Raw genomic sequence first — 275144 nt, 5'->3', positions numbered from 1 at the left:
CTGTATTAGAGTTCCTTGGTATTTTCTTAGCAGAAAAAAAGCATCCACTTTCAGGATGTCACTGACCATTTAGATGTGCTGCATATGACTTAAATATGACATCAAAATCTATCACATCTCCATTACTAATTCATTTAACCTGACGAGAACACAGTACACCAAAGATGCAGTATATTGCAAGCCAAAGACATTTATAACTTGCCATTTATTTTCATCATCATCATAGTACTGTGATTACTTTAGAAATCAGAAAGCCTTGCAAACTCCAAAGTATAACTCTATCATTTTAGTTTGCTGTACAATTGAGCAGAAAGTGGCTGCTGACAACATTAGCGAAGTTGTGAGTGGAGTAGCAGAGCTAACAGGGCCATATTAGCTACAGTTACAGTAGTCTTTAAATAGCATAAACAATCCTTCTCACTGAAATTGTTATGGTCACTTGATGTGCATATTTACCAGTGAATGGCCCCTTTTGAAACACCAATTGAGTGTTCAAAAGCAAGCCAGACGCTGTAACGATTCTTTAAAGACACTTGAGACTTTTTTATATACTACTTAATCGAAACCAAAGAAACTTTTTCTGCACCTACTTCTTCTGCAACAAACTGTTCCATTTTAATAAAATAAAATTAAAAAAACCAAGGAAGCACGTCAGGAAACAAAAACAACACAACACACTGTGTTTTGACAGACATTGTGGACATTTTAGGAAGCAGATTTCAAAGAAAGGGTGGACAAGAATGAAAACAAAGTAAAGCTAATGTGAGTGCTGCTTCATCTGACAATTCAGTAGTCTTAAAGTTGAAGATTGTCTTTAATTTGTGCCTATGCAGTTTTTTCAAAAGAACAAGGAACAGAGCAACCGAAACCTCAACAGCTACAATACCAAAGATGAGGATTTCTCACAACTTTTGTTTTAATTCATTATCTCCTCTTGCACGGCTAAAATGCTTATAGCACCATTGATCTGTGTAAAGGTAATCAATTCTGTTTCTTTGAGCAACAAAAAGGGTGGGTTTTTATTTTTCTGTTTCTCCCCCCACATGGAATCTTTCAAGGATTCCATGGACTCCAAGTATAAGGTGTTGGGATACTAAATTAATCTGTCTTCTCTGTCCATGAGAATATGTGGGAAAATGTGTCAGTTGAATATTATTTGTTTTTAACAGGTAGAATTGTTCTCTTGTATGTTCAGAGCTTTAAACAACCATCCCATATGGGAAAAAATGCTTAACTGACCAGATCCTCTTCCTCTTCCCCTTAAATGCATCTCGCAAGACAGGGACTGAAATACTTCATTGTAAATATTGACTATCACTAGAGATGAGCCTGAGTCACAAAGATCAGATCTAGAATTCAAACTGGATCAGAGCTTCCAGTAGTTTGGGTGGTTTGCATTCATTGTTCTGGTTTGAACCGTTATACTTCCAAATAATGAAATTCGGATTCAGGACCAAAGCTGAATTTCCTTAAATTTTTGGGGAGAGGGAATCTGAGGAGGGTTGCAACCAGTGTCTCAATTCAACTCCATCTCTGTACATGACTTAGGGCTTCTTTTCAAATAACGTTGCATATAAAAGTAATATAATCAGTTTCTACATTTTACTTTCTTTTTTTTTTAAAGAAAAGAAAGAAAATTAGAAAATGTTTCTGTACTGGAAGGATAGTTAAGGACCTTTCCTTAGAAATAAATTCAAGATGGCTACCTGGGAATTGGCATCAGCAACTAACCTGATAAATGCTAGGTTTGGGGGGAGGGGGGAATTATTCTTTCCACATAACTCTTTCCCAGAGAAGGTTGGTCATACATGAGTCTCCAAAGAACAAGTGAAGCCTCATTATCAGAGATGGAGCTGAGTTGCAAAAGCCAGATCTGAACTCACACTTTTCCAAAGAATCAAAGTGTTGGGGTTTAAGGTTTTGATTTGGCCCATAATAGAAAGAGAGTCCAGTTTATGAAGCTTTGATCCAAATCTAAACTTCACGTGCAAAGTTTGGTATGAAGCTAGTGTTCAAATCAGGGTTGGTTTGAGAATGCCTATCTCCACGCATCTTGCATATGATCATTGACCATACTAGCAATTTTCCATCCTAATACTGTTGTTCTTCATTTTGTAGCAGTATTATACAATGCTGCTTTTCTTATTGTTTTTCTCATTTCCCATTCCATAATGTTATGTGCCCTTCGCTGTTCTATAAAGGGGATGGATATAGTACTTTAGTTAAATCACAGAATGTCATTTCTTAACCTTTTTTAGATTACTGTCAATTTTCCTTATGATTTCAATTAATTGATGTGTATATCTTACAAAAATAATAGCCCAGCCATCATTTAAGGAATGTGGTCAAAATGAGCTCCCCATGCCAAAGTAAGTTTTCCATACAGATGGCCTTCTAACATTAAGCACATCCACCTGCTGGTTTAACGTCTCCTTTATAATCCAGAGGAAAGTGCCATGTTTCCAATATGAGAGTTTTATGCTGGAAAATTAGTGATTTGTAAACTTTTAACGAGTAAAAGGAGAAAAGTGAGTAAATTCTCACAACTTCAAAGACCATTTTACATCATATGCACTGAAGCCCAAGGAATTTTCTAGAACTTCCTGCCACATCTCTTTCTCATTGTTTGAGGCCAGATTGTAGTACCCCGACCTTTGCTGAGTAGTATTGCATCCTGTGAGCAGCCTTATGAATTTCAATGGGACACCTTGTGGCATATGTTGCTGCACAACATGAGAGAATCAGAATCAGGTCCTTGATTGTTTCAGACCAAAATAGCATAATTTATTGTCTAAAATCTAAACACCTTTTAGGCTTTATTTGTCTCATCTCACCAATAAAAAATACAGCAGATGCCCAACTATCTCTGGAAAGAGCATGGCCAGGAAAATTTGTGTCTAAGCTTCATATCTCATGGGAGTATGCAAAAGCTGTTAACCATGCAATGAAAAAAAAAAGCTATTTTTATTCAAGCATGAGTGTAAGCCTTTTTTATTTGACTCTAGGCCAGCAGCTGCAGCCAGAACAATCCAGGTTAAATACTGAATTATTAACAAACAAAAATCATCCTTAAGATAAAATGTGAAATTTTTGATTCCCCTCAAATGTTTGGATGTGCTTGGTAGACAATATAATAGCTCAAATTCCAATCGTTAAATTTAAACTACTAGAAAACAATCACACACTGGAAACAACATATTGATTTTGCTGTTATGATTAGGGTTCCAACCCTGCAGCCTTTGCTCAAGCAAAATTGCAGCGTAAGATTTTGCCTGAGAGAGGATTGCATTTTGAGGCCATGGCCATGTCAATGTTCCTATTATATGCCTATTTGTCAAAAATGATTTTGATATGGACATATGAAAATACTGCTGCATTTTTGACTCCCGTATATTTTATCAACCCATATTAAGTCTTCCATTTCATTGTCAACTGTATCAGGCTTTTTATGTAGCATATAACTCAGAAAATGCGTGTTAGCAGTATAAACTGAATGTAGATATATATGTGGGTATGCGTACACATATGTATGATATACAGTATATTCTGTTTATACTAAAAAAAAATCCAAAATGTGCGTGTTACATTTATATGCCATCTGTTTATAACTTTCTATAGCTATATGCTATAACTTGTAACTTTTTTGTTTATTTGTTCGGATGCAAAAAAACTAATGTAAAAATAGTATCCCAGCATCTTCTTTACTATATACTTGGAGTCACTATCATGGGCACATCCAAGATGAATTCAACTTTCAAGAACCCTTGGATATTGTTTAATCATCTCTGAAGGAACAAAAAATGTGCTTGATTACTTCGGTTGAATAGCTTTATTCTGGATCTCTCTTAACTAAAGCTAAATCCAAAGACCTGAGAAGGACTAAACCAGCAAAGCAAAGCTCAAACCTACTTAAGGGAACAGGAATCTCCTCTTCCAAAAGGAGACATGGTAATGACGTCGCTTTGGAAAGGTTGTGCTAGCTATGGGGTGGGAGGGAGAAATCTGATGTTTTTCTTGCTTGTCACAACACCTGAGTATTTTTAAAAGTGCGAAAACTTTATAGATTATACTGGGCCTAATTTGTATTTATTAAGGGGAATTTTTATTGTTTAAATTTCTTTTTAAATGGTAATCTTTGAATGATTTTATTTTTTTTTCCTGACTCTTTTGGATTGTGACCCAATATATTAACTTTATATACTTAATATAATGTACTTTATTTAAATTAGTCTCAGACCAATCCTGACGTCTTTATTCAGGCTAAATCCCCATGTGGTTTCATTTTATTTTAATATTCAGTGGGAGTTTTGCCTGCTTACAGACTGCAGGAACAGGCTCAAGTGATAATTGTTTGTAACTATTTAATTTAAATCATTCCTGATAACTTTGTCATTTGAGTTAATTTTACGTATTTATCAGTTCTAGAATTGTAGTGCATCATAGATGCAATGCTTATATTAGTATATATACTTTAAAGTTAGTATTGCTTCATAAAGCAGCCAAGTTCTGTTACAGACAGGGAAAAATAACAGGTTAAAAAGGGATTTTTAAGTTTTATTTCTTCTTTTAATCAATTTAAATTGTTTAAATATCAATAATTAAATTATTTAAGTTAATCCCCCTTCCCATCTCATTAGAAAGTGGGACGTACCTTTAATTATTATGACACATGAAGCCTTCCCAATATACCTTATTTATTTAACTTATTCAGCATCTGCGAAAGATGCCCTTGTATAGTTTTATATTTTTTATTTAAAACAATTTAAAGCACTACAGTTTATTTTCTGTCAGAACAACAGAGCGAATTTTGTGGACAAGCAATGAATATTCAACCTATAACTGTGCATTCAGAAACAATAGAAAAGAGACACTGAGATACTTTGCCTGAACTTTGTGGCTTCTGAAAACTTAAGCTGGGGGGAAAAAAATATAACGACAAGCAAAAACAGAGAAACCCTTAAACTAGCTGCTTCCAAGAATGAACTCTGCGTGTGGGGGGGGGGGAGAGGAAAAACAAAGAAAAAAATAAAGAAAAAAACCTTTCTATTTCTAGTGAGAACCAAAGAGGCTACCTCACTGACTTTTTCCATTTGTAATTTTAATCGTGTTGATGATACCAAAGATACCAAAGATTTCTTTCTCTGTGCGGTCTGCATTTTGCTTGTGCTCTTTTATAGTTTTCACCTTTCTCTCTGACATACAGTAATGTACAGCTGCAACTCAGATACCCCAAATAAATTCATGTAGTGGGGGCTGCTAATTCTGATGGGGGCATTTTCTGTGTTTATCTTATTCCTTGCTGCCAGCTAAAAATGTCCAAGGCCAAGTCAGGGAAGTTCAGAGCCTGATAGAACCACTTTACTTCTCCCACCTGCCAAATTCAATCAGTTAGAGCAGCAGTGTTGACTCTTGGTTGGTATCTGATTTTTGTTCTTTGACTGTTACCTTGGTCAAATAAATCTATATCCGGTTATCTTGCCAAATGCAGAACTCCATCTGAAATATTCGGGGAGGGTTGCATTTGAATCAATGGCAGAAATTGGACTAGGGTCTCTCTCTCTAACAATGTTATGGGTCTGATCCTGTAGTCCTTATTCAAGCGAAACTCCCATTGATGGTCCTTAGAGATTTAAGTGCATTATCAGGAATCATCAGGAGAAAGCCACACAATTAAGAAGGTACTTCTCTCTGCTCATTGCATGATTTAGTAGATGCTCCACACATAGGGCTTCCATTGACTTCAGTGGGAATGATGTACATGGGGCTCAATCCTGCAGACTCATGCAAGTATCTCTAATTCACATAAAGCCAGATTCTGCTGAAGTACAGCACTATTTTTAGTGGATGGTGGAGAGGTCAGGAAGTAATTGCTGCCCTATGCGAAGCGTTGCATATGTGACTGTGTGCATTATGGGATTTTTTTTTTACTTCCTCTAAAACATCAGGCATTGGGTGCTGCAAGAAGCAAAATACCAGATTAGAGTATGTTTACACTGCAATTGGGAGGTGTGATTACAGCAGGTGTAGACATACCTGAGCTAGCTTTGCTCAAGCTAGCTTGAGTAAAAAAACAATAGCAACGAAGCCAGGGCAGCCCAGTTGACTGCATGGGCTAGTGCCATCTGCCCAGGGTCCTGGGTATATAACTGAGCAGAGCTGTCCAGCGTGCTACAGATTCACTGCTTTTGTTATGTCTACATGTGCTGCAATCACATGTCCCGACTGCAGCGTAGACATATGTCAATGAATCAAAGATCAAACCTAGTACAGTAAATCTTCTGGACCACAGTCTTATCTTAAGAGCTCCAGTGTAAATCTGGATATCTCCCAGGAAGTCATGAAATTACTGTGATTTTACACCATTGAAACAAAGATCAGAAACAAGCCCAGAGTTTCTAACCAACATTTTAGATTCAAGAGAAACAAAGGCTGCTTTCGCATTATTTTTACAATTACAGTTTTTTCACATTCTCATCCATTGAGTTAATTATTTTTTCTCAAGTTAGCAGAGAAATGAAGACACATTATGCTCCCTTAATAAGATGTGCTTAAGTGATTACTTAAAATTTGGTTGCCTCTTTTTGTCATCAGGGAATAAATAGTGCCCTTTTGTGCTTGTTTCTTTTAGCCTATTATATGATTGACTTAAAATCCACTCATCAGCATGGTTTGCTTTTTGTATACAGTATTTAACATTTCAGAGGTTTATATCAAATAGGTTTAGACATAGAGGACCCAATTCTGCATTCATTTGGACGCTGCACAATCCCATCGACTTCAGTGGGAGTTTTGCCTGAGTAAAGAGAGAAAGGTTGTGCCAGCATACGCAGAAGATTTGTAGAGAAGTAAATCCAGGCAGAGAGTTCAGTTACACATGAGTAACTGAGTTAGCTATCTGGCCCGTAGAATCTATGGGCCTGCTCCTGCTCCCACTGACATAAAAAACTTGAACAGAAGGAGAATGCAGCCCTGCAAAGTTACAAAGGCCCTGGTTCTGTAACAAGGATTGTACCTATGCAGAATCTCATTGGGGTCAGTGGGACTCCACTGAGGCAGGTAGGTCTGCTAGGATCAGGGACATAAAACAGTGTAATAGTCTAATGCACTTGCATATATTATAGTGATATTTGAGTTTTACAATAAGGTGTTTGCATCAGCAGTGTATTGTTGATTCAAACTATTTTCATCATCAGCTCAACCCAAAAGCTCCATTTTTGTACTAAACTTGCTGCTGCTTTTTTTCAAAATAACAAGTCTTTTCTTTCTTGGAAAAGACAGTGGCTTGATACGTGTGCTTTTGATATTTGCTTGTATCTAGCTATTTATCTATCTATCCACCTTCAACATGGAGCTATAATAATTCTCAGGATGCTTTCTAGGTATGGAGGAGACGATATATTCCTTGTGTTAGGTGAAACCTTCCATACTATACCACCCCCTCTCACCTCCCAGGGTTCATCTAAGAACACTGACAGTTTGAACACAGAAAATAGTCAGAATTGGCAGGATTCCCTACAGCAATTGCATTCCTTGCCAGACTCATGCTTCACTTGCAAAGTGTGACATTACCACGGGACGAGTGCCTTCCTTGAACCAAAGCAACGATTTTGCCAGTCGAAACCTCTCTGTGCTTTTTTTAATTTTTCCTCTGAATACCTCAGCTTCAACTGGGCCGCCATACTGTACCTGGTGGGCTTATTGTACTGTGGTGCTTTGCAATGCAACCCCACAAAGAACAATATTTGTAATAATACCAAAGGTTCTTCTTCTGCTGCTTCTTCTTCTTCCTTCTCCTCCTCCTTTTCTATTTTTTCACGGTTCCAAAGCTTTAATATAAAACTGGGCATGTTGGCAACGCAGACCGCGCAATTCCTTACCGAATTTTCTCAGATATACCTCATAGATGATAGTGTTTAGAGTAATGTTATTATAGCGTATGTAATAAATTATTCACTGTTTCTTTTTGGTAACTGTGATTTAAAGAAAAAAAAAGCTTTATACGTTTTAGGTTGTGCTTTTGTAATAGATAAAAAAGGTGCGCTAAAATAATGTCTGTCCGTCTTTTTTCCCTTTGGATTTTTATTTATTCTGGATTGGGGAAAGTTGCAGAATGAGCCCAAAGTTTACAGTTTCATATTTTGCTGAAGAAACAATCTGTGTTAATTTGCTCTGTTGAAAAAAAATATGATTATTTTCTACATTTGTGCTGCTTGGTCTGAACAACTAATTGTTCTGTGTTACAGTGTAGTATTATAATTAGCAACTACCAATCAGTGCTATAATTTGTATGCATGAGGCAAAAAAAGTTTAGCAGTGTGATGCATTGTGGTTCTTAATGGCAACTTTTTTTTCTTTCAGAAATAGACCTTAACCTTTGGTTTAATGGAATTTATGCATGGGAGCCTGTTATCTGTTAGCAGTTGTGGAACAATTGTGTATACATTTAAACTATGAAAACATGCACAGTTCTGCCTCATGCAGTTGAAATACTAGTTTATATGAGCATTTACATCACTATTAAGCTCTATCTTGATCAGTCCATGTTTAAAAAAACAACAAAATCAAATTGGATTCCAGTTATAAAACAGGAAATTTTATTCAAAGCAAAGTTTGACCAATTGGCAGGTCCACATGGCCAATAAATTTAATTTATGAGTGGATCATTTCAAAATATGTCTTATTCAAAGTTGAGTCAACTGTGCATTTTTTCCAAAAATAAAAGGAGTTATTTTGGCTTTATGGCAGAAACCTTAGACATAACATGTAATACCCTTGAATGTAAATGTAGATATTATGGAGCTTCATAAAAATTCCAGACCTCATCCACTGATCTTGCTGGGAATAACCATTCTGATTCTTTTTGTGCTTGGTTTCTTCTTGTATTTTGTAATAAGGCCAGCACTCAGCATGAACCAAAAACTTCAGTATTAGCAGATCTAATGTACAACAACAATTCAGACTGCCTCTGTGATTCAGTCAAAAAAACATAGTTAGAATTCCCTCCCGTTTGTCTTGCCTATGCAACTGTATTTCACACCTCTCTCTAATCTGAAGTGCATACTTTGGTTTTATTTGAATCTTACTGAAAGAATACTGAAGCCCGTTTTTGTTCAGTCCCTTGAGGACACACCCAACCCTCATTTTCCTCAGTTTAGGATTAGTATTTAATAAAATATTTTGTACCCAATTTAAAATCATCTGTATATCCTAAACTAATCTATCCATCAAGAACCCACAAAAACTAATTTTATAGTAGCACTATTTGGTATTGGTGAATTTAGTGTTTTTTTATATTTGGGTTCACTCACCCACTTGCAACCTTTTACATAAACCTAACTCATTGACCATGCTAAACATAAAGCCAAATCAACTACTAAATAATTTTACTTTGCACAGGAGAGTGCAATTTAGGAAACAGAAGGTGTAAAAGCGGCAGTCTACTATACACAACATCTAAATTTAACATCAGTGCAGTGTTTATATTGTCTGGCATTAAGAATATATTGGAAATGTGCTTTCATAAGTGCAAAGAAACATATTTTTATTTGGCCTTATGAAGTAGATTGTGATAATGGAAGCTTTGTAATATAATCTGTTTATTTTTTCCTCTTATTTATCTGCCAAAGATGGTAATGGATACAAGAATTTTAAATAGGTTTTTTGTAAGACAGTTAATGATTGTACTAGTGTTTAATCTTCCAGAAAGCTTTATATGTTCTTCCGCAATAAACAGAATCAATATTTGTTTCAGTAAATTCAACTCATGCTAACAGATCCACAAACTATTCCTGCTTAATGCAGTTATTATAATATCTCTACATTAAGTTCAAATTAATTTTTCAATCCAAAGGAAACAAGGGGTATGTGAGACAATGACAATGTCCATTACTGTTTATAACAAACAGTAGATGGTCCAGCTTACTAAGATTTGCCAAGGTACTTGTATTACGAAATTTAAGGTATATTTTATTATGCCATTTTATGTCTTTTTTTTAACTTTGTGGAGGTGATATGTTGAATTGAGTGTAAGCTGAGTTTTCCAGACAAATAAAGTAGCTACAGAGTGAATGTTATTTTATTATTAAAGGTTTTTACTCAATGATTTGTGCCAATAGACGTCCTTTATCTTAATAACAAAAACTGTATAATTTTCAAATTTTTATTTATAGCTATTGATGTAAAAACCACACACATATGATTTGCCAAAGTTCAATAAAGGAGGAAAACTTGACATTTTTGCTTCCTTGTGCAATGAAAAGGTCCTTTATTTTCAGGTGCCTTTTATAGTGATTAGAAACCCACCTAAAGTCGTATCCTGCACCTCTGAAGTAAATTGGAGCTTTGCTATTGATCTTAGTGAGCACAGGATCAGACCCTAAAATACCACATTTTGTAGCAGACTATAAAGCAGAGCTGGGCACATTTGGAATACTGCAGAGCCTGAGCCTGAGAAATGCTACATTGCATGCAGGATCAGGCCCCATGTGAGCAGATGTACTTGTAAAAATGTCATAGATGTTAACCTAGGCCTGTGACACCCTTTCCAGAGGTGAATTATAAAGATATGGGGAAGATCAGGGCATAAAGGAAAAAAATCTTAATTATGCAGCAGACTGTCACTAATGGCCCCAATCCTGCAATGATTTACATATGTCCTTAACTGTATGCACCTAGATTCAATCCATTGATCTCAATGGGACTACTCAGAGTCCTTAAACTTAAGCGTGTTCACAAGTCGTTGCAGCCTCAGGACCTACTGTTAAGCTTGAGAATTAGACAGGTTTGGAGGGCTTGCTGCAAGTTTTATGCATTCCTGTTGGCAATGCAACAGGTCTTGGCCTTTCACTAGTCCATTAAATGGCAGAGGCAAGGATGATGGGCAGTTGATGAAATCATTGGCACAGCTGCTGGGGGAGATGAGCAGGACATACACCTTAACTTCTACTCTCCTGTGGACGTTCCTCACGGTAATCGCAGGCTGCAGATCCCTCCATCTTTTCTGTACCTCTGCATCTCTACTGTTGAATATGATTCACACACAGAGGCCCAAATACATCCCTCTTGTAGTCATTGGAATCCAACCCAGGGATGAATTTTACCCCAAAGTTGTCTTTATAGGGCTTTTACCATTGCTCAGGGCAAATCATCACACAGAAGAAGTCAGCCAAGGTAGAAGTCATAATAGTCCCTTTATTTTTTTCAACAGTCTCTCTGGTCTTCTGAAACTGACTTTCAAACTCTAATTCCCTGGGGTGCCTCAGTTAGTGTAAATTTGCAATCTAGGCAAACAATGACTAAGGACATACTTCAGTGACAGGCATAAAAAGCAAATCACCACGTCACCATATCTGGAAGTTGCACAGTATTGTGTAGCTCACTTTATCACAAGAAACTGAAGTAAACCACACACAGCCTAACACCCTGAGTCAGTCTTTCTTGTGTGAATCCACCACTGTAGCAGCAAGAAGCAGCAGAGGTGCTGCTCTAGCTGAGGTCCCATGTCTTGTTTCCATAAAGTGACTTGCCTTTGTTAATGTTGTGCAAGTCTCTGATCATGGATCTTTATCCCAGACTCAGAAGAACCATGTATCATTATTCTTTATCTTCCTGCATGGCTCCTGGTAAATTCTAAACGAAAATAAATAATTTAAGGATTGGTATTGAGAAGGTACAACAAATTCAGTTAACCTTCATTTTACTATTGCTATGAGAACGTCTTTTATTCTCCTTGAGTGCCCTCATTCAGAGTAGATCAGATGCAAAATAAGTGAACAAGGAAATGCATTTAAAGGTGAAGTTTTCCTTTGTTTATCTCACCGAGTAAAAAAGGCACTTAAAATAACCCTTTCCTTCCTTGGTCTCTGGGAGGAATTGGAAGATACCCCCAGTCATCATTTTTCATTGCTTTTTCTCTGAAGTAAGTTGACCTGTTGTTGACCACAGTTGTTAGTAACCAGTCCTGCTGAACCTGTGCCCAACAGTTCTACCACTAGCACATGGTGCTGAAAGTAGTTTTGTTCCATCCAAACTAGCAGTTACACTGGTTACAGAACAGGTCAACTGTAATGTATTGTTGACAACCATTGTCAGCAAAAGGTCAATTTGGGCTTTCGTGTCTAGAACATTTTGGGCGGGGAAATAAAGCATTTTAACTGTGCACTTTGGTGCTAATTCTCTTTATATTCCTCTTTATATTCCTCCTTGAATCAGATGTTGCTTTCATTTAATTTCATTTGGTGTTACTAGTCTGGCCCAAAGCAGAATATGGCCTTTTGTGTTTGCTTTTAAAGAGCTCAGGACATTATTTTGAGATTCTCCTCTCTCTTTTCCTCATTTAGTCACTTGGATGCTTTCAGGTTGATGGGGAAAGTAGAAGAATCAAATTCTCTTTTAGGCATCAAATTTCATGTCCACAAATCTGCTGTCCCTTAGGTGCCATAATTCAGGGTAGGTCTGCACTTAAAACGTTGCAGCAGCATAGCTGCACCAGTGAAGATGCTTCTACTCTGAGAGGAGATGGTAGCTATGTCTTCCTGTTGACATGGCACTGTCCACACTGGCGGTTAGGTCAGAATAACTGCGTCGCTGTGGGGTGTGGATTTTTCCCAACCCTGAGTGATGTAATTATACTGATGGCAGTTTATGGGGAAGACATGGCCTCAGAGCAGTCTTCTAGATGTTCCGTCTGTGCTTGCCTTCACTGCACCACATTTTCCTGGCACAGCTGTCCCCTAAACTGGCCTTCTACATGTAATGAAATAAAACAATTTAAAAACAAAGCCAATACCATTGTCAACTTGTTTCAACCATTTCCTTTGGCAGCTTAGCTGGTGTCCAGGCTTTGCAAACCAGCTCCACTGGTCTGAAGTAGCAGTTTGTAACGTCTCTTGTCAATGCAAGACAAGACAAGACTTCAGTGCAAACCCACTGTCCACATGCAGCTGTGTGACTAAAAGTCACCCCACTCTGTGAGCGACAAGCAGGGTGGGCCTGGAATGAGAGAACAGAGGGGAAGAAGAGGGACTCTGCAGCTCTGCTTTAAAGCTCTGCATTAATTTCTTATTTTAAGAATGAAAAAAATGGCCATTTATGCAATAGAAATGGAAAAAAAATCTAAACATTCATCACTATGGGCCTAACTCATAACCCATTTAAAGCAACAGTACATGTCAATGAAAACACAGCCAAATTCTATATTGTATAGACCCACGCTCTATAGACCCATTAAAGTTAAGTGGAGAGTATAGACCACTATATCTTTTTAAGCACTTTTGAAAATGACAGCACCTAAATTTCCTAACACTCTGTTTTCCTTGAAAAACACAAAATGTTACTTTTCAGGCCAGAGTTGGCAAATTGCCATCGGTCACCGGTTTCTGTGTTGTTTGGTGGTGACAACTTGGCTACATGAAAACTGCAGGAGAAAGCTCCATAAAAAGGGGTTAGGCACATCTCAACTGAAACTGGTATGACCATCAATGGAAGCTAACCTACAGGTGCATGTGGAAAGGAGTATTCCTCCCAAAGATTAATGTGCTGTTAATTAGCTGGCACACCTGCAACTATAAGAACAATGCATTTTCTCACATACATCCTTTTCTTCAGTGTAGGGATACAACAATTCTTGTGAGCTTTGTTGCAACAGGGATGTTCCATATTCCGCAATTGTAAGTCATCAAATGAAAAAAAAAAGAGTTTTTGCGAAAAGCTGTTACTGGTGTTATATGTTTCAACTGCTGCGTTGACTAAAGCATGAACATCGTGGTAGTCGTTGACACACAGGGGCACTTTAAACCCTTTGCTAAATTCTCAGTCCTTTTGACAATTCGGTTGAGTTTTGAGAAGCTATTATCTATTTGCTGTGTTTTCATCATGATGCCATTATTCTCCCAGCCTGATGTTTTTGTCTACAACATTGCTTACACTGGATTCTTTATATTTTTATTCCTATCATTAAATGGTAGTGCTGTAAATTCTGCAATTAATGTCAAATAAACGGCTTTAATTCACCTACAATGGATCACGATGCCTTCTTTTCCTTTATACTGAGGTAAATGTAGCCAACACTTTCTCAGAGGACATTTAAGTCACATTTGTGCTACCTAGCCAATAAATAATACTGCAAGGTTCAGGGTCTTTGACAAGGAAACAAGACGCACAGATCTCCCAAATGGTAACATGTCTTAGTGAAACCAATGTTTGTGTCATGCTTCATATGGAAGAACTCATCTAAATGCACACAGCCAAAAGAGTACATAGCCAAGTAACAAGCATTGACCAGCCATCAGTGCCAACAATGAAGAACACCACATAAAGTGTGTCTGCTCCTGGTTGCACCAAGTGAAGGTAAGGCATGTGGATGTGTGGTTTGCATGCATAAAAAACCTTTTAAATAGCTCTGACCTGATATTCCTAGGAAGCTATAGTGGAAATTTTATATGTTGAGTTTAGAAAGGCTTTTGACACAATCCCATATGACATTTTTATAAGCAAGCTAAGGAAAAGTGATCTAGATGAATTTCCTATAAGGTGGGTGCACAACTGGTTGAAAAACCGTGCTCAAAAAATAGTTATCAATGGTTCACTGTCAAACTGGGGTTTCACAGGGGTCAGTCTTGGGTCTGGTACTAGTCAATATTTTCATTAATGATTTGGATAATGGAATGAAGAACGTGTTTATAAAATCTGCGGATGACAACAAGCTGGGAGGGGTTGCAAGCACTTTGGAGGACAGAATTAGAATTTAAAATTAACAGATTAGAAAATTGGACAGAAATCCACAAGAAATTCAATAAAGCCATGTGCAAAGTCCTATACTTAGGAAGGAAATATCAACTGCACAACTACAAAATGGGGAATAACTGGGTAGGCCACTGTACTGCTGAAAAGGATCACAAACTGAGTATAAGTCAACAGTGTGATTCATTTGAAAAAAAAGGCTAATATCATTCAGGAGTATATTTAACAGGAGTGCCACAAGTAAGACACAATAGGTAATTGTCCCACTGTACTAAGTACTGGTGAGGCCTCAGTTGGAGAACTGTGTCCAGTTCTGGGCACAGGGCCATCCCTAGCAGGATGTGGGGCCCGGGACATATAGGTGCAGAGTTTCTAGCTGCCGGGGTGTGCTGCCACTGCCTCTCTCCAGGCCCCGCCACCACTCCACCCCTTCCACCAAGGCCCCACCCCTGCCCTGCCTCTTCCCCAGCTAGTGCCGCCCCCTCCCCTGAGTGCATTGCACCCCAGCTCCTCTCTTCTCCCCCCCAGTACCTCCTGATGCCGCAGAATAGTTGATCGGTGGTAGGTGCCGGGCGGGAGGAGGAGGCGCTGATTGATGGGGCCCACCGGCGGACAGGAGGTGCGGGGGGAAGGGGGAGGTTGGTCACCTTCCCCGCTGACTGCCTCACAAAGCATGGGAACCACCAAAGCGTGGGGCCTGAGGTGGTCACCCCAATTTGCCATACCCTTGGGACAGCTCTGTCTGGGCAACGCATTTTAGGAAAGCAATGAATACATTGGAGAAGAGCAACAAAAATGATAAAAGATTTATAAAACCTGACCTACAAGTAAAGGTTAAAAAAAAATGGGCATATTTAGTCTTGAGAAAAGGAGACAGCGGAGGAGGGGAACCTGATAACAGTCTTTAAATATGTTAAGGCAGCAGTCCCCAACCTTCTCGTCTGGAGGACGCCAGATGTAGGACTCTGGCGGCGGTCTAGCATCCGCCAAATTTCTGTGACATTTTTGCTGCGACGCCTCTCAATGACACCGCTTGTCGGCAGCAAGTGGCATCATCGAGAGGCGCCGCTGCTGAAATGCCACAGAAATTCAGCGGCGTTTTGGTGGATGCTCGACCACCAGCCAGGGGCTCTTATAAAGAGTGATTAATTGTTCTCCATGGCCATTGAAGGTAGGACAAGAAGAAATGGGTTTATACAGAGATTTAGGTTGGATGTTAGGACAAACTTTATAACTAAAAAGGTGGTAGGTAAGCTCTGGAACAGGTTTCCAAGGGAGGCTGTGGAGTCCCCATAATTGGAGATTTTTTAAGAACCAGTTGGACAAATGCCTGTCAGGGTTGATCTAGGTTTGCTTGGTCCTGCCTCAGCGCAGGGGGCTGGATTTGATGACCTGTCGAGGTCCCTGCCAGCCCTACATTTTTGTGATTCTATGAAAATGCATCTGTATGTCAATTAAACAAAGGCTCTGTATTCTAACCATAGGGGAATTTTGTTTATGTATGTGTGCATGCATATGCGGGAGGTGGGAGGGGTGTTTGTTTTTCAACAGCTTGCAGAACCAACAACTGACAATAACAAGGGAATTTTATGTTTAAAAGGAAAATGTAATGAAATTTGCTGCGAGTATGAGCTAAAGCTACTCATCTTCTTGTGCTTTGTTTGAAACAAGCACATATTTTTTTAATAGATGGAACAGGTAAAAGCAGCTTTTGTCAAAATTTTCACCATCACCTGGGTCATTTCTGCAGCGTGGGGCATGGGTCACTTGCTAGAAGATTCTCTGCACCTTGAAGTCTTTAAACCATGATCTGTGGACTTTGATGGCTCAGACACAGGTTTGATACAGGAGTGGGTGAGATTCTGTAGCCTGTGGCCTGCAGACTAGATGATCATAATGGTCCCTTCTGACTTTAAAGTCTATGATTCTATGATTTCCTTATAGTGGGATCTAACGGCATTTGGGAGTGCAAGAGATTAGTACAGGCTTCAGAGTTCAGGGTATGCAGGTCTTGGTTCATCCATTATAAAGATACAGTCACTCAGATATTATGGTGAGGGGCAACATAAGATAAGATGAGATATTGCTCTCTGGGTTTGGATTCTGGAAACCATCCCCACCACAACGCATAAGAGTTTTGATTCTGTTCCATGTCTAGTGACAAGGTGTTAGCAAAGCCTTACAACTGAAGAACCTCTATCAGTAAAATATATTGTATAGGAGAAAAAAGTGGGTTCCCACAGCAATAATAATCAGAACAACTGGAAGGAGAGTTGACAAGTTGCGATGGTAAAAAGTGCTTTGCCAGCAAAAAATAGAACAAAATAGATTACACTGAGACAAATGCAGTGTATGGTGGGTCATTTCCATTTCTCTTGCAAGTTCATTCCCCTGGGAAAGCATTTTGCAGGCACTTAACAGTGGCCACATCTGGAATAAGGTGACCGCACCATTTCATTAAGCTGACAAAGAGCGGAGAGATGACCTGAGTGCCTGGCATGTTTTAAGTCAGCACTGCAATTGCATGTCACATGTGGCAATCAGGTTGACTTCAGTCAGTGAGGTATTTATATGCACAGATGCTTTGGTGGAAAGGATTCATTGAGTCAAATTCTGCTCTGAGATATAGCAGTGTATGTCTGGAGTAACTCTATTAACTTTCATCACTGGCTTCAATGGGAATTGGGCTGCGGCCTATAATTGTGTGGGGTTTTAACCACTTAAAACATTGGGAATCACAGTTAAATACCTGCATCCTACTTTGAAAATTCTGCCCTCTATTTGCCCATTGATTTGTCAATGTGCTTGTTGATTTTTGAGCACCTACCAGCGGAGTTGCATGCTCTGCCTGGGAAAATGTAGAGCAGGGATTGGCAACCTTTGGCACTCGGCCTACCAGGGTAAGTACCCTTGCGGGCTGGGATGGTTTGTTTACCTGCTGCATCTGCAGGTTCAGCTGATCGCGGCTCCCACTGTCCGTGGTTTGCCGTTCCAGACTAATGTGAGCTGTGAGAAGTGGTGGCCAGCATATCCCTCAGCCCACACAGCTTCCCACAGTCCCCATTGGCCTGGAACGGCGAACCGCGGCCAGTGGGAGCTGCGAGTGGCTGAACCCACACACGTAGCAGGTAAACAAACCAGCCCGGCCCACCAGGGCCACATGCAAAAGATTGCCGATCCCTGAGTAGAGCTATCACTTCTGACAATTGATTTAAATAGGAATCACACATGTGCTACTGGGGTAGAATGTAGCTCTGAGTGATCAATCTTATTGTGTCTTGTCTCTTGTAGCAGTGTACTAAGATACATTCTTTCCTGTAATAACACTTTGCACTTATATAAGGCCTTTCATCCATAGACCTCCAAAATGTTCACAAAGATGGATAAACACCATCATCCCCCTTTTACAGATGGGGAACTGAGCCATGGGACATTTTAGTGATTGGCCTCAGGGTGTCCGGGCTATCTTGAGACTATGATGTCCTTATTTCTGCAGTGCCTTCCCAACATTACAAATGTGAGAAAACAACTGTTATTCTTTGCACCTAGTCCTTCACTAAGTATATGGTATTTGGCAGCATGGAGGGATTGGCTAGGAACTCTTTCTGGAACATTTATAGGTGTTGTTGTATCTGTTATTATGATGAACCATTTGGTGGAAAGATTTGGGGATCTAGTTACTCTCCCTTCAATACTTATAATTCTCCATTCAATACTTATAACTCTCACCTTAGGCCAGCAGGGTCCTCTGGGTTCTGGCATTATGGTTTGTCTGCTTCACATTAGCTGAAAAAGTCAAAATATTGAGTACAAACAAACTCCAGAGGAGGATTTTGATCCCTCAAACACCTCCTGCCCTTCCCTTTTGTCTTAGGCCCTAGGCCTTTGAGCAAAAATAATTTAGAGCCTTAGCTTAGCTTGTTTTTCTGTACAAAGGGCATGCTGAGGCAGAAAGATGTGGTCAGGGCCCCAAAAAAAGGAACTGGAATTGGATAAAGGGGAACCAGGAGATCTGTTATGTTACAACAGCTGAGCCTGCTGTCGGGACTACGGAAAAGGTGTTAGAACGGACAAACTGCAGACTTGACTGGCAAAGACAATAACAGGAAAAGCCATAGATGGAAAATTGGGGCTTTGCCTAGATGGAAAATTAATTAGTCAGCTTGCTTGTTATCAACATTATATTCCAAATAAGGCAAATAACATGTGTAACCAGCATGTTACTTTTTGCGGTTTTAACCTTTATAAGCATGGTAAAATTTGTAGAAAACAGAGCAGCTTACCTCTTGCATGGGGTCATGCTGTCTCTCCCTGCATATATGCTTGTATAAAATAAAGGAGCCTCAGGCTTTCTGATCTAAAATCAACCATGTGGTCAGTTTTCCACAACACCACCCACCCAAACACACACCTTACATGCCTCAGAGTTCCCCCAGAAAGCTTGGAACAAGGATCAGAATTTGGCCCTAAAAATGTTTAATGTGTATATTGTATTCTTACTCTATGTCATGAGGCCAGTCCTGCCCCATTGAAGACATTGGGATTTTTGCCATCAACTTCAATGAGAGCATGATCATCTTATAAATGTAAGAAGGGAGATGATACTCACCATAGCTACTTCACAGAGGTGCTGGAAGATGCAATGAACATGTGAACTGCTTTGAGATCCTTTGCCCAAAGGCACTACACAAGCACTAAACTTTAGTTAATAACGTAATAACAGCCGTACTGGGTCAGACCAAAGGTCCATCTAGCCCAGTATCTGTCTACCGACAGTAGCCAATGCCAGGTGCCTCAGAGGGAGTGAACCTAACAGGCAATGATCAAGTGATCTCTCTCCTGCCATCCATCTCCACCCTCTGACAAACAGAGGCTAGGGACACCATTCCTTAGCCATTGTGGCTAATAGCCATCTATGGACTTAACCACCATGAATTTATCTAGTTCTCTTTTAAACGCTGTTATAGTCCCAGCCTTCACAACCTCCTCAGGTAAGGAGTTCCACAAGTTGACTGTGCGCTGCGTGAAGAACTTCCTTTTATTTGTTTTAAACCTGCTGCCTACATGTTATTCTATGTTGCTTTCTACAGACATTCGATTACAAGATTTTCAGTCTTGATGTAATCCCATTGTCTTCAGTGCAGTCACACCAACATACGCCTGGCGCTATGACATAACCTCCCCTCCACCACCACACCCACACACACAGATAGCAGCAAAGCAGTTTAAACTCCAGTACTGGCTATCATACCTTTCAGACACTAAATCTTTAAAATCTAGGTGTACATTGTCAGCAGAGGGATCTAGAGGTACAACTTTAATTAGTGGCGTTGGGAGTCACATGGTGAAAATCCACTCACTCATGACATTGAAAATACTTCTCCTTCCCCTCCTGTACTGGCAAAATGTCAGTGAAAACCTCCTAAGACAAAAATCACTTTTCTGTCACGTTGTTTCTATCAGTTTAAGGTCATGCCATTTATACTCAATTTGCATTCGGTGCTAGCAGGATTAACTTCCCCCATGTGTCAAAGGTTTATTCCTACAGCCTGGCCCTCATCTCTCTACTTCTTGCCCCTACTAGGTCTCACATGATTATTTTAAGTTTAACTATGTTACAAATCCCAGTTTTGTCCCTGGAGTCAAAAAATACTCATAGAGAAAGATTTGGCATCTCCTGGTTATCTGCAATTCTGAAGCTCTAGGGAAAGCGGCTCTCTTGCTTTATGATATGTTCACAGCTGATAAAACATATTATTGGTTGATATTACAGCAGGGCCAGAATTGCCAACGAAGCTCAGAGTCCCATTGTGCTACATACTTGTGTGTATAAATAAAGACAGTCCCTGCCCTGAAAAATTATTTTCCCAAAATTGATAACATTTCACACCGAGACTATGGTAGTTTGCAATCTTCTGTAGCACTCATCTTGAAGGGAATTAAATCAATGGGAAGAAATGTAAAATAGTGCAGGTGGATGGATAATGCAGGAGTGGTGTGTAACACAAACTGCAGCACCGTTTTTTAATGTAGGTTACAGAACTTTGCACACCTACAATTTTGTGACTGATACTAACTCTCCTTTTATTGCCTTTGTGCTTTGGGTTTATATACACCTGCCTTCCAGATAAACCAGACACCTATATGGTCTGATTTCTAGAAGTGCTGGGCACCCACAACCTCCACTGAGGTCAATGGGAACTGCAAATGCTCAGCACCTTTGAAAATCAGGCCAATGGTGGCATTACCTTCCGTGCATCTATCCTCTGGATTACAAGTTGGACGGATAAAACACAAGATGTAGGAGAGAAGGAGGTCATGTTGAGGTGCACATAGATAGGTAATATAGGAGGGGACATGATTTTAAATTAGTGTAACATCTGAAGTGGTGTGTTATTAGAGAAAACCTGGTTCAAGTAGCTTCTTGATATACTTAATCCTGCCTCAGTGTGGGAAGGGAATAGACCAAATGACCTCTTGAGGTCCCTTCCAGCCATCCTTTCTATTAGGATTCTTAGTAAACCCATTAAGGAACACCAGAGATTTTAAATTATTTTTAAACAGCTGCAACTGCTGTAATGTTCTGATGATATTCATTGTACAGACACTTGTCCCTCTTGGTTTGTTTTATATTTACCAGCTATTCAGCAATAGTTAGATTTCTAGGAAAATCACAAATCACACACATGCATGCACCCACATACACACACATACGCATTCACACACAATGCTTTTCACCAACAAGCATTTCAGTTCAGAAATGACCATGTCCCACTCCACACCAATTTGGCATCATCAGTGAGTTATGTAACGGAACTGACGGTTTAAAAGGGAGAGCAGAGCTTGCTTCCCTTGGAAAGGATTGAGCCCTTGTTGTGTCATATGATTCCACTGTTGCCAGCTCTCATGATTTTACTGTTTTCCTTCAGTTGTTTGGTGTTTTCCTTAAATCACTACCTTCTGGAGTCACGGGGTTACATGAGAATCTCAGCTTTCATTTTAAAAAAATGTAAGTTCCATGGTTGTGGAGAAAATGTGACCCAAGTGTACTTAAAGCTTAAAAAACAGAAAGTAAATTAAAAGAAAAAAATGTAGGATTGGGGGGAGGGTGTTAGGTATTTGTTTTGTTTTGAAATCTCGTGATTTTTAAGTAAATCTCATGATCCGGGGAAGCCTGACTCATGATTTATGAATGCTTGCAGTTGTCAGTACTGTGCTACACATACCTTACTTCTGATTGGCTCTACAAAAGCATGTGGTGTGAGATCCTCACCTCTGCTCCAGCCTCTTTACACTGAACAAAAGAACCAGAGCAGCATAAAGCAGCCCTGAAAATCTCATATCCAGCTAAGGAAGGATTCCTTGGGGCAGACAGCGGGGAAGGCAGACATAAAGCTGCCTCCCAAGGACCCCCTCCCAAGCTGTCGCCTGGGGTGGGGACAAAGCACGTAGCACTGAGGAGATTCTAGGAAGTCCATAGAGTAACCTAGGGAGACTGCTACAATTTAGACAGCTCGTCATAACCTACACAATCTCACCCTTGGGCCTTTAATTGTTTAGTCAGTGGAAGAGGAAAGAAGTCCTTGGTGCTTTTCTTTAGCCTTATTGTTGGCTGTCTCAGGTTGGTGATCACAGGCATACCGCAGCAGACAATACTTTGCATTTCCATAGCACACGTCACATAAGGATTTTAAAGTGCTTCACAAATGTGGGTAAAGTAGTCTCTTCCCTATTTATACATGGGGAAACTGAGGCACAGACTGGCTAAGGATTGATGTTCAGTGAGCCATAAGGGGGTCTGCAACTCTGCAATTTGATTTCAATGGGATCTAGAGGCCTAAATACTTTTGAGGATCTGGGCCTAAATGAGTTGCTTAAAGTTATACAGCCTCCTTCCAGACCCTCGCTCTAGACAGCTACTGTTTCCTGAATGTCTAGATATGAAAAGATGTGCTCCAGGTTTGCTGCTACTCATGTCCAGTTTTGCAAATAGCCTTAGACAACAATGTCGTATTTCAAGACAACACCACAGATGACAACATTTTGAGAATTTTGCCACTATCCCTGATAACTAGTCTGTCTCATGGACCATCAGCATTACCACTTACTTTTTTATTTAAAACAAAACAAAGAATGCTTCCTCAGCTTTGGAAGCCTGAACAATACAACCAACATTCCTCTAAAATCACCAAAGTTAACTCCCTAGGCCTTAGATTTAGCCCCTGAAATATGCTTTGTAGATTCCGCACTGAGATAGCCATCACAATTGCTTTTGAGCATTTCCCTTGAAATGCTGTTCTTTTAAAAGTTTTAGCCTTTGACCGTATCCTTTCCTAACAGGCCTCAGATCAGGCTTGCTCTTCTGTGTGTTACACGGCTGCATGTTATTTAGTTCTTTTTACATTTAAAGTGCCACTTTTCCTTCTTCCAGAAGTTCATTGTGTGGTAGAGAATAGAAATAAGAGCCAGCTGACTTAGTTTTGTTTAATGCGTCAGTGCTGGTTTACTCGAGCTGACAGCTGCCTGCTGGATAACAAGCATCTAAATACTTTGATATTTTCTAGACTCTGCAGAGAATAGATCTGAAGCACCAGACTTGCCACAGTTCTCTTTGATTGGAAATGCTGCCTATTGTTGTAGTGTAAAATGGTTGATTGGTTGCTTGGGTGGGTGGGTTTGTGCTGTATTTTCCGTGCTGTGTTTCAGGAAGTGATTTTTGCTGGACAGTTCACCAGTGATAATGGCTATATTCGGTAGCAGCAAAATGCAGGTTTGAACCTTAGATTTATAGAATAGGTATGCCTAATTCTTAAGGTGACCTTTCAGAATCATTACCCTCCAAAATGTCTCTCTTTGATCTTTTCTTATTTCCTTATGGCACAATTCACATCAGATCCCAGTGTTTCCGCTTAAAAATCCAGTGTTTTTTCTTAGGAGTCCAAGACCAGGTAGTTTTCTTGTGTGAATCAGCTAGGATTGTTCCTGCTAAGAAAAATACCAGTGGGCTTTTTTTTCCCCAATGTAGTGAGATATCTGAGCTTGGGCAAAGCCAGTTTTATAGATATTTATTGGTCAGAAATGTTATTAGATCCGAGCTAAGTTTCTATTTCTCTGGTGTCTCCTAAAGCCCCTTGGTGAATTATTAAGGATACCGCTACCATAAATAAGATGGTTAGTAGGGCACAGCACTTGCCATTATTCTTTCAGTTAGTTGCAAAACTGATGTTTGGGCAAAAATCTTCGTGCGAACAGGATTCGTGACCTGCGATCTCCTTAGCAGGCTGCAGAGATCTCCTTAGTTAACAGAAACTATCCTCATTTCATCTAAACATAATTTGGCCCAATTTAAGCATATATAGGGGTTGTATTATTATCCTCTTCTAGCACAGGTTCTCAAGCAATAGGATGGGGCTGGAGAGACCTCAAGACATTTCAAAAGAAAGGGGGAAACCTGGATACTCATGAACTGTGGGCTTATGAAAATCCCTTGGCTGGGCTACCATGCATGCCAGATATCTTGTGCAGCCAGACAGTTGACCTGATTATCAGACATGCATGGAAAGCTTTGAAAATTCCCCTGCTTTCAGAGGATGCAAAAATTAGCCACACAAAGTAGGTTCACCCAGATGAGACCCTTTGAATATGTGACTATGTTCCAACACACTCGATGGGGTATATGTTGTCAAAATCTCCTCCTCGTTCACCAAGGCCTGAAATAGCAGACTATTTTGTTTGCACTCAGGGTAATCAATGGAATTTAATAAACTGAAATGGTCCATCTGGCACATTAAATAAATCCCTAAATACATACTTATTTACTTCTGCTTCTATCTGTTCTCAAACACTGTAGCTCTGTAAGGTACCCTGTGATTCTATTATGAGGGACTTTATAAAAATGTACAGGCGAGTCTTATCTTACTCCAGGGTTACAGTCCGCTGTCAGTGCGTAAAGCGAAAATCGCGTATAGTCAAAATTACATTGAGTGTAATGGCGGGCGGAATCACCCACACTACAGGCGCAGTATTTAAATTGTTATTGTTCTTTTTTTTGTTTTTGTTTTGTTTTTGCCGACCGCACAAAGCTGAATTCATGCATGTTAAATATGTGTAAGATAAGGCTCGCCTGTATTGCTGTTTAAGACATGGAAATACTTTATTACTATGACATGGATCATTTTTGGTTGCAGATCAAATTATTTGGAAAGGATCACCTCACAGAGGTTATCAATAGGCAGACTTTCTTCAATACAGTAAGCCTCTCAGAGGACTTAGTGTGCCCAAATCAGTGGAAGAGAAGGAAAATTGGAAAAATCGGATACTTTCTTGCCTTCTGTCAGCAGGACGTGAGGTGAGATGTACATGTATAAAAGAGAATCAGGAATGTATAGTCAGTCAGTTCCAGGCAGAAACACAAAGAATGAAAATTCTTAAACATCAGACTTGAGTCTCTTTCTGTGAGATTTGTCCCTATAGAGAGTTTCACAGAACCAGGATTTGACCTGGAGCGAGAACCTGTCCCTGATACCACCGGCGCTTCTATGACAGATGACTCATACAGATGCTTCGTCATCATAGCCAACAGGGACAATGCTTACATAAGGAAGGGTTTTACCATCTCATGCACAAACTTGCTTCCCTTAATTCACCTATTTGTTTAACAAATACAGTGGCTGAGATGAGGAACGTGGCACTCTCTGAGTTTGAACCCCAGTCTGTTTACATTGTACTATCCCTGGGTATGAACACTCAAGAGGATTATGTGCCCCTCCTATGTTTTCTTGGTGAAAATTCCTTTCAACCACCCAATGCAGAGTTGCAAAGCCTACAGGATGTATTTCTTTGGGCACTGATATTGATTCCCCCTATCCTCATATATGAAGACCCCAAGGATCACATTTTGAGGTAGTCATGTGCAGTTTGAACACCCAACACTCATCCCGCCTACCTGTGGGTACACATCCCCCATTGTACTTTTGTGAATCACCGGCTATTTGTTCCTATACGTTGGGCATACATAAATGTTCCAGTTGTGTATTGTAACTTGGAAAATCTGGCCTTTGTGTGTCCTTGGTTTCATTGCCTAAGGATGGATAAGAACACCAATGGCAAAGGATGATGAGACACCAGAGATGGCAGCGTCTGGCTATTGTTATAGCTTTGTTTCAAGCCACTAGCACATGCTCACACCCACACACCCTGCCATACATAAAAGCCACAGGAAAATAAGATTAGCACTGCCTATGATAGAGCAGGCACATCTGAAAAGTGCCCTTCAGATTCTGTACATATAAAATCTCAGCGAATGACTCTAGGGTCCATCTCAGAAAAGCTTAATGGCAGGAAGCCATAATATATTAAAACAGTAGATTAAAACAAACAAGAGCATTTTGGATCAGATTACACATCACTTTCCTCATGTCTGACAACAGAAGAAATCAAAGGCAGTAAAAGACAATCGTAGACCATAATGGTCTAATAACTCTGTGATAAAAGTACTTGTGGGAGTAGGCTGCAACTAGCTCAGCACAGTCTTCAGGATACAAAACAATCCTTAAAATCCACAGCGGTGTACTCAGGAGCATTACAGCTTAAGTGCTCGTTTAAGACTTCCTCGAAAATGCAACATGCTCACTTGAGAAACGTAATTAGGCCTCACTTGTGGGTGATGTTCACACATTGTGGATCATCCTTAAAAATGACAGGGAGGGCAGGGGAGAATGTCCCAGCACACTGAAGTGTGCATTATGCCTCTCTCTCCATCATCCCACATGGAAAAAAATCCACTAATAATGCATTGCCTGAGTGTGTCACTCAGGGTGTTGCTGTAGCATATGGCAATGGCTGAAGGTAAGAAAATGGTGCATCTTAGTCTAATCTGAAAATGATTAAATTGTAGTAATTTAAGACATTGGAGCAACTCAAACACAAAATTAATTTAGAACTGAAATGGTGACAGACCTTTTAAACTATCACATCACCGCTGGTTATGTTCTAAATGTAGATTTCCAGGGAAAATACACAAAAGACTCCTGACACAGAATTTGATGAATGCAACTGTGTCTTTGGAACTGTACAGGGGTTGGAATTTACCCAAATCTCAGGCAAGGTGCTGTTTATAAGAGCTCTTTTACAGATTCTCCCCCAACCTATAGATCAGAATCCCCCCTTCATTGATTTTGGATCACCAGATCCACTAGTTGTAGGTTCAGTAGTCCCAGCCCCAGTCCTGCCGCTCCTAAAAAGAAAGGATTCAGTACAACAGGCAATATACTCAGACCCAACTGTGAACTGCATGAATAGCATTATGTTTTGATTAAGTGCATTGTTAGGTTGCATTGTTTGTTAATGCCATTTAATTGCACAGTATTTGTCACATGACTCCTCAAAGTTGCTCTACTTTCAGCTGACTGCAAAAATAGTACAGTCTTTCCTCCACTGCTGAGACTAAAATCTGGTTTCCATCATATCCGTCATAGTATTTTGCTTACAGTGTTGCAGAACTGGAATGATTAAGGTTTTATCCCTGCCTTGGTTTAATTCTGAAGCTGAATTAAGTATTTAAATTAATATTTTAAAACGAGATGATCATTCTGGCGTTTGAAATTTGTGTAACCTTGCTCCTCAGTAAGAGTGAACCCCAATTTTTACAGTTTTGTCACATGGCTGGCTTCTTGGTACTGGTGATGCTCAACTCTGTTAGAACTTATGGGAGTAGATTAATGTTCACTTCCATCCATCCATCCATCCATCCCCAAAGATCTCAGTGCCATTAACTGTGCTCAAGTCAAGATTTCCCTCAGTTGCCCATAATTCATTGACAAGTCTAATGCACCTTGGACAACTTCATTAGTTTCCATGGGTTACTAGATATGGATGCATCAGGAATGGGAGCACTGTAAAAAAAACCTAACCTAAAATATAGTGTTTTGACAATATATGCATTCTTTTGAGGAAACACTACATGTTGGATGCCTGTTTCATGCATTGACGGTTCAAGCATTTCTGTGTGCGACAAGGTGTCTCTTGACCTGACAGTGCTGCCCTCACTCAAGCAAAACTCATGAGGAAGTCAATGAGAGCTTTGCTAGAGAAAGTAGTGCAGGGCTGGAATGGTTCCCTCTGGTTTCAGATAGTACTTTAAATCTCCTTTGAGTTGTGTTATTACTCTTTCAAATGAGTGTTTACCCAGCGGTTCTTCTTGCCTGCTTTAGAATGTAATGTGAAGATATCATCAAAATATAATCTGACGCTAAATAATTCATATAAATACTGGCCAAAGCCCTAGTTAAACACTTGGAAATAACATGGTTGCCATTTCAGTACATAGACAATGTGCACATGCACACACACCACACACACGCTACCTTGTGGCAATAAAATGAGAAATATTAATTCAAGTCAGAGCTGATGTGTTATCAAAAAAATCTTATATTTACAGCTGGTCAAAAAATATTTTTCTGCAAATCATTTCAAACAAAATTAAACATTTTTGATTTGATTCAAGTTTTAAGATTTTTTAAAACTTTTATTGCAAAACAAATTACATCTTTTTTTTTAAATTTAAATTAAAAAATGTTCATTTTAGTTTTGTTCCCTTCTCCCCAGACCTCTTTTCTCTCCCTTTTCCCCTCAAAGATAAAAGCAGGTAGGGGAAGGAGAACTGCCCCAAAAATACAAAAATTTCAGTTCAACAGGAAATAAAATGTTTTGAGAAGTTTTGTTGAAAAGTCATTTCCTTTGAAAATCCTTTTTAATTAAACAAAAAATCAATCAGCTCTACTTATGATGACGTTGAATGGAGAAAAATGGTATTGTGCGAGGATTCTCAACTGGTATAAATTGATTTAGCCTATTTACATCAGTTGAGGATCTGGTACTGGATTGTTGCATACACAGGTATCATCCTGGGAGACTCCTACTCTGTAGAATATAGAATATACAATGATGTAAGGTAAAGGATGGATTCTGAATTTCTCTCATTCTGATATACCAAATCTGATTCTACCCCTGACTTGGGGCACTGATCCATGTGCATGGGGATGGTTCGACATGTCGCTCAGATATTTTTGTGTATGTTTTAATAATTTTTAAGAAAGGTTTAAAATTACCATTTGGATGTATCATTCATAGTTTGAGTATATGCATGGGGATCTCTGACTTTTGCAGGCCTGCTATTAAGGGAGTTATTAGAAGGGCAAAAAGTTTGCAGGAAAATAGGAAGAAAAGTTCTTTCCATTTTTTCCTCCCAAATATACCAATGAAGAATCCAAAATTAATGTGCCTGAATATGTGACTTAATGTTCATGCTCTTGTGTCTCCACAAGCCCTTTTACCACCATAACCTGAAAAGCATCAGAGAACAAAAATGACTTAAATTTGTCTCCTGGACTATTGTTTTAACCTTGTTCTTAATCACCTAAGATCTGATCAGAGCCCATTGGCATTAACAGAAATATTCCCATTGGGTCAATGGGCACTGGATTTTTTTAATCTTCTTAATTAAATTCCTGGGAGTTGAAGTTATTGTAAATATGTGTGGGGAAACTCAGGGCATTATTTATTGAATACTTGATTCTCTCTCACTTGTAGTAAGAACTAAATTCTGAACCCACTTAAGACAATGTCAAGGAATTTCTTGACATCAATAGAGATGAGTATTTTGCCATATTGTTTCTATACATATGTTCTGAGTTTCAATTTGTATTGCTTTGTGCCCTGCCTACTGGTTAGTTCCTCACTGGCTGTGGTTATGGGAGCAGTAATCCTAATTTGTATGCCATCATTTAGACAAATGTCATAATATTTTAAAGAGCCTGTCTCCTACAATGATAGTCATTGCAGGAGTCAGTATATCAGGTTTGAACATAATATTCACACTTTACCATTGGAAACTATGGCCTGGTCCACACTATGCTGTTAAACCGATTTTAACAGCGTTAAATCGATTTAACGCTGCACCCGTCCACACTACACTGCTCTTTATATCGATTTAAAGGGCTCTTTAAATTGATTTCTGTACTCCTACAAAACGAGAGGAGTAACGCTAAAATCAATATTACTATATCAATTTAGAGTTAGTGTGGACGCAAATCGACGTTATTGGCCTCATTATTTTACAGTAGCTACCCACAGTGCACCACTCCAGAAATCGATGCTAGCCTTGGACCACAGATGCACACCACCGAATTAATGTGCCTAGTGTGGACGTGCACAATCAACTTTATAATATCTGTTTTATAAAATCGGTTTAAGCTAATTCGAATTTATCCTGTAGTGTAGACGTACCCTATATGATGGATAACATAGCAAGTTCTATAAATTCCTGAGTGACAACGGGAATTTTGTCATTGATTCCAGTGGGGCCAGGATTTCACCCCTAATCTTCACCACAATAAATGATCTCTATGTACTTTGACATCTCCGTTCGACATTTTTATAATCCCTGAGATTTCTAATTCAAAATAATCTCCAGATCATCCTTTTCTTAGCCTGCCCGTTGTTCAGATCACCACAATTCAATTTCCCCTTTAAATTGTATTCACCTACACTGCGGTTTTATATTGTTCAAAGCCTGTCTTCTGCAACTGCATTAGATGCACTGCCGTGTCTGTCTGGGAATTTTGTTTGGGGAGAGATTTCTATTTATAATGGCTCTTTTCAGATGCTGCAGTATGTTTGTAGTTGTTATGCTTTCAGCTCTGCTAGAGTATTTCTCCTTTCTGCTGCTGTGTAAGGTTTTCCCTGCCACTAGGGAGTGTAAATGTGTCTTCACATGCATTTCTGAAAGACCCTTGAAACCTTTCCATAAATCAGTACAAGTTAGTTTTGGATTTTAGATTATTGTGGATAATGTATTTTTATGTCAAGATAATGAGGCTGAGCCTTGACTTTTAGTTCTAAGTCCTTCATAGTGAGTCTTATCTCTGAGAGGTGCTGAGCACCCACAGCTATAATTAAAGTTAATGGGATGTTCAGTGGTCAGCACCATTAAGCATCAAGTCCATTATATTTATTTTGAACTCAGCAGCTCTTACCTTTCATATTAATTTTGCTTTATATTGAAATGCGAACTAGCCACAAATATAGCTTTACCCTTATTCCAAATAGACTTTCTCCTTCTAATGACATATTGTTCTGAGGTTTGAATCACTGCCCATGAGCCTGTATTTTAAAAACAGTAATAGCACTAATATAGCACTTTTCTTTTTAAAGCTACTTACCCCAGTACTCAAGCTGCAATATTTTTGCCTTTGTTCCCCACTGTGAGAGACAATGAAATATATCCTAGGGGAGTTTTCAGATTTGTTGTATCTGGACAGGTAACACTTTGCATATGCACACACACAATCATGCAGCATCTCCACACAGAGGTATATGCTTTTAACTCATTATGGGGACCACACAAATAACCACCCACACACATGCAAAAAAGAGAGCGGAAGATTACTATTCCTACAGAGATTACATCAACAGTGTACCAGTAATGATCAAAAAATATCCCACAAAAACGAATCTGTAATACAGTTTGGACATCAATTAGTTCTTAATTGCAATGTCCACTCACTATTTTTCCTGATCTTCCTTTACATTATCTCACCCTTCTCTACCCCATGAATCATGTGATCTGGTCTTAAACTCTTGTCCTTTGAGAACAATAGGAATGACACCTTTAGTGCTTTCGCCTTACTTTATGGCCTCATGATCTCTTGCCCTTTGGAGTTCAAATGTCACATCAGGCAGCAGGCAGGCAATTTTTGATGTAACCTCTGAACTCCAAATGATAAAAGACTGTGCAGCTCAAAGAGACAATCCATCTCAGTACAGTCACACAAAGAATGCCACTCGATCAGACAGTAGATGCAAATTAAATAACATTTTCCTGGCAGTTACTGCAGAATCCAGATTCAGAGGGGAAACAGAAACAGATTTGAAAAGCTTTCCAAATTTAGAACTCAACGTGTTCAAAGTGAGAGAGGAAGGTTTGTGAATGTGGTAACGGAAAGGCTTCAAAGTCATGAATTATAAATAAGTCACTTACACATTGTCCGATAGATTTATAAATCAGTCTTTTGTTTGTTTGTTTATGGTTTAGTGAAGTTCATAAACCGCTGGCTGCTGTATCACGTGACTTTTTGGCCATTAGAACTCCCTACAAACCCTGTGTCAATGGTAGATAAGTGTTAACAGGTGTTATGCAAAATAAGCATTAATGTCACCGCATTGGCATAAACGGGGTAAGGGATGTCCTGAAAAACAGATGGTATCTCCAGGACTATGCAGATTCTCTCTAGATACAGCATTCATTGTATGGCACACATGCTACACAGCAAAGGTCCAGTTAGAATAGCAAAGGTCGGACTAAATCATGAATGCTCATAGCATCATCTTAAAAATTTGGCATAAAGATAGGCAGCCAAAAAGGATAGTGGGCAGGTTCCAGGGACCTGTCTTCCCCTCCACTCTTTGCAGGAGCATTTTTCTGGGAGATGGGTAGTGGTTGGGAAGGGGGAATGCTACAGGGTTTGTCTGATGTCAGCAAGGGCATTCTTGAAGACTGAAGGGAAAGGTTACTGCATTCTTTGTTCCTCATTGCAGTATGAGGCTCTGGTACCAAGGCTGTTGCAGATCCATAGTGCAGTCTTGCAACCCAGCTGTCTGTCTTTCTCAGTGCTTGCCAGCATTGACTTTCCCCTGTTGAGCAAATTGAACTTCTGGGATCCCATCCCATGTGGTATATTTTCTTCTCAACATGGCCTACTTCGTGCTTATGTAGACAATGGTGCCTGTCTATCTGGGCCCACCCACCCACACAACAGTAAGGTTAACTTGCAAAAGTTATGATTCACCCAAAAGAGGAGATGTCACCATCTTTAAAAGCACCACCTGGCTCCTGGCTCTTGCAATACCAAGTCACATAGGGTACTTTTAAAGATACTCTTGTAACAAAGTTGTGAAGTGTCCAACTAAAATCACATAGGTACACTTTTTAAGCTAGCACTCAGAGGAATTAAAAAGCCAATGGCAAGCTCCTCTGGCTGGCTCTGTAATAAGAGGTAACAAGAAGCACTAAGCCCATTCTTTCTTGTGGTCTGCCCGTGTGCTGCTCCAGTGGCATATTAGGGGTAGAACGCTGGTAGAAAGAACATCCAGAGAAACCTTCCGCACAAGAAGCTTCCGCAACCAGTTCAGAGCCAAAGTAAGGAGTCTGTGCTGGCCCCACCTACTAACCTTCAGCCAATGGGGCTTGGGCAGGGTGGGGCATGAACATGGCCTGAACAATCTATGCTCTGGCTATTCTCCGTCTCCCCTGTGGTGTCACGGGAAGCACAGCGTAAGTGAGAACAGCCTGTTGAGGTCTAATTTACACTGGAACCCAGGTAGATTCCTGGCTGACCCAGATTACTGGAGGCTTAAAAGTAGCGTAAAGCAGTGGGTTCTCAATCAGGGGTACTCAGACATCTTCCAGGGGGTACATCAAGTCATCTAGATATTTGCCTAGTTTTACAACAGGCTACATAAAAAGGCCTAGCAAAGTCAATACAAACCAAAATTTCATACAATTACTTGTTTATACTGCTCTATATACTATACTCTGCAATGTAAGTACAATATTTATATTCCAAAGGATTTATTTTATAATTATATGGTAATAATGAGAAAGTCAGAAATTTTCCAATAACAGTGTGCTGTGACACTCTTGTATTTTTATGTCTGATTTTGTAAGCGAGTAGTTTTTAAGTGAGGTGAAACTTGGGGGTACTGAAGACAAATCAAAACTCCTGAAAGGGGTACAGAGGTCTGGAAAGGTTGAGAACCACTGGCTTAACTCCACCTGTGCTGAGGCATAAAAACAAAGGAATTTTTTCAAGAACTGTACTGCCAATGCCACAGAGATCTCAAAACAAGAAAGTAGACATACATGTTACCTTGTGCTTCATGACACATTTATGGAGAAAATAACTTAAATGTTCCCTTTCTACTTTGAGAAAACAATAATTAGAGATACAAAGTCTATTTTCAGATTCCTAAGGGGTTCTTACCACCCAGAGAAAAATGAATTTTCTGAACCTGTCATTAACAGATTTATAGTTATCTTCATGCCACTGTATCTATTTTTCAAAACAAAAAATACAAATCCTGCCATGCTTACTCCGCCAACGCTCCATTCTAAAGGATAGGGATCACAACTGGCACAGCTCCTAAGCATGTGTTTAACTTTAGGCACGAGTAGTTTGCTCATGTGCTTGAAATTAAGCACACACTTAAGTGTTTGGTTGAATTAGGGTTTATAGAAAACAGCTGGGGGGATTCTGTTCCCTTTCCCCATGCAGAAATCCCTTGTGCAGTCTATTACCCAAGCATTCCACGGGAGTCCAGAATTATGTTCACAGCAATTGAAGACATGAAAGGTCCATTTCACTCATCCCCCCGCTGGTGCAGGATTGTTCCCTACATTATGTTCTCCAGCACTTGTTCAGTCTAGTTTTAAGAAGTGTCAAGCGATGGGGCTTCCCTTCAGATGGCTGGATGTTATTTAGATCTATTGAAGTAGTCAGTGTCTTTTAAAGATGGAAAATTCCTTTGGAAATGCCCTTGAAACAGAGCTGCTAGAGAAACAGCCCACCCCCACCTTCTTGAACTCTGCCTCCCTTCCCCCATCCAACCATGTCGCCCCCTCCCCCACACACACACACAGAAAAGAGATCAGTAATGAGAGCTCACTAATGGATTGGCTTAAGTATAGAACAACATCCCATCACTGTTCTAGAAAATAATCAATCAAGCACTTAATTTTAAACATAAAAAGTAAACTGCCTAGAGACTGTTAATAGATAACCAAATAAATTAACAGTTGTAGGTGGGATTTGAAACTAGGTCAAATCTGTCTCTCACCATCTTTTTGAGCCTACTGTTACAAATGGTGTCCTTGGATTTGTGCTAAATTTCACACTTTCTCATAATGGGGAATCCTCTGTGATCCGATACTGCTTCACAGCTGGGCTATGGCTACATGGGATTGTGCATAAATTTTATATCTACTTTCATATATTGATCTGTAACTTGGCTTTGTATCAAACACTCAGCGGGGTCATGGCAAATGTTGGGGGCAGAAACGGAGCAGAGGATACAAGAAGGAAAGAGAAAACATTTATCCATAAGAAAATAGACTGCACATAAGCAGCCCACATGCACACTGGACCTTACCCCTTATATAGAGAACGACACAATAAGAAAGTGCTGCAAGTGAACTTCTGCGGCTTTGTTTCTCCTTACCTGAAAGTCTTGTTGTTCAATTATTTTAGCCACCATGTTATGTGATGAGTTAAGATACTAAGGTCTAATTTTCAAGAGCTGCCAATAACCCAATGGATGTAAGTGAAAGTTATGGGAGCTCACACCTCTGAAAAAGTCAGACCTAGATTGTATCGATTAAGGAAAGTGGTTGGGATTGTTGATTTACCAAAACATGTAGAGATACTTGCATGTGTAGAGTATCCACTACTCACCATGGGCGGGAGGGGAGAGAAGCACATCTAAAGTGATTAGTGAACTGCAACCTTGATGTACCCAGAACGTGTGGCTGCAGGACACCAGGCTACCGCACAGGAATAAAACACCATTATTTCCACTGAAAAGTAAGGGCACCTAGAATAGATGAGTTAAACATTGCTGCCCGTAAACTTTCTCTCTATCACACAAAGAAAAAGAAGTTAGCACAGAGAATGCTGGATATTGGTCTGAAAAAATATCATCCTTCACATATTCAGAGACACACCTCAATTATTTATTTCAAAAAAAATTTAATGTCAATATCCATCTTAATGACAATTGGTACATCAGATTATACAAATAATTCATTGTACACTAAATGGAAGTTCCTGTTCTATCTAATATCCATGTCTTGCATTTAAAGCAAATATTGGAACATGTAAGGCAGAGGTCGGCAACCTCTGGCATGCGGCTCGCCAGGGTAAGCACCCTGGCTGGCCAGGCCAGTTTGTTTACCTGCCACATCTGCAGGTTCGGCCGATCACAGCTCCCACTGGCCGCGGTTCGCCGTCCCAGTCCAATGGGGATGGCAGGAAGCGCCGCGGGCCGAGGGATCTGCTGATCATGGCTTCCCGCCGCTCCCGTTGGACTGGGACAGTGAACTGCAGCCAGTGGGAGCCGCGATTGGCTGAACCTGCTGATGCGGCAGATAAACAAACTGGCCCATCCCGTCAGGATGCTTACCCTGGCGAGCCACATGCCAAAGGCTGCCCACCCCGATGTAAGGTATTAAGAAATAAAAGGAACTATTATCTCTTTCACATCTTTCAGTTCATGCTAAGTTCCAACATTTTGAGTGGGATAGAGGGGGAAGTTAAAAGGAGCCTCTGAATACCTTGGGTGAAATCCTGACCCCACTGAACTCAATAGCAAAATGCTCATTGACTTTACTGGTGCCAGGGTTTCTTCCCTTATGTATTAGAGAAAAAGCCCACACTCCACTGTGCAAGTAGGGCACCACTTTCGGAAGCTATCACTTATTTAAATAAGTAATTAAGGAGATTGTTTTTCTTACTTGTGGTTGAATACCATTTCAGCATCCAGATACACAGCAAAATTACCCTGCTGACAACCTAGTCACAAGCCAATTCTTCCAAAACATATTGTTTGCAAATGTTTGTAATTCCGGTTTCTTCCCTCAGGACACCATTGCTTTTATTTCCCGTCTCCCTCTGGTTTCTGAAGTGACATGTTGGAATTTAATTGCTGAGCTCTTCTTAATGAAATAGGGGTTACACAGCCAAACCCAGGCACCCCACCTGCAAATATTTAGATGTGCCCTCTCCTCCATAGGCCTTTTGAGCAATGCCTTGAAAACGAATTGTGGAGTACCATTTATAACCACTATGAAGCTAGATTATTGTCCAAGGACCTGAGCCTGCTAGGAAACACCTTCAACTCCCATCCAATTCATCCAGAGCAGAGAAGCTCAGAATCTGGTAAGACTGGCATTAGAAGCCCCAAACACTTAAAACTTGCCTCAGCTGCAGCTGTACCAACAGGTAAGAGATTTTAACCTTCCAACTACAACAGTTACAAAAGATGGTGACTATTAGAATGCTAAACAATGACGAGGCACACAAATAGAAAGTTCCCAGAAAACTCTTGGTTATTGTACCCATATATACTTCCAATTATGTACTTCTAGAGTCAAATGACTTTGGTTGCAATGGAATTCGCATTATCATTGGTGTCTCTGCTTTCACAATTGTTATTTTAAAATGCAAGAAAAAAATGTAGTTTCTAAAAACACAATCATTAATAGTGCTGGTTAACTGTAATCGTATTTTATTATAATTTTGATGTTGTGATGAAATCTGTCAGACAAAACAATGCGTGAAATAGCGAGATACTATAATCTAAAAAAAGAAAAAAACACCAACTCACTGAGAAAGGATCAGCCTGCTAAAAGCTAGAAAATTAAATGATTTCCACACTATGGGCTAATAGCAACAATAGCCTGAACAGGTTTGTTAATTATCCCACTTGTGGTTAGCACACATAAAAACTGAATATCTTCTATTACTGGGGATAAATGTAATGCCTCATAATTAATGCCAACTAATATTCCCTCTACATTCTTCAGTATGAAAATAAAAAGCCAAATCAATTTGTATAATATTACAATGTTCACATAAAGTTAGCCTTCCGTTTCCAACTTTGGATAGATTCCTAATCGTGCTGGTAACAGTGCATATCAGAAGACCTATATATTCAAGGCTTGTAAGAGGCATTCGTGGGAAAATTTTATAAATATACTATATTTTGTTACCCTACAACAGTCAAAGCACAGAAGTAGGATTGGAGACAAGCAGTTTTCTGTACAATGGGAAGTGTAAGGTTAAAAATATACTCCAAGGTATGCTTCAAGAATTGTTATTCTGGTGTTCTGATTCTTCAAATCATGGTCAGAGGCTTTCCCATGTTAGGGCTCAATTTCGCCCAGCAATGCAGGTGGGTAACTGTCCCCGATTCCATCCGAGGGAAGCAGTTGGCTCTTGGTGGCCTATTCTCCCATCCATGCGGTGGGTGGATGCAGGGAAGGGGATAAAAGGAGAGGATGGAAATGTATGTGACAAATTCCCATTAGTGCTAAGAGGGGTTATGAGCATACCAATGCTCCCTGTGGCCCCTAAGAAGGCAAGAGAATAGACTCTGACTGGGACTGAAGGAATTTAAAGGCAATTGGAGTTCCTGGAGAAAGACAAATTTAGCATACAGTGCCTGGCCGTCACTCTTTCAGTCTCTCCAACACAGACTCTACTAAGCAGGGCGAAGACCATCGTCATAATGTACACAGAGAAGGAAAAATGTTATATGAAATTTGTCGCAGTCTAGAGACTATACAAGCCCACGGGCCAGACTGTGTGGATCGTGAAGCAAGATGCAGTGTAAGTGTTGAAAATCAGAATGCTAGACAGAGTACTCTCAATTCATTCAGCTTCCACGGGCATTAATCCCAGCACACCTCAGCGGCAGGGAGTCCAGCATGAAAATAGGGCGCAGCACAGGGGTGGGCAAACTACGGCCCCGACTGTCCTGCCCCCAAGTTCCTGGCCTGGAAGGCTAGCCCCTGGCCCCTCCCCTGCAGCCTCAGCTCGCATGCTCCACCACCGGTGCAATGCTCTGGGTGGCGGGGCTATGAGTTCCTGGGGAAAAGCCCAGCCTGACCTGGTCTCTGTGCTGCGTGGTGGTAGCAGCAGCGTAAGGGATGGCCCTATGTTTTTTGCCGCCCCAAGCACGGCAGGCAGGCGGATTCGGCAGCGTTTCTGCGGGTGAAGCTGCCTGAGTGCTGCCCTCATGGCAACTGGCAGGCTGCCCCCCCGCAGCCTGCCATCCCAGCACGCACTTGCTGCGCTGGTGCCTGGAGCCACCCCTGGGCAGCGTGGCCCGGCTCCAGCCGGGCGGTGCGGCTGTAGTGCCACCAGCCACCAGTGCTCCAGGCAGCGCGGTAAGAGGGCAGGGAGGGGGGGGTTGGATAGAGGGCAGGGGAGTTCAGCGGTGTGGATGGTGGTCAGGGGAGAAACGGGGTTGAATGGGGCAGAGATCCCGGGGGGGGAGTCATGAAAGAGGAGGGGTTGGATGGGGTTGCAGGGGGCAGAGTCAGGGGGCAGGGATTCTGGGGGCAATCAGGGGACAGGGAGAAGGGGTGGTTGGATGGGGCAGGGGGCCCAGGGAGGCCGTCAGGAATGAGAGGACGGGTTGGATGGGGTGGCGGAGGTCTGGGGGCAGTCAAGGGACAGGGAGCGAGGGTGTGTGGATGGGGCAGGGGTCCCAGAGGGGTTGTCGTCAGGGAACGGGGGGGTTGGATGGGGCAGGAGTCCCGGGGGCGGGGCAGACAGGAGGTGGGGGCTGGGCCACGACCCCCTCCCCTAATCGGCCCTCCATACAATTTATGAAACCCAATGCAGCCCTCAGGCCAAAAAGGTTGCCCGCCCCAGTGCAGCAGCAGCAGCAGCAGCCTTTCTGCTGAAGAGCTGGGGAACTGTAAAAACCTGTTCAAAAAAGTGAAGGGTGCAGGCCCTGTATACGATGTACTGATTCAGCATCCCTGCAGCAACCTCCTATGAAGCCCCTGGAGTAGTTAAAATGTAGCCTTTCCCTTTACACACACATTGGGAAGCTGAAATAGGGGTGGCAGTGGAAAAACCTCGTTCCTCCCTCCGGGAGAGTATTAGGCAGAGAGAGGGCGGGGGGGAGGAGGGGGGCGCTGAGGCAGGAAGTATAATTTCCATCTCCCTATACCAGTGTATCTAGCCCACTGGCTGATAATTATGTTAATTTATGTCTCCAGCATCCTAAACGTCAACTCTTTCAACATAAAATGGAGCAAAACAAGGTTTTATGGCAACAGGGGCCTATGTTATCCTTAAACAACCCTATCCCTGCAGGATCAGGAGCACAAACTATGTGCATCGTACAATTATCTGAGCAAATAAAACTGTCTAATAATCACAGCCCCTGCCCTTCACATCTTATGATTAGTTGATTCATCAATTTAAGCAACCATTGCACGTTAGAACAACTTGCAAACAGCCTCCAGTATTCGGTGCTAATTATATAGGATAAACATTTGTATTCATGAAGCTGATAGCTAGACCAGTGCCTATAAATGAGCTCTCCCACAGAATACTTATAATGGATTCTTCTAGTCCTCGAGGGAATGTCCCCTATAGGATGGGCCTGCTAATCCAGACTCTAGGATAATTCCATTCTGAATGTATTTCAAGCCAAAACTGAGAAATGCTGGGTAGTGGCCAGCAGCTGAGACTGTGCTGAATGGCCACTGCTTTATTTTATAAGACCTCCATAATTTAAATAGTTAGGACTAGACTGCATTCCTGGTGTATTCAAATGCCGGACTGATATCAATGGAGATTTAGATGGGTCAGGATCAGGCCCTAAAAATAGCTCAGGGACTGTAATAGGGCAGAACTCTGTTTCTGGGTTAGGGAATTTATACCCACAGCAGCTGTTAGGATAAGAGGCATTCTGCACCCCTCATCTGGCACACCCACCACAACGTAAATGACTCCTAATATATCACTGGGGTTTTAATTGACAACATGAATTAAACTGGATCGATTGTGCCCATGTAACTCCATAGATATCCCACAAATACCACAATGTCCAGATGCAGTGGAAAGCACAGAGCAGATCTATAAACCCTCAGAAGAGCCAGTTCAACTTTCTGAATTTGCTTAATCAGAGAAAGTCCTTTGGAGAAGAGAAAAGCATTTGGCGTGAAGGATAAGCCAACCCTTACAACCAGCTACAGTGTTTGCTGTTGACAGTAACGAGGTTTGAAATATATCTAGAACTCCATTTAAGTGGAGTGTGCTCCAAAAATATAACTCAGTCCTGGGTCATTTCTTTCACTTTATGCTCTCCACAGACAGAGATTTTCCTTCAGACAATGAGAAAGTTTCAAGAAAATGTAAACAAATCTTCTACAATGCCACTGTTCAAATGGGGCAAAGCCTGTCTGGGCTTTTGCAGAATCTCTTTTCTCCCAGGAAAACCAAAATAATCTTCTATGTTTTAAAAAATATACATATTTTTTAAAAATCAGAATTCAAAACATATCTGAAAATATATCTGTAAGAGAAGATGACTGGTAACTGTGTTAGCAATACTGCACCAGTAGCAAAAAAAAAAAATGAAAAAAAATAGTACACTCTACCTGGAAGGCTGAAATGAATATATTCATGACATTAGTGCATATAAAGAATTCCCTGCAAAGAGCTTTAGATGCCAGTTTGTATCAAAGGTTTTTCAGTGCTTACTTTTGGGCCTTATGCTATGAAGTGCTCATTAGTCCCAGGGGAATTGAGACCTCTCAACACCTCACTGCATCAAGCCCTTCCTTCCTTCTCTTCCACCCACATCTCTCAAATAAAAAAAGAAAAACTTCAAATTCTCATCTCTGTTACAAAACTGCAACCCCACTGAAGTCACTGGGATAGAAGAGTGTACCAGAAAGCAAGAGTTTGGTTATCTGTGTGCAATTTCTGATGTCTGCATTGTTGCACCATAAGTGATTTCCCTGCACAAATCAAGTCTGTTCTTCTACGCTGCATGTCACAGCTGTTGATTAGTGAAGAAGGATTTTGCCTCCCTGCAGACAGGATTCACACAAAGCGGACAGCGGAGGGTTAACTGCTTGGAGCAGATTTCATTCGACTGGATATGTGAATACACCAAGTCTGCCAGTGCCTGAAAGACAGAGTATTAAAAAGCAGAAGTGAGTGAGCCACTTGCAAAAAACATACAAGTTACCAAATTAACAAGTTAGCCAGACCAACAATCAGTCAGACCAAGTGATGTGTCGTGACACCAATTTTTTAAATATAACTTCCCCTTGATTTCAATGGGGACCTTGATTTTAAAAATTCATTGGCATAATATTGGCCCTAAAAAGGAACATTTCTGCTTTTCTGGAAATCTCAATAAATAGGTGACTGAAAATGATAAGAGAAAAATGGCTTTTCTTTGTTAAAACAATGTTCAAAATAAGTATCAATTAAAAAAATAACACAGTGACAAAGGAAAAAAGCTTGTGGTCTATGAACTACAAAATATAGGAAATTCTATGTTAATAGTCAAACTCAGAATGTTTTAATAATATGGGAGGAAACCAACAATCTGCTAGCGCTTTCCAGAGGACTGGTACGCTGTATTTTTTACTAAAGCTATAGTAACAATACGGATACCTTGGAGAACAATGGATTTCCATTAAGAGACTCTGCTCTTCTGATGTTTTCAACTCCACACTGAATCCAAAACAAGAAAGCAGAGAAAAATAAAGAGCTGTTATGGAAAAAAATAATACCCCAGTATCTTTTTTGAAGAACATCATTTTCTATATCATTTAGAGGCTGCCCTAAAATGAATGAATTAAATGTAGTAATGTTTTTTCAGCACAGCTAAAATGAGAAGACAATATTTTACTTTGAAAAAAGGTTCCCCAAACACCTTGACTGATCACATAAACCATTTATCTCAGTTAAAATAAAATGGGTCAAAATCAGCTCTCAGCTACACTGATAAAAATTCAAAGCAACACCGCTGAAGCCAATTCAGTTTAACTCAGATTTACACCAGTGTAACAGCAAATCCCATACCAACATTTAACCATAAGATCGGAGCTAAAAACAGGGGGAAAGAAATTTGGGACCAGAATTGCCCAAGCAATTATGAGACCTGAAGTGATGTTTACCTCATTTGCTAAAACTTGTGCATATTCAATATCCAGCTCATAGAGAGTTTCAATGTGGTCACTGGTAAATGCTATTGGAACCAATAAAATGTTCTTCTTTCCCCTTTTACAGAGTCCTTCAATAGTTTCATCTGTCTGAGGACCCAGCCAGGGCATTGGGCCAACCTAGAAGAAAGTGGGAGGAAAAAAATCTTTCTTCAAGCCTTGATAAATTCATTTCTACAAGAATTATCTTCTGTTGTCCTTTAATTAACCTACACATATTCTTATCTATTCAATGAAGAATCAAATTTGTCTGTTTATCTTATGATGTTTAGCAGTATCTTTGTCCACCTCTCCATCTATTACTTTTTGATGAAGAGACACTGCCTCTCTGTTTAGGCCTCCAGACAATCCATCCTGACAACAAGCAGAATCCTATGACACTGCATTTACTTAAAATGTGTGTTGTTTAATATAAATATGAGTGGATGATTGGCTTTTAGAGGGGAACTTCAAAAAATTACTACAAATAAAATAAGCATCCTTTGTTTTTCATTCCAACCCTCTCCCGCCACAGCTACTGAGCAGGATTTACCTGCCTTTAAAGAATTTTTCCATTTTTAAGACTAAATAAGCCGATGGTGTTCCTTTAACATCCAAAAAGTACAGATGCGGAGTTAACACAATATTTTACTTGCAGCTTCCTAGCTTTAGAACAAAACAACTCTGCCTTCGTAACTGTAACACATTTGATAAATGTAAATTACTGACACTATATAATTCTGATGAGGCTAACATTTCTTAAAGTTCCTTCATTTCAGTTGGAGTTTACAAACATCATGTGCAAAGAGAGATATAAATCAACCCATTCTGCGTTACCTGCTTTAAAAAAAATGACATCTATTTGGATTGGGCTCATGTCCTTAACAATGGACGTAATCATATAAGCAATCTTTTGGAAGGTCTCTAAGCGATATTTCAGCAGACTTCATCATAGTTCATTTGCTTCCCACTTTCAGCTGCTAGTCAGAGAAAAATCCCCACCACTGGATGAGCATAGGAGGAGTACTGGAGAATCTCTGGGCTATCAGAAGTTTACTTGGGAATGATGCATCAAGAACTTCTGTAAAGTGGCAAAAACTTAAAGCGGCTGTTAAATATATACAGAAGATAACACCCAGGTACAAAAAGCACCATTCCGTTGGAACACAGATACTTCCAGAAAGTAGGAGAGAGAGGAAGAGGCTGTAATAAAGCTGGGAGAGAAGAGATCATCCTAAACTTTGATGACTAAGGGGCTGCAGATGGCTTTTAACAACTTCCTTCTGACCACATACCTTGGACTGCCACACGAGCCTATAGGGGTTGGAAAAGTTGAGCTTCTCCATGACTCTTTGGACAGTAGCTCCCACCTCTTGAGGGTATGGATCGCCACGGTTCACCACCTGCAGCACAGAAACACTGACCTTTCATTCTTCGTGAATGTTATGTTTTCTCATGCGCAAAGAGCATCTAAAAACATTCAGTCTCAATCACTCATTCTAAATGAAGGGAAGCAAGCAAGCAAAGTCTTTCATGTGTGAGCACAGTGCATGTATCCCCTGCAACAGGCTGCAGCAGCTGTGCCTCGCACAATGGCAGATGTTTGTGCAGGCAACAGAAATTGTTAACCGTTACCTATACCACAATGAACGTAACTACTATTATTTTACTGGATAATTTAGAATTTAAGAGACTTATAAACTCTCAGTCTGACATGTAATCGGCCTATCTTAGCCATTGCAAAGACTATGCTCCTCCCTGAAAGACTTCATGCTTGTGTTTTCAGTCACTAGCTGGAGTCACAAATGGTTTCTTTTCAATCACTTTAGCATCAAACTCCCATTTCACAGACTTCCTTTATTGCATAAATGTAATTGCCTTCCAACAGAGGATCTCAAAGCATTTTAAAAATATTTAATCCTCATAATACCTCTGTGGATATGACATTTTACAGATACTTTAATATTTTATGGATGAGGAAACTGAGGCACAGAGAACATAAGTGACTTGGCCAAGTCACAGAGTGAGCCAGCAGCAGAACTAGAAATAAAGCCGAGGAGTACTGAGTCCTATCCCCGGCCTCAGACTGGAGAAAGCTCATGTTTACTATTTATATTCTCTTCAATTCAAGTGAAACAGCAGTACAAACATGTTGGGGAAAAGTTCCTCGTTGTGCCCAGTGCCCTAGTGGTATTACTCTGCACTACAGGACAGGCCACTCACAGTGCATTCAGTGTCAATTTCTTCCCTTGCCAGCAAAGTCTGGGACAGCAGTGGAGGCAGCAACGCATTGGGGAATGAAACAGGGGAAGAAGAGGAACGTTCCATGCCATTCAGCATGACTCCTGTTGGCTGATTCAAGGAGCAGTGCTGACGGGCATTCAAGTGAAACAGTAAAACAAAGGATGGGTAACCGGGAAGTCAATGCAGGAAAAGGGGAGCAACTAATGCAGAAAACAAGATTTGTATCCTTACAGCTCTGAAAAGAGCAAGTAGGAACTTTGCAGACCCGTAGGGGAAAAACAAAAGCAAGAAAAATGCACATTAACATTTGGAAGTCAGGAGTCATAGTTCTGCCCCTGGTTCAGCTGCTCACCTGATGCGTGGCCTCAACTTCTCCATGACTCTCTTTGCCTTCCCACCTTTTGTCTGTCTTATCTATTTAGATTCTCAGCTCTTCAGAGGAGGAACTGTCCCTCACCATGTGCTTCTACAGTGCTTGGCACAATGGGGCCCAGATCTCTGCTGGGACTCTAAGTGCTACTTTCGTACAAATAAATAAATAATACTGCGGATGTCCACTGTTCCCTCTGCCGTTAGTCACTAGATGGCAGCATATTCCAAGAATACAAGTCTCCCAGGGCTAGGCAGTAGCAAAAGGAAAGGACCAAAGATTACTTTTAATACAGTACTTCTGAAACAGCAGTAGCCTGCATCTCACCCTAACTGGCACGGGAATGACTTCCAGAACAGAGAACCCCGTTTTGAATTACATCAGTTGACTGTGACACATTCCACGAGTTTTTTTTTAAACTTAATAATAAAAAGACCCCAGTGGACATTATTAGAAGGTGAACCATGATGCACACAATTTGTCTGAACTGGGACACTGAAATATTAGTATTGAAAGCATTTTAAATGTGTGTTTATGGAACAAGGCAGTTTTACAGAAGAATTCATTATGAAATTGTCCTTTACCACATCGCCTGATTGTTCCTCTTCACACAAATGAAGATAGATTCTGCAGCCTCAATTTATGTGGTACAATGCCACTGTTCCATTCTCCGCCCCTTCCCCCCCCCCCAAAAAAAAAAATGATTAGAGGCCACTGTATTGAAGTTGCTAGTTACTGCCAGCCCACTGTGTTAAAATCTCCCACTCTAGCTGGTGTATTCCAAAGGTGCAAAGATTCTACTCTCACTGCTTCAGGGAGAGTAATTTCTTTTTGAAAGGTGAGAAAACAACTATTCCCCCCCCCCCCAACCCCATTATCCTCATGTGGAAGCAATGGGCAAAGAAGTAGGTTTTGTTCCTTGTCTGGTCTAACCCTGATGGCCTACAAGCTGCAGGCTACTTAAAACTTTGCTTTGCCTGAGATGCAACCCATCAGACCAATAATGTGACTCTCCCATGCGATGGAGCTTTAACAACTTCAGAGGTGACTTCATGTTACTTACAGACATTGGGAGTGAGTGAGCCGAGAAAAGAATGACAACATCTTTCCTTTTCTCAGGTGGAAACAGATCCAGTTCCTTTTGTATGTGGTCTGCAAAGCACTGTAAGAGGAAGGCAAAAGAGTAAAGATCGGTAACAGGAGATGCACCCATCTGCTGAAAATAATGTGCACAAATTGGCTAGGCACCCCTCTGCTTTTCGTTAGCTCACCATAAGAACTTCTGACGAGACAGCAGAGATTCTTTTTTCAGTAGCATGCCAGTGGGAGTTTGATCAATAGTGTGTACAATAAAATGTTCAGTAAATAATGAATTACAGTGCCTAAATCAAAAACCGGTGCAGTCCATTGATAGGCTCCAATGAGCTTTGGGTCAGCTACCTGGACTTCAGGTACAGGACACAAGTTAAGATATTACGGCAAATTGAACCAGTGTCCGGCCACATACCCTCAGTCAAGCTGCTTTCACTAACAGAAGCCCGCTGTGTAAAATGCATGACCTAAAGGAGGACAAACTTGGGCTTTGATGGGCCTATAGGGAGATCAGGTTCCCCTCTTTCAGAATGCTCTGCCCCCAACCTGACATTTAAATCTGTGGGCTGAAAGAACGAGTTCCTTATATGAGGTCAACTGATAGGACAGAACATGGGGAGACAGATGGTTTCAGTTAACCAAGACCTGAAAACCAAAGTCTCGTTTCCCCACGTGGCAGACTAGGGAATGATTCTGACCTTACAGTCACAGCAGTGACTGAGATCAGAACTTAGCCAGGTGGCAAGGAAACATACAGAAAGGAAAAGAAGCTGACTTAACAACTTGCACACGGTGCTGCCAGAAGGAAAAAAAATGGTTTGCCGTGACTGTCTGCAGCTCCCTACTAGACACGTTGCAACACCACCACCACAGATAGGATAAAAACATTACAAAAAATTAAACTTTAATTTCTGTTAAATGATACAATCAGAGGCTGAGCCAGCCCTTCACTTACAGGCTCCCTTGGGCGTGGAGAAATGCATGCTGGTTAGCTTACAAAACGCAGCTGTATTTGTGTGCAATCCATCTAATGGAGAGCAGCATTTGGTAGATTATTTGATCATGCAGCGGATTCCTGAGCTCTGCTGAGACATCTCAGTGAAAGAAGTGAACGGCACGCGCAAGTACCAAGAACTACTGTTCTCCCTTGGTCTCCCCTCAGTCACTTGCACTAGTCAGTCAGAGACCAGCGTGAAAATGCAAAAGTCAAAGGTAGAAGAAGAAGAAAAGCTCCCACCTCTGCTTTTCACGCTTCCCTGGCATCTCCTTCTGTCTCTCCCCAGAAAAAGCAGCCACTAACATCTTCCCAGGAAAGGAAGGAGCAGAATATGGTTGCTGTTAAGTGTTTCTGCCACAGCTACGGCTATGGCCAGCATAACCCACCTCTCTGATGCCAGACAAGGGCTTTAGAATAATACAAAACCACATTAGCGCTATTATTAAAAGCCCAGCCCATGCACTCCACCTCTTTAAACTTTAAAAAAAAAAAAGGGCTCCTCTCTCAGTCAAGTACATTACTTTTTCCCTCCTCTTCCTCACTACTTTTCGAAGGGAGTCCTGGTTCTGTTCCCACTGAAGTCAATGAGAAGTCTACTGTGAACTTCAATGAGAGGATAATCGAACCCCTTAGGCTGTGGACTCAGGGTGACATTACTAGCACTGATTACATGGAGGTCTATGGAAGCAATGCAAGCTTCCCTACATTAATCCTGAACTAACACTGCCCCCAATAATTTCAGACCGAGCACATAGGATATATATTTTATATTATGAAATACAACATAAAATTGAAATATTCCTTTTGTTCTGAGGTTTTTAAAATTTTGAAACAATCTAAATCAGGGAACAAGTTTGTGTCCCTTTAAGACAAGTGGTCTCGTGGGGTACATCCACACAGCAAAAAAATAACCCCATGCCGTGAGTCTCAGAGCCTGGGTCAGCTAACTTGGGCTCATGGGGCTTGTGCCGCAAAGCTCAAAATAGCAGTGTAGATGTCCAGGCTTGGGCTGGAACCCAGACTCTGAGATGCTCTTGCCAGGTTTCAGAGCTTGGGCTTCAGGCCCAGCCTGAATGTCTCCACAGCTATTTTTAGCCCTGCTGCAGGAGCTCAAGTCAGCTGACCTGGTCTCTGAGACTCACTGCTATGGAGACGTACCCTCAATAACTCCATGTCGAATCTGCTCAATTGACAAGCAACGAGATAGTTTTCCTGACAGCCACAATGGTTTGCATACAAACTCCATACCTGAATGAGAAGGGGATGTGTGGGCCACCTGTCAATAATGCTCCATTTCATCTTTGGCTTCTCCCCCTTTTTATTATAGTAGCGATAAATGGCATTTAGGCTGCTTCCTGAAATGCACAAAATTAGGAGATTAGCAGGAGCTTTAGCTATACATTCATCAGAACTGTGGCTGCTGCCAGACAAAAAGAGTTTCACAACCAGCCATTTCACTATTTTAAGGACTTGGTATCAAATACATTACACTGCAAATCAGAATGGAGAGCACAAGTGTAGAAAAAAACATTTACCTCATGAAGTCTATATAACTAATAGACCTTTTCTACCTGCCAAGTTAATCCTCAACTAAAGCAAAGTTATTTTCAGGAGCTATTAAGGGAGCATTATACTAGGCATCACTGTGTGCTACAGAAAACCCAAAAGTGTGTTATCTTGTATGGGGAGGGTGGGTCCCTGCTTTACACTGAAATGTACACAAAGAATTATCACCTGTCCTAGGGCCAGGGGAAGGGGTGGAAATATATACCTCTAGAACATGCACATACTCCTGTTTTATAGGTTTCTGATTTCGTTGGCACTGACAGTGGGTCTAACGGTTAGAGCAGGTGACTGTGAGTCAGGACTCCTGGGTTCCATTTCTGGCTATGCAACTCACTTATGTAACTTCAGGAAAGTGCCCTTTTATGTTGCTGTGCTTCAGTTTACCTATCTGTAAAATTGGTATAACCCCTCATAGGGATGTTGTGAGGCATGGAGGTCTAACAAGGCCTATACATTTAAAATTCCTTATTGTTAGAGAACAGGCTTCTACTTATAATTGGGAAACTTAAAGCAGGCCAACCAGAAAGCTGGTTTTGAGGAGGGCAGGCTGGGTTTTCATTCACATCCCAAAAGTTCCCACATGCTTTCATAAGCCTCTTGCGCTTGGACTCTCAGCTGTTCGGATACATTTGTCTATATGCTGTTTATCTTCCTCTTTTACTGCACTTTCGCAGACACACTCACCCGTGGTAGAACAGCTGTACTGCGGATACTGTGTGAATGCAATAGCCCTTTCAACGCCATCTTTCTCCATCTCTTCAATTGCTTCTTCTGTCAGAGGATGGACATACCGAAATCCAATATAGTATTTGTGAGGAGCTGCCAGCAGAAAGAGACAAAGAAATAGCAATTGATCACTTTATCTGTAAACGCTCTGATTTTAAAATCCCCTTCTGACCAGCTACAGCCCAGCTTCCTCAGGAATACACTCTCCCTGACTTAACAACAGCCAAAATGACAATCACAATGTTTACAAGATGCTGAAAGTCTCTTCCTGGTTTGTGATAAATTAGGCTGTGGAGAAATAATAATTGTATGCTAGACTCTATATGCTAGAGGCTTACCATGAGCTGTGAATCAGATTTTTGGAAATGTATATATTTTAGTTGCTGAAGATTCTAGCCCTGACAGTAGCAGCATTAATCTGTAAAATTCTCCCTCCCCTCCAAACACAGAGATCATTTAAATGTATTCTACAGGCCAGCACGAGACAGAGTACAATGACATGTTACATTTTTGACATTGGTGCAGTATCAAGAAAGCATGTTCAAGTTAAAAGGAAATGATCAACCTGGCTCATGCCAGATGGGAACCATGTCACTTTAAAATACAAGAATTGTAACACAGTTGACTTCCTAAGAGCAGTTAGCTGAATGGAAATAGAATTCTTGTATTCCAAACGATTGGGTTAAGGAATGTGAGCATGTCTGGAGAAACATACCAAACAGCTTAATGCAGATCACACAAGCACATCAATAGAGGATCAATTTCATAAGAATCAATTTCCTGGGTCAGACCAATGGTCCATCCAGTCCAGTATCCTGTCTTCCAGCAGTGGCCAGTGCCAGGTACTTCAGAGAGAACGAATGGAACAATTTATCAAGTGATCTATCCCCCTGTCATCCAGTCCCAGCTTCTGGCAATCACTTCCAGTGCTCTGGTGTAAGATTCACTATCAACGGACCTCCTGGTATTGAAGTATATTGTAAAAATGCACATTTCTAATTAAAAATAAAAAAGCTGGCAATTCTTTACGTCTTACAAGTTGTGATTTTCTTAAGGTTCCCTGCTTGCTGTGGGAAGAACAAAAAGCTTAAAGGATCAGGGAATGTGTTATTTACTTAGATGGTAAACTCTTTGGGGCTGGGTCCATTCTTTTAGTCTGTGTATGTACAGTACCTATCACACTAGGATCCTGAGACTCTTAGGGGCTATCACAATACAAATAGTAAATAAGAATATATACACATCCTCTCCCCCACTGCCTATGATCAAAAGATAAAACATAGTACAGTCAAAATAATATAAGCAGTTCCCATGATCCCCACTGTGCTTTTCCCTACATTAAAGCAATACTGTCTTCCCCATGGTTAGTCAAGTCCTTTCTTTATGCATTTAAAGAGTTAGTGAGATCTGCTACTGCTGCTCCTAGCTGAACTCTGAGGAGCACTGGGATCAACCAAGGCTGCTCATCAAAATCTGGATACATTTTAAGACCAGGGATCTATCCCAATACAGCTGCTTCCTCAAAAAAAAACCTATTAATTATAATTTTAGAACTAGAACCCCTGAAGCAGAGACTACATGGTGCTTTCCTATAATCCACGTTTCTGCTCCTGGAAAAGACTATATGCTGATACTTTAAAGATAAAAGCTGGAGAACAGAAAAATGCAAAATGTCCTTTGAACTATCAGATCATAACTTTCTGCTACCAGTCTGGTAATCAAACCCAAAATGACTGTAATCAAAACAACAATGCAAAGGATGCTGCCAAATCCAACTCTAAAGGAAGGACTCAAACAACCTCTGTTAAGACACACTGAGCTATGTCTTCAAACAGCAACAGTTTAAAGGGAACAGAAACAAAAAGATTTGGGAAAAGTTATTGCTGAACTGGGAAAACAGTACAGGCAAACAGGAGATAAAGAAATATACATTTTGTAGCAGCTATACAGACCAGTTATTGTCTCTACTAACAATTCATATATGTTAAACAAAGATATTTCAGCACTGATAAAAAGCCAGCATTATTCTGACCAATCAAGGCCCTGGTCTTGCAAACATGTATATAAGTATTTTTATACGAGGGGTGAAAGTAAAATTGAAAACTTACCAGTACGGTAAGGGGTAGGGGCCAGTACAGGCAGCCACTTTTTACCTGTACACCGTACCGGCCCATACCGCCTTACTTTCACCTCTGCTTTACACACATAAGTAGTCTCATTATATTCCTGCATATGTAAAATTACTCCTGTTCTTATGTGTTTGACGTCAAGTCTTAAGGAAGCAACAGGAATCCAGAATGCTCAAGGCCTAAATTTTCCAAGTGTCTGGTAGTTTCGGGTTGCCTTGATTTTTCTGGGTCCCAAATCTGAAATGCCTTAAAAGGGCCTGATTTTAAGAAAGTGCTGAGCATCCACCCTCTGAAAATCAGGCCCCTGTAAGGTATCATCCAAAGATTTTAAGGTGTTTCAATTTTGGCACCCAAAATTGCTACTTACATTTGAAAGTTTAGTTTGTGAAAACACCCCAAAATACGTGTACTGCTTTAAAAAACTGCCTTTTTTGTTTTTGTTTTTTTACCATAACTTACATTCACAACATCAGGAAGACTCAGATTAGGGTAAAGTTTTGTCTACACTTAAAAATGTTGCCACTTTAACTACGCTGGAATAGTTGAAGTATCATCACCCCATACCCCCTGTCCCAGAGGTGGGCAAAGTACCCTGAGCTCCCGGATGAGGAAGCTAGCCCCTGACCCCTCCCTTGCTGTTCCACTCCCCTGCAGCCTCAGCTCACTGCGCCACTGGGCAGCTCAGCACCCGCGAACTCCCCTGGGGGGTGGGGGGGAGAGGCAGGGGAAAGCAGGAAGGGAGGCTCACCTGCAGCCTCAGGGGAGCAGGTGGGAGGGGCGAGCGGCAGAAGCACGGTAAGGCAGAAGCGCGGTGAGCGCAGGCCGGAAGACTCAGGAGCAGCACCGGGTGGCTGCACAGCCACCCAGAGAGAAGCGGTGCTTTAAAGGGGAAACCGCTGTTTCTCTCCAGCTACACCGCTGCCCCTGTTCCTCCTTAGTCCTCCATCCATGTTCGCAGGGCCACAGTCTGAAAGGGGCTGGGGGGAGGGGCGGTTGGATAGGGGGTAGGGTCCCAGGGGGCGGTTAGGGGCGGGGGTCCCAGGAGGGAGCTGTCAGGGGACAGGGAGGAGGGGTTGGAGAGCAGGTGGGAGTCCCAGGGGGACTGTCTGACGCAGGGATGTGCACAGGGGTCAGGGAGGTGGTGGTCAGGGGACAAGGAGTGGGGGGGGGTTGGATGGGTCGGGAGTTCTGAGGGGGGCAGTCAGGTAGCGGGAAGTGGGAGGGGGCGGGGGCCAGGCTGTTTGGAGAGGCATAGACTTCCCTACCCGGCCCTCCATACCATTTCACAACCCCAATATGGCCCTCAGGTCAAAAAGTTTGCCCACCCCAGCCCTACCCCCTCCTCCCCATACCAGCAGAGAGACAGTTATACCAGTATAAGAGTGCTTGTTTTGGCATATCTTATCCTTGTTTGGCAAAGTAAAATAAGACAAATTAGTATAAAGTGCACTATACTAGTACAGCTGTACCTACACTTGGGCTTTTACCAGCATAACCATATCAGTAAATATCACACCTCTCAGCAACACAGTTATGTTAGTAAAACTTTTTAAATGCAGACCAAGCATAATGAAATTTCAGAACTCTGAAAAGCACTCCAGAAACATTACAGCTCTTGGTGAAGGTGCACTTTTGGCTTTTCTAGCTATTTTGAAGCAATGCAGTGATGTATTTGGCCTCACTAAATTCTCCAAGGTCACCTTTAACAACAATTGTTAGCCCGCCCTACTTCTAAAATTGCAGCTACTGTCTAGGCAGTAAAGTACATCTCTAAATAATGGATACCAAGTCAGATGTAAAGGCTGCACAAATAGATAAAGACAGGGTGGCTTTCTTTTGGTGACCACATTGTAAAGTAAGAGGGAGTGATACACTCTGAGAAGAATAGATAAAGCTCCCTAAAACTATCAGCTTCAGGATCTGTTGCAAACCTGACCTATTTAGAAACTACTTTTATACAAAAAATAAACTACTGCATTTGCTGCTATAGCAGGGTGTAATTTCTGAGCCCAAGCTCTGGACAAAGTTTATTCTTTGGCTACACTTGCAAGGATTTTAGTTTCAATGGAGTCACACTACAGTGTCTGAAAGAAAGGGTTGAATACAATCCACACAAAACAAACTTGAGAGTCAGCGATGGTGTAAGAAAGTAGAGGCCATTTTGGCTTCAGCATGATTACCTTTTAAGATTGCAACTTTTTGCTTCCTAGTTTCAAATTCTTTACAACTTTCATATCTAAGCCTCAACTACCCAAGTTTTAGTGGGCCCTAAAATACAAAGAATCGTGAATAACGTAGAGTCAAAAGCATATGTAATCTTTCCAGACACAGATATGGGTTCCATGACATGCCAACTGACTCAGCAGCTGATTCCAATGCCAAGGAAATGGGCAGAAAACAAGTGTTCGTGGACTCAAACCACAGTTAAGTTATGGGGCTGAAGAGAAGCTCTCCTCGTGGGCCAAAAACACAGACTGATTTTGTCTTGCTTTTGTAGTTCTCCCGATAACTTTTAATGCTTGTAATATCAGGTTAACAGGACTGGGAAAGGACTTCTGGCATTAATCCACAGCAAAGGTACTCTATGGAAGCCAGAACAATCTTCCTCACTCTGCCCCATCAAGTTAGTCTTTAGCCTCTCTGCCGACTATCCAAAGGGAGCAAAACATGCTGCAGAGACTGGCTTACTTAGAACGAAGGTGAGCCCTGTGGCTCATTTCAAATAGAGCAGCCATCAGATGTTCATTGCTTTTTGGTAACTACCAAATGGGTATGACTAGAGATGACAAGGAACTAAAAAGGAACCAATCCTGAAGACAACTGTGGCCAAGCATACTGTACTTAATCCCCAGTGACAATGGACACAGGGCAGAACTATTGTGCCTTTTCAGGGCATTCCCTTAAGAGGCAAGGGATACAGGAAAAGCCTGGCACTGCTGAACCTATTCTATTGACACAGAGAGAAACTGGCTTCCCCATGCTGCCAAACAAGCATATTCCAATCATAGCATAAAGTTCATGCAGAAAAATTCTTGGCTTACAGCACCGTATGTGCCATAGCTCTACTATCCTCACAAAAATCCAGGAGAGGTACAAATGTTTCAAATTTCCAGCAGCTGCTCACTGTGACCAGCGTGAGATGAACACACAGAAGTCCAGACTTAATCTACACACACACAAACTTGCACCAGTTTAACTCAAATCTGATTTTAAATCGATTCAGTTAAACTGGTTGTGATGGAGTAGACTCCCCACACTAGCCCTGCAAGAGCTGAGTTAGGCCAGCTGGGCCCAATCAGCTAAACAGTTTGCAAGCAGGGGAGATTTAAGCTGGAGATGGCTAAATAAGGACAGACTCACCTGTGCAGGAAGCCTATATAAAGCCAGATGGCGTGCTGCAGAGGCTATGAAAGGCTTCAGTCACTCCCTGCATGGAGGGAGTTGGAGGTTGGCAAATGGTGGGGGAGCCTGATATGTAGGAAGAAGTCCAGAGAAACAGCAGCAAGGAGCAGGAATGCATAAGGACTGTGGCTGCTTGTTATAGGGCCCCTTCTGGAACCCAGTTTGGTGGGTGGGCCTGGGTTCCCCTTCCAGCCACTGGAGCGTGGCAAAAGGAATTGGAGACACCAGGTCTGGAAAGATTGAAATACCTGGAAGAGAAGGACTTTAGTTACCTGGCTGGAGAGCCAAGGCATGAAGAGAAAGCTGATGATCCAGGAGTGAGCAGAGCAGTAGAGCAAGACAAAATGGGGCAAGAGACCACGGGAGGAAGAGCACATGACTGACAATGCTAATTCCTAAGACAGCCAGCAGGAGGCGCCGCTTGCAGTGATTGGACACTGTGACTCAGCTGGTGGAGAATGTGAGCAATGATGGTCGCCCCCCGATACAAGGAGATGTGAGACACTGAGAAGCTGTTTAGACAGCTGCCTGTGATACAGGGGGAGCAGGAAAGGCTAGATGAGAGACACTTGAGGCAAAGGGACAATGGAGCCACCATATATGGAGGCTGTCTTTGCAGAAGGCAGGTGTACCTTCCCAGGCTGGACCACAGAGCTGCTGCTCCCTATGAAGGGGGCTGACAAGCAACAAAGCGGGGTACAGGCCCTGATGAGGCAGATTCTAGAGAACCAGCAGCAAGAGCGGGAGGCACTATATGAGGCAATTAGCTGAAGAACAGTACTACGTGCTCAAGAGCCTCCAAGGGGTGAGCAAGGGCCAGAGAGGCTAGGGCAAGAAGAGAGGCCCCAGGGTAGGGAGGCCAGAAGCCCAAGCAGGGCAGTGTTATGCCTGTGGCGGAAGGGACACTTTAGGCACTGATGGGGCTGTGAACTGGAAGATTGCCTGGGTCACTGTGGGAGTGGCAGAGGGTTTGAAAGACTGTACCTCCCAGAAGGGGGGGAAACACGGAGTGACCCAGCTGGAAGGCCAAGTCACGAGAAGGAGGAGCAAGAGAGGGGCTGCAGACCAGAGAGAGACCAGTGATGGTGTGTTGATCTCATGAGCTAATCCCCAGAGCATCCAGGAGGATGAGCCCAACTAGTGGTGAGTGGAGCACGCAGGGACACTGGTGCAGACTCCTGCAAGAACACTCTAAAAATGGTTTAAACATGACTTGTATGAATTTAGCTGAAGTCAGTGAGGATTTAAGAGTGCTCAACAGTGAAGGTTTGGACAGGATGAAAAACCACTATTGGTAAAACTTATGTTAGTTTGTGTGGGAGTTAATCGCAACAAGAGTCACCTCTCCTTGATATGGATTTCTCTTGATAAAGCTGAGTGGCTAAGCTGACAGAAGCCCTAGGATTTGGGGGGAGACAGACATTTACATGGAATAACCATTTTCTCCCATTTTCAAACATTACCCTAGCTGAAGGAGAACGTACAAAGACTGTATATACTGTATCTTGTGGATGCCGTCCAAACCAAACCGTTAGGCCTTATCTATCGCTCTAGCTTCAAGGGAGGGTCCCTCATGTCCTGGGGTGGTGCTGACAGCAGTAATCTTGCTTAGTACTGCAGAAATAAACTGTGAAACAGCATCTTTCTGTGCCAGCCCCTTTCTCTAATGATTGTAATAAGATCAAGCCGAGTTTGCATTAAGCCTTTTAGCCACGACTGACAATTAGATTCAAGAACTGTTTAAAGGATCCAGACTGAAGATAATCGAAGCTGTGAGACTTTTACTAGGAAGTTATAGCTACTCAAAGAAGCCACTAGATGGAGTCATGATCTCTCTCACACATAACAAATGCTCCATCCACTGCATATGTCTAACTTAGTAAGTGTTTTGTGTCAGGAGTCGTATCTTTGTGTATTAAACACACACACTCTGTCAGGGATCAGGGCCTGCAGCAGAGTCTGTCTCCTGGCAACTCAACAAGCACAAGAGGCCTGCAGCTGGTTATCTGATTGCACCACCTGATTGGTCAGGAAGGGCAAATGACTGGCTTTTAAACCCAGCAGCAACTCTCTGGCTGCTCAATGCGTTCATGCCCATAGGTGTGACCCTCCTGCTGTCTGCTGCTCCTCATCTTACTCTTGCCCGGCTCCTAAACCCATTCCTGCCTTGTTTCCCTGCCTTGCTCCTGCTCAGTCCGTGCTACCTCACCTAGTTCCAGCTTCCTCACCCTGACCCTAGCTCCCGATCCCAGCTCTGACCCCTGGCTTGGCTCTTAGTTCCTGGTTCTGGCTCTGACTCCTGGTGTGGCTGCTGGTTTCAGCCTCTGGCCCTGACCCTTGGATTAGCTCTGCCCACTAGGCCTGACTCCTGCTCTTCCCAATAGGCATGACCACCATGGCCCAGTCTTCTCCCCTTGCACACACCCACTACCACAAACAGAACAATCGCCTAAACAACTGTAAGGAAGGGTATAAGTACCAGTGTGAGGAGACATTTCATCCAGCAGTTTCACCATGCCTTCTCCTTGTGTTACAGTCCACTTTTTAATTGGCGACCCTCCTCCGATCTTGCTATATTGTTCTTGGATTTTCGGTGTGCGACGTTTGGCAATAAATGGTGCCAGCTTACTGAAACGTTCAAAAGCAGGGTGAGTTAGTAACATATCCCCCATCACCTCCCCTCCCACATCTTAAAAACAACAAAAGAATCATCCAGCCCACCACCAGCCTCCAAAACGCAGCAAACTAATAATGTTCAGTCTCATTCTATGCATGGCTTGTTTTGTATTGTTTTATAATACCATTTAATCTAATTCATGTGAATAAATTTGCCAGTTGGCAGTAAACAAAGAGTTGTGATCACAGGTTAAAGGTCTCATCCTGTAGCCCCCAGTTTCTGGAGGACTGCAATATCATTTCTCATTACCAAGTTCACATGAGACAGTCAGTACAGAATTCTTGGCCTAAAGTACTGCAGCCAGCTGGAAGGATTTTTTGATGTCCAAGTATATAGCCTACAACAACACTCACATACTAACACGCTACGTGAACCAAGTGTTTCTTACTTTTGTACTGGAAGCGTCATCAGGTCCTTATCTAGGAAAAGCCTAAGTAGGAAATCATGGACATCTCTCAGTGTTTCTGGGCCACCCATGTTTAACATCAAGATTCCTGTTTTAGTTTTCCTATTAAAAGAAAAAAAATTGTCAGAAATCTATTTCTATTTAGCCCTGTAATCAGCTGCCACCTTTTACAACTGCAGGCTAATCAGCCTGACCCCCTGATCTTTGTGCAAACTGAGGATCATGTTAAAAAACTAATCATCAGGAGTTAAATGCTGATATCCTTATTCACATTTAGCAGTCCCTTACTCCATCCCATTGAGATCAACGGGGCTATTCAAGATGTATGTTTCTACTCAACAAGAATAAGGTTATAAGAATCTGGCCCTGAGACACCTGACAAAACACTATGTGCCGAATCAGCAAGTGCTTTCTATTTATGCTCAACACGCATCAGAGCCAGCAAACTCACACCTACATGTGGCCTTTTTAAATCAAGTATTTTGCATCCCATAGCTGAAGTAACTTTCCAGTATACATCCTTTAATAATAAACACCACAAGTTTCTGTACCTCAGCTAAATGCCAACTGCACATTTTAGGTTCACCAGAAAACATATTACACTCTTGGGAACAACCCTGTCCAGACAGGGGGTGAGCTAGATAAGATGTCCTAGCCCTGTATATCTTCTCCATCTCTAACTACTTTCTGAAATGAAGAGCCAGTCCACACGCCGAGGCATTAATCCCTGTTTATGAAAATCCTGGGTTCTTGACTCCGCTCCGGCCCTGTTGTGCACCTCAGAGGGCACAGATAGACCAAAAACTGGGAGCAAATGGCCAGCAAAGAATTCCCCTATCAGAGGGAAACTCCCTGCTGGAGCAAGTGTTCTAGCTCTGTTGCACCCTACCCTCCCACTTGGAACAGCGGAGTACCAGAGCTTCACCCTGCTAGTCCTACCTACCACTGGAATAGGGTCCATCAACGATCCTGCATCAGACGAAGGACAGTTATGGTAACTAACAAGTTTAGAATGGGAAATCTGAGCATTTGGACTTTGTACAGGGTCTGAGATCCATAGGATTTGGATCTTTTATACAGTCTGAGACGAGGAACCTCTCTTCCCCTTTCTGCCGTTTCCATATCTGCAAACACCTCACAGGTGCATTTGTTTGCAAAGTCCTTTGAGATCCTTGGATGAAAGGCACTAATTATTACTAACAAGAGTGTACTAAATGGTGTCTCAAATTATGCAATAACTGCATTATTAAGCTGCTATCTCACCCTACTATATATTATCTTCTTAAAATACAAATAGTTAAGCTTCAGGATGGCTGGTTGAGATTTTCAAAACAGTCTCAGGGATTTAGACACTAACTTTCAAATGAAAGATACTGGCCTAAATCCCATTGACTACTTCAAAAAATCTTAACCACTGTTTATTTCCCTGCTCCTTTCTCCCCTCCACCCTACTAAACACTCCACAAGATGTAACAGGGCATAAGGGTAAATATTTTTGTTATCTATATTCAAATAGCGCCTTGAAGCCCTGGTCATGAAGACGCCCTTGTCCTAGATGCCGTACAAAACACAACAAAAAGATGACCTCAGCCCCAAAGAGCTTAATATCTAAATATCTGACAGGGACAACAGATGGATACAGACGTACAAATGGGGGAAGCACAAGGAAACAGTGAGACGATTGTAATGCTTTAAAACCAGAGCACTGTAAAGTAAAGCAATACCATTTTGGAGAGAGACAGAGAGCAATTACATGTAGGACACACACATACTTCATTTGCTGTCAGTACAGATAAGGCCCGGGAATAAGTCCTTACCTCTTTTCAGGCTGAATTTGAGGCTCTGTGCTTTTTGTTTGTGTGGCTGCTGCTGCTGTTGACTGACCTCTCCATTGTATTTGGACTCTCACTTGACTGCAGCTGCTGTTTTTTGTGACTGGAGAGAAGGTTAAAATGTATTATTAGTTTATTACTGGGCAGAGGATTCTGTTTACGAGACGTATGCTGCCTTCCCCCAATATTTCTTTAAATGTGCTTGGTGGTCTCCTGATAGTTGGCATTTCTTTTCAAGCCCCATCTCCTGAGCCAAGCGATTTAAGGAAAAATCATGGATTTCATACCATTTTTTAAAAGGGTGAGTGTCTAGCCCTCGTGGTTGCAGAGAAAAGCTTGAAAACATGACCTGAGTGTGCCTAAAAGGCTCAAAAACCAGGAAGCAAAGAACCAAAACTTATTTTTGTTGAAACATCTTATCATTTTAAAGTCAATCTCGTGATTTTTAGGGCCTGACGCGTGAGTTTTGAACACTTGGGGCTGGTAATGCTGCAAGAGACACCACTTCAGCATGAAAGGAAGTGAAGTACCTTCAGCTCAGAGTGGAGGCACAGTGAAAACTGCAATATTGTAACTATTCTATGGACAAATGACTTCAGTTACCAAGACTGTCAAGCTGCTGCCAGAACCTTTCACAAGCACTAAATTTACAAAACATTAAAATACACTCATCCATATATAAATATTATATGGATTAAAAAACATTTAAAAATGAGCCCCTGAATTTCAGGGCTTTTAAACATTTGCTGCAATGTAGCTTAATGTTTTTGAGCCCTGGGTTGGTCCGAGCTTGACCCTGTGCTGCAACAGACTGAACCAGCAATTCCATAGGATCAGTTCAGGGCCAGTTCAACCAGGGTTCTTTAACTTCACTCTAGGCAGCCACCTCTCTCACTGCTTTCACTCGATTCTTCCCATCACTCCATGGCTCTAGTCTCAGCCAGACTTTGCCCAACCCAAAGGCAGAGATGGATAAGAAGACTACACTTGTTAATGGGGGTTATTAGTGGTTTAAGCACTTAGACACTCTAAATATTAATAGTGGGTTAAAAGGTTGTGATCTAAGGGACTGAGGTGATTTAAGCACTTTCCCTGCCAGGATTGTTTATTCTCCTTCTCTGAAAATCTTAATTTACTAGATTTATAAAGTTTTTATAGTGCAGTCAACATTATACTATACAGTGCAAAAGTGAAGCTTTCAGCTGCATTGTAAATATGTATAACTCATTGTTACACTGGTTAAATGTGTGGTTTTTATATTTATTTCTCTGTTTCATAAGGGATTTCCACAGAATACACTGGATGCACAACACTGCTAGTGGAACTCCATTTCACATATCTTTTGTGATTTAAGCCATTCAAGCTTAATGTTATGTTAACACAGGTTTTCTTATTTAATTTTCAAAATACCATAAACATTTTATCCTTCAGAGCTAGGGCACAATAAAATTTTAAGAGGCCACTTCTGCCCTTGAATATGCACACACAATTACTTTCACAGCATACACAAATGCAGAAATGCCTCCATAACATGTTGCCATATTAACATATCACAACTGTATCACACATTCCATGTTTACCATTGCTTACACTGCAATGGAGAATAGAAAAGGGTCCCCCACTTACAAGACTATATAAAAAGATTTCACATTCTAAGCCACCGTCTACAGTACATCTGCTTTACAAACTGTAAAAACTATTCACAACTTTTCAGCATCTGAAGTTTTTTTCTAAAGCACAATCTTGTTAATTTTTCAATGAGTAATAATTTACAACAAAATGTTTTTAAGAGAAGGAAAAAAAGTATATTATTGAACCAGGTTCCAGAGATGGGAAAAAAACCACATTTTGAAATGTCAAGCTAGATACCTGCAAATTCCTTTTTTTGTAGTTAAAAATGAATGCTAAGGCTTCACATTCCTCTTCAATTAGATAAAAACTTTGTAAGTCAAACAGAATACAACAATAGTTGTGTATGTCAATCACCTCTCACATGACCAAATAATCCAGCTAGACATTTTTATCTCTAAAGAATTTTGTTTGCTGTATTTCTTATTCCCAGTATTCTAAGTAGCTCTTTTAGATCTACTTATACATACTACCACTTCCTCACTCACGTGCACCTAATAAAATAAACCCATACATCTGCACACTCGTTATCTTAAATCATATTCCTCATCAATTATATTGCATTCTTCCTTTTAAAAAACTGTTAGACTGTCTGGGCATACATTGTTATACTGACTCAGTAACATTTCAGAAAAAAAACCCTATAGATGTACTTTTAAAACAAAAAGAAAAAGTGCTCTGCTAATTATATTTAAACCACTGTTAGCATTTACTTAAAATGTTAGTCACTGTTCTGTATGTTATTTTTCACAGAGCCCTAGTGAGAAATAAGGGGCAAAAACTCAGAGACCACATAATCTTAATAAAACATTTCCCACAATATGCAAATAACCATGTTAAGGATAAAGACAGACCACAAAAGCCAAGGAATCTTGAGGAAAAGGCATTTCAGCAGTCCCATGTTTTGCCCAGGGTTTACAATAGTTTTTTTCTCAGCAGAGAATAATCTTGCTTTTTTTTGTTTGTACGTCTCAGTTACTTTAATTCAGGGATTTTTATTTAAACTTTTTTCTTTAATAGTACCACTTGAATCAATTTCCTACCATAATCTCCATTCACGTACATGGACACTGGAAAAAAGATACACACAAAGTATGTGTAGTGAGGGACTTGTTCTGTTTCACAACCAACAGGCCTAGTGCTCAATAATTACTAACATTTTCTATATTAAACCCTTTTCAATCAAAGCTGAGAGGGAAAAGGGGATTCAAATTCCATCCTTGTAACAAAAAAGAGGCAGATTTAGGGTTAAATACTAAAATCAATGACCCAATTGAACTTTAGTCAAACCTAACCTATTGGGCTCATTGTAGGAGTAACTGGATGAAAGTCTTCAGCCTGCATTATACAAGAGATCCAACTAAATTATCTAATGGAGCCTTCTGGATTTAATAGCTATGAAGTTTTACATGCCCAGCTCAGCCCTTTTTTATTCATCTCCACAACTGAACTGCTGCATTCTGTGTCTCATCTTATTTGTATGAGTTAAATTCTAAAATGTTTGGGGGACCAACTCCATAGAAGTGACTTTCACATATCTCAGTCTACATGGCATGTTTCCTGACAACCCGAGAGACCACTTCTTTCCTTTCCCATAAGCAAAGACTACCAGGAAAGCTGGGGAGTGCCATTCGTCCCCAAATTTATATGGCAGGTGGTTGGTAACAGAATGTTTTCAAGGGCGGTCCCTTCCCCACTGGCTTGACAGAGCCAAGTTTGTTGATCGTAAAGGCATGGCACAAGTCTCATCTCTTTTCACAGGCTGTAGTCTGTTGGGAGGGGCATGTTTCCTTTTAAATTGATTTAATATCATAAATGTAACAAATGACCTTTTAAATTAAATTCTGTAGATGTCCAAAGTGGCTACATTTTATAAGTGAAAATAATGGAATAAATAATAATAATTGCTATTGTACAGCAACAAATCCTGGTGGTTCTACTGCTGAAGGCAGCTGATCAAGGACTAGCATACTGCATAGTTTTAGAGGACAACAACGTCAATCTACTGACCCAGGAATTTTCTGGGGGTATGGCGAGTGGCGGGGAAAGTTAAGCGGGGAGGGTCTGGTTTTTTGGGAGTTAGAAAGGTCTCATCATTCACGTTCGGTCTATGTGAATTTTTGTATCCTTTCCAAAATAATACACTGTCCATGCACTTTGAGAACTGATCTATTTTATAAAATAATTTTTTTAGTTCTTCAACTGTTTGAGTTTCTGGCTTTTTAAAACCAAAAATCTATTTTTGATGCAAAAATCAGAGACACCTATACCCAAGTGTTAAGGCAGCTAAACAAACTCTCCCGACCACCATGGCTTGCAATAGGAACAGAAAGGATTGTCAGTGCACCAAAGGGCTCTCTACTTTGTGACTAGGGTGACCAGACAGCAAATGTGAAAAATCGGGACTGGGGTGGGGGGTAACAGGAGCCTATATAAGAAAAAGACCTAAAAATCGGGACTGTCTCTATAAAATCGGGACATCTGGTCACCTTATTTGTGACAGAATGAATAAAGACAAGATATTAGAGAGTCAAGGTAGGTAAAGTAATATATTTTATTGAACCAACTTCTGCCGGTGAGAGAGACAAGCTTTCAAGCCACACAGAGCTCTTCAGGTCACCAATAAAAGTTGGTACAATAAAATATATTAGTTCTCTGATAGCCTGGGCCCAACGTGGCTACTACACTACTGCATAAAGGCAAGATACTCATCTAAGTGCTCTCTGATAAAAAACCTGTGTCTGCAAGGCCCAGTTATGATAGACTTGATTCCCAATCTCCCATGAAGTGGGTTTGCTTTTATACTGGTGTCACCAAAGCTGTAATTGCATCTGCCTGCAGAAGTTCCGATTTCCCTGCAAACAGATGTAAGGCCAGACTTGACTTAATGGTAGAAGCCCACTGATTGACGTTGATGGCTGTAACTGATGGCAGAATTTGACTCCCTCCCTGGCTTCCAGAGACACTTACTGCACCAAGATAGAGCACACAACACTGGTTACCCGCCTGCAACAGCTTGTACAGAGCGCTGCTGATCCCGGGCACCAGAGACGGGTTCTGGTGCAAGGGCAGCATGCTTGACCAGAATGGATTAAGCACCCCCAAGGTGCCTGGCACTATGTAAAGAGACAGAAGACGCCTACAATCTACAAAGACAAACAACACGAAAAATGGGAGAGACAAAGGAAAGCAGAAGCTTGAAAGATCTGCACTGAACTGGGGCCCTGGCTCTGGGTGCCACAGCACTGGCCAGGCCACTTACTGCAGGGTGAAGCCCTCAGTAGGAGGCACTTGCTGGATCGAGGCACGATGGCCCAGTGCTGCCTCCAAAGAAACCGGCCCTGCCCCACCAGGGCGCACTGTCCCTGGGCTCCAGCTGCCACCAGCACCCAGCATCACCTACTGCACGACAGGGGCTCCCGCTGCCAGCCACTAACTACCTCGCTGCAGCAGGACGCACCAGCACCCCCGCGCTCCTGCTGCTGCTGCTAATCACGTAGCGTTATGCAAACGCTTTTCATTGAAAGGGCGCGTTGCGCAACACAGTCCCGGCTGCAGAGCCCCCCGGGGGGGGAGGAGGTTCTTCTCGTGCCCTCTGCTTGCACTCAGCACAAGGAAGTGTTACATGGCCCTGGAGAGGGGCCGCTAGTGCCAGCACCGCCCGGGCTACCCGGGACACAGGTCTAAAGTGGGCAGCATGTGGGAGAAGTTAAATCTTCTCTTGTCCTCTCTGCGCTCAGACCATCCTCTGCCCGGGGCTCAAGGGGGGAGACTTTGCTCCAGAAATGCTCCTCCGTCCTGCCCCCCCCGGGGGGTTTCCCACCCGGGGGGAGCGGGCACATGCTCCGCACTGCCCGGCCGCGCTCCGTGCGAAAGCTCTTTGTTTATGTAACGCAGCCAGGCGTTAATCTGCCTCCTGCACAAAGCCCCCTCGGAATTGCTGCTCCCTTAGCAGTGCAGCGGCGGGGGGTCACTTCCCGCCCCCCAGGAATGGAGGGTTTGGGGGGTCAGGGGCGTGCAAGAAAACATCCCGGCTCTCCCAAGCCCGACCCCTCCCGGGGAGCCAGCAAGTGCAGCGAGCGGCAGGAGAGCCCCCGGCCCGCCCGCTAGCGGAGCCCTGGGGCAGCCTGCAATGTCCACAGCCCGCTTCATTCAGCCCAGGGCATCCCGGCAACCCTTCCAATGCAGCTGGCAACTTACATGGACACAACACCCGGTTTGCAGCTCGAAAGGCAGCAGCCATGTTTGTGTGAACTAAATACATTCCCTTAGTCTGCAGATGCTCGGGGAAAAGGGTTCCCTTCCCCTGCTGAAAGTGCCTGAGCACTAGCTGGAGTGGGCTCGCCTCTCTCTGCCTCCTCTTTCCTCCCTGTCAAGATCCTTCTGTGTCAGCCCGCCCGCCGCCTTCTTGCATTAGGAAGACATGCGTTTGCTTTGCCTGGAAGGGGTGGGGACAGGGAGAGAGGCAGGTCCCAGAGCTAGAGATCCTCCGCCTTCTTTTGATTGTGAAAGACCCAATTCCCAGCCACCAACAAACCTGCTGCCAGCGCAGTGAGAGGGAGTGTGATCGGGATCCCAGAGCAAAGACCAGAATCTGCTGGTTGCAGATGGCTGAAGAGCTGGGACAAACAGCCGGCAGTTAACGTTGGACTGATTTGTAAACAGGTTTTCTTTTCTTTTGAGGGATTTGAGTCCCAAATTAATTTAAACCAAAGATCAGAGGGGTAGCCGTGTTAGTCTGGATCTGTAAAAGCAGCAAAGAATCCTGTGGCACCTTATAGACTAACATATTTTGGAGCATGTATCTGACGAAGTGGGTATTGACCCAGGAAAGCTCATGCTCCAAAACATCTGTTAGTCTATAAGGTGCCACAGGATTCTTTGCTGCTTAAACCAAAGAGATATCAAGTATTCTAAAAAGTGTGGCCAACATTTTCTATCGTGGATGTCCAAAGTTACGCACTGACATTCATATTTAGGCAGCTAAATAGGTTGTCTGACTTTCAGAGGTACTGAGCCTGGACCGCTCAGTTACTGGTGCTCAGCATCTCTGGAACACATGCTGTTTATTTAGGCCCCAATCTTGCAAACACTTAAGAGGAAGTCCATAAATAAGTGTTTACCGATTTGGGGCTTTAGGTACCAAATTTTAGGCCAGGGGAAGGCAACCTATGGCATGCACGCCAAAGGCTGCACACAAGCTGATTTTCAATGTCACTCAAACTTGAGGCCAGACAGCAGACAGCTAACAAAACTACCATTTATTTACAGACACAGAGCTCGCCCAGCCAACCAAAGCTGGCTGGGCTATCCCCTAATAATCTAACTCAGTTGCCATAGGAACAAAAACCATGACAACCAAATACACAACGTATTCCTCCCCCCCAATAAGAACATCCCCTAAATAAAACACACACTAGACTAGAGAAGGAGGGGAGACTGCCTCTATTCCCAGCTAAACCCTGGGGATTATTTTGCCCCATAATCGTGGGTTCACCCTAGCTAAATATCCAGCCGATGAGGAGGCCTTCTGTCTCTAGGTGGATTACGGCGAACTTCTGGTGTTGTTGCACCCGAAAGTACCATGGGCTCACGGTCCACAGCACGAACAGGTGAGGCGGTGGTATCAGCTCGTGCTGGGCAAAGGGGTATCTCAGCCACTGGCAGTAATGGAGGAGAACAGTCAGGAACAGGTGATTCGTGATTCGGTGTCTCACCAGAAGATGTGAAGTCAGACCACTCAGCTGCAGATGTGTCCTGAGGACTGGCATGACCTGGCAACAGCTGATCTACATGTTGCCGCCAGGTAAGATTCTCTGCAGTCTGGACTGTGTAGGAAACAGGTCATGTTTGAGTGATGATAGTGGCAGGGACTCATTTAGCTCTGGAAGTATAATTCCAAACCAAAACTGGCTGTCCCGGGCTAAAGGTTCGGTCTTTTGCTCTGGGTGCCCGTCTGATTACTTGATATTGCTGCTAATGTTGCACAATTTGTCGGGGTTCAGAAGGTTTCAGCAGATCAAAGCAAGTGCGCAGCTATCGTCCCATCATTAGAAAGGCCGAGGATGCCTGGGTCGTAGCATGAGGTGTGTGTCTGTAGGAAAGTAAGACGGTATCCAGATGCTTTTGAATGGAGCATTGTCCCCTTGCTGATTTCAAAGCGTGTTCCATTGTCTGCACAAATCTTTCAGCTAATCCATTGGTGGATGGATGATATGGTGCTGACGTGATGTGGTGTATCCCATTTGCCTTCATAAAATTTTGAAACTCCTGAGAGACGAACTGCGGTCTGTTGTCGCTCACAAGTTGTTCTAGCAGACCGAAATGACTAAAGAGTCCCCGAAGTTTTTGGATAGTACTCTCTGCAGTAGTGGAATGCATTATAGAGATTTCTGGCCATTTAGAATGGGCATCTACTGCCACCAAGAACATGCTTCCTTCAAGGGGGCCAGCAAAGTCACTGTGAATACGTTGCCACGGGTTTTCAGGCCAGTCCCATGGGTGTAGGGGTGCCCACTGGGGTGCATTCCTCACACCCTGACATGACATACAAGCTTCTGCCTTCTCTTCAATAGCACTGTCCAATCCAGGCCACCAAAAATAGCTTCGTGCAATTTCCTTCATGCACACTATTCCACAGTGACCGAAATGTAGCTGTTCTAACATCTGTGATCTCAGTGGTGGTAGAATAATGACACGTCTCCCCCACAACAAACAACCAGATTGGACCAATAACTCCATCCTCCTGGACATGTAGGTAAAAAGGATGGGTGAGACTGGAGAGGTTTGTCGAGATTTTCCATGCATCACCAGGTCCGTAACTTGGGACAATACTAAGTCAACGCAAGTTGCCTTCTTTATCTAAGTAGCAGTGATGGGTGCATTCTCTACCTGTTCAAAGTAGAAGATTTCCTTTTAGGCACTATCTTGATGTTTGACCGGCAAAGGCAACCTTGAGAGGCCATCTGCATTGCCGTGCAGAGTGGATTTTCGATATTTGATTTCATATGTGTGTGCTGAAAGTAACAATGCCCAACGTTGCATACAGCTAGCAGCTAATGGTGGAATGCCTGTGTAGGGTCCAAAAATTGACGTCAGAGGTCGATGGTCTGTGAGAAGAGTAAACTTTTGCCCAAACAGGTACTGATGAAACTTCTGAATTCCAAAAACAATTCCTAATGCCTCACATTTGATTTGGGCGTAGTTAGTTTCTGCTTTGCTTAGAGTGCGTGAAGCAAAAGCAATAGGTCTCTCTTCTTCTGAAGGTATAATGTGTGACACGACTGCTCCCACTCCATAAGGGGAGGCATCGCAGGCCAATTGTAGGGGTAAGGATGGATCAAAGTGTGTTAGAACTTCAGAATTTAGCAATGCATCCTTACGCTTTGTTAAATGCAACATCACAGGCTTCAGTCCACTTCCAGGCCTTGTTCTGCCCCAGGAGCTCATGAAGTGGTTTTAGCAGTGTGGCTAGCTGTGAGATGAACTTTCCATAATAGTTCAGTAGTCCTAGAAACGAGCGCAACTGGCTTACATTTCGAGGTGGGGGAGCCTCCACAGTAGCTTTAACTTTTACAGGGGCCTTATGAAGACCTGCAGAATCAATGATGTGTCCCAAATATTCCACAGAGGGCTTGAAGAATTTACACTTGTCTTTGCGAACTCATAGGCCATACTCTTCCAGTCTTTGTAGGGTAGCCTCTAAATTCTTTAAGTGATCCTCTTCATTCCTTCCAGTGACCAGGATATCATCCAGATAGCACTGAACTCCTGACAAGCCACACAAGATCTGGTCCATAGCCCTCTGGAACAGGGCGGGAGCAGACGTTATTCCGAAGGGTAGGCGAAAGTATCGATAAAGCTCCTTATAGTCAACAGCTCTTGGGACTTTTCATCGATGTGCATCTGTAAATATGCTTGACTCAGATCAATTTTACTGAACTTTTGTTCCCCAGCCAGGCCTGCGAAGAGGTCATCGATGTGGGGAAGCGGGTATTGCTCTGCACACAACACTGGGTTGACAGTGACTTTAAAATCACCGCAAATCCGGAGAGAGCCATCTTTCTTCACTATTGGAACAACAGGAGTGGCCCAGGAGCTATGGGTAACTGGTATTAGGACTGCATTGGTGACCAGGCGCTCCAGGTCTGCTTCAACTTTTGGCCTGATGGCATATGGCATAGTTCGGGCTTTCAGATATTTTGATGGACTGTCAGGTTTAATGTTCAATGTCACAGTGATTCCCTTCATACTTCCCAAATCATTTCCAAAAACAGCAGCATGTTTCCTTAGTGTAGGGGTTAGACTGGTTTCTTCTTTAGTCATCCGGTGCACTTCTGCCCAGTTCACCTGAATCTTCCCAAGCCAAGACCTACCCATTAAGGCTGGGTAGTTACCTCTCACCACAAACAGTGGCAATTTAGCAGCCTGTCCATTGAGCTCCACCTTAACATCAATAGTGCCCAACATGGACACAGCTTCTCCCATATACATCTTCAGAACGTTTTTTGTTGCCTTAAGCGGAAGATGCTGTAGCTTTTCTTTATACACAGTCTCGGAGACCAGCGAGATGGCTGCACCGGTGTCCAATTCCATGTGTATAGGTTTGCCATCCAACAACGGGGTCACCAGTATTCATGTGAGCCCACCGCCAAAGACAAAACATGCAGTGGCACATCCTCTTGCGATGAGGTGTTACCTTGATCATCCTGGGTCTGCTCTAGGGTATGCAGGGTTCCTCTTTTTGTCAGCCAGACCACAGGCCTCTTTTTCTTTTGTTTACAGGCACACTCAATGTGTCCCTTTTTGCCACAGTGTCGACACACCAGCATTCTGATGCCGGGTGACCTGGCTTACCACAGCGGTAACATTCTTGACTCTGCACAGTTTTGTGGGTAGGTTCTTGTGACACTTTTTGCACCCTAGGGGATGCACCGATGTATTGCGCCTCCCTTGTAGCCAGTTCCATAGAGACAGCAATATCAACAGCCTTCTGTAATGTAAGCTGAGCCTCTGTCAGTAAGCGCTTCCGTATAGCTTCACTGTAGAGGCCACACACTAACCTGTCACGCAGGGCATCATTTAACATCTCTTTAAATTCACAGTGTTCTGCTAGCTTTTTTAAAATTGCTACAAATTGTACAACCGTTTCATCTTCTTTTTGGTCTCTTCTGTGGAACCAATATCTTTCAGCAATTACTAGTGGTTTTGGGGAAAAATGGGACCCCAGGATTTCCACGATGTCACTGTAAGATTTAGTCTCAGGCTTAATATGGTGTAGTAAGCTGCGTAGCAGGGAGTAGGTTTTAGCCCCTACAACCCTTAAGAATATTGGCACCTTCTTCGCTTCTGTAATATCATTTGCAATAACAAAAAGCTCAAAACGCTCAGTATACACATGCCACTGCACTATATTCTCATCAAAAGGTTCCAGTGGCCCGGTCAGAGTAGCCGTGATTTTTAGTTTCACTTTCACAGTCAGTGCAAACAAGCAGTTTTTTTGTTTGTTTGTTCTTTACTTTGACTTCTACTTCCTTCTGTTACTGGAGCAGCACTGGAATCCCATTCATTGTCGCCACTTGTTATATCTTTGGGGGCAGCTGGTTTAGGAAGAAATCACTTGAGGCCAGGCAGCAGACAGCTAACAAAATTACCATTTATTTACAGACACAGAGCTCGCCCAACCGGCCGAAGCTGGCTGGGCTATCCCCTAATAATCTAACTCAGTTGCCATTGGAACAAAAACCATGACAACCAAATACACAACACCCAGGTCCTGGCCACCGGTCTGGGAGGCTCTGCATTTTAATTTAATTTTAAATGAAGTTTCTTAAACATTTTAAAAACCTTATTTACTTTACATACAACAATAGTTTAGTTATATATTATAGACTTATGGAAAGAGATCTTCTAAAAACATTAAAATGTATTACTGGCACGTGAAACCTTACATTAGAGTGAATAAATGAAGACTCAGCACACCACTTCTGAAAGGTTGCCAACCCCTGGCGTAGTTGATTTGGTCTGACCAGGAGAGAAGGGAGAGTGTCATTCTGAGAGTGGTAGCTGAGACTTCCCTGGAACAGCATGTGGTGCATTTGCTGTTTATATGGGAGGTGACTAGTCAGAATCCCACATCAGGTGAAGATGTCATGAACTACTGAATTATAGAGTTCCGGCACATGGTCGATCACAAAATGTCTGCTGAGCAGAACATCGGCTGTGGACAAGAAGATCCAGTAAGTGATGCACCAATTCCAGTGACTGACTGCTTCTGCACATAAAGCGGTTGATCTCGTCCCGTTTGTTGATGTAGAAGACAGTGGTGGTGTTGTCCAACATAGTGGGAACAGATGAAGGAGAGAAAGAATTGACATATTTTCCCTACAGCTCGAAGTTCCAGGATGTTGATATTCATCCTGGATTCTCAAGGAGAGCACGTTCCCTGTGTCACATAATTGTGCATGTGCGCTCCCCAGCCAACGAGGGATGCATTGGTGATGATCCTCTTGTTCAGAGAGGAGAGGAGGAAGGGAACCCCTCCACATACGTGACATGGGTCTATCCACCACTGCAGGGTAGAACTGGGGGGACCTATAGCATTGTGAGGGTGGTGGGCAGTGGAACTTACACTTTGGGCCATAGACAACTTGTGCCTTTCCGTCCTGGGTGGGGACACAATCTAAAACGAAGCATATATGACTGTCCCACGTGTCTCTCCTGCCCTGTGACCTCCCATCTGTGCCCAGCCAGGGGCTGCAGCACTATCCCCACCCCCCGTTACCTGCACGGGGCGGGGGGCTCTGTCCTTATCCCAGCACGTCACACCACGCTACATTCAGCCACTCTTCCTGGCAGTTGGGCAGGGAGCAGGAGGGAGCTGCTTCTCACATAGCTCCAGCTCTCCCCCTCCCAAGGCACTACTTGAACTACCTGCAGCAGCTGCCTGAGAGAGCCTGGCTGGGGAGTGGTGGTGGCGCATGCATAAGCCCTCAGTGGAATACAACAGAGACTATCACTGGAAGAAGTAGAAGTAACCTCAATCAATGTGGTCCTCTGTCCCCCTCTACTGGTAACTGGGCCACATCTAGAAGTTGATGAGCCTCCTACAGGCTTGGCTAACAGAGATGAATCTCTTAGCTCAGATTAGCACAGGCTCATGCTTTAAAACCCAGAAGGTCCAGGTTTGATGACTGGTAACCCAGCCAGGGGAGCAATATTACATTCATAGTGCAGAACTCCCCAGGATTATTCAGGGGAAAAAGGACTACTTTTGTGATGAAGGGACAGGATCGGACTCCTCGTCTGTTGGTAGGTACAATACAAGGCATGCATTAAAATGTATCCCATACAAAATGTACTGGTAATGGAGTATCTTAAAGAATATTAAAACAGTCAAAATAGAGTTTCCTACATTCTGATCTGTTTGTAATAACCAGAACAATTCAAAATTCAAAGCAGTAGGCAGTGGATTTTACTTATGACAATAATAGTTCAGAATTCTTACACTCCATCAGATCACTCAGGCCATGGCTACACTAGAGAGTCGCAGCGCTGGTGAGGGGGTTACAGCGCTGCAACTTAGGATGTGGCCACACTTGCAAAGCATGGCCAGCGCTGCAACTCCCTGGTTGCAGCGCTGGCTGTACACCCGGTCGAGCCTCGGGTGTAGCGATTCCAGCGCTGGTCAACAAGTGCGGACCCCACCAGTGCTTTTATTGGCCTCCGGGGTATAAGGAGGTATCCCAGAATTCCTGTCCACAACAAACTGGAAGAAAGGGAGAGCTCGGAGTTCAGCCAAATTGCTTATTTAAAAAACAAACATAGCTCCTGTTTGCTGAGCGAGCGGAGGCAGGCAGGGGAATTACTTTGGAATGTTCACAGCTGTTTGCTTGAAGAGAGAAACAGCACGCTCACACGGCAGAGGGGGAGGGGGAAGTCCATGTTGAGCAGATGCTTATCTGACGGCTATTTAGGAGCACATAATTTGCATTTAGTGAATGAGAGAGGAGTGGGGGAAGGGGGTCAGAACTTTTAAAATGATTGAAGGTAGGCACTGTGTATCTTCCAGTCCTTAGAACTTGCAAGGCAGGGAGCTGAGAACAGTGTCAACTCCAAAAATCCATTCTGTCTGTCTCCTCCACGCTCCCTGTCACATTCCACCCCACCCTCCTCTTTTGAAAAGCACGTTGCAGCCACTTGAATGCTGGGATAACTGCCCACAATGCACCACTCCCAACAGCGCTGCAAATGCTGCAAATGTGGCCACACTGCAGCGCTGGTAGCTGTCAGTGTGGCCACACTGCAGCGCTGGCCCTACACAGCTGTACGAACACAGCTGTAACTACCAGCGCTGCAGAACTGTAAGTGTAGCCATGGCCTCAGTTCTTCTGTCTGTTTTATAATTAAGCAATCCAATACTCCATGGTGTATTTTCTGGGGCCATTAATGCACATTTCACACACTGTCTGAGGTTTAGGCCACAGGCTAAGTTCATTTAAAGGCCAGAGGTGTGTATTAATTGACTCTGTCATGTCTTGGTGGGGGATGTATTGTATTTGGGGAAACTGGCATAAACATGCTCCTATTTAAGGATATTAAACAAGGGTAAGTGTGGTGATTATATCAGGTCAGTAAACATGCCACCCCCCCAGAGAGTCCTATTGTGTCCAACAGGCCAGAAACATTAACTATTATCATACAGTTGATGTGTCTTGACTGCCCAGACATCAAAGGGCAATAAAATAATCTTAAATTCAGACAGCCAAATACACAGTGGAGACACATCAGTCAGTGTTACCACCACCTAACTTGTCTAGGATGCACTTTTCAAATAACCAGTAAGGATCGAGCCAGGAGATCAATTAAACTTTATCTTTTTGCTATAAAGGGGATGAATCAGAGAGCAGCCAGATGTTTTAAATTGTTAAAGAGATTTATGATTAAAAAGTTTCCATCAGAGGTGAGTGAGAGAAAAAAAAGGGCAGAGCAGAGGGGCCTTCTAAACATGAAGGATAAGTTGAGATGAATTATCGGTGCTTTTCTTATTGCCTCAGACCGGCTCTTTATTTCACATTTCAAAATATATAACAAACTAATGATGCCATATATCTTTCCACTATGTAACACAGTTGTTTATGGAAGTCCAGGAGAGAAAGATAGAACACTTATGTTCAGGATAAGTGTGGCAATTTGTGTGCTGTGGATGAGGGAACCAAAGTAGTGGAGGCAGAGAAAGGGAACTAAATAATAAGGTTTAGATCGGAGATTATTCAATTTCTTTTTAGGATTTGTGTTGGTGGGCTGTACAGTCTAGCAACCTTAACTCACGGTTAAGATAATTTACTGCTTCTTGAAGTTCTCTGTCTATCCTCAGAACAGCTTTAGCAAAAGGCAGGAGTGCAAGCTCCCCTGCTACCTCATCTTAAACCTGGTCTAGTAGAATCACTGATAGGGATGAGAGATCAGGTTAATCTCTGCTTATTCAAACCTTGGCCTCTCTCCCGCCAGTGTCAGTTCTAATAGTGATTTTTGTGATGTTGAAGGCTATTCACTAGGAACTGAACTGAGACCATCGGTTCATTTAATCTAAACTGCTAATGAGTCAATAAATGGTAATGACTTTCAATCCCTACCTCAGTTAGATATGCCCTACAGACAAAGACTGTCAATACAGTACTATTACCAATCCCTGCAATTATCCAGTTCCATGGTTTTTTGGCTAGCATACACCTGTCCAAGTATTCTGTTTTCTTTTCTTAATCAATAATTATACAGTAGACTCTCGTTCATACTCCCATGTTTGAAGCTACCCACATCTTCCCTTATTCCCTTTTTAAACAGGAGTGTCAAAGATAACTTCTCTGAAGTCCCGAGATATACCTCTTCACCCTGCTCTCTAATGAGACCTGAAAACTATCTGCTTCTACGCCTCCTTTTGGTTTTGCTGTTTCTTTCAGAATTCTGGCATTTCTCACCCTCCTGTCCTGCAGCATCTATTTTTCAATTGCTCTGTTGGTTTTTTAACATGGTGAGATCCAGAGCTGTCAGAAACTCAGAATGTCCCTTCCACAGGAAATTCTGATGTTTTGACATTTGTTTTCATATCAAATTGGAAGAAAATCAACAAATTTAAAAATGTTCCATAAAATGAAATTTTCAGAAATGTTGTGTTTGGGGTCAATATAAATGTTCTGTTTTAATACAATCAAAATGTTTCATTCTTATTTTGATTTTTTTGATTTTATATTATTTATAAATATATTATATTGCATCATACCATAGCAAATAAAATACATTTCAAAATGAAAAGTTGTTTTGAAATGAAAAATTGAAATGTTCCATTCTGATAAGTCAAAACAGGAACATTTCAACCTCATCAAAGTGATTCTCTTCCTTTTTTTATTCCAAAATGAAATTTCGTCAAAATTGACATGTTCCTGCAGAAAGTCTCAATTTGAATGGAATGGCATTTTCCAATGGAAAAATGGCCTGCTGGAAAATTTTTGACCAGCTTTAGTGAAATTCTTTGTTGCAGCAAGGCTTGATCTATACCAAGATTTTGTATGGTGGAACTATGTCAGGTAGGATGGTGATTTGTACCAGAATAGTTATACTGGTACAACCCCTAGCGTAGGATGCAGTTATACCAATAGAAATATGCTTATACTGGAGAAGCTTTTTTCCCTTTTGTGAATAGATGTATATAAGCACTTTCATATGGACATAACTGTCCACACCAGGGGAGTTGTAGTTCTTTAACTATACTGGTATAGTTAAACCACAATTCCTTTTGTGCGCAGTTGAAGCCAAAGCTTTACTTCCCCCAGAAACCTTTCAGTCGTGTGTTCCCCCCACTGCCTCAAATAAGTCCTTCGGGTTTCTGTACTAACTACTTGTTCTGTCACTGTTTGCTTCACCATCCCCTCAGGGAGCCATACCCTCCCTGTTGCTTCTTGCTCTATATATTTGTAATTGCTTGTCATCCCTTCTTAAGCGATCTGCCTTTTATTGTAAATTAGAGATGGTCACAAATTGTCCATCTAAATGTTTTGATTTTTTCCCAAAGAAAAACAGGTTTTTGACAAAAATTAAAGAACAAGTAATTGTGTTTGTTAAAAAATGTCACGGGGAAAAAAATTAATTTCCTGCCCATCTGTATTGTAAATACTGGATTTCTTGATCGAAGTGCTCTCTCTCCCATCGCTATATAGAGCATCTTCACCAGACGCACTGCAGTGGTACAGCTGTATTGTGCTGCTGCAGTGCTATACCTATATAGACTTGGCCTAAGCCTCACTCATGATCTCATGATACAATTCTCAGCTGTCAGGATTTTTTTCCCCAGCCAGAGCACAGTTTAATGTGTTTCCTGTCAAACAGGAGTTACCCCACCTTAACCAAAGGAATGTGGCTTCTCCACAAGGCAGTTAGTTCCAAAGTACACTTGGAATCTGCCATTTGAGCATTCTAAAAGTGAGGCTTAATTTTACTTAGGGCTTGTCTACATCAGAAAGTTGCAGCGCTGGTGAGGGAGTTACAGCGCTGCAACTTTGAAGGTGTACACATCTGCAGGGCATCACCAGCGCTGCAACTCCCTGTTTGCAGCGCTGGCCGTACTCCCGTTTTGTCTCGGGTGTAGAGGATCCAGCGCTGGTGATCCAGCGCTGGTAATCCAATGTAGACACTTACCAGCGCTTTTCTTGACCTCCGTGGAAGGAGGAAGCCTCTGGTAATCAAGCTGGTCTCCTTCCCCGGCTTGCTCTCGCGTTCCCGGAACCCCGAGCAAGCAGGTCTCCTTCCCTGCGGTTTGCAGGGTGGTTCGGGGAACGCGAGAGCAAACCGTGGCGAAGCTGGTCTCCTTTCCCGGTTTGCTCTCTCGTTCCCCGAACCCCCGAGCAAGCAGGTCTCGTTCCCTGCGGTTTGCAGGGTGGTTCGGGGAACGCGAGAGCAAACCGGGAAAGGAGACCAGCTTCGCCGCGGTTTGCTCTCGCGTTCCCCGAACCCCCGAGCAAGCAGGTCTCCTTCCCTGCGGTTTGCAGGGGGGTTCGGGGAACGCGAGAGCAAACCGCGGCGAAGCTGGTCTCCTTTCCCGGTTTGCTCTCTCGTTCCCCGAACCCCCCTTGAAGCCGCCCAACAGCGCTGCAGTGTGGCCACATCTAACACCACTTGCAGCGCTGGTTGCTGTAAGTGTGGCCACTCTGCAGCGCTGGCCCTATACAGCTGTACTAATACAGCTGTAACAACCAGCGCTGCAAAATTTTAGATGTAGACATGGCCTTAGAAATCCTGTCAGCCGCCCCCGACAGCTGCTCCCCTGCCAGCCTGGGAAGTGGAAGAGAGGACTCCACTGCAGCTTCCCCCCGCTCCCAGGCCAGGGAAGGGTGATGAACCCTAGGAAGCAGAGGTGAAGCTGGAGGCTGCCCAGAGGCTGAAGTGAGGAGAGTGGGGGCTCATGGGGTGGGAGGGCTGTATTGATGGTGGGTCCTGAGCAGATGGGGTAAGTGCTGGGAGGGTGAACTGAGGGTGGTTGGGGTCAATGGGCAGGGGGGCTGAACTGTTGGGTGGTGATGATGGGGGACAGGATTAATTGCAGGAGTCAGGCAGATGTGGGGGTGAGAGAGCTCCTGCAGCAGGGGCCAAAAAAAAAATAAATCACCTTATCTAGTATCTGTGAGAAAGTGGGCGACACTAATTGTCACATGCACACGCCCTGGGGATGGGCAAGGGGAGGTCAAAGATCAAGAGACTGACCTAAAAAACACAATATAATATTGTATTAAAATGTCATGATTTGGGGGGCAGGGTCTGACTCAGGATTTTTGATCCTCTTGAAGTTGGCAATACTATGTAAGTAAACACGGGCTCTTATGTAGCTAAATTGTCCTCCTCATGACATTAGATATATTTTTTCTCTGATTAAACTGCTTTCTTTAAGAGATTTAGCTTTTAAGATGTTTGGGGCTAGTTCATGAAGACGAGCTAGAATATTCCCCCAAGTCATTAACCCCAAGAGATATTGCTGAACGGCTACAATTGGTACGGTGCATGGGAGAAAGCCTGGGGTCTCAGGAGTGAGGGGTGAATGAGACAGGAAGAGGGGATTGCCTGTATGAGTGTCAGAGCTAGGGCTAGAATTCAGAATTAGAAGTGGGAATTCTTGGCTCACACTCAACTCAGACTACACATCTCTCTCTCTCTGACTCATTCTTGTCTTCCCATGGCCTCTTTCCCATTCCTTTTTTCCCAGTTGATTTTGCTCAGTAATGCCCCATATTTTGTGGGATATTTGTTTATTTTCAGATCATAGGATCCTTGGGACAGGGATCTATAGAATTAACGAAATGCTAATGGAGGGAGGAAGAGGGGGACACTTTCCCTGATCCTACATTGTAAACCCAGTCAGGTCATGGTCACTATTTCACAGCTGTTCCCAAGTTGTTATGTTTACAAGCAGGACTCTGTTTCACTAATTGCCAGATTGCAAACTGCCTCTCATCCTGGCTCCGTCAAATGCAAAGTAAGTAGCCCTACTCCTTGTCCACAAAACACCTACCTAATTGTTCCTTGTCTTTGGCATTACACAGTTTATAAAAGAACAGTTGGAAATCATATTCCTCTTATCATGACCGCCACCTTTTGTTCATCCTCCTGCTCTTTCGTTTCTGGAACTCTGCACCTGAATCCACTTTCACTGGCAACAATATCACTTTAGTTGTAGTTCTCTCATAACAACACAGAACTTTTTAATAGCCCAAGTACCTGATGGAATGAAGGGCACGTCAAATAGACTTCTACCCTGCCCTATTTTGCGATAGCACGGATATTCTCATGCCTCAATGTCATATTGTTCAAAAGAAGTTCACTCCGTTATTAGAACAGTCAAAGCAGCCTATAAAACTCTAGCAAGTAAATGCTAGGAAATGTGATAGTTCCGTTCTGTTCCTGTTGCAGATACTCAAAAAGCTAATTCCCATTATTTACTAATGACATAACTCAGATTTCATTAACAAAGGAAAAAATTGGCAGGATGAGTTCATAAAGCTTCTTCCAAACAATGGACTATAATCTCTACAGCTGTAAATCATCCCTGCCAAAGATTATAGTATTATGTGACTGCTTAGATGCATTATGGGTTAGAGCAGAGAGTTGTCTTTCATTGAAGTATCCAGTAGAATCTTAATGCCACTGCTACAGGCAAAATATGAGAATAGATGGCCTAGTGGGCTGTCCTGGTATGAATATTGCTATATTCCTATATAACAGTTATTGTCAATTCCAACTGTTCAAAATGCATGGAGTGGCTTAAAAACCAAAAGATTTTTCTTTTAAACTCAGTTCTTTTTAGCCGCCTTGTGGTTTTGAGGCTTTAGCTTACATTGGTCACATTTTTAAATTTTTCTTTGCAGCCTAAAAATCTAAACATGTACTTAAAAAAAATAATAAAGCTGAGATGCTCTTGTATTTGCATGGCTTCAGCTGGGGCCTTAAGGAGGGGAGGTTTGCCGCATCAGGCCTTGGTTCTAGAGAAGACGCTCACTGAATCTCTTAGTTCCTGTTTATTTTTGAATGTCTACTTTATAATTACTACCTTCATTGGAACAGCTGTTCCTTTGTAATGTTTAACAAAAGCCTACCGGATATTCTTTAGATGGTTTTAAAATGTCCAGCAGTCACCCTCCTGTTTTACATGCGAGAGAGATGCAGTACCACAGCTATGCAGACAGACAACTGGGAGAAAAAAATGTGGTGCATGTTAGTCTGCTGTCACATTTCACATTGCTAACTACTTAGCATACGTCAGAGATATAAATATGAATCAAGAATGCAGATTATAGGCCACACTGTATATAGGTTGTTTTAATAATTTCACTGGGAAATAATTCATGTTTTGATAGGATAACTAAGGTCCAAATAGGTTTCTCTTTTACTTAGCTTTCTTATGTATACAAAAATGAATTCCTCTAGTGTGATTGGTAAATTCATAGATGTAATAAGCCGAATTCTTCTTGATTGCCACAGGGTAAATGCGGCTTGTCTCCAGGCAGAGGGAAGCTAAGTGACTCGCCCTATGTCACACTGCAACTAAACAGCAAAGCTGCTAACAGAACCCTGGTTACCTCTCTCCAGGTACAATTCCCTATCAAATAGACTATGCTGCCTCATTCTGGACACATAAAGGATACTCTAAAGGGACATGGTCAACTTAAAATAACAACTAAGGCCTGGTCTACACTAACCTGTTATTTCGGAATTAGCCGAATTATTTCGAAAAAAAAAATGATACTAGACCTGCCTGTGAGTCCCTTCGCCAATTTTTATGGGTTTTCAACTACGTTTTCCTCTCCCTGCTGCTATGTGAAAAATCCACACAAACAGAATCAAGTGACTGACTAGACAAGGGAAACAGTGAAATGAACTATATACATAGTAAACAACATGAAAAAAACAGGAAAATATCATATTCTGCTGTCAGTCAAAGTAATCTTAGGTGATACTTGTAACAACAGTTAAAATGAAGTCTGATTTTTAAGTTGACTGTGCCCTTTAATTCCCCAAGAGGCATTGGAGGTTCTACTCTCCTTTACGTAAAGGGGAAAGTTGGAAGGCTGAGTTGTAAAAGTAGGTTCTACCATGGCAGCTCTTCTTTAGAAATGTTATCTGAGTACATGTCCTTATGTGCACTAATAAGGAGGAACAAGGGTAATTTGGGTACAAAAGCAATACCTGTGCATTTTCCATTTATTTATATGACAGAGTATTTCTCTGAATTTTGCCCTTTCTATTCTATGTAGGTTCTTTTACTGTCTTCACAGGGTAGCAGCTGAGCACCTTTCTGTAGTGCACTAAGCAACACTTTGCACCATGATCGCTTCCATTAAGCTATTCTTTAAATTGCCATGACGAAATCACAGTTCAGTACTTTGTATTTACTTAAGGAAAGCGGGGTTTGTGGGGGGAAGAGATATTTGAGAATGCAAATGAGGAACAAAAATCAGAGATCATCGAAAAGCAATAATCTGTGTGCATTCACATAACCAGGAAATTCAGGGCAGGGAGTGGCAAGGGAGACTTTACCTGAGGTTGGGAGGCTTAATTAGTAGATAATGTTTTAGCTTGGCACAAATGGGACCCCAGATCTGCTATCAGCCTGTAGTCCTAAATAAAATTAATCTTGATTTCAGCTCAGTGCTTCAGGAACAAAATCTGAATCGTTATTTGCCATGATTGGCACTTCTGTGCTCTGCAGACTGAAATCTTCTCTAGTGCATAGAAAGAATACTCTTTTCAAAGCATAAAATTTGCCATTGACAGGGCACTGTAGGGAAGCTGTGCATTGAGGCTGCACGCTGCACAGCTGGATACACACTGTTTATTGGATACATTATTTATGATGAGATTCCCTTCACACACAGAGAGGAACAAAGTCCCTCTGCTGGGTAGCAGAAACCCATGTCTAGATTTATGACCTCTAGCACCTCTGCATGCCATTACAGGCCTGGGTGTATTTTTACATTGTATTCATATCATAATATTGTTTGTACATGCCGTATATTAAGCAGAGGTTGCATGGTTTAGTGGATAGGACACTGAACTGGATGTCAGGATACATTGATTCTATTTCTACCACTGATTTGCAAGGTAACCTTTCTGTGCCTGTTTCCCCTCCACTCTTTCCCTGTCTTGTCTAGTTAGAGTGTAAACTTTTTTGGGCAATGACTAGCTCTCACTATGTGTATGTACAGCATTTAGCACAAGGAAGCTGTGATCTCATCTGGGTCCACTAGACATTGCCATAGTGTATATATAATAATAAGGCCATGCACCCAGCTAGACCTAAATTTTGCAACAAGGTCTCTGAATTCTATACCACACTAGTGCCACTGAGTGAAAATTCCCTGACAGCTTCATTTCTTTGTGTTTTAAATTAATTTAAAAAGAAAATGAATATGATCAGTCCAGAAAACTCTGTTCAGTTAATCTAATCTCAAGCCAAAACAAATTACTTATTTATCTAATAGATGCTCTGAAAACAATTCACTTATTTGTCTCTCCTTATTTGAGGGAACTATAGAGATCACATATCTTAGCACTAATCAGGGAACTTTATCAACTTTTCTTTTAGAGATGCTGAACATGCATTTCTTGCCTTCATTTTTGTTTTTAGATTTACTTGACTTTTAGCACCATGGTTCTCAATCCTGGGATATATGCAGAGGTCTTCTGGGGGGGTACATCAACTCCTCTACATATTTGCCTAGTTTTACAGCAGGCTACATAAAACACTATTGAAGTCGCTACAAATTAAAATTTATAGAGACAATGACTTGTTTATACTGCTCTATATACCATACACTGAAATGTAAGTACAATATTTATATTCCAATTGATTTATTTTATAACGATATGGTATAAATGAGAAAGTCAGCAATTTTTCAGTAATGGTGTGCTGTGACACTTGTATTTTTACATCTGATTTTGTAAGCAAGTAGTTTTTAAGTGAGATGTAATTTGGGGATACTGAAAGGGGTTCAGTAGTGTGGAAAGGTTGAGAGCTACTGGACTAGTGGGTAAAGGAGTGTTCGTACATCAGAGGGGGCTACCACACAAAGGCCTGCCATGCAGATGTAAAGAGCATTTGTGGAATCCCTAGAGGCCAGTACAATGAGAATCCTTTGAAGTAGATGTAATGAGAGACCCATGTGGTCAAACCTCATGGAGAACGCTGTGTACTCTCATGGTCTGACTGTGTGGAGTAAAGGTGGGAGGGTGGGGGTGGGAAGGGGAGCAAGGTGGGGGCAAGGAGCAGGGCCTCAGGAAGAAGAGGAGGTTCTGGCACTCCTGCTAGTGTGTCCATTTTTTAAATATTACCAACTTGGCAACCCTCTCTCTGGCTGCACTCTGCCATGGGACTTCTCACAGGGAAGGAAAACTGGGATGTGCTGAGCAGTGACCCCCCCGGAGCACGCAGGAAGCAACACGCAGCTCTGTGGGCCCAGTACCCATTCCCCATGAAAAGTCCCAGTATCTGCTGCCCTCTATGCAGACCGGTTTGCAGGGCTGCAGCCAGGGAAGGCATGTCTCAGTGCTTCTGTCCCTGGTTGCTGTCTCTACAAACGTGCCTTTGGCTTATTAGTACAGCTGTTGATTAATCGCAGTTAACTCATGCAATTAATGCAAAAAAAATTGTGTTTAAAAAAATTAATCACAATTAATCACAGTTTTAATCACACTGTTAAGTAATAGAATGCCGATTGAAATTTATTAAAGATTTTTGGATGTTTTTCTACATTTTCAAATATATTAATTTCAATTACAATACAGAATAGTGTACAGTGCTCACTTTATATTACTACAAATATTTGCACTATAAAAATGATAAACAAAAGAAATAGTATTTTGCAATTCACCTCATCCAAGTACTGTCGTGCAATCTCTTTATCCTGAAAGTGCAGCCTAGAAATGTAGATTTTTGTTACATAACTGCACTCAAAACCAAAACAATGTAAAATTTTAGAGCCTACAAGTCCACTCAGTCCTACTTCTTGATCAGCCAATCACTCAGACAAACAAGTTTGTTTACATTTGCAGAAGATAATGCTACCCGCTTCTTGTTTATGTCATCTGAAAGTGAGAACAGGCATTCGCATGGCACTGTTGTAGCCGGCGTTGCAAGATATTTACATGCCAGATGCACTAAAGATTTATATGTCCCTTCATGCTTCAACCACCATTCCAGAGGACATGCGTCCATGCTGATGACGGTTCTACTCAATAATGATCCAAAGCAGTACAGACTCATGCATGTTCATTTTCATCGTCTGAGTCAGATGCCGCCAGCAGAAGGTTGATTTTATTTTTTGGTGGTTCATGTTCTATAGTTTCTCTTTTAAGATTTCTGAAAGCATACTCCACACCTTGTCCCTCTCAGATTTTGGAAGGCCTTCAGATTCTTTAACCTTGGGTTGAGTGCTATAGCTATTTTTAGAAATCTCACATTGGTACCTTCTTTGTGTTCTGTCAAATCTGCAGTGAAAGTGTTCTTAAAATGAACAACATGTGCTGGGTCATCATCTGAGACTGCTATAACATAAAATATACAGTAGAATGCAGGTAAAACAGAGTATGGGACATACAATTCTCCTCCAAGGAGTTTAGTCAGAAATTTAATTAATGCATTATTTTTTTAAACGAGTGTCATCAGCATAGAAGCATGTCATCTGGATTGGTGGCCGAAGCATGAAAGGGTATATGAACGTTTAGCATATCTGGCACATAAATACCTTGCAATGCTGGCTACAAAAATGCTATGTGAATGCCTAGTCTCACTTTTAAATGACATTGTAAACAAGAAGTGAGCAGCATTATCTCCTGCAAATGTAAGCATACTTGGGGAGGTATAGCTCATTGGTTTGAGCATTGGCCTACTAAACCTAGCATTGTGAGTTCAATCCTGGAGGAGGGCCATTTAAGGAACTAGGATAAAAATCTGTCTGGGGATTGGTCCTGCTTTGAGCAGGGGGTTGGACTAGATAGATGACCTCCTGAGGTCCCTTCTAACCCTAGTATTCTATGGTTAATTGGCTGAACAAGAACTGAGTGGACTTAACTGCATTAAAAAATAAAACACAATGTAAAACTTATCTTTTGTACATAATTCTACATTGTAAGTTGCACTTTCAGAATAAAGAGATTTCACTACAGTACTTGTATTAGGTAATTTTAAAAATACTATTTCTCTTGGTTTTTTACAGTGCAAATATTTTTAATAAAAATCAAGTGAGCACTCTACACTTTGTATTCTGTGTTGTAATTGAAATAGATACATTTGAAAATGTAGAAAACTTCCAAAATATTTAAATAAATAATAATATATTATTAACAGGACAATTAACCACACCATTTTTTTTAAATCATGTGATTAATAGTGATTAATTTTTTCAATCACTTGACTTCTTCTTATTAGTAACTGCAGGATAATAGCAACTTTTTGCTGGCAACTGAGAAGTTGCTAATAAACACAGTCTGCTGTATTTAAACCAAGTCAAATAGCTTGAACAGTAGAAATTGAGAGATACCCACATCAGAATGTCCCATAGTCCAAGGGCTAAGGCAACTCCCACCCCTCAGGGGTGGGAAACACCTGTTCAAATCCCTTCTCATTAGGCAGAAGGGGGAGGGTGGAACTGAATATCCGGGGTGAGTGCTCTAACCTCTGGGTAAAGGCTATAAGGGAGTCCACTTGTGCCGAGTTGGCATGTGTCAAAGTTAGAATCAGGACTCACAATTTGTCACACCACTCTGTTTTATTAGCACAGCGCTCCGCCAATAACACCCAGATAATGTGAGCACCATGCAAGGCACAAACTATCTTATACAGATAAAAGGGTGAGCACTTAACAAGATAACAAAGGAACCAGAATCTGATAAGTTTACCTGGGCTAGGAATGCATATCTTATTTCTTTACTAACTATTACCGATCCTCTGTTAATGTTTCACCATTAGCACCCTTGTTTATGCCTACTGTTTCTTTTCCTGGCACCTATATTTCAACATTTCTTATTTCTGCTTAAAGGTACATACAACATTTCTTTAATCCATTCTTATTTTTACAATTTAATTCATTCTACTTTCACACATGCACCACAGCTGTTCTTGGAAGAAAAGCTTAGGTGCCTGATACAGGGAGAGGGTTCCTGGCTATTAATCGCAAGCAGAGATAGGCACTTGCTATCTCTGGGCTTCAAGGAGATGCCTAACTCCATGAGAGGGAGGGGACTTAGGACACACCCCTTTCACTGGCATCTGCTGTTAGCTAGCTTAGGTGGCTCCCCCCTCAGAGTGCTGGCATTTGTGGATCCTGTTTTCAGGTGTCTCTCTCCCCATTCATTCTACAGGGAGCCTAGGTGCCTACCAAGGTTTGCAGATTCCAGTGGGTGGCTCGCTGCCTAAAAGTTAGTTGCAATGCCGATGTGGAGCTGGGCCACGGTCTCTTGTAAAAGAGCCATGTCATCATAAATTTTGTCTCAGTGCTGAGCGTGTTACATTCTTGAGCGCATTTATATCGAGTTTAGTCTTGGACTGCAGATTCCAAAATAGGTGTGTTCAGACCTCCCTCCCCCCACATAAATTATAAATCAGATTCTTAGCTCATGTTTCATGATACATTTGGATGCTTGGCCCAGTAGTTTAGCTCATCAGTGTTTGCATCACTGAGTTTATCTGACAGTAAGGACTACAGTGATTAAAAGGAGAAGCAATTGTCTTCAAGGCATGGTAACAAATTTCTACCAAGCTTACATCCCAGCACTTGTGGCCATGTTTGCTCTTAATGACTGAACTATAATCTTAAAGATCTGTTCCATCACTTGACATAAAGAGCATTTAATGTGATTGTGCTAGAACAGGGGCTCTCAACTATTCCAGATTACTGTACTCCTTTCAGGAGTCTGATTTGCCTTGTGTACCCCCAAGTTACACCTCACTTAAAAACTACTTGCTTACAAAATCAGACGTAAAAATACAAAATGTCACAGCACACTATTACTAACAAATTGCTTGTTTTCTCATTTTTAGCTTTGTCATTAAAAAATAAACCAATTGGAAAAGACGATTACTCACCTTTGTAACTGTTGTTCTTCGAGATGTGTTGCTCTTATCCATTCCAGTTATGTGTGCGTGCGCCGCGTGCACGTTCGTCAGAAGATTTTTACCCTAGCAACACTCGGTGGGTCGGCAGGGCGCCTCCTGGAGTGGCGCCGCTATGGTGCCGGATATATACCCCTGCCGACCCATCCGCCCCTCAGTTCCTTCTTGCTGGCTACTCCAACAGAGGGGAAGGAGGGCGAGTTTGGAATGGATATGAGCAACACATCTCGAAGAACAACAGTTACAAAGGTGAGTAACCATCTTTTCTTCTTCGAGTGCTTGCTCATATCCATTCCAGTTAGGTAATTCCGAAGCCTTACCTAGGCGGTGGGGTCGGAGTGAGACGTTGTGGAATGTAAGACCGCGGAGCCAAAGGCGGCATCGTCTCTGGACTGCTGGACCAGTGCGTAATGTGATGCAAAGGTGTGGATGGAAGACCAGGTAGCCACGCGACATATTTCCTGGATGGGAACATGGGCCAGGAAAGCGGCAGATGAGGCTTGAGCCCAAGCAGAATGGGCGGTGAGATGGCCAGTCGGAATGTGAACCAAGTCACAGCACGTCCGGATACAAGATGTCACCCAAGACGAAATTCGTTGGGAAGAGACTGGCATGCCCTTCATGCGCTCTGCGACAGCTACAAAGAGCTAAGGCGAGCGTCGGAAGGGTTTGGTCCTCTCGATATAAAAGGCGAGAGCCCTGCAGACATCCAAGGTATGCAGTTCTTGTTCCCCATGCGATGAGTGTGGTTTCAGGAAAAAGACTGGTAGAAATATATGTCTTGATTAATGTGGAAGGCAGAGACTACCTTAGGGAGGAATGCCGGGTGTGGTCGCAGCTGTATCTTGTCCTTGTGGAATACCGTATACAGAGGATCCTGGATTAAAGCTCGAAGTTCGAAGACTCGTCTAGCCGAGGTGATAGCGACGAGGAAGGCTGTCTTCCAGGAAAGGTACAGCAGCGAGCATGTGGCTAAAGGCTCAAGGGGGGACCCATAAGCCTAGCCAACACCAGGTTCAGATCCCAGGTACGGGTCGGGCGCTTGACCTGAGGGTACAGCCGGCCAAGCCTTTGAGGAATCTGGAAACTATGGGGAGAGAAAAGATTGAACTGCCAGTTTCCCCAGGGTGGAAAGCGGAAATAGCTGCATGATGCACCCTTATAGAAGAGATCGCCAGGCCCTGCTCCTTGAGGGACCATAAATAGTCCAACATAATGGGGACCGATACACCTTCGGGGATAAAGTTACACTGAGCGCACCAGTGGGAGAAGCGCTTCCACTTGGCAAGATACGTCGACCGCGTGGAAGGCTTTCTGCTGCCCAGTAGCATCTGTTGAACTGAGGTGGAACAACGCATCTCCGATTGGCTCAACCAGACAGTAGCCATGCTGTCAGATGAAGGGACTGCAGGTCCGAGTGGTGAAGTCTGCCAAAGTCCTGTGTTATGAGGTCCGGGCATAACAGCAGGGGGATTGGGTCTGCCAGAGAGAGGTCGAGCAACAGGGTGTACCAATGCTGTCCTGGCCATGCCGGAGTGATCAGGATTAGTTGGGCTCTGTCCCTGCAGAGCTTGAGTAGGACTCTGTGGACGAGAGGAAAGGGTGGGAAGGCATAAAATAGGTGCCCCTTCCACGGGATTAGGAATGCATCCGAAAGGGAGCCCAGGGAGCGACCTTGCAGGGAGCAGAACATGTGGCATTTCCTGTTCTCTCGGGAGGCAAAGAGGTCTATGTGGGGAAACCCCCACTTCCGGAAGACTGAATGGAGAATGTCCGGATGGATGGACCACTCGTGAGACAGGAAAGATCTGCTCAGTTGATCTGCCAGAGTGTTCCGGACTCCTGGGAGAAAGGATGCTACCAAGTCTATTGAGTGGGCTATGCAAAAGTCCCATAGTTGTATCTCCTCTTGACAAAGGGGGGAGGATAGTGTCCCTCCCTGCTTGTTTATGTAATACATGGCTGTTGTGTTGTCTGTGAACACTGCAACACATCGACCCTGTAGATGGCGCTGGAACGCTTGGCACGCTAGTCGGACTGCTCTCAGTCCTCGGTCATTTATGTGCAACGCCAACTCCCGAGACGACCAAAGGCCTTGAGTGCAAAGGTTCCCTAGGTGAGCACCCCAGCCGAGAGATGATGCGTCCGTTGTTAGGGACGCGGAAGGCTGCGGCGGATGGAAGGGCAGACCTGCACACACCAAGGATGGCGTTAGCCACCAGTCGAGGGAGCCGAGGATGCTCGGTGGAATTGTGAGTACCATATCTAGGGTGTCTCTGCCTGGACGGTAGGCTGAGGCGAGCCAAGACTGAAGGGGACGCATGTGCAGTCTGGCATGCTTTGTCACGAATGTGCATGCAGCCATGTGACCGAGGAGGCCAAGGCAAGTACGATCTGAGGTCGTCGGGGAGGTTTGAAGTCTTTGTATAAGTGAGACTATTGCATGAAACCGAGGTAGAGGCAAACTGGCCGTTGCAAGATTGGAGTCCAGAGCAGCCCCGATGAACTCTATCCTTTGCGTCGGCACTAGAGTGGATTTTTCCAATTGATTATCAGGCCTAGACGCGTGAATAGGTCCTTGATGATGTTCACATGACTGGTGACTTGTGCCTCGGAGGTCCCTCAAATAAGCCAGTCATCGAGGTATGGGAAGACATGTATTTGACGATGACGGAGGGAGGTGGCGACTACAGCCATACACTTCGTGAATACCCGAGGGGCTGTGGAGAGGCCAAAGGGAAAGACCGTAAACTGATAGTGTTGACAGTTCACCACAAAGCGTAGATACCACCTGAGCGGAGGGTAAATTGCAATGTGGAAATACGCGTCCTTCATATCGAGAGCGGCGTACCAATCTCTGGGATCCAGGGAAGGGATGATGGTCCCCAAGGATATCATGCGGAACTTGAACTTTTTCATGAATTTGTTCAGTCGTTGCAGGTCTAGGATAGGCCAGAGGCCTCCTTTCGCCTTGGGGATTAGGAAATATTGGGAATAAAACCCCTTGCCCCTTAATTCCTTCAGTACCTCCTCTATAGCTCCCATTGTAAGCAGCCTCCGAACCTGTTGCAGGAGGAGTTGCTCGTGAGAGGGGTCCCTGAAGAGGGTTCGAGGAGGGGGATTGGGAGGGAGGGGGTGAAGTAAACTGAAGATTGTATCCAAGCTCCACCATGCATAAGGCCCAGAGATCAGAGGTTAATTGGGACCATGCAGGGAGGAACGGGGAAAGGCAGTTGTAAAACTGAAAAGGATCCTGGGGAGACAATTAGTACACTGCTCTCGGGCGCACACTCAAAAGTTTGATTTGGGTCCTGCTGTTGGCTTGGTGGGACCGTAATTGTTACCCCCTTGAGGTCCAGACTGACGTCTGCGGTTGGTACGACCTCGCCTTCTGGTAAAGTCTTGTCTTGGCCTAGGTGGGGGGTAAGAGCGCTGAGGTTGGGAGCGGAAGGATCTTCTTTTGAGTCTGTGGCATATGCATTCCGAGCGAACGCATAATTACACGATTGTCTTTCAGACTCTGTAGCCTAGGGTCCGTCTTCTGTGAGAATAGACCTTGGCCATCAAATGTTAAGTCTTGTATAGTGTGCTGAAGTTCAGGTGGCAGGCCTGACACTTGCAGCCATGATATACGTCACATGGCGATTCCAGAGGCGACCATTCTAGCTGCCGAATCGGTGGTGTCTAGCGAGGCCTGTAGGGAGGTCCACACTACTTTCTTTCCTTCCTCCAGTAATGCTGTAAATTCCTGGAGGGAGTCTTGTGGGACCAACTCTGTGAAATTCCCTACCGCCTCCCAGATGTTGTAATTGTATCTGCTCAGCAGGGCTTGTTGGTTCGCTACTCTGAGTTGGAGGCCTCCCGCGGAATAGATTTTCCGTCCCAACAGATCCATTCGCCTAGCCTCCCTTGATTTAGGTGCAGGGGCTTGTTGGCCGTGGCGCTCCTGTTCATTGATAGACTGTACAACCAATGAACAGGGAGGGCGGTGCACATAAGTATTCATACCCCTTGGAGGGCACCATATATTTCCGTTCGAGCCCTCTGGCTGTGGGCGGGATAGATGCCGGGGATTGCCAGATGGTGTCTGTCTTAGCCTGAATTGAACGAATGAACGGCAGGGCCACTCTGGTTGGAGCCTCTGCCGACAATATACTTATCACCAGGTCCTCCCCCTCTGGAACTTCCTCTGCTGGCAAGTTGATATTCTGGGCGACATGCAGCAGGAGGTCCTGGTGTGACCTGAGGTCCATTGGAGGCGGGCCCAACGATGATGTCCCTGCTACCACTTCATCCGGAGAGGAGGAGGATGAAAGTCCCGGAACGAGTGGGTCCTGTACTGACTCCTGATCTTGGGGGACATCTGGAGCCGGAAGGGGGGGGTCCGGTGTGGGGACAGGAGCTTCCTCTGTACCAGCAGGGGGAGGTCGGCTGACGGTGGCCTCTGGCATGTGGTGTTCTGAAGGAACGGAGCGTGATGGCACAGGGGGTTCACCTTGGGCTTGGTGATAAGCCCAAGGCGTCCAAAAGGACCACTGATGAGGTGCCTGGTCCGGGCCATGGGTTCCTTGGGCGAACTTGCTCTGAGTATCCAAATCCCCATAGGAAGCACTGTCTGCATGGGATGATATGGATGGATGATGAGAAGGCCACGGAGGAGCTGAGACCGTTTGGGGAGGGTCTCTGTGTCTATTCGATCTATCTCCACGTGGCACCAGAGAATGGTACCGGGAGTCATACCGGTACCGAGAGTGAGACCGGGACCTGCGACCATCGCGGTGCCGGGAGGTTGACCGGTGCCTTGAATCCCCGCGTCAAGATCAGCTGCAAGAGGTACAGTGCCGCGAGCGGTGCCGGGACCTGGATCAGTGCCGAGATTATCTAGTCGGCAACCGGGATCTCGAATGGTGCCGCGAGTACGACTGGTACCTAGATGGAGAGTGGTACAGGGACTGCGAGCGGCGTCAGCACCGGGATCGATGATGGGACTGAGAGGGTCTGCGGGACCTGGATCGTGACCGGCGACGTTCAGTGGTGCCGGGCGAGGATGGTCTCAGCAGGGCAGGCTTGCCTAATGATTGAACAACCCGCACCTGCAGTGCCGGGGGTTGAGGCAGCTCGGGCTCCGTCAAGGCAATCAACTCCTTTGCTGTAGAGAACGTCTCCAGCGTGGAGGGCACGATAAGCTCAACCACAGCATGTGCCGGGGAGCTGGTAGGCACCGGACTCAACGGCTCTTGCGAGACCGGAATCAATGGTGCAGAAGACGTCGGTGCTGTGGCAGTTGTCGGTGCCGGGCGGTCTGACTTAGTTAGGCGCTCTGACTGCAGTGTAGGCATGGGAGCCGCAGGAGTCTTATGCTTCTTGATCCTTGGGGAGAGAGAGCGGTGCCAGGCAGGAGCCTGAGCCGGTGATGGCTGGTACTGAGGAGCCTTCACAGTGCTCGTGCGCTCCGGTGCGGCAGTCAGTGCCGAAGATGGAGGAGTTAGAGCTGCCTCCATCAGGAGCTGTTTGAGACGAATGTCCCACTTCTTTTTCATCCGGGGCTTGAAAGCCTTGCAGATGCGGCACTTGTCTGCGAGGTGGGATTCGCCCAAGCACTTGAGACAGGACTCGTGCGGGTCTCCTGTGGGCATTGGCCTACGACAGGCCAAGCATGGTTTGAAGCCCGGTAAACCGGGCATGGGCCCCGATACCGGGTGAGGGGAAGGGGCTAATCCCCGATCCCTCTTAACTATATACAATAACTACTACAAAGAACTAATAAAACTAACTAGCAATATAGAATATTGAACTATATACACAATAACGATTAGAAACGAGCGAAAAGCTAGGGAAGTGGACGATAGCTAAGCCACGCCTCACTGTTCCAACGACCAACACGGACGGTAAGAAGAAACTGAGGGGTGGATGGGTCGGCAGAGGTATATATCCGGCACCATAGCGGCGCCACTCCAGGGGGCGCCCTGCCAACCCACCAAGCGTTGCTAGGGTAAAAATTTTCCGACGAACGTGCACGCAGTGCGTGCACACCTAACTAGAATGGATATGAGCAAGCACTCGAAGAAGAATATAAATATTGTACTTACATTTCAGTTTATGGTATACAGAGCAGTATAAAGCCCATCGTCTCTATGAAATTTTAGTTTGTACTGGACTTCACTAGTGCGTTTTATGTAGCCTGTTGTAAAAGTAGGCAAATATGTAGAGGAGTTGATATACCTCCCAGAAGACCTCTGCGTACCCCTGGTTGAGAACCACAGTGCTAGTCCATCAGTCCTGATTTCAAACATTACAAAGCTGGACAAAGAAAGATGTATAAAACAGAAAATATCACAATGCCACTACATATATCTAGGCTCCACCCACACCTTGAATACTGTGCGCTGTTCTAATCAGCCCATCTCAAACGCAATATATTAGAATTGGAAAAAGTACAGAAAAGGGCAATAAAAATGATTAAGGGTATAGAACAGCTTCCAGATGAGGCGAGAACAAGACGACTGGGGCTTTTCAGCTTGGAAAAGAGATAACTAAGGGGGGTTAGGATAGAGGTTTATAAAAATCACAAACGGTGTGAAGAAAGGGAATAAGGATGTGTTATTTACTCCTTCACATAATACAAGAACCAGGAAGCAGGTTTAAAACAAACAAAAGCATTCCTTTACACAACTCACAGTCATGTGGAACTCATTGCCATGAATGTTGTGAAGTCCAAAACTATAACAAGGTTCAAAAAAGAACTAGATAAATTCATGGAGGATAGATCCATCAATGACTATTAGTCAAGATGATGAGGGATGCAACTGTATGCTCTAGGTGTACCTAGCCCGGAGTGGGCAAACTTTTTGGCCTGAGGGCGACATCTAGGTGGGGAAATTGTATGGAGGGCCATGAATGTAGGGCTGGGGGAGGGGATTGGAGTGCAGGAGGGAGTGCGGGGTGTGGGAAGGGCTACAGTATGCAGGAAGGGGCTCAGGGCAAGGGGTTGGGGTGCAGAATGGGATGCAGGGTGAAGGAGGGGGCTCAAGGCAGGGCGTTAGGGGGCTCAGGACAGGGGGTGAGGAGTAGAGGGGTTTGGGACATGGGCTCTGGCCCAGCACTGCTTACCTTACCGCTGACCTGACTGCTCTGGCCCCACACTCCAGGAGTGGTTCATGGGGGTGGGGTGGGGCAGGTGGCTCCGCCACATGCTGCCCTTGCCTGTGGGTACCACCCCCAAAGCTTCCATTGGCTATGGTTCCTCTTCCCGGCCAATGGGAGCTTGGTGGGCGGTGCAGCTCATGGAGCCCTCTGCACACACCCCCTCCCTGCCAGGGGCCGCACAGAGGTGGTAATCCTCTGGGTCAGACTGAAAGTCCTGATGGGTTGGATCTGGCCCGTGGGCCTAGTTTGCCTTCCAGGGAATGGGATTATATTTTTCCAGTTTTTAGTTAATATAAAGATAGTCTGAATGTTATATAATTTAGAATGTCAAGCGCAGATTTTGAAAGGAGGTTGCTACTGATAATATATTAAAACGAGACAATATTGATTTTTTTCTTTTATGGCCCCTGCATCAGATTATATATAAATTCAGTATAAAGCACCTCAAAACCCTGGGAAGTCTATTATTATTATTAAATATTTTTAAATATTATTATTAAATATTTATATAGCACTACAACTTTGCCTGGACTTTTACACAGATTAAAATACCAACTACCTCGTTCTGAAGAGTTTTGTAACCTCAAGTAGACAAACATGGAGACAAAAAAATGCAGGAAGAACCAGGAAAAAGAATAGCTGAAGGAAACTAAACTAATGGTAGTTATTTTTATAGTGAGCGAGTCTTGTAAGGTCTGGTATTTTTCCATACAGGATGCGATAGATCCAGAAGAAAGAAAGAAATAGGCCACAAAGGAGTGGAAGTTAATAGTGGTTAATAAGGAGGAAGAAGTGAGGTCAAGGATTTGGAGAAGAAAAAAAACTTCATCCTAATCAGCTACCTGAGCGATCCTAATTTCTTGGAGAAACATTAACTCATCAGTAGCTTTTAAACCCCCTCCTCAAAAGGGGCACTACTCAAACGATGCAGTGGGCCTTCAATGGCAGCATGGATCCTGAACAGGAACAGTGGGAATTTCAAGAGATGTCTGCAATTCCTGGAGCACCTAAGACTCTTCTCTCCCTCCTGCCAATACAAACCCAGCACAGATGATGCCTTGGCCACTTGACATTATCCACCATGTGGAATTGTCCCACATAAAAATATGAGGCAGTACCCCACTTCTCTTTGGGCACGTCTACACAGAGACTCTTAGGAAAGTTAAGGCAAATAACTAAAAGGTATGAATTTAAAGTATGGTAGTGAAAGCACTCTAAATGCCTGTATGGACACACTCATTCGGAAGTAACCTTAGTTCATTTTAGCCTTAAGTGCCTTCAAAGGGTCCATCTGCATAGGGATAAAGGCCCTGCAGCACAGCTGCAGCTGTCCCAGGTTAGCTCACTCAGACTCGCGAGGCTCAGTTTTTGACAGGAACCCAAGCTCTGGGACCCTGTGAGGGTTGAGGATCCCAAAGCTCAGACTCCAACCCAAGCTCAAACATCTACAGTCATTTTTCAGCCGCAGAGCCTGTGGGCCGTAAGCCTGAGTCAGCTGACCTGGGCCAGCTGCAGATTTTTTATCCCCATGTAACCATACCCAAAGGAGATTAAACTAAAGCAATAATGCCATTTTACTTCTGAGTGAGAGCAGGAAGTTTAATGTACTTTATTTAATTAATGTGCTTTAAGTTCACACCTTTAGTTAAATCAGTTAAACTTTCCTGAATCTTCTGTGTAGACATGTCCTTTGACAGGGTGGAGTATGTTAAGGAAGTAACATACCAGTGGAAAACAAATGGACAAATACAAAAAGGGGACAGTCCAAAAATTATTACACTGAACACATTTTTGTATGTTATGCTAAATTTATTGACTGGCAGATTGGACTGGTGTGTGTGTGCAACATGCAAAATTCTAAAAGAAAAAATGAAGTTTTGCTACAGAAATGTGACATTTAACAGTTTACGTATACAGTGTAGATGAAAAGTCCAGACTAGGTCCCAAGGCAAGTATCCAAGTAGGTCTCAAATAACCCACCTACTATTTGTTCCAGTAAGATTTATCTAATTTATGACTAAAATGCATTCTGACAGCTCAAAACACTTAATAATTAAGTAACAGTTCATTACAATCATTGAGGGAACCCACAGAGGAGAAGCAGAAACAGTACACTGAACCCATTACCCAAACTTTAGTCAGTATAGAGCCATCTGGGAGACAAGACATTATTGACCTATGAAAATATGCTCCTTAGATTAAAATACTCTTAAAGAGGACACGAATCCAAATAATCATATAATGCTGAAATTAAACTATTTCAGTTTCAAAGTTACCAAATTGCATCAGTGTCTTTAAAATTCAGTTTTCTTCCTATGTGTCAAGCAACAGTAACCAACTGATGAAGGGAACTCAAACATGCAGGTGTACAGGAGAAGCCAGACACAACATTCTAAGAACATATCCACCTCGCTCTATTTCAGCATGTAGGCTGTACAATGGCTGGTCCTGTTAAAGGGCCCAGTTCTGCAAGGTGTAGATTTCTGATCTCTGGCAGGCATCAAAAGCAGCGGAGGGTGCTCTGTACCTTGCAAAACTGAAGCCATCATTTCCAAATTAATGAACTCTCACAAAAGAAAGCAGATCTTTTTGTATTAGGAGGATGTACTCAATTCTACACTCCTGACTGCAGTGAGAGTTTTGCCTGGGTAAGTGAAGGATTTGGCCCAAATGTTCTAACATTGTATTTTTAACAGTTTAGATGATTCCATCTTTATTAACTTCTGCGGCACACTCTCATATTAATACAAAAAAGTAATTTTAACTTTAAAAGGCAGATCATTTAATTTAATTAGAACAACCCCCAAATCACAGATAGAACATAAACCAAATTACTTTTAAAAGAAAATCAAGTGCCCCAATGTTTTAAGATACATATAGATTGAATGTTAAAGTCACAGGAGAAATAAATGTTGCATGTTAAGTATCGTACACACTGCATGTTTCACATGTCAATCTAATATGAAAACTTTGCTATGAGCTAAAAGCTGCATTGCCCCAACCAGATGCTGTTTTAAAATGACAAAAGAGCAATTTTTCTGTCGATTTTTTTAAAGTGATTTTACCTTCCAAATAAGCAAAATTTCACCTTTTCAGCTGCTATATTAGATAGTTGTTTTAGTAAAACTGTACTACTTTATGGCTCAAGCAACAAGGAGCAATAGCTCTTGCCTTTAGACGGACTGTCGGATGACATAGTGCACTGTTTCTCCCCCCGCCAACATGTAGGATTTTAGAAGTTGCTTTGATTTTCTGTTGAATTTCTCCTGAGGAAGTGGTTAAGGTTTGCAGCGTTGAATGAAGCGTGGGTACAGACATACGTCACGGATGTGATGCCTGTTCAGAATCCACGTTAAGAAGCGTTCTAAGCCCAAGCCGTACCCACCATGAGGGCATGTGCCATATTTACGCTATGGAACAAAATGCAAAGATGAAATATTTTTAAAACTCATCAGCCTGTTACTCATCTACACTGGGATAAATATCACATTCAGGGGCTCATATCCTGAATTATACATAGGGAAACTAAAATGGGCTCATCCCACTGAATGAGTGTGTGTCTGTCTGATTCCCACTCCTCTCTTTTCTGGATAATAAATAATCAGGAAAGAGGGAGCAGGAAGGAAAGAGGAAGGTGAAAGACAACTTTACACTACACTCCTTTCTTTCCCCCTTTTGTCCTTCTCCACCCCATTCCCCTCCCCCTGCAACCACTGCTGATGGACTGTTAATTTTCCAACAGATTAAGTTACTCTTTTGTCCACCGACAGCAAAAATATTTTATACTTGGAAGCTGCCAAGAGGAACTACTGCCTTTCAAACAGGCAGAGTAGGGGCAGAAGAGTTTCCAAGGGAACTGCACTCACATGCCCAGCCATTTCCAGGCTGCACTGGAGCCTCCAAGCAGGGAGCTCTAACAGAAGCTGTATGCACCGCAGCAAGCAAAAGCAATTTCAATAGCCTAAAAACTACCTTGCCACAGGTAGCAACCAATTGCAAGATGCAGTGGGTCAAGTTGCCAAAAGATAGAGAAATCCCAATCTCTCTCAAATGAACTGCCCAGATTAGTTTTTACTATCATTTTAGCATGATCTGAAAAAGCCACACTCTTTGTATTTGACATACAGGGAATAAAGTCTATTCACGTACCTGATCCGTATACCAGTAGTAAGGTGTGGAGTCAATACCTTCCCGCTTATAACCCTCTAATAGCTCATCACTGTCCCAGATACGCATTGAGCCTCCAACAATCTCACCAACGTTGGGCATCAATACATCAACCTAAAACAGACAAGACAGGAGGTCATAAACTGTTACATATAAACTACTTGCAACAGGAAAAAAAAAAGCCAACCCAAAACCAATCATAGGCTGAAAAGGTTAGCCCGGTAGCACTTCAAAGGCACACTCCAAGGAGGATGGCATGTCCCATTAGCCCCATGTTACAGAAGGGGAATTTGAGCAGAGAGGCTGATTGACTTATCCAAGAACATAAGAATGTCCCTACTGGGTCAGATTAACTGTCCACCTAGCGCACTATCATGTCTCAGATGCTTAAGAGGGAATGAACAAAACGGCAATTTTGAGTGACCATCCCCTGTCATCCTGTCCCAGCTTCTGACAGTTGAAGGTTTAGGGACACCCAAAACATGGGGTTGCGTCACTGACCATCTTGGCAAATAGCTTCATGGAGGATAGGTCCAACAATGGCTGATTCTTTTCTTAACCCAGTTATACTTCTGGCCTCCACATCATCTCATTGCAACACGTTGCAGTGGATGACTGTGTATTGGGTAAAGCAGCACCTCCTTTTCTTTATTTTAAACTTGCTGCCTATTATTTTCATCAGGTGACCCCTAGTTCCCGTGTTACGTGAAGGGATAAATAACACTCCCCTATTCACTTTCTCCACACCATTCATGATTTTATAGACCTCTATCATATCCCCGCTTAGTCTTCCCTTTTCCAAGCTGAGCAGTCCCTGTCTTTTTAATCTTTCCTCATACACATAAAACGTAACACAGCTACGAATAGCACCCAGCTCTCCTGACTTCTGGTCCTGTGCTTTAACGGTAAGACTGTTCTTTTTCTCTATTAGACTGAATATTATCTTTATATAGCATTTGTGTGTGATCAGACTAAACGAAAGCCCTAGTAAAGTGCTGACATTTATTTTTTTTCAAGGCAGGTATACAGTTACTTCAATATTTCTTTTTTTAAAGCAAACAGGCCATGCACAAATATAATTTCAGTGAAAGCTATCCCACTTGACTCTCCCACTCAGTCACTTATATTTTCCTGTGCATTCACACACACAAGCACCCATCCTCCTCTCAGAAAGAAACCACCAATACTCCGAGACACAAACTGACAGATTCAGTAAGCCGGGAATCCTCAGGACAACGCTGCATGTAGAATGACTTTATCTCTGCAGGAAATCGACACAGCAAGATTGGTTCATTAATGGTGTCTGTCATCAGTCTCTCAGGAGCTTCTGGGATATCCTAAGGTTAAACAAGATTTTAACAACATTTATGGCCAGACACACTGCTTGAGTTCAGCACTAGGCTTTTCTCCTATAGATGTCAGGCAAAAAGAACATACAGTATAACAGAAATTTGAGGAAGGCTTTTGGCAGGAGTGGGGAGAAGCAATTTTAATCAAACTCCGAGAAGTTATATCAGGAAAAAATTATTTTGCATCAGAATATTCACTACATATCAGAGTGTAACAGCTAGGAATAACTAAGACACTAGAAAAAACTAAGCCAGTCACAGATTGGAAGCTGAGAAGAGAGTGGAGTTCTTTCAGATGATCAGTTACTGTTACACAGAAGCTAGTTTTATCTGGCCCTAAAAACTCAGGTATGCTATACATTCCATGGGCATCAGATCTCACTGCTGAGAACTGTTTAAGCACTTCCTTTAATCTATATATTGCATATATGAATATCTTGAATGACCAGTTAAAGACCAATTATATGTACCATTGCATCAAAACCCTCCTAACTTTGAAGTTACTATGGAATGTTGAAGGACACCTAGCAATACACACTCCAGAAGTTTTTGGTTTTCTTAAAAACCAATTCAGCAGTTTTACTATTAATAAAAAACCAGGCACAGTTTAATATCTTTATTAGATTGCTGGTATTTTCTGCCTATGCTATAAGTAACTTTATTTAATAATCATTAAGTATCATACAGTCAAATCTATGGTAACATATGCTTCACATGATCTAACATAAAATGCAACTACAATGAAATATCCTTTTTTTGTAGTATTTCATCTATTTTATACAAAAATGTAACACCACCAGCATGGGGTCTCAACTCCATCAAAATCAAAGCACAGCTTCAACTCATCCAGGCTGGAATTCCACCTTTTATGACCATTCTCTAAATGGCTCCCTTCGATTGCAATAGGTGGTGCAGGATGCAAAGAAACTAAGAGCACATCTACACTACAAACTTAAGTCCACCTATGTTAGGTTGACTTACAGCTGCAGTATTTCACGTCCACAATGCCCTCCTTCAGCGGTGCATATCCTCAACAGCAGTGCTTCCACCAGCTTAAGAGGGGTAGCCTGGCTGGGAGCCAGGAGCCCCCTAGTTGTCCTGAGGTGACAGCCCAAGCTGTGTGCCAGGCACAGGGTTCACAGCAGGAAGCCTAAGAGCCTTTCTTGTCAATTTCAGCACTGCATCACCCTAATTAACTGACATAAGCCCTATGTCTCTCATGGAGGCAGAGTTATGTTGGTGTAGTAGGGCTCTTACATTAGTGGGAGCAAAGCCATAGTGTAGACTGACATAATTAGGTCAGCGTAAGCTACCTTATGTTCACCTAACTCTGTAGCGTAGACCAGGCCTAAGTCTAATTCTAACAGATACAAGCAATGAGTCTTCAATTAATGACAAATGTAACAACCATTTCAGTTGGCCAATGTTCACTTTCACTGTTGCCTGTGATTTAAATACATATAGAAATATTAGAAATCTAAAATAGAACATGATTTCTCTCTCAATCCTGGGTTAAGGCAGGCATTGACAGCACCAAAAACATGTCAATTCAAACTAAAGGCAGCTTCAGTCTTATTTGCGATGAATAAAGAATCCCACATTGTGTGGCAAAACTTAAAAGATAAACCAGACACTAGAAACTCAGGGCTAGGTGCTGAAAAGGGACGGAGCACCTTAGGCTTTCATTGATTGCACCAGGATCTGCAGAGGCACAGCCCCTCTGAGGATTTGGACTATATCAAGGTCACAAAAGTGCAATTTTCTGTGCACAGTAAAGGAGACAAAAGGCTAAAAAGGGCCCTAAATCCAGGGAGGAACTGGGCAGAGGGGAGGAAAAAAAACCCACAACTAAAAGCACAGGCACTGTACAGTTTGGAGGTTAAAAGAGAAATAGAAGAAGGACGTTGGACCTTTTCATCGAAAGTTTTGACCCAAATTTCTCTACTTTTCGATCAAAAGCTTTTTGGGCCAAAATAATAAAATTTTAAAATGTTCCTGATCCAAATTTCTTGGGTTTTTGACTGAAATAATACAACGTTGGCCACTTTTTTTTTTAAAAAGGCAAAATATAATTTATCCAATTTTTTTAACCTACATTTTAAGTTTTTTTCTCAGTATACCCTACATACAATTTTTTGACCAAAACATTTTATTCAAATTTCTCAATTTTCTGAAACATTTTTGACCAAACGTTTTAATTCAAATTTTGATCTTAAACTATGTGGTTTTGCCATTTTTATTTTAATTGTTTGCCCACAAGGGAGGCTCCCTTCCAAACCCAGTGACATCACTTCCTTCCACTTATCCTGTGCTACCTCAAGTGCAGTACACAGCAATGGGAGGAAAATGTTAGCACAACACACGAGGGAATGCCATGCAGAGGGGATGTGTCTCTGCATTAGGTTTCCTCTTCCACCCAAGACTCATGTGGATTTCTCTATGGATCCTCAGGCTCAGAGCATCTTAAAAGCCATATTCCCTCCACATGTCTGCAAGCTAGAGAATAGATTCTGAAACCCAGTATTCAGGAGGACAAAGACATTGATTTAAAGAAATCCTGGCGTCACTGATCAACATTACCCTTTAGACAGCTAGAAGACCAGGCCATACCCCAAAAATAGTCAGTAGGTACTTTATAAAACCACTGTTTGCATTTATTGCATTATGATCCAGTCACAAAATTAGGAAAGAAACCAAAGTATGGTACACTTCCAGAATTGAGCTCCAACCTCTTTTAAGATATCAAAAAAATAGAGAGCAAAAGGGTCTTACTTCTCCGAATTCATAGTAGGTGCCATCTTCCTTCTTCACACCGTGTTCCCTTAGCCATGTAATGGCATCTGTATAGTTCATTCGTTTGAAAGGTCGTTTGGGGGGCTGGAAGTTCTGCAATGTAAGATTAGACACACATGAAAACATTAGTGTTGTTTGAAAGGTCATTTCCTTTTAGCAGTGCAGTTAAAAGTTATGAAAGTAGCCAGGCTAAAAAAATTTTTTAAAAAAAGCACATTCCTACTTAGGAGATCTATTCTGTCTGTTTTCAGAGTCCTCTCTGTTCACTTTGGTGAACACCACAAGCTTTTCTCTTAGCAGTGCACAGCCAGTAGGGCTTAGAAAGAGCATGCCAGATGCTTTTCTAGCTCATGCTTTAACAAATTAGTTATAAAGATTCTTCCCCTGAAACAAACTAGAAAAGATGCTGTAGCCAGAATGAATACAGCTTGGCTTTCAGATCCCAGGAAGAGTCTGTGATGCTTAGGAAGAACTTACGGACGGGGCAAATTTGACAAAGAATCCTTTGTTAATAGAACCATGCTTTAAATTGTCTGAATGAGAGAGGCAACAAACCAATTCTGGGCTAATATATAGCAAATTTATGATTTCTCTGTTAATTGTTTGTAACAACAAACCATAGAGGAATTGCTTTTTCTAACTTACTTTTGGTGTTGTGGATTGTTTCAAATTGTGTATTTTTTTTAAATAATTGATTCACGCCTCCACGGTCTCCCTTACACCTCCCAGCCAGAAGAGCTGTGCCAATAAGGCTCCCTCTACAGCTCTTGGACCTTACCTGCATGGTGTGTGCACTAATGCAATGCAGTTGCCTCTATGGGAGCCTTAGGTAAATACCTGGTCACGTCTGGGGTGCTGAATGACTGTGTGCACACAAAGCATCTATCCCTGTCCACATGCAGCGTTCTGAACCCACAGAATGCTCTCTGCAGGAACCGGGATACAATACCACTCAGGCCATTGAGCCCCTCTGTACATGGATGCATTGGTACATCAGCACCAGTTCCAGGGCGTACTGCAGATAGCACTACAGGACACTATGCCAAGAGAAAGTTTCCATCTGCTGGGACACGGGGCTGGGTACTTGCAGCAAGTTCAGACTCGCTATATCCATCTCTTTAAGGAAAGATCTCACCTACTCCGTTTCCAGGTTCTGAGCAGAGACTAAACAAGTAGGAGGAAGGCAGTGTTTATCAGAACAAGCCAGAACTATGCAACATGAAGGAGTTGGCTAGTGACTGAGAGGAGACTGGCTAGCTGTAGGAGGCTGTTGGCTGGCTTTGGGGGGAAATTAAGGAGACAGTGAAGTAAGGTGGGTCACTGCAGACAGGATGAGGAGGAGGAACCAGCTTTATTGAGCACTGTGTCTCAGCTTAGAAACCACACAAGTAACTGGCTAATATTGTCCGTTCCCTCAGGCTCCCTGTCTGTCTCTCACTTTTGTCTCTTGTCAGATACCTAGACTGGGGCAGAGACAAGCTTTTTGTTCTGTTTGTACAGTACCTAGCACAGTGGTCCATGTTAACATGAACTAATTGGTTCGTGATATCATCCATTTGTCACTGTATGATGGAATGTTATGGTCACTTTATATGCCATTTCATATATAATCAATTTATGCTAAATAGATTTAAATTGTAGGATTACAGAAGTATAGGACTGATAAATATTAAGGAGTGATGAGTGTGTATTAGGTATATAAGAAAAGCATGGCTAGAACGTAGGGTCTACAGGCGGAGACCTATAAGATTTTAGCTTAGCCATACTAGGCCATAGCCTTAAGAAGACTTGACATGAGGGGTGACATAGGAATAACCCTTTGCCAGCAAGGTCACTTCATACGATATGCCAATAGGTGATATTACGAAAAAATGGATTGCAATAGACCACAATGTATTGTCCAAGACTGCAAAACACTTGACTGGAACATCTTTCAATGACTGTCTTGACCACAGAGTACATGGCATGCATAGATGCTAATGAGAATAAAGGGAACTAAAAACAACTTATGAAAAACAGGACATATTTATGGGGTGTGGAAGTACAGATAAGGAAGAGAGAGAGTTTGACACCTTCATGCATGTGTGTAAGGTGTTAGGTGTGGTAAGAATTACTCTACAAAAGAGGGTTCCATTGTTGGGTAAAAGTGGGAAATCCCAAGGGATGGGCCCACAGGAAGCCCCAGCAAGAACCATCCCTCTAGCGATGATCATCTATTAAGAGGTCCATTCGACCCTAGAATATCTTTGAGGATGTGAGTGTGACTAGTTATAATTACTGCATAGGTTTTTATCAGATTTCTTTATGCATGAGTAATTCTAACTTATTGCTTAATAAAACTCGCAGTACAGATAAGACTTTGTACTTGTGATCGTGTCTGTGGTCATTATCCTTCAGCTTTGTGTGTTCATAGAGTCTCCAAATTTGAGAAAAGCATCAGATGCAATTTCACTCTGGTGAGTTTGAAACTGTAGCAACCAAAGCTGAATGCATGGTGGTGTAATACATCATCAAATTCACTCTAAGCAAAATAAAAGGCCACATGATCCATGAATAGGGCTCCTAAGCACTTCTGGAATTCAAACAGCAACAGCTTGTCCTGAGACTTTAAGATATAAACCACCACCCCAATCCGTGCATGATGTAGGTATCAGCCTTGGAGAGGCTGGACTCCTTTTGACATCATTCAGTGTCTTACAAATGATCGTAGCTCACTGCTGTGCTCTGTTCACCCCCCGTGAGAATATGCTGCCAAAAGGAAGCTAGGCTGAGGTTCTGAGGGTCATTAAGTCACATTTCTCACCAAACAGAGATGAATATTCAGGACTGCTTGCCACACCACCACATACCGGGTTTAGGTCATATAGGAAGGTTGATACAGACGATTTCAAGACTCTATCCACTACATCACACACTAAATTCTCCAGACGGGTCAACAAGTCTTCAAAGGTCATGAAAGGACATTCAGCTTCAATGTGAGTATATCTGAAGAACAAGGTCACATCACCATTAGTCATCAGAATGGAGACACTTCCCCTCCTTTCATCAGCCATGCACAAGCAATTGGACTTGAGTAATGAAGACAATCTCCCTATGAGAGGGGAGGATTTCATCCCAATTGCCATTTTGCCCCCTCTCTCCCTACACTTAGCCTATCACTAGAGCTGTCGATTAATTGCAGTTAACTCACACGATTAACTCAAATCAAGTTTTAATCATGATTACTTTTTTTAATCGCGATTCATTTTTTTTTAAATCGCACTGATAAGCAATAGAATACCAATTGAAATTTATTAAATATTTTGGGTGTTTTTCTACATTTTCAAATATATTGATTTCAGTTTCAATGCAGAATACAAAAACTGTACAGTGCTCAGTTTATATTTATTTTTATTACAAATATTTGCACTCTAAAAAGGGTAAAAGAAATAGCATTTTTCAGTTCACCTCATACAAAGTACTGTAATCTCTCTATTGTGAAAGTGCACTTACAAATGTAGGGGTTTTTTGTTATGTAACTGCTCTCAAAAACAAAACAATGTAAAACTTTAGAGCCTACAAATCCACTCAGTCCTACTTCTTGCTCAGCCAATTGCAAAGAAGCAAAATTACGAAACGTAACGCTACCTGCTTCTTATTTATATCACCAGAAAGTGAGAACAGGCATTCGCATGGCACTTTTGTAGCTGGCATCGCAAGGTATTTACATGCCAACAGTGTTCCCTGTAGTCAAAGTCTCCTCTAATGCTTTGCCTCCCACCCACTGACCTTGGGAACAGGATATTTCCCAAGTAGTTTAGGTCAGCCCCTTGCATATTAGCATAATGCTTCACCTTCCTTTTTGTAGAGTCCTTTGTTTCTGACTGACTGCTGCTCCCTTGCCCTCTAAACACATGCATACTTATACTAAAATGATTCCCATACTCTGCCAGGTGTCTGCGTGTCCTGGACTGCTCAGCTCTGTATGACTGGGCGATACAAAACGTGTCTCCTAATGCAGGGATGCAGGTCTCCAGGTACAGCTGGGATGACTGTGTCAAGTATGCCTCTTCGCCAAAATAATCCAGTTTGAATAGCGTGGAGCCTCCTTCAACCTGCGTTTGGACTAGTGTTGGTGGAGTGATCTGTTGAACAAAACCTCATTATTAAGATAAGAATTGCGTCTATAAAACCAGTCAGAAGGTGGTCTCCCAATTGACAAGTAATTTTTGCATAATCCACTTCAATATCAAAGTCTATACAGTATATCTAGAAATGTCACTGAGGGTCTGAAGAAGGAAAGCAAGCTATACTTACTTCATAATATCCATTGTCAAAAAAGTGATCCCTGAAGCACTGTATGACCATGGAGCGCACTTTGAGGATTTTGGACATGTTCTCGCCTCGGATCATCATATATCTGTTGTTAAGCTGCACATCAACATCCGATTCCTCATTGATCAGGTTATCAGCCCCTCCAGCTGGAGCCAGACCAATTAGCTCCCAATAGTCACAACTCAACTCATGGCCCCCTGGAGCCTATGGGTTTTAGAAGAAACAACACACACATTAGAAGTTTGGTACTGTCACCTAAAAATAGTTAGAAGTTAGAGTTTAATATCCTCAGGTATTACTAACAAAGGATATTACTATGCTTTTAAAATAAGTTATTTCTGACCTTATAATATCATTTTAACTTGATACTAGCAGCTATAAGCTCCAATACAACTGGGGCTGGATTCTTTAGACAAGTTCTCTTATGGATGCAGTCAGTCTCCTTAGAGTGACCGGGAGGATTACAACCTGTTTTAAACATATGGTTCCAGCTAACAGGTTTCTAGCTCTCTTTTGCCCACGAGTGTGGCTACTGCCAGACAGCATGTTGTAGCCCAGGTTTTTAAAAACATAACTCTAACACTGTTAGGCTCTGTTCACACACTGGCTGGCAAGTGCATTTTGGAAACAGATTTGCTGAACTGTATTCAAACATGGCTCCTAAACTCTGTGAAAGAGTAGATAGGGCCAAACAAGTCACAATCTGGACACTCTTTTTCCCCCCTTTTTCAAACTTTCTAGACTCAGTAAAACATACACAAGTGTTTGTGTACAAGTAAATAGATTTTCACTGTATGATGAAATTTCTGAATAAATTAACCTTTCTAACAAAGCTCATACTTAACTATTGTCCAGGAAGGATATACAACATAAAGTCTCACGGGAGATTTCCCATTAACTATGGCACACTCAGTGAATCAGAGGGCAGAACCCAGTATACTGAATATCAATGAGGGTACTGGGAGTGTAAATTAGGCAGAATTTGTCCCACTCTGTCCTAACATCAGTGGCTAATTCAACAGCCTAATCTTCAAAATTGGCTCTTGAGTAGCTATTTAGAGCACTATCAGAATAGCTTCTTTTGTTGTTCATTCTCTGAATTCTTTCTCACAGAAAAATCCAACAAACATCAAGAAACTACATCAAGCATTGGTTTTACAATATGGATTTATATTTATTCTGCAGAAGAGATTTTATAATTGAATTAATTAGACAAAGAGCAACTGAGAAGATATTAGAAAACAAATGTCCTACTATTAGTTAGTTTTTTGGGAGTTATAGTTACTATACATTACTATATTTTAAAGGATATCCTGAAGCTTTGGATCATCCTTATCCAGTTTCTCTCCGCATATGAATTCCTGGAAAATTCTGCAGCCCTACCTTCAGTTTGAACTCTTTTTATGGGCATCCTTTATGAAGCTACTTATTGTAGAACTGACCCTAGCTCCAGATGTGAAAGACTTTGTAAATGTTAACAATCTCAAATTTACATGATCAATTATAAGGCACCAAAGTAAAACACTATTTGGTTTTTGGTCTACAACCTTATTGTATTTGTATACATTTCCAGCAGTTATAAATGATGCTGAAATTATCATTAAACAGTGTTAAAGTTCAGTTTTCAGGCTATGTGGTTGTGTTCTCTCCTCAAATAAAAATTTAAAAAAAGGCTAAATTAAGGTCTCTATGCTCCCACAGGTTATCCTGCATAGAGGGGAGCCTATAAGCACAAATCTCAGCTAGAAAGGAGAGTTGAGAATCGCCATATTACCACTAAAACAATTCTTTAAAAAAAATATTCATCTAACTTTTTAGGAAAATTAAAGCTGTGTCTATATTTAAAAGACAATACTCTTCCATACTAAGGAAATGCAACTTCAGCTAAAAGATAAACTAGAAATATTACCCAGTTAGAACGGACACAAGCCCAAACCCATGCACACACACACGCTCTCTCTTTTTTTTCTCTCTTAACCATATGCCATCAATTTTTGAGCAGTAATCCTCATTGAAATCAATTATGGAGTTCTTTCCCCCATTCCCTCCACCTTCCCTGCCCCTCCCAAAAAGGGCCATATTGTGCCATCTGACTGAGTGATAGGTCTGTGGGGGGAAAACCCCAGACTCACAGCTGCAACTAACTCCCTCACCTGCTTGCCTTCAGGAACAAGGTTTAGCATACCATACACCGCCACACTGCTCTCCGTAGAGAGGATCACTCCATTGTAACACTGACACTACAGAAAAAGAGACAGACAAAACTATTTTAATTTACAGCTAGAATACTAAGGTCCAGAGACAAAGAAAGAAGGTTCATAATCACATCGTTAACTCACTCTGTGAACAAGAAAAACTCTGGTGGTATGAGTGAGAAAAAGAGACCCCTTAAACTTTTCATAAAAGTTTAATGAATTAAACCTTAATATAGTTAAGTCAAGCTTTCAAGTGGGGCATAAAAAAGCACTAGGTATTAAGAGTTTCTTTTTTGCATTGCAGAACAAAATAAAACCCCGCAACTCACCAGTTCATCTGACAGGACACACTGCAGAAATCCTGTGCCATCCCTTAACACAAGGAACATCAAATTTTTTCCTAGTTAACAAAAACAAAAACCCAGACTTGTCAGACAAAACTATTACTTTATTCGGTTCAGTAGGCCCACACTCAGCATATGTTGCCACGGCAGTTTGTTTTCAGGGTTTGTCTGTTTAGGGTTGCTCATGATCACTAATAAATACCAGAACTACACATTAAAACATTTGCTGGATGATAAAATCCTTTCCACACAACTGTGTTTTTTACGCCAAAAGATAAAGAAAGATGAAGTCATATGTAGAGCCTAATCCTAGGAGGTGTTCGGCATCGAAATCCTCCAGGGCAAAATCCTGGCTCCACTGAAATTAATGGCAAAACTCCAATTGATCTCAACGGGGTCAGGATTTTACCGCCAATAATTTGACAAGGAGTGTTGGATGTTCTCAGGGCCAGGCCCTTTGGACTGGCCGTACATAGGTGCTATATAAAGGTGCTGAATATATAGGCCTAAGTTACAGCTATTGTGCGAGAAACGATGTAGCCCCTCCCATCCACAACTAAAGAAAGCCCTCTTGTTCAAGTTTTTCCTTCTGGGAAGAAAGATTGCACAGCATGCATGCAATAGAAATTGCTGTTAAGGCAGGACAGCCAGAATCACACCCTGATAACACCAAATTCAATCCTCCTAGGATACCTGGGAGAGGACATCTATGAAGCATCAGTGGATCCAGGATCAGGATGGACAGCTTTACCAGGTGCTACAGAAGCTGTTCATTTTCCACACACCTCCCAGCTTTTCTAGCATGAGCAAGGTGAGCCAGAATATGACCTGTTATACTCTACCCCTTGGATTACTAGTACTTGCTCCTCCTCTCTGCATTGACTCAATTACTTTTAAGGGCTAACTATTTACCTTGTCTACGTAACCGGTGGACCCAGCCAAAAACCTTCACTCGTTGGCCTCTGTGCGCCTCTAGAGCACGAATCTTCACCTGTAAAGCATGAATTAAAATCAATGAACCACAGAGATAAATCATAACAAACCAACATCTAGACAGTGCTTTTCATTTCCACAGCTTCGTGGGACATGGGCATATAGGATATGCACCCAGAAACAGCTTCTTCTAACCATTGAAAGGCACAGACATCTGGGATAGAACACAACAGGGACTGAATAGCACCTATCAATACTGCATGACAGTTTAGGGCACCGAGGGAAGAATATCCTATCAAGTTAGAAATAGAAAAACTTAACAGTCCTACTTTGCCAGATAGCATCATGGGAACTTTAATGGCCACAAGTGATCAGGAATTTGGTTTTACATCTGATCTGAAAACAACAAGAGAGTCAGCACATGTAAAAGTTCACTTGAGAACCATGCCTCTCAAATATTACTTATACTTCAATATATACCAAATTGCCACACCATTATGGGCAAGAGATCTTGAACACACAGTTTTCCCTCACCTGGAGGTCTGAACAGCTTTTTCTGCACTAATTTTTAAAACTACTCAGTAAGATAGGAGTTCGGTTAGAAGCCCAAATGAGAGAGAGGATAATGAATTAGAATTGTAGGTAGCTGGCACTTTCTGATGCATTTTATTTTGGAACTGATTGAATCTCATCACAAAGTCACTGTTGAGGCATTGATGTGGTCAGACTTACTCTCCAACTGGCAGGCTCATGTTGCTCTTCACACTTATCAAGTTATTGGTTAATAGATTTTAAAGCCCCAGCCATCTGCAAGTTGGAATTACTACAGTGCATTGGCCAGGAAAGACTGAGATTGACTTCAGTGCAACTGAGTACACTGTCCCTTTGCTTATGTTGGAGTGAAAATCTCAAATCAAAATTCTTTCACACATGCTGTAAGAAGCGTCTTCAAGATTGTGATCTGGCAGAATGTTTATTTTTTGCTTCCCAATTCCTCTCTGATTTAGACTTGCCAAACCTCACTGACTTCTGTGCGGCTGCACGAATGTAATTCAGTAGAACCTGGGGCTCATATATATACACTGGATATTAATTAAGTATGTATGTTTTTCAAATCAGCAATATTTCCTCCATCCCCCACCATGGCAAAAGCCCTTCTGTTGAGGGCAGATTTTAAACAATTTTTAGCAATTAAAAAAACCAACAGAAACTCATCAGGCTGTTTCAAACAGAAATACAGTTGGCTCTTTTCTTCTGGTGCATGGGTACTGGGATAATCCAAAATTAAAGTCAAGAAGGCTCAGTGAACTGTGAGGTGAATGAGGGAGATAAAACATATGAGGATATGCTAATGACCAGAGAGAATAAAATCTCAAGGAAGGAGAAGCATAGTAGACTTCAACAGCTGGTGATGATGCAGAGCACACCTCAAAATCATGCTGTTTATAAATATAAGAAAGAGATTGGATAAGAAGCCCCTGTAACAGTGTATTAGATTTCACTCACGCATTTAGGCTCTGGAAGACTGGGATCATTCTTGATGGTTATTTTCTTAGCTTCTTCCAGGTTCTTCTCTCGTCGCAAACTGTCTTCTGCCTAATTTTAAGACATTTTCCCATAAATTATGTATTAGTCATGTAGTGGTGTTAATGATACCTACAACTAGGTTATTTGTACCAGTATCACTCCGCACAGACAGCCATACGAAACCATTACATACATCTCTAAAGATGAATGTTTACATAGAATCTCAGCCCTGCTACAATATGTCAAAAATCTGCCTTAAGATACATGGGTGCAATTCCCAGGACATGAAACACTTCCTAGAAGTGCTCTTAATCTGGTTTAGAGAAGGTTGGAGGAGTTTAGAGACATTCACATCCAAAATTTGTAGAAAATTATCCCATCCCTGATGCAGACCAAGACACTTGTCTTAGTGAAGTGAAAACAACTAGCATACATATACACTGAAGTCAATGGGAGTCAAACCATATATCCAAGGATAGAATAGGATCTGTTACATTTAACTTTCTGTCCTTCTCTGGCAAAATTAAACTATCTGGGCACACAAGCAGTGGGTTTAAAAGTTGTAATGCTGACTAGTGCTCTATAGATCACTTTGCCTGCTATGGCCTTCATCCACCACTATAACAGCACAGGATTAGCATATGCCATTTTCAGGGGAACAAAGATGGATTTTTTTTTATTTTTAATTTCTAAATGAGCTGACTTGGCAGTATTCATAACCCACCTCTTTCTTCTCTCTAGCTTCATGCTTCATTTGTTCTCTGTGCCATGTTTTTTTGACACTCTTCATTTGTGACTTAGAAATAACATCCCATCTCTAGATGGATCCGGTGAGATATGGGGGAAGACGGAAAGAGAAAAGTTATTTGTGTCTTGAAAAATAGGAACCTTAATACCTCATTTAATTAAAAATATCCATTTAAATTACATCACCTCGTTTTCTTTTTGCGAGTCCACATAAATAGTAGGGAATGGTTCTTTTCCTGCTGTCATCAAAGCCTTAAATGGAAAAAAAAGTGCAAAAGTCAGTTTCATCATAAGAGTACTGAAGCCAGACTGTCAATGAGATAATATGGTGGACATTCTATGTTTAAAAAACACATCAATGAGGACCACATGTTAAGATATATAAGATTTACATTTAAAGACAACAGCAGCTTAAAAAGCTATTTTCAGATCAAATCTGGCCCACCACTAGTTTACAGTATTTCCCAAAATAATTGGCTGTTTGTCCTGAAGGGAAACAACATGACTTGAAATAGACTTCATGTGTTTTCTGCAGATACCTTCAGAGCTGTTTTGAAAGGCTTCTTCTCTGTTCCATCACCAGTACAATCGCAGCCCTCACGTTCAGAAACATACATCTCTCCTGTAATGTAGAACAAGCATATACAGGTACTTTAAAGCAAGCACAAAACTTTGCAAGATTTTAAAAGGGACTGGATATGTATATGGCTATCAAGAATATTCAGCATCCTCATAATTAACAAAGACATGTTTTTGAAGAGACATTAAGCCTCATGCTTCAGGTCTCAAGAGAATCTTTAACTGTTAGGGCATGTCTACACAGAACTCAAGTTCCCAGACCCTGGGTTTGTTATCCTAGAGCTTGAGCGTCAACATGCATTTGTGACCCCAGATTAGGAACTTGTGAAGCCTGGTTCCTACCTGGGGCTCCGGAGTCTTCACTGCATTAGGCAGGTCTGAGTCCAACTACCCACATCTTCAGACTTCCTAGCACCCTCCCAAAATGTGGTAGCAATGGCCCTTTGTTTGTGATGCAGTGTAGGAAAACTTGACTGTCCACTAAACCACTGACAGAGGACAAAGAAAGTCAGCCCATAGAATACGTTTGGAACTGCATCTACACTGCAAAGCAACAGGGCTTGAATCAACTCAACACCTGTGGGGTCCTGGGACTAAGCCACGGGCCAGTGCAATTTGTGTGTAGATGGAAGTGGGGGTTAAAGCTTGAGTTCAAACCCCACGCTTACTCTGCTCTGTAGACATAAACTAGTATCCCACATCCACCTATTGAGGTTTCTTACACCTTTCTCTGAAGCTTCTGGTGCAGACTACTGTCAGAGACAGGATACTAGGCCAGACAGATCTTAGATCTGATCCAGCATGGCAATTCCTATGTTCTTATTAACTCAATAGTGCTGTCTTTGCACAGTAACTACCACATACCTAGTTAAGACAACTAAGACAACACAAGCTGGCAAATAACTACTAGACACGCTGCGTATAACTGTAAAAAGTGCCTAAGGGAGATAAGTGACTCCAGATTATCAACACAAGCTGGGCACCCACTTCTTTTGGCACTTTTAAGAATACCACCCCTAAGAGTTCATCCTGAAAGTCTGTTCCTCTTCTCCTCAAAGTGATATGTACCTTCTTTGATACCAACCAATCGTGACTGCACACTAGTTATTTGTGCTTTTCAAGGTGATGGGTGTGTATGCTGCAACTCCCAATTGTTGCAAAATTTTGGTGTAACTTCTCAGTGCACATTTTCCCCACAATAGGAAAATAAGGATATTTTGTTTAATATAACTTTTTGAAATGCAGGTTGTCTGAGAGCATAATGCTTTTTTAGCTTTATGCACTTTTCTTTTTGTTGATTCCTTTAGGATATATTCTCACCTCATTAGCTGTGCTCAATGTCTCTTGTGCCACTTCCTCTTTTACTGTGTTTTTTCTCCTATATCATCCTCCCTGGTGTTGCCCCTTTTGTTCTACTCATCCATGTCTCTTCTCTCTAACTAGCAAGACATGTACAATAACTCAGTTATATAGAATTTGCCATATTGAAACTCATTGAATCTGATATCCAGAATTGCATACTTCAGAGGAAAGCAACAAAAACAAACCCACAATGCACATCGCTAATTGTACAATTGGTGGAAGAGGAGAGCTTTTGGGGTGAAAAGAAGAGGAAGGAAAGGAACCAAGAAACATGCATTAATACATAACTGTTGACTACCTTTATAATTGCAAAAGCAATGAACAACCATTATCAGCCCTTAAAAATATCTTGCTATAATCCCTTGATTTAGTGGCTACCTGCACCACAAAATTCCACTGGCCCATTATGTGAAGTATCTCCTTTATTTGTTCCAATTTTACCACTTATTAATTGTATCAGGTGGCCCCTTTTTCTTGTTGCCTGGAATACAAGAAAGGACTGATCCATTTTCACTATTCTGGTCCAAGACAAAAGCTGGCAAATAGGTAACATGACAGATGAAATTCAGTGCAGACAAGCACAAGGAGAAGCATGTTGGAAGAAAGTTTTAGACATTCTTACACGCTGATGGGGTCCAAATTAACTCACTCAAGAGAGAAAGCTGGTCATCACAGAGGATGGTTCAATAAAAGTACTTGCCCAACATGCAGTGGTGGTCAATTAACCAAACACTGTGCATGGCAGGTTGCATTCAAAAAGGAATAGGGAGTAACACTAAGACATTCTATAAATTGATGGCACACCCTCACCTCGAATACCATCATCAGTTCTGTTCACTCCAGAAAAAAGGGCAATGAAAAATATTGGAAGCATGGAAAAGCTTCCATACAACAAGAGACTGAAAAAAAGATTAGGACTGTTTAGTTTAGGGAGAAGACAGAGACGTGAGATAAGGGTATATAAAACAAGGAGCCACACAGAGAAGATATGCCAGACACTTATAACAATAACAGTTAGAGAAATTACACACAGGCAAATTAACAAGCAACACAATCGAAGTAAGGAACAAGAAAAGGTATTTTGTTGGGTTTTTTTTAGTAGCTATATTTCATAGTTAAGATGTGGACCTAGTTATCACATACTATTACTTTAGGACACAGATTAGTAAGAATAAAAAAGGGCATATTAATACCAGTGTTAAGAATATCTAGTTAAACTACCTAGGATAATGTACAAGGGATATTGACCCTCATGCTTCAGGAGATAAGCCAGACACTACATGGAGTCAGACATCTCTCCCTCACTCCCCTGGGCATGTAATTGCAGAATTGTCCATTATAGGGCTTTCACACCTTCCTCTGAAACATCCAGTTCTGGCTAATGCCAGAGAGGGAGGGAGGGAGGGAGGGAGAGAGAGAATACCAACCTCAGTGGATCACCTGCAACAGCAATTCTTAGCTTCCTAAATTCAAGCGTGTGTGTATACATCTGTGTCTGTCTCTAGATATAGACACAGAATCACAGAAATGTAGGGCTGGAAGGAACCTCGAGAAGTCAAGAAGTCCAGCATCCCGCACTCAGGCAGGACCAAGTAAACCTAGACCATCCCTGACAGATGTTTGTCCAGCCTGTTCCTCCCTTGGAAGCCTATTCCAAAGCTTAATTACCTTTAACATTAGAAAGCTTTTTCTAACATTTTACCTAAATGGCCTTGCTGCAGTTTAAGCATATTACTTCTTGTCCTACCTTCAGACTTATCAGGTCCTCTCTCAGTCTTCTTTTCTCAAGACTAAACGTACCCAGTTTTTTTAAGCTTTCCTCATATGTCATGTTTTCTAAACCTTTTATCAATTTTGTTGCACTCCTCTGGACTCTCTCTTTGGCCACATTTTACATGAAGTAAGGCACCTAGAACTAGACAAAGTTCTCCAGACAATGCCTCATGAGTACAGAGCAGAGCAGAATAATTACCTCCCAAGTCTTGCATACAAAACCCCAGAATGATATTAATCTGTTTCACAACTGCATCACATTTTTGGCTCAGATTTGTAATGCACTGTAAACCCCAGATTCTTTCACCTAGCCAGTTATTTTCCCCATTTTATAGTTTTGTATTTGATTTCTCCTTCCGAAGCGAAGCACTCTTTTGGACAAGGAGGATAAACAGTGAGATGGCAAAATTTGCAGATGATACAAAACTTCTCAAGATGGTTAAGTTCAAAGCAGACTGCAAAGAGTTACAAAGGGATCTCACAAAACTGGGTGACTGGGCAACAAAATGCCAGATAAAATTCAATGTTGATAAATGCAAAGTAATGCACATTGGTAAACATAATCCCAGCTATACATATAAAATGATGGGGGTCTAAATTAGCTGTTATCACTTGGTGTCATTGTGGACAGTTCTTTGAAAACATCCACTCAATATGCAGGAGCAGTCAAAAAAGCTAACAAAATATTGGGAATCATTAGGAAAGGGATAGATAAGACATAAAATATCATATTGCCTCTATATAAACCCATGTACGGCCACATCTTGAATAGTGCATGCAGATATGGTTGATCCATTTCAAAAAAAAGATACACTGGAATTGGAAAAGGTTCATAAAAGGACAAGAAAAATAATTAGGGGTATGGGACAGCTTCCATATAAGGAGAGATTAATAAGATTGAGACTTTTCAGCTCAGAAAAAAGATGACTAAGGGGGGATATGATAGAGGTTTATAAAATCATTACTGGTGTGGAGAAAGTAAATAAGGAAGAGTTATTTACTTCTTCTCATAATATAAGGACTAGGGGTCAAATGAAATTAATAGGCAGCAGGTTTAAAACAAACAAAAGGAAATACTTCTGCACACAATGCACAGTCAACCTGTGGAACTCTTTGCCAGAGGATGTTTTGAAGGCCAAGATTATAACAGGGTTCAAAAAAGAATTAGATAAATTAATGGAGGATAGGTCCGTCAATGGCTATTAGCCAGACGGGCAGAGACAGTGTCCCTAGCCTCTGTCTGCTAGAAGCTAAGAAGGGGCAACGGGATGGATCATTTAATAATTACCTGTTCTGTTCATTCCCTCTGGGGCACCTGACATTGGCCACTACTGAAAGACATAATACTGGGCTAGATGGCCTTTGGTCTGACCCAGTATGGCCATTCTTATGTCCAAATAAAAAAACAAATATTTATTTAACACTTCTGTCATTTCTGTGTTGTTACTGATAATTCTGGCTACCAATGGACCAATACCATTGTCAGGATTCTTTTTGTTCACTCATATTTCACACCTGAACACAGCCACTTTATGAACTTCATACCCTCATATTTCAATGTCTGTACTTTGACCCATCAACCTTTTACTACCAATCGGGGATATTACAGATTATGTATTCCTTATGCCACCCGATATTAAACCAAACTTTGCATCCTCGATAATCTGCGTTATTCCCTGATAACCATAAACTTCTATGATTAAACTCTGTACTGTCCACGTTTTTTTTTTAGCATCATCTTAATAAAATATTTTTTAAAACTCCTTCTTGCCATAATTTTCTCCTTGTGTCCCTTGGCTTCTCTTATCAATTTTCTACAATCCCTAACTGCTGATTTATAGCCATTACTATTAACTTCCCCTTTATTCCATTTTATCTATCTTATTTATTTTACAGCTGCCTTCCCTTCCACTCTAAACCAGGTTGTTTTTTTAATCAACACAGCCTTCTTCCTCAGCTATGGAATTGTGGCGTTTTAGGGCATCTACAAAGGTGTTCTGAAATGAATCCCAATTATCATTCTCATTTTTCAATTAAATTATTCCTCCCAGCTGATTTGGCTCATAAATGCTTTCGGCTTTGTGAAATTGGCCCTATGAAAGCACCAAGTATACTATATATATTACTGGTCCGGACTTTATTCTGCTTGTACATTATAAATGTGATCAAGTCATGATCACTTGTACCTAAGCTACCATTAACTTTTAGTTTTGTGATCAGTTCCTCTTTATCTATTAGAACAAGGTCTAATATAGAATCTGCCCGAGTTGGCTTTGAGTTAGAAAACTGTCATATATAACATTGAGAAATTCCAGGGATGCTTTAGTAGAAGATAACCAGCACATCACTCAAATCGAAATCCCCTTTTTGTTTGTTTTAAAAGGGATGAATGTTTAGTTTTTATTACAATAAAGCATTTGGGATTCAGTGTGTCTAAAAATGTTGTAAAAAATTAACTGAGCACATTTGGAGGACAAACGTTTTAGCTGCAATGATACAACAGTGACTCATACTTCCATGGTGTAGTAATTGATCAGATTAAAAAACAGACAGCACTGAACTGCCTCATGGCATCCATGGAAAAAGGTTGTCTATGCAGCCTATTGAAATGGATTTAATCCCAACACATCACACACAGCCTTTCTGATGGTGGCTAGTACAGCTTCTTTCCTGCATCAGAATGCTGATAGAGCTTGTGGCCAGACACACCAGGAAATGGGTGCAGCTCTCCCAACCCAGCACTGGTCAGCACCCACCTCTTTAGCATACACACACCGCCAGTAGCAGTGCCTCTTGCCCAGCAGCAGCCTATGACAGGACCTTTCAGCCACACTAGGTCAGTCCAATGGCCCGTCTAACCCATTATCCTGTCTTCTAACAGTTGGCAGTGTCAGATGCTACCAAATGAATCAACATTTGAGTAATCCATCCCCTCATCCAAGCCTAGTTTCTGGCAATCAGAGGTTTAAGGACACCAAGAGAACAGGGTTACATCCATGACCATTTTGGCTAACAGCCATTGATGGAACCATCCTCCACGAACTTATCTCATTTTTTTTTAAACTGATTTATACTTCTGGCCTTCACAACATTCCCTGACAATGAGTTCCTCGTGTGGACTGTGCATTAAGTGAAGAAACAAACCCTTCCTTGCCATTGACTGCGGGCTTAACTATCCTGAATAATTTTATAGCATCTACAAACTTCGCCATCTCACCAGTTGTTCATTATTTATCTGGAAAAAGGGGGCATGTTGAATAGGTCGCACAGGCCCCTCGCTACTTACCTCTCTCTGCGATGAAAACTGACCGCTGACTCCTACTTTCGGTTTCCCGTGTTTTAACCGCTTACTGACGCACGAGGGGACCTGCCCTTTTCGGCGAGGGGCCTTGGCAGGCCAAGCACCCCCCCCCACTCCCGCCACGCGAGGGATCGGAGAGCAACGTGTCCTTCCCGCTGGGCCGGGCCAGGGGCCGCCCCAGGCCGGGGTCTCCCCGCGCTGCCCCGCTCGGGGGGCGATGTGGGGCCCGAACGGCACCTGCTCCTTCACAGGGCCCGCGCCCCGCCCCCTCAGCCGCCGCCCCGGCCGCAGGGACTCACCTAGGCCCAGCTCGCCCGCCTCCTGGATGAGCAGCGCAGACATGGCGGCAGCGGAGACTCCTCGTGCGCCCGGCCCGGCAGCGGGTTCTGCAGCAAGCGGCCCCGGCAGCGGGATTGCATCAGTCTGCGAGCGAGCCCCGGCGCGGGGAGCTCATTGGCCCGGCGGCGGGGCTGGCCCCGGCAGGGTCAGGCTGCGCCGCGGCGGGATTGGTCAGGCTGCGCCCCGCAGTTCCGCCCGCAAGCGGCCGGCAGGGAGCGGGGAAGCCCCACCCCCGATCCGCGGGGCCGGCAGAGCGTCCTCCTTGCTGCCGAGCGGGGTGCGGCCTCAGCGGGGGAGGGAGCCGCTGGGTTCCGCGAGGCGCGTTGCTGAAGCGGCTGTTAAGCTGGCTACGTGCAGGAGCGGACACGGCTGAGAGCGTGGGGCAGCCCAGGCGGCGCGCTGAATGGGAACCCTAGGAGCGCCCCGACACCGGCCTGGTGCAGGCTCAGCTCCTGTGGGGAGCAGGCCCCGGCCCTGTTCGCAGCAGCCGTGCGTGTCGGGGGGAGAGTGCACCTTGGCACGGGGAGGCACGGCCACCGCCCGTGAAAGTGGTGAGGAAAGGAGATGAATGACCCTTAAAGTAATCCAGACCCGTCTCCTCCCCTAAGGGTTGTGGATATAGCTCTGATTGCTGCTGTTTCACAAATACAGATGCTGTATAGGGTTGGCATCCTACCTGTAATAAATTGCACATGACAAAATAGCTTAATGAGGAAATAATAGAAATCATCTCGTTTCCAGAGAGGTTGATAGACGTTTAAATAGCCATAGACACCCTTTCACTTCTGCTGTTACTTTCCTGTTTCTTATTATATTTTCATTGTTTTATTCTTTTAATAATGCAATCCTACTTGAAGTTTTTAATTTTATTCTGAGCTGTAACTTCTCATTTTTGTCATTAAATGTTTATTACAGTCGCAGAGCAACTGAAGGAGTGCACTGTCGACCACTTCTATAGTATTGAAAAGTTATTACAAACTGAAGTACATGCAGCAGAGAAAGCAGAAGTCATTTTAGGGTAGAGTATATTAATACTGTTCTTATTACATTTGCCATTGCAAAATGATAAAGTGGTACAACACAAAACATTTCCCACCCCTGATTAGAGTTTACACACTTAGTCAAAGATGCACACTGCATATGCCGACTTCCAACCTCTTTATTCAGATAGTGAGTAGTACTGATGGATTCAAATAGTCAGGGCACATGGAAGAAGTGAGGCAGTAAGGAGGGATTTAAATAGTGTTCACAGGATCAAACAGATGAATTTCCATAACTATGGAACTTAGAATATATTTAAAAAACAAACTGGTGCACATCATGGAGCCATTTTGAGTTGTGCTCACAACTATACATTCTATTTAATAAAGCAAGATCCTGCATTTTTCCCTCATTTCAGTTTCTGAATGGATATAGAGTAACTTCAATAAGATCAGGATCAGGCACTGACCTTACATCATCCCATGCACCAATACATACTAAGATACAAGAAGTCAGATGAACAGGTTGCGGATAATCAGAGTACTACTCTGTAATAGACATTATCATAGAATATCAGGGTTGAAAGTGACCTCAGGAGGTCATCTAGTCCAACCACCTGCTCAAAGCAGGACCAATCCCCAACTAAATCATCCCAGCCAGGGCTTTGTCAAGCCTGACCTTAAAAACCTCTAAGGAAGGAGATTCTACCACCTCCCTAGATAACCCATTTGAGTACTTCACCACCTTCATAGTGAAAAATGTTTTCCTAATAGCCAACCTAAATCTACCCCACTGCAACTTGAGACCATTACTCCTTGTTCTGTCATCTGCTGCCACCGAGAACAGTCTAACTCCATCCTCTTTGAAACCCCCTTTCAGGTAGTTGAAAGCAGCTATCAAATCCCTCCTCATTCTTCTCTTCTGCAGACTAAACAATCCCAGTTCCCTCAGTCTTTCCTCTTATGTCATATGCTCCAGCCCCCTAATCATTGTTGTTGCCCTCCGCTGGACTCAATTTTTCCACATCCTTCTTGTAGTGTGGGGCCCAAAACTGGACACTATTCCAGATGAGGCCTCACCAATGCTGAATAGAGGGGAATGATCATGTTCCCTGTTGTTATAAAATTGGATGAGTGGGGTTCTGTGGCCTGCCTTGTGCAGGAGGTCAGACTAGATGATCAGATTGGTCCCTTCTGACCTATGAGTCTATGTGCTGGCAATGCCCCTACTTATACAGCCCAAAATGCTGTTAGCTTTCTTGGCAAAAAGGGCACACTGTTGACACATATCCAGCTTCTCATCCACTGTAATCTCTAGGTCCATTTCTGCAGAACTGCAGCCTAGCCACTCGGATCCTGGTCTATAGCAGTGCATGGGATTCTTCTGTCCTAAGTGCAGGACTCTGCACTTGTCCTTGTTGAACCTCATCAGATTTCTTTTAGCCCAGTCCTCTAATTTGTCTAGGTCCCTCTGTATCCTATTCCTACCTGCCAGTGTATCTACGACTCCTCTCAGTTTAGTGTCATCTGCAGACTTGCTGAGGGTGCAGTCAACGCCATTCTCCAGAACATTAATGAAGATATTGAACAAAACCAGCCCCTGGACCGACCCTTGGGGATTCCGCTTGATACCAGCTGCCAACTAGACATGGAGCCGTTGATCATTACCCATTGAGCCTGATGATCTAGCCAGCTTTCTATCCACCTTATAGTCCATCCAGCCCATACTACTTTAACTTGCTGGCAAGAATACTGTATCAAAAGCTTTTCTAAAGTCAAGGAATAACACGTCCACTGCTTTCCTCTCATCCACAGAGCCAGTTATCTCCTCATAGAAGGCAATTAGGTTAGTCAGACATGATTTGCCTGGTGAATCCATGCTGACTGTTCCTGATCACTTTCCTCTCCTCTAAGTGCATCAGAATTGATTCCTCGAGGACCTGCTTCATGATTTTCCTAAGGACTGAGGTGAGGCTGACTGGCCTGTAATTGTCCGGATCCTCCTTCCCTTTTTTAAAGATGGGCACTACATTAGCCTTTTTCCAGTCATCCAGGACCTCCCCTATCGCCATGAGTATTCAAAGATAATGGCCAATGGCTCTGCAATCACATCCGCTAACTCTTTTAGCACCCTCAGATGCAGCATATCCGACCCCACGGACTTGTGCTTGTCCAGCTTTTCTAAATAGTCCATGCTAGGAACAGAATTTGAATCTTTGTTTCTTATTAAGTTGTCACATCCATTCTATAGTACCACTGAAATATACAAGGGTCCTTTCGTAGGGTACTGTTACCCTTCTGTGTTGCTGCTGGCAGGGCACTGCCTTCAGAACTGGGCCTCCAGCCAACTGCCTCAGCTCTCCCACTGCTCATCTCTGAAGGCAGAGCAGAAGTAAGCCTGGCAATACTGTGACCCCCCTAAAATAACTTTGCTTCCCCCCCCCCCCGCAACTCCCTTTTGGGTCAGGATCCCCAATTAGAGAAATATTGCTCTTCCCCATGAAATCTGTATAGTATAGGGGAAAAGCACACAAAAGACCTGATTTTGTGGTCCGTGACGTGTTTTTCATGGTCATGAATTTGGTAAGGCCCTATGTATAAAACAGAAGGATCAATAGTTCCAGCAATTGGGATACAAAAGATAATACAACATTAGACACTACTGACAACAAACTAATAAGTTGAAGATGAGACTCAGAAAGGCGATAACATTTTTCAGCCCCCAGTATATTGGAGACTGTGGTCTTAGAGGCACTGGCCTGGGCCCATCGTTTTCAGAAGCAACAACTTATCCCTCAGTAATATCACCATGTCAGTGTATTAGCTATTGAGGCCTTGTGATGGGATAGTCTTTCATAATACAACCCATTTTGTGAGGAGATGGACACTTAAGTAATGATTATAGCCTTTGAAGCCCCCTTTTTGGACCCTTCATTTTCTCCAAGCATTGGTGAGTACACAACTCCCTCTGAAATTGTCTTGTACACCTTTTAGTTTCTCCCAGGAGAGCTGAGGTCCTGCAGTGCTGCTGTATATCCAAAAGGCACACAAATAGTACCTTCACACTGGCTGCTGATTAGCTGACAATCCACTCAGAGGACACTCTCCAGATGTTTGTTGAGTTTAGTTCTAGATCTGTTATCGATGGATCAGCTATTTATAGGTCTAGAATGGATGAACCAGGAATAGTTCACTGATCACATGCCCAGAGGAGTTGGTCACCAGGAAAGCAGTTCACAGCAGACCTGTCTGTGCTTCCAGCCACTATGAGCCATGGGTAGTGAACTCCATGCCCATGGGTAGTAACACAAAAAGCTGACACAATTCAGTCCGAGTCAAGGTTAGCATTAAAATCAGCCAAAAAGGTACCTAGCACAACCCAAGACATAATTGAGGAACATATCTTTAGGCATATGTGTATTGAGAGTCATTCTAGAGAAAATAATCAGCTAAACACAAGTTAATTCTCTAGCAAAGAAAACCTCAACATGTCATTTGTGCAAGGGGGCTTGTGAGCTAAAGTAAAATTGAAATCTAACCACCCCTGTTTGAGTATCCACCTGTCTTATGCTTATTCTTCAGGAATGAGAATCTGAAAAGAATGATTTCCTAATAGGCATAATTTCTACAAGGAAATTATTACTGGGAACTCAATCTGTAATTTAATATGATAGAAAATAATTTATGAGCATAAGGTCTTTGGGGCAGGAACAAGGGGAATAAATAGTGAGACTGTCTCTTTGTTCTGTTTGTACAACACCTAATGTAATAATATAATGTAAAAAGTAAAAATTAAACTATATAAAAGTATGCATTCCTATAAAACATGGAGCTTATACAGTAAAAGGGGTTTAAAAAATGTGAACTAAAATCCTATAAGGGCTCAAAAAGGAGCCACTGTAGGTTTGGTTTTCTTTTTTAAATAGCTGAGTGCTTTAAGAGCAAAAAAAAATCATACAAAAAAAAAACAGTAAATATAAGTGAACCCCAGTCACTGAAACGCTATTCAAATGTGCCATCCAAATTCTCTTTTAACTAATTATTTACAGTTAATAATTTAACTACTTTAAATAATTCAAAATCAGAACAAAACCTCCAACCATTAAAATCCCATCAAAAATTCTATTTCACTTTAATATAAAATAAATGTTACTAAAAATATTAGAACTATATAATAAAATTGCTCTTCATTTTTCTAATTGTATCATGGTTACATTTTTAATGTAATACCATATAGAAATCCCCATGTATTTTTTTTTGAGATTTTGATTAAATTATTTATAGTTTAATAATTTAAACCAGATTGATTGTCATGCTGCCTGCAGCTGTTAGCACAATTTATTATTTACAGACACATTTTCTGGGAAGAGCTCATTTCCTTCTGAATGGCTGTAAAGGCTTTTCAGGGGAGGGAAAAAAAAAGCATATAGTGGTGGTAATTGTCACCATCTGAGCTTCCTTTTGCATAATTTGCTTTATTACTAAGGGTTTCACTGGGCATGAGTTCACTGAGTTATACTGCCATAACTATGTTTCATTATTAAACCAAGCATTCTCCTCTTTAACATTCATTTGTTTAAACATTTTTATTTTTTAACATTTTTACACTCCCTCCCAACTGTTCAATTTTCTTCATATTTTGCAGTGTTAATTTGTGCAAAAGATTTTTCAACTCCTTAACTTTTAAAAATTAAATTAAAAATTAACTGATACTTTTAACCAAATTTTTGTGGCAGTTCTAAACTTGTTTTTTGCTTTTATTTTTTAAACTTTTGTACACTTAGCTTGCAAAACTGTACTTACGAAATACAGGCCTTGCAGGAAGGCTGCTTTCTACTTTAGATTTATGCAGAAATTTAACATTGTTTTTCCCCTGACCTTTCAGTATTTTTTTGCGTTTAGTTTGGGATCTTTCGGAAGGGGCTGGGGATTGTTTGTGTTTTTCAACTTTTAGTTGTTCTGTATACTTATTACATTCATTTTTTAAAGGTGGTACATTTTATTTGTAAAGTTTTAGCCACCAGAAATAATCATTTTGAAACTGCTTCCTTGATCTGGACTCTTTTTGACAGACCTAGATACTATTTGTTGGAATGTTTAATATTTTAAAATTGATATGGGAAATTACCAAACACTAATTTAACCATTTTTTTTTAAATCCACCAGCCAAATGATACTGTATGCAGTTGCTGTTCAACAGTGTTCCTATTGCGCCTGGACTCACAGAGGCTTTAACGTCAGTGTGTGGGCTAGAGAAGGGCCGTGTTGGCTTTTAAGACGGATTCTCTTCATTTGCAGTCACCCCATTGGTCAGAGGCTCTTTTTAGAAACTTCCCATTATTTTGTTATTCTTTGAATCCGACATTCTTCCTGTTTTATTCTCTCTGTCCTTATCACTTATTATTTTCAAGGCCTTCCTTCTACTTGCTCATCAGGCCTTTCTTTACAACACATATTTCCTTAACTAAACTTAAGCTAACTTTAATTCTTTAATTTTATACTTATCCTACATTCTCCACCTTAAAACCTGACTATGTGGAATTTACTACATTAAGCATTTTAAAAATACATCTACAATTTTGCAATATTTTGTACCACTGATAAACTTGACAGTGCAGAATTAAAATGACCATTACCACGATTACATTGTCATTAAAAGCTTTAGTAATTATCAGTCTTCAGCATGGATGTAATTCCACATTGTACACTTATTTCCACCAGCAGGGGCTAGTTAGCTTCCAAATTTCCTGTTCCTGGCTGTTAAAATGCAGGTTTAAAGGGCATCCTCCCATAATCTGAATTCAGCCACATTACAAAAATGGGTATAGGATGTGAAATCTTTCCATTTATCACCGCACGAATTTTGATGTGAAACAAAACATTGGTCAATCAGAATAACAGTCTTTGTATTTATACCGAAAGTTATTTCCAGCAACTACACAATATTTACCATTCCCAGCCTAAGCAGTTTTTACTAAAACTAGTAAAAATCATGGCCTTAATAAAGACAATGGATTTATGGCTTACTACAAAAACTCCTCCCCTCTCCACTTTTTGTCCAAGGGTGTTAATGGGCTACTTCACCTTGAGGGGTCCCTTAGAATCTATTCTGGAATAGATTGCCTAGGGAAGTTGTGGAATCTCCATCTCTGGAGATATTTAAGAGTAGGTTAGATAAATGTCTATTAGGGATGGTCTAGACAGTATTTGGTCCTGCCATGAGGGCAGGGGACTGGACTCGATGCCCTCTCGACGTCCCTTCCAGTCCTAGAGTCTATGAGTCTATGAAAACAAAATTTCCCCCTTTATACACATCAGAAGGCAACAAAAGAGGGAGCACAAGTTTACTTTTTCGCTCTGCAAGTAATCTAATAACTGTGTATTCAAATTGCATTTTACAGTGCTCCCCTATTGAATTACTGGAGCAATTTAATCTCAGCTACAGTAGTGTCAGGAAGAGATAACCACTCCAATGGGTTAAGGCAGGCTGTTCAAAACTGCCTTTTGGGATTCAAGACTCCCTTGTCCCCGTTCAAACTGTAAAACTGTTCCCTCCCCCCTCTGCATCGCCATTTATTGCTCCCCCCTAGCGGGAGTCACTGCTGCTGACACTAGGTCCAGGGGCAGGCGGAGAAGGGGTGCAGTTTAATAGAAGGGAGAGAGAAGTGCAGGACAAGAAAGGGGTAAACCAGAACAAATAAAGTAAAAGCCAACTAGAGACGATACTGAAGCAGAAAAATAGCATTAGATGAAAGAGAGGAATTTTGATTCCATCTTCTGCTCATACCCTATCCCTAATGCTCCACTTTCTATCAGATACCAGCCTTTTCTGTGGCAGTATCTCCCAAACGCACCAGATAACCGCAATATTTAACGTGACGTTTATGCTTTGCTGTGCTGCGACAGTGAGAGTGCAATGATTGCTTACGTATTTCCAAAAAAGCGGCAATGAGTCCTGTGGCACCTTATAGACTAACAAACGTATGGGAGCATGAGCTTTCCTGGGTGAATACCCACTTCGTTGGACGCATGGATGTATTCACCCAGGAAAGCTCATGCTCCCATACGTTTGTTAGTCTATAAGGTACCACAGAACTCTGCCACTTTTACAGATCAAACTAACATGGCTACCCCTCTGATACATATCTCCAGATACTACTGGGCTTACTAGTTAGCCGTGAATCACTAGCTGGATTCTGAGATCCCACAGCTGTAACATACTTTCTCTGTAACCACTGTTTAATATGGCATGACTGAGCTGCCTGCATTGGTGAATGATTTGAGTTGTCCTGTATAAAGTGCATTGATGGAGTGTAACCTTCATGGATAGGCATGAAGAATCATAGTGAAATCCATGTCTGAAAGATATGGACACGAACCCCTAGCTGACCATGGTACCTACCTGTTGTCTTGCAAATAAATTGTGAGCTCTTTCGTGCAGGGGCTGTTTTTTGTTGTGAATTTGTACGATGCTAAGTCCTCTGGGGTTCCTGGCCCATGACTGGTTCTACTGCAATATCATACATAAATATAAAATCTAAAACTTGCCAAGAACGGAAGAATAAAAGCACTCCTGTCATTAGCTGCACCTTGGATCTCTGTTTCTTCTGGATAATCAGACCATAAGAACAAACTGTGAGCAAACCTCATTATGTGGCAGTGGAATATCTGCCATTTTTATCAGTTCTTTCCACCATCTTAGTTCAGCCTTTCCTGGCTTGCGGCTCATCTTGCTTGCATAAGATCCATATCCCAATCTTCTGTGTTAGTGAACTAGCAGTGTCTGAAGAGGGCTTAGCATACCAAGGGCAACCCCTCCTACTGACAAAGACACTCACACACACACCCCTACCTTAATTAACCCATTAAACACAACACACACCCTTTAACTCACTCAATACAGCAATTGTTTTGTTAGTGTTGTGGAACTACATAGAGAATTTGTGGCTTAAAAAAAGCACTTTGACAAGCCAACACTGTACAGTTTCTCAGTAAGGAAGAGAGAAAGACACTCAAAACAATTCCATCTATTGATACTAATAAAAGACCATAAGTGCATGAAACATCACCATGGTCAACAGCATGAGTCAAAATGGAGTGTACTTCCTTGACCAGAGGATCTGTAACAATCCAGATGGTTCCAGCCTAAAATCTGATAGGGCTGAAGGAGGCCAGAGGAAGGCAAATATTTCTGGAATTGCTTGGCTGTGGTCCTATCAGTCATTCCCAGAAGTGAGGGATTTCAGACAGGGCAATAACTAAGGATGTTTCTTGAACAGAGAACTAATAATTGCTTTTCTAAGGCCTGTTTACACTAGACAATAATTCTCACTATTGCAGACCGTTTCAGCTCCATCCATATCAGCAATTTTGAGAGGCCTTGCTGGATGACACTGGTATTTTATCCTCTATGCCAATTCAACTTGTTTGAGAGCAGCAAGATGACAGAGGAAACAGACAGTCCCATGAGGGCTTCTAAAGTTGCTAATGTGGCTAGAGATTAACCAGTGCTAAAAATGGGAAGTTAAAAAAAAAAAAGCCTTAGTACAGGCACTTAGAGTCTGACATCTAGCCTCTCTTCACAGGAGCACTGATGAGCCTCCTTGAAGTGGCCTCCGTAACTCTCTTCTAGTTTTCAGTGAATAAATTGTAGTGCACATGCTGCCCAGCCACACAGCAAACATTGCTAGCTTTAAAAAAAAGTTCCCCGCAGCTACAAACAGTTCAGATCTGAACAGTCTTTTCTGCAAAAATGTTGAGAGTATTTTATAGCGAGCAATCGTTAAGCAAACAGTTCTAATTTACCAAGCTGTTAACCATTTTTAACAGTTCAGCTAAGCAAGGTGGTGGTGAAGAAAGTCTTCAGCACAGCCATGAGATTTTAAGGATTCTTTGTATCACTGTTAATCTGATTCAGCACAAGACTGTCATAAGCACTCTGCCAATCTGCCTGCCCATGTCATCTGTCACAGACAATTTACATACTATGATGACGACCTGTGAGAATAATATCAGGTTCAAGAGGGCACTGAATAACCAGCAGAGAATAGCAGTTTATGGAGTCCCATCAGGCAACTGAATATATCAGGCTGTCATCAAGACAGTATTGAGTTCTTCTCCACAATCCCAGAGACTTGTGCAACTGTATGACACCGGAATCGATAAACCCACCACTGCATTGCAGCTCTCAAGTGGTTTACAAGAGGCATCACAACACATGGCAACTGTACACAACCACTCATGGCATGCTGTGAATACTGTACCCAACTGAAGCTTCCAAGAGAATTCAGGTAGGCAGAGTGTACTTGACCAAATTGTTACTTGTCAATACCATGATTTTTTTAAATGAACAGGGACTAAGTCTCATCTGAAAGACAGTAATTCCAGCAGAAGTGGTCTCTTAGTACCATATTGAGTCATGTGTTCAATGACTTGAAAGAAGAATGTCATCTGATGAAGTTAGCACCACTTCCTGCAACAGCTTGCGTTTCCATGGAGGTCTCTGCCAAGTGTGTGAGATCAGACAAAATCACTGCCCAAGCCAGTATGGCTTAAAGCAGGGGTTCTAAACCTTTTTCTTTCTGAGCCCTGCTTCAACATGCTAGAACAACTCCAGGCCAGAGCCCAGCAGGGTAGGGGGAGGACTCAGGGCTCCAGGCCAAGGATGGAAACCCTGAGGCTTAGGTATAGTTTGACTTCTATTTGGGGGTGGGGAGGGGAGGGGCAAGAGACAGCAGGTCTGTAGTCATCTATGAACAGCGGGGTCCTAGAAAGGAACACTACCTCGACCCTGTGACTCACCTCAGCAGGTCAACTACCAGTCTGGAGCTCCATGCCAGTGGCTGCTCCCTGAGGGCTCTGCTGCGCCCAGCTCTGACCAATTGCCAAGCCCAAAACATAACATCTTCCTCTCTTTAGATCAGTGCTATCTTTTCTTAAGAGGCATTTTGAACCTCTAGGTGGCTAGCTGTTTGACTTTCAACCTTTGATAGGCCAAGAAATATCTCAGATGTTTTCTCCCAACAGCTAACAAATATTTTGTTTGTATATTATTACACAGGCAACTCCTCAATTCAATAATTCACACTGATTTACAAGTAGCATCACCCTCATTTATGCAGAAGTGTTTAATAATCTTTCAAATAAAACATAAAAATGGTAAAAACCACTTTGTTTTCCACATTGGTCAAAAGATTAAAAAGTTAAGATATTTTATGAAAGCATTTATTATCTATAAACAAAATATGTTACATATTAAGCCTCACTTACATGTAAATAGAATATATCCATATCAATTTGCATATTAAAATTAATATTGCACCCAATTTAGAAGACTGACACTTGTGTTGTCAACGATTCCCACATCTCTCAATGAGAGAAATTGATATTATACACTTCCTTTTCTTTAAAATTAACAATACTGCTCCCATCCATTTACTTATTAAAAGAAAAACTGTAAACTTTCTTGCATTTGCTCCATTAAAATTATGAAATGTACACTTCTTTGCCTATATCTAAAAGATTAACTGTACACATTGGAACAGTTATTAATGCCGGTGTAAGTCAGTGTTATATAAAAAAAATGTGAAACATTCATACATCCTCAAGTTGAGGAAACTAGGTGAGAGAGAGAGAGAGAGAGTGTGAGTGTGTAAAAGTGTGTAAAATATGTACAAAAAAAGACGGAGAAACTTTCTCTCTCTTTACACACACACCCCCAGCTCCCAATTAGAGGACACTATTGAACAATTACCAAATAAAGTATGTTCAGCTTAAAAGTGGACTATTCCTTCTTTTCTGTTCTTACAAATTGTTGCATTATGAAACTCAACTGAAATGAACAATCACATCTGTCAATTCAAAAGGCAGTTTTCCAATAACCAAATAGCTTCATAAAATTCTGTACAAGCAGGTAGACAAAAATATTTCAGGGAAGTGTTTCAAAAAATCCTATGAGGTCTTCACTGTTTTCCCGATCACTCTCCTCCTGAGACACACAGAAGTTATTTAAAGAATAAACCAAGCCAGTGATGGAACCGTTAAGAGTGAAAAAAGTGCAATAGACTTAACCATTTAGTAAACAGGAATGGACTGTAACCACACCTACAACTGTGATTGTATTTTCACTAAAATGTGTTAATCTGTTCCAAGTATGTGAGTGACTACAACATACCACCATGGAGCCTAATTTAACTGTATGAAAAGGTCAGATGGCATGGCTCCCCCAAAGGAAGAAAAATATTAGTTATCTAATTCACCTTTACCATTGTATACATAAAATTGTTTAACAAAGTGGCACATACAGTTTGATTGCTTCCCAGCTGTTCATCTTTAAAGTAAGGTCTGAAATGTGTGCTGCAACTTTATTTCATGATTCAAATTTTTTTTAAAAGGGATAAAATTTAGCAGTTCCAAGCATCATTTAAAAAATTAAAAAACTGGGTTTTTAGACCCTAGAATTTTATATATCCTTCAGTTTCACATTATATTTGCACAAGGATTAGGATTTATTTAAAAACAAACCAACAAAAAAAAATCACCTCTTGGTTTTTCTATTTTTTCAATAGTCCCAAACCAAGCAGTTTTGTAAGAAAATTGTAAAATCTTCATAGCCTCACGTCATCTGGTTTTTAAAAAAATCCTGAGTCTTCCATAAAAAATAAACATTCTTTGTGCAATCATTTTGCTAAAAAGTCTATCTTCTAGAACTTAAATCTTAGACAATCATCAGCTGGTTTCACCAACTTGTCTACCTTCGGCCACCTTGTGGTGGAGCACAGCATCTAAAGGTGCTCGTTTTTTACGTATGTTACGTCCAGAAGCAATAAGATCAGCATATCCCCGTTGATGTGAGAAAGCATAAGCAGAACGACGGCTTGATATCCCTCGACGAAAAGTGCTCTGCCTTCGCTTCCACTGTTCTTCAGCCTTGTATTTCTTACGGTTCTTCTGAATCTTTATGAAAGAAAAATTTGTAATAGGTTAATTTAGAGTGCAAATAGGTACTCATTTGTACTTAACATTTTGGGAACAATGTGATGATAACTTTAAAGTGTTACAAGTTTTATAAAAGTTTTTTTCTTGTTAAAAATCACTTGAGTTAAAACCAGAGGCATACGTTAAAAAAAAAAAAGAAGTGTTTTTTAATTATTTTATTTTGCATTTTTATTAACTTCTTAAGGCATTCCAAGCTACAGTGGCCATGTTGTGTGGTAAACAAAATGAAAATTTTGATATTTGTATCTCAATTTATTTTCTTGTTTACAGATGGCAATTGCTTTTAAAATAAAATCTAAAAGACAATAATCACAACCATTATCCCACGTGGGGCTTTCTTGCCAGTTCTAGGTAAGAACAAACAAACACACAAACCCAAAAAGAAATCACTGCTGCCTCTTGTCACAAACAAAGTGGTAAATACTAATAAAACTATAATATAGTCTGAAGCCAAAAATGGTAGTTTTTTTTTTAATCCAAAGTGAGCCTGGAAGGGATTTTGTATTCAGTTTGCAATCTGAACACATAGCAGTGGCTAAGTATAGGGAAGACAAATATATGAAAGCCTGTTTTAACAGTTGTGGCCAGACATGTGTGTTGCCATGGCAGAATGTCAGGATACTGCTATTCAGATAAGGATTATTTAGAAAGTTTCATACCTATGGATGGGCTCAGCACTCAAATACTTAAGATCATGATTAAATAAAAATATATATAAAATTCTGCAGACAATCCAATGTTAACAATGAAGATTCTCAAACCTCCCCCCTCCCCCACACCGCTCCCACCTAGCCCAATTACCAGAAAGTATTTAGTTTGCCTGGAAACTGCCCACACATTCTGCTGGCTCCGGATGTGATGGGGATGCTAGAATAGGCTTCCTTAGATTAGATATGGGTATCATCACTTTAATATGAGGACAGATACAAAAAGTCATTCTTTAAGCAGCAACTAGATAACTCCCTGACCAAGAAGTTCCCATATTTATTAAGCTCTCCACTGCAACACATCCTGGTCCTCTCTGGTAACTGTTGAGGACCAGGAACTCTATGGCTACTTCACATCCTCTTTTCTAATAAAAGATTAAAAAACTTAAATTATCAACCAACATGTATACACCGGGGTGGCCAAACTTACTGACCCTCTGAGCCGCTTAAGAGAACCTTCAGAAGTCCAAGAGCTGTGGCGTGCCAGTCAGAGTGGGGCTTCTGCCTTGAAGCAGGGTGGTGGGGCCAGAGGCTTCTGCACTGTGGGGAGGAAGGTCTGAGGGCTTCAGCCCCATGGGGCATGCCCGCTGGGGATTCAGCCCCTCTCCTGCTGAAGCCTTGATCTCTGGCAGGTGCACCCCACAGGACTAAAGCCCCAAGACCCCCATCTCTGCTGGGCAGAAGCCCCAAGCTCCCCCCCAGTCTGGTAGGTGGAGAATGGAGGGGGAGCTGTGGCGGGGGGGGGGGCTCCATAAGCCACACTCTAATTGTAAAAGAACCGCAAGCTGCTCATAAGCCGCGGTTTGGCTACCTCTGGTATATATACACACACAATTAAACTTCAAATTCCTTAAAACTATTTACGCTAGTATGTCCCCTTACGAATTGCATTCACATAGTCCTGAGCAGTATTTTAAAGATCAAGTCTTTGATGGGGTCTGACCAGTCTTCAGACAGTGTTCTCAGTTCTGTTGAGTTTCCCTGTGGAGGGGGCTCAGTTCCTGACAGGGTACCTGCAGGTCCCAGATCCTCCTCGGTGTTGTGTTGGGAAATACTGAAAATGAACCTTAAAACCCCTGAGAAGTCCTTTTGGAGTTGCCATTTGGTAACATCTGGGAGTTTCTACCAAGTTCAGAATCAGAGGGGTAGCTGTGTTAGTCTGGATCTGTACAAAGCAACAAAGAGTTCTATGACACCTTAAAGACTATAAGCTTTCGTGGGTGAATACCCACTTTGTCAGACGCATGTAATGGAAATTCGTGGGTATTCACCCAAGAAAGCTTATGCTCCAATACATCCGTGAGTCTTTAAGGTACCACAGGACTCTCTGTTGCTTTTTACCAAGTTCACAGTAATTCTGAAACTCTGACAGATTTTGAGCCACACTGTGTTTCCTGGTCTCAGTTCAGAGAGTGCTTTTGTTCTGTGCTGAACACTGAAGTATTGTTGCTGCCAAATTTTTATTTCAGCATCCCATCTTCTAAATTCCTTCAGGTATGTCCAATTCAGTTTAAGCTGTATCGGAGCCACAGGTAGATATCTTCCCATTAGAAGTTCTACTGGAAATAGTCAGGGCCAGCTCCAGGGTTTTTGCTGCCCCAAGCAGCAAAAAAAAAAGCCACGCTCGGCGGCTGCTCCACTGCAACACTTTCTTCTTCGGCTGCAGGTCCTTCCCTACGAGAGGGCTGAGGGACCCGCCGCCAAATTGCCATCGAAGAGCCTGACATGCCACCCCTTCCCCTTGGCCGCCCCAAGCACCTGCTTGCTGAGCTGATGCATGGAGCCAGCCCTGGAAATAGTCCAGACACAAGCAGTGCTGACTGATATGCCTGTGGTGCTTTATATGGGTCCACTGATTTTTGCAGAAGTCTTTTAAAATCTGAAATACTCTCTCCACCTCCCCACTGCTCAGGGTATAATGTGGACTACTATTACAATGTTCAAAATCCAAATCCTATGCAAATACTAGGAATGTTTTAGAATGTTGTCTTGCAAATATTGACTTCAGTTTCTGTATGACCTGTGCTGAGGAAGTCTGTGTAAGTATAATCAAGTCAATATATCTGGAGAAGTAATAGACTACAATAATGTACGTATGACCTTTCCACGAAAAAAACAAAAACAAAAACAAAAAACAAACAAACCACCTGCTGCAAATGTCTGCCAGGTAACATCGTAGACAGTAATGGTTCTACTGATTGTTCTTCCTTGTTATATACTTTGCAACCCTCTGCTGAGGTCTGAATTTGCCTACTCAGACTGGGCCACCATATGGATTGCTGTGCTCATCCCCTGCACTTGCATTTTTGCCATTGGTGCATTCCAGTTTCTCTGTTAGGTGTAGTCCTTGTATTGCTGGCAACCCAGTTGAGGGAGCTGTCAGTCTTTGTATTACATATATATTTGTGGAAGACTGTTCTCTCCGTTCTCCAGGTTTCCAAGGAACTGGCCACAAACATCCAATGTATTGTTACTAGCTCCATGTAGAATCTTATTTGATCTTTGCAGATCTCTTTTCTGGGATTGCTTATGATTTTTATTCATGTACTGAATTGCAATGACTGCTGCCCCAGTATTGGTTTTAAATTAAAGGTTTAATCTATTTTGATGCATGCTTGTGTTCTCTATTCTACTGAGAATATAGCCTCTAAAAGTATGGGCTTGTTTGATAACCCTCCATCTTGGATTGTGTCTGCGACTCCCAGTGACCTGCATGTTAATGCAGGAAGTCCCATTTTCTAGCATCTCCTCTTTGGCTGGACATTGTTGAGAGCTGTGGTATGTGTCCTGCTGCATCTTCTACAGCTTTTCCAAATTTTCCCCCATTAAGGTTCTTTAGTCTCCCACTCTCTAGTTGTGCCCTGTTCTTATTTTTCTAATTTAATGTCTTTCCTCTTTTCTGCATCAATATTGTCTGATGCAGTCTCCCATATGCCGTTAGTGTATAAATTATATTGCTCTTTCTTTATGGTTTCTTGCATTCTCAGTTTTGCTTGTGTGACATTTGGGTCTACTGAGGCTGTGCTGATAAACTGAATTATTTTATGCCAACAACTATTCTGTCTCCTATTTGTTATTCTTTTAATGTTTTGTATTTGCAATGTTCAGCATGCCTATGAAATACAGTAATGAAAATCACAACTGTTTCTCCTTGTTCCTGGAACCTCCTATTAAAATTTGACCCTTTCATATGTAATAGTCTGATTGTCTACGAAATGGCCAACAAAGCCTCTTTCACTTTTGTGTAGTCTCTCTTTTCCTCATCCGCGAAGGGGTGAGGTTCATGGATGTCTTCAGCAGCATCACCTATCTCAAATGGTACCAGGTATTTTTGTGCTTTATCTGTTAAACCTGAAACAATCTGGAATTGCTCAACAATCTGGCTTGAGCAGAGCCAGATGAGATACCAAAATCAAGCCCCTCAAAAATTGGTATTTGCACTATGGACTCCATTGCTGTGATAGGGCTTTATCTCCTTCTTGGCGTAGCTTTCTTGATGCAGGTCTGTTGTCTGATCTTCCACTCTCACTACTGACTCACCTACTGTCAGTCAGGGGCGAAGGCGGTGTCTCTTTTCTTTCAGTCACTCCCCACCATTGAGAGATATGGAGAAAGGGGCATACTGTTTGGGAGGCAAGAAGATCTTCACTCTTCTATCCCACAGAACAAAGAGAAGAGGAAGGAGAGAATAAGAAGTTAAAGAAAGGAAAAGAGAGAAATGTCAGCAGGTGAGGTAGAAGTGGCAAAATGAGATACATGTTGGCCAGTACTTACTCAGGAAAACAGCAGATCAGACAAAGAGGCAGAAGCAGACTTGGAGAAGGCTTAGCAGGAAAGTATTGAGAAGACCATCTCAAGGCACTGACACTCCCTGCTCCACGGCAGTGGCAAAGCAACAGAGCACCCGTCTCTAGCAAGGTTCCCAAACTGCTAGTGCTGTTAGGCTTTCAGAGAACCCCTAATTTGTCATTTTAGGGTGTATTCAGGCTCGTGAGGAAGCCAGATGCACAATGCTAATGAAATTCTCCTTATAGAAGATAAGAATGGCCATACCGTGTCACATCAAAGGTCCATCTAGCCCAGTATCCTGTCTTCCGACAGTGGCCAATGCCAGGTGCCCCAGAGGGAATGAACAGAACAGATAATCATCAAGTGATCCATCCCCTGTCGCCCATTCACAGCTTTTGGCAAAAGGTCACTACCAATTCAATAAGATTCTTAACGTTCAGAAAATAAGTTACTTATATAACTAAATACATTTCAAATTACCAATTTTTCTACTTACTTTATCACTTTCTGAAGGCCAAATTGTCATTGACAAAAATCTTAGTGCAACAACAGGAAGCAAACAAACTGCAACTGACAAAAGTATTGTCAACCAGAGATATGGCTGTCTTAGAGCATTTGGAGCAGTCCCTGGGAGAAGTAAGAGGTGAAAGTTAGTATGTATCAGTTTTCAATTAAATTTATAGAGTATAACAAATCACATTCAGGTTTTCTGCCCTGAAATGTATAATTGAAGTATTCCGAGTGTGTTTGAATACCACTGTATCAAAATCTAAAATAAGCCACTACCAAGAAAAACTTTGAGGTAAGGAGAGAGCCAGCAAGTGTGCCACAAATTTATAACAACATCTGTATTTCCTTTTCAATGTATTAACTTATAAAACTCTTTAAGGGATAAGTTAGGGTGAGAACAAGTATGTGGCTGGAACATGTGGTTTTTTTATTAGTTTTAATGGGCAAAAACTGTGATTAAGAGAAACCTCTAGGATCACTGTAATATACATACAGCGTAGAATGTAAATGCTAATTTAATGTGAAAGCACTGTAGCAGTTAAAGCTTAATGTTTAATTTAAGCAACCAGACAGAACAAATTCTAAAATCTGAAGTACTTTTAAAAAGCAGGAGGATGAAGAGCATGAATATGTTGCACAGGAAGCAGCTCAGGATTTTTCTCAGACTGATTTTGATATTAAACTGAAAGTAATTTGCACAAGGATGTCGTCACATCTGAAAACAATATGCAGCAGGAAATTTGTTATGCACAAATGAGAGATGGTTTCAAGTAAGTTTAGGCACCTGACAGTCTTTGGAAAGATCAGTCTAAAGCCCACTGCACATCCACTCACTTACCCAGATCACAAATTAAAAATGTGGGGAGGGTGAAAGACAACGGGCAAAAAAAGGTAATCTCAAGCATGTTCAGTAGGCACATAAGACACTTAAAGTATTACCAACCCAAACGATTTACAAATTTGGAGTCAGGCCCCCCAGAATCATGACATCTTTTTAGAAATAAAAAGTTTGGAGTTCTTTTTATTTCCCTTCTCGTTTTTGATCCTTTAGGGTCCAGTTGGGTTACATTTTCAAGCCTTTTCACAGCTAAAAAGCCTAGAAAAATTTGCTTGAGAATCACACTTTCTTTTTAAAATTATAGCTAAAGTTATAAGAAATATCAAATGTCATGAGATGTAATACAATTGCATGTGTAGGCAACTTAGCATTCACCTTTGAACCTTACTCCCACTGATGTGCAGGAGTAACTTGGCAGCCACAGAGCAGCCTTCAATATAGGATCACAGGTTTCCCTTTACTCTGTGCTGCAGATCACTTTTTACTTTGCTCCTTTGTACGCAACACCCTACACTGCGTAACACGGGTAGCTACTTCAACAAAACAATTTTGAGTAAGACACACGTTGACCTCATATAAACCAAGCAATGTTTTTCTAAAGTGAGTTAACATTTACCTCTACTTACTCGGCATAAAATCACATCTGATAAGCTGATATTTTCATACTGTGTTAACTCTAGTTACATAACCATTTGAGGTAGAACACAAGAAGACAAAACAAATAACAAAACACTGACCTGTAAACTGAAAGCTAGATGGGAAGAGAACATGTATTCCGGCACTGTGAAGGTCAAACATGATACCAAAGTAAAGTGCAATACTCCCAAATATTGAGAAAGCATTAACGAAAGTCCAATAAGAGGTATCCAAACCCATCTGAAAGTAAATCACATAACTCACAATGAATTTATGATGTAGAAGTCAGAAGCATGTAATTGAATATTCTGCAAACTATCTGTTATGCAGATACTTGGGTCACACTATTTATTATATAGTTCTAATACAATATAGAATATTTTGTGAATATACCAGAGGGGAAGGTAGTAAACAGGCAAAAGTATGTCAATATGCAAAAAGATTTAAACTGAATGATAATTAAGCATTTATTCTCACAAAGATGCACTTTCAGAGCAGCAGGGGCGATTATGAAGATAAATGTACTTGCCTGAAAATTGACTGCAACTATGAGAGAAGAGGCTGCAGTGACAGCAAATGATTGGTAGTCTGAAGGTGCCTCTCCATCTTGCCCCATGGTTTGAAGATAAGCACCATACGGTATGAAGAAAATAATCAGTGATGTTATAATTCCATGTATTAAGCTTACAAAGAATTTCTTGTAGTTAAAAAGCAAGTCTTTCTGTCCAGATATATACAAACCGGGAAACCGAAGACTAAGTTTGTCACTCACATCCTTAATAAAAGAAAAGTTACAGCAGTTAGAAATAAATCAGTACCATAGAGCCTGAAGCACTGTATAAATCTTCCCCCATAAACATTTAGCTTTAGGGTGGGAGGATAGAGGAGTTAAGCAAGCTTAAAAAAAATACATAACTTGAATTCATATATGCATATATGAATGCAAGCTATATTTTTAAATAGAAAATGGACAGTGAGAGTCTAGAACAGTGTGTTGGTATAGAAATGAAAGAAATAACGTGCCACCATGACCTTATATTTATTCAATATGAAGATCTAAGAATATGGTACATTTTGCCTTTCATCACTCAAATGATGTACCATTTCTATACCTTCCATTCATAACTATTTGTAAATATTTCCATAATAGTGTGCAACAATGCCCAACATAATGGAAAGAGTCTATTGTAATATAAACATGCAAAAAGGTAGTGCTAGCATTTTTGTGGGAAATGCAACTCAATTTCCTTGCCTTTTTCTTTTTTAAATCTCTGATGCATACATACTGCATGAATTTATTGAAATTTCTTTTCTTTTAAACCTCCCACTGACCATAAAAATGCATTGCATTTCTATGCATGCAAAATCTATAGGCAAGCCCAATTTGGAAAATCAAGCAAATCCAAAATAAAATCTAAGACCCATTCAGATTAAAAATAAAATATTGAAGTTTTCAACAATTTTTTTTTTGTTAAATTTATTTCCTTTTTGAAAATGGTTTTAAAAATAGGAATACCTTCTGACACTATAATCGAAGATAAATAATGCAAGTATACTTCATAATCAACCCCATCAATGCCGTTCTACAGTATTGTACATACATATTGACCCTGAATAGCAAAGCACTTACATATATGGCTAACTTGAACCATGTACTTCAGTTCTGTTGAAGTTAGTTGGAATTATGTGCTGAATTGCTTTGCTGAATCAGACCATTGTGAAGAAAGCTATCACAATCCAATTCTAAACTACACTTACGGAGATATAGGCCTTTCAATTAAGTTATGCGTTAATCCTACCAATGGGATTAATGGGAACTGCCCTCTAGCAAGTGACTAACAAAAAGTCACAGCAATTGTTATACTCCGGTATTTCTAGTTATTAATGAAAAGAAGCCTACGACATTTTCTATTAGCTTCATGGAAAAAAGCTGTCTGCTAAGACCTACAAAGATTTGAGCAGATCAATTCAACATTGAACGTATTTGAAGTTGATTAGCTTTGTCTGTTCTAGCAGGTCACACCTTATTGTCCTCTAATAAACAGGATATCTAGCAACCTAAAAATGTCACAGATTAGAAGTGAAAGTTACTTCAATTATGTTTACTCTGATGTTTTTCTTTAATAATTGCTTCTAACATTCATTTGGATATTTTTTTTCTTAATAGCATACTAGTATACCTGGTCAAGCAAGCCAACCAGAAGAACTGGAAGACTGGAATATAACACGTTGTAAAGTGTGATAAACCAATCTTCATAAGCGGTCTGCAATAGAAAATAAATTTCAATTTGTTAATTAGATATTAATGATGCAACTAAATATAAAGTTTCATTTAAAAAGTTAATTCAGAAGCAATATAATCTAAACAAGAATATTAAGAAAACTGATTGAATTGCCAGGTTTTGTTTGTTTAAAGTTAACGTGCATTAACCCACCAGGCCTCTAGGGTCTTTAAATAGTTCTTTGAGCATGTGTGTTAAAATACGCACCCTTTTTACTAAAGCAGCATAATATACAGGTGACCATTAAAAGGACAGAATTTGTTCCCTAGCTACATACATTTAACTTCCACTGAAGTCAGCAACAATTGCACAAGATGATCTGAGAACAGATTTTGACCATAAGTGTACTATACCAGCAGTGATCAAATTAAGAATTGATACCTTACAGATGTAATTAAACTGGTGGAAACTCCATAGGAAATTCTGACATCTGTACATTGTTGTAAAGAGTCCAACTTTAGAAATTCCCCACGAAAAGAAGTCTCTGAACAAGTTTCATTTGCGGCCAAAACATTTAGTTTCAAGTTCAGCCTTAAATTTAATATAAAATTGGGGTAGGGGGAAATTAAAACAAAGCGTTTGGATTGGGTCAAAATGTTTTGCCCTGTGTTTTGATTTAAAAAAACAACCTCTTTTGTCAACATAGACAAGTTCCCACTAATATTTTCTGTGGGAAAACGTTAGTGAGAAAATTTTTGACCAGCTCCAGAAAAAACCTCAAAAATATCCTATTTTATTACAGGTTTTTTTACAGTGTTTATTTTTATTCCTCAGAACATCTGCATGAAAACTGAGAGGTTACTTACCTGTACAATAACTTGAGTTCTTCAAGATGTTTTGTCCCTATGGGTGCCCTACCATACAATGCGTGCACACCCTACACTCTTGATAGGAGATTTTAGTCAGCGGTTTCCACAGGTCCATGCCAACACACTGTACTTCCTCGGTCTCTGGTGCAAGGGCACATAGGGAGAGAACCATCCTGCCACTGCTCCAGTTCCTTCTCAGCTATGAAGCCCAGAGGACTGCAGCAGAGCACCCACAGGGACAAAACATCTCAGAGAACTCAAATTACTGTACAGATAAGCAAACTGTCCTTTGAGTTATTGTCCCTATAGGTGCTCCATTGTTGGAGACTCCCAAGCAGTAACTCCGTGTGGAGGCAGGTGCTGAGAAGGCGGATCCAACACAGTTCTGAGGACAGTGTCACTAAAGACTGTATCTGCTCTGAAAGCAAGTAGGATAGCAAGTGCCTGGTGAACCTGTGAATGGAGGACCAGACTGCTGCCTGGCAAATGTCCACAATGGGTAAATCCTTAAAAAGGGTATCCAGTGGATTGGGCAGTCACTCTAAGTCAGAGATGCACTCCAGCATTAGCTTCATAACAAGCTAGAATGAATCCAGAAACCCATTTTGTTAGTCTCTGATTAGAAATTGACTGCCCTTTATTCGCTTGGCAAAGGAAGTAAAGCGCATGGGGTGGGAGGGTGGGGGCGGAAGCCATGAGAGATCTTATTCTGACAAATTATGTCAAGGGCCTCTCTTACTTCCAGGGTATGGAGGCTTGTCTCCTTCTTTGAAGAATGAGACTCAGGTGAAATACTAGTAGAACATAAGGACAGTCATACTGGGTCAGACAAACAGTTCAGCTAGGCCAGTATCCTGTCTTCGCACAGTGGCTGGTGCCAGCTGCTTCAGAGAGAATGAACAGAACATGGCAATTTATCAAGTGATCCATCCCTTGTCATCCAGTCCTAGCTTCTGGCAGTCAGGGGTTCAGGGAGGGCAGGTACAACCATTTAGGCGACCTAGGCGGTTGCCTAGGGCACTAGGATTTGGGGTGGCAGCATTTTCTTTGGCAGCGACCACAGCGGCCGGATCTTCGGCAGCCCAGTTGCCGCCGGCATTTAGGATGGAGGGAGCTGGGGCAGGGGAGCATGGGGAGGGCCACCTGCAGCAAGTAAGGGTGCAGGGGAGGACAGCACGCAGGGGAACTCCTCGCCCCAGCTCAACCCTACCCTGCCCTGCCTACTCCCCAAGCACGCTGTAGCTGCTTCACTTCTCCCGCCTCCCAGGCTTGTGACACCTAAGCTGATTGCTTGGTGACAATAACTCCAAGAAAAACAGATATTTGGTTTGGGGGAATTCTGTTGCTGTTCCCTATTTCTTCTCCTATTTCTTCCCCACATTAAGTTAATCTTCTGTGCCTACAGTCATTTTCTCTCCATCTTATTTCCCACAGAAGACATTATCTCCATTTTGTTAGCTTGCAAGTGGCTTCTATGAATATGGACTTCATAGAAGACTGACTTCCTGTAAGGAAACACTAGCAGTTGCGGATGAGCTCCCTAAACTAAATTCCCAACAGTAAAAAGAATGCATATGTATACACATGCAGAAATAAGAATGAGAGATACTGTTGTTGCTAAGTTTTCCTCCCATATACATGAGCTTACTGTTGTGAGAGTTTACCACAGCTCGATATAGATACTTAGCATAAAGTGTTTGGGAACGTTAACACAACTGAAAAATAAATGAGCTAATAAGACGACTGGTTTACTCAGTGACTGTTGTATTCCATTCCCTCCTACCTCAGTATGATGCCTATTAAGGGGCAGATCCTGCAGACCCTCACTCATGCAAAATAGCAGTACTGACCTCATGAAACTACTTTCCTGACTAAATCCTTGATTCTACAAGTTGGTCCACTTAGTAAGAGGAGCTTGCAGATTGTGGTCTTCCTTTGTAAGCTTTTTAGGGTTGAGACCTTGTCTTAATATATACAGATTAGTGAAACACAAATTAGTGCAAATAATACACAAAATAGTCTTGTATTTGTGCTTTCAACTGTATGATTTATGCTAAACTCAAAAGAAATTTTACTTATTTCAGGTGACAACTCAGGACAGAAAATTACTTTAATTTTACCTCACTGCCCCCAGGCATATACATGTTTAAGTAGCAATGCTGATAAATGAAGAGATAATTGTATCAAAATGGAAGGCAATGGAATGTTCCACAGTAATAGCTTTTTCAACAGTTCTGGCAAATAACATGCACTCCCAAGCTATTTATTGTTTAGAAAAATAGAACCAAAGTTCTCTAAAGCCTGGGACAAAAACAACGGAGCATCTTATTAGATAAGACTTGCAAAACCCAAGTTGTGCTGCAGCTAGTTTATCCTTCCAGGCCTTTTGAAGAGGGTAGAGGGGATGGGGTATTTCACAAATAGCTGAAGTGAGAGACCGAGATTACCAGATGAGGTGGTGTGAAGAAACAATGTTCATAGTTCAGTCATGCTACAGATTTCAAGATTTATGTTGTAACAGCCAACGTACATGGAATTCTTATTATTTACTATATCCTTATTTTCTTCTGCAAACATGATAAACTACATTGACCAGAAAAAAGTTAAATTAGCGAAGATTAAGATACCACCAATAGCACTATAGCTGGAGATTAACATCTTTCCAAGGCATGAGTAATAGAGTAAGTATGAAATCCACCACAATGATATGAAAGGCTCTGACATGAACCTGCAAAGGCTGCTTCCTTTAATGCTGTTCGCTTAAATTACAGCATCACTTAATAAGTTGGTCTCCTGTATTTTGTTTTGGCAAAAAATAAGTTTTTCTAGTTCATATTAGAAAAGTACTTCTCCTACCTGGGCAGAATAGCCATTGAAGAACGAGTACCAGAAGTGTACTAGCGTAAATGCAAAGTTTTTGTAGAAGAAATATCGTAGGAACTTGCACATCCTTATATAGGACCATCGGCCATGAACTAATAGTAATCTTTGCAGGTATCTGAATTGTCCAAAAGAATAGTCACTTGACATGACTGCTTGCATGCCTTCTTGTCCACTAATCCCAACACCAATATGAGCAGCTACATTAAATAAAAACAAACAAACAACTAAATAGAGTCCCACACAGAATAAGCAAGGTTTATTAAAACAAGATATATTATTCAACAAACGAAGATGCACAATAACACATCAGCTTATACAGTCATTTAAAATTCCCATTCTCTACTGTAAATTTCTCCAGACCCAATTTATTCTTTATGTATCTAAATAGCTACTTAATTTGTTAAAAAAGATTGTCTGAACTCGGGGAAAATAGCACTTTCTAATAAAGTGATGTAAGACCTTCAAAAGCAAAACCAAAACCCAAATAGCCAGTAAAGTTTTATAGATGACTTACTTTTGATCATGTTTACATCGTTGGCACCATCCCCTATAGCCAAAGTTATAGCTTTCTTATATTTCTTCACCAGCTCTACCACCATAGCCTTCTGTTTGGGAGTTACGCGGCAGCAGATCACTGCACTGCACTCGCATGCTAAGTCTACAAAGTTTCTTTGCTGTTGTTCTTTATTAGCATCAGCTCTCCTTTTACTCTGAATTTGCTTTTCTTTCTCTTCTGCTGTTCTGGGAAATTTCAGTTTTGGAAGTTTCTTCTTCTTCTTTTTCTTCTCTAAAAGGATTTCATTCTGGATAACCAAAGAGAAAGTAATTATTGTCCCTTCTTTGCTATTTAAAGATAGAGTGTTCTAAGGACTGCTCTTATTACATTTTTAAAGTCTGGAATACCTTGACTCTCATCTACATTATGTGCACTTCTGTAATACCACCCCCAATGAAACTTCCCTGAAGAAAAGGGGACAGTGAATGCAGTAAGTTTTTGTACAATTTATTCTATTGTAATACTTCTTGCAGAAATTAATGGAAAAAATCCTCTATCTTCAGCTAATACATTTTGAAGAATAATTTTAGTTTCTGTGATATAAGGTTTTTGGAGAAGAAAAAAAAAAAAAAGGACAGTGTGATCACCTGGAACACCAAGCTGTTGTTGTCAAATGCATTGATTTGGGAAGTTATTAAAAATTCTGAGCTCCCTCTAAAGCCTAATATTAGCAAGACAAATGAAGCTCATCATTTCAGGTATGATCTTTGGGTTTTAATTTATGGGTTATCCAGTTGAGACACAGACTTATACAGGGATTAATGACCACTTCTAAGCTGATTAGTTGTAGATTTGTTATTTGCTGATTGTAGTAAGATGAGGCCCTGAAACATAAACCCTTATCAGAGGCCCGGCATGAGGCCTGAACTAAAGTAATGGTCAAGACTTTGCTAACATAAAGCAAAGTTAAGCTGTGAGCCAGAGGCAGGCCCTGCTCACAGAAGATGGCAAGGAAAGGGCTGATACTGCAAAAAGAGACATACCTAAAAGGTACTGGACACCAGATATCAGAACATTCACATATTTGTACACTCCACACAGATAACAAGGAACAGGCTGACCCATCCCAATGTACAAGGTGAGAGGCGGCACCTTACTACATAGACGGGTTGTACCTTGCTACGTAAAGGGGTTGCACCTCAATAGGTCAGGAGTGATGAGTAACTTGTTTGTACCTCTGTATAAGAATGCATCTCTGAGTGGATGTCTTTGTCCAGCCTAGGGGGCAGTGGAAAGTCCTATCACTGACTGAGCTAAGTCCATTGCCAGGGGGCACATATTCGTAGTATGTCCTGTAGAGTAAAGTCTAGAGGGAACTATCATTGTGCTTCATTTGACAATAAACCCGGCCGAAGTGCCTTTGTACCTTACTAGAGTGTGTGGTCATTGGGGGGTTCTCTTGGGGTTTGCTGTGTCAGCTATCTGCGCAGAGCTGGGACAGCACACAGAGGGAGCACACGCATGCAGCCAATTGAACAGAGCAGAGCACCATACTGGGAGCGTCTGACAACACTGATCTATCTCCTCTGTCTCTGGTTTGTATAGAATTCTGCCAATAGGATTCTCACCAATACTTGGATTGCCAACCCGGTCACTTCTTTACTGAAAGTCCTTCAATGTTTTCTGAACTCTTAAAATATCATACTACAGTACAAGGTACCATATGAGCCTGCTTCCTTTTATTTCTGACACTTTGTTCACATTTTGGTCTCAGACATACCCTTTACAGTGGGTCCCCAGTATACATCGGGGTTGTGTTCTTGAAAAAGGCCACAAATACCAAAACAACACATACTGGGGACCTGCTGGTACAGCAGTGGCATAGACAGGAGAGGACACTTGGGTGGGTGCCAGAGTGGGCAGCTAATGACAGGGGGCACAGGGGTAGGAGTGATCTGGCGGCCTCTCTCCCCCTCCAGACAGCCTTTTGACTGGGGGCGGGGGGAGGGAAGGAACACAAATTATAAACGCTCTGGTTGGGGCTCCAAGAAAAATGGGGGGCCCTGTAAAAATGTGTGCCCCCTGCACTTCCACATGGTCCACCCCGCCACCCCTCAAACTCCGGTTAGGGAGTGGGATCGGGGCACAGAGGCTTATCCAGCTATGTCTGGCAGGGGAGCAGGAGCGGAGACTTGTCCTGCTCCACCCAGCAGAGGAGCCTGGGGCTTCTGCCAGGGATCAGTGTCAGGGGCTTGTCCTGCTCCACCCAGTGCTCCTGCCAAGAAGCAAGGTTGGGGCGAATGGACTTGCCCCGCTCCAGAGTTCCAGCTGGGGAGCTGCGTTGGGACACAGGGGCTTGCCCCGCTCCAGCGCTCCAGCCAGGGAGCAGGGGTTGGGGGCTTGGAAGGCTGAGTGAGTGGAGTGGGGCAAGTCCCCAACCCTGCTCCATGGCTGGAGCTCCAGGAAAGCGGAGCAGGGCAAGGCCCGCACCCTGACCCCACTCCCCAGATGGAGCACCGGGTGGATGGTGTGGAGCAAGCACTGGGGCGGGTGCAGAGCCGATACTGTGGGGGTGGGCCACAGCCCACCTGTGGCTACGCATATCTATCGCTCATCAATAGGGGAACATGTTCGGATTCATGTCGGTCCGCATATCCCTCGTTTGCAAGTACTGCAAATGACGGCTATGTGGATCGGGCCCGATGTGAATCGGAACATGTTCCCCTATTGCCAAGCGACGAATATGCGAAACAGATAAGGGGGAGACGTATAGGAGGGACCTCCTGTATTTCAACCATGAAGTAATGACTGCTGTCTGTTCAGAGCTCGCTGGGGCTTGAAAGAGCTAACTTTGCATCTTTCTGGTTCTTTAGCACTTGACTTTCAGAGTCCCCTGATTACAAATAATTCTAACATTAGATTTTTCTTTTTACAGGTGATTCTTTTTTGCTTTGATAGTTAACACTGACAAAATTATCAGAGATATTTTATTGCTTTATCTGTGATATTTTCAAAGACTAGTTTTATAGTTTGGCATTTTATAGATAGAGGAAACTGAGGCAGAGAGGTTAAATAGCTTTGATTGGGTGCCTCAGGGCAGCAATCAACTGAATGAAGGAGTAGTTAACAATAAGAAATATAGGATTCCAATTTACAGCACTATTAGCCTTTGACCTATTATGTATCCCAGAAAACTCCCCAAACGGAAGTAATGGAACAGTCTGCTTTATACATACCAGCCAGGAACCAGTGATTATTAAAGCACGATTTCTACCAGATTGAAAGAATGGCTCATTCGTTCTTTGAGAGGAGTTTATATTTGATCCAGCTTTGTTATTCTGGTTTTCCAACCTTGTTTGAAGAAGAGCACTGGAAAATGAATTCAGAGTTTTAATGTAGGTCATCTAAAAACTACAAATACTGACTTATAACAAGGAACAGGCTGACCCATCCCAATGTACAAGGTGAGAGGCGGCACCTTACTACATAGACGGGTTGTACCTTGCTACGTAAAGGGGTTGCACCTCAATAGGTCAGGAGTGATGAGTAACTTGTTTGTACCTCTGTACCTATTGTACTAGGCCTTATGTATGGAAAACCTAAAGGTAGACTTCAAACCAAGCTAAGTGTGAACTGGTCAGCACTTGGATGGGCGATCTGCAAGAAAGGCATATAGCATAGGATGTAAGTAGTAGTTAACAACTCAGTGGGTAGCGTTCTGAATCAATATTGCTCCAAAGCCCTAACACAAAGGGTAAATTGCTTTCCCCGGATACTGATAATGTCTTTCAAATTAAATGAAAAGGGAAAATCCTGGCCTCTTACACTGGTCTACAATTTTTGAGAAGTCGTCTGCTTCAGAGATAAAGTGCGATATTTATTATGTATTTTGATGTGCTGAATTCAAATATGACAATTAAAACAACTGATTGGCTATTGTTTCTAAGATATTTCAGTTTTTACATTTTATGTCTATGTATATTGTGTAGATAGTAGAGTTTTAATCATAAATTGTAAACTTAGGTCTTTTCATGTGTTTATGGTTGCTTTACATGATAATATTTCACCTGTCCTGTTTATGTAACACTTTAAAAATCAGCAAAAGGGTTATATAAATAAAATTTATTATGAAACAAAAGGCAAAAAACTATTATGCACATAGTTTAGTCCTATTCAGTGTCTACTCGGAGCTTCTTGGCTTGTCTCTTGTATTCATTAAATGGAGCATCTCTTGTCACTGTCCAGCAATAGTCTGCAAGCATTGATGGGCTCCATTTGCCCTGATAGCCTGCCAGGAGATTCCACTGCTGTAGTCTGGAGCCCAACAGCTCTGCCTTACTCTTGGGTAGTTCCAAATCCCTGACAAGGTCATCCCGTTCACCTTGTGTTATGAGGTGTGGTTCAGAGGAGGAGGATGGGAGAAAATGTGGGTCCTGTGACATTGACAGTTCAGGACCAGAAGTTTCATCCTCTTCCTCGTCTGACTCAAGTGAGAATGATTCTGGTGCATCAGGAACCGACAGTCCTTCTCCGTGGGGTACTGGGCGTATAGCTGATGGAATGTTTGGATAATGCACAGTCCACTTTTTCTTCTTTGACATACCTTTCCCAACTGGAGGCACCATGCAGAAGTAACAATTGCTAGTATGATCTGTTGGCTCTCTCCAAATCATTGGCACTGCAAAAGGCATAGATTTCCTTTTCCTGTTCAACCACTGGCGAAGATCTGTTGCACAAGTGTTGCAGCATATGTGTGGGGCCCACCTCTTGTCCTGATCTCCAATTTTGCAGCCAAAATAAAGGTGATAGGCTTTCTTAACCATAGTGGTTATACTGCGCTTTTGTGATGCAAAAGTCACGTCACCACAAACATAGCAGAAATTATCTGCACTGTTCACACAAGTACGAGGCATCTCTGCTCACTTTGGCTAAACAGAAATGTGTCCCTTTGCAAAATCAAACACTGACAAATAAGAGAGCACGACACTGTATGATTTCTAGAGCTGATATAGGGCAATTTGTTCTGCGGAGTGATGTAAGCTTCGTTATGATTGCATCATCCATGACTTCTAGGAATAACATGATGCAATTCATATCATGTATGATGCAATACCAGCTTCAGATTGCATCATTCATTGTTTTGCCTAAAAAGCAAGTACTGTCCAAACCCAGTCATAGATTTATTCGTAGATCCAGTCAAAGATGTATTTTAGTCATTTCTGGTTTAAATTGAGATCCCTTCCCTCTGACCCAATAGCATATCTTGAAAACTAGAGCCAATCAACAATTTTAAGCATCATTTTCGTTCTCAGTGACCCAGAATTAGTAAAGTTGGACTACATTTATTTCAGAAGCATTTTGGCTGTAGAGCAGTGTTATGATTATTGAAAATTGCATGGCACTTTTTATAAAAGCAAGAGCATTAGTTGCGGTATTCTGGACAAATTCCAACTAGGTGATTATAAGTTGGTATCTTAAGTTTCCCCATTCTTGTAAATTTGTTTAGGGGAAAAAAATCTTCAATTTCTACTGTAAAATGTTGTGTTGTGTTGCTATTTCTGTGAAACAGCTGCTATATTTTCATCCTAGAGATTACTGTATTACAGTGGTGGATAAAGTTGATATTGCATGTCTTAACTATAGATAACTTCGACAATCTGTAAAGTATGTTAGGATCTTTCTGGGGGAAAGGTGCTACATAAGCATCAGTTGTCTTACCTTAGTGAAGTACTTATGCAAGGTGCTAAACTGAGTTATTTAGTTATTGTGGTAGCATCAAGTCAACAATTGTTGTTTTATTACTTCCACTGTTTTTAAAAGGCATGTTTCTGCCTGATCCACAATGAGTAGGGCCTTACCTAATTCACAGTCCATTTTGGTCAATTTCACGGTCATAGGATTTTAAAAATCGTAAATTTTATGATGTCAGCTATTTAAATGTGAAATTTCATGCTGTTGTAATTATAGAGGTCCTGACCCAAAATGGAGTTGTGTGTGTGTGTGGGGGGGGGGGGTCGCAAGGTTATTGTAGGGGGGTTGGGATACTGCTACCCTTACTTCTGTGCTGCTGCTGGAGGCAGCACTGTCTTCAGAGCTGGGTGGCCAGAGAGCAGCAGCTGGTGGCTAGGAGCCCAGCTCTGAAGACAGAGCCGCTGCCAGCAGCAGTGCAGAAGTAATGATGGCATGGTATGATATTGCCACCCCTATTTCTGCACTGCTGCTCGCAGGTGCTGCTTTCAGAGCTGGGTGCCTGGCCAACAACCGAAGCCCTCTGGCTGCACAGCTGTGAAGGCAGCCCAGAGGTAAGGGTGGCAATACCGTGACCCCCCTAAAATAACTTTGTGACCTCCCCCACAACCCTCTTTTGGGTCAGGATCCCCAGTTTGAGAAACACTGGTCTCCTCTGTGAAATCTGTATAGTATAGGGTAAAACCATCCTAAAGACCAGATTTCATAATCTGTGACACATTTTTCATGGCCGCGAATTCTGTAGGGCCCTAACAATGAGTAGGTTGCCTTGGTAAACTGCAATGCAAAATAGTAAAAAAATCCACAAACCACAGCATAACTGAATATTGGCCACTGCTAGGGCTACATCTGTGCTACAAAACAGGGGTGTGATTCCCCTTGCTGATGTACACATACTTGAGCTAGCTTGATAGGGTATGTATTCTGCATGGCTCAGCTATGCCCCCACTGCCTCTACCCACGCTACTATGGCTATATTGTTATTTGCACTCACACTGGCTCTGTAGGGGCTAGCACAAGTATGCATACATGAGCAGGGGAATCACACCTCGTAGAGTAGACAGAGCCTGCGTTTCAGTTACACTGTTAAGGCATTGTAAGCACCATATAGGAAGAATCAAAGGAGATAGCTAGATAAAGAAAGCAAGCCACAGGAACAGTGTGGCTACTTCGAATATTTTGAAATTTGAGATTTTAAATTCCTACACAAAGAATTGTGTATGCTTGTAACTTACCTGATATCCTCTCCATAGCAGATCGTAGTTTCATCTGTTAAAAGTTCACAAGAAAATCCAATATTTTCAGCAGTTTCTGTAACAAACAAAGTCACATGTTACTAAGACTCTTTAATTAATTATTATTAAGGCTACAAGTGTGTCACAGAGGTCATCCGTGACTTTCTATGACTTCTGCAGCAGCCAGTGCCCCTGGCTCAGGGGTAGCTCAGGCAGCCCCTGCACCTGCAAGCACCACCCCTGCAGCTCCCATTGGCTGCGGTTCCCAGCCTAGCAGCTCAGTGAGAGGGGTGTCACCTTCCAGGGAGCAGTGATCTCCAACCTTTTTATACCCAAGATCACTTTTTGAATCCAAGGGCAAACCAGAATCTACCCCGCTTATACCCCGAGGCCTTGACTCTTCCCCAAAGCCCTGCCTTGCTCACTCCATTCCCCGCTTTTTCTGTCGTTTGCTCTCCCCCACCCTCACTCACTTTCACTGGCCTGCGGTAGGGGTCTGGGATGGGGTACGGGCTGTGGGCTGAGGGGTTCACAGTGTCGGAAGAGGCTCTGGGCTGAGCCTGGGGCAGGGGGTTGAGGTGTAGGAGGGGGTGCCAGGTGCAGGCTCTGGGAGGGAGTTTGGGTGCAGGAAGGGGCTCCTGGCTGGGGCAGAGTGTAGGGATGCAGGCAGGTGTACAGGGTGCTGGCTCTGGGAGTGGGTCAGGGAGTTGGGATGCAGGACGGTGTACAGGGTGCTGGCTTTGGAAGGGGGCTCAGAGTGGGGCTTGGTGTGCAGGAGGGGGCAGGAGGTGCTGGCGGCGGGGGGAATGTGGCTCCGGGTGCTGTCCCTCTGCAAGCATTGCCCACACAGCTCTCCCAGCCAAGAGGAGCTGCAGGGAAGGTGATTTCAGGCAGGAGCAGCATGTGGAGGGAGACCCCTGCCCCCTGGGGCTGCACTGGCCACTTCCACTTCCAGGAGTGGCATGGGGCCAGGATAGGCAGGGAGCCTGCCTTAGCAGCAGCCACGCTGCACCACCAGAGACTGTGATTGACTGGGAGATCCTCTAAGATCGACCAGTCAATCACAATCGACTGGTTGGTGATCACTGCTTCAGTGGCTGCTCTGAGCTGGGGTGGCGCCATGCACTAGGACTGAGAGCAGGGAGCCTGTGTCTCCCGTGCTCTCAGTGGTGCCCCCTGCTGGCACCAAGGCACCATAGAGTAGGAAGCAGTCTGGGTTGAATGCAGAGGGGACAAAAGGTGGACGGGGGGAGGGAAAGGCATAGATTGGAACTAGGAGTCTGATGAGACTGGGATTGGCTCTGGAGAGGGGGAGACACTAGGACTCTGACAGTGAGTCCAGAGACAAAGACTGGGACTGGCTAGGCAAGAATGGAAGCGGGACAAGGAGCCAGGAGTGGGAGAAAAGAAAGGATAGAGACAGGTGAGAGGGGATGGGGCAGAAGCATCTCATATTCCCCTCTAATGCTGTACCACAAACAGGATAACTAGTTTGGGCAGAATTTGATTTTTCCCCAATAGATAACCTTGATTTTTATTGTTAAGCTTTTTTTATTATCTATTTAATTTTTCAATTGTGCAAAATTATGGGTTTTAAGCATTTTGAATTAGTTTTATAACCATTAAAACATAAATTATCAACATCAATATGCATTATGAGTCTCATTACATGATCACATACTATTGTGTCCACAGAACCTCTCTACAGGACGGAATTGCTCTGGAGTTGACTTATGGTAGTCTAGTTAAGTAAACTCATCTGAAGAGCCCCTGCCTCATTTTTGCAGAACTTGAAAGGTGTGTATTAAATGAGGCAGAGACTGCAGGAAGAGTAAGAATGGTTCACGGTTAAGGTAGATGAACATTACCCTGGAGAATTGGATTCTATCCCTGCCTCTACCACCAAGTTCCTGTGTGATAGTGGGCAAGTCACTTAAAGGTTTATTCTCTTTTCAAACCCTCCTTTAAGAAGAAAGTTTCCTTTCTGTTCCAGCAACTTAAGACAAAATTCACTTGCATGAATCAGCCAGGTTTTATAACCATGGAAACAGGGGCTAATAATGGAAATAGCAACTCATTCTTCTGTTAAAGTCATGTCTGTCATGAACATTATTTTCCAATCAGTTACCCTTGTGATTGGACAAGTTAATTAGTTGACAGCCAACTGTCAGACATTAGTTTCTCATTTGGAAATATAGCAAAGATTTTTCTCTGAAAATAATTCATAGGTTAAGGCCATAATGGTCATCTAGTCTGACCTCCTGCAAAACACAGGCCATACAATCTCACCCAGAAAACTCATGTTTCTGCTATCACTATAGTAATGTAAATATACCTTTTTTGTCACCAGTAAGCACCCAGATTTTAATGTCCGCCTTTGCAAGTTTGGAAATTGTTTCTGGAACACCATCCTGTAGTTTGTCTTCAATAGCTGTAGCACCCAAGAGCTGGAAGTCATTGGAAACACAAGCATACAATAAGACAAAAATCCAGAGAGAAAACATGTTTAGTTTGTAGTAGAAAATGAAGCTACTTAGATACGGAATAAGATACTGTTGTCTCTTGTCTTACACTTAGATTGTAGGTTCATTGGGGCAAGAAAAGACGGTTACTCACCTTTCTAACTGTTGTTCTTCAAGATGCGTTGCTCATATCCATTACAATTAGGTGTGCGCGCGCTGCGTGCATGCTCGTCGGAAGATTTTTACCCTAGCAACACTCGGTGGGTCGGCTGGGCACCCCCTGGAGTGGTGCCGCTATGGTGCTGGATATATACCCCTACCAACCCAACGGCCCTTCAGTTCCTTCTTGCTGGCTACTCTGACAGAGGGGAAGGAGGGCGGGTTTGGAATGGATATGAGCAACACATCTCAAAGAACAACACTTACAAAGGTGAGTAACCATCTTTTCTTCTTCGAGTGCTTGCTCATATCGATTCCAATTAGGTGATTCCCAAGCCTTACCTAGGCGGTGGGGTCGGAGTGAGATGTTGCAGAATGCAAAACTGCTGAGCCAAAGGCTGCATCATCTCTGGACTGTTGAACCAGAGAGTAATGAGAGGCAAAGGTGTGGACTGAGGACCAGGTAGCTGCATGACATATCTCCTGGATGGGTACATGAGCCAGAAAGGCAGCAGATGAAGCCTGAGCTCTAGTAGAATGAGCGGTGAGGTGGCTCGAGGGAACATGAGCCAAGTCATAACAAGTACGGATGCACGCCGTCACCCAAGATGAGATCCTCTGGGAGGAGACAGGTAGGCCCTTCATTTGATCTGCCACCGCGACGAAGAGTTGGGGCGTTTTATGAAATGGTTTTGTGCGCTCGATATAAAATGCGAGCGCTCTACGGACGTCTAGGGAGTGCAATTGTTGCTCCTGTTGTGATGAATGTGGCTTCGGGAAGAAGACCGGAAGGAAGATATCCTGGTTTACATGAAAGGCCGAAAACACTTTACGAAGGAACGCCGGGTGCGGTCGCAACTGCACCTTGTCCTTGTGGAACACAGTATACGGTGGGTCCACCGTGAGAGCCCGAAGCTCGGAGACTCATCTGGCCGATGTAATGGCTACGAGGAAAGCTGTCTTCCAGGATAGGTATAGTAGCGAGCAGGTTGCTAATGGCTCGAATGGAGCAGACATGAGTCTGGTTAGAACCAGGCTGAGGTCCCAGGTTGGGGCGGGGTGTCGTACTTGGGGGTACAGGCGTTCCAAGTCCTTGAGGAACCTAGAAACCATAGGGTGCGAGAACACGGAGCGGCCACTCTCCCCTAGGTGGAAGGTAGAGATGGTTGACAAGTGCACCCTCAGTGATATCATCGCTAGGCCCTGCTGTTTAAGATACCAGAGGTAGTCCAAGATGGTGGGGATCAAGGCCTCGGTGGGAGTGACACTCTGCGTTTCGCACCAGCGGGAGAAACGCTTCCACTTGGCCAGATACATTGACCAAGTGGAAGGTTTCCTGCTACCCAGGAGTACTTGTTGTACTGAGGCAGAGCAACGTAACTCGGACTGGCTTAACCACGCAGCAGCCATGCTGTGAGGTGAAGGGACTGCAGGTCTGGGTGGCGAAGTCTGCTGTGGTCCTGAGTTATGAGGTCTGGGCGAAGAGGCAGGGTAATTGGGTTGGCTATTGATAGGTCGAGCAGCATGGTGTACCAGTGCTGCCTGGGCCACGCTGGAGCCCTCATGATCAAGTGAGCTCTGTCAAGTGAGCGGAGCTTTATCAGGACCCTGTGAACCAGCGGGAACGGTGGAAAGGCGTAAAGCAGTGGTCTCGTCCACGGCATCCGGAAAGCGTCCGAGATCGAGCCCGGGGAGAGGCCTTGGAAGGAGCAGAACATCTGGCATTTCCTGTTCTCGCGGGAAGCGAAGAGGTCTATATGAGGAAAGCCCCATTTCCGGAAAATGGAATGAATAATGTCCGGACGAATTGACCACTCATGAGATAGAAAGGATCTGCTGAGTCGATCCGCCAGAGTGTTCTGAACGCCTGGGAGAAAAGACGCTACCAGGTCTATCGAGTGGGCTATACAGAAGTCCCAAAGCTGGGGGACTTCTGACAAAGGGGGGAGGACCGTGCCACTCCCTGCTTGTTTATGTAATACATGGCCGTTGTGTTGTCTGTGAACACTGAGACACAGTGGCCTTGTAAGTGCTGTTGAAATGCCTGGCACGCAAGGCGGACTGCTCTCAACTCTCGGACAGTGATGTGCAAGGCCAGCTCCTGAGATGACCAAAGGCCTTGAGTGCGAAGATGTCCAAGGTGGGCACCTCAACCGAGAGATGAGGCGTCCATCGTCAGGGCCATGGAAGGCTGGGGTGGATGGAACGGCATCTCTGCACACACCAGGGAGGGCATCAGCCACCAGTCAAGGGAGCCTAGGATGCTTGGGGGAATGGTGACTATCATGTCTATGGCGTCTCTGCCCAGGTGGTATACCGAGTTGAGCCAAGATTGGAGGGGACGGAGACGTAGCCTGGCGTGTTTGGTCATGAATGTGCAGGCAGCCATGTGACCCAATAGACCGAGACAAGTGTGAGCCGAAGTCATTGGGAAGTTTTGTAGGCTTTGGATAATTATTACCATTGCCTGAAACCGAGTTGGTGGTAAGCAGGCTCTGGCGAGACTGGAGTCCAGGATGGCCCCAATGAAGTCTATCCTCTGTGTGGGAACCAGAGTGGATTTCTCTGTATTGATCATCAGGCCTAGACGTATGAATAGGTCCTTGATGATGCCTACATGATGGGTGACTTGCGTCTCGGAGGTCCCTCTGATGAGCCAATCATCGAGATATGGAAAGACGTGTATCCAGCGACGGCGGAGGGAGGCGTCCACTACAGCCATGCACTTTGTGAATACTCTCGGTGCTGTAGAGAGGCCGAACGGTAGGACCGTAAACTGGAAATGCTGACGGTTAGCTACAAATAGGAGGTACCGCCTGTGTGGAGGATAAATGGCAATGTGAAAATACGCATCCTGCATGTCGAGGGCAGCATACCAGTCTCCGGGATCCAAGGATGGGATCATGGTCCCCGGGGATATCACGCAGAGCTTCAACTTTATCATGAATTTGTTCAGTTCTCGCAGGTCTAGGATAGGTCTGAGACCTTCACCTTGGGGAATAGGAAACAGTGGGAGTAGAACCCCTTTCCCCCTTTCGTATTCTGGTACTTCCTCTATGGCTCCCATGGTGTCATGGTATAACTCCCCACTCTGAAGCTTAGCGTCCAAAAGATGGGGTACCAGCATGAATTCCTCTAAGCTCAATTACCAGCTTAGTACTTGTAGCACTGCCACCAACCAGGAATTCCAGTGCCTGGTACACTCTGGTCCCCCCAAAACCTTGCCCAGGGACCCCCAAGACCCAATCCCTCTGGATCTTAACACAAGGAAAGTAAACCCTTTCCCTCACCGTTGCCTCTCCCAGGCTTCCCCTCCCTGGGTTACCCTGGAAGATCACTGTAATTCAGACTCCTTGAATCCTAACACAGAGAGGAAAATTCACCTTCCCCCCTCCTTCTCTCTCCCCCTACCAGAGAGAGAAAGTAATCCTAACACAGAGAGAAAATTAACTTCTCTCCTCCTTCCTCCCCACCAATTCCCTGGTGGAGCCAGACCCCGTCCCCTGGGACCAGACCAGACCAGACCAGACCAGACAAAGCTTTTAATTAAAGAAAGAAAAACAGTAAAAATTATCTTTGTAAATTTAAGATAGAATATGTTACAGGGTCTTTCAGCTATAGACACTGGGAATACCCTCCCAGCCTAAGTATACAAGTACAAATTAAAATCCTTTCAGCAAAATACAAATTTGAACTCCTTCCAGCCAAATACACATTTGCAAATAAAGAAAACAAACATAGGCCTAACTCAACTTATCTACCTAGTACTCACTATTCTGGACATATAAGAGACTGTATCAAAGAGATCGGAGAGAAACCTGGTTGCACGTCTGGTCACTCTCCGAACCCAGAGAGAACCAACAAAAACTAACAGCACATACAAAAACTTCCCTCCCTCAAGATTTGAAAGTATTCTGTCCCCTGACTGGTCCTCTGGTCAGGTGACAGCCAGGCTCACTGATCTTGTTAATCCTTTCCAGGCAAAAGAGATATGAAGTACTTCTGTTCTATTAACTCTTACTTATCTGTTTATGATACATGGTAAGGAGCGTGCGCACCTCTTGTAAGAGGAATTGCTCCTGAGAGGGGTCCCTGAAGAGGGACGAGGATGGGGGGTGGAAAGCAGGGGGTGAAATAAGCTGGAGACGGTACCCAAGTTCCACCATGCGTAGGACGCAACGATCTGAGGTTAGCTGGGACCATGCAGGGAGGAAAAAGGAGAGGCGGTTGGAAAAGGGATGTAAAGGATCCTGGAAAGGAACTGGTACTATGTCCTCAGGCGCACCTTCAAAAGTTTGGCTTTGGCCCCGTAGTGGTTTAGAGGGACCTTGATTCTGCCTCCTTGGGGTCCAGACCGCCGTCTACGATTGCCTCAGCCGCGTCCTCTGCCTAAGTCCTGTCTCGGTCTAGGTGGGGGATAAGGGCGGTGAGGCTGGGGACGGAAGGACCTGCGCTGAGTCACCGGGGTATGCATCCCAAGGGAGCGCATGATGACCCTGTTGTCCTTAAGACTCTGCAGCCTGGGGTCAGTCTTTTCAGAGACTAGACCTTGACCGTCAAAGGGCAGGTCCTGTATGGTGATTTGTAACTCAGGTGGAAGGCCTGAGACCTGAAGCCATGATATCCGTCTCATGGCGACACCTGAAGCCAGGATCCTGCGTCCAGGGAGGCCTGGAGAGAAGTTCTCGCCACCTTCTTCCCTTCCTCCAAAAGGGCAGCAAACTCTGGACGAGAGTCTTGGGGAATGAACTCCTTGAATTTCTCCACCGCCATCCAGGTGTTATAATTTTACCAGCTAAGCAGGACTTGCTGGTTTGCCACCCTGAGCTGGAGGTCCCCAGTAGAGTATACCCTGCAGCTCAATGAGTCCATGCGCCTAGCCTCCTTTGATTTTGGAGCAGGAGCTTGCTGACCATGGCGTTCCCTTTCATTGACTGATTGCACAACAAGGGAGCAGGGTGCACGTATAGTACTCATATCCCTTAGAGGTTACCATGTACTTCCACTCAACTCCCCTGGCCGTGGGCATAACAGATGCTGGAGATTGACAGATGGTATTGGCGTTTGCTTGTATCGTACAGATAAATGGCAAGGCCACTCTTGTGGGCGTGTCAGCTGACAGGATATCCACCACTGGGTACTCTATCTCCGGGATCTCCTCCACCTGAAGATTCATATTCAGGGCCACCCGCCTCAGGAGGTCCTGATGTGCCCGCAGGTCAATTGGAGGAGGGCCAGAGGAGGATGTCCCTGCCACCGCTTCATCTGGAGAGGAGGAAGAGGAAAGGCCAGGGACAAGAGGCTCCTGCGTGGGCTCCTGTTCTTGAGCAACGTCAGTCTCGGGTGGAACTTGAGACACTGCCGGCTGAATGAGAGCCTCCTCTGTACCCGTGGGAGGAGGGCGCCTGACCGTTGCCTCCGGCATCCGGTGTTCCGATGGTGTGGAGCGGGATGGCATTGGAGGCACACCTTGGGCTTGATGGTATGCCCAAGGTGTCCAGAAAGACCCCTGATGGGGTCCCTGTTCCTGGATCTGGGTCTCCTGAAAGACACGGCCGGGCACATTTGAGTCACAGTCCTGTGCATAGGAAGCACTGTCCGTGTGAGAAGAGACAGATGTGTGACGAGATGGCCAAGGAGGCGCTGAAAACCCCTGGGAAGGGTCTCGATCTCTAAACGACCTTTCCCTGTGTGGCACTGGAGAGCTGTACTGGTTGCCATACCAGTACCGGGAACGAGACTGGGACCTGCGACCGGAACAGTGCTGGGAGGTCGACCGAGATCTGGAGGCTCGACGTCTAGAGCAACTGCAAGAGGCGCGGTGCCAGGAACAGTACCGGGAGCTGGATTGGTGCTGAGAGTAGCGGGCCGGCGAACGAGACACTGAGCGGTGCCGCGAGTGCGACTGGTACCAATATGGAGAGCGGCGCAAGGACTGCGAGCGGCGTCGGGACCGGGATCGGTGCCTCTTGATGGTGCCGACAGAGGGTGGCCTCAGCAGGGCAGGCTTACCTATCGATTTAATGACCCTCACCAGCGGTGCCGGGGGTTGAGGCAGTGCGGACTCCGTCAGGGCTATCAGCTCCCTCGCCATAGAAAAGGTCTCCGGCGTGGAGGGAATTGTGAGCTCAACCACGGCGTGCGCTGGAGAGCTTTCAGGAGCCGGGCTCAACGGCCCTTGTGGGACCGGAATCGACGGTGCCGAAGCTGTCAGTGCTGCAGCAGATGTCGCTGCTGGGTGGTCCGACTTAGGCGGGTGCTCCAACTGCGGTGCAGGTGGATGGAAGCCGCAGGAGTCTTATGCTTCTTAACCCGCGGAGAGAGGGAATGGTGCCGAGCAGACAACAGTGCCGGCGACGGTCGGTGCTGAGGGGCCTTAGCGGTAACAGCTCGATCCGGTGCTGAAGAGACGCTTCTGCTTGATATGGACTGTCCTGCGCTCGGTGCCGAGGGTGGAGGAGTAAGAGCTGCCTCCATCAGGAGCTGTTTCAGACGAAAGTCCCGCTCCTTCTTCGTCCTGGGCTTAAAGGCCTTACAGATCCGGCACTTATCTGAGAGGTGGGATTCCCCGAGGCACTTAAGGCAAGAGTCGTGGGGATCTCCCGTTGGCATCGGCCTATGGCAGGTCGAGCATGGTTTGAAGCCCGCTGAACCGGGCATGGGGCCCGGTACCTGGTGCGGGGAAGGGGCTAATCCCTGAACCCCTGTCAACTATATACACTAACTATAACAAAGAATGAATAAAACTAACTAACTAACTATAGAATTTACAACTATATACACGAGAATTAATAAAAGAACTGCGAGTAGCTAGGGAGGTGGAGATCAGCTAAGCCGCGCTCCACTGTTCCAACAACCGACACGGGTGGTAAGAAGGAACTGAAGGGCCGTTGGGTCGCCAGGGGTATATATCCAGCGCCATAGCGGCGTCACTCCAGGGGGCACCCAGCCGACCCACTGAGTGTTGCTAGGGTAAAAATCTTCCGACGAGCGTGCACGCGGTACGCGCACACCTAATCGGAATTGATATGAGCAAGCACTCTAAGAACCATCTTTTTGTGGTCTGTTTGAATAGCACCTAGCACAATGGGGGTCCTGGTCCACGACTGGGGCTCCTAGGTACTATGATAATAATAAATACCATCATTACAGAACTAGATGACATTGATAGTTATTATGTAGGACACCACAGGAAACATTTTCATCTGTGTATTGTATTCCTTCAGTTACATAAAGGATTTGTTTACAATAGTTACAACTATATAATAAATTCTCCACTTCAGATACTGATTTTATGTTTTAAAGACGTGTCCCCCACAGTGTTTAAATATTGTTTTACTGAACCGACACAGTAAAAGAGGGAACGTCAAGAGTCTAAGGTAACAGAAGTGCTTTTAAGAGGGACAGTGACACCATGAAGTCTTGCACTATCCAATACCACTAACAAGGTGGTAAAGGTAGCAGATAAGGAGTGATTAACAGGCGATTAATATTACTAAATAGAGCATAATAGGTGGTGTGGACTAAGAACATAAGAGGGAAGAACCTGCCACCAAAAAAATGGCGGCGGTAACGTTGCTGCCGAAGTGCTACCGATCGCGGTTTCCTCCCTCCCCTGCCCCCGCCACTTGGGGTGGCAAAAATGCTGGAGCTGGCCCTGATCAGCAGTTAATAGTACGGTGATCCTGGAATTCAGTTGACCACATCATTTTAACAATAAAAACTTTTTCTTGAGTATCCTTCAAATGGCCAATTTCTGCTTTCTAGTTACCCTAGAGAATCTCTTTTAAAGTCAATAACATTTGCCAATGCAGTAGAGCCTGATTTGGCCCAGGGTATTGGATTTCTTTAAAAAAAAAAATCTTCACAATGACTGTGATGAGAGGTTTTTGTTTTTTTAAATGCTATTTGTAATTTATACGCTTGCTTCTCATGAAGTGGTCTTGAATATACTCAATTAGAATTATCCGAGTGACATATCTTGATCAGACTGTTTGGTCCATCTAGTCTTACCCTCTGTGTCAGGCACATTAAGCAATACTCAATTCTTCAAATAAAGGCAAGTTAACTCCATACCATACTAACTGGTTGTATCACACACAGTGGAGGTAATTTTAATACTAGAAGTATTTCAGAGCTTTAAGAGGAAATAACCTTTGAACAGCTTTTGCAAATTATTTGTTCCTCTTTTGCAAATTATTTGTAATGCAGTTACCATCATAGCAGATAGTGTTTATCTATCAAATTTTAAAACCTGAACTTTTTTTTAAACACTAATTTCTAAGCTAGTCCTACTGCTTAAAGAGATATTAGCGGCCTTTTCGGAATGGAGAAGAAAAATCCAGTGAAAGCTAAACCAAAGAAATCCATCTTCCTTCATTCCCTGAAGCTCTCTAGAACTTAGTTTTGGCAGTCTCAAAATGTTAATTAAAATTGTACTCACAAATGTGCTAATCAAAAAGGGCTATTGAGTTTCCACAATGGTCAGTCACTATTTGGACAAGAATAAAAATAAATTTATAATTAAAAATATTAGAACTTACAATAAGGTTTTTTTCTATTTCCTCATATACTTTATCCAGGGCTTCATCACGGTTACTTGCAGCTACACTAGCTTCCATGAACTTTTTATTCCATGCTTCATATTCACCATGACTAATGTCCTTGTAGCAGAGGCATAACGTCCTCAAGGTCTCATTTGCAAAAATCTATGGGAAAAAAAAAGAGAAATAAGCTGCATAGATTTCAATATTGGTTTAAAACTGAAGTTGAGAAGACATGCCATGACTAGTCAATCCGAAAAAACTCAGCCACTGGCTGCTCCTGTACTCAGACTGTATGCTGAAAGTTGGATACTGCAGAATATCCAAAAATGAGTTGCAGCCTGAAAGAATTCTAATCCTTCACTTCTGATGTTAAATAGAAGATTGAACAATCATTTGGAAAAAATGTAAAACAATCAATGCAGTAATAGTGCAATTTATCAGTCAGTCAATCTAGGTAAGTCTAGAAAACATGCTGCAAAGTACAAGTAAAAAATAGAATGGAGTAGGAAATTCTGAAGTGACATGCAAATTTCTCAAATAATGAAAAACTAATTTCAATATGTACAATGCAAACATTTAAAATACAATTCCATTAAAAAGAAAAAAAGGGAAAAATCATGTTCTGATTTCGAACAACAGAACATCTAGTAGCAGCAAAATAAGTTGTTTTGGATGCTATTCAGCTTTTTTGAAAACTTCCTTCTAACAGTACTATGGAGCTGTATTTTTCATAATTATTTAGCAAAGTAGAAATAAGTCAGCTCAATGCAGTTGTAGGTAGGTTTAAATAACTTAGTTTTACCCATGTTAAAAATTTCAATTAAAAAAAGCAAAACTTACATCTAGTGTGTCCTGTGTAACCTGTCTCTGAGGATTCACTGGATGCAAACGTTCATAAATTACTGTATCAGCTCCTTTACAGTAAAGTTTAATGTTTCCATCTGGTTCTCTTACTAAATCAGAGAAGGGGAAAAAACAAAAACAAAAACAAAAAAGCGAAGGGTAGACGTAATAAAGGATAAATTTCTGATCTGACTTCCGCATCTCGCTATTATGTCATCAGTTTTCTGGTAACAGGAAGATCTCTTCTTTTTTAAATTAGAAAATCTGAAATATTCTATCAGAGAACTGAAGGTTAAATAACAGGGAAACCACAAACAACTTATTTAAACAGGAAGAGACATTCGAGACTGGTATGCCTAGTTAGAAACTTGATTTAGTAATTCTCTCTTATACTGGTATAAGCTCTTTGATGCGGCTCAATAGCATTCATTCACAGACCTCCTCCACTGCCATTCAGAATTGTGTGGACCACACTGATAAAGGAATTATAGCCTTGACAGCACTACAAAAATAATTTAACATGTAAGAATAAGTTTAGAAAAGCCTTCTGTGTATTTCAGTTTCATTTAAAGCAGTGGTCCTCAACCTTTTCGGCAAGCGGCGTCATCGAGAGGCATCACTGCCGAAATGCCGCCGAAAGACGCAGGCGCATTTAGATCCCCCTGCGGGGACCATGGCACCTGCAGGCACTGAGTTGGGGACCCCTGATTTAAAGCAATTTAGCAGCTGGGAATACAGAGCAGCCACCACCACATAACCAGCCATTTTGCCAAATACAACCATAACAGCACAGTGTAAGAACCTCCATTCTACTGTTTTAGAGAGGTTTTTCTTTAGAGATCTCTAAAAATAAAGCTTTTTTGAGATCAGCTTACCAATAACAGACATTCGTTTTCTATCACTGTTGAAGTCCAAGATAGCAAGAACATCATAAGTTTTTTCAATCCCCATCTCACTTATAGTAATGGTATTCTGAGTTCGTGAAAGAAAAGCAAATCCAAAGTTTCTGGCTGCTGTTACCAAGGCTCCTTCATCTGGGGAAGCCGCTTGATAGTTGAGCTGACCTATAGTATTAATAGAGTGAAAAGGGAAGAAAGCCATAGTATATTTTAGTAACTGATGCCCTTGTCCAGTGTACTGCATTTATAGACAGTTGGGACTTTAACACCCTATGCTTTGTAGCAATCAAGGGCCATATGGGGTGTTTAATATTCTACACTTTTGATTTCTCTGTATAACTCAGGATCCATTTTTACTGTGGATTTAATTAAAAAAAAAAAAAAAAAAAAAGAGTGACTTGCTAGATCATGCCAAAGACAGAATCTGGGAGCTCATTTAATCGCTGTCCTGGACTCCTTTCAAATAGGCAAGTCATTGAACCGCTCTTCCTCAGCTTCTTCATCAGTAAAATGGAGATAACAGAACTTGGTTACATACAAGTGATTTTTATTTGTAGGATCACAATTTCTCATTTATTTCATTGCAGCATTTTGGAAGACAAACAGCCTCAAAAGAGAAAGCTGTGGCCACATTAACCATTGGAAAAAAATAACTAATTAGAGAAGACCAAGAAAAGCAGGCACAAAGTTACAGTGAATAAAGTCACAGATTCCAAGGCCAGAAGGGACCACTGTGATCATCTAGTCTGACCTCCTGTATAACACAGGCCACAGAACATCCCCAAAATAATTCCTAGTGCAAATCTTTTAGAAAAACATTCAGTCTTGATTTTAAAATTGCCAGTGATGGAGAAATCTACCATGGATTGCTGGTAAATTGCTCTCATTTAAAAATGGACATCTTACTACCAGTCTGAACGTATACAGCTTCAGCTTCCAAGTCATTGGATCATGTTAAAAACATTTATTTGCTAGACTGAAAAAAAATCATCATCAAATATTTGTTCCTCATGTCTCCACACAAGTATTTATAGACTGTAATAAAGTTACCCTTTAATCTTTCTCTTTGTTATGCTAAATAGATAGAGAGATTCAAGCAGCTCTTTCTCTACAAGTATGTTTGCTAACCTTTTAACCATTCTCCTGGCTCTTCTCTGAACCCTCTCCAATTTATCCACATCCTTCTTTAATTCAATAACTAGATTAAGATAATGTAAGACCAGGACAACAGAGTGGCTGGAAAATTCAGCACTTTGTCCCCTCCTTTTGCATACAGAGTATGCTTAGACTTAGACTTTTATCCTTGCTTCCACAGTTCACCACTTCTCCCCACAGCCACTTATCTGCACCCTTAACCTTTATTCATTCTTCAGATTGCAAAGTTCAACATTCCTCTTTATTCAACTTAGTCCTCTACGGCACTGTATATATTTGTGCATATATTAGAACCACTATGAGGGGAAAAAGCACATTTACTGAAGGGGAAAAGTGTCTATAGCCCCAGTCACGCCAGCACCTAAACAAATACTGAACTGTTTATACATGAGTTATCCCACTGAAGATTAACTTCAAGTGTGTGAAATTACACGTGTATGTAAAATCTGTGCTTATACCTATGAGTTTATTTTACTCTTTATTTGGTGTTAATGCTTTTGAAACTCTGTACACCAAATACAGGTTTTCATACAGTGAAGTGTAATCCTGCAAAAACACTAAGTCCTCTGTATTTTGTATTTCTAAAACTTAGATTCAGAAAATGTTGATTGAAGCAGGTGTTTAATACATATTTATGTCAAAATTGTGACAATTCACAAGTAAAATTTGAGACTTCCTGGCACATGTAGAGATGGGCATCTTTAGCGCAAGTACATGCCTAGAATTTATACAACAGCTTGGTGTTCCATCTCACTTGTGTGAATGATGTTAAAGTTGAAGCTACTATGTGTCCATTTTACACAAGCAGAATACTCACCATCAGAAGCATCCACCATTACCGTGTGACAAATTGCAAGCAGAAAAAAGAATTGTCGAACTTCAGTCTCCTTTCCACATCTAATTTGTTCTATCAGATAATGATCACAAAATGCGAGTTTCCCATCTGCATACATGTTCCAGCTAAAATCAACTTGCTGGATTAGGAAAAAATGAACAGAATTTGAGGTGAGTGCAATTACTTCATGCCTAGATAAAATCCTCTCACATTACTTGTGGGGCAAAAATCCCCTAAATTAGAAGAAAAATAAAATCCTAAACCTCAACACTCCTATCTCAAAACCCCAACGTCTAACATATTCCTAGTGAAACAAGTCAACTGACTTACCTCTTCATGGTTTTGATGTTGTCCAGACCCATCCCTAGATTCTCCTGTAATGGAAACAATATTGTTACTCACCTTTAAGATTTCGGATCTGACCATTTCAATGTGTATTGCTCAAAGTAGAGAGAATACACACACTAAAGGGAATTCAGTGCATCGAGATTTTTATATTGGCATCCATCATTTCATAGTATGTGGGGTGGAATTTTCAAAAGTGCTCTGTGTTGGCTTAAGTCTGTTTCCACTGAAGTCAATGGTAAAACTCCAATTAACTTTAAATGGGAGTACAGCTTCAAAAACACAGCCAGCATTAGAGCTTGTGGAAACCTGATTTTTTGTTACATATTTTTTTTTAAAAGGAAATTACTTGTGAACTAAAACAAAACAAAAACAACACCAGAAACAAAACAAACAAAATTAGTTTTGGGTTGATTAAAACATTTTGTTCAAATTTTAACTTTTCATTTTAGAATATATAATAAATTAAACCAAAAGTAGTTTCAAAATGAAAGATCAAACATGCTGTTACAAAAAGGTCAAAACTGGAACTTTTGACTTTACTGAAACATCTTTTCCACAAAATTTGGTTCTAAAATGAATTTGTGAAAGGCAACATATTTCAGTGAAACATATTGCTTTTGACAAATCAGCATTTTCTGACAGACAGAATTTTGCTTTGGCAAAATCTCCAATCATTTCTACTCAGCATTGACTTAAATACCAGCTATAATTTTTTTTTATGCTATGGCTCTTTAAAAAATGGCTAGAGAATAACAGCAACCCCCAGCCCCAATTTTGAATAACTTTAGCAGCAATAATTTACTCAGTAAAATTTAACCAAAACTGGCACAACTGAACCCTGCAGGTGAATCAAGAAGTAAAACCAGCAGATCCCATGGACCAGAGCTGGCCAGAGGATGACAGTTGCATTTCATGACAACTTTTGAAGTTTTAAATATTTTTGTCCCTCACAGGAACCGAATCAGGCAGTTTTCATCCCAGATCACTCTGAACCAGGCAGAGTAGGATCTTGAATGTGGGTCTCCATCATCCCAGGCCATTGCCATAGCCACCAGGTTAAAGAGTCTCTCTCTCCTTCTCCCTTCTTGACAAAAAACTTAAATCAAAAAAGATACATTGCCATGAAATATTTCAGCTTTGACAAAAGTAACATTTTGTCAAAATATGCTGTTAGCCCAAAGTGTTCCAACCAGCTTAACTAGACAGGCACAGACCACACTCATTGAGACTGGGAACAAGCATAATGGCACATGGTCCCTTTTTCTGCTCCCTCTGTAAAGCTCCTTCAGTAATTGTACTGCTCAACCCACTACCCACCAATTAGCTCCTCCGAAATGGAGACTTCTAGAGTCCAGGGTGGGTGAGTTAATGCTGATTGGATCATCATTAACATAGCCACAAAGTGTTCTGTGGGGTTAGTGTGCAAAGTGCCCAATTCCTATAGCCATCTCCCCCCATCCCTGCCCCTCTGTCTACTACACACAAGCTGGGAGTGTGGAGAGTGGAACAAGGGAGAAAATGTTTTGGAAGAGGCAATCTCATGTTCATCCCTCAGAACCAGCAGGATCTCTGTTCTTGCAGAAGCAAAAAGGTACCATACTCTTTATATTTTGGGGGTTGAGAATGTCAGAATTCTCACAGCGGAACAAACGTGTGTCATTGAAGTGCATTAACAAATAAGTACTTAATATAATGGGAATGCGACAGTTAAGATTGAAAAACAATTGCCAGTAGAGAGGTGTAATAGTTAGCAATGACCGAGACTTGCAGGGATGGTATCCCTAGCCTGTTTGCCAGAAGCTGGGAATAGGCAACAGAGGATGGATCACGTGATGATTACCTGTTCTGTTCATTCCCTCTGGGGCACCTGGCATTGGCCACTGTCGGAAGACAGGATACTGGGCTAGATGGACATTTGTTCTGACCCAGTAGGGTTGTTCTTGTGTTCTTATGTACTTACCGTATGTTTGTCCATTTATGCAGCATTTTTTGAATGCCATGATGTTCTGCGTAAGCGTTCCTGTCTTATCTGAGAAGATGTAGTGGATTTGTCCAAGCTGTTCATTCAGAGTGGTGGTTCGGGCCTTAGCAGGTGTATCCTTCTCCGGGTAATACATTTGCAGATCCCAGTTTATAAAATAGCTTTGGCCTAAACGAATCACTTCAACACTAATTGAATAAAACACAACAGCAAGATCATACCATTAACAGGTTGCTATACATTAAAATGCAAAAACATTATATAGATCTATCAAGTTCTGAATGAATTTTCAAGGACACTAGTAGAGCAAATAAATCCATGTTATTGGATGTGTTAATATTTAGAAATTATACAAAGGAGCTAGTTTATTTCCAAAAACTCACCCAGGATACAAGCTACTCAAAACAATTGATTCAAAGTGCACAGCTCAGTTTAAACAGTCCAGTACAAGTCAGAGAAGAGACCTCAAATGGAGCATGTCAAAGGTGATCCCATATTACCACCACTGGAGCGAAAACTATATTCAGTAGTAAAATGTAAATACAAAGTAGACATCATTCTGGGGGCTAACTGAATACTAGATTGACAGCCAAAACTCAAAGTACTTTTCAGTAAAACATGAAATGTGAGCCAGTTCTCTGTCTTAAAAAAGTTGAACGTAGAACATAGGAAAAAATTCAACACAGGAAGCAGCTTCTTCCATACAGTTTCTCAATAGGACTGTACAGAACTAGCTACACACAGAAGTAAATTCTTTCAGGATCTGACCTATCACTGTACATTGTTTGAATATTGGAGAAGCAATTTGTTCATGTTTGAAATGTACCACCACACAGTATTAAATTTATTAAAGAGGCCAAGTGACACACAGTATGGCTCACCGTCCTTTGAAAATATCAATAAGAGGAAAAGAACATCTTTTTGGGAACAGGGGGATTGGAGGAAACTTCATCAAATGGAAACACAGTTAATTTTACTCCATACTCAACATATTTTCAACTTTAAAAACAAAGAGATGTAGTTACCTCACATAGAGAGAAATGGGAACCATGGTGTTAAGAACAATGATGTAGCCCCAAAAATTAAGGAAGCCACGGTACGGAGGGCTGTAGTCTTCACCATCATAGAGGTACCAAGAAGTATTGCCAATCTGCTGCTCCCAATAAGTGTGTCCAATAGCAAGGCCAGCTGACAGGAGGATCAATACAATAAAGATCTAGAACAAAGCGCCAAGAGTGTTCTTTGTAAGTCAATGGCCTTGTTTGCTAGGCTTGACCTCTATGGAGATTCTCATGAGACGTTTTCTTAGTAGTTATTCAATAAAAGGAAAAAACAAATCTACTAGGGCAACCTTTCCCTTGAAAGTTCTGTTTTAAAAGAGGACATTTGCCAAGATATTAATAATTACAAAGACACTACGCCCTTACCTGTGCTACTAACATATGACAGACTATTCCTCAAATTGACTTGTGTTGGAACTGAAAAAGTTTTTAAGGTCTAATTTTCACATTTTACTGTGTGCAGATAGCTTGATTGTTGCACTTTAATTCAGTTTGGAAATGAAACGAGCAACATCGGAGTGCCTGGGGACCAATTTTTTTTTGTTTCAGTTCAAGTCTAACTTAGCCAAAGTTTATAACATTGGAGGTGAAATGTTTGAATTAATTTTAAAATAAAAAATGAGCATTTGTTAAAATAAATTAAGTGACAGTTTGTTTACTCACTTTGTAATTGTTTTACTTTATAATAAGGCCTCAACCTTACTTGCTGTTCTAGACAGGCAGACCCCATCACTGACGCAAAGCCCACTGACTTCATTGAGTGTCTAACCACAAAGTGGGATCCACCCCTGTGGACTTGCACGGTTAGTGCCTAAATTTGGGCCTGAATATATTTGATATGTCGCACTATGAATAATGATTATTGAAACTAGGCACAGCAGGACAACATTCACACCTATACAGTAGGAACTCCAAAAATGTAACAGAGTAAAAAAAAACCGAAGTCTGTTACCGTGTAAACCATGTAGTTCATGAGAGAGTCAATTTTAGTCCTTTTAAATCTGGTCTTTCCACTGTTTTTCATTATTTTTGTGTCTCCTCCTTAAAAAAAGCCCAATCAAAAACAAAATTAATAGAAATAAAAAGACAGACATCAAGTGTGAACATCATTTTATAAAAAAATGTACTAGATCTTGTAAGTTTGCAGACACAGGGTCTGATCCTGTAGTGTGCTGAGTGCTGTCAAGTCAGGACGCTGATACAGAAAACATCTAGAATTGAAGATTCTACACCTTTTAAAAGATGGGATGTTCAGGGCTCTATCCTTCACACAGGAGCTTCAATTGAAGTTAATAGAAGTGCCTATGCTGGACAATTATGGGGCACAGCTTTTACCTAGTTACCTTGCTGTACTTATTTCATATACTTCTGTTTATAACCATTAGAGGAGTGAAGTTTTGGAACAGCCTTCCACAGGGAGTAGTGGGGGCAAAAGACATATCTGGCTTCAAGACTAAGCTTGATAAGTTTACGGAGGGGATGGTATGATGGGATAGTCTAATTTTGGCAAGTAATTGATTTTTGATTATTAGCAGGTAAATATGCCCAATGGTCTGTGATGGGATGTTAGATGGGGTGGGATCTGAGTTACTACAGAGAATTCTTTCCTGGGTGCTGGTTGGTGAGTCTTGCCCATATGCTCAGGGTTTAACTGATGGCCATGTTTAGGATTGGGAAGGAATTTTCCTCCAGGGAAGATTGGCAGAGGCCCTGGAGGTTTTTCAGCTTCCTCTGCAGCATGGGGCACGGGTCACTTGCTGGAGGATTCTCTGCATCTTGAGGTCTTTAAACCACGATTTGAGGACTTCAATAACTCAGACATAGGTTAGGGGTTTGTTACAGGAGTGGGTGGGTGAGATTCTGTGGCCTGCATTGTGCAAGTCAGACTAGATGATCATAATGGTCCCTTCTGACCTTAAAGTCTATGAGTCATATAAATACCTGCAAATATGACCACTCCATGGCAGAAGTCTGTATTCCTGATTTTACAGCCACGCAACAAAATTTTATCAGCATCCAGTGGATATGTCCTGCTTCTCCAGAATAATGTTCCTGTAAACTTATCTAGTCGATTATTGGGTTCTTCGCATTCAATTAAACCTAATAAAAATATTAAAATTTTAAAAATGTAATGATCAATACCAATGACTTTATGAAATACCATAAAGGATTTTACTTTAGTCCTTTTACAGGAATAGCACTGGATTCTGTTACAAAAAAAAAAAAAAACATTTAAAAGCAAAAGTTCTGAATAAAACATTTGTTTGAAAATCTGAGTGCAGATATTCAATGCTATATTGCCAAAAAATGTTGAATATGGTGAATCCATTGGCATTTTACTTTAAGTTCATCCACAGACTGCAAATACACATTATACAGCAGAACTATATTCTTGCACAATGACATGTTGTATTCAGCCCTCAGTTAAGAAGACTTTAAGCCAATATCTTTACTTGAGTATTTCCTGAACAGTGAAGGTGGTCAACATGGGAGAGGAATGTAGGTTTCTCTCTTACTGGATTGCGTACACTCCAGACTGAGGCTATTACTCAGTATTTGATGCTATTTTGCTTTTGAGACTTAAGTGGCAATGACCCAAAAAGAAAAATACATTGTCATGCTGATAACTTGCATGTAGTAAAGATATTCTTCCAAATTTGAATCTTTTGGCCTTTCCCCCTTGTTTGCAAGCTACATGAACAATGTTGATATCTACTAAGGTTTTCTTTGGTAACCTTTCGGCCTAAAGCTTTTACTTGGACATTGTAGCTTATTACAGAGACAAGGCAGGTGAGGTAATAACTCTGATAGGATCAACTTCTATTGATGAGAGAAACAAGGGGCAGGTCACCAGTTAAAAACACTGCATCAACACAAGTGCCACTGTAGCACTGTAATGAAGATGCTCTAAACCAACAGGAGAGGGCTCCCCTGTCAGCACAATGAATTCACCTCCCTGAGAGACTGTAGTTATGTTGACAGGAGAAGCTCTCTTGCTGACATAGCACTGTCTACACTGGGGGGTTAGGTCAGTATAACTGCATTGCTATGGGGTGTGAATTTTTTACATGTGAGTGACGTAGTTATACAGATTAAGTCTGTAGTGTAGACCAGACCAAGCTTTTGAGCCACACAGAGCTCTTCTTCAGGTCTGGGAAAGGTACTCCCAGTGTCACAGCAAAATGCAATGTGGAACAGATTGTTTAGCATCAGTAATGAGCATATACTGCAAGTTGGCCCACGAAGAGGTCCACATATTGGGGAGCTATCTTCGTAACCATTGCTGTTCCCATGGTTTGGGCAAAGTGTTTGTTGTTGAATGTAAAATTGTTATGGGTGAGGATGAAATGGATGAGTTTGGCGATGTGTTTGGGGTGGATCTCTTTTTGTCCTATGTCTGCAGAGATGTTAATGGACCACACTGCTTTGAATGGTCCCTTGCAATATGTGATAACTACTTATGGTAAACAAACTGTTCCACATTGCATTTGCTGCGACAGTGGGAATACTTTCCCCAGGCCTGAAGAAGAGCTCTGTGTGGCTTGTAAGGTCAGCTCCCAGATTACTACACTGGGCAGCACAACATGAGAAGGAGGTGACCAGCCCTCTGTGGAGAAAGAAGTGGTTCTATTTAGACTATTTAGAAAAGCTGGACAAGCACAAGTCCAAGAGGCCAGATGCACTGCATCCGAGGGTGCTAAAAGAGTTGGCAGATGTGATTGCAGAGCCATTGGCCATTGTCTTTTAAAACTCATGGCGACCGGGGGAGGTCCCGAATCACTGAAAAAAGGCTAATGTCAGCCTCACCTCAGTCCTTGGAAAAATCATGGAGCAGGTCCTCAAGGAATCAATTCTGAAGTATGTAGAGGAGAGGAAAGCGAGCAGGAACAGTCAGCATGGATTCACCAAGGGCAAATCATGCCTGACTAACCAAATAGCCTTCTATGATGAGATAACTGGCTCTGTGGATGAGGGGAAAGCAGTGGACGTGTTATTCCTTGACTTTAGCAAAGCTTTTGATACCGTCTCCCATAGTATTCTTGCCGACAAGTTAAAGTAGTATGGGGTGGATGAATGGACTATAAGGTGGATAGAAAACTGGCTAGATCATCGGGCTCAACGGGTAGTGATCAATGGCTCCATGCCTAGTTCGCAGCTAGTATCAAGTGGAGTGCCCCAAGGGTCGGTCCTGGGGCTGATTTTGTTCAATATCTTCGTTAATGATCTGGAAGATGGCATGGATTGCACCCTCAGCAAGTTTGCAGATGATACTAAACTGGGATGAGTGGTAGATATACTGGCGGGTAGGGATAGGATACAGAGGGACCTAGACAAATTAGAGGATTAGGCCAAAAGAAATCTGATGAGGTTCAACAAGGACAAGTACAGAGTCCTGCACTTAGGATGGAAGAATCCCATGCACTGTTACAGACTAGGGACCGAATGGCTAGGTAGCAGTTCTGCAGAAAAGGACCTAGGGGTTACAGTGGATGAGAAGCTGGATAGGAGTCAACAGTGTGTCCTTATTGCCAAGAAGGCTAACGGCATTTTAGGCTGTACAAGTAGGAGCACTGCCAGCAGATTGAGGGAGGTAATCATTTCCCTCTATTAGGCATTGGTGAGGCCTCATCTGGAGTACTGTGTCCAATTTTGGGCCCCATACTACAAGAAGGATGTGGAAAAATTGGAAAGAGTCCAGTGGAGGGCAACAAAAATGATTAGGAGGCTGGAGCACATGACTTATGAGGAGAGGCTGAGGATACTGGGATTATTTAGGCCACAGAAGAGAAGAATGAGGGGAGATTTGAGAGCTGCTTTCAACTACCTGAAAGGGGGTTCCAAAGAGGATGGATCTAGACTGTTCTCAGTGGCAGCAGATGACAGAACTAGGAGCAATGGTCGCAAGTTGCAGTGAGGGAGGTTTAGGTTGGATAGTAGGAAAAACTTTCATTAGGCGGGTGGTTAATCACCGGAATGGGTTACCTAGGTTAATCACTGGAATGGGTGGTGGAATCTCCTTCCTTAGAAGATTTTAAGGTCAGGCTTGACAAAGCCCTGGCTGGGGTGATTTAGTTGGGTATTGGTCCTGCTTTGAGCAGGGGATTGGATTAGATGATCTCCTGAGATCCCTTCCAACCCTGACATTCCATGATTCTATGATTCTCTCTCACCAACACAAGTTGGTCCAAAGACTATATTACCTCACCCACCTTGTCTCGCTAATATCTTGGGACCGACATGGCTACAACTACAATTCATGAACATTAGTTTATTGTCTGTTTTGTGGACTTTGTTATTTTTATTGCTATTGTGTAAATTATGACTGGTCACTTCATGTCACGTGGTATTTCTGCTTCCATCTGAAAATGGAATTCAGCTCATCTTGAAATTTTGGATTTGGACATGTTTATGAACACAAAAAATGTGTTCTACAAATGTAAGTGAACAAAAAATATGAATGATTGAATATTGCAATCTGAACTTTACCCAGACGGTGAGAATTTTTACCACTTTTTACCCATATTTGCTGTAAATTTGTTTGAAACTTTTTCTTCTTTGAAGTATAAGGTACAGGATTTCTAGAGAACTTTAGTAAAGAAATACAGTTCCATTTCCGGTCCCAACAGGAGGGAATGTGAAATTTGAAAAATAAAATACACTTTGTGTTTGCACAGTAAAATTAGCTTTCATATTAAGAGGAATAGAAACTAGTCTATAGGCTCTCAATATTATACTAATTTCCATTCCAATGTTTTTATATATATTATATTTTTACAGAAAACATTGGAATAGAAATTAGTTTAGGATCTCCTTTCTCTCCTCTCATTAACATACCCCAGAATGTCCATGATACAAAATCTTGTCTTTCAGATTGTGCTGCTGAGCAAAATACAATTTTCAGTCAAACCAGTTACTTGTACTGCATACTGGCTTAAAAATAGAACCATATACATATTACCAACAGCCCAGTCTGAGCTCTTCATTTTATTTAACTGTATGTTATTCAAGCTACATTTGAGCAACTTTAACGAGAATCAAGTGTTTGTACAAACCATCAAATTCTGCCATTGCACTCTCTTCTTGGAGATATCGGTCTGTTACCTCAAGTGACATTTTGAACTTTAAGTTAGTTTCACTAAAAGAAAAAGAAAAGGATGTTACCAAAATCCGAAAAAAGGAGGAAAATTTGAAGTAACACGAAAACACACACATACATATGCAACTATTATCTGTGCACATCCACTTTGGGAAAATGATAAAATAGCACATTTGCAAACATTACACTAATGCATTTGAAATTCCCACAAATTGCACAAGTAATTCTAACAAGAAAGCCTGCTCACTTCTCTCCATAATGGATATACTGATTGACTTATATTCACTGTAAATAAGGAAATGTGAGCCAAGAACCTCTCAGTGCTAACTGGCAAGGGGGTGCAGAGGGATTACAGGACTCCTCTGAGTCTGATATGTACTTTCTAGTTCACCAAAGAATGTCACTCTAGGGCCACGTCCAGACTAGGTATTAAAATCGATTTTAGATACGCAACTTCAGCTACGGGAATAACGTAGCTGAAGTCGAATTTCTAAAATCGAGATACTCACCCGTCTGGACGGCGCGGCATCGATGTCCGCGGCTCTCCGTGTCGATTCCGGAACTCCGTTCGGGTTGATGGAGTTCCGGAATCGATGTAAGCGCGCTCGGGGATCGATACATCGCGTCCAGACTAGACCCAATATATCGATCCCCGAGCAATAGATTTTAACCCGCCGATGCCGCGGGTTAGTCTGGATGTGGGCTAGGTCTCAAATGAAAGCCGGTGTCACTGTGCATTCATAGCATTGTGAAATGTATGTAAAGATACTATGTAAGGAGTGAGTATATATATTCAAAATATATTCCTAATGTCTGTATGAAGATGCTGGTCAGCAGCAAAGGTGAAAAATGGGTTTTCTGTCAGACAACACGTTTATCTGTATGTTTATAAATTTGAGAATTGACTTGTTCACAAAGGGTCTCCTATGATCACTCTAAATGGAATGCACAAGGAAGGATTGTGAGGACTTCAGAAAGAAACTAACAGGAAGAGAAAAGCAGCAAGAGGGAGGAAATCCTATCTGGAGGTGTACAAAGGTTTGCTTGAGTATATTTGGGGGAACAGGGGAGTTGCCTGAGTACCCTTCACTGAGGAAGTAAAAGGACAGTAATTTTGTTTCATGAAAAGGGTCTCAACCAGGCTTAGCTGCAAACACTGGAGAGAACTTTGGGTGAGAAACTTATTTGGGCACGAGAGTAAATTGTTAGTTAAGTTTAGTCTCTAGAAAGCACATTGTGATTTTTTTATATGTACTCATTTGTTTCCAGTATTCTTACTCACTATCATTTCAATCTTTATTATTTAATAGATATATTCATTGTGAAAACAAAAATAAATGTAAGTGCTGTGGTGTGGAGCAAAGTGCTAGTCCTGAGTTGAATCTTACAAGCTGGTGTATACTGTTTCTTTGGGAATAGCAGGCCTGGTAATCCTGTGAGTGTTCAGTGGATAAGGGGCTGGAGATGCTGCAGGCAAAGCTCTGTGTATTCAGGGCAGGTGTGTGCCTGTCGTTACCCATGCAGAAAAAGCAAGATCTGCTGCTGCCAAGGGCTGGTGGTTTCAGGGAGCTCCCACAGCAGGCATAGACAAAACTTCTTCATGATAAAGGCATGTAAAGGTCAGATAGATGCCTCACAACCCTGAATACCCCAGGGGAGCAACACAGTAAAAATAATCCAGTTATACACCACTTGTAGAAAAACAGACCCGAAGTGGGAAGGCTTTGGCAAGATCTTGAACTCTTATTACATTTCTCAATGGAATAATTTAAAGATAGAACAAACACTTCAGAGTTCAAACAAGGAGAGTCTCAAATGGTGTAATATTCAATTCAGCCACAACGAACACCAGGATGAGCCTTGCTGCTCTGTGATTTCTCACCTCAGAGGCACTGTCAGCACAAAGTGCTGTTTTCAAATAAGTGGATTAGGTTACATCTGTGCACATACTGATATGTCTTGATATTACAAAATAAAATAAAGAAAAATTGGTTTTCGTTTATTATAACCTTGTATTAATAGTATTTCATTGCCAAAAAGAAAAAGATGGAAAGGCACTGTGTAAAAAAAAAAAAGCTTTCTACACATTGCTTCTTCCCCTACCTCATTAATTTTATAAGGGTTCAGGAGATTACCTTTAGACTCACATTAAAGCAGTAACTAATGATTTGTAAATTTCCATTTTTAGAGGTTCCCTGCATCTCTCTTTTTCCAGTACATTTCACAAGATCAGTGCAGCTGTAATTTTCTACAGTATTTTGCCTATGGCTGCTCAGCTTTTAACTGCTGCTTTTGGAGGTGGGGAACGGGACGTTAATACAACGCCAAATGGTAAAGTTAGTGGAACAAACATAAATGCTCAAAGCCGCTGCCTTCCTGATGCAGTAGTTAAGCTTGAGAAAGCCGTAGTACATAAAGTAGAACCTAAAATTAAATAACTGACAAAATTAAGAGCGCTAGTGAGAGAGCAAAAACACACTCTGACTGCAATGTCTGGTAATCCAAACAGACTCTATACATGATTTTACAGAGCTGTAATGTAGGGAATAAACATGTGGACCTGAAGATCAATAGAAGTTGTGTGGCTAAGTCACTGCCAGACGAAAATTTACTCTAGCACATCTCACTAGAGATCCATATTATGCAGAGTCCAGGACACCTGGACTTCATAAAAGCCATTCATTTAGAGAGTACAAATTAAGATATTTATGAAACAGTAGTAACAAAACTCACACAAAATAATGACTTTAAATTTGCCAGGTCTAATCACCAAGGTATATAAAGAATTTCACTAGTTTGGAATAATATTTCCGCAACACACACTTCGGCCCTTTCACCATTAAGCCAAAAATGACATGTAAAATCCCGTAAAAAAAGAGTCTTACCCATCTAGTTCAGCTGTCTCTACATAACAAAGGCTGTTAGGTTCCGAGCTGGACAACAGCAGAATATCAGCCTAGTCAAAACAGTACAGTAAATAAATGAAAGCCAAACAAAATTGCACCAGAGACAAACTCCATGCAAACAAGGAATTTATTTTTAAAAAAATTAGGCCATTCGCTTACAGGAACAAAGGCATTTTTCTCCAGACGAATGACATCTCCAACTTGAATATCTTTCCATTTAGCAGTTTTGAACCTAAATGTCAAATATTTTTTAAGATCAGTAGTATTCGTTTAGGATAGGATAGACATAAGTTATGTATCATATTGAAGTGTTTGGCATCTTCCCTGGCAGACTTCCACAGTATCAGAATAGAAAAGCCTTACATCTCAGGAGAGAAACATTCCTTATTCAAATAGTTCCGGATTGAAATTCTTAAGAACTGCAATGCAGGAAAGTGTCATCATTTAACACACATGAATATTTCTGTCTTTTTCCCTAAAACTCTCACTTGACACAAATTCAGTGCTGGATTTTTTTTTTTATGTGACTGTTCTTTCAAACCACAAGGGATTGGATGTAGGCAATTAACTTTAATTGTTAATAGGAGTTACACATACAAGTGCATAAACAGTGGAGAACTGCAATCTAAATGTACAATATAATTTACCATTTAAGTTCTGCAGGAGTAATCAGTAACTAGTAAAAACATTACTTACAAAGTTAAAGCAAAAAACTTTACAATACCTTCCATCTCTGATAACATCACATGTCCGGTTATTAATCTCATTATCCATTCTATGGCGAGCCTTAAGGGGACAGGAAAAAGGAGTATGTTTACTCTTACATATTTAAGTAACTTGTCATCAGTTTTAACATTAAGGAAATAATTCTTACGATGTCATCCACCAGGTCTTTGATTGCAGTTATCCCAAGCACCAGGAGCAAAGGCACTAGTGTTGTATACCACGATAAAGTAGTTATCTGAGGAATTGTCTGTGAATGTGAACAAAGATCAGGGAACAACTTGGTGAAACACTTTAGTGGCAAAAAGGACGAAGAGATCATCTAGTTTGACCTCCTGTACATCACAGGCCTCGAGCACCACCTAGCACCTACACACTAAAACCAACAACCGAAATAAGACTGAAGTATTACAGCCCACAGGAAACTACATTATGATGTGCCACAGGCAGAGAATATGAGGGACTGAGGTGCACCTCTGCCTGCGGCCCCTGAAATGTCAGGGAAATTATTACATGAGCCAGATAATCCTGGCAAGTGACCTGCACCCACCTGCTTAGAAAAAAAACCAACGTTATTCTGGAACGATCTACTTTCGGTAAACCCACATTGCATTACATCCCCTTTATTATTTACTTCTATAAATTTAATTATTTTTTCCTTTCACAATTTGTTCTAAAGCCTTGTATACTACTGAGTTCAGACTAACAGGTCTGTAATTGCCCTGATCACTTCCCCTCACCCCTTTTTCTTAAATACAGGGATGATATTAGCATTCTCCAGTCATATGGTACTACCCCCATAAAAGATAGATTTATTAAAAATTCTTGCTTCTGGACTAACAGTCTCATATGCCAGTTCTGGAAGAGGAAGTTACTTATCTACAACTGGAAATTCTTTAAGATGTGTGATCCCTATCTGTATTCCACGGAGGGTTTATGCATGTACACCATGCATCCAGAGATGGAGAATTTAAAAGTAGCATCCACGGCTCCGCACATGCTCCCTGACTCACTTCACAGGTTCGCCCGAGGTGATAAAGGGCAGGGCAGATCAACTGTGTCTCCAGTTCCTTCTCCACTGCAAATCAACAGATCTGCAGCAGAGGGGAAGGAGGGTAGGAAGCAGAATACAGATAGGAACAACACATCTCAAAGAACCTCCAGTTACAGGTAAGTAACCTCCTTTTCTTCTTCAAGTGATGGTTCCTATTGTATTCCACTGAGGGTGACTAGCAAGCAGTACCTAAGTTGGAGGATGGTACAAGGATGAAGATGGGATAGATGAGCGGAGAACAGCTAAGACAGAGGAGGCATCCGCCGCTGGGTCCTGCATTAAGGCATAATTCACAGCAAAGGTGTGAACTGAACTCCACCTGGCCACTTTACAGATATCCCAAAGCAATAAGTCATGGAGGGTGGCCATGGTCAGAGCCTAGGTTTTTGTTGCATGGGCCCACACCCTTGAGGGTGGCTGGAGGCCAGATAATTGAGAGTGCAATGCTGCCCAAAATCCACTTAGAGAGATTCATTGTGTGAAGATTGCCCACCCCTTAACTCTTTTGGTTATTGCGACAAACAGCCTGGGGGATTTCCTGACTGGTTTCATCCTTTTCAGGTAGAAGGATGATGCCCAGTGGACACTGAGGGAGAGGAGTTACCATTCTTCTTCCAAAGCATGTGGCTTCATGAAAAAAACAAATAAGTGAATGGATTGATTAACGTGAAATTGAGGGATGACCTTTGGCAAAAATTTGGGATGCAGACACAGGGATATTTTATCTTTATGGAAAGTCATGAAAGGAGGGCCTGTCATCATGGCACCAAGCTCACTAACTCTCACTGATGTGACGTTAACCAGGAAGGCAACTTTTATGAAGAGGAGGGACATTGAACATGATGCCAGCAGTTCAAAGGGTAGTTTCATTAGTACAGATAGGACCAAGTTAAGATCCCACTGGGGAGCGACGGGTTGTACAGGTAGGAAGTTTCTCAAGAGGCCCTTCCAAAAACCGAACAGTCAACAGGTAGGTAAAGATGGAAGGTCATTCCACGGGGGGGGAGGGTGCTAATTGCTGCTCGGTAGACTTCGAGGAAGCTGTGGGCAAGACCCAATGCCTTCAAGGAGTGGAATTCCCTCTGCTTCTGGGAACATCCTTTGTGTTCCACCCAGGAATCAAAGTGTGTCCACTTGGCTCAGTAACCACATTTAGTGGAGTCCTTCCTGCTGCTAGAAAGGATGTTTTGCACGTCTGATGAACATGTCCACTCTAGAGACATGCACTCCAAGGTGGAAAAAAGGAGCGCTAGGTGACCCACAAAAGCAGTGGCAGGGATTCAAATGGCATCAGGCAATGTGATCGGCAGCTCTCTAGTGGTCTTCAGAAATCACTCTTCTCCGATGGTTGCCTCTGGAAGGTGGAAGATTGTGAAGGTGTTCCCAGAGGGCACGATCTGTGAGTTTCCTGGGACATTTTCTCAGTGATTCGCAGTGTCTCTGGAGAAAGAACTGGGTGGTCCTGTAACACTGTGTAGGGGAAGGTGGGCAGTGGAATTGAAGCTTTGGTGCAGTAGATGCCCAAGGAATGCAGAGTAGGTCTAGAATCCTTGAGAGTGTGCAAGGAATCATCTGTTTTTTGGTTAAAAAGATGGGATTCATTGCAAAGGAGGTCTTTAATGGCATTTTGTACCTCCCTGGGAAACCAGAGGAGTGGAGCCACAATTCCTTGCACATAACTATACCCAGGCCAGATGCAAGGACGTTTCAGGCCCTAGGCGAAACTTCCATCTTGCACCCCGCCCTGAGGCGCCCCCCCTCTTGTGGCAGCTTCCAGACCCTACCCTCCGCCCTGAGGCACGCCCTCCACCCCAGCTCACCCCTGCTCCACGCATGAGCCCTCCAAGCACGCTGTCACTGCTTCACTTCTCCCGCCTCCCAGGCTTGCGGTGCCAATCAGCTTGGGCGCCGCAAGCCTGGGAGGCAGCAGAAGTGAGGCAGCCATGGCGTGCTCGGGGAGGAGGTGGGGCAGGGGTGAGCTGGGGTGGGGAGTTCCTCTGCGTGCCGGCCCCCCATTACTTGCTGCAGGCGACCCTCCCTGCTCTCTCCTGCCCCAGCTCCCTCTGCCTAAATGCTGGCGGCGACCAGGGCGGCCGAAGATCCGGCTGCCATGGTCGCTGCCGAAGAAAATGGTGCCCCCCCCAAATCCCAGTGCCCTAGGCGACCGCCTAGGTCACCTAAATGGTTGCACCAACCCTGACAATACCCGTGGCCATGGGCCTCAAGTAGATATCTGCTGCATCCACTGCTAACTGAAGAGTTTTTCTTGCCACCAGTTTACCTTCTTCTAGAATAGCCTTAAAACAGGCCCAGTCTTGCTATGGTATCTTTTCAGCAAATTCATGCAGTTTACAGTAGTTTAGGAAATCGGACTTAGTGAGCAGTACCTAGTAGTTCAAGATACTGAACTAAAGGCTGCTGACAAATAGTCCTCGTGGTCCAAGAGGTCCAATCTCTTTCTCACCTTATCTGACAAAGTGAAGCATGGGAGATGTTACCCGGAACACTTCATCACCGCTTGGACCACAAGAACTGGGAGATGGGGGGTGAGAACAGAAACTCAGACTCCTTAGCAGGCACGTAACGTTTCTCAGTCCCCCTTGGGGAGTAGCTGTACACGTGGTCAGCATGTGCTAAAATATCCTGGCTGGTTCAAGTATAGCTTCATTGTTAGGGTAGAAAAGTGCCCATAAGACGAGACCTTTCCACTGTGGAGATGTCCACTGCTCCAATGCCAGTACTGAGTTCAGAGAGGGTGCCCTTAACACTTGGGAGATTGGGAAGAGCACCAGGTGGTGCAGGATGATGCCGATGAGTGAAGGATGTCCAGGAGCTGATGTTGGGTATCCTGGACCTTCTCCAGAGGGATGTAAAGCTCCCCTGCCACCCTCTTGGGCACTCTTGGCTGTCTCAGGCAGATGTACGGGGATGGGGAGGTTCCCCAGCCTAGATCCAAATGACACCTCATGGCAACTTCCATGAGGTGGGGCTTCTGGAGGCAGGGAGCCTGACATTCTGCGATACGGCTAAGGAAGGACTGGCATCTGAATGTAATGTGGTTTGCTCCCAAGCAGTAGAGACAGAGCTGATATTCGTCACTGGCCGAGAAGGAACACAGGCAGGAGGCACCGATGTTAAAGCCTGGGGTCTTTGGCAGACTCCAGTACCCATGCATGGGTATGCGGGGGAGGAGTATGGAGAAAAAATAAGCCCTCCATACAACCTATTCTACTCTAGAACTACTACAGACTATCTAAAAGCAATAAAAACAGTAAAACTCTAAAACACTAACTATATACAACTTTGTCTGTGAAAGTGCATCACTCGCAAGCAGACACTGATTGTTCCAATCCAGACCATGCTGCGTTAAGAAGGAACTTGAGACACAGTCTGTCTGTCCTGCCCTTTATCACCTCGGACAAAACCATGAGGCAAGTCAGGGCTCATGCGTGGACCAACCAGTCAGTGGACTACAATAGGGCCCATCACTCAAAGAAGAACATAAATTATCCAAATTCTCTGATTTGAGCACATTAAGTTCTTTAAAGGGTATGTTCTTAAGTCAGGTTAGCTAACTCAGGTAAAAGTAGAAGTGAAGACATGGCAACCCTTAACTTGTGTTAGCAGTTTGATATAAAGTCTATATGGGATCCTGGGAGTGAACGTTGGTTTTATGTTTATATTAACCTGAGTTAGCTACGTGAATTAAGAATACACTTTTTTTTTTTCTGGCAGTGAAGACATAACCTATGAGCCCCAGTCATGGACTAGAACCACATTGTGATAGGCACTGTACAAACTTAAAACAAAAAGGAAGGTCCATTCCCCAAATTGCTCACTGTCTAAGTAACTAGTTGTATTCTAAGCAGAGTACACAAGGCATAAATCTAAACATCAAGCTAAAATGATTAATGTGCAAATAAAGTGCATTGCTCCAAGTTCGTATTAAACTTCTGAATTTTAAAAGCAATTAGTCTGGAGTTGTTTAGGAAGTCCACTTTAGTTTCATGATGGCAATGTCACAAAAAGCAGTAATATTCAGCTGCATTACTGAGTAGCTGAACTTAAGATTATCAACTTTATCATAATTATCTGTATTATGTAATCAAATTTACCTGTAAAATAAGAAGAACCAAGAAATAGAAGTTGGCCACTCTTTTAAACTGTTCTAGCAAATTCAACGGTAAAAAGGTAATTGCATTGTATTTGTAGGTCTTAATTGCATTCCCCTGTTGAAAAAAAATTAAAAATAAGACATTCTAAATAGCAATATACTAATGGATACTTTTCCAATCCAATTTGCATTTCATGTAAAATGTTTTACTTTATGGTATCCCTCTCTACAAATGGCCGTGTAAGTTAAGTTTATTATGCAAACTATTTTAACAAGGATCACTAGTCAAGTCAACCAAACTCACTGTTGGCTTTAATGTTATTTCTAAGCTGCATTTTGTTGCTTTAGCCGTCAACTAGCAATGCCTTAAAAGGATTATCTGGAGCACTATGTCAAATCAAGGGACTGGAAATAGGATACTGAGTTTTTACCTCAAGGCCACTCCTTCAGACTGAACCCAGGTCAGTAGTGATAATGGAAAAGTCAGATATCCTTATAGTCAGTTTTAACTGAGGTCAGACATAGTGCCGGCTCTAGGTTTTTTGCTGCCTCAAGCAAAAAATTGTTTTGCTACTCTCCACCCTAGCCCTGGGCTCTCACCCCTCACCAGTGCCCTCCCACACTCAACCCCCCTGCCGCCTCAGCCCTGGGCTGTCCCCCCCCCCCCACACACTCCCTGCCACCCCAGTCCTGCGCTCTCCCTCAACAGTGCTGACTCCGCCCGCTCCCCCCTCACCTCCAGCTGGTCCGGCACTGGCAGCGTCAGGGTAAGCAGTGGAATTCCCAGGCCGTGCCTCAGCCCAGGGTCCCACCAGCCAAGGATCCCGCCTCCAGGACCCGGGAGGGCAGAGCCGAGGGACCGCCCCGGCAGAGGGCTGAGGAACTGGGGCAGAGTAGCCCCAGAGGGAGCAGAGCCCTAGAGAGCGGGACACGGGCTCCGCACGGCAGCGCCCCACCCTCTATGGCCCCACAGCTGCTGCTCCTTCTGGCCGCCCTGCCGAAGTCCCAGCGGCTCGGGCCGCTTTGCTCAGCACCAGCCACCCTTCAGTACCTGCAGGTAGCTCTGTGCACCCTGCGGGGCGGCCCCCAGCTCGAGTGTCTCCCGCTTGGAACCTGCCCAGCCCAGCCACAAGGTGCGGGCGCTGCTCCCCCGCAGCACGAACCGCAGCGGCTCCAGGGCGCCCCCTGTGCATGACCGCTGCTGCTGCCAGGGCCAGCTCTAGGCTTTTGCTGCCCAAAGCAAAAAAAAAGATGGCCAAAATGCCGCCCCCGAAAATGTGCTGCCCCAAGCACATGCTTGGTTTGTTGGTGCCTAGAACCAGCCCTGGACAGATGTACACATTAAAATGTACACAGATGTACACTCTTTGGCCAATGTACATGGCAGAGGGGCATTGCTGGCACATGATGACATAACACATTAGTAGATGTACAGGTGAATGACCCCTTGATGGTGTGGCTGGGTCCTATGATGGACCCACAGGGGCTCATCTTAATTAATAAGCCTCTTAGGGTTGATATGGCTACTTCCACCTTTTCATGTTCTGTGTATATATATATCTCCTTACTATATGTTTCATTCTATGCATCTGAAGAAGTGGGCTGTAGCTCACCAAAGCTTATGCTCAAATAAATTTGTTAGTCTCTAAGGTGCCACAAGTACTCCTGTTCTTTTTGCGGATACAGACGAACACCATACAAAAGCTAGTAGGAGAACACTTCCATCTCCCTGGATATTCAATAACAGATTTAAAGGTACGTTCTTCAACAAAAAAACCTTCAGAAAACAGACTTCAAAGAGTAACATCAGAGCTACAATTCATTTGAAAACTTAACACCATTAATTTGGGCTTGAATATGGACTGGGAGTGGCTGGCTCATTACAAAATCAATTTTCCCTCTCTTGGTATTGATGCCTCATCAACAATAATTGGGAATGGACCACATCCACCCTGACTGAATTGGCCTTCAAATTGGTTCTCCACTTGTAAGGTAACTCCCTTCTCTTCATGTGCCAATAGATATTTATGCCTGTATCTGTAATTTTCACTCCATGCATCAGAACAAGTGGGTTTTTTACCCATGGAAGCTTATGCTCAAATAAATCTGTCAGTCTTTACGGTGCCACCGGACGCCTCGTTGTTTTTGTAGAATAGGTAGGAAGGGTTCCGATTGCAGAATCTTAATTACTGATATTCACGCATAAGACAGAAATAACCCAAATTGACTTTAAGATACTAGCAGAGCTTGCAGGGGTTGGTAATTAGAAAAACATTTTATTTATAAAATAAACAAGTTATTGCCCTGAAAGTAAACAAGGCAGTTGAATGTGAAATCTCACGATACCACTATTTATCATTTAAGACCAGAATGGCACACAGGCACTACTACTAGGCTGTTTATTTTAAAATAATCCTACTGTTTTTAGAAATGTAATTTTTTAAATAAAGTTATTTATACATCCATAACATTTAGAGTGGGTGACCTAAACCAACAACAAGACGACTCCATTGTACTTAAGCATTTCGAAATAGAAAATCATTTATTTTCAAATTGAAATTCTAGCTTGACCAAGATGCTATCTGCCTAAAGGCTGTCCCTAGTAAAGTATTGAAAATAAAATACTTTAACATTATTTGATTCAAATGTTAGTGACAGCCATAGTCCAGTGAATAGGATGCAGCTCTGGGATTCAGGAAGTCTGGGTTCTAAATGGCTTTTTGCTCACAAGTGTGTAGAGCAATTTAGTGCATGGCAAGCCAGACTATAGCACACAAGCTAGCCACGCACTGACAGTATGAACCCTGCTATGGTGCACTAAATGTTCCATAGTGCACTTTGATGTAGATTCAAGTCTGACTTGCCACACACCAAAATCACCATACAGACAAGCCCTTAGTCAAATCACTCTGTGACTCAGTTAATCCGTTCATGATACTTATCCAATTTTGCAGATTGCAGAGGTATACTAATACATGTACACGGTTTAATTATTGGAACATTTAATCATGAATAACAAGTGTTCCTCCTGATAAAAAATCTACATCAGCCATGATATATAAAGGAAGATAGCTTACGGCATATTTGCTTTTCTTGAAGCACAGAAATGTTGTTTTCTTAAACTGGGGTTGTTCATGGAAGTTTCGATCATTTGCCTTAACTTGCCAGCTGCAATCTGGGAAAGGAAGGGAAAAAAAAAAAAATAGAGTGCCACACACATACAAAATGAACCATAACACTTGACTGCTCCAACAATGGGGAAACAAGTCTACAAACTGAAGGTTTACCCTCTCCGTATCTTTTAAGGCAACATACAAAGGAAAAAATCAAGTTGGGCCTCTGAACTTTTTCTCATTTCTATATTGTTGGTAAAGAAAGCCTCAAAGGATTTTGTAAAAAAGCATCCAGTTTGTCTATATAAGCAATTGAAGTCTAATCTACTCTGGGAGAAAAACGTGTGGTAAAAGGGGCAGCTCTAGGGATTTTGCCGCCCCAAGCATGGCAGGCAGGCTGCCTTCGGCGTCTTGCCTGCGGAAGGTCCACCGAAGCAGCGGGACCGGTGGACCCTCCGCAGGCACGCTGCCTAAGGCAGCCTGCCTGCTGCCCTTACGGGGACCGATAGAGTGCCCCCCGTGGCTTGCCGCCCCAAGCACGCGCTTGGCGTGCTGGGGCCTGGAGCCACCCCTGGTGGTAAACAGAAAATTAGGAACGCTATGTTACAAGACGCTGGAAACTAAACAGAGGGAAAAGATTTTTAAATCAGACTACTTGGTGTTGCTTTTGTTACACCCATCTAACTCCAATGCCTAATGAACAAAAAAAAGCGTGTCAGAGACTGAGCAATCATGCCCTTTTAATTAACGTGCAAAAGCTCACAATGCACCTCTGAGACCTCCTAAGAAATCCTCCAACAATATTAGGCAAAGCCAGACTTGACATCCCCAATATTTCTGAAGATAAAAAACAAGCAGAATTTAAATGCCCACCCCTTTCTGACCACTTGTCTAGATCTTAAAGAAGGGCCCAATCCCAGTTTCATTAAAAATCCTACACAGTTCATCTTTAAGTCTCTGACTTTCAGCTAGTTCTAATGTGTGCGGAACTGTTAACATAATAACCAAGAGTTTTACAGCAATAAAGTGCAGGTTCAGCAATGAAGGAATATTCTTCCTGCTATTGAGTTGCTTTGTGTCCAGCAGAAACTGTGTCAAAAAAAGAAGAAGAACAGTTCAAGGAGCCTTTTACATCTCAGAGTGGCATTATGCTATGCCAGAGGTTTGCAATCCACCTTTTTATATGCCTGGACACTCTGGTATGCCTGAGATGCCCAGACCTGAAGAAGAGCTCTCTGTAGCTCAAAAACTTGTCTCTTTCACCAACAGAAGTTGGCTCAATAAAATACTACCTCACCCACCTTGTCTCTGGGATGAGTTGTGACTTTAGAACTGGTCAAGCAGTTCCAGTGAGAAGGGGATTGTCTGGGTTGCGAGCACCGCAAGTACCTCATACAGACGCTCTTTATCTTCACTCCATGCTGCCTTTGCACTCTAACCTGTCTACTCCCTATCCCATTGTGTCATTTTGTCCCTTCCCCTTACTCAACTGCCTCACTCCACCACTTATAAGTCCATCTAGTTCTCTCACACACAGTACATTCTAGGTCTTCACATTCTGTTTATCCACTGTCTAACACTTATCCTCCAGTTTCCACTCCTGCCCTCAGGTCCATATTGTTGGTACCACTATCTACCTTGCTCCCAGCACCTAAAAATCCAGTCATTTAGGCCCTGCCTAAACTTTACTCAATTTGTCTAACAGGTTTTTTAATTGGTTTTCAAACAATTTGCGTGCCCAGTATGAGTGAGGCCAAGCCAATTCTGAACACTATATTAGACTAGTTTTCTAGATTCTGCACCTACACCAGTTTCCCTCTACACACAGTCCCACAGACAAGATCACAACATTTCTGATCAACAATCCTTTCTTGCTCTGATTATTCTTCACATTATACATGTGAGAACGTGGAGCAACAAGGGTGCTGAACTATATCCAGTAGCTCTGGGAATCCCACAAGCAGGGGCATGGTACAGTGACTCAACTGAACCATGCCCCACACTACCAGAGGACTCCTGCAGGCTGCCCCATAAGGTGGGGGATATATCCTTTTTTTAAAGCAGCTTCCTAGTCAATAGTCAGTCAAGTTGCAACCTGTCTGACCTGTTTCAAATAGAGAAAAGATTGGCGGTAACTGCAGGATAGATATATTGGCTTCCAGTCTGTTCTCTTAATCCTTTTTTCTCATTAACTACTATTAACAAGGCTGAATTATAACAAGAGCAGCAGCAATGAATGGGCACCTTAGGTTTTAGTCATTCAGCAAAAGACTGGATGTTTTTTTCTAAGAGAGCTGCTCCAGGAATTACTTTGGGGAAGTTTTGTGGCCTGTATTACACAGGAGGTCGGACTAGATGATCACAATGGTCCCTTCTGGCCTTGGAATCTATGTCTGTAAACTCTACTGTAAGAAAACTGAGGTTCTAAAATAAATTGAATCACTGATCAGCCACACCAGCTGCAAAATAAAAAAGTAAGTGCAAGCAGACCTGGTTATGACATGCTTGTCCCCTCACATGATTAAGTGCTGTCCTGAACAGTAATGTGTGTTTATGAACGCACCTTGTTGTAAGCAGGTCCACTGACCATTGTTGTAGCATACATGGACCTTAGTGGTAACCTGGACTGATGCTAATGCTAGAAGACTATGGATGACTGGACAATGAGGAGAATTCTGAAGTAAGTAATAAGTGAGTGAAACCTGGTTGAGGGGAAAGACTTATTATTCAGACTACTTGGAAGGGTTCTTATTTTATACTCTTCACTGTGGAAGAGAAAAGCCGATTCAGCTTCTAAGAAAACTAAACGGAAATCCTCTCTATTGAGAAAAAGCAACAAGGATGAGATTTCTGTAGCGCTACCTGACAATAGAAAACCACTGGACTAACCTAGTTCAGTACATTCCACAGATTCTGCAAATTAAGCAGAGAGTTTTGACTTTATTAACCAGAGCAAGGAAAATGAAAATGAGCGTAGATTTAAAAAATAAATAAATAAAAAAGTCTAGCCAACAAGGCTGCAAATATTGCTCATGTAAATGAACACAATGAATGTCTTGTTGAATCTGCAACCCAGACTGAAACATCTGCAGCCAAATGGAAGAAGTATGAACTTCCCCCATTGATCATGAAATTATGTTAGCTTTGCAGTTTAATTATTAAATGCTTGAATTAGATACCAACATTGCTGACCATGTCATTGCTGAATGACAAACTAAAAATAGCCAGCAAAGTCTAATTTCCAGTGCTGCTGGAAATACCTTCCATATTCTGACACTCCATCAGAAACTGCTGCTAGACAACAGTGCTGATTCATGATTTTGTCTCTAGAGGCCATGAAGAGAAGCATAAAATCCACCAAGACGACTACTTCAAGATGAAAAATATTTTTGAACTGTTATTTTTATTTTAAGTCTCCAGCTGGCACTGGAAACTTGTTAAAGTCATTTATAAAACTGTTTAGCTCTTGAAACTCAAAGCATGTGCATCTCTCATTTACACTAATAGATATTAACACCAAATCTACATGCTTTGTTTGCTTCCATTATGTGTAAATTAAGTCTTTAATGAGTAGAAATCTTTCAGAAGTAAGCAACTTAGTGAAAAAATTAATCAGTGTATTAAATGCTTCTGTTTATTCTCTAGAGTCATAACAGCAAAAGATGAACAAACTCTAGCCATTCATCTTGACAATTTTTGTGCCACTCTTCCAGTACTCCAGGTACCTGTGTATTACATTTATTATTTAAAGAATCTGAGGGCACCCAAAATGTGCCAGGTACTTTCCAAAAAGCAATCCCTCTCCTTCATGGGTGAGGAGTTATATACTCACATAGTGCCAGCAATATTCAGAGCCCAGGGGCCCAGCTCCACCAATGTTTGGGCCAGGGTCTCCCCCTCCGGCCCCACCCGCCGCCCCTCCCATGCCTCCCCTGAGTGTCCCCCAGCCTCCTCTTGCTGTCCCCATGAACCCCCGGAGGGAGCAGAGCATTCCTGCCTCTTCCATGCAGCTCCATGCTGCCTCCCTGCAGCAACTGCTGCCGCAGAGTCCTAGTGCCCTCATATCAACTGCTAGGGCAGACTGACTCTGAGCCTGCCCTTCCCCCTCACACCCTTCCCTTTTCCGGTGGGACCTTCCACCAGCACAGCACCCCGCCCGCAGTCACCGCTCCTTCCCCATGCTAGGCAAGGAGGTAGCCCCATCCCCCACCTCCAGTGAGGCTACAGTCAGGTGCAACAGCAGGGGAGGAGGCACACGCAGCACCCCCGGCACCCACCACGGGGGAGGCAAGGGAGATTCCTGGACCTGAGAGGGGCCCTAGGATCACAAGCAGTGACAGTGGTGGGGGTGAGTGTGTTGCTGGGGGGGTGGGAAAGGGGGGCTCCTCCCCCAGAGCTCACTGCTGCTGTCAGGGAAAGGGCTGGAGGGAGTCCTCCTCTCTGGCCCCTGTCCTGGAGCAGCCTGCCTGCCTCTCAAATTCATCCACAGCTCTGCCCCACCCCAGAGCCCATACCCTCAGCCAGAGCTTTCATCCTCCCCATCACACCCTCAACCCTTTACCCTAGCCCTGAGCCCCTCACACACCTCAAACGCCTTATCCTCAGTCCCAGCCAGAGCCCTCACACCCCTGCACCCCAACCCTCTGCCCTAGCCCTGAGCCCCTCCACTATCCCAAACACCTTATTCCTCGTCCCAGAAAGAGCCCTCATTCCGCCACACCCTAACTCTCTGCCCCAGCCCAGAGCCTCTTCAACACCCCAAATCCCCCAGCCCCAGACAGAGCCCTCACCCCCCACACTCCTACTCTTGCCCTGAGCCCCTCCCATACCTCAAAACCCTCATCCCCCTGCACCCTAACTGTCTGCCCCAATCCTGAGCCCCCTCCTGCATCATGAACCCCTCATCCCCAGCCCCACCCCACTGCCATATCCCTGAGCCCCTTCCCACACCCCAAACCTCTCATCCCCAGCCCCACTGCAAACCCAGCCCCACCCCTGCATCCCCTCCCTCCCCGAGCCTGCAGCCCCTCCCTCCACACCCCCTCCCATCGTCTATACCTTGTGCCCCGACCTCCTCCCCCACCCAAACTCCCTCCCAGAGCCTTGGGCAGGTGGGGGAGGAGTTTTGGGAGGGCGAAGTTTGGGCAGAGGCAGGTTCTGGGCACCACCAAAATTTCTACATACCTGCCGCTCATGCTCTCCTTACACTTGATGTCAGCACCACCCACCAGAGTTTGTGGACGTGACCTATCTGCTACTAACCCAGAAACAAAAATTAAATAAAACCGCTAAAAAAGAAGTGGAAGCTAGCAATAAATCTGAAGTCATGTGAAAGGTTCAGGAATCACAGAATATCAAGGTTGGAAGGGACCTCAGGAGGTCATCTAGTCCAACCTCCTGCTCAAAGCAGGACCAATCCCCAGACAGATTTTTACCCCAGTTCCCTAAAAGGCCTCTTCAAAGATTGAACTCACAACCCTGTGTTTAGCAGGCCAATGCTCAAATCACTGAGCTATCCCTCCCCCCATAACTGTCCATCAGTTTGTGAAAATTTCTGAATAAATAGACTGGATCTGATCAAGCTCATATTTGATGACCTCAGATCATAGTGTGAAGCCACTTCACTGCCCAAATAGCTGTAGTGGGATGCAATTTTGTAGATGAGTGTGGATTAACTTTCTAGTTGACATAGATTACTAGAAAATGCAGTTAACAATGTAGATCTGCCCAGGGAGAAAGTATTGAGTATATTCTTAAATCTGAAAATAAACTGAACAAACTCAGCAACCTATGTATATCTGGTACACTGCACAATCCTCTGAATCTTTATATTCAATAGTTAGTTCAGTATAATTTCTCATACTATTACCTTTCTTAACTGGTTCTCTGCTCTCCTCAGCCTCTGTGTTGATTCGGTTTTGCTCTGGTTCAACTGCAGGCAGCGGACTCTCCAATTCATCTTCTGTTTCATCATCACTGTAGGGCATTACCTCATCATTTGGCTGAGAGTCCTCATCAAAGGTTGTCTCTGAATCCCTGTCTGAATGCATTCTGCCAGCAGTCTGCAAACACTTGATAAAGGAAATGAATTGATAGTTAATATTACAAAAGCATTCTAATCTGTCTCTTCTTAAAATCAGGTTTGAAAGCAGCTCTGCTAAGAACTCTTTCAACTAAGTTCAGAGTCCAATTTCAAAGATAGTTCAAACCCATGGAACAGGATTTCTAATCCAAGACCTTTAGCACACCTAGATTATCTTATTGAAATTTTAAGAAGACTGATGTAATGATGACTGTAACTGACATACTAATTCCTTGATATATTCATAAATTCTAGCAAGTATTATAATAGTATTACTAACTTCAGGACCACATAGATCTTTATAGCTGTTACTATACCGCAGCCCATGTCATCTCAAAAAGGAGAGAGACTACAGATAGAATTCAGATCCTTCTGGTTCAGAAGCACAGGCTCTTACCACTTGAGCTAGAAGAGAACCCTCATCAGCAGTGACTGGTATAGGGACTGATAATCAATTCCAGTTGCATCCATTAGGAGGGCAGTGGGAGAAGCTCACACACAAGTAATTTCTTTCACTACGATTAAATAAATCTTTATTTTTCATGTCAAAAAAACCAAATGTGAAGTGTTTAACTACTTCTACAGGATATTTGGACATCATGACTATTCTAACAAAAAAACATAGTAAAGACATTCATATTATTGCACTGAAAAATGTAGCATTCTGATGCAGTAATAAAAATAATGTACTTAGAATTGATTACAAATACAAAGTATTTACGTTGGAGGGCTATACTATACACAAGTCTGTTTAAAAAAAATCCTCAGCATTCAACCCGATATTGTACCTACATACTCTCATAAGATAAAAGCATAACTAGTCTTCACCTGTTCCTGAAGGACCCTTTAAAATGTTTAAATTCCAACTCCTAAAAGTCAAAATATAAACACAGATTTGTGGTCTCTATTTTCAGAAGAAAAGGTTTTTTTTTTTTTTTTTTTGCAAATTACGGCTTTTGAGAAACAATTCCATTCAAAATGTTCAGAGAACTGGCCTTCTCTGAATTCTCACAATCCTGGATATGAGCAAGACTTCTATCAGGAATTATCAGTCTCATCTACTAAAGTATTTTCAAAGAGCTGAAAATTGTTTATTTTGGAGTATTTTCAGCATCTTGTGAAGGATCATTTTCTATTTTTGGAGTAAGCCTCCAAGATGCACGTTTCAAAGCGTTAGGTCATTTTTTAAAAATTGAGTTTTTAAAAATATACTTAAATGGTACAGAAGTGCCATCACTGAATTATACAATCTGATGTTAATCTTCAAAACATGAAATATAAATTTAATACTATTCTTCCAAGTCATGGTTAAAATGTTAAACACATGGTGTGCTCACTGGCAATTAAACAGGACTAATGGAACCATTTTTAATGGAACATTTTTAATAGTTCGCTTGCCTATCCAGACGTGCCCTGCTAACAGATTATAAATTACACGGTAGACAAGTTTGGAAACCCACCCATGAAGCACTTCACAATTATGAGCCCTGTCATTTGGGAGAAAGAATATGAACAGAAAAACATGAATGATAATTGGGAAGTGTAAGATATTTTACTAGATGCCCAGAAAGCCACAACTGAGAAGGAAGGTCATGCTACTTAAAAAACAATCTGGCTTACAGAGGAAGTAAAAGCAGCAATTTAAAAACAAAAAAACAACAAAAACCTACCACATAAACAGAAGAAAGGGGAAGATGATAGAAATGAATATAAATCAGAAACTAGGAATTGCAGAAAATTGACAAAGGAAGCAAAAGGACACTTGGCAAAATCTACAGCCAGCACAGTTAAGTATACTAGGAATAAAAAGAACCTTAATAATGGTATTGGCCTATGGAATGGAAATGGTAACAGTCAACAATAATGCAGAAAGAGGAAAAGATGTTCAATAAATATTTTTCTTCTGTATTTAAGAAAAAGCCAGATGATGTAATCTTATGTAATGATGAAACACTTTCCATTCCAAAAACAACTCAAGAGGATGTTCAACAGCACCTCCTAAAGTTCATAATTTTTAAAAATCAATAGATCAGCATAATCTGTACCCAAGAGTTCTCTCTCTCACACACACACACACACACACACACACACACACACACACACACACACACACACAAGCTGGCCAAGGAGTTCTCTTGACTGTTCATGTGGATTTTCAAAAAATCTTGGAACTCTGGGGAAGTTCCAGAAGAAAGCTACTGTTATACCAATATTTTTAAAAGATAAATGGGAGGACCACAGCCTGACATCACTCCCAAGCAAAACAACAGAACAACGGATACAAGATTTAAAGATTAAAAGCGGGTAATTGGTTGTAAATGTAACTGTGTTAGTGTAGTATACTTAGTGGTTTGTAAGGCATTTGACTTGATTCCATATGACATTTTGATTAAAAAACTAGAATGATACAAAATTAACATGGCACACATTAAATGGGTTAAAACCCAGCAAACTGATTGGATCCATACTTTAATTTTAGGCAGGAACCATCTTTGAGCAGGTATGTTTCTAGTGAGTCCTACAAGGATTGTTTTTTGGCCCTATGCTACATCACATTTTTATCAATGACCCAGAAAAAAAAATCAAAATCAATGATAAAGTTTACAGATAACACAGATTAGGGGAGTAGGAAATAATGAAGAGGACATGTCACTGATACACAACAATCTGTATCATTTGGTGAGCTGGGTGCAACCAATATGTATATCAATACAGACGAAATGTAGTCACACATCTAGGAACAAAGAATGGAGGCCACACTTACAGGGTGGGGAATTATTCTGAAGCAGTGACTCTCAAAGAATTTGGGAATCATGATGGAGAATTAGCTGTAATGAGCTCCAAGAACATCACTGTGACCAAAAGGGAAAACGCAACCATAAACAAGGAAATAAGTTGGAGTAGGGAAGTTACATCACCTCTGCGTTTGGCATTGGTGTGACTGGTACTGGAATACCGTGGCCAGTTCTGATGTCTGAATTCAAGATGGATGTTGATAAATTGCATAAGGTAGAAAGAAAAGTCACTAGAATGCTTGAAAGATTGTTAAACATGCTTTATAATGAAAGATTACAGTCAATATATTAATTTTAACAAAAAGAAGATTAAGATGTTACTTGATTATAGTTTATAAGAGTTTCCCTACATGGGGAATAAATATTTGACAATCCCTATATTATCAATCTAGCAAAGGTATAACAAGATGTAATGGATGGAAAAGTTGAAGCTAGACAAATTCAGATCAAAAATAAAGTACTTTAAAAAAAAGTGAATATAATTAACCATTAGAACAATTTATCAAAGGTTGCGGAAAATTCTCCTTCACAGGTCACTTTTACAGGGCTCATTGTCTGTGAATCTATTTCCATCTGTAATAGCCACTCTTTATTCAGTATTTTGCACACTTTGGACTTATCAGTGCTAGCCTAATTACAGAACACTGCTTTAAATATGGGCCCTAATCCTGCAACTGGCATCAAACAAGCAGATGGCTGCACCTTCACCAAGCCCCACTATCTTCAATAGGGCTCTAAATGCAGCATCCCACCTGCATACTTATGGTTTCGGGATCAGGGCCATGTACAAGTAACTTGCGTGTATATGTATAAGCTGGGAGGCAAGATCAAACCAGTATCTTAGATGCCTATATACAAATGCAAGAAGTATGGGTAATAAGCAGGAAGAACTGGAAGTGCTAATAAATAAATACAACTATGACATTATTGGCATTACTGAAACTTGGTGGGATAATACACACGACTGGAATGTTGGTGTGGATGGGTATAGTTTGCTCAGGAAGGATAGATAGGGGAAGAAGGGAGGACGTGTTGCCTTATATATTAAAAATGTACACACTTGGACTGAGGTGGAGATGGAGAGTCTCTGGGTTAGGCTAAAAGGGGTAAAAAACACAGGTGATGTCGTGCTGGGAGTCTACTACAGGCCACCTAATCAGGTGGAAGAGGTGGATGAGGCTTTTTTCAAACAACTAACAAAATCATCCAAAGCCCAAGATTTGGTGGTGATGGGGGACTTCAACTATCCAGATATATGTTGGGAAAATAACACCACGGGGCACAGACTATCCAATAAGTTCCTGGACTGCATTGCAGACAACTTTTTATTTCAGAAAGTTGAAAAAGCTATTGGGGGGAAGCTGTTCTAGACTTGATTTTAACAAATGAGGAAGAACTTGTTGAGAATTTGAAAGTAGAAGGAAGCTTGGGTGAAAGTGATCATGAAATCATAGAATTTGCAATTCTAAGGAAGGGTAGAAAGGAGTACAGTAGAATAGAGACAATGGATTTCAGGAAGGCGGATTTTGATAAGCTCAGAGAGCTGATAGGTAAGGTCCCATGGGAATTAAGACTGAGGGGAAAAACAACTGAGGAAAGTTGGCAGTTTTTCAAAGGGACACTATTAAGGGCCCAAAAGCAAGTTATTCCGATGGTTAGGAAAGATAGAAAATGTGGCAAAAGACCACCTTGGCTTACCCTTGAGATCTTGCGTGACCTACAAAATAAAAAGGCGTCATATAAAAAACGGAAACTAGATCAGATCACGAAGGATGAATACAGGCAAATAACACAGGAATGCAGAGGCAAGATTAGAAAAGCAAAGGCACAAAATGAATTCAAACTAGCTATGGGAATAAAGGGAAACAAGAAGACTTTTTATCAATACATAAGAAGCAATAGGAAGACTAAGAACAGGGTAGGCCTACTGCTCAGTGAGGAGGGGGAAACAGTAACGGGAGACTTGGAAATGGCAGAGATGCTTAATGACTTCTTTGTTTCAGTCTTCACTGAGAAGTCTGAAGGAATGTCTAGTATAGTGAATGCTTACGGGAAGAGGGTAGCTTTAGAAGAGAAAGTAAGAAAAGAGCAAGTAAAAAATCACTTAGAAAAGTTAGATGCCTGCAAGTCACCAGGGCCTGATGAAATGCATCCTAGAATACTCAAGGAGTTAATAGAAGAGGTATCTGAGCCTCTAGCTATTATCTTTGGGAAATCATGGGAGACGGGGGAGATTCCAGAAGACTGGAAGGAGGCAAATATAGTGCCCATCTATAAAAAGGGAAATGAAAACAACCCAGGAAACTACAGACCAGTTAGTTTAACTTCTGTGCCAGGGAAGATAATGGAGCAGGTAATCAAAGAAATCATCTGCAAACACTTAGAAGGCGGTAAGGTGATAGGGAATAGCCAGCATGGATTTGTAAAGAACAAATCGAGTCAAACTAATCTGATAGCGTTCTTTGATAGGATAACGAGCCTTGTGGATAAGGGAGAAGCGGTGGATGTGATATACCTAGACTTTAGTAAGGCATTTGATACAGTCTCGCATGATATTCTTATAGATAAACTAGGAAAGTACAATTTAGATGGGGCTACTATAAGGTGGGTGCATAACTGGCTGGATAACCGTACTCAGAGAGTAGTTGTTAATGGCTCCCAATCCTGCTGGAAAGGTAAACAAGTGGTGTTCCGCAGGGGTCTGTTTTGGGACCGGTTCTGTTCAATATCTTCATCAACGATTTAGATGTTGGCATAGAAAGTACGCTTATTAAGTTTGCGGACGATACCAAACTGGGAGGGATTGCAACTGCTTTGGAGGACAGGGTCAAAATTCAAAATGATCTGGACAAATTGGAGAAATGGTCTGAGGTAAACAGGATGAAGTTCAATAAAGATAAATGCAAAGTGCTCCACCTAGGAAGGAACAATCAGTTTCACATATACAGAATGGGAAGAGACTGTCTAGGAAGGAGTATGGCAGAAAGATCTAGGGGTCATAGTAGACCACAAGCTTAATATGAGTCAACAGTGTGATACTGTTGCAAAAAAAAGCAAACATGATTCTGGGATGCATTAACAGGTGTGTTGTAAACAAGACACGAGAGGTCATTCTTCCGCTTTACTCTGCGCTGGTTAGGCCTCAACTGGAGTATTGTGTCCAGTTCTGGGCACCGCATTTCAGGAAAGATGTGGAGAAATTGGAGAGGGTCTAGAGAAGAGCAACAAGAATGATTAAAGGTCTTGAGAACATGACCTATGAAGGAAGGCTGAAGGAACTGGATTTGTTTAGTTTGGAAAAGAGAAGACAGAGGGGACATGATAGCAGTTTTCAGATATCTAAAAGGGTGTCATCAGGAGGAGGGAGAAAACTTGTTCACCTTAGCCTCCAATGACAGAACAAGAAGCAATGGGCTTAAACTGCAGCAAGGGAGATTTAGGTTGGACATTAGGAAAAAGTTCCTAACTGTCAGGGTAGTTAAACACTGGAATAGATTGCCTAGGGAAGTTGTGAAATCTCCATCTCTGGAGATATTTAAGACTAGGTTAGATAAATGTCTATTAGGGATGGTCTAGACAGTATTTGGTCCTGCCATGAGGGCAGGGGACTGGACTCGATGACCTCTCGAGGTCCCTTCCAGTCCTGGAGTCTATGAGTCTATGTTTGCCAAGGAAGCCATGTAAATATAAACAGTTTTTAAAACAAATTTAGAACTCTGTTTAAACATATGCGGTCTCCTTGGTAAATGGAGGATGCCAGAGAAAACAGCCAGGTAACATCAGATTACTACTTTTACCCTCCATGTCAGGGACAATGGGCTACTGCTAGTCATTTCTTTCAGTATAACTTCAGTTGTAGAGAGTTAATTACTGCCTTAGATGTATAATTATTTAAAACTACAAATCTCCCTGTATGGAAGTTTTCCTGTGTTGTGGAGGGAGCCATTTTAAAATGTGATCATGGAACTTTCCTCAATTTGCTAAACAGAAGATTTGAGGATCACTATTGTAGATAATTCATTTATGTTTTGGGGTTTGTTTGGGGTTGTTTTTTTTTAAACTCCAGGAGTTTTAGAAAAAGATCAAGGGCTTTGGCCACACGTGCCTTTGTGGACAATGAGAAATCATGGCAATCGAAAGGCCAAATGGATGACATAACACCTGTACTTTATTTTCTCTCTGTTCCAGGGCCTACCTTTGTAAAATGTAACCCTACTCCCATCATCACTTGAATGCTGAAACATTAGACGTTTGCTTTATATCAGTTTTCAAAAGCTAGCCTCACTCTGACTAATGAGCTAATAGAATCTCTCTGTGCCAATATACCATAGCTGGTCTATGATTCAAATGCTAAATGGGCTTCTTCTGTATGGGCAGACTTTGGCAAACCAGTAAAGTACCTAAAACCACTATGGCTTATTGTTAAAGGCGGCTTAGTCAGCAAGCTGTAAACTGGCCATTCAGCAATCTCAGCTTGACCAAGGCAGGAGGGGAGAGGGTTTTGGGTGCCACAGCAAGGGCAGCTTGACCCCACATCCGTCCTGATAAGAACTATGTTGAAGTTGCTGATATGCCCCAGGATTATTGGGGTCTCAAGGCTGCAGACTCTGGAAAAACCCAGACCTGGTTAATCAATAATCAGAAGGAACCTTTTGCTTGATCATTGAAATTGCTTACTTAACAAGGTTTCGTTAAGGGACATGTCATTCTATTACTAACGTATAAATAAGGGGAAAAAGCTTGAGATAGTTGGACTCATTTGGGGACTCTTTTAGACTCTCGCTCTAGATATATCTTGCGGTCCCCACTGGCAGACGGAAGTTTTGGCCACCAGAAGCCTGTCGCTGTGTCACTCGAAAGCCATACTCAGCTTTGATAATTATCAGGGTTGGGGGTGTTTTACTAATCTCGTTGCAGACGTGTGTAAGCGCTTGAGACTAGTAAAGTTTAGCTTTAAGTGAAAGCAGTCTTGTGTTGTCCTGTTTGTGCCAGCCATCTATCAGTCAGACAGCCTTGTCATCCCGATTTATTTCCTGACACTTCCTCGCACAGAGTAAAAGTTACCAAGAGCTTTGGGTTGAAAGAACCTCGGGTAACACTTCAAACCAGATAAATGAGCTTCTTTTGTCTTAAAATAAAACAGCAAAAAGTGGGGGCAGCCCTAATGATACTGAACTACCACTGAGAACACAAAAGTTCATTTCTTTACTATATATAATAAGCTCACCAATATAGTTACCTATTGCCATGGAACAAGATAACACTCACAACAGACTCAGTTCAGCTGAAGCAACATCAGGTGTGTATTCTGATAACGCAATGCAGAATCTAGTGGGTGAGGAGCCAGACAACTGTTGTGTTGCACAGACGATGAAGGGCACTCGCCAAGTTCTTGTATAGCCAGCATCAGCAGCCTCTGGTGAACAATGACCAGTGAGGGATATGCTATACTAAATCAATTACAAGCCCTGCACAGGCTGCATGAGCTCCTTATATTTATCCTCCCTTCAAGGATGCCTTCCAGGTTTCTCAGGTCTGGACTTAACAGGGTAGGCTTGGTGAAATTCCCTAATCTTATCAGATGTGTGGCTGTAACTGGGGGGGAGGGGTTTCCCACGACTGGTCAGCTGGCCTATAAATTTCCCAAGTCACAAAGTACCTCACAGTTTGCTGTTGACTAATTGAGAGTCCAGGATCTATTGTATAAGAAATTCTTCATGCCCCTGGATGATGACTGGCTGAGGCTTGACTCATCCAGGAAAGGGATTGGGAGTACTTGGCTTTAAACAGAAAAACATGGAAGACAGGATCCAAAGGAGGTGAACAGGAGGCTGTTTGACCAAGATGGGGTTGATCCGCTGGATAATTTTACATGAACCTAAGCAATGACGATCTACTTTACATGAGGGTGAAGTGGAGATGAGATTCCATGATAACCATACCCAGTTAATGAGACAAGGGACTTCCCAGTGATGATGGTCCACATAATACTTGTTGCTATTTTTGGCAGAATTGAGATGTTTTCTCAGTTCCTCTTGGATGTGGTACAAAATGCTGGATTAGGTGGATGGCTGTGGGGACATGAGACACCTTTTGTAAGAATGGATAGAACAGCAGATGAAATCCATAGATCCAGTCATCCTGGTGATAACTGATGAAACAATGAAAGTATTATTCAAGGATTTGATTAATCCATTTGGTCAAATACATTACACATATAGTCACATAGCACAAGAAGTCCAATGAAATTAAATAGGCAATAGGTTTAAAAACAAACAAAAGGAAGCACTTCTTCACATAACGCATAGGAAACTCTTGGAACTCATAGCCATGGTAGGTCATGAAGGTCAGCAATGTAACTGGGGTCAAAAGAATGAGTTAAGTTCATGGAGGATAGGTCCATCAATGGCTATTGGCCAAGATCGTCAGGGACGCAACCCAAAGCTTCAACTGCAGAAGCTGGGACTGAACAGCAGGGGATGGATCCCTCTGCATTACCTTGTTCTGTTCATTGCCTCTGAAGTATCTGGCACTTGCCACTGTCAGACAAGATACTGGACTAGATTGGACTATTGGTCTGAACCAGTATGGTTGTTATGATGTTATGTTATGCACGTATGTCTGCCCATCAGTATGAGGATAGTAGGCAGAGGCAGGATGTAACTTAACATTCAGCAATTTAAGAAATTCTAGCCACAAATGGGAAATGAATTGTGCGTGCCAGTGGATGATAATGCTAGATGGTAGCCAAAGAGTTTGAAGATGTGAGTTTAAAAAAAAAAAGAAAAAGAAAAAGAAGAGAAAAAAAAGGCTGTTGATCTCCTCAGCAGTGAAGATCCTGGAATATGAGATAAAAGTGGACCATTTTAGTCACAATTTGGATAGATCCAGTTTGGACAGATCAATGATAAAAATGCATGGAGATGAATGACCAGGATTGGGATGGGGTTCATAAAGGCATGATTCCCAAATATGTTTCACGCAGGGGGCCTTTGTTCAAGAGAAAACATTGGAGAAGTTAAAATAGATGATGATGAAGGGCTGCATCTTTGACCCCCAGGTACTTAGAGAAACTAGTCTACACGGTTTAAAATGACCAGCCAGAAGAGAATCACCATAAAGTTTAAGTACTTAAAGCTTGGGTGCCCCTGTGGAAAACAGATACAGCCTTTAAAATAAAGGAACCCATATTTAATCAGGAAGACAGGTTAGGAGGTTGGTCACTGGCAACATTCTGACTCAACATGCTTTCCACCACAAATTGGTCATCAAATAATGAGAATTGGAGGTGGGGCAACAAATCCTATATACTAGGGCATTGGCAAAATTACAAGTTTTGAGGATTGTAGAATATTTTTGAGCTTGAGCTCTCTCTCTTAGCTATTCCCTCTTAAGAGAGAATGCATCTGGCTTGCCATTCTGGGTGCCCTGACAGTACATGAAAACAGAGTTAAATCTGGAGAAGAATAAAGACTATCAGATTTGACACTGGTTCAGAGTCTTTTTGGCATGCAGATATCCCAAATTTTTATGATCTGTAGATATTGGAACTGGAAGTCAGGCACCCTCAATGTGGTGCCATTCTTCAAAGGCAGCTTTAACAGAGAGTAGTTCTTTATCGCAGATCTCGTAACTCTGCTCTTTAAGGCCATGTCTACATCTAAAATTTTGCAGCGCTGGTTGTTACAGCTGTATTAGTACAGCTGTATAGGGCCAGCGCTGCAGAGTGGCCACACTTACAGCAACCAGCGCTGCAAGTGGTGTTAGATGTGGCCACACTGCAGCGCTGTTGGGCGGCTTCAAGGGGGGTTCCGGGACGAGAGAGCAAACTGGGAAAGGAAACCAGCTTCGCCGCGGTTTGCTCTCTCGGTCCCGGAGCCAGCCAGCAAACCGCAGGGAAGGAGACCTGCTTGCTCGGGGTTCCGGGACCGAGAGAGCAAACCGGGAACGCCGCGGTTTGCTCTCTCGATCCCGGAGCCACCCAGCAAACCGCGGGGAAGGAGACCTGCTTGCTCGGGGTTCCGGGACCGAGAGAGCAAACCGGGAACGCCGCGGTTTGCTCTCTCGGTCCCGGAGCCAGCCAGCAAACCGCGGGGAAGGAGACCTGCTTGCTCGGGGTTCCGGGACCGAGAGAGCAAACCGGGAACGCCGCGGTTTGCTCTCTCGGTCCCGGAGCCAGCCAGCAAACCGCGGGGAAGGAGACCTGCTTGCTCGGGGTTCCGGGACCGAGAGAGCAAACCGGGAACGCCGCGGTTTGCTCTCTCGGTCCCGGAGCCAGCCAGCAAACCGCGGGGAAGGAGACCTGCTTGCTCGGGGTTCCGGGACCGAGAGAGCAAACCGGGAACGCCGCGGTTTGCTCTCTCGGTCCCGGAGCCACCCAGCAAACCGCGGGGAAGGAGACCTGCTTGCTCGGGGTTCAGGGACCGAGAGAGCAAACCGGGAACGCCGCGGTTTGCTCTCTCGGTCCCGGAGCCACCCAGCAAACCGCGGGGAAGGAGACCTGCTTGCTCGGGGTTCCGGGACCGAGAGAGCAAACCGCGGCGAAGCTGGTTTCCTTTCCCGGTTTGCTCTCTCGGTCCCGGAACCCCGAGCAAGCAGGTCTCCTTCCCCGCGGTTTGCTGGGTGGCTCCGGGACCGAGAGAGCAAACCGCGGCGTTCCCGGTTTGCTCTCTCGGTCCCGGAACCCCGAGCAAGCAGGTCTCCTTCCCCGCGGTTTGCTGGGTGGCTCCGGGACCGAGAGAGCAAACCGCGGCGTTCCCGGTTTGCTCTCTCGGTCCCGGAACCCCGAGCAAGCAGGTCTCCTTCCCTGCGGTTTGCTGGGTGGCTCCGGGACCAAGAGAGCAAACCGGGAAAGGAAACCAGCTTGATTACCAGAGGCTTCCTCCTTCCACGGAGGTCAAGAAAAGCGCTGGTAACTGTCTACATTGGATTACCAGCGCTGGATCACCAGCGCTGGATCCTCTACACCCGAGACAAAACGGGAGTACGGCCAGCGCTGCAAACAGGGAGTTGCAGCGCTGGTGGTGCCCTGCAGATGTGTACACCTTCAAAGTTGCAGCGCTGTAACTCCCTCACCAGCGCTGCAACTTTCTGATGTAGACAAGCCCGTAGTTTAAAGGAGAAGAATGTATATGGATGGAATAAGTTCCAGGGTCCATGTCATTGTGACAGTACAGCTCTGATTGTCATATTGGATGCTTCCACCTCAACTACAAAGGTTTCACCGAATCTAGGTGCTGATGTAAATGCTTCCTTTAAGCAATCGAAGATTGACCAGACTTCCCATTTCCAGGCAAATGGAGCATTCTTCAAGAGCAGTCCAGTCTATGGGACACCCATCCAGAAAAATCCTTAAGAAAATGTTGGTAAAAATTTGGAAATCCAAGGAAACTTTGTACTTGATGAACATTTCTTAGGGTTGCCCAATTAGTAATCACAGATACTTTTCTAGGATCCATTCTGATGTCACTGGGACAAGTCTCTACAACCTAGAAATTCCATGGATTCCATTCACATTTTTTTAGATTTGCATATAGCCGATGCTCACAGAGAAGTTCCAGTACCAGGCACACATATTGGTCATGTAGGAGCTGGTTTTCTGAAAATAAGACTATTGTCGAGGTATTTGATCTAAAATGTCCCTAAAAATACTAACGAAATGCTGAAAAGTGTCTGGGGGTGTTTGAAAGACTGAAGACATCACCAGATACTCAAAATGGCCATAATGAAACTGGAACTTTGTCTTCCATTCATCACCCTCAGGAATCCAAGCCAAATTATAAGTGACACAGTAATGTATATTCAAGAAGGGAAAATTGCACTGAAGGAGAATTGTACATCTATGCTAAGACAACAGAATTCTCTCTACTTAAGTTCTTAAGCTGTTCACATCACCACCATATCTGAATACCTAAGTGAAATTCACCCAAGTGCAGAAGGCCCATCCAGGGCTGTCAGCACTGATGAAGATCTCCACTCTTACTTCAAAAGTCTGTTAATGCTTAACCGGCATTAGTTTAAATGCAAAAACAGCCCTGCTGTACTATACTCACAAACAATCAAACAACGCTAAAAATTTTACCATGATACAGCCCGTCAAGCCATCAAGAACCTATCTGAACAGATGGTAATTCATTTGTGCCTGGCACATGACCAGTTTAGCTATTGTAAACCTCAAGAGAATGATTTTTATATTGAATAATGATCCCTTTCCAAGTCTACAAACAAACCATCACAAATTTATTGCTGCCATATGTTGTAATAAACTGAATTACAGGGGAAAAAATTAGAAGCATGGCCTAATTTTTCACAAAACAATGAAACTTAAGTGTACTGTCTAATAGCAAGAGGTAAGCCCAGGCACCTTTTCTCAGAGACCACATCCCTTTATCTGCCAAATTGTATTCTAAGGAAAACGAAAAATAGCAATCATTATGCTACACTTGTTTCCAAATCCCTCTGCCACAGTTTTGTAGTTTTAGAACCCCATATAATTTCTGATGCACCACCTGCCTCCTACTTCACTGTGCAGAAGATCCAGAGACCAAAAAATGGAACCAGACAAACTGTAAAGATTGAAAAAACTATTTGTGCTCCTTTCATTTAAAGATGAGAAATCTTGAATATTGATTGTTTCATTGGTACTTAGTACTGCCTCCATCTATTTTCTTACATCCACCTGTTATCTCTAGTCTCAGATTTTAAATGGGCAGGAACCATCTTTTTGTGCTAAGTATTGTATAAACATAAGGCACTGATTGATGTCTCTAGGACTTACCACAATACAAAAAAAAAAATGGGTCGGTATATTTTTCAGATAAATCATGTATCAGAGGGTAGCTGTGTTAGTCTGGATCTGTAAAAGCAGCAAAGAATTCTGTCGCACCTTATAGACTAACAGACGTTTTGGAGCATGAGCTTTTATATATATGTATGTGTGTGTGTGTGTGTGTGTGCGCGTGTGTGTGTGTGTGCGTGCTAGCAAGCAAGCTAGAGATAACGAGGTCAGTTCAATCAGGGAGGATGAGGCCCTGTTCTAGCAGTTGAGGTGTGAAAACCAAGAGAGGAGAAACTGGTTCTGTAATTGGCAAGCCATTCACAGTCTTTGTTCAATCCTGAGCTGATGGTGTCAAATTTGCAGATGAACTGAAGCTCAGCAGTTTCTCTTTGAAGTCTGGTCCTGAAGTTTTTTTGCTGCAGGATGGCCACCTTAAGGTCTGCTATAGTGTGGCCAGGGAGGTTGAAGTGCTCTCCTACAGGTTTTTGTATATTGCCATTCCTAATGTCTGATTTGTGTCCATTTATCCTTTTCCGTAGAGACTGTCCAGTTTGGCCGATGTACATAGCAGAGGGGCATTGCTGGCATATGATGGCGTATATTACATTGGTGGATGTGCAGGTGAATGAACCAGTGATGGTGTGGCTGATCTGGTTAGGTCCTGTGATGGTGTCGCTGGTGTAGATATGTGGGCAGAGTTGGCATCGAGGTTTGTTGCATGGATTGGTTCCTGAGCAAGAGTTATTATGGTGTGGTGTGCAGTTACTGGTGAGAATGTTTCAGGTTGGCAGGTTGTCTGTGGGCAAGGATTGGCCTGCCACCCAAGGCCTGTGAAAGTGTGGGATCATTGTCCAGGATGGGTTGTAGATCCTTGATGATGCGTTGGAGGGGTTTTAGCTGGGGGCTGTATGTGATGGCCAGTGGAGTCCTGTTGGTTTCTCTCTTGGGTTTGTCTTGCAGTAGGAGGCTTCTGGGTACACGTCCAGGTGCCACAGGATTCTTTGCTGCTTTTACAGATAAATCATGTGTTTTTAAATGGGCATTGTCTTCAAGGGAGGAGAAATTAAACTAAGCTACCTAATAGAAATGACAGAACTATTATAGGTCAGTAAGTATTAGAGTGACCAGATAGAAATTGTGAAAAATCAGGACAAGCGGTGGGGGGTAATAGGCGCCTATATAAGAAAAAGCTCCAAGTATCGGGACTGTCCCTATAAAAATCAGGACATCTGGTCACCCTAGTAAGTATAGTTGTGAAATTTTTTTTGGGAGACACCTGGGAAGATATGGTCACATGGAGGGATTACGTTCTTGGATATTGGCCCATGCATGGAGTACCTTGTCAGGCATCACGTCTCAGGTATGACATAGCACATCGGAACTAGAATAAGCATAAAAATGGACTCTTTAAAAAAGGGAATTTTTAAGAAATATTAACATATGTACCAAGACGGAAAATATATTTATTAAAAGTAAAGTTCAGTGTCCATAGGTTTAAGCACAGTTTGAACTAAGCCTATCAAACACCAGAATTACAGCAATTGGGGGATCTTGTCACAACTTGTGTAGCCTGGCCCTCTGTTATGGCTGTACTGGTTTTCCTGAACCTAGAGTTAAATCCTTCCAAAATGAAGACGCCGCCTTTTCCCACAAAGGCTAGCTAACAGTATTATACCCCCATCTTGCAGGATCTGTGGGCATGTTTTCACTAGCTACGTTAAAGCGTTGCCATGGCAATGAGAAGACTGGCAACAAGGAAAAGAAAAAACACCTCCACCAGGGGAATAGCTACCAGCGCTGGAACAGAAGGCAGTGCACAGTCTACTCTGGCACTTCACAGCGCTAAAACTTGTAGAACTCAGAGGGGTGTTTTTTCACACCCCTAAGCGAGAAAGTTGCAGTACTGTAAAGCGCCAGTGTAGACAAGCCTTAAAGCTGAACACCATTTAAACATGGTTCCATGGCCAGAACAGACAAGGCTTTAAGGTAATTAGGTACATATGATCACTCTACTCTGCACATAAATGTGGTGTATAGAGCACTGCGCTGGAATTGCAAGCTCTCCCTTTAAGGGTATGTCTACACTGAAAACTTCAAAGCGCTGCCACGGAAATGCTCCTGCAGCAGCACTTTGAAGTGCGAGCATGGTTGCGCGCAAGCGCTGGGGGAGAGCTCTCTCAGCACTCCTGGTAATCCACCTCCACGAGAGGATTCGCTTCGAGCACTGGGAGCGCAGCTCCCAGCACTCAGCGCCTGTCTACATTAGCGCTTTAAAGCGCTCAGACTTGCTGCGCTAGGGGGGTGATTTTTCATCCCCATGAGTCAGCAAGTTAGAGCGCTATAAAATGTAAGTGTAGACAAGCCCTAAGAGAGTATGTGTAGGAGTGGGGGTTCCTGGTCCTGCGTGCAGGCTAGGGGTCTCTGTTGGGAAGCTTGTAATCAGTCAGTCTGGCTACAGCAAAGTGCCAAGGTTGAGTTGTACCAATCTGCCTCAGGGAGCAGCCTGTTGTGTGTGTGTCTATTTTTGGTTACTGTGTGTTATCAGTCTGGATCTAACAATAAATACATTGTTATGTTGCAGCCTTCCAGCAAGAGTGTTATGTTTTTATACAACTTCTCTGAGTGTATGCCATGAACATACCAGAGAAGACTGGCAACAAGGAAGGGATATAAAAAGTTTAAAGCCATAGGCAGCCATTTGATCAATATGGATGGTTTCCAGTTTAATGAAAATATTTTTTTTTTTGCAATATATATTCAGAGACTTGAGCAGTATTTTTATGTAAATTCTATAGCAGATTCTGATAAACAACGGACTGTTTTCCTAACATTGGTGGGAAAAAAATATTTACTGTTCTTAAAAACATGCATTTTTCACTAGAACCTGGTGAGCTGGAGTATAAGGATATAACAGAGATTCTAGTTAAACATTATGTGCCTACCTTAATTTTTTTTATCCAAACAATATACATTTAATCTAAGAAAGCAAATAGGAGTAAGTCTCTGAAGTTTTGGCAAGTACAGTCAGTCTACTACTGGTTGTTTTGGTAATTTTCTGAAAGAGAATCTCAGAGATTGCTTTGTTTCTGGAGTAAAACACTCTGAATTGAAAGTGTGTAGGGTGGGGCGAGTGTTGTATGTAAGAAGGTACTGCCACTAGAGGAAGCTGCGGCAACTGCTATTTGAATTCACAAAGTGAAAAGGGGCAGAACTTGAAATTGAACTGGTTCCATTGTGCCAGGCCTGGAAGGAAAGGACAGAGCTTCAGCAAAGGTGAAGATGACAATGACATAGATCAGCTCCCCTCACAAGATCCAACAAAACAGAGGGAGCCATGTGATATCCTTAAACAGCAGAAAGATCAGCAGCAGATGTCTTTCTTTAATTAAAGTTTTTCAGTGTTGTTGTTTTGAGATGGTATTTCCAGCAAAGCAGAAACATGACAAGCCCTTGAAGAACTGCTTTAAAAACACACAGTTTATCCAGATATTAACTGCTAATTAAGTCCCTTAAGATTTTATGACTATTTATATAAAAGAGTACATTGCATACAATCCAGAGAACTTGTGCCAGGGCTTGGCTACACTGGAGAGTTGCAGTGCTGGTGATGGGGTTACAGCACTGCAACTCACTCTGTGTCCACACTTGCAAAGCACAGCTAGCGCTGCAACTCCCTGGCTGCAGTGCTGGCTGTACACCTGGTCTGCTTGGGGTGTAGCGATTCCAGCACTGGTGATGCAGCGCTGCTCATCAAGTGTGGCCACCAAAAGCGCTGTTATTAGCCTCCAGGGTATTAGGAGGTATCCCAGCATATCTTTTCAGCCACTCTGCTCATCGTTTCGCCCTCCACTCCCCTGGGCTCAGGTGACCCCGCCCTTTAAATGCCCCGGGAATTTTAAAAATCCCCTTCCTGTTTGCTCAGCCAGGTGTGGAGTGCAATCAATCAATCACTGACTATGCCTCCATGCCCCAAATGAGCCCCAGCACGGAACACTTCCAAGCTGCAGGACCTCATCAGTGTTTGGGGTGAGGAAGCTGTGCAGTCACAGCTGCGCTCCAGCCGTAGAAATTATGATACCTATGGCCAGATACAGGGCAGGTGCAAGGATATTTTGCGCCCTAGGCGAAACTTCCATCTTGCGCCCCCCCCCCCAATCACATACATTATACACAATACACGGTCACGAAATTGTGCCCCAGACTTTTTTTTTTTTTTTTTAATCTGCCATGAGGCTGCATCAACTGTAAACGAAACAAAAGGAAATTTTATTCCTATCAGTCCTTTCTCTTGTTCACTATTAAAAGTAAAGGATAAAGAATGCATGTCACTTACTATAATTAACTATTTGAATTTCATCAACTGTTTGACGTAAATATTGATTAAGAGATTAAGATGACTTTCCCTTTAAATTAAGCAATGTTGATTGTAATCAGAAATATACGTGACTAAAAAAGGTGTATGTCCTTCATATCAAAATTTGACTGGGAGTGCTGCGGAACCCATTCTGCCTAACTAGCCATGCACCTCCAAATGATTAAAAACATCAAATGGTACAAACTCAATTTGAATGAAAAATTCCATTTTCTAACTAAATAGGTCACACACACTCAAATGGTTGCCAAGTGCTCTCTGTGGTGGTATGTTCATCTGCTCTAAATGCCTACTAACTTCCCTGTGAAAATAATCTTTGACTTTGATCCAATGAAAGCAGGATGGAAAAGCCCCCTCCCCCCCCCAGAAGACCTAAGACATGATGGCTGGATGACATAAACAGACACCTGTCCCTCACAGGCACTACCTCATACATGCCAATTGTGATCAGGACAGAACATCACTGAGGAATATTATGCATTCAGTGGTCTCTACACTGGCCAAGCAACAGCACGACAACTAACCTAACCAGTCCGTCCAACTTTTTTGACTGCTTCCTGGGCACTGGTGAGGGGTAACGGTGCCAGACTGAGCCCGGTGATGGATGCAGTACAAGTTCACAAACTGAGGCAAGGTGCTGGGCCTCGAGTCCTGCTGAGACTACTGTCCTGCACCAAGTGGAGCACAGCCTCCATGAGGAGAGAACTCAAATAAATATCATGCTCCTTCTGCATGATTCCCCCAAGCACTTCTTCAGGCAGCTGCTATGGGGGTCACTCACAGGCTTAGACCTGCCTGTTGCAGGCAAAACACAGCAGCAGGGCTTAAAACTCAGACAGGGCTGCCCAGAGGATTCAGGGGGCCTTAGGCAAAGCAAAATTGGGGGCCCCTTCCATAAAACATTTGCAATACTATAGTAACATGTATTAGGAAATGTAAAAAATAACTAGTGAAATACATTCAAAAATTAACTTGTAATAATTTGAAAATACACTAAATACATTATTTAAAAACATTAAAAGCTGTAATGGTCTGTATACATTTGCAATTACATAATGGGCAGATGATGGGCGATTGTGATGGTTGGTACCAATCGGCTGTCACTGCCTGGGGGTGATGCTGTTGTTGCCCAGGGCTAGGTGGGGATCTGGGCTCAGGGGTGCCCAGCTCTCAGGGGCTGGGCTCAGGGATGTGGGGAGATGGGGTCAGGGTGGTGTCCAGCTCAGAGGGGCTGGTCTCAGAGCTGGGGGTCAGGGCTGTGGAGGGGGATGGGGTCAAGGGGGGTGCCTGGGGACGCTGGGGCAGCTCAGCTCTGCAGGCTGCTGTTCTCTCGAGCCGCCCACATACAAGGGGAGCAATAGCAGGGATCAGCCAAGGACCAAGGGGGCAGGAGCACAGGCGCCTGAGGCAGAGCTGTGGGGAAGCACTTGCTTACCTTGCCCAGCACATGAGCGTCAGGGTCTTCTTTCTTCCTCCACTCCACCAGACCACCGCTGAGGCTCTTTTCTTCTCGTGCCCCTTGCTGGGGCTGATGTGAAGGCTGAGCCAGGGGGCAGCCCCCGCTTTCCTCCAGAAGCCCGTGTGTCGTGCCGACGCAGGGCTCCTACCACATGCGCTAAGGAGAGCTGCGCAGCTCTGCCCAGCTGCCGCCGCCCCCCACCCCCTACAATGAGAAAAATTGCATAGGCTGGAGCCCCTGCTCTGGGAGGGAGAGGGATTCTGATTTCTGAGCCTCTGCTAGCAGCCCAGGGATTCCCCTGGGTCAGCGCGCCGTCGGCAGCCTGAACCTCTAGACAGTCGCAGCGGCGCCCTGACCCAGGGGACTCCCTGGGCTGCCAGCTTCCGCGGCGGCACCCTGACCAGGGGGACCCCCTGGACTGCCAGTTGCCACAGCGGTGCACGCTGACCCAGGGTCAGCACGCCTCCGCGGCAGCCCAGGGTTTCCCTGGGCCAGGGGACCCCCTGGGCTGCCGGCTGCCGTGGCGGTGCGCTGACCCGGGGGACCCCCTGGGCTGCCGGCTGCCACGGCAGCGCCCTGACCCAGGGGACACCCTGGGCTGCCGGCTGCCGCTGGCAGCTCAGACTCCCTCTCTGTCCTAGCAGCAGCAGCTGGTCAACCATTTAAAAAAAAAAATTGGGAGCGCTTTTTGGCGCCTCCAAATCTCGGCACCCTAGGCAACCGCCTAGTTCGCCTAAATGGTTGCACCGGCCCTGGCCAGATATCAAAGTCCATAATGCAAAGGGGCCATGAATGGGACGCGTTGCAGTGCAGGGTTAAAGTAAAGGAGCTGCGGAGTGCCTATTGCAAAGCCTGTGAGGGAAACCGCCGCTCAGGTGCTGCCCCCATGACCTGCCATTTTTACAAGGAGCTGGATGTGATACTTGGGTGTGACCCCACTGCCAATCCGAGGACCATGATGGACAGTTCAGAGCAGGGAGAGGAGGGGGAGGGTGTACAGGAAACTGAGAGTGAGGCTACTGAGGCAGTGGGAGACACCCCGGAGTCCCAGGAGGCATGCAGCCAGGAGCTCTTCTCAAGCCAGGAGGAAGTTAGCCAGTCGCAGCAGCTGGAACTTGTTGGTGAAGAAGAAGCAGAGGAACAGGTTTCCGGTAAGCAGCTTTTATTTTAAGGATGGAAATGTTTTGGGGGAGGAAGGGGGGGGCTATGGCTGCATGCATGCATGCCTAGATGTGGAATAGCCCATTGATGTGGTCTATCACGTCGCGGTAACCGGCCTCTGTAATCTCTTCAAAAGTTTCAGCCAGAGCGTGGGCAATGCGCTTGCACAAGTTTATAGGGAGAGCCACCGTGGTCCTTGTCCCAGTCAGGCTAACGCGTCCACGCCACTGTGCCGCAAGGGGTGGGGGGACCATTGCTGCACACAGCCAAGCTTCACAGGGACCAGGATGGAATCCACATTGCTATAGAAGACCCTCCCGCTCTTCCCAGGTAACTTGCAACAGCGATATATCTGGCAGGATAAAATCCTGTGGAAAATGTAGGGATAGTGTTCAGTGCAGGTCCCCCCAGCTGCTTTCTGCTTTCCCCAATGCACAGAAACCCCAGTGAGCCCTGACTCAAGCAGCTTCCCTTCCCAGGTGAGTCGCGGCAGAAACATGGATTCATTAATCACTCATTACTCACCATGTCTTCGCTGCTGTGGCCTCTCTGTGCTGTGTTTGCTATGTGTAAATGATGCTACAAATAGTCTACAAACTCCTTCACTGTGATTATAAACAATGCAGCGTCTGTAATAAATGTTTCTATTTCTGTTTTTGTTTAAGTGTCCTTGAATCCTCCGGTCCTATCACAGCCTGCTGAAAGACTACAGAACTTGAGGAGGAAACCAAGGAAACGCAAAGATTTGGTGAAAGCAGTTATGAATCAGTATGCCAGAGAGAATAAGAGGCTGCAGGACTGGAGAGAGAAAATGCATCAGTGGAGGGAAACACAAAGCAGGAGAAAAAGAGTTGGCTACCAAGAAAAGCACAAAGCAGCTGATAAGCCTCCTGGTATGCCAAACGGACTGTATGCAGTCACTTGTAGCCATGCAGGCAGATCACTACTGTGCTAACCCCTCCCTCATCCCAAAGCTCTCTCCCTTGTGCCCCAGTGTTTGCTCAAAGCCCCCTTCTCTAGCATCCTGGTTCTTACCACCACCAGCTGCCCCCAACACCTGTACGTTCACCTACCAGCCCTGAGAACTATGACCCTTACCCTATGCTCTCAACCCCCATCACCATGCAGCATATTAATCCTGAAGTGCACCAGGCATTCCACAGCACTCCAGGCAGGACACATTCAAACCTCTGACTGTACAGTTCAGCACCCTACCCCCCTGCCCTTTTATGTACTGTATTTTGAATAAATGATTTCTTGGCTTTTAAAACAGTTTTTATTATTGCAGCAAGTGAAACATACTGTACCCCAAGGGAAAAACAGGCGCTGCAAATCATTATAACCACTGCACTTCACTCCTGTGCAAGGCACCAAACATTACTGTTGGCTTTCAGCCTCAAATTGCTCCCTTAAGGCATGCCTAATCCGTGTAGCCCTGTGCTGGGCCTCTCTAGTAGCCCTGCTCTCTGGCTGTGAAAATTCAGCCTCCAGGTGTTGAACCTCAGAGGTCCATTCCTCACTGAATGTTTCATCCTTCCCTTCACAAATATTATGGAGGATACAGCACGCGGATATAACCGCAGGGGTGCTGCTTTCCCCCAAGTCTAGCTTCCCATACAGAGATCGCCAGCACCCTTTTAAACGGCCAAAAGCACTCTCCACAGTCATTCGGCACCGGCTCAGCCTGTAGTTGAACTGGTCTTGGCTCCTGTCAAGCTTCCCTGTATACGGTTTCATGAGCCAAGGCATTAAGGGGTAAGCAGGATCTCCAAGGATCACAGTGGGCATTTCGACATCCCCTACTGTGATCTTGCGGTCTGGGAAAAAAGTCCCGGCCTGCATCTTCCTGAACAGGCCACTGTTCGGAAAGATGCGTGCATCATGCACCTTTCCAGGGCAGCCTGTGTTAATATCAATGAAACACCCACGGTGATCCACAAGCACCTGGAGAACCATAGAGAAATACCCCTTCCGATTAATGTACTTGGATGCTAGGTGGTGTGGTGCTAGAATAGGAATATGCATCCCATCTATCACCCCTTCACAGTTAGGGAAACCCATTTGTGCAAAGCCATCCAGAATGTCCTGCACATTCCCCAGAGTCACGGTTCTTCTTAGCAGGATGCGATTAATGGCCCTTCAAACTTGCATCAACACGATTCCAACGGTTGACTTTCCCACTTCAAACTGGTGCGCGACCGATCGGTGGCTGTCTGGAGTTGCCAGCTTCCAGATTGCAATAGCCACCTGCTTCTCCACCGGCACGGCAGCCCTCAATCTCATGTCCTTGCGCCGCAGGGTAGGGGTGAGCTCAGCACACAGTCCCCTGAAAGTGGCTTTTCTCATCTGAAAGTTCTGCAGCCACTGCTCATCATCCCAGACTTGCAGGACGATGTGATCCCACCCCTTAGTGCTTGTTTCCCGAGCCCAAAGGCGGCGTTCCACGGTGCTGAGCACGTCCGTTACTGCCACAAGCAATTTATTGTCACGTGCGTCAGGCGAATTGATATCATCGGACTCCTCACTGTCACTTTGGAGCTGAAGGAATAGCTCAACTGCCAAACGTGATGTGCTGGCGACATTCATCAGCAAAGTCCTCAGCAGCTGGGGCTCCATTTCTAACAGAAATCGCGCTGCAGACTCACAATGGTGCCAAACTGCTGGGTGTGTAGCGATGCACCACAGGGCGTTGGGACAGGAAGCGGAATGACCCGCACCCTTCCGTCCCCTTCCCATAACCCACAGCGCCAAAATGGGACGAGGTGCTCTGTGGGATAGCTGCCCACAATGCACCATTCCCAACAGCGCTGCAAATGTGGCCACACTGCAGCGCTGGTAGTCGTCAGTGTGGCCACACTGCAGCACTTTCCTTACACAGCTGTACGAAGACAGCTGTAACTCCCAGCGCTGTACAAATGTAAGTGTAGCCATACATACCCCGCCAGTAACTGTTTGCCTATTCCATCAAAACAGCTAGAACAGAATAAATTGTGCTGAAGTCTGTAGCTGCAGTTCATATAGCTCTAATTTAGGCAACGTTTCAGTGTGTGTTCCCAGTTCAGAGAACAGGATAGAATGTATATAGAGAAAATATATAAGTTGGCAGAGCAGCACAGTCTATTGCTTTGGGATAGCCCAAAGCAAATGGATTGCTCTAATCCAGACTGAGAGGGCGAGAACAGTGATATTTCTATACAGTTTAAGTAAAATTATGTAAGAAACCCCATGAAAACAAACATTTTATTTCACTTAGAAAGTGCCAAATTTACAGTCCCCCAGGCAACCTTAATTCTGCCCTGTAGTAGAATTACATGTTCACATACCTTTTTACCCCCATTTGGAGCCCATGATGGTCACAAAAGGAGGCAGAATTCAGAGTGCATAGGCGATCCTCAATCTGGCATTTCCGAATTTTCAAGTGCTTGACTTTGAAATCTAAATATCATTTAACATAGGTAATTTCTTAGGGTTTTTTTGTTTGTTTTAAAACAAAAAAGGGTAAAGACAAAATCAGGCTGTAAAAATGGCCTTTCTTTTTTGGCCCATAGAATTCTGATTAGCTTTTTGTTGAGAAAGATAAACAGTTAAAAATCACAATTTCCCTTCTCTTAACTTGCATTCCTCAAGAAAAACCTTGGCAAACTGTCAAAACACAACCACCACCACCCTTCCTCAGAAGGGCTCACTCCACCTCCACTACTTGAGAATATTCAGGATCTGCTAGAGCACCTGTAGCAGGAAGGAAGGGAGTCACACTTGAATACGTCCAGCACCCCAGCCTTTGACATATGGCCCCAGCAGCCCATGTCCCTCTCTGGAGGCATCACAAACTGGATCTCCTCCAATAGCTTTCTGCTGCCAGTTAATGGAGCTCCAGTAGCAGTACTCTGTGCTGAAGACTCGGGGTTCAAACCCTGCACAATGAACCGTTGTTACAGTTGCACATATTCCCCCTGCCAGGTGTCATAGTCCTGCAACAAACAAACATGTGAGACCTTCTCAAAGAGAAGGCTGCAAGAATCCTTTGTAATACAGAATGTTTGGCAATCTAATATTAGGTCACTATCATAGGTGCTGACTCCACAGGTTGCTGGAGCACCCATGGGGAAAAAAAATAGCGTATGCTCAGCATCCACTGGCAGCCCCACTGATAAGCCGCTCCTCCTCCCCCGCCATCAGCCATCCTGCCTGCCAGCAACCCCACTGATCAGTGTCTCCCTGTCCCACCTACCACGGATCAGCTGTTTAGCGGCATGCAGGAGGGGCTGTGGGGATGAGAGAGAGGAGCGAGGGTGGTGCACGCTCTGGGAAGGGGCAGAGCAAGGGCAGGAAGAGGCAGGGTGGGGGTGGGGCCTTGAGGGAAGGCAGGATCTGGGATGGAGCATCCTGGGGTATGGTCACTATAAACTCTCCCTACGTTATTTGGATTGCAGTAGCATTCACAACCCATAGTAATGGACCAGGACTCCTTGGTGTTAAGTGCTATACAAACAGAACAAAGACAGTCCCAGAGGTCGACCAGAAGTTTGAATCCAAGTCAGCGCTGAAGTCAATGCATGGAGTTCAGAAACAGATCAGTCATGTCATGGCAGCTACCTAGGCATCTACACTGGTTACCTGAATGCTTCCTGGTATGCCCCATGGAATATATATATATAGTTCTGATTGGAGTGGTCTGACTGTGATCACTGTCAGACCACTCCAACCAGAACTTCTTGTGACATACAACTTCTGTGGATTGTGGGTCACAGGGAGCAGCCAGGCTACAACTGCTGCTGGGTGGCAGTGTGAGGATGTTGGTTGCCTCATAGCTCTTCAAGTCTGGGTTCAACTCCTGCCAATCCTTACATCACAATCCATAAATAAAGTTTCCATTCCTCAAGACAAGCCAGATTGGCTGAACTGAATCAAGACTGGGTATTAGCATTAGGCATTGTACCTCTTAAAAGTCTATAAAAAGAAAAGAACTTACTTGGTGAAGTTCTTATGGAAAAGTCAAGTAAGATGTTATATCCTTTACAGAAAAGTAGTACAGAGACTGGGTTTTTGGTTTCTCCCATCCAAATCAGGATAGCATGAAATATAATATAGCATTTGTCCACTCCAACAACTTCTTGGCTGAACTAGTATCCAAAGTCATTCTTCTTGCTCAAACGTCTAATCTGCAGAGTTTGGCCAGTTTTGCAAAGAGAGTGAAAAGAAAATCAAAGTCCCTCTTGAACAGAAGAAACTCCTCCTCGGTTTGGGATTAGGTTTTAAAATCAGGAAGTATTTATATTTTAGAAGATATCCTTTTATTAGCAGTAAGTAGTGTTCGGTCTCAATTCCTCAATTTTACAAGTCTTGAAATTGCTGTTTCTTAGGCTATGTCTACACTGCGCACCTTACAGCTGTGCCATTGTAAGGTACACAGCGTGGCTGCTCCTTATTGCTGGGACAGAGCTCTCACAGCGACAAAATAAAGCCACCCCAAATGAAGGGGCAGGAGAGTGTCCTCCGCTGACAAAGTACAGTGCATACCAGCACTTTTTGTCAAAACTTTTGTTGTTCGGGGGGTGAGGGGGGAGGTGTTTTTTCACACCCCTGAGCGACAAAGTTTTAATGACGAAAGTGCAGCATAGACATAGCCTTGGACTGCAACCAGATATCCTGGTTTAGGTAGGAAGTTTTTCCTAATGTTCAAACTGTCAGGGTGGTTAAGCCCTGGAATAAATTGCCTAGGGAGAGTGTGGAGTCTCCAGAGAGGGAGACTTTTAAGAGCAGGTTAGACAAACATCTGTCAGAGATGGTCTAGATAATGTTTAGTCCTGCCACGAATGCAGGGGACTGGACTAGATGACCTCTCGAGGTCCCTTCCAGTCCTACAATTCTATGATTTTAAGTAACCTACCATATTTTTAAGTCAGCCATACTGACAAATCTGTCTGAAGCTTACTAATTTTTAGGCGAATCTAAGACATACTGTTATTATTCACCTCTCCTCTTCCCCACCCCCACCTCCAAAATATTAATGCAGTTACAGGAAGTTCTACAATTCCTTTTTCAGATAGAAAGTACCGTCTGCATTTGGACATATATTTCCTAATGTGTGCCTTAGTTTAGCTCTATAAAATATACTTGTTTTCTGTGAACTGTCCTTTTAAATCACTAAACACTGCTGCCTGCAGAAATAGGCACTGTTGCTCCAAATCAGCAGAGCCACCACACAATATGCTAGCATAAAGAGTTGTTTCATGGTTTTCTTCAAACCAAGATTAAAATATTTTAGACAGAAAATGTTCGATCTTTATTTTTCCATGCACAAACTACCACAAACAAAACAAAAAGACATAGCTTCAGTACTCTCAAGCGTCATCATAGTCTCGGTAATGTAGACATACCTGCAGTCTCTTAACACCTCATCACTTTTTTCTGCTCAGGACTTTCCACTGTCTTTCCCTGTAGAGAGTTGAGGGAAATAGCTTCCTACTGACTGCCAGTCATTAAGAGTTAATGTTCAGTCATTGGGTCTAACATTAATGTGTGTTGATTCCATTCAGGTTTTGATGGTACATTAGGATCCATCCCAGACAGACATATTGTGGGACATCCAGCTATGTCTCACTTCCCCTCACCTCAAATTAGGAATCAAACGCTACACAGTCAGGGCTTGTCTTCATGTACAGTATTACAGTGACACAGCTGCATCATGTCTCCCATCAGTGTAATTAATCCACCATCCTGAAAGGCAGTAGCTATGTCAGCAGAAGAAGCTCGACCATCAACACAGTGTGGTCTACACAGGGAGTTAAACTGGTATAAATAAATCCACGCCCCTGAACAATGTTTCACATTCCTGAGCAACATAGTTATACTGATATAGGTCTGTAGTATAAACCTGGCCTCAGTTAGGTAACAATACAAAGTGGGTGGGTAAATTGAGTCACCCATATTTTTATGAATAATATTACCAAAAATTCCCATTCTCCATCATACAGATCTCTGTTTCTATTAGCACACATTACTGATTCATTCCGAGTACCAAAAAATAAGAAAGCTGAATACTCAGACAGGCTGACATCCCTGTGGTTCTGGTGCTCAATACAATACTGACAAAAGTTTGTCCCTACAAGAGTCAGGTACTCATACCAAAAGTTAATATCTATTTTGCTGCCTTGGGAGAGGCAGAGCTGGTACTAACATCAGGTGCTGCTATTCAGTTAGAATAATCTCAGTCTAAATCCAGTTCATTATTGTGTAATGAATAGTCATACTCTAAACCCAACTCCAAAGTCAACAAGAATGTTTTTGATTGGACATTAAGAATATTTTTCCCATTGTATTCTTCACTTGCTAGGGCTCCATGGGAGCAAGGCTTAGTTTTGAAAGTCTATCAAAAAAGAAAAAAGTATTCAGAGGAGAGCAACAAAATGTACATGGAAAAAAACATGTATTGGTTTCATTTTCTAGTTAAAAGATTGCTACAGTTACTTCTTTCTTCAATCTCTAGTGCAGTAGTATTACAGATCTTCATTTACAGGGACAGTGAAGATGGGAGTAAAAAAAACAAAACCCATCAAGGCCTTTAATGAAAACCAGTTATTGCATGCTAATTTGCCTTATATAAATATCAAGCACCTTGTATACTAATAAAAGAATTGACAACAATACACTCAGAGGGTCACAACTCTATCTAAATAATTTAAACAGTTTAAAAATTCAATTAACATAGCTACACAGTGCCAGTCACTCACCACTCCCCAAAGTTAAATGCACATGCTTTTAGTTTTACCAACGGACACAAAAAGAAAAGCTCGTGAATACATGCAAGAACTTGGAGTGACACTCTTATACAAAGGGGTATTCCAAGGTGTCCACTTCTCCTTAAATTTTCTAGAAGCAACTGTATGTGTCTTGAATTTTATCCTGGGAATGAATCTTTGGAAGTAACAATTTGAAATTTGAGAACTATTCTCTCTTTCATCAGTGTATTGGCATAGTGATTGCACACAATTCTTAAATCATTTTGGTAGAGCTCAGTTTACTCATAGCATTATCTTACTATGCAATGTGTGTCATCATAATATAAAACCTTTAGTCGTGTGGATATCAACTCCTGACATCTGAATAAATACAAAAAGTGTTTGGAGAAATAAAAAGCTCCATTGTTCTAGTAAAGCAAACCCACGGCTTTCATAGAAGATCTCTGACACGCAAGATCTTCTATTTCCATATGTATATTGCCAACTTTTGTGAATTTATTGCAATTTTCTTCAACTCCCAGCTCCTAAACTAATGTAAGGATGCAAGAATCTCAGCTTTCATTTGAAAAGTTTCTAGCCCTCAAGACTGGGAAGAAAACTTGAAAATGTGACCTAACTGTACCCCCCAAAAGTTAAATATATATTATTTTAAATTTGGAGGGGGGTCTGACCTGTGCTTCTTGGACATTTGGGGGTGGAAATATTGGGGGGAGTTCCCATCCTCCAGAATGGGAGGATAACTGCCAAGGTAGCCAAGGTAACCCAGGAGGGGTGAGGAGAAGGGAAGCACAGGGAGGGGTGGGAGAAGGGGAGGGGAGAAAGGAAGCACAGGGGTGGGGTAGTTATAGGGGCACCCCCTAGAATGGCATGCACCTCATCATAGAAGCAGGATGTCTGGGACTCTGACCCAGAGTGGCCATTTGCCTCTCTGGCTCTTTGGTAGGGTTGCCTGATATTCCAGGCAGGACTGATTCTCCATTAGACTAAACTGAAACTCCATTAGATGAAATCTGGAGGCACTCCAATTTATGTCAAGATGCCCCCAACCGACCTCACCGAGGCCAGCCATGAGCACCCATGTCTGCCCAGGAGCCCCTGACTGACCTCAACGAGGCCAGCCAGGAGGAACCAGGGGATAGCAGCAGACAGTACAATACAGCTGCTAACTGTCTTTGCTAGCTTGCAAAGGGCAAGGAGCTGGTGCTGTGTAGCACTGCAGTACTGCGTCTGCCAGTAGCACCTAGGAGACATATGGTGACAGCGAGCTGAGCGGGCTCCATGCTTGCCATGGTATGTCATCTGCATGGGTAACCCAAGAAAAAAGGCAAGAAATGATTTTTTGCTGTTGCTTTCATGGGGGGCGGAGGGTGGCCTCATGACATGTACCCAGAATCACCCATGACAATGTTTTTGCCCCATCAGGCATTGGGAAACTCCACTAGAGAGGTCCTTTGGGGCCATCTGCCTGTCCCAAATCAGGATAAAGGAGGAGGGTTGCGTGTGGGGCTAGCAACTCCACCTCGTAAAAAATCAACCTGCTACAGAAACGCCAACAATAGAGACAACAGAGACTGGCCCAGGATAGAGGACTCTGGAGATCTGTGGTTGGCGGCCCATACCCCGATTTGGGTGACGGGCATGAGTGAGTGAGTGAGTGAGTGAGGCACTGGGAGCTCAACCCAGAATTCCAATGGGCGGCAGAGACTGCGGGAACCGCAGGATAGCTACCCACAATGCAACGCTCCAAAAGTTGACACTAGCCTCGGTACTATGGATGCACTCCGTCAACTTAATGGTCTTAAGTGCGGATGCACACAATCGACTGTATCAAATCGATTTCTAAAAAAATCGACATATTAAAATCGACCTAATTTCACAATGTAGACATACCCTTAAGTGTTTGAATGTTGTGCTGTAAGGGAGTCCTGGGGTCACACACTGAATAAGGATACAAAGAAATATTGAATCCTCATTCACTAAACAAGGCAAAAGTCCTGTGGAAAAAACAGCATGCAATAATTTAATTAGAAAAACTGTCTCATAGGTCATATGCACAAGGGAGACTGAAATAAGGTTACACTCAAAAGAAAAAAAAAGCCAATTTTAAAGTGCTCAATTTTGTAGTCTTACCCCTTTTTTAATCTGTAATTTTAATTTATAACCCCAAACATCCCTATCCCCAAATAAGCAAGAAAAATCTCCGCATTGGATACAGTTAACAACTCTTCAGGGTAGCATTATCATATTTTCATTACTGGGATGAACCTTCTACTGCAACTCAGCTTCAGGAGCCCTTTGGAAATTAGTACCTATTGCAGGGGTGGCCAACCTGTAGCTCCGAAGCCACATGCGGTTCTTCAGACGTTAATATGCGGCTCCTTGTATAGGCACCGACTCCTGGGCTGGAGCTACAGGCGCCAACTTTCTAATGTGCTCTGCCACAGGCTCTGCCCCCACTCCACCTCTTCCCATGCTTTCCCGAGCCTGCCATGCCTTGCTCCTTCTCCTAGAGCCTCCTGTACGCAACAAAACAGCTGATCGGACGGTGCAGGAAGGTAAGGGGAGGCGCCGATTGTTGGGGCTGCTGTCCAGTGGTAGGTGCAGGGAGCAGGGGCAGGTAGCTGATGGAGGGCTGCTGATGTATTACTGTGGCTCTTTGGCAATGTACATTGGTAAATTCTGGCTCCTTCTCAGGCTCAGGTTGGCCACCCCTGAGCTATTGTGTGTGTGTAGGGGGGGTCCTGCTGCATTCAGACACAAGTGTATAGGCTTATCTATGCAGAAGGCTAGGCAGAGCACACTAAGGGAATGGCTACACTACGAGGCTTTCAGTGACATGGCTGTGCCACTACAGCCATGCCGCTAAAAGGTGCGCAATGTAGTTGCTGTTTGTCAGCAGGAGAGCGCTCTCCTGCCAACAAAAAACTTCACCCCTCATGAGCAGCAGCAGCAGCTTTGTTGGCAGGAGAGTGCTCAAGCCAACAAAGCGCTAGTCACACCAGCGCTTTTCGTTGGTAGAACTTGTGTCGTTCGGGGGGAGGGAGGGTCTTAAACACTCCTGAACACTTTTGTTGACGAAGTGCCAGTGCAGACAAAGCCTAATTGTCACAGTTTACTTGCTAGAAGACAGTAAGGAGCTGATACCGATAGAGATGGCCCTGGAAGGGTTACTGGCCCAGAGAGGTGGGGCGTCCTTGTACCTTTCAAGCTACATCAAAGATCAAAACCACACAGTGTATTGACACAACTGAGATTTTCTTTAAAGGTGAAAAAAGAAAAATGTTAAGTAAAGTCCCTGAAGGCTTTACTGCTGCTTCAAATGCTTTGTCCCTTGAACAAGTATTTTCCATGGATTTAAATAGAGACTAAAAACTCTTGTGATCCATTTTCTTCCCATATTGGGCTTGTCTTTACAACAAGAGAAACCACTTAAATCTACAGTCCAATTACAAGTGTCAACAAGTAATCAAGATATACCACCCAGTTAATGGTTAACTTGATGGTAAAATATAACAAACTATTCTGAGAGAATTTAAAGACAGCTAGCTACATATGAAAATTGATCATGCTCACTTAATCCAAACCCAGAAAATGCAGCACTGGATATGTGAATTGGTAGCATTGTTCTTTGCTCAATTCCCACTACATTGCCAGTGCTCCATAAATACTTTCTCCTACTTTCATATAGACATTATCTTTCCATCTCCCATCCCTCTTTCCATTTGCACTGGAGTGACCTACAGAGTTGTCCCACCTGCTGTAAATGTCGAAACAGAATTAGTTATCTAGCACCAGGAAGGGCAGAGTTAATGCCTAACTGGGTGATAAAACTGTTAACCCTCCCCTTCACCAGCTCCTTTATATTTTACGTATTTACCTGGGCATACATTCCCAGTCAGAAAAGTTTCAACCCTAATCTTAATGAGAGTTTTCCCTCTTAAAATAAATCACAAAACAAAAAAATTGCCAAATAAGCCTGGAATCCGTCCTGGTGCAGATGTAAGTGCCAACAGATTGATATGTAGTTGTGCATTGACTCATTTATACCCCAAATTAAAAAGAATAGTAAGAGGCCACCTTGGCTAAACAGAGTAAAAAGCGGTTATAGGCAAAAAGGCATCCTTTAAAAAGTGGAAATCAAATCCTACTGAGGAAAATAGAAAGGCTCATAAGCTCTGGCAAGTCAAATGTAAAAGTGTAATTAGGTAGGCCAAAAGAGAATTTGAAAAGCAACTAGCAAATGATTCAAAAACAAAACAGCAAAACAAAAAATGTAAATACATCAGAAACCCTATCAAATAACCAAGATGCTGAAGTAGTACTCCGGGAAGACAAGGCCATTACAGAGAAGCTAAATTAATTCTTTATATTGGTCTTCACTGTAGAGGAAGTGAGGGAGATTCCTAGACCTGAACTGTTTTTTTTAAGTGACAAATCTGAGTAACTGTTCCAGATTAAGGTATCAATAGAGGAGGTTTGGGAACAAATTGGTAAATTACATTTTCTTTTACCCAAGAGTTCTGAAGGAACTCAAATGTGAAACTGAAAAACTGTGGAATGTAACCTATCACTTAACTCAGCTTCTGTACTGATGACTGGAGGATAGCTAATGTGATGCTAATTTTTAAAAAAAGGCTCCAGAGGTGATCCTTGCAATTATAGATCAGTAAGCCTAACTTCAGTCCAGACAAATTGGTTGAAACTATAGTAAAGAACAGAATTATCAGACACACAGATTAATATGATTTGTTGGGGGAACAGTCAGCACGGCTTTTGTAAAGGGAAATCATGCCTCACCAATCTATTAGAATTCTCTGAGTGGGTCAACAAGTATGTGGACAAGGGTGATATAGTGGAGATAGTGTACTTGAATTTTCAGAGAGCCTTTCACAAGGGCCCTCACCAAAGGCTCTTAAGCAAACTAAGCAGTCATGGGATAAGAGGAAAGGTTCTATTTGGATCAGTAACCGGTTAAAAGACAGGAAACAAAGGGTAGGAAAATATGGTCAGTTTTCAGAATGCAGAGATGTAAATAGATCTATCTTGGGACAGTGCTGTTCACCATATTCATAAATTATCTGGAAAAAGGGGTAAACAGTGAGCTGGCATGATGATACAAAATTGCTCAAGTTAAGTCCAACGCAGACTGCGAAGAGTTACAAAGTGATCTCACAAAATTGGGTGGCTGGGCAACAAAACGGCAGATGAAATTTAAATGTTGACAAATGCATATTGGAAAACATAATCCCAACTACACTTAAAAATTGATGGGGTCTCAATTACCTGTTACCATTCAAGAAAGATTTTGGAGTCATTGTAGATAGCTCTGAAAACATCTGCTCAATGTGCAGTGGCAGGCAAAACAGCTAACGTTAGGAACCATTAGAAAAAGGGACAGATAGTACAACAGTAGTATATAATGTCACTATATAAATCAATGGTACACCCATGCCTTGAATACTGCATGAAGTTCTGGTCACCCCATCTCAAAAAAAGATCCATTAGAAATGGAAAAGGTACCTAGAATGATAACAAAAATGATTAAGCGTGTGGAACAGTTTCCACATAAGGAGAGATTTAAAAGACTGGGACTGTTGATTTTGGAAAAGAGATAACTGAGGAAGGAAACATTAGAGATCTATAAAATCATGAATGGTGTGGAGAAAGTAAATAAGGAAGTGTTAATTTACCCCTTCACATAACACAAGAACCAGGATCACATTAATAGGCAGCAAATTTAAAAAACAAACAAAAAGGAGGTACTTCTTCACACAGTGCATAGTCCACCTGTGGAACTCATTGCCAGGGGATGTTGTGAAGGCCAAAACTATAACTGGATTCCAAAAAGAATTAGATAAATTCATGGACGATAGTGTCCCTAAGTCTCTGACTGCCAGATGCTGGAAGTGGACAACACGGGATATATCACTTGATGATTGTCCTCTACTGTTCATTCACTTTGAAGCAACTGGCATTAGACAGAAGACAGGATACTGGACTAGATGGACCATTGGTGTGACCAGTATGGTCATTCTTATGATGCTGTTATACCCATATAAAGGTGCCTTGACTAGTGTTGATTCTGTTTCGGGAAGCAGCATAAGTCATATCAATAACACTGTCCACGTTGGGGGGCTGTCCCTTAACTATACTGGTATAATTAAAGCAGCAGAACTTGCTACTGTGACAAGACCTACGTTGACAGTATAGCAAGAGGTTCAATCCCCTTAGGTTCATTCACACATCTTGTTGACTGAACAAAAGGATAGGTACAGGCAGATGAGCTGAACTTTATTTACATGCAGTAATCTTGTTGAAGTCCATGGGAATACTAATACATACAGCGTTTGCACAACAGGAGCACAGAAGTTAAATAAAAACTCAGCTAGAGGCGGCAAACAAGCGAGGTAAGCATGGACACACACAAGCTCCCCATCCCATTTAAGAGGTGTGTAGCAGATGCAAGATGCCTGTTTATGGAATATTCATCTTTTTAAGATCAAAACACTACACAAAATGTTCTCCGCCAGGAAGAAAAATACACATGGGACTTCCTCTCTTCCCCTTCCCACAAAACATGGGAAAGGTGGGTCAGAAGCAAAGGGTTCAGTCTTAACAGAAATTGTCACAAGTTTAAGTTAAAGAATCACTATCATGGATTTCCTAAGAAAAATACAAATCAGTTCAGAACACTGACCAAGGTCTTTAAATGAAACTTGCATTGAGAAAATATATATAATTAATAAGAAGTTTTCGGTTGCTTTATTATGTACAAGCCACCCCGAAAAAAAGAAGAAACCTGGAATTAGCAGGACATTTAACAACCATCACTCTGTTCACAGTAACATCTAGTCTGCTTTGGACTCTACAGTATTATTCTGGACAGCGACCATCTTACAGAGTGGTTAATACATTTGCTGAGTCCCTGAACCTTGCTGGAATTTCTCGGTGCTACTATAATACATAACCTCAATATTTGTTAAGTGACAAGTTATGATCACTGTACAGCATAAGAAACTCATCTGCATTAAACTCATTCAGTAAATAAGCCTGCTCAAGCAAAGACATTTCTGGAATACTTCAGTAACAGTTCTTGAATGCAACTGGAGTTGAAGTACGCAAGAACAAGATGTTGAGGGGTTTTTTTTTTGTTGTTATTAAAAGTGAATAACAGTGAGCATCTGAGGTTTGTTGAGCTTTTAAAAAAAATTACAAATAGGTCATAACTAGAATTACTTCTATATGAAAAACCAGCATGGCAGACCAGTGACTTTTCCATTTCAGGATGCTCAACAACAGAGAATTATTTTCTGTTTTTTGGGCAAGATGAAACCTTAAGGTAATTTAATGAATCCTTGTAGTTCTGACCAAGTTAAAAACTGAAGTCTCAAGAGCAGCAGCATCTGACTGTTGAATACTGATTGGCTCCTTAGCTAATTACCCTAACAGTATGTTCAAAATCTAAGGAGTTCATGTTTTGTATTGCAAAATAAGGAAAATGTATATTTCCATCATAACAGGAAAGTAACAATAGATTAACCCTAGTTAAAGTATTTTACTAGGAAAGTTGAACATTAACTGGAAACATGTCATTAAGAACACCACCACATTCACTAGTCAACATACTTCACACCGACAGGCTGGGATGTTCCATTATGCATTATGATAGTAGCACTCTTTCCAAGAAACAAACATTGATCAGGTCAGTGGTATTTATTTCCTTCCTACTGAGGACGCAATATTGCAACACAATATATGGAGAAATCTTGCTCAAGTTAAAACCAGATTGTTATTTCAGCCCACATTAAGATGTTTGTAATTACATTCAAACGTTTTAGGTTGTGGAACAGCTTTTGACAGATGTACAAGAGGACTGAATACAAATAGAAAAAGAATGTGAGCTATTTAAGCAATCTACAAAAAACCAAAAACATAAAAACCAGGCATGTGCACCATTTGTTTCTTCATTCTATATACACAAGTGGCCAGGGAGATTTGTTCTTTCAGACAGTTTGGTTTTCAACAACAGCTCCCTCCCCACCAGCCCCCACCACACTCCCCCACCCCCTTTCCCTCTACCACCAGGCCTCTCTGCATTTCAGAGTTAAAAAGGCATAAACTCAATTACTATTCCTTTGCAGATCACCTTTAATTCTGTTCAGTCAACAACAGAGAAGACATACCTAAGAATCAAACAAAGACAATGAGGAGTCCTTGTGGCACCTCAGAGACTAACATTTATTTGGGCATAAGCTTTCGTGGGCTAAAACCTACTTCATCAGATGCATGGAATGAAAAAAAAATACAGTAAGCAGTATTACAGCACATGAAAAGATGAAAGTAGCCTTACCAACTAGGGGGTCAGTGCTAACTAGTAGGGTGACCAGGTGTCCCAATTTTAATCAGGATAGTCCCAAAAATTGAGGCTTTTATATAGGTGACAATTACCCTCCACCCCTTGCCCCAAATTTTCACACTTGCTATCTGGTCACCCTACTAATGAGGCCAATTCCATCAAGGTGAAAGTGGACTATGCTCAATGGTTGACAAGAAAGGGTGGCTATCAACAGAGGGAAAATTACTTTTTGTAGTGACTCAGCCACTCTCAGTCTTTATTCAGGCCTAATTTGATGGTGTCTTGTTTGCAAATTAATTCCAGTTCTGTAGTTTCTCGTTGAAGTCTGTTTTTGAAGTTTTTTTTTGTTTAAAAGTAGCAATTTTTCAGTCTGTTACTGAGTGTCCAGAGTTAATCAAACATTAATCATTCAAGCTGGTTATACACAGCTTCCTTTGATAAATCATTAATAAAGGGGAAGCCTAGAATGTAACACTTTGATATACAGCACTAATGAAGTTTTCACTCTAGTAGCGAGAGAAACATTAAATATTTCACTCTAATAGCTGCTCAGAACAGAGCAGCTGGTCTGTATATCTATATTCCAAATCTCTGTATGGGACAAAGTGTCTCATATAATCCCTGGGTTTCTTTTAAGGGCTTCCTAACAGATACATGTTGTAATTAGAGTAATTATGTTTTATTCCCAGAACTAAGGAAAAAGTATTTACATGGCACACTATCACCCACACTGCATTGCTCATCCTGCCAATTAGAGACATTCTACCCTAAGCACCAAGCAAGAAGTAAACTGAGGCCTGGCCTACACTACAGAGTTAGGTCTACATAAGACAGCTTATGTCAACCTAACTGTGTAAGTGTCTACACTAGAATAGTGTTTCTGCTGATGTAGGTCACACAGTACATTGATCTAGTAACTCCACCTTTGCAAGAGGCATAGCACTAGGCTGATGTAGTAAGAGTGATGCAGTGTCTGTATAGACACTTGCATGGCATCAAGTATTAGGAAGTAGCCATGTTAGTCTGTATCCACAAAAACAACAAGGAGTTCGGTGGCACCTTAAAGACTAACAGATTTATATGCTGAAGAAGTCAGATTTTTTACCCAGGAAAGCTTATGCCGAAATAAATTTGTTAGTCTTTAAGGAGCCTCCGGACTCGTTGTTTTTGTGTAGACGCTCTTACATTGCCTGTTGGCTATCAGGCTCTGTCATTCTTGTCAGTTTCACAGCTGTTATTTCACATTTCCTCTCCAGCTCCAGTTGTCAGCCAGCGCAGGGGTTAAACTGTGGCTGTCAGCCCTGGAGTGGTTGAGGGCTCCAACTGTTAGCGCCCCACACTCCAGCTGTTAGTGCCCCTCTGTCATGGTATCTTTCCCCAATCTGAACCTTAGAGTCCAAAAATTGGGGTACCAGCATGAATTCCTCTAAGCTTAATTACCAGCTGAGATCTGATAAGCTGCCACCAATCAGGAATTCCAGTGCCTGATACACTTTGGTCCCCTCAAAACCTTCCCTGGGGACCCCCAAGACCCAGACCCCCTGGATCTTAACACAAGGAAAATAAACCCCTTTCCTCACCGTTGCCTTTACCAGCCTTCCCCTCCCTGGGTTACCCTGGAAGATTACTGTGATTCAAACTCCTTGAATCACAACACAGAAAAATTAGGTCTCCTGGAGAGATAGACAGATTCACACTCCGTGAATCTAGAACAAAGGGATTCCACCCTTCCCCTCCCTTCTCCTTCCCTGGTAAGTACAGACTCAATTCCCTTGAGCCTCAACAAAGGGGGAAAAAATCAGACAGGTCTTAAAAGCAAAACTTTTAATAAAAAGAAAGAAAAAAAAGTAAAAGTTGATCTCTGCAATTTAGATGGTAAAAAGTTACAGGGTCTGTCAGCTTATAGAAACTAGAAAGAAGCCTCCCCCCCAGCAAAATACAATTTAAAATACTTCCAGCAAACTACACATTTGCAAATAAAGGAAAACAAATAAAAAGACTATATTGCCTTTCTAGAAGGTTAGAGAGCCTGTAGGTACGTGTGGTCACTCTCAGAGCCCAGAGAGAACAAAGCAAAACCCAAAAAACACAAACAAAGGCTTCCCTCCACCGAGATTTGAAAATATCTTGTCTCCTGATTGGTCCTCTGGTCATATGTTTGGTTCCCTGTTTGTTAACCCTTTACAGGTAAAAGAGACATTAACCCTTAACTATCTGTTTATGACACACTCAATGCCCCACTTTAGTTGGTGCAAGCACACGCAGAAGGGGGGCAGTGTATGTACACCAACAGCCAATTTAATTACTGCAGTGGCTGTAGGTTGAGCTAACTTAAGTCAACCTAATTTTATAGTGTAGACAAGCCTAGAGGCTGTTCAACATATGTCTATCCAGCTGCTTTATTTATTTAGCTATTCTAATAGTCTATTCATGATCATAGCTGACATAAGTACTCTAGTAGCACAGTTAGACCCACATTTAAGAGACTGAACTACAACTCCACCACAACTCCAATTTTTTTTTAAAGTCAGATTTTCATCCACAGGGCCAGATTTTAAGTACACTTGTAGGAATATTTGATCAAAAATAAAATAGAAAAGGAATTTTTAATTTAGTATGAAAAAGTATGCTTATGATTCTTTCCTGCAAGAGAGAGAAAATCACTATCTATAAATCAATCTGCAGTATTAAGTGCTAATCTAAAAACTGACTATTAGGTCCACAACACACAGCTACTGAGTACTGTTGCATGACCTTGTGGTCTCTCTTCCTAGTGGGTTAGCACAGACAGGCAGAGTTCCCCAGAATGATGACATGGGCATGAACTCAGTAACAACAATATTTATTACTATAAGGGCTGGTCTACACTGGGGGAGGAGGAAGGAGGGAGGAATTGACCTAAGATATGCAATTTCAGCTACGCGAAGTATCTTAGTTTGACCTACCTGGCCGTCTTCACGGCAGCAAGTCGATCACCGTGGCTCCCTCGTCGACTCCGCTTACTCCTCCTGCCGAGGTAGAGTACGGGCGTCGATTCGGGGATCAATTTATCGCATCTAGACGAGACACGATAAATCGATCCTCAACAGAGCGATTACTACCTGCCGATCTGGCAGGTAGTGTAGATGTGGCCTAAGAGAGTACAAAGGCAGCTGCCCTCCGGCTGCTGACTCCAAAAAACCCTGTATGGTGTATGCTTCCTGCCGGGGCAAGGTGAAAGTCACTTCCCGAGTCCAGAGTCTTTCTACTTTAGGGAATGGCTGTGAATGTGCCACACACAGACCCAGTCAACATGGCAGCTCTGTTGCCCTATATTGTACTATTAACCTATAGTGTCTTGGGGGAAAAACTGGTGATTAAAATGGTAGTGTTACAGATAATATACTGTACCCAGACAAAGGCTATGTCTTCATTGCAACAAAAACTGCAGTGTTTACATGAAACTAGCTTCTTGGTATAAAATCCTAGTAGAGACTAGGTACAGGAGGTTTTCACCTCTATGGTGAACCCCAAGCTAGAGGTATAACTTCACTAGCTACATCGAAGTAGAACTGTACCTTATCTCCACTAGGATTTTACACTGAGACAGCTAACAATTTAAGCACCTCACCTTTTGTTACAGTGAATATGTTGCTTTAATTATATTACTAGTCTACTTCTGCAAGGGCCCAACCCAAATACCTTCTGTGAGGTGCTGAGCATCCTCAATTTGCAGTGACATCTGTTGTGAGTACAAATCCTGCTCCTGCAAGATGCTCTGAACTCCAATTTATTTTATTGAGCAGGGGGAAGCCAAGAAGTCACTCTGTACCTTGCAAGACCAGGCTGTTGGTGAGAAAAAAGAATGGAGAGTCAGTACTAAATCTGAGGTCAAATGCTGCCTTGAACCATTCAGAGTTGACTGAGGTACATGAACAAGGGCCACACACATGGAGTCACGGCTTTTGATTTTCCTTCCAAGTAGTTTTCTTCAGTGAGGAACTCAGAGAATTTTTTTTTTTAACAGATGTTGGGCTTTTGCATTCCATAGGGTTCAGTGATCTATTGGCACACACAAAAAACTAAAAGCACCTCCTTGCCATCCCAAGCACAACACGCTCGTGCTATCTTGAAAAAAAGTTTTTCATAGCTAGACTAAGTATTCTTGCAGAGAAGTGGCATTGTGGGCCAAAGAAACAAGCGCAAGGTTAAGAGTCAAATTCCCAAATTGTATCCCCATGTCAAGGCAATTTTATGCTCCAGAAAGCAGATCCCAACAAGGATTTTAAAGAAAGCTTCTATCTCAGATTTAAGTAGTGAAAAGGAAAATGTAAAAGAAAATCTCTACTTGTTGCTGCTGGAAATACCTCTAAATCAATAGAATTATTTGAGAGAGGCACAAATTGAACTTCTATCCAGTGGAACTATAGGGAAAGTGGTGCTGATGGGATTCCCCACAGTTCCAAGATCAGCTCCCCTTCCCCCCACATTATTCTAGGAATGGAAGGAGACACTGCTAGTTAAGGCTGGAGGATATACAACCACATCACGATTGGTATTTTGTCTTTTATGTTGGTCAAACAATATCTGTAATCCTTACCCTTTATGCCATTTTACATGAATTATGTTTGTGTACCACTTTGCTCAAAGGCAATCTGGTTAATTTATTTGCAATAGGAGCAATGTCAGTTATAAGATATTTGATTTTCTACCTTCTACTCTATAAAATGATAGAGCAGAAGATAAAGGCAGCTATAAGGATATAGGTGATGTGGATTTGAAAAGCTAGTTTGTATTGTGCACATAGGCTTACAATTCAGGATATTTATTTAGGGTTTTATGCAATGGCAATTGGCCCAAAACTCTGCACAACTGAAACATATCTTTGACAATGCACAGTGTCTGTAAAAGTAGCTATGTACTTTAACAGTCCTATGACACTGACGCCATGCATTATGAAGTATTCAGTCATATAGGGCGTGGATGAGTAAATACATCCTGGATTCCTATACTTCTTTTGACATAAAAAGCAGTCATTGTAAGTGGTGGTAAGTCCAGAGTTTTTGAGTATTTCCTGCTCATGTTGGCAAAGTTTGTCATTTGGGGAATAAACTCCCAGCACAAACAAAACCAAAAAGTCCCAGTGGTCACCATTCTAAAGAAAAAGACCAGCAATCTAGACCAAAAATTGTATGGTAGTAAAGGTCTACAAGTACAAATAGATTTCAGTTTCATGCTTCTCAATGATAATTTAGATTTTTTTTTTGTGGGAAAGAGTTATAAGAAATATTTAAGATGGCAGCACCCTTTAAAAATTAGGACCAATAAATTCAGTGACATTGAATATCACAGCAATCATAAAAGTACATAATGAAAAAACAAAGCAAGTCAAAATTTACTATAAAAGAGTGGATAAGTGGATACAGAGGGAGACTTGCCCAGTCCTACCTCACGGTATCTCTGACGTTACTGGCATAGCAGCCCTTTGGTAAATGAAAATAGCAAGGGATTTCTCAGAACACTCCAGCTCCCAATCCCATGCAGTAATCCACTATTTAAAATACTTTAATTCAATTTTCTTTTAAATTTCATTTTAATATTCCAAGCATCTACTATCATAGTACAGGGCAACTGCACTTGTATTCCCCCTCCATGGTCCCTGAAGATTACCCATTCTAGGCTCCCAGCTCCTCAGCCATCACCTCCTCTTGGGTAGAGATCCACGTGTCTCTCCCTCCAGACCAGGGCTTTCTCCATGCAGCACAGTTCCCTGCCTACACGGAGAAATTCCCAGAAAGCCAGAGTGCCTAAACAGGTCAGTTACCTTATAAAGAGTTGCATGGTAACAAGAATTACAAAGAAAACAATAAAAGAACGTACATACATGCTAATAACCTTACCAGAGATAACCCCCACCGAAACCCAACAACAGCTCTGCTAAGCATCAGTATTTCCAACACTTCATAAGGACTGTCTCCTCCCCACCAAACCACTTGGACAGAAGGTTCTGTCCATTTGCTGGACCAGAACAAAGGCAACTTGTCATTTTAAACTTAAGACTATTTATCCAAGAGTCCTTTCTTTGTCTGTTGGTCTCTGAAGAATCAAGTTTCAGGCAGTATATGCGAGCCTCTCCACCCCACCCATGTACTTATTTGCTACACTGATACTGACTTGGACTCTTAATACATTCCATGGCTGGCGTACCCAAGCCCACTTATCCACTGACGCTCTAAAAACTCTTGCACCCCAATCTGGGTCTATGCTGGTTATGTGATATGTGTGTATCTCTTCATCCTTGTAACTGATTCCTGTAATCCCTCATAACTCAAGCCTGACTCCAGATGTACAGAACTTTCCCTCTTTAATTGTGTATATTTAATTTTAAACATTAACTTTCATAAAATTTTAAATCTGTTCTCTCTGGGAGCTGTTACAACCTGAGTAAATTTGCCTAATCACCCCCGCACTGACTGTTCATAGTTTCTGGAGGAGCTGTGGTCACCCTCCGCCATGAAATTATATACAGTCCCTGTCCCACAATGATGCATAAATTTAATGCAGTAAGGTCACCCAAAAATATTCCCATATCCATCATATCAACTCTTAAAATGCCATAGCTAGCAGGGTTCAAAGAGTTACTTCTGCTACTCTCTGTAATTCCACCAAAAGTTCATATTTCTGAATGAAGTGAAGCTTTGAACAAGTTAATTGATCAGATGTGTCTAGCTTCAAAAGAACTGGAGTATTTTAGTTGTTTCTCTTCAAAGATCTCACATGCTTTATCAGAGTGATCATTATCATGGCCATTTTCCAAGTGGAGAAATGGAGGTAGTGAGGGCTTAAATAACTTGCTTAATGTCAAAATGCAAGTTAGTGGCAAAGTCTGGCAAAGGACCTAAGTGTCACACTGTCTGTAGTGGCTCACAACTGTGAGTGCCAATCTCAGCTCATACTGTCAGAAAACAGGACAGACACCCCAAAATGATGATATAGTTTATCATTAGATTTCACCAAGCCAGTAATAAATGTGAACTCCTGGATCAGTATACCAGTCTTACCACGGAGTCAGACAGACAGGCCCCTAGGCTCTCCAGCCTATCTTGCCACCCAAACTGGATTTAGTAATAATGGTGAGATAAGCCCCAAAAAAATCACACCACATCAGGTTGATCCCAGTCCCAAAGCACTAGCCACTTACCACAGATCAATTGATACTCCAGACCTTATATCAAAGACAATGCTGGCAGCCAATTCTATAGTAAACTAACTACAGGTTTTTTAGATAAGAAAAAGAAATGAGAGTTATTGAGAGGTTAAAGCAGTCAAAATATATTAACAGGTGAGTACATCTCTGGGGATCTTCACTTCGCATCTGGCACACTTCCCGGTAAGAGTCCAAACAGTTATTTCTTGAATCCATATTTATAGCTCCTTTATACAGAAAGCTAGCTGAGAGTGCCTGTACCCACATGGGCTTTTTCTTTGATAACAGATAGCGAGGAACGCACTTGGAGTCCATGACCTCAATCATCACACACAATGACCACTTGCTTTGAAATGAGCATTTTCTGTTGAAATCCTTAAGTCCTTCATTAGCATTTCACAAGATTTCTTTGATGAGTAATTTAGTTATAGTGTACACACAATGTAAATGTTTGCTGTTATAATGTGACAGACAAGTGAAAACAATGCAAGTAACGACTCATTAATTTTCATGAAGTTTAAACACCAAACACTCCTCTACATTCAACAATTACTTTGATACACCCTAATAGCAAGTGATTTGACCTGTGGCCCTGGCCTGACCTTCCTTAATGTCAGAGTGCAAGCCAGTGGCAAAGTCTGACAAAGGACTCAAATCTCTCCTGAATTGCAGTGGTGGACTAACCCACAGAACAGTGACACACAAAGAATTAGTTCCTTCAACATTTCAAGGATATTACAAAATATATTTGGCTTCTTGGGACACCTCAGTGATTCAAGTAAATATTTGCCTAGTTCATACGTTAGGATGGAGAAAACCATGAATAATGGAAAATATTTATCCAACAGAGTAAGGGCCACTGCATACAGTTCTATCTTACACTTTATATCCAGAAAATCATTGACAAGTTTCAAGGGGAGAGCAGACTTTCTAGATTATTTCTTGGGGCCTTTATCATATATGCTGATTTTGTTAATTCTTATATTTCATTCAGGACAATTATATTTTGTCCATGTCTTATGTTAAGGAACTCAAGGCAAGCATAAAATATTTAAAAGTACGACAAATGAGGTTACGTCATCATATGGGAAGTCACTTGAAACAGGAACAATTGAGACGAGGATCAGACTAAGCTGTGTTAAACTCTCTGCTCACACAGTTTTAATCTTTGAAGATCAGAATACTCTGAGAAAAGTTGGAGAAGGAAGTGGTAGAAAAAGCAGTGTACGACTGTTACAGAAATAAAGGTTGTGTGTCTAAAACTGCAATCAGGCATCCTGATTCTGAGTCACAGTCATGTTAAAAGTGATGAATGGTAAAGATTTGATCCAAATCCAGTGATACTTCTGTATTCAGGGCATGCTTTTACTAGTTCAATACAGCAAAAGCAGCTATACTTATGTACATAAGAGTAAAATTCAAGGATTTCAAAGCACTTTACAGTTAAGCCTTACCCATTTGAGGCAGGTTAAGTATTATACACATTTTATATAAACGAGATTACTTAATCTTGCCTCTTGCTCAAGGATAGTGCCAAGAACAGAACCCAGGAACCAATGGCTCCTGCCACTAGACAACACTTTTTTTTTAAGTACAAAACTCCTACTTATTCAGTACCAATTAGTTGCAACATGCCTCTTCAGCACGATTAAGAACATAAGTATGGCAATACTGGGTCAGACCAAAGGTCCATCTAGCCTAGTATCCTGTTTTTCAACAGTGGTCAATGCCAGGTGCCCCAGAGGGAATGAACAGAACAAGTAATCATCAAGTGATCCATCCCGTCGCCCACTCCCAGCTTCTGGCAAACAGGGGCTAGGGACACCATCCCTACCCATCCTGGCTAATAGCCATTGATGGACCTATTCTTCATGAACTTATCTAGTTCTTGTTCCAAGTTCTACATCTCCAGCAGCTATAGCTATACCCAGAACTGGTGGAAACCTGAATACTGTAAATTAGCAACAAGAAAAGGAAATAGTTACAAGAACACCTCATATTCCAGAGTTTAGTTGAAACAGAAAACTGATTTCAACCACATCTTCTCAGTAAACACAAATACAGCAAACCATATAATCTGTGGTGACTATTTTGTAAGCCTGGCTCTGACAAATGAACTAAAGGTATGTCTACATCTACAATTTTGCAGCGCTGGTTGTTACAGCTGTATTAGTACAGCTGTATAGGGCCAGCGCTGCAGAGTGGCCACACTTACAGCAACCAGCGCTGCAAGTGGTGTTAGATGTGGCCACACTGCAGCGCTGTTGGGCGGCTTCAAGGGGGGTTCGGGGAACGCGAGAGCAAACCGGGGAAGGAGACCAGCTTCGCCACGGTTTGCTCTCGCGTTCCCCGAACCCCCCTGCAAACCGCAGGGAAGGAGACCTGCTTGCTCGGGGATTTGGGGAACGCGAGAGCAAACCGGGGAAGGAGACCTGCTTGATTACCAGAGGCTTCCTCAGGTGTGCTGGGATACCTGCTTATTCCACGGAGGTCAAGAAAAGCGCTGGTAAGTGTCTACATTTGATCACCAGCGCTGGATCCTCTACACCCGAGACAAAACGGGAGTACGGCCAGCGCTGCAAACAGGGAGTTGCAGCGCTGGTGATGCCCTGCAGATGTGTACACCTCCTAAGTTGCAGCGCTGTAACCCCCTCACCAGCGCTGCAACTTTGTGATGTAGACAAGCCCTAAATGTGTGACTGGGCAAATGTTTTAAATAGTTTACAGTCATTCACCAAAGAAGGTTCTCAGTTACAAACTGAGTAGTCTTAGCTAGAAATGTATGTTCTACTGGGATTTATCACACACATAATATTAATATTCTTTTGTCAAAAGGAACTTAACATATCATTTCTATTCAAAATAATTTGCATGGAGCAGAGATCTGGAATCCTAGTACAATTTTGGTTTGTCACGGAGGCCATTCACTGTTACAAAATCCCGTTGAGTTTCAGGGACTTGCCAGTTTCTGAAAATAATAAGTCTTCCATTACCTAATATTCTACAAATATCATCCATGCATGACTGAAGAAAGAAAACCATGCCCAGTTCTTATCAAGACTCTTACATATTTTGGTTACATCCACAATGTACTAGATGCTTTCCAAAACAGAAGACAGCACAGTTCCTGTCCTGAAAGCTCGTACAGATTAAACACACAGACAGATTGAGCAAGGAAGAAAGTGCATAGGGCAAATGTTGCTAGATCATGTCTTGTTAGTACAAAGTATTTAGGTGGTGTTTCTGGCAGAGGGTATATGCTATAGCTGTGCTGCTGTAACGTGCAGACACAACAACAGGAGGGATTCTCCTCTCACTATAGTTAATCTACCTCCCCAAGAGGCAGTAGCTAGGTAGATGGAAGAATTCTTTCCTTGATCTAGTACTGTCTACACTAGGGGTCAGGTTGGTTTCACTACGTGGCTCAGGGTTGTCCATTTTTCACACCCCTGAAAGATGCAGCTATGCCAATGTAAATTTTCACTGTCGGTTATCCAACTTAGGAAGAGCACTTCAGTGCTAGGGTGCAGTATGGAAGAAGGTAGAGATGTTTGTGGGAGAAATGGACACTGTGTGAAGGCTGGCAATTTTGGGAAAGTGAGTGGGGCAACCAGGGGGCTCTGAAAGATGAGAAACTTGAATTAATGTGGCAGAAAAGGGGATAACTGGATAAGTGATTCAAAGAGGTGGTGACATGGTCCCACTGACAAGTAAGGAAGATTTTTTTGGTGGCAGCATTTCAAATGGAGACTGTGTATCTATCCAGTATGTATTTCTGATGGCATTTGGAGAAAAAAAATGAAAACTATGGGATTAATGTATCCATTATAGTTAGTTATATCAGGGATTAATTTTACCCCATAAGTAAAGGCAGTCATGAGATGCATCTGAGAACACTGATTTAACACCACACACTTAGTCCTGCCATGAGTGCCGGGGATTGGACTAAATGACTTCTCAAGGTCCCTTCCAGTCCTATGATTCTATGCATCTTCAAATGAAGTCTAATCAATGACCAGGGAGGGAGCAAACTATTTCTTAGTTTGTAAAATCACAAAAGGAGTGCCAGCTAACTTTCCACTGACTGTTGCAAATAGCAAATCAGATAATCACCATACGCGAGCAATGAAGAATCTCTAAGAGAGTTGTCACCTTGGGACACTGCGTAGCAGTACATTTCACAGCCTGATAATTATCAGACAGGTAATGTATTTAGTGCTTCTACAGTTCCTGCTAGACATCTATTCCTTACAAAGGAAGAGTCCAACTTAAAGCACTTTCATGATAGGAGATTGTTTTCCTGTTTTCACTTCACACTGTCAGTGGTCCCGGTCAGATAGCCTAATGGAATATTATCCTTCATTAAAGATTTATTAATCAGTTTATCCCCTGTAATAGGAGATTCTGCATGGAAGCAGCCAAATATAACTAGATATGCTTCCAAAATATAAAAGAGTTCAGATAGGTCAGATGCATTTTTACACACGTGTAGGAACAGATTCAAACTAAGAATGAACTTTTTAATTGTGTTAAAAAAGAATAACCAGCATTGGGGCAAAAAATAAAAAACACAATTCTGACACCACTGAGCTTTGGATCAATGTGTGAGCTGTGTCATTTGGGCTTCTCTAGAGAGAAGACAAAAAAAACCCACATCAGTTTATATGACTATTACTTACAAAATAATTAGTCTCACTTAAATAAACTAGTAATGCAAACAAGACATTCAAATAAAAGAGTGCTTCAAAACCAAGCTTACATTTGAATGCCCAGGGAACATCCCATCCTTTTGCCTACATGGGACTTTGGTGTGTTCTCTATTTCAGTTGCTTCAAAATTCCATCCCAGGCTTTACTTGGTCCATCTCATGCTAGGTCTATGCTGGTGTTTGGATCCAGGCCACACATAGTTGTGCCAGAATCCCCCTATCATTCACATATGAATCCCAAAAGAACAGGTTTCAAGGCATGCATACAGGGCCATCGCTTCCATTTAGGCGACCTAGGCTGTTGCCTAAGGCACCAGGATTTGGGAGGGTGGCAGGCTGCTCCGGTGGACCTCCCACAGGCGTGCTGGTCCCGGGCTCCAGTGGAGCATCCGCAGGCACACCTGTGGGAGGTCCACTGGAGCCACGGGACCAGCGAGCGGCAGAGCGTCCCCTGCATCACGCCACCATGGTTGGGGCGGTGAAATGGCTAGAGCCGGCCATACGCCTAGGGTGCCAAAAACCCTGGCACCGCTCCTGCATGCACAAGACAAGAATGCTAGCATGCCTGAAAGGTGTGGGTATGAACACGCCCAGGCTGTGGCCTGGCCCCACACTTGAGGAAAGGGACATGTTCTAGATCCCAAATTCAGCGGTCCTCCAGCCCCATTCCCAGAGTGCACTGAACCCTTTTCTGCCTGATCCTTACCCAAATCAATGACAGTCCCTGTCTCCCCACCCCCGTTCTCACTTGCTGACCACTTCATGTGTAGTGGTGGAAAGGGTGTAGCACACCTGGATATGGAACCTGCTCTAAGAGCAGTTGCCTGATAAGCTGAGCACACCCAGGTCTTGATAAATGTGTGGTCAGAGTTGACTGTCCTTGTGACAGTGTGTACCAGACTCTCTAAGGCCTTCATTGGAAACCTTGTGGCCCTGCCACACCCAGCCCCAGAATAGGGCAGTGAAGAGGGTCCTCCAAGCTGCCTAGAGTGGCTGTGTGGGACAAAGACAATCAGAAAGGAACTGTAGGCAGCAGACAATCAGGGCCCAGCAGGCAAGTATAAGAAGAGCTGCAGGGCAGAGTGAGTTCAGTTCCTTGCTGCAGCTGAATGACCATGGATGGTGTGTGGCTGGCTGAGGGAGCTGCAGGACCTCAGACAGGACAGCACTGGTAGAAGACGGAGAGAGTTAGAAGGAGCTATGGGTTGGTTGTTGGGACTCCATCAGAACAAGGCCCTTAGGTAAGGGTGCAGATGGTGCAGTGCCATGGGGAAGTGGCCCGGAGAATTAGGCTAGGTCTACACCCGGGGGGGGGGGGGGGAAATCAACCTAAGATACGCAACTTCGGCTACACGAATAGCATAGCTGAAGTCAGCGTACCTTAGGTCGACTTACCTGGTCGTAAGGATAGCGGTGAGTCGACCGCTGCCAATCCCCCATCGACTCCGCTTCCGCCTCTCGCTGCGGTGGAGTTCTGGAGTCGATGGCAGAGCAACTGGGGATTGATTTTATCGTGTCTAGTGTAGATGTGATAAAAATCAATCTCCAATATATCGATCACTACCCACTGATCTGGCGGGTAGTGTAGACATACCCTTAGATAAAGGGACATGGTGGACAACTGCTATCTACAGGGTCCCTGGGCTGGGACCTGGAGTAGTGGGTGGGCCTGGGTCTCTCTCCCCCCCTACCCCCGCCATGCTCGATTAGGCACTGGGGGAAGCAGCCTGGACTTTGAGGCCCCAGAAGGGGAACTGAACCCTTTAGTGGCCCAGCAGGAGAGCTGGGGCCAGAAATGCCCAGAGAAGGCGAGGACATCGCCTCCAGGCGACTATGTTATGTTGAGTGATGCCCGCTGCTAACACTTAAGGTACAACAATGAAAAAGCCCAACAGTGCTGATGGCCCACCAGCAAGAGACAACCGATTATAAAAGAACTTAGTCTTCCTGTGAAAGTGTGGGTGAGCCTGTGAAGAATGGCTACAGGGGCCCCCTCAGAGGCCTGTGACCACGTCACCCGATACTGGAACCCATCTTGAGTTCTGTACTTTTCCATGAAAAGCTTGGATGGGGAGGAAACGAAGGACTCTTGCCTTATGCAAATCCTACTTAAGGATGGGGAGTAAGGTAATCCAGGTAGTCACTTCTCCCCTGCTACCTCACCTAAAATGACTGCTGGAAACAACTAAGACTAAACTGGGGGAAAGAACTGGACCCAGGCTGGAAGGGTGTCTAGCCTGTGAAGATTATTAGAACCACATTTAGGGTGAGAACTTACATTTAACCAGTTTCTTTAGAACATTAAGCTTAGTTGGCATGCTCCGTTTTGTTTTCTTAGTAATCTGTCTTGTTCTGTCTGCTACCCCATTAACTACTTAAAATACACCTGTTACAGTTAATCAGTTTATATCTGGTTTATAATATTACCCAGTTTATATAATTTCTAATTAGGGGCAGGAGGCGAGAAGTTGTGTACATCCTCCTCCACATTGAGGGAAGAGCAAATTTCACATAATTTTGGGTTTGTACTCCAAGGAAAGGTAGACATCTGGGTGCCGTGGCAAGCCCCTTAAGCTGAGTCTTCTCAGAATGGATCTCTATCTCTGTGCAGCTGAGTGTGGCCCTGCCTGCTTGCTCAGCTGGAAAAGGCTGGGGAGCCTAGCCCAGCAATACGAGGTAAAAGGGGGCCCAGGCTGGCAGAATAGTCTGACTTAGGGGCATCCCAGCGCACCAGGAGACATCCCAGGGGGTCCAGCCCATCATATCCTTAATATTGCCACTGAAATAAATGCAGCCCAGGCTCTAAAACATTAGATTTTTAAAACCATTAGTCCACACAAGCTACCACTTTCAGTAGGTATTTCTTTCTTGGGGGCTGCAAAAGTCATCTGAAGAAAAAAGTATAATGAAACAATCGCATTCCTGAAATGCTGAAAAGTATCAATAGTGTGTCCTTCAACAGCAGTTACGTTATCTGGATGGGGGTAAAGGATTTCTCACGTGCTTTCCAAGGAGAGAAAGAACATAATGCGCCTCTTGTTATTGAATTGGTAGGACCTGCAGCCAAACAGTAGGGGCAGAGAGAGGACAACACTAGAGGATCTGTACATTGGGATCAACAGGAGGAGCTAAGAGCAGTTTGACTCTGAGGGAATTGGAGGAACTGGCTATTGAGCAGGAGCAATAGACTATGGAGCAGGAGGAATGTTTTTTCCCCCAAGGGCAGGAGGGATTAATGGTCCAGTTCTTGGAGCAGGATGCATGGTTCAGGGAATGGGAGCTTTCCCACAGATACCAGGACCATGCCCTGTCGCTGTCCCTGAGCAGTGGTGATGGAATGGATTTGAGTCATGCCGGCCACTCAGTGTTCAAGAGCTGACAAATCCTCCTCTTGTATTTGCAGTTCACCATGCTGATCAGATAGAGGACCTGCCCCCTAGGATAGGTGGGGAGGCTACAGGACTCCAGGCATAATGCCCTGCACTGATACCCAAAACTCCTCCCGAGGGAGCCCTGTGACTGCAGGAGTGGAACAATGAGCCCAAGAGACTGTGCCTGAAGGCCAGTATGTCTGGCCTCTAAACCGCATTCAGGAAACACCCCAAACATTTTCTGCAGCCTTTCCCCCAGGGTCCAGGGAGAGAGAGAGAGATCGATCAGAGTCACAGGCAGTCAAGTGTTAATGTTATCTGAGTGGTCTGATCCATTCTGTTTTAATTCTCAGTTCCTTTTTAAAAAAATATGTTCAGAGTTACACTACATGCACTAGTTTAAGTTAATGTTTGTTGCCTTTACTTGGGAGGACCTTTTATTTGGGCGGTGGTGAAAGGGTGTTTTTGTCCCCCTTTTAGGTGTTGATTCCACCAATTGGTGCCCTGGGTTCCACAACTGTCTAGAACCAAAGAACTGCAAGGTCCTCTTTGTACCACCCAGAACCATGCCCACAAACCACTACCACCACCCCCATCCACCTAGGTATCTATGACTATAAGTGGAGACGCGCTGAAAGTGCAATGTGCACAGAAACAACAGGTAACCGTATTGATTGTGGCTCGGGGGAGACTGACAGAAAGGAAGGACTCAGTGAAGTAATCGTGCCCTCACATACTGAACAGCACTAATATGGCCCCTCCTCCGACCCCAAAACGCCATGACTGCTTTGAACTAGGGGGGTTGCTCACAGTTAATAGACATTAAGTGCAGTTATGCCTGCACACAATCACAGTCCCCAGAAAACTGTTGTAAAAGCCACTCCCTAGCCCTTCATTAACTGTTCTCAAGCATCCTTCAGGCATCGAGTAATCTCCCTAAAGACCTGTGAACATTAACATAAAATGAAAGAATAATAAGTGCAATTTAACTAGGCAGACACCCTTTTTAGAACAATAACAAACCAAAAGGTGTTATACTGTGTATAAGTCATTACCTAAATGACCAACTAAATGACTGGGACAGGATGGACAAAATGATACACTGAAGCATAAGTGAGTGGAGAAAGTTCCCTCTTCCATTTTTACAGCAGCCGCATGCTTTCTTTGGGACCAGGCTGATGTCAACCCCTGCCCACCCATTGTTCCAAGACACAGGCGCAAACTGCATCTGGCCCACTGTGATCCAGCACTAGTATGAACAGTCACTGGATCAGGCCATCTGTAACCACTCTGCAAGTCAGTTCAGTCCTGTGCCCACTCTGTTCTATAGTACTCACCTTTTGTCTCACAAATGTTACGAAGTGCACAGCACACCACAATAATGTGGATGGTGTTGGCCACAAAGGCATCCAACCAGCTGCCTAGATATCGCCAGTAAGCCTTCACCCATCAAAAGGGGCACTCCACTGCCATTCTGCAGCTGCTTAGTTGGTAGCTGAGCTCGTTTTGCTAGATCTTTCATGTCGGGGTTTCATTAGCCAGGGTAGCAGCAGTATTTGGTCCTGCCATGAGGGCAGGGGACTGGACTCGATGACCTCTCGAGGTCCCTTCCAGTCCTAGAATCTATGAGATATGCAGGGTCCCCCAGAATACCCATGGGCATGGAGACACTGTATAGAACCATGTCATTTCTGGGGAATAAAGTCCCTTCCTTTCCTTCAAGTACAATCCAAATCTCTTCAGTACCCTGGCATCATGAACCTTTCCTGTGCGTCCAACATTAGTGCTCAGAAACCTGCCTTTGTGGTCCACCAGGCCTTGAAGAAGTGAATAGCACCCTTTCCAACTGACGTCCTCAATTGCTTCTTCTGAGGGGCAAAGTATGGGAATGTGTGTATCACCATGCAGTTAAGAAACCCTTCTCTACAACCCAACTGCAATATCCAGAACTTTGGTGATGGCAGCCAACTGTGGATAGATGAGAGTATCAACAGCTTTGCAAACCTGCATCACCATGACCCCGACAGTAGACTTCCCCATACCCAAGTGGTTTGCGAGTGACTAGTAACACCAGTGTTGCCATCTTCCACAGAGCAATAGCCACTTGCTTCTGTAGATCTCTGGAACCAAATGTTCTGCTGCTGCAGGCTAAGGCCAACTCCTCTAGAGTGAGCAGATAGCAAGTGTGAAAAATTGGGACAAAGAGTGGTATGTGGGGGTGGGGGAAAGAAAGCCTATATTAAAATAAAAGCCCCAAATATCAGGACTGTCCCTATAAAATCGGGACATCTGGCCACCCTAAACTCCTCACATAGCTCCAGAAAGTCTTCATTCTGCAGTTCAGCAGCCACTGCTCATCATCCCAGGTTTCGATGATGATGTGATCCCACCCAATTGTGCTGGTTCTTCTGATCCAGAAGTGGTGCTCCACCCACAGACATACAATCACAATACCAGAAATCTCCTGCATCTTTATGTCATAAGGCGTCAGTGGATCAGTCACCATCCTGGTCACCTATCTTTGGCTTGTGACAGGGGTAAAGGGAATGGAATCTAAGATTCTCACCAGTTGCCTACTGTAACACAGACACATTTGTCCTGCAAGAGGGAGTGGCGGCAAAACCACATCATTGGCCATTTGCTCCATGTCTTCCACCAAGTTGGGCAGCAGAGAGGAGTGGGAGTTGCCATTGTCAGCGCACAGCAAGGAGGATCCTAGAGTGTCTTCTATGATGCATAGAATCCTGAGATACCACCTCTGAAATGCTAGTGCTAACCTCATGTATCAAAAAGGCAGCATGGTCATGCTACACCCTGGTATCAAGCATATCCCCCACATCCAGAACAGTATATTTGGACGTTTGGCATGGGTATAGGGTATATAGGTGAGCATACATACAGTCCAGTACCCATGTCCAGATACCAATGTAGACATAGTTTAAGGTGTGCTAATAAGCATAAACTAGATACCCATGCAACAGGAACATTATTTTTAAGTAAACGTTAACAGAATTTTGCTGCATTGATCCAACAGTTTAACACCAACCTGTTTTAGGATCTATAAATAGGAGTTTTGCTTTGCCACTGACTTAAATGAGTGCAAGATTGGGCCCTAACATAATTTACAAAAAGCTTAAGTGAGACAAGATAGGTGAGGTTAATCTTGTATTAGGCTAACTTCTGTTGGTGGAAGATTCAAGCTTCCAAGCTGCACAGAGCTCTTCTTCAAGTCTGGGGAAGGAAATCAGGTCAGGATAAGGAAGACACTCTGAAGAAGAGTTCTGAACAGCTTGAAAGCATGCATCTTACACCAAGAGAAACTGGTCTAATAAAAGATTTGCCTCACCTACCTTGCCTCTCTTATATCCTGGGACCAACACAGCTACAAAAATGCTGCAAAAAAATAGTCTTAAGGAGAGTTTAGAATGCTTTCCTGAGATAAGTTGCAGGGCTTGAGGTACCCGCCAACAATACTGTAAACTTCAGAGCAGTGTGGCCAAGGAAATAGAGCACCAGAGTCCTGGGTATTATTCCTGACAATGCCACTGACAAGTCAGTTCACATCCGTACCTCACTTTCCTCACCTGTAAAACAGGGATAATGATTAGAGCTGCCTGAAGAGTTGATTATTTTTTTTATTTCCAACAAATCAAACAAAGTTTGGGGCTGATCCAAAAGAAAATGGCTGGCAAATCAAAGTTTAAAAAAATCATTGTGGTCTTTGGCAACTCAAGTCAATGGGAGAGCCAGATTTACAACTCCAAATTTCTTAACTATAAGTGCTCCTCTTAAAATGCTGCAGAACCACATTAGTGAAGACACTACCTATGCAAAAGAGAAGGCTTCTCTATCTGTGTATGTAATCCACCTCCACAAGAGGCAGCAGCTAAGAGATAGGAGAATTCTCCCATCAACCTAGCGCTCTCTACACAGGGGGTTAGGTTGGTTTAACTGTGTTGTTCAGGAGGTGTGGATTTTTCACACCCTTGAGTGACTGTTATACCAATCTAATTTCCTAGTGTAGGCCAGGCATACATGCACAGTCCTTTATATAACAGAAGTCTGTCCTTGCAACTAAGACTATGGCTACGCTATAGAGCTTACAGTGGTGTAAGCTGCACTGATGCAGATGTACCACTGCAGCGCTGCTAGTGCAGACGCTCTAAGCCTACAGGAGAGAACTCTCCTATCAACTTAATTACTCCAGCCCCCACAAGTGGCAGTAGTTATGTTGGCGAGAGAAGCTCTGCCACCAACATAGCACTGTCCACACCGGTGCTTAGGTCAGTGTAACTTACGTTGCTCGGGGGAGGGGGTATTCACTCCCCAAGCAACTTAACTTATATCGACTTAAGATGCAGTGTGTACATAGCCTGAGACTAATGCAGCACTATGGACAATAATAAAGCATTCATTACTGACCATGGGGATTGCACCAGAGACAAAATGGGAGGGGACAACACACCACAGCCATGGCTTTTAAGCTCTCTATTTCAAAAGCAATAAAAGGCAAGAACCCAGTTCTTTCATTCCCCTTTGCCCATTTTTTGTTTTTAGGGCAGTGTTTCAATATCAGGGTTTTTCTTTTTATGGGCCACAGAGGATCCATCTATAGCCATTCTGGTTTCAGGTGAGACAAGGCCCCCCCACTTGGAAAGCAGTTTCAAATTCATTCCTCAGATTACACAGCCTAAATCAGGGGTTCTCATACTGGGGGGTCGGGACCCCTCAAGGGGGTCACGAGGTTATTACATGGGGGGTTGCAAGCTGTCAACCTCCACCCCAAGCCCCGCTTTGCCTCCAGCATTTATAATTGTGTAATAAATTAAAAACCCTTTTCATATATTTAAGTGGGGAGGGGGTCGCACTCAGAGGCTTGCTGTGTGAAAGGCATCACCATACAAAAGTTTGAGAGCCACTGGCCTAAATCATCCACATTTAAAAAAACAATACAGCTTTTGTTGAAAGGGCTTTGCAATTTTAAATTATAATAATCAGGACTGGCGCTAGGGGTTTGAGTGCCCTAGGCGGACGGCAATTTCGGTGCCCCGCGTGCTGGTCCCGCGGCTCCAGTGGAATTGCCGCAGTAGTGCCTGCGGAGGGTCCAGTACTCCGCGGCTCCGGTGGAGCTGCCGCAGTAGTGCCTGCAGGAGGTCCACCGGAGCCACGCGAACAGCTGACCGTCCGCAGGAACCACTGCAGCAGCTCCACTGGAGGAGCGGACTCTCCGCAGGTACCACTGCGGCAGCTCCACCGGAGCCGCCTGCCGCCCCCTCCGGCAAAACGGCGCCCACCAATTATTCTGGCGCCCTAGGTGATTGCCTAGGCTGCCTAAATGGTAGCGCCGGCCCTGATAATAATAATTAAAAAAAAAAAAACACACACACATTAAGAGGGCAAACTAGTATAAAAATGGAGGTGTACGTGCCCTTTTGCCCATAGAAGCACCAGCTCAGGAGAGCTAGAGTAGTCTCTGAAATTCACAGCAGTGGGGCAGATTTTTCTGAAACTGCACTCCATTCTTCTTTCAGACAAGCGACAGTGTTGTCAATTGTTATTTTACTGCAAGCCTTGAAATATTTCATGGTTTTAATAAAGACCCAGCTCCTGGAGTCATGTGGTTAGATGAGAACACAGCTTTCCTTATAAAAGAAAGTTTCTAATCCTCCTGGTTACGGATAAAAAAGATTGAAAACTAACGACTGACAGCTCAGACAGAAAAAGAACGAACCCACTTTTTTGAAATCTCATGATTTTGGGGGCCTGATTTACAATTTTGGGGTTAACAAATCAGAAGCAGCTGGATGTGCATCCTTCTACCAATCTCATGGATCCTCTGTAAGCCCATAACACATTTGGAGACAACAGCAAGTTTAAAGTAGGGAAGGTTGCCTGGTTTATAAATCTACCCAGAAATGTTCTACATGATTAAGGGACAATTTTCACAAAAAAAAAAAAGGAGTAAGCATCTTATCTGAAGGGCAAATTTTTAGATACTGTCTCTATAAAAAATAAAAAAAAGTAATATCCAGCTTCGGCACAGAGCACTGCATTCCAGGGTGTGTCTCTGTCAATGCTCACACAACTCTCCTGTGTCACAGCTTACCCCAAACATGTTTATACTGATTGGAATGAACTAAGTCTCAGTTTATAAGCCTAAACACACAAAAGTAAAATGAGTGATGAAGTGCAAGTTTGCCAACCACCATTTTCAATTTGCTACACTCACACAAAAAATTACAGAGGACACTCACTGAGCCTAGATTGCACTTCAGGTTAGGCATTTCTACTCTTAATGGGTTCCACCACTAGACAGGACTGAACAGGTAGCTTGCTCTATTTGCATCTCTTTAGAGATCTATTCAGCTGTTGATTGTACCCTGCTCTTAAGTAAAAGGAAAACATCAACTGAATTCAGGAAGCTTTTCCTAATAGTGAAATTATTTTCAGTTATTTGGGGGGGGGGTCAGGTACAGGGGAAGTCTCTTCAGTGAAGTTGTGGACAAAGTTTTATTGAACCGTACTGCTGAGAAAAAGCCTATACTATATTTAGTCAATAACAGAAGTGACATATTATCCACTCCATCTTCCAAAAACGCACATGCTTTTGGATAACTGAATTGCATTAAATATCTTGTGCATGCTGCAGTATATGAAAATGACTTTCTTCCATTGCAAAATAATGTTATATTACAGAAGCTGTATATCTTTAGAGAAGATGGACACAAAGATAAAATGTGCAAATGCTCTTCTCCAAAAAACTAGCAACTTGAAAAACCAGACAGGGTGGACCAGATGATTAGCAAGGGGATATGTGGCTGTCAGCTCACAGCTAAGACTGTATTGCTGAAAAAAGATCAGGATGTTTGATCCACATTATGCTATTATAATCAGGCTACAGTCACTTGCAACTAATTGTACAAGATCCAGAGCAAAGTTAACAGTGACTGCACTGCAAATATTTCCTTGGTAACTGTAAACATTTTGTACCTCAGATATTCCCAGAAATACCTCAAAACCCAAAATGGGCTACTTGGGAGGATGCTCATTCTAAATGTATCATTAAACATAGAAAAATATACAACAGATTAGCATTTGCTGCTCCCTTCATTAGTTCTTCAATTAAAGGTAACTTTTTAAGTTTTGATATGTCATGAATGCATCTTACATTGTTGTTATTACAGACAGCATGATCTAGTAGTGCACAGGGCACTGGACCAGGAGTCAGAAGTCCTAGATTAGTGGTTCTCAATCTGCAGCCCAATCAGCACAAAGCTGCGGCTCATGTGACATCCTCAGGGCCATACAGGTAGTAGTGGATACAGCTCACAATGGTAAATAGGTTGAGAACCACTGTCCTAGATTCTACTTCCAGCTCTGCTACTGACCTGCTTAGTAGCTCCAAGTAAGTGACTTCAACCGCTCAGTGCCTCAGTTTCCCCATCTGTAAAATTGAGATAATGATCCCCTGTAAAGGGCTTTGACATCTAGATGTGAAAAGAACTACATAATTGCTAAGTATTATTTCAAATCAAATCATATCTCCAGAGAAGGAAATAAGTAGCAAAAATAATAGGAATACACTAACACTAGTCCTGAAATATGTGGGATATGTTTGCCTATGGCAAGGGCACTATCAAATGTGAAAAATGCACCATGGATCATGAAATCTGGTCTCTCCCATTAAATCTGGCATTTTGTGTACTTTTACCTTGTACTATACAGCTTTCACAGGGGAGATGAGTATTTCTCAAACTGGGGGTCCCAATCCAAAAGGGAGTTGTGGGGCAGTCACAAGGCTATTGTAGGGGCGTTGCAGTATTACCATCTTTACTTCTGCTCTGCCTTCAGAGTGGGGCAGCTGGAGAGTGGTGGATGTTGGCCAGCCACCCCACTGTGAAGGCAGTGCCACAGCCAGCAGCAATGCAGAAGTAAAGGTGGCAATACCATGACACCCTGATTTTTGCACTGCTGCTGGCAGTGGCACTGCCTTCAGAGTTGGGCTCCCGGCCAGCAGCTGTGGATCTTCCTGCTACTGGGTCTGACCCAGCCCTGGGAGCAGCCTTTGCAGGGGAAGATGTCCCATTCCTCACCAGCCTGACCAGGACCAGCAGCTGGAGCACAGTATATGGTCGGAGCCCTCGGCTGGGCGCCCCCAGCCCTGCCCCTCCCTGGCTCCCAGCCCAGCGAGTTAAAGGGGCCTTGGGCTGGGGGGAAGGGTGATCAAGGGAATTCCCCCCCAATCACAGAACTCTGGGCAGTCGCCCACCCATAATGCTGGTCCTGCCCTTCTCCCTCCCAAAAGTGAGGACCCCCTCCATACCACACCACCCTCACTTTTGCGCTGCTGCTGGCACTAGTGCTGCATTCAGAGCTGGGGGCCCGACCAGCAGCTGCTGCTCTCCAGCAACACAGCTCTCAAGGCAGCACCACCTCTAACAACAACACAGAAAGTAAGGATGGCAACACAGACTCCCCTACAATAGCTGAGACACCCCATTACCTCCTTTTGGGTTGGGACCCCATGGTTATAACACGTTGAAATTTCACATTTAAGTATCTGAAACTGTGAAATTTACAATTTTTAATATCCTGTGAGCGTGAAATTGACCAAACTTGACCGTGAATTTGGTAGGGCCCTACCTATGGGTAAATCATGGGGAGGGGGAGATGAACCTGGGATCTCTGGATCTTAAAAGCATAAGCTTCTACAGATACATTTGTGAAACCAGCGACCCACATCTGAGCAATTAAGCTTACGGAGTAGAGTTAGAGTCTGAGGTCATTTCAACATTATAATGTACTTTGCATGCTGTTTGATACAACACTTGGCAAATGTGTCAATAACTGTACTAGTTTGAGAGTAGATAAGAATGATGGTATTGTTAATCATGGAATATACAATGTTCTCTTGTACCTATCAAGGTTGCTTTGGTATACAACAGTGAGACAAGCTTTAAGGAATTGGATTGCACAATTAGATAAACTTTGTATAAGCCAAATTTTGGGCTCAGTTCAGGGCCGGCTCTAGCCATTTCGCAGCCCAAAGCACGGCGGCACGCAGCGGGGGGCGCTCTGCCGCTCGCCGGTCCGGCGGCCATCCCGCAGACGTGGCTGCGGAGGGTCCGCTGGTCCCACGGCTCCGGTGGACCTCCCGCAGGCGTGCCTGCGGATGCTCCACCAGAGCTGCAGGACCAGCGGACCCTCCGCAGGCATGCCTGCGGGAGGTCCACCGGAGCGACCTGCCGCCCTCCCGGCAACCAGCAGAGTGCCCCCTGCGGCATGCCGCCCCAAGCACACACTTGGCGTGCTGGGGCCTGGAGCCGGCCCTGGCTCAGTTTCAATCATGCAACTTCACTGATATTACGGTTGATGTAACTGAGGGCAGAATATGGCTCAGCAGGAATCTGTCACACAGTGCAGTGAAGTTAGCCAGAGTATGGAATTCATTACCACAGGCCATTATGCCAAATGGCATAGCTGAATTTTTAAGCAAGGCTGGATAATTGTACTGCTAGTAATGACGCTTAGGGATAGGCATGCTACTGTAAAATAAGGGTGCCAAATCATGCTGAAGGATGTAGCCTGAAGTATTAAGGAAGTAACAATCTTTTTCACTGCAACTAGGTAGGAGCACTATGTGAGATTTCATCTTCCTTAGAACAATTATGCATTAGTTCATGCCAGAGATACAGGAGAAATTTGGAAATTTCAATTCCAAGAGGTAAAATTAAAGAGACCAGAGCATGGCCTTGATGGACTGTGGTCTAATGAAAGTATAAAACAATTTTAGAAATTCAGGTGCAGTAAGTCACCAGAGGCAAGCAGCATGTATTTCCACAGGGAGGTGTTTTGTTTTTTTTAAAGGAAGTATGGAAGAGAGAGACTGACAATATATAATATCCACAAAACAGTAGTTGCTGATAATTAGAAAGCTCCTAATGTGACTTTTTTTAAAAAGATGCCATAGGAATTACAAACCAGTGCATCTCTTACCTCACTATTGGGGAAACTGCTGGAAAGTGTAGATGAAGACAGCTTTCAACAGCTGCACTAGACTAACTCGGTAGGACAATTTAATTGCATGACTTCTGTAAAACAAACAACCTACTTAAAAAAAGCTTTAGGACAGTAGTTAAAGGTGGACCCAGGAGATAATTTGTCTTTTCAAGACTTTTAATGAGATCCTTCCAAAAAATTAAATAATAATAAATAACAGAATAAGGGACAAAGTCTTGGCAAGAATTAAACATTTGCTGAAAAGTGGGAAAGTTACAGTGAGCAGCTATGTAAGTGCTAAAATTTCAAGGCTATTAACAGAGACATATGGAGAGAAAAAGGATGACCTATCAGCACTTATGGAAATGCACTTGAACATATTTGTGACAGAAGGAAAATTATAGATGTTTACTAGATGTCAGGGGCTCCCTTAGGCCTAGCCTATACTAGAAAATTAGGTCAGCATAACCACGTTGCTCAGGGGTGTGAAAAATCCACACCCCTATGTTGTCTTAACTACACTCCTTCAGTCCCTGTATAGACCACGGTAGGTAGGTAGACAGAAGAATTCTTCTATTAACCTAACTACTGCCTCTCGGGGAGATGGATTACCTAAATTGACAGGAGAATCAATCCCGTAAGCATAGGAAGCTCTACAGCAGTGCAGCTGTACTTCTGTAGCATTTTAAATTAGATACTCTCTTAAAACAGGTGCAGTCAGCATCTGTCTGTTAATACAGTTCCCCAGGGTCCTACATTGGAATCAGTTATTTAAATTTATTTAGAGGATAAAATAAAATAGCTTGTGAGCTTGTATTTCTGCCACTAAGTAGATTTGTTTAGTACAATGCACAAAATTAAAAACAAAATGCTCCAGATAATCTTAAATTCACTGGGGATGTTGGACAGGAAAGATGGTTCAGTGATTAGAGCACTTGGGAGAGCCAGGTTTACTTCTCTGCTTCACCAATAGCTGCTTGTGTGACTGTGGGCAAGTCACTTAGCCTCTCTGTGCCTCAGTTCCCTACAAAATGGACATAATAGTACTTTCCTACCTCACAGGTACACTGTGAAGGTAAAACCATTAAAGATTGTGAGGTGCTTGATACTTCAGTTACGGGGGCCACAGAAGTACTTAAAAAAGAGATAGAATTCACAACAGCAGATGCAGCTTAACTTGGTTGTACGTAATGTAGAAAGAGCATAAATGGACTCCAAGTTTGGAGGAAAGAGACTTGAGTCATCATGGGTTGCTCAATGTAGTGTTTGCTCAGTGCACAACCAGGATGGCTAGGTGTATTAAATTGATAGAAAAACAAATGTCAGGGAAGAACAATTAAATAGCAATTAAATAACAATATTAATTAATAACAATAATAATTAAAATTAACAACAATTAAATGGTGAGAGATTGGAGGGGGTGCAGGGGGAGGTAGGGAGACCAGACAGCAAATGTGAAAAATTGGGACAGGAGGTGGGGGGGTAATAGGAGCCTATATAAGAAAAAAGACCTAAAAATCAGGACTGTCCCTATAAAATTGGGACATCTGGTCACCCGGGGGAGGGGGGAGAGCCCAAGCTGCCTTCTGGTGAGGTATAGAGAGTGGCTGGGGGGAAGGAGAGCCAGAGCTTGGGTGGCAGCTGTCCCCTTTATCCCTGTCTCCCAAGTGTGCATGACCCTTCTGCATGAGTCCTAGCCACCCAGGGCTGACAGCCAGAACTCTTAAATAAATAATAAGCACATAGCTCATGCGTCCCTTGATACATTCCCATGCCTCCCTTGGGAGGCCCACCCCACAGCTTGAAAACAGGTGATCTAAAAGATAACCTATCGCACAAACAGAAATTATGGGCTTGATGTAGAGTTTACTGGGTGAGTTTCATAGGTCTGTGTTATGGAGGGCGCCAGACTTTAAATTATCATAATAGTTACTTCTGGTCTTAAATTCTATGAATTTATTTTTCACATGAATAATAAAGCTGTTTATTTAAGGAAAACCACATACAAGCACATAAACAAGTCAAGTCAAGATATGAACAAATTGGAGAAGGTCCAGAGAGAGCAACAAAAAAGATTAAAGGTCTAGAAAACATGACCTATGAGGGAAGATTGAAAAAACTGGATTTGTTTAATCTGGAGAAGAGACGACAGAGGAGACATAACAGTTTTCAAGTACATAAAAGGTTGTTACAAGAAGGAGGATAAAAAAATTGTTCTGCTTAACCTCTGAATATAGAACAAGAACAATGGGCTTAAATTGTAGCAAGGGCAGTTTCGGTTGGACATGAACTTCTCGTCAGGATGGTTAAGCACTGGAATAAATTGCCTAGGGAGAATGTGGAATCGCCATCATTACAGATTTTTAAGAAGAGGTTAGACAAAAATCTGTCAGGGATAGTCGAGATCATACTCGGTCCTGCCATAAGGGCAGAGGACTGGACTAGATGACCTCACAAGGCCCGTTCCAGTCCCAGAAAAAAATATGTACAATCTTTGACAATATATTCTGCTAGCAAATAAAGTCAGAGATTGCAACTAAGCAAAAACAAAAAAACTTAAGCTATAAAAGATTCTTAACATGGTTTTTCACCAATATAGTTTTTGCCACCATTATGAATGAGAAAATTTGAAAATGACTCTTCTCTTTAAAATGCTCAAATTTCTACTGTTTAGTCATGATTATGGAAACATACACACATACCCCACCCCCTCATACCCCTGACCTCAAAAGTGGGCATCATTCACAATAGAGACCACTAAAAAAAACAAAAAACAATTTCCTAGAACAGTTTGCCTCCCATTCACAGCTTTACAAAAGTGTAAAGAAAAGTCAAAACTACATCTAGGCAAATAGTAGGGAAAACATCTCATGCCACGGTAACACTAATACAACAGGTAATTTCACTTATGCTCTGATTCCCTCTTCCCTCCTACACCACTCCCCCATCCCTCCCCAAATACACACACACACACACACTTAAGCTTTGCTCATATTAAGTATTTGGGGGGATCAGGGTCTTAATCAGAGGGTCAATTTGTGTATGGGGGGGAGGAATAGTTCACATGGCAGAAAAAGATTCACTTCACATTCTGAAATCGCCTTCCTCTGCATTTCAGAGCAGCACCACTACATGTAATCAGTAGTGCACTCCTTATGTAGTCTCACTCTCCTTGTTTAGTCAAAGTATCCATTAGCCTTTGGGAATTGCTTCTTTTGGTCCAAGATTCTTTGCTGCTTTTACAGATCCAGACTAACACGGCTACCCTCTGATACCTTTCAAATATAGATGCCTCCTAACCATTCTCAGTTAACATGTTAAACATGCTTTGCTGTGTTACCTGGGCAAACACCACTAGGCAGTGCTAGGTTAGACACTCGCGGTCAGATTTATTCAGATACTCTGTTATTTAATATCTTTTTAAAGGGCTGCCAGGTAATAGTTAAATAATGTAAAAGCTGAACACTTGCAACTTTCTCAAAAAAATGAGATAGGAGGACAGGAAGCAGAGAGAGGGCAACTAACATTGTTCCATTGCTTCAAACTGGATTGTTCCACATTCTGGAGAAAGAGATATTAAGGAAGCTCCACTACTTCAAAATTAGAAGTCTTGGAGTGCCACTTTCATTCTGGTAACAGAACGTATTCAGTAGTATAGTCAAGGGAACACACAGTTAAATAGAGTTTACCCTACTTCTCACTAGGGGAACATGGAGTTTAATTTACCCACTTTTTTTTAATACCACAACCCTACTGAATGTATCTCTAACATACTGACAGAGGTCAGGATGCTACAACATTAATTTTTGACCTTGTCACACTGTTGATGTGGATGACCTGACATAAGATAGAATTAATGTGATTTGTAAAAGTCAAAACGAAGCAGTTTATTGCTGTAGGTATATTTTATAACTGCACACATAGGTCACTGATTTCCACCCATTCTTTTATTTAGTTAGCCCACAGATTTCTACCATAGCTCTGCTTTTTTTTCCCCTCCCCCTTTTGGTGCCAGAAATGCTTGGGTGGGGGTAATATTCATACAGTTGTAGTAAACTAATGGGAGTTAAGATCAAATGTTGAGGGCCATTTAAAACTACATACACAAAAATTATGAAGAGATGTTAAATGTACCATTCTATTATGACTGTGGAGGACAAATAAGAGTTAAGATTTATAATTAAATATACTGTGCCTCCTTTATGTTAATTGTGTTTCCCTTCATTCACTCAGATGCTTTCCTTCCACTATACAGACTGATTGGGCTTTCGGGGGTTTATTGTCTCCAATTTTTCATGTACCGCCTAATTATTTATTTCTTGCTCACCTATCCCATTACTTCTATATTTGTATTGTTCCCACTTTATGCCATCCTGTTCGGCACTGTTTCTATGATTAAGACAACCATGTCCAGTAAACTTGCTCAAGTTCTCTGAAAAAGTTATTGAATTAAGATTAAAGTACAACTTTTTTCTGCTTTATAAGTCTGATACCCAACACGGCACAAAATTCTATTATGTTAGAGTTTTACAAGTGTCCTAAGGAGTCAAGATGTAGGAATACTTGTTAGGTAATACTTTTACATCTCCAGAGTGTTGATCAATACCCATAGGAGATGGGTAATGAACTCTTCTTTGCATTTTAAAGAAAGAGAAACTGATATGGAAAGGTTAGGAGATTTGCCCAAAGCCGCATAGCAGAGATGAGATTAACATTCAGGAGTTTCTGGCTCAGTTCTTTTGCTCAAACAATTAGGATCAGACTGTTCCATTTAGCAGATGTTGGCTAAAGAAAAACAGCCAAGGATAAAGATTGGAAACCCTTATGATTCCGATTTCCAAAAGCAGAATTTAAACCTATGGCAGACTGCATAATCAGGTCTAACACAACTAACATACTGTCAGAATAAGGCCTGCATAACTACAGTAAAAAAAAAAAAATAGCAAATGCGTTCAGGCTAATTTGAATAGAAGCGGCAGGAAATGGCTCATTCAATTTAGTTTACAAATTGCAAGACTGGGGACCAGAATACTCTCAGGAAGTCTCACAAGAGAGAACAATTGAAGAACAAATGGAGTTACTGAAAGTAAGGCCACCTGAATGTTTAGCACTAGTTTAAAAAAAAAAAAAAAGTGTTTGGGACATATGTCCTGGAGTATGAAGCATAAATTACTCCAATGCTACAAAAGTACTCAATATTTTACTGGCAAGGGAATTCACATTTGGAATCTTCAGAGATTGAAATAAAACAGACAGTGACCAAATCATCATGTTCACGTGAGTTTGAGTTATTATTTAAAAACAAATCAACTACCAACCAACCATGATTTGATACCACACAAGTTGACACTCATAAGCTCATACCAGGAGTTAGATTTCCAGGCTTTAATAAGAACCTGTGCAGGATTTATTTTAGGAATGGGTTAGGTAGTAGTCCACTTGGTTTGTACTTGGCTCACTTTTCTCTTACTTTTTGTACAATATATTTACAATAGAAAAAAGGTGATCACAAATCTGTAGGGTGACCAGATGCAAGTGTAAAAAATCGGGATGGGGTGGGGGGTAATAGGAGCCCATATTAAAAAAAAACAAAACCCAAATATCAGGACTGTCCCTATAAAATCGGGATAGCTGGTCACCCTACAAATCTGAGAGCCTCCAGTACCCAGAAGTTCCTGTTACTATTATCTACACAGCTACTTACGCAGCTATTTACACAGTCCTCGTAACTGTAGCATCTGAGGTACTTCACTTCCTAAATATCTCTAGCATATTCTTAACCAAAAAAAAGTTATGATGTTGTTTTGATAACTAACTCATCCAATTAAGCAATTCTATTAGAACTTTTAGAGAAAAAAAGCCAATGTTTTGGGGACATTATTTTAAATCTTAATAGGTAATAGACATGGATGAAAGTAAGAAATCTGAACCAAAGAGACAATTAACCAAAAAGCCCAGAAGAATTAGTGAACCAAATAAAATTAGTGTTATTACATTAGGTGTTTTAAATAGTGACGAACTTCACAGTTGATATTCTTAGCAAGTTTTATTACGTGATTATAAATGTTCCTTAATAAGCACGGGCTTCACTTCTGTAGAAGACTATGTAAACATTGACTAATTAAAAGCTATCTCACACCTGCAAGATACATTACCACCATTTTATAGATGTGGAAACAAACAAAATTTACGGGCCTTGCCCAAAGCCACAAAGCCTGATCCAGCCAGGATTATCAGAACTCACAGCTCTCAGTCCCCTCTTCCATTCCACCCTATCACCACCACAAGTACGATGCACCAACCAATTACTAAACATTCCCTAAAATATAGTGAGGAGCTGTTTTTGTCATTAGAGTTTGAACTTCCATTTTTACAATCCCTATAAGTAAAAGTCTTTCAGGTCGAGATTACCTGCCTAGGTCTGTACAGCACCAAATTAAACCCTTCGCACTCAAAACAAAAAAAAAAACAGCACTAACAAAAATTGTTTACAACTGTAGGTGAAACACACTCTACTTGTGACTCACAAAAAAGTCACATAATCTAACCAAGAGAGTCAAACAAAAAGTCTCCCCCTCCCCCAAAACTATAACACATTATCACAGAAAAATAGTCATTTTATTAGAGGATGTGACAGCCCGAAATTCTTGTAACATGTAAGCATTTATATAACCTTTACATTTGGCCAAAATATTAAAGTTTAAGTATTGTTATTCCAATATATCTCATTTCCTTAGGAGAATAAAAAGGAAGAAAACCATCTCTTAGTTCACAAAGGAATGAATATACTGTAGAGTTTTCCTTCCTTTGTTATACTGTTGAGCTTTATAGAAAGTTATGTAGCTCGAAATTGTTGCAGTCACAATGGAATCAGGCAATCGTTATATGGGAAAGGGAAAGGAAACTTTACCAATGAGCACAAGAAATAGAGAGAGTCTTTTTTTTTTTTAAACATACTGCAGCCTACACAGTGATACAGAAGCAGCATATTCTCGAGTCAAGGCAGGTGCATCATAATTTGCCTTTGTCCACCCAGTCCAGGGAGGAGAATGACGTGCATTTCTTTATTGCGCTGACAGAGGGGGATTGAAAAGACATTTGAAAACAAACACCGGTAGGTTTGGCTTTTTTATTTCTTCCACCAGCTACAGCAACACATCAATGCAAGGCGCTTCTCCACTAAGTTAATGTTTACCGTAAAAAGTGATCATTCTGAAAGTGAATCAGAACTGGCAGGTGCACTAGTCATTTAAACAAGCATGCAGTGCTGAGAGTGCACTATTAAGAGATTAGTGAATGTCCAGGAAAAATTTGATGTTTTAGCTCTACACTATGTAAGTGATATTAATATTATTTAATATTAAATATCTAGTTTAGTTTATGAAGCGCCTCCAGCCTCCTATCCTGGATGTCAACTACAGAAACCTCCGAGATTGAGGTAATTAGCACACAAACGCTAAAGGGAGACAGCACTTGCACCCTGAATCTAGCTGTGACCTGTTTGGATTCCTCTGGAGCAGCTACAAAAACCTGTTTGGCTTTCTCTGGTGATCGGCTGTGTGGCTCTGAACTTTAGTCTGGGTTCAGGCAGAGCCCCTCCCTTCCCCCAGCGCTTGGCATGGGAGCCTCCATCCTTTCCATGGAGCTTGTGGCCTCGCTTTCTCAGATCTGAGCAAGCCAACAGGAATAGCTCTCGGCGAAGCGAGCCTGGGCGCTGAGAGCCATTGAACCAAACTGGAAACCCTGTGTGTGGCGTGCACCGCTTCAAGCCAGGGAGTGCTGGAGGCACCCATGAAGCGAGCCCGGCCGAAGGAAAGGGGAGGATCAGGAGTCAGTGAAAGTTAGAGTCACTTCACCACTGGCAGCAGCGGGCTGGGTCTGCAGGAAGAAGGGCAGGGCACTCACTGCCAGGCGGAGCGTGCTCCAGGGCGAGCGGCTTGGTAGGAAGCGGCCCCAGTTAGCCGCCCCCGCCCTCAAGCCGCCTCCAGAGCCGGGGGGCACACACCGCCGCTCCTGCCCCCCACCCCCAGCCAGGGCTGCCCCGCACGGAGACCCCCACGTGCCCCTCGCCCCGGCTCAGGTGCGAGAGCCGCAGAGGGCGAGCAGCGCCCTGCCTCCGCAGCCCCTTACCTCTCGCTGTCACTTGGGCTCCGGCGGCCCCGCTGGCTCCTGGCGGCGCTTTCCCGCCCTACACCTGCATGCTCCCCAGCGCGCCGCGCCTCGCCCCGCTGCCAGGCCAGGGGCGCACCAGCCGGCCTGGGTTGGCTCGGGCTCTCCCAGCCCTCCAATGGCGCTCCGCTCCCTTCGCAAGCCGGCTCGGGACTTGCCAAACTAGTTCCTCAACTCTACGCAAGGTGTCTGGCCGCAGGCGGGCAGGTTAGAGCCGGGTGGGAGTGTTCGCTCATTTGGGCTCATCCTAGGCTCGGGAGCTGGGAGGGGGCGGAAGGATCCACCTCTGCAGCAGCTGCCTTGAAGCCCTAACTAAGCCCTTCCCCTAGCCAGGGAAGAGGCCACGTGACTCTCAGGTAATATCAGTGGCCACCGGAGGAGATTTCCCCCTTTCCCCATCCCCGCTGCAGGGGAGCGGCCTGAACTGTGGCTGATCTCTGGTTACACTCCAGAGCGCGCTCCCACTGGAGAGAGGCACCAGCCGCTCAGGCAGAACCATGCCCGCTCCTCCTGTGCCCACCACCCTGCCCAGGCCTCCCCGCTCCCTGAGGGGTTTGCAAGGTTTGGCTTGTTATTGTCTGTGGCTGCGGTACTCAGCCTTGCCTTGGGCCCTGCTTAAAAATAAATCTGAACAATGCCAGAATCATCTGAGGCAATTACTCATCTCTACCCCCGTCCCTCTGTATCAGTTGCCTAATTCGGGACTTTCCTGTAGATGGGAGTTGTCTTTTTGTTTTCTTTCCCTTTGAAAAAAGGGCAACTAAACCCCGGCCTCTCTTTCACAATGTGTTTGTTTAGATTTGCATCTAATTATCTGTGGGGAAAGAAGTAAGGGTTTTTGTTTGTTTTGGTTTTTAAGCTCATTCAGTTTTGAGATACAGTGAAACTTGTGCTAAGGGCCACTCCGTTTGATGTTAGGGTGACCCGAAAGTAAGTGTGAAAAATCGGGATGGGGGGTAATAGGTGCCTATATAAAACAAAGCCCCAAATATTGGGACTGTCCCTATTAAATCGGGACATCTGGTCACCCTAGGCCTAATCCCGCACAACAGGGAAATTGTAGTAGTTCCTTTTGGAAGCATCATATTTGAAAATGATTTGGGCAAAAGCAGAGTGTAGGCTGGGACAAAAATACAATACAGTTGTGCCCTGGTTTATGTTGTCTCATATATCAGTACTGTCACTGGTGTCAGACATTTGAATGTTAAAGGTGGCATGCAAAGGAGAAACAGAAAGACAAAATACCTTTGGAAAAAATCATTGCAGGGCTTCTGAATCAATTATAAAGAAGCAAAACACCCACAATTCTATCTGTGTGTGTTTGTTTGGTTTTTACCTTAGAAATATTGGGCATATCAAGCCTGGTCTTCCCGGCTTTTTCTCGAAGACTCAGAAATAATAGTACTTCCCTACATTAAAGGGGTACTGTGAGGATAAATTCATGGGAGATTTTTAGATTCTCAGATACTGTTATGATGGGAGCCATATAAATACCTCCGATACCTAGATTGATATCATTTTAATCGCTATTTAATATCTAAGAGATTTAAGTAATCTGTATACAGTTCACTTCCTTTCACAATTAGTCACATGGCACTTCCTCACTGCTTGTGATAGTGTCACAATCCCACTGGTTCGGTCCTCCCTTGTAGATGAGAAATGGGTGGATGCTGCAAAAGGAAGTGCAAAAAATAACTCTGTAAACAATAAGGACTCTGTTACATGTCATGGAGAAGCAAAAAAAGGACACACATACATTTTGATATCTTTTGCTACTCACCTTGCTATCCTGAGCTTTACTGGGTTAATAAGCAGTTTTAACCCATTTATAACACATTTTGGAGATGTTAAAAAAGGCAGAAATAGAGCTTCTTTTGCTCAATTTTATTGTGAGCCTGGCCATATTTGGTGGTTTTCTTGAAGCCCCAGCTCCTGAAGTCATGTAATTAATTACATAGGATTCAGATTTCATTATGTAAAAGTTTCTGGCTCTCATAGTTGTGAAGAAGAGCTTGTAAATAAACCACAGGCACCCTAAAGGCTCATAACCTGGAAGGCAAATAAAAAGAATCTACAATGTATTATGTTTAAGCCAATCTCATGATTTTTGCGGGGTCTGACGTAATTTTTGGACAGTTGGGGTTGGCAGTACTACCTATTGCTTAATTACACTGATATTACCCTGGGGGTTAGCAATACTGTGAATGTGGTTTTTTTTATAGTTTGTTTATTCACTTGCAACTCCCTTTTGCTCTATTTTCAGGTTTTCTTCTTTTTGGATGAATTCTGAAGTTAAACATAAAACATCTTGAAAATAGACTGGAGATTCGGCTAATGAAACAGACAAAAAAGTACTGAGAGTAAGTTTACAGCAACAGAGTTTCATAAGAATTCAGTGGAAGGTCTTGGGTACTAAACTCTTTTGAGAACCTGGCCACTGATGTCCCTAACCCTAAATTTGGCAGCCTAAGAAACCTTCCAGATTGTTTAATCTGCAGGTCAGCATATCAGGCAATAATGCTTCAAATGCCTTCAAAGTGCCTTAAAGAAAAGCACTCTGGAGCTTGAAAGCTTCTCTCTTTCACCAGCAGATATTGGTCCAATGAAAGATATTACCTCATCCACCTTTTCTATCTTCAAGGCGATACTCAGGTAAGAACCCTTCTGGGAAAACACTTGGGTTGGCATACCAACAACTTCTTTAGCCTTTACGGATTCTAGAGGCCCTCAATAAGCACTTTCTAAGGGCATGTCTTCACTAGCAATGTTAAAGCACTGGCCGCAGCAGTGTTTTAACGTGGCTGTGTAGTCACGGCATAAAAAAACACCTCCACTAGGGGAATGGTTACCGGCGCTGGGAGCGCAACATAGTGCCAGTGTAGACAAGCCCTGATATAATTACTGTACTTTTTTGTTTTCAGATAAAATACAAAATACAACTAAATGCACAGTAATGCAAACACACAAAATGATGAGAAGTGTACTTTTTACGTGTTATCTAAGACACATAACAGGATACCAAGAAAGTGTATTATTAACTATTATTATTGTACGATTATTTGTGTTTACAGTATATTCGATACTGTATAGAAACAAATATAGTCTCTGTTCCAAAGTGCTTAACAGCCAGCTTACCATATCTTCTTACACTGAAGTGAAAACAAAATAAAAACTACACAAAGACCAAAAGGATAAAATAAAACAAATAACTAAACCATTACTGCAAATGGATAATCCCACTCATGCTTCTTCTACTGCACCATTTGCATCAAAGGGACTTATATCTCCATTGTTTTGTCCCAGAAAGTCAAAGTATTTATCTGAATTAAGTTTTGATAAATCATCTGATAGCTTGTTTGCAATTTTTTCTGATGACTCTGTGCACTAGCAATTGTTATTTTTTGGTACAAAGTTTGTTCATACTTGTTTCAACAAAATTTGCTTAACTTCCTTCTGAAACATTGTGTTATTTCCACTGCTAGAGATTCATCATACAGTATCCATCAGCTAGAGTCTAGGTGTTATTCCAAAATCCCATATTTTCTGTCAGCTACTAACCTTCTCCAGCGATCAACTCCAGTGACTTGGAGTTGTTATCAGAAACAGGGAGGAGAATTCAGAAAAGGATGTAGTGGAGTGTAGAGATTTGTGAGGGTGAACATGAGTGCAGGAATAGGGACAGGATGAATGGAGGAGGAGACAGAACGATGAGAGCAGAAAATATAGTAGGGTAAAAGGGATGAGGAGAAGGAAGTGGTAAAGTGAAGTTGACAAGGAGGAAGAAAGGGAGAAACCAAGAGTGTTGGAAAGCACCTGGCATACAGGGGGTGCTACCAGAAATAAATAAATAAATACCTAAATAATAAAGAAGAGATGTGGAGAAGTAATGCCAAATGAGCTGTGGATTGTCAGAGAAATTAATTAGCCAGCACATCATAATGCAATAAGTTTATCAATAAAATAAATCAGTTAAGCAATTTCAGATAACCAATAGAGATGGTGGACATTTTTCATTTTAAGCATTTTTTCAGTGATAAATTGACCCATTTTCAAAACTGACAATTTTCACCAAAAATTGATTTTTTTTTAAAAAATATTCTGTATTTAAACTGAACAAAATCATTTCAGGCTCTTTTTTTTCCCCATTTTTCACCACTTGTTTAATTTTCACCCTTTTTCAGTGACAAAATGAAAATAAAGGAAAAAAGAGAAAGGGAAACGAAAAAGAGAGAGAAAGGAAGAAAAATCTAAAATGGTCACTTAATGTTTTATTTTGAAAAAAAGAATTAAATGAAATATTTTTGGTGAAACTTTTTTCACAAATTCCCCCAACCCCCCCCAAATTATTTTTTCTAAACCTGCAGAAAAGTTTTTTGAATTTTTTCTGAAAAAAAGTTAACATTTATTGACCAGCTGTAATTATCAAACAGAGCAATAAACTAAAGTCAAAGGTTTTACATCAGTATAAAAACAGTGTAAAAGACTTCAGAATCTGGCTCATTAAGACCCTGATTGTATCTCAGTTTGCATTTGTGATGTCTGATTCTTGGTCATCAATATGGTAATGAACTAGTTTAACAATAATGTGTGAGCGGAGGGCAGTGTGGTGAATTTTCTAAGGGTGAATATTCTATTGCTTTCAGTTTCTTCACTGAGGGAAATAGCTCAACTAGGAGGGAAAGGTTCTGTCTCTTTTGAGAGATAGTTTGAGATTTGGAAGGACAGTGAGGAGGAAGGCAGCTGTTTCTGGTGGCTGTCAGTAGTGACTGAGCTGGGGTTTCTGGAATTGGCTGTGTGCAATTTGGTCTATCTCGATTTAACAGGATTTATGTATATAGTGTAAATAAACAGATTACATTGTTCCTGACTGCATGACTTCAGTTTCTTTCCGTTAATACAAACTGACCAGCTGTGAGGTCATGAAACTGCATGTGAGTATGTGGCTTTAAGACTAAGCTTGATAAGTTTATGGAAGGGATGGTATGATGGGATAGCTTAATTTTGGCAATTGATCTTTGATTATCAGCTGGTAAGTATGCCCAGTGATCTGTGATGGGATATTAGATGGGATGGGATCTGAATTACTGCAGAGAATTCTTTCCTGAGTGCTGGCTGGTGAGTCTTGCCCACATGCTCAGGGTTTAGCTGATCGCCATATTTGGGGTCGGGAAGGAATTTTCCTCCGGGGCAGATTGGCAGAGGCCCTGGAGGTTTTTTGCCTTCCTCTGCAGTGTGGGGCATGGGTCACTTGCTGGTGGATTCTCTGCAGCTTGAGGTCTTCAAACCACAATTTGAAGACTTCAGTAACTCAGGGTATGTCTACATCTACAATTTTGTAGCGCTGGTTGTTACAGCTGTATTAGTACAGCTGTATAGGGCCAGCGCTGCAGAGTGGCCACACTTACAGCAACCAGCGCTGCAAGTGGTGTTAGATGTGGCCACACTGCAGCGCTGTTGGGCGGCTTCAAGGGGGGTTCGGGGAACGCGAGAGCAAACCGCGGGAAAGCAGGTCTCCTTCCCTGGTTTTGCTCCAGTGTTCCCCAAACCCCCGAGCAAGCAGATCTCCTTCCCCGCGGTTTGCTCTCGCGTTCCCCGAACCCCCGAGCAAGCAGATCTCCTTCCCCGCGGTTTGCTCTCGCGTTCCCCGAACCCCCGAGCAAGCAGATCTCCTTCCCCGCGGTTTGCTCTCGCGTTCCCCGAACCCCCGAGCAAGCAGGTCTCCTTCCCCGCGGTTTGCTCTCACGTTCCCCGAACCCCCCTGCAAACGGCGGGGAAGGAGACCTGCTTGCTCTGGGGTGCGGGGAAGGAGACCTACTTGCACGGGGGTTCGGGGAACGCGAGAGCAAACCGGGGAAGGAGACCTGTTTCCCCGCGGTTTGCTCTCGCGTTCCCCGAACCCCCCTGCAAACCGCTGGGAAGGAGACCCGCTTGGGGGGGGATTCGGAGAACACCGGAGCAAACCGCGGGGAAGGATACCTGCTTGATGACCAGAGAGGCTTCCTCAGGTATGCTGTGATACCTGCTTATTCCACGGAGGTCAAGAAAAGCGCTGGTAAGTGTCTACACTTGATTACCAGCGCTGGATCACCAGCGCTGGATCCTCTACACCCGAGACAAAACGGGAGTACGGCCAGTGCTGCAAAGAGGGAGTTGCAGCGCTGGTGATGCCCTGCAGATGTGTACACCTCCTAAGTTGCAGCGCTGTAACCCCCTCACCAGCGCTGCAACTTTGTGATGTAGACAAACCCTCAGACATAGGTTAGGGGTTTGTTATAGAAGTGGATGGGTAGGATTCTGTGGCCTGCTTTATGCAGGAGGTCAGACTAGATAATCATATTGGTCCCTTCTGACCCTAAAGTCTATGAGTCTATAACACACATACACACACTATAAGCCATTTGTAAATTGTATTTTGCAAATTGTTACCCTGTTTGCACACACAGTCACAGTAACTGTGCAATCAGGTAGTTTCATATTCACATGCACTGTTTGATACTGCAGTTGCTTCCTTCACTTGTTTATAACTCAGAGCCTTAAACTCTCTGACATGCTTTATCAGTTTGTAACAATACTTAACTTATCTCTTAGGGATGCTATGAGGCTTTACTAGCAAATGTTTGCAAATTGCTTTGTAGGTTTAAATACTCTATAAGAGCAAATATTACTATTAGCAGGACTGGCATCTGTGCCAGTAAATGGTTTGTTGCGCTATCAAGGATAAGTGGTTCTCAATAGCATTGGAGGACATGCATTTTCATGCAGTGGAAAAATTTGTGCATCAAAAGACTTATTTTCCAACCATTAAGTAGTTAAAGAAGTAAAATTCAGTGAAAAATATACTGTTCTTCCTCAAACAGACCCTGTGTCATCAATTTGAAAAATGGACAAATGGGGTACTGATTCTAACAGTCATTAGAGCCATTTGAGTCAATGAATATGTACTGACCCATGTCATTTGTCAAGGATATTAGTCTTTTTTTAATCCTGGTCTATGCCAGAAAACAAATTCCAGGCAGTAACAGTGTGATCAGCATGTTACATCTTTATTACATCAATCATTAGTCCAAGATGAACATGAAGAAACACAATAGGAGTTATTCCATTCTAGGAGTGAGAAAAGTTTAATTCACCCTATTTTAGCTTGGCATAAGAAAAAGGATATTTTAGCCTACCAGCAAGTGTGTATTAATATTTTCTCTACTCGAACCATGCAGGCTGTGCATCAAAAGATCATCTCTTGCTTTGTCCTTTGGCCTCTTCCTGTGTGTTGATGCACAACAGCCTAATGGCAACACAATTTAGGCCTTGACTATATGGGGAAAATTGGCCTTTTAGCTATTCTGGTTTAATTTACCTTATTCTAGAGTAACTGCCCCATATGGACACTCTGTTCCACAATACAAGTGAATAGAGTGACCACTTAGGGAGTTAGTTTGGAATAGCTATCGCAAAATAATTTATTCCACAATAGCTATGCTGGTCAATTTCCCCATGTAGACAAAAACTTTATTGGGATGGACACTTTTTTTCAGGTTCCTTGCCCAAGACTGAGAAGGGGGAATAGATTCCAGTAATTTGACTGTTCAGCACTTCTCCTTAAATGTGATGGAGTTCTCTGCTTTTTGGGAACAGCTGCAAGAATTATTGACACAATATTAATCTTAATAAAAACAAGATTAATTAAAACCAGAGAAAATGGACTTCACATACAAGAAATAGTTTGCTTAAACTCCTGAGAATGTTTCATCTTAATTAGCTTCTGATCTGGGGCTGCACCTTTGCTTTTCAAATATTTCCCCCAATTACCTGTACACACAATAGCACTCGGACTTGCTGCTCTCTCTGGCAGATGGACTGTTGCAGATACAAAGACCTTTTAATGATGATTAAAGGCTTTCCCAGTATGCACTTAGACACATGTCTAAAGGGAAGGGATATTTCCCCAGGGCTGGCAGGAAATGGAAAGGTTGCAAATACTCTAGGTACAATGTGCAATTCTGGTCTCCCATGTTTAAGAAAGATGAATTCAAACAGGAACAGGTGCAGAGAAGGGCTACTAGGATGATCCGAGGAATGGAAAACCAACCTTATGGGAGTAGACTCAAAGAGCCTGGCTTGTTTATCCTAACCAAAAGAAGGCTGAGGGGAGATATGATTGCTCTTCATAAATACGTCAGAGGGATAAATACCAGGAAGGGAGAGGAGCTATATAAATTAAGAGCCAACATGGACACAAGAACAAATAGATATAAACTGGCCACCAACAAATTTAGGCTTGAAATTAGATTAAGGTTTCTAACCCTCAGAGGAGTGAAGTTCTGGAACAGCTTTCCAAGCGGAGCAGTGGGGGGCCCAAAGGCTTCAAGACTCAGCTTGATAAGTTTATGGAGGGGGTGGTCTGATGATATTGCCTACAGTGGCATGTGGCCAGTCTGCAATTGCTCTCCAATGGCTGGCAATGGGACACTAGATGGGGAGGGCTCTGAGTTACTACAGAGAATTCTTTCCCAAGTGTCTGGCTGGTGGATCTTGACCACATGCTCAGGATCTAACCGATCACCATATTTGGGGTTGGGAAGGCATTTTTCCCCAGATTGAATTGCCTTCCTCTGCAGTAGGGGCACGGGTCAGTTGCAGGTTTAAACTAATGTAAATTGTGGATTCTCTGTAACTTGACGTCTTTAAACCATGATTTGAGGACTTTAGTAACTCTGCCAGAGGTTAAGGGTCTATTTCAGGAGCGAGTGGGTGAGGTTCTGTGACCTGCAATGTGCAGGAGCCCCAGGAGGTCAGACTAAATGATCACGATGGTCCCTTCTGACCTTAAAGTCTATGAATCTGGCCTCTGCTGCTTCCTACAAGTTGTGCACAGACAAACTCTATCCCCCCTGCTTACCAGCCGCTCTCCAGCTCCTGCTGCAGCCTACTGTGCAGAAGCTCTGTGGCTCCTGCTTGCCATGCGGTCCCTCAGAAGCTTGCTATGCATATTCTGCAGAGAGAGAGAGAGAGGTGTTACATCCTGGGTTAGGGTCTTTTAGAGAGTTTCTGCTTCCTCCTGCCCTGAATGTTCCTGTACATCTACCCTGCAGGTTCATAGGTCAGTGGGGAGGGGTCTGATGGGATAGTATCACAGTAGTGTCCTATTTGTGCATATAGTGGGGATTAGGAAGGGGTAGTACCTCTGTCAGAGGAACATGTCATGCTCCTTAGGGAATAGTTCATCCACTTTGGTCCTCATGTATACCCAGCTCTCACTGTAGATGTTTGCATGTGACAAACCCCGGTAAACCACTTCGACAAGTGGGCTAAACCAGGTGAGGGTAGCTGATAGGTCTTCTACCCATGGTGAGATAGGGAAATTGCCTTTCTCTAGCATGAGAAGACTGTTCCAGTGGATTAGGTGGAGGAAATCAATTTGTGATTCAGTGGCCATGAAGGTGGTTCAGCAGCTTGCTGTGGGGCATGAAGAGCATGACAAGGCACTGAAGATGTCCTGATCTCCCACTGCACCCAACTGTAATGATTCCTCATGCTCCTGGAATCTGGCTTCTGCAGCCAAGAGAGTGGGACTGCCCCTATGCAACAGCTTTCTCGATTAAAAATTCCCCGCACAGGTTTTTTTCTTGTAAATCTCAACCCATC

At 42.6% G+C, this 275144-nt stretch overlaps 3 protein-coding genes and 1 long non-coding RNA gene across 9 annotated transcripts; 1 reads left to right on the top strand and 3 right to left on the bottom strand.

Annotated features, from left to right (window-relative positions):
* Positions 1-40322: 40322 nt before the first annotated feature.
* On the bottom strand, positions 40323-66053 carry FECH (ferrochelatase). Of its 3 annotated transcripts, none has more exons than XM_030565734.1 (11): positions 65803-66053; positions 59959-60076; positions 58124-58243; positions 57538-57686; positions 49486-49620; positions 48484-48590; positions 46210-46308; positions 43828-43935; positions 42509-42673; positions 42003-42062; positions 40323-41505 (listed from the first exon to the last, which is right to left on the bottom strand). In XM_030565734.1, the coding sequence occupies exons 1-11, from the start codon at positions 65864-65866 to the stop codon at positions 41371-41373; spliced, it is 1260 nt and encodes a 419-aa protein (XP_030421594.1). In that variant the 5' UTR covers positions 65867-66053; the 3' UTR covers positions 40323-41370. The 3 variants fall into 3 exon arrangements, with proteins under 3 accessions (XP_030421594.1, XP_030421595.1, XP_030421596.1); XM_030565735.1 differs by lacking the exon at positions 65803-66053 and adding an exon at positions 65043-65105; XM_030565736.1 differs by lacking the exon at positions 65803-66053 and adding an exon at positions 64865-64960.
* Positions 66054-96184: 30131 nt separating this feature from the next.
* On the bottom strand, positions 96185-120218 carry NARS1 (asparaginyl-tRNA synthetase 1). 2 transcript variants are annotated; one of them, XM_030565732.1, is made up of 16 exons: positions 120080-120164; positions 114665-114783; positions 113305-113387; positions 112952-113017; positions 112743-112835; positions 111998-112087; positions 110471-110549; positions 109544-109614; positions 109173-109259; positions 107002-107223; positions 106630-106829; positions 105555-105690; positions 102685-102798; positions 99769-99900; positions 98546-98677; positions 96185-97806 (listed from the first exon to the last, which is right to left on the bottom strand). In XM_030565732.1, exons 3-16 carry the CDS (start codon positions 113380-113382, stop codon positions 97675-97677), a joined length of 1632 nt encoding a protein of 543 aa, XP_030421592.1. In that variant the 5' UTR covers positions 113383-113387; positions 114665-114783; positions 120080-120164; the 3' UTR covers positions 96185-97674. The 2 variants fall into 2 exon arrangements, with proteins under 2 accessions (XP_030421592.1, XP_030421591.1); XM_030565731.1 differs by lacking the exon at positions 114665-114783 and having other exon boundaries at positions 120080-120218.
* Positions 120219-120243: 25 nt separating this feature from the next.
* Positions 120244-127274, top strand: LOC115653062. The gene is made up of 3 exons (XR_004000834.1): positions 120244-120670; positions 121035-121137; positions 126266-127274. It is a non-coding gene; the product is annotated as an uncharacterized LOC115653062 (long non-coding RNA).
* A 3982-nt stretch (positions 127275-131256) lies between these two features.
* On the bottom strand, positions 131257-265822 carry ATP8B1 (ATPase phospholipid transporting 8B1). Of its 3 annotated transcripts, none has more exons than XM_030567656.1 (28): positions 265464-265822; positions 195195-195396; positions 189290-189387; positions 186214-186327; positions 181196-181294; positions 181046-181107; positions 180481-180553; positions 180301-180371; positions 177372-177454; positions 173260-173418; positions 172271-172359; positions 171283-171473; positions 170237-170445; positions 168259-168302; positions 167911-168067; positions 165915-166103; positions 165037-165149; positions 164194-164358; positions 155365-155476; positions 153030-153105; positions 149283-149415; positions 146065-146353; positions 145524-145747; positions 141757-141840; positions 140106-140351; positions 139678-139816; positions 138089-138219; positions 131257-133054 (listed from the first exon to the last, which is right to left on the bottom strand). In XM_030567656.1, exons 2-28 carry the CDS (start codon positions 195373-195375, stop codon positions 132827-132829), a joined length of 3759 nt encoding a protein of 1252 aa, XP_030423516.1. In that variant the 5' UTR covers positions 195376-195396; positions 265464-265822; the 3' UTR covers positions 131257-132826. The 3 variants fall into 3 exon arrangements, with proteins under 3 accessions (XP_030423516.1, XP_030423517.1, XP_030423518.1); XM_030567657.1 differs by lacking the exon at positions 265464-265822 and adding an exon at positions 237719-237814; XM_030567658.1 differs by lacking the exon at positions 265464-265822 and adding an exon at positions 235015-235049.
* Between the last annotated feature and the right edge of the window lie 9322 nt (positions 265823-275144).

This window comes from Gopherus evgoodei, chromosome 6 (genome assembly GCF_007399415.2).
Source record: "Gopherus evgoodei ecotype Sinaloan lineage chromosome 6, rGopEvg1_v1.p, whole genome shotgun sequence".
Taxonomy (NCBI): domain Eukaryota; kingdom Metazoa; phylum Chordata; order Testudines; family Testudinidae; genus Gopherus; species Gopherus evgoodei.
The sequence above is the reverse complement of the archived record's forward strand: the minus strand, read 5'-3'. Positions and strand labels throughout refer to the sequence as shown.

Coding starts and splice junctions, on each gene's coding strand:
- ATP8B1 (XM_030567656.1), bottom strand. CDS start 195,375: ATGCATTCAGACAGGGATTCAGAGACAACCTTTGATGAGGACTCTCAG. Junction 140,352..141,756: donor TGGTTGGCTTGCTTGACCAG/GTATACTAGTAT, acceptor TCTTTTATTAAG/GATGTGAGTGACAAACTTAG. Junction 139,817..140,105: donor TAGTTGCAGTCAATTTTCAG/GCAAGTACATTT, acceptor ATTTACTTTCAG/ATGGGTTTGGATACCTCTTA.
- NARS1 (XM_030565731.1), bottom strand. CDS start 120,122: ATGTCTGCGCTGCTCATCCAGGAGGCGGGCGAGCTGGGCCTAG. Junction 107,224..109,172: donor TTGTTCCTGAAGGCAAGCAG/GTGAGGGAGTTA, acceptor TAAAACCCATAG/GCTCCAGGGGGCCATGAGTT. Junction 102,799..105,554: donor TCCTATATGACCTAAACCCG/GTATGTGGTGGT, acceptor CTTACATTGCAG/AACTTCCAGCCCCCCAAACG.
- FECH (XM_030565734.1), bottom strand. CDS start 65,866: ATGTATTTAGTTCACACAAACATGGCTGCTGCCTTTCGAGCTGCAAAC. Junction 60,077..65,802: donor AAACCGGGTGTTGTGTCCAT/GTAAGTTGCCAG, acceptor CCTTCTCTCCAG/TCACAAAAAACAGCAGCTGC. Junction 42,674..43,827: donor GGCTCGTGTGGCAGTCCAAG/GTATGTGGTCAG, acceptor ACTTTCTTCTAG/GTTGGCCCAATGCCCTGGCT.